This window comes from Odontesthes bonariensis, chromosome 6 (genome assembly GCF_027942865.1).
Source record: "Odontesthes bonariensis isolate fOdoBon6 chromosome 6, fOdoBon6.hap1, whole genome shotgun sequence".
NCBI lineage: Eukaryota > Metazoa > Chordata > Actinopteri > Atheriniformes > Atherinopsidae > Odontesthes > Odontesthes bonariensis.
The window spans coordinates 28,188,597-28,468,321 of NC_134511.1; the positions used below are offsets into that span (position 1 = coordinate 28,188,597).

Here is a 279,725-nt window from a genome sequence, read left to right on the forward strand (position 1 = left end):
GGTCGGGACTCTGGGTAGGGACTCTGGGTTGGGTCTCTGGGTAGGGGTTCTGGGTCGGGTCTCTGGGTAGGGACTCTGGGTCAGGTCTCTGGGTAGGGACTCTGTGTCGGGTCCCTGGGTCGGGTCTCTGGGTCAGGTCTCTGGGTCGGGACTATGGATAGGCACTCTGGGTAGGGACTCTGGGTAGGGACTCTGGGTCTAGTTTCTGGGTCGGGATTTTGGATAGGCAGTCTGGTTAGGGACTCTGGGTTGGGACTCTGGATCTGGTCTGTGGATAGGGACTCTGGGTCGGGACTCTGGGTCGGGACTCTGGGTCGGGTCTCTGGGTCGGGACTCTGGGTCGGGACTCTGGGTCCGGACTCTGGGTCCGGTCTCTGGGTCGGGACTATGGATAGGCACTCTGGGTAGGGACTCTGGGTAGGGACTCTGGGTAGGGACTCTGGGTCATGACTCTGGATAAGGACTTTGGGTCGGGACTCTGGGTCGAGACTCTGGGTCGGGACTCTGGGTCCGGTCTCTGGGTCCGGTCTCTGGGTCGGGACTCTGTGCCTGGACTCTTTGTTGGGACTCTGGGTAGGGACTCTGGGTTGGGACTCTGGGTTGGGACTCTGGGTTGGGACTCTGGATAGGCACTCTGGGTAGGGACTCTGGGTCGGGTCTCTGGGTCTGGACTCTGGGTCCGGACTCTGGGTCGGGTCTTTGGGTCGGGAGTCTGGGTAGGGACTCTGGGTCGTGACTCTGGGTCGGGTCTCTGGGTCGGGTCTCTGGGTCGGGTCTCTGGGTCAGGTCTCTGGGTCAGGACTATGGATATGCACTCTGGTTTGGGTCTCTGGGTAGGGACTCTGGGTAGGGTCTCTGGGTCGGGTCTCTGGGTCGGGTCTCTGGGTCGGGTCTCTGGTTCAGGTCTATGGGTCGGGACTATGGATAGGCACCCTGGGTAGGGACTCTGGGTCGGGACTCTGGATAGGGACTCTGGGTCGGGACTCTGGGTCGGGACTCTGGGTCGAGACTCTGGGTAGGGACTCTGGAAAGGGACTCTGGGTCTGGTCTCTGGGTCGGGACTCTGGATAGGCACTCTGGTTAGGGACTCTGAGTTGGGACTCTGGATCTGGACTATGGATAGGGACTCTGGGTCGGGACTCTGGGTCAGGACTCTGGGTAGGGATTCTGGATAGGGACTCTGTGTCGGGACTCTGGGTCGGGTCTCTGGATCTGGACTCTGGATAGGGACTCTGTGTCGGGACTCTGGGTCGGGTCTCTGGGTCGGGACTCTGGATAGGCACTCTGGGTAGGGACTCTGGGTCGGGTCTCTGGGTCTGGACTCTGGGTCCAGACTCTGGGTCGGGTCTTTGGGTCGGGAGTCTGGGTAGGGACTCTGGGTCGGGACTCTGGGTCCGGTCTCTGGGTCCGGTCTCTGGGTTGGAACTCTGGGTCGGGACTCTGGGTCCGGTCTCTTGGTCCGGTCTCTGGGTAGGGACTCTGGGTCCGGTCTCTCGGTCGGGACTCTGGGTCGGGACTCTAGGTCCGGTCTCTGGGTCCGGTCTCTGGGTTGGGACTCTGGGTAGGGACTCTGGGTCTAGTTTCTGGGTCGGGATTTTGGATAGGCAGTCTGGTTAGGGACTCTGGGTTGGGACTCTGGATCTGGTCTGTGGATAGGGACTCTGGGTCGGGACTCTGGGTCGGGACTCTGGGTCGGGTCTCTGGGTCGGGACTCTGGGTCGGGACTCTGGGTCCGGACTCTGGGTCCGGTCTCTGGGTCGGGACTATGGATAGGCACTCTGGGTAGGGACTCTGGGTAGGGACTCTGGGTAGGGACTCTGGGTCATGACTCTGGATAAGGACTTTGGGTCGGGACTCTGGGTCGAGACTCTGGGTCGGGACTCTGGGTCCGGTCTCTGGGTCCGGTCTCTGGGTCGGGACTCTGTGCCTGGACTCTTTGTTGGGACTCTGGGTAGGGACTCTGGGTTGGGACTCTGGGTTGGGACTCTGGGTTGGGACTCTGGAAAGGCACTCTGGGTAGGGACTCTGGGTCGGGTCTCTGGGTCTGGACTCTGGGTCCTGACTCTGGGTCGGGTCTTTGGGTCGGGAGTCTGGGTAGGGACTCTGGGTCGTGACTCTGGGTCGGGTCTCTGGGTCGGGTCTCTGGGTCGGGTCTCTGGGTCAGGTCTCTGGGTCAGGACTATGGATATGCACTCTGGTTTGGGTCTCTGGGTAGGGACTCTGGGTAGGGTCTCTGGGTCGGGTCTCTGGGTCGGGTCTCTGGTTCAGGTCTATGGGTCGGGACTATGGATAGGCACCCTGGGTAGGGACTCTGGGTCGGGACTCTGGATAGGGACTCTGGGTCGGGACTCTGGGTCGGGACTCTGGGTCGAGACTCTGGGTAGGGACTCTGGAAAGGGACTCTGGGTCTGGTCTCTGGGTCGGCACTCTGGATAGGCACTCTGGTTAGGGACTCTGAGTTGGGACTCTGGATCTGGACTATGGATAGGGACTCTGGGTCGGGACTCTGGGTCAGGACTCTGGGTAGGGATTCTGGATAGGGACTCTGTGTCGGGACTCTGGGTCGGGTCTCTGGATCTGGACTCTGGATAGGGACTCTGTGTCGGGACTCTGGGTCGGGTCTCTGGGTCGGGACTCTGGATAGGCACTCTGGGTAGGGACTCTGGGTCGGGTCTCTGGGTCTGGACTCTGGGTCCAGACTCTGGGTCGGGTCTTTGGGTAGGGGTTCTGGGTCGGGTCTCTGGGTAGGGACTCTGGGTCAGGTCTCTGGGTAGGGACTCTGTGTCGGGTCCCTGGGTCGGGTCTCTGGGTCAGGTCTCTGGGTCGGGACTATGGATAGGCACTCTGGGTAGGGACTCTGGGTAGGGACTCTGGGTCTAGTTTCTGGGTCGGGATTTTGGATAGGCAGTCTGGTTAGGGACTCTGGGTTGGGACTCTGGATCTGGTCTGTGGATAGGGACTCTGGGTCGGGACTCTGGGTCGGGACTCTGGGTCGGGTCTCTGGGTCGGGACTCTGGGTCGGGACTCTGGGTCCGGACTCTGGGTCCGGTCTCTGGGTCGGGACTATGGATAGGCACTCTGGGTAGGGACTCTGGGTAGGGACTCTGGGTAGGGACTCTGGGTCATGACTCTGGATAAGGACTTTGGGTCGGGACTCTGGGTCGAGACTCTGGGTCGGGACTCTGGGTCCGGTCTCTGGGTCCGGTCTCTGGGTCGGGACTCTGTGCCTGGACTCTTTGTTGGGACTCTGGGTAGGGACTCTGGGTTGGGACTCTGGGTTGGGACTCTGGGTTGGGACTCTGGATAGGCACTCTGGGTAGGGACTCTGGGTCGGGTCTCTGGGTCTGGACTCTGGGTCCGGACTCTGGGTCGGGTCTTTGGGTCGGGAGTCTGGGTAGGGACTCTGGGTCGTGACTCTGGGTCGGGTCTCTGGGTCGGGTCTCTGGGTCGGGTCTCTGGGTCAGGTCTCTGGGTCAGGACTATGGATATGCACTCTGGTTTGGGTCTCTGGGTAGGGACTCTGGGTAGGGTCTCTGGGTCGGGTCTCTGGGTCGGGTCTCTGGGTCGGGTCTCTGGTTCAGGTCTATGGGTCGGGACTATGGATAGGCACCCTGGGTAGGGACTCTGGGTCGGGACTCTGGATAGGGACTCTGGGTCGGGACTCTGGGTCGGGACTCTGGGTCGAGACTCTGGGTAGGGACTCTGGAAAGGGACTCTGGGTCTGGTCTCTGGGTCGGGACTCTGGATAGGCACTCTGGTTAGGGACTCTGAGTTGGGACTCTGGATCTGGACTATGGATAGGGACTCTGGGTCGGGACTCTGGGTCAGGACTCTGGGTAGGGATTCTGGATAGGGACTCTGTGTCGGGACTCTGGGTCGGGTCTCTGGATCTGGACTCTGGATAGGGACTCTGTGTCGGGACTCTGGGTCGGGTCTCTGGGTCGGGACTCTGGATAGGCACTCTGGGTAGGGACTCTGGGTCGGGTCTCTGGGTCTGGACTCTGGGTCCAGACTCTGGGTCGGGTCTTTGGGTCGGGAGTCTGGGTAGGGACTCTGGGTCGGGACTCTGGGTCCGGTCTCTGGGTCCGGTCTCTGGGTTGGAACTCTGGGTCGGGACTCTGGGTCCGGTCTCTTGGTCCGGTCTCTGGGTAGGGACTCTGGGTCCGGTCTCTCGGTCGGGACTCTGGGTCGGGACTCTAGGTCCGGTCTCTGGGTCCGGTCTCTGGGTTGGGACTCTGGGTAGGGACTCTGGGTCTAGTTTCTGGGTCGGGATTTTGGATAGGCAGTCTGGTTAGGGACTCTGGGTTGGGACTCTGGATCTGGTCTGTGGATAGGGACTCTGGGTCGGGACTCTGGGTCGGGACTCTGGGTCGGGTCTCTGGGTCGGGACTCTGGGTCGGGACTCTGGGTCCGGACTCTGGGTCCGGTCTCTGGGTCGGGACTATGGATAGGCACTCTGGGTAGGAACTCTGGGTAGGGACTCTGGGTAGGGACTCTGGGTCATGACTCTGGATAAGGACTTTGGGTCGGGACTCTGGGTCGAGACTCTGGGTCGGGACTCTGGGTCCGGTCTCTGGGTCCGGTCTCTGGGTCGGGACTCTGTGCCTGGACTCTTTGTTGGGACTCTGGGTAGGGACTCTGGGTTGGGACTCTGGGTTGGGACTCTGGGTTGGGACTCTGGATAGGCACTCTGGGTAGGGACTCTGGGTCGGGTCTCTGGGTCTGGACTCTGGGTCCTGACTCTGGGTCGGGTCTTTGGGTCGGGAGTCTGGGTAGGGACTCTGGGTCGTGACTCTGGGTCGGGTCTCTGGGTCGGGTCTCTGGGTCAGGTCTCTGGGTCAGGACTATGGATATGCACTCTGGTTTGGGTCTCTGGGTAGGGACTCTGGGTAGGGTCTCTGGGTCGGGTCTCTGGGTCGGGTCTCTGGGTCGGGTCTCTGGTTCAGGTCTATGGGTCGGGACTATGGATAGGCACCCTGGGTAGGGACTCTGGGTCGGGACTCTGGATAGGGACTCTGGGTCGGGACTCTGGGTCGGGACTCTGGGTCGAGACTCTGGGTAGGGACTCTGGAAAGGGACTCTGGGTCTGGTCTCTGGGTCGGCACTCTGGATAGGCACTCTGGTTAGGGACTCTGAGTTGGGACTCTGGATCTGGACTATGGATAGGGACTCTGGGTCGGGACTCTGGGTCAGGACTCTGGGTAGGGATTCTGGATAGGGACTCTGTGTCGGGACTCTGGGTCGGGTCTCTGGATCTGGACTCTGGATAGGGACTCTGTGTCGGGACTCTGGGTCGGGTCTCTGGGTCGGGACTCTGGATAGGCACTCTGGGTAGGGACTCTGGGTCGGGTCTCTGGGTCTGGACTCTGGGTCCAGACTCTGGGTCGGGTCTTTGGGTCGGGAGTCTGGGTAGGGACTCTGGGTCGGGACTCTGGGTCCGGTCTCTGGGTCCGGTCTCTGGGTTGGAACTCTGGGTCGGGACTCTGGGTCCGGTGTCTTGGTCCGGTCTCTGGGTAGGGACTCTGGGTCCGGTCTCTCGGTCGGGACTCTGGGTCGGGACTCTAGGTCCGGTCTCTGGGTCCGGTCTCTGGGTTGGGACTCTGGGTAGGGACTCTGGGTAGGGACTCTGGGTAGGGTGTCTGGGTTGGGTCTCTGGGTAGGGTGTCTGGGTTGGGTCTCTGGGTAGGGACTCTGGGTCGGGTCTCTGGGTAGGGACTCTGTGTCGGGTCCCTGGGTCGGGTCTCTGGGTAGGGACTCTGTGTCGGGTCCCTGGGTCGGGTCTCTGGGTCAGGTCTCTGGGTCGGGACTATGGATAGGCACTCTGGGTAGGGACTCTGGGTAGGGACTCTGGTTAGGGACTCTGGGTAGGGACTCTGGCTCGGGACTCTGTGCCTGGACTCTTTGTCGGGACTCTGGGTAGGGACTCTGGGTAGGAACTCTGGGTAGGGACTCTGGGTTGGGACTCTGTGTCGAGTGTCTGGGTCGGGACTCTGGGTAGGGACTCTGGGTTGGGTCTCTGGGTAGGGGTTCTGGGTCGGGTCTCTGGGTAGGGACTCTGGGTCAGGTCTCTGGGTAGGGACTCTGTGTCGGGCCCCTGGGTCGGGTCTCTGGGTCTGGTCTCTGGGTCGGGACTATGGATAGGCACTCTGGGTAGGGACTCTGGGTAGGGACTCTGGTTAGGGACTCTGGGTCTAGTCTCTGGGTCGGGATTTTGGATAGGCAGTCTGGTTAGGGACTCTGGGTTGGGACTCTGTATCTGGTCTGTAAATAGGGACTCTGGGTCGGGACTCTGGGTCGGGACTCTGGGTCGGGACTCTGGGTCGGGTCTCTGGGTCGGGACTCTGGGTCCGGACTCTGGGTCCGGACTCTGGGTCCGGACTCTGGGTCCGGTCTCTGGGTCGGGACTATGGATAGGCACTCTGGGTAGGGACTCTGGGTAGGGACTCTGGGTCGGGACTCTGGGTCCGGTCTCTGGGTCCGGTCTCTGGGTCGGGACTCTGGGTAGGGACTCTGGGTCGGGACTCTGGGTAGGGACTCTGGGTAGGGACTCTGGGTTGGGACTCTGGGTTGGGACTCTGGGTTGGGACTCTGGGTTGGGACTCTGGATAGGCACTCTGGGTAGGGACTCTGGGTCGGGTCTCTGGGTCTGGACTCTGGGACCGGACTCTGGGTCGGGTCTTTGGGTCGGGAGTCTGGGTAGGGACTCTGGGTTGGGACTCTGGGTCCGGTCTCTGGGTCCGGTCTCTGGGTTGGAACTCTGGGTCGGGACTCTGGGTCCGGTCTCTTGGTCCGGTCTCTGGGTTGGGACTCTGGGTCCGGTCTCTCGGTCGGGACTCTTGGTCGGGACTCTGGGTCCGGTCTCTGGGTCCGGTCTCTGGGTTGGGACTCTGGGTCGGGACTCTGGGTCGGGACTCTGGGTCGGGACTCTGGGTAGTGACTATGGGTCGGGTCTCTAGGATTGGTCTCTGGTTTGGGACTCTGGATAGGCACTCTGGGTCGGGATTCTGGATAGGGACTCTGGACCGGGTCTCTGGGTTGGGACTCTGGGTCGGAACTCTGGGTTTGGACTCTGGGTAGTGACTATGGGTCAGGTCTCTAGGTTTGGTCTCTGGGTAGGGACTCTGGATAGGCACTCTGGGTCGGGACTCTGGGTAGGGACTCTGGGTAGGGACTCTGGGTCGGGTCTCTGGTTCAGGTCTATGGGTCGGGACTATGGATAGGCACCCTGGGTAGGGACTCTGGGTCGGGACTCTGGATAGGGACTCTGGGTCGGGACTCTGGGTCGGGACTCTGGGTCGAGACTCTGGGTAGGGACTCTGGAAAGGGACTCTGGGTCTGGTCTCTGGGTCGGGACTCTGGATAGGCACTCTGGTTAGGGACTCTGAGTTGGGACTCTGGATCTGGACTATGGATAGGGACTCTGGGTCGGGACTCTGGGTCAGGACTCTGGGTAGGGATTCTGGATAGGGACTCTGTGTCGGGACTCTGGGTCGGGTCTCTGGATCTGGACTCTGGATAGGGACTCTGTGTCGGGACTCTGGGTCGGGTCTCTGGGTCGGGACTCTGGATAGGCACTCTGGGTAGGGACTCTGGGTCGGGTCTCTGGGTCTGGACTCTGGGTCCAGACTCTGGGTCGGGTCTTTGGGTCGGGAGTCTGGGTAGGGACTCTGGGTCGGGACTCTGGGTCCGGTCTCTGGGTCCGGTCTCTGGGTTGGAACTCTGGGTCGGGACTCTGGGTCCGGTCTCTTGGTCCGGTCTCTGGGTAGGGACTCTGGGTCCGGTCTCTCGGTCGGGACTCTGGGTCGGGACTCTAGGTCCGGTCTCTGGGTCCGGTCTCTGGGTTGGGACTCTGGGTAGGGACTCTGGGTCTAGTTTCTGGGTCGGGATTTTGGATAGGCAGTCTGGTTAGGGACTCTGGGTTGGGACTCTGGATCTGGTCTGTGGATAGGGACTCTGGGTCGGGACTCTGGGTCGGGACTCTGGGTCGGGTCTCTGGGTCGGGACTCTGGGTCGGGACTCTGGGTCCGGACTCTGGGTCCGGTCTCTGGGTCGGGACTATGGATAGGCACTCTGGGTAGGGACTCTGGGTAGGGACTCTGGGTAGGGACTCTGGGTCATGACTCTGGATAAGGACTTTGGGTCGGGACTCTGGGTCGAGACTCTGGGTCGGGACTCTGGGTCCGGTCTCTGGGTCCGGTCTCTGGGTCGGGACTCTGTGCCTGGACTCTTTGTTGGGACTCTGGGTAGGGACTCTGGGTTGGGACTCTGGGTTGGGACTCTGGATAGGCACTCTGGGTAGGGACTCTGGGTCGGGTCTCTGGGTCTGGACTCTGGGTCCTGACTCTGGGTCGGGTCTTTGGGTCGGGAGTCTGGGTAGGGACTCTGGGTCGTGACTCTGGGTCGGGTCTCTGGGTCGGGTCTCTGGGTCGGGTCTCTGGGTCAGGTCTCTGGGTCAGGACTATGGATATGCACTCTGGTTTGGGTCTCTGGGTAGGGACTCTGGGTAGGGTCTCTGGGTCGGGTCTCTGGGTCGGGTCTCTGGGTCGGGTCTCTGGTTCAGGTCTATGGGTCGGGACTATGGATAGGCACCCTGGGTAGGGACTCTGGGTCGGGACTCTGGATAGGGACTCTGGGTCGGGACTCTGGGTCGGGACTCTGGGTCGAGACTCTGGGTAGGGACTCTGGAAGGGGACTCTGGGTCTGGTCTCTGGGTCGGCACTCTGGATAGGCACTCTGGTTAGGGACTCTGAGTTGGGACTCTGGATCTGGACTATGGATAGGGACTCTGGGTCGGGACTCTGGGTCAGGATTCTGGGTAGGGATTCTGGATAGGGACTCTGTGTCGGGACTCTGGGTCGGGTCTCTGGATCTGGACTCTGGATAGGGACTCTGTGTCGGGACTCTGGGTCGGGTCTCTGGGTCGGGACTCTGGATAGGCACTCTGGGTAGGGACTCTGGGTCGGGTCTCTGGGTCTGGACTCTGGGTCCAGACTCTGGGTCGGGTCTTTGGGTCGGGAGTCTGGGTAGGGACTCTGGGTCGGGACTCTGGGTCCGGTCTCTGGGTCCGGTCTCTGGGTTGGAACTCTGGGTCGGGACTCTGGGTCCGGTGTCTTGGTCCGGTCTCTGGGTAGGGACTCTGGGTCCGGTCTCTCGGTCGGGACTCTGGGTCGGGACTCTAGGTCCGGTCTCTGGGTCCGGTCTCTGGGTTGGGACTCTGGGTAGGGACTCTGGGTAGGGACTCTGGGTAGGGTGTCTGGGTTGGGTCTCTGGGTAGGGTGTCTGGGTTGGGTCTCTGGGTAGGGACTCTGGGTCGGGTCTCTGGGTAGGGACTCTGTGTCGGGTCCCTGGGTCGGGTCTCTGGGTAGGGACTCTGTGTCGGGTCCCTGGGTCGGGTCTCTGGGTCAGGTCTCTGGGTCGGGACTATGGATAGGCACTCTGGGTAGGGACTCTGGGTAGGGACTCTGGTTAGGGACTCTGGGTAGGGACTCTGGCTCGGGACTCTGTGCCTGGACTCTTTGTCGGGACTCTGGGTAGGGACTCTGGGTAGGAACTCTGGGTAGGGACTCTGGGTTGGGACTCTGTGTCGAGTGTCTGGGTCGGGACTCTGGGTAGGGACTCTGGGTTGGGTCTCTGGGTAGGGGTTCTGGGTCGGGTCTCTGGGTAGGGACTCTGGGTCAGGTCTCTGGGTAGGGACTCTGTGTCGGGCCCCTGGGTCGGGTCTCTGGGTCTGGTCTCTGGGTCGGGACTATGGATAGGCACTCTGGGTAGGGACTCTGGGTAGGGACTCTGGTTAGGGACTCTGGGTCTAGTCTCTGGGTCGGGATTTTGGATAGGCAGTCTGGTTAGGGACTCTGGGTTGGGACTCTGTATCTGGTCTGTAAATAGGGACTCTGGGTCGGGACTCTGGGTCGGGACTCTGGGTCGGGACTCTGGGTCGGGTCTCTGGGTCGGGACTCTGGGTCCGGACTCTGGGTCCGGACTCTGGGTCCGGACTCTGGGTCCGGTCTCTGGGTCGGGACTATGGATAGGCACTCTGGGTAGGGACTCTGGGTAGGGACTCTGGGTCGGGACTCTGGGTCCGGTCTCTGGGTCCGGTCTCTGGGTCGGGACTCTGGGTAGGGACTCTGGGTCGGGACTCTGGGTAGGGACTCTGGGTAGGGACTCTGGGTTGGGACTCTGGGTTGGGACTCTGGGTTGGGACTCTGGGTTGGGACTCTGGATAGGCACTCTGGGTAGGGACTCTGGGTCGGGTCTCTGGGTCTGGACTCTGGGACCGGACTCTGGGTCGGGTCTTTGGGTCGGGAGTCTGGGTAGGGACTCTGGGTTGGGACTCTGGGTCCGGTCTCTGGGTCCGGTCTCTGGGTTGGAACTCTGGGTCGGGACTCTGGGTCCGGTCTCTTGGTCCGGTCTCTGGGTTGGGACTCTGGGTCCGGTCTCTCGGTCGGGACTCTTGGTCGGGACTCTGGGTCCGGTCTCTGGGTCCGGTCTCTGGGTTGGGACTCTGGGTCGGGACTCTGGGTCGGGACTCTGGGTCGGGACTCTGGGTAGTGACTATGGGTCGGGTCTCTAGGATTGGTCTCTGGTTTGGGACTCTGGATAGGCACTCTGGGTCGGGATTCTGGATAGGGACTCTGGACCGGGTCTCTGGGTTGGGACTCTGGGTCGGAACTCTGGGTTTGGACTCTGGGTAGTGACTATGGGTCAGGTCTCTAGGTTTGGTCTCTGGGTAGGGACTCTGGATAGGCACTCTGGGTCGGGACTCTGGGTAGGGACTCTGGGTAGGGACTCTGGGTAGGGACTCTGGGTAGGGACTCTGGGTCGGGACTCTGGGTCGGGACTCTGGGTAGGGACTCTGGGCCTGGACTCTTTGTCGGGACTCTCGGTAGGGACTCTGGGTAGGGACTCTGGGTAGGGTCTCTGGGTTGGGTCTCTGGGTAGGGACTCTGGGTAGGAACTCTGGGTAGGGACTCTGGGTTGGGACTCTGTGTCGAGTGTCTGTGTCGGGACTCTGGGTAGGGACTCTGGGTTGGGTCTCTGGGTAGGGGTTCTGGGTCGGGTCTCTGGGTAGGGACTCTGGGTCAGGTCTCTGGGTAGGGACTCTGTGTCGGGTCCCTGGGTCGGGTCTCTGGGTCAGGTCTCTGGGTCGGGACTATGGATAGGCAGTCTGGTTAGGGACTCTGGGTTGGGACTCTGGATCTGGTCTGTGGATCGGGACTATGGATAGGCACTCTGGGTAGGGACTCTGGGTAGGGACTCTGGGTCATGACTCTGGATAAGGACTTTGGGTCGGGACTCTGGGTCGAGACTCTGGGTCGGGACTCTGGGTCCGGTCTCTGGGTCCGGTCTCTGGGTCGGGACTCTGTGCCTGGACTCTTTGTTGGGACTCTGGGTAGGGACTCTGGGTTGGGACTCTGGGTTGGGACTCTGGATAGGCACTCTGGGTAGGGACTCTGGGTCGGGTCTCTGGGTCTGGACTCTGGGTCCGGACTCTGGGTCGGGTCTTTGGGTCGGGAGTCTGGGTAGGGACTCTGGGTCGGGACTCTGGGTCCGGTCTCTGGGTCCGGTCTCTGGGTTGGAACTCTGGGTCGGGACTCTGGGTCCGGTCTCTTGGTCCGGTCTCTGGGTCGGGACTCTGGGTCCGGTCTCTCGGTCGGGACTCTTGGTCGGGACTCTAGGTCCGGTCTCTGGGTCGGGTCTCTGGGTAGGGACTCTGGGTTAGGTCTCTGGGTAGGGACTCTGTGTCGGGTCCCTGGGTCGGGTCTCTGGGTCAGGTCTCTGGGTCGGGACTATGGATAGGCAGTCTGGTTAGGGACTCTGGGTTGGGACTCTGGATCTGGTCTGTGGATCGGGACTATGGATAGGCACTCTGGGTAGGGACTCTGGGTAGGGACTCTGGGTCATGACTCTGGATAAGGACTTTGGGTCGGGACTCTGGGTCGAGACTCTGGGTCGGGACTCTGGGTCCGGTCTCTGGGTCCGGTCTCTGGGTCGGGACTCTGTGCCTGGACTCTTTGTTGGGACTCTGGGTAGGGACTCTGGGTTGGGACTCTGGGTTGGGACTCTGGATAGGCACTCTGGGTAGGGACTCTGGGTCGGGTCTCTGGGTCTGGACTCTGGGTCCGGACTCTGGGTCGGGTCTTTGGGTCGGGAGTCTGGGTAGGGACTCTGGGTCGGGACTCTGGGTCCGGTCTCTGGGTCCGGTCTCTGGGTTGGAACTCTGGGTCGGGACTCTGGGTCCGGTCTCTTGGTCCGGTCTCTGGGTCGGGACTCTGGGTCCGGTCTCTCGGTCGGGACTCTTGGTCGGGACTCTAGGTCCGGTCTCTGGGTCCGGTCTCTGGGTTGGGACTCTGGGTCGGGACTCTGGGTCGGGACTCTGGGTAGTGACTTTGGGTCGGGTCTCTAGGATTGGTCTCTGGTTTGGGACTCTGGATAGGCACTCTGGGTCGGGATTCTGGATAGGGACTCTGGACAGGGTCTCTGGGTTGGGACTCTGGGTCGGGACTCTGGGTCGGGACTCTGGGTTTGGACTCTGGGTAGTGACTATGGGTCAGGTCTCTAGGTTTGGTCTCTGGGTAGGGACTCTGGATAGGCACTCTGGGTCGGGACTCTGGGTAGGGACTCTGGGTAGGGACTCTGGATAGGGACTCTGGGTCGGGACTCTAGGCCTAGACTCTGGGTCGGGACTCTGGGTCGAGACTCTGGGTAGGGACTCTGGAAAGGGACTCTGGGTCTGGTCTCTGGGTCGGGACTCTGGATAGGCACTCTGGTTAGGGACTCTGAGTTGGGACTCTGGATCTGGACTATGGATAGGGACTCTGGGTCGGGACTCTGGGTAGGGTCTCTGGGTTGGGTCTCTGGGTAGGGACTCTGGGTAGGAACTCTGGGTAGGGACTCTGGGTTGGGACTCTGTGTCGAGTGTCTGTGTCGGGACTCTGGGTAGGGACTCTGGGTTGGGTCTCTGGGTAGGGGTTCTGGGTCGGGTCTCTGGGTAGGGACTCTGGGTCAGGTCTCTGGGTAGGGACTCTGTGTCGGGTCCCTGGGTCGGGTCTCTGGGTCAGGTCTCTGGGTCGGGACTATGGATAGGCAGTCTGGTTAGGGACTCTGGGTTGGGACTCTGGAACTGGTCTGTGGATCGGGACTATGGATAGGCACTCTGGGTAGGGACTCTGGGTAGGGACTCTGGGTAGGGACTCTGGGTAGGGACTCTGGGTCATGACTCTGGATAAGGACTTTGGGTCGGGACTCTGGGTCGAGACTCTGGGTCGGGACTCTGGGTCCGGTCTCTGGGTCCGGTCTCTGGGTCGGGACTCTGTGCCTGGACTCTTTGTTGGGACTCTGGGTAGGGACTCTGGGTTGGGACTCTGGGTTGGGACTCTGGATAGGCACTCTGGGTAGGGACTCTGGGTCGGGTCTCTGGGTCTGGACTCTGGGTCCGGACTCTGGGTCGGGTCTTTGGGTCGGGAGTCTGGGTAGGGACTCTGGGTCGGGACTCTGGGTCCGGTCTCTGGGTCCGGTCTCTGGGTTGGAACTCTGGGTCGGGACTCTGGGTCCGGTCTCTTGGTCCGGTCTCTGGGTCGGGACTCTGGGTCCGGTCTCTCGGTCGGGACTCTTGGTCGGGACTCTAGGTCCGGTCTCTGGGTCCGGTCTCTGGGTTGGGACTCTGGGTCGGGACTCTGGGTCGGGACTCTGGGTAGTGACTTTGGGTCGGGTCTCTAGGATTGGTCTCTGGTTTGGGACTCTGGATAGGCACTCTGGGTCGGGATTCTGGATAGGGACTCTGGACAGGGTCTCTGGGTTGGGACTCTGGGTCGGGACTCTGGGTCGGGACTCTGGGTTTGGACTCTGGGTAGTGACTATGGGTCAGGTCTCTAGGTTTGGTCTCTGGGTAGGGACTCTGGATAGGCACTCTGGGTCGGGACTCTGGGTAGGGACTCTGGGTAGGGACTCTGGATAGGGACTCTGGGTCGGGACTCTAGGCCTAGACTCTGGGTCGGGACTCTGGGTCGAGACTCTGGGTAGGGACTCTGGAAAGGGACTCTGGGTCTGGTCTCTGGGTCGGGACTCTGGATAGGCACTCTGGTTAGGGACTCTGAGTTGGGACTCTGGATCTGGACTATGGATAGGGACTCTGGGTCGGGACTCTGGGTCAGGACTCTGGGTAGGGATTCTGGATAGGGACTCTGTGTCGGGACTCTGGGTAGGGACTCTGGGTAGGGTCTCTGGGTAGGGACTCTGGGTCGGGTCTCTGGGTAGGGACTCTGTGGCGGGTCTCTGGGTCGGGTCTCTGGGTCAGGTCTCTGGGTCAGGACTATGGATAGGCACTCTGGGTAGGGACTCTGGGTCGGGACGCTGGGTCGGGACTCTTGGTAGGGACTCTGGGTAGGGACTCTGGCTCGGGACTCTGTTCCTGGACTCTTTGTCGGGACTCTGGGTAGGGACTCTGGGTAGGAACTCTGGGTAGGGACTCTGGGTTGGGACTCTGTGTCGAGTGTCTGGGTCGGGACTCTGGGTAGGGACTCTGGGTTGGGTCTCTGGGTAGGGGTTCTCGGTCGGGTCTCTGGGTAGGGACTCTGGGTCAGATCTCTGGGTAGGGACTCTGTGTCGGGTCCCTGGGTCGGGTCTCTGGGTCAGGTCTCTGGGTCGGGACTATGGATAGGCACTCTGGGTAGGGACTCTGGGTAGGGACTCTGGGTCTAGTCTCTGGGTCGGGACTCTGGATAGGCAGTCTGGTTAGGGACTATGGGTTGGGACTCTGGATCTGGTCTGTGGATAGGGACTCTGGGTCGGGACTCTGGATCGGGACTCTGGGTCGGGTCTCTGGGTCGGGACTCTGGGTCGGGACTCTGGGTCCGGTCTCTGGGTCCGGTCTCTGGATCGGGACTATGGATAGGCACTCTGGGTAGGGACTCTGGGTAGGGACTCTGGGTCATGACTCTGGATAAGGACTCTGGGTCGGGACTCTGGGTCGAGACTCTGGGTCGGGACTCTGGGTCCGGTCTCTGGGTCCGGTCTCTGGGTCGGGACTCTGTGCCTGGACTCTTTGTTGGGACTCTGGGTTGGGACTCTGTGTCAAGTGTCTGGGTCGGGACTCTGGGTTGGGTCGCTGGGTAGGGATTCTGGGTCGGGTCTCTGGGTAGGGACTCTGGGTCGGGTCTCTGGGTAGGGACTCTGTGTCGGGTCTCTTGGTCGGGTCTCTGGGTCAGGTCTCTGGGTCAGGTCTCTGGGTCAGGTCTCTGGGTCAGGACTATGGATAGGCACTCTGGTTAGGGTCTCTGGGTAGGGACTCTGGGTAGGGTCTCTGGGTCGGGTCTCTGGATCGTGACTCTGGGTCGGGACTCTTGGTAAGGACTCTGGGTAGGGACTCTGGGTCGGGACTATGGGTCCGGTCTCTGGGTCCGGTTTCTGGGTCCGGTCTCTGGGTTGGGACTCTGGGTCGGGACTCTGGGTCCGGTCTCTGGGTCGGGACTCTGGGTCGGGACTCTTGGTAGGGACTCTGGGTAGGGACTCTGGGTCGGGACTCTGTGCCTGGACTCTGGGTAGGGACTCTGGGTAGGGACTCTGGGTAGGGACTCTGGGTAGGGACTCTGGGTTGGGACTCTGGGTTGGGACTCTGGGTTGGGTCTCTGGGTAGGGACTCTGTGTCGGGTCTATGGGTCGGGTCTCTGGGTCAGGTCTCTGGGTCGGAACTATGGATAGGCAGTCTGGGTAGGAACTCTGGGTCGGGACTCTGGGTCCGGTCTCTGGGTCCGGTCTCTGTGTTGGAACTCTGCGTCGGGACTCTGGGTCCGGTCTCTGGGTCCGGTCTCTGGGTCGGGACTCTGGGTCCGGTCTCTGGGTCCGGTCTCTGGGTTGGGACTCTGGGTCGGGACTCTGGGTTGGGACTCTGGGTCGGGACTCTGGGTCGGGACTCTGGGTAATGACTATGGGTCGGGTCTCTAGGTTTGGTCTCTGGGTCTGTACTCTGGATAGGCACTCTGGGTCGGGATTCTGGATAGGCACTCTGGATCGGGTCTCTGGGTCGGGACTCTGGGTCGGGACTCTGGGTCGGGACTGTGGGTCGGGATTCTGGGTCGGGACTCTGGATCGGGTCTCTAGGTCTGGTCTCTGGGTAGGGACTCTGGATAGGCACTCTGGGTCGGGTCTCTGGGTAGTGACTCTGGATCGGGTCTCTAGGTTTGGTCTCTGGGTAGGGTCTCTGGGTAGGGACTCTGGGTCGGGTCTCTGGGTCGGGACTCTGGGTCGGGACTCTGGGTCCGGTCTCTGGGTCGGGACTCTGGATAGGCACTCTGGTTAGGGACTCTGGGTTGGGACTCTGGATCTGGACTGTGGATAGGGACTCTGGGTCGGGACTCTGGGTCGGGATTCTGGATAGGTATTCTGTGTTGGGACTCTGGGTCGGGACTCTGGATCGTGAATCTGGGTCGGGACTCTGGGTCGGGACTCTTGGTAAGGACTCTGGGTAGGGACTCTGGGTAGGGACTCTGGGTAGGGACTCTGGGTCGGGACTAAGGGTCCGGTCTCTGGGTCCGGTCTCTGGGTTGGGACTCTGGGTCGGGACTCTGGGTCCGGTCTCTGGGTCCGGTCTCTGGGTCGGGACTCTGGGTCGGGACTCTGGGTAGGGACTCTGGGTAGGGACTCTGGGTCGGGACTCTGTGCCTGGACTCTTTGTCGGGACTCTGGGTAGGGACTCTGGGTAGGAACTCTGGGTAGGGACTCTGGGTTGGGACTCTGTGTCGAGTGTCTGGGTCGGGACTCTGGGTAGGGACTCTGGGTTGGGTCTCTGGGTAGGGACTATGGATAGGCACTCTGGGTTGGGACTCTGTGTCGAGTGTCTGGGTCGGGACTCTGGGTAGGGACTCTGGGTAGGGACTCTGGGTAGGGTCTCTGGGTAGGGACTCTGGGTCGGGTCTCTGGGTAGGGACTATGGATAGGCACTCTGGGTAGGGACTCTGGGTCGGGACTCTGGGTCGGGACTCTTGGTAGGGACTCTGGGTAGGGACTCTGGCTCGGGACTCTGTGCCTGGACTCTTTGTCGGGACTCTGGGTCGGGTCTCTGGATTTGGACTCTGGATAGTGACTCTGTGTCGGGACTCTGGGTCGGGTCTCTGGGTCGGGACTCTGGATAGGCACTCTGGGTAGGGACTCTGGGTCGGGACTCTGGGTCGGGACTCTGGGTCGGGTCTCTGGGTCGGGACTGTGGGTTGGGACTCTGGGTCCGGTCTCTGGGTCCGGTCTCTGGGTCGGGACTATGGATAGGCACCCTGGGTAGGGACTCTGTGTCGGGACTCTGGATAGGGACTCTGGGTTGGGACTCTGGGTCGGGACTCTGGGTCGAGACTCTGGGTAGGTACTCTGGAAAGGGACTCTGGGTCTGGTCTCTGGGTAGGGACTCTGGATAGGCACTCTGGTTAGGGACTCTGAGTTGGGACTCTGGATCTGGACTGTGGATATGGACTCTGGGTCGGGACTCTGGGTCAGTACTCTGGGTCGAGATTCTGGATAGGGACTCTGTGTCGGGACTCTGGGTCGGGTCTCTGGATCTGGACTCTGGATAGGGACTCTGTGTCGGGACTCTGGGTCGGGTCTCTGGGTCGGGACTCTGGATGGGCACTCTGGGTAGGGACTCTGGGTCGGGTCTCTGGGTCTGGACTCTGGGTCCGGACTCTGGGTCGGGTCTTTGGGTCGGGAGTCTGGGTAGGGACTCTGGGTCGGGACTCTGGGTCCTGTCTCTGGGTCCGGTCTCTGGGTTGGAACTCTGGGTCGGGACTCTGGATTTGGACTCTGGATAGTGACTCTGTGTCGGGACTCTGGGTCGGGTCTCTGGGTCGGGACTCTGGATAGGCACTCTGGGTAGGGACTCTGGGTCGGGACTCTGGGTCGGGACTCTGGGTCGGGTCTCTGGGTCGGGACTGTGGGTTGGGACTCTGGGTCCGGTCTCTGGGTCCGGTCTCTGGGTCGGGACTATGGATAGGCACTCTGGGTAGGGACTCTGGATAGGGACTCTGGAAAGGGACTCTGGATAGGGACTCTGGATAGGAACTCTGGATATGGACTCTGGGTCGGGAATCTGGGTCGAGACTCTGGGTCGGGACTCTGGGTCCGGTCTCTGGGTCCGGTCTCTGCGTCGGGACTCTGTGCCTGGAATCTTTGTCGGGACTCTGGGTAGGGACTCTGGGTTGGGACTCTGGGTTGGGACTCTGTGTCGAGTGTCTGGGTCGGGACTCTGGGTAGGGACTCTGGGTAGGGACTCTGGGTAGGGACTCTGGGTAGGGACTCTGGGTAGGGTCTCTGGGTAGGGACTCTGGGTCGGGTCTCTGGGTAGGGACTCTGTGGCGGGTCTCTGGGTCGGGTCTCTGGGTCAGGTCTCTGGGTCAGGACTATGGATAGGCACTCTGGGTAGGGACTCTGGGTCGGGACGCTGGGTCGGGACTCTTGGTAGGGACTCTGGGTAGGGACTCTGGCTCGGGACTCTGTTCCTGGACTCTTTGTCGGGACTCTGGGTAGGGACTCTGGGTAGGAACTCTGGGTAGGGACTCTGGGTTGGGACTCTGTGTCGAGTGTCTGGGTCGGGACTCTGGGTAGGGACTCTGGGTTGGGTCTCTGGGTAGGAGTTCTCGGTCGGGTCTCTGGGTAGGGACTCTGGGTCAGATCTCTGGGTAGGGACTCTGTGTCGGGTCCCTGGGTCGGGTCTCTGGGTCAGGTCTCTGGGTCGGGACTATGGATAGGCACTCTGGGTAGGGACTCTGGGTAGGGACTCTGGGTCTAGTCTCTGGGTCGGGACTCTGGGTCGGGACTCTGGATCGGGACTCTGGGTCGGGTCTCTGGGTCGGGACTCTGGGTCGGGACTCTGGGTCCGGTCTCTGGGTCCGGTCTCTGGATCGGGACTATGGATAGGCACTCTGGGTAGGGACTCTGGGTAGGGACTCTGGGTCATGACTCTGGATAAGGACTCTGGGTCGGGACTCTGGGTCGAGACTCTGGGTCGGGACTCTGGGTCCGGTCTCTGGGTCCGGTCTCTGGGTCGGGACTCTGTGCCTGGACTCTTTGTTGGGACTCTGGGTAGGGACTCTGGGTTGGGACTCTGGGTTGGGACTCTGTGTCAAGTGTCTGGGTCGGGACTCTGGGTTGGGTCGCTGGGTAGGGATTCTGGGTCGGGTCTCTGGGTAGGGACTCTTGGTCGGGTCTCTGGGTAGGGACTCTGTGTCGGGTCTCTTGGTCGGGTCTCTGGGTCGGGTCTCTGGGTCAGGTCTCTGGGTCAGGTCTCTGGGTCAGGACTATGGATAGGCACTCTGGTTAGGGTCTCTGGGTAGGGACTCTGGGTAGGGTCTCTGGGTCGGGTCTCTGGATCGTGACTCTGGGTCGGGACTCTTGGTAAGGACTCTGGGTAGGGACTCTGGGTCGGGACTATGGGTCCGGTCTCTGGGTCCGGTTTCTGGGTCCGGTCTCTGGGTTGGGACTCTGGGTCGGGACTCTGGGTCCGGTCTCTGGGTCGGGACTCTGGGTCGGGACTCTTGGTAGGGACTCTGGGTAGGGACTCTGGGTCGGGACTCTGTGCCTGGACTCTGGGTAGGGACTCTGGGTAGGGACTCTGGGTAGGGACTCTGGGTAGGGACTCTGGGTTGGGACTCTGGGTTGGGACTCTGGGTTGGGTCTCTGGGTAGGGACTCTGTGTCGGGTCTATGGGTCGGGTCTCTGGGTCAGGTCTCTGGGTCGGAACTATGGATAGGCAGTCTGGGTAGGAACTCTGGGTCGGGACTCTGGGTCCGGTCTCTGGGTCCGGTCTCTGTGTTGGAACTCTGCGTCGGGACTCTGGGTCCGGTCTCTGGGTCCGGTCTCTGGGTCGGGACTCTGGGTAGGGACTCTGGGTCGGGACTCTGGGTCCGGTCTCTGGGTCCGGTCTCTGGGTTGGGACTCTGGGTCGGGACTCTGGGTTGGGACTCTGGGTCGGGACTCTGGGTCGGGACTCTGGGTAATGACTATGGGTCGGGTCTCTAGGTTTGGTCTCTGGGTCTGTACTCTGGATAGGCACTCTGGGTCGGGATTCTGGATAGGCACTCTGGATCGGGTCTCTGGGTCGGGACTCTGGGTCGGGACTCTGGGTCGGGACTGTGGGTCGGGATTCTGGGTCGGGACTCTGGATCGGGTCTCTAGGTCTGGTCTCTGGGTAGGGACTCTGGATAGGCACTCTGGGTCGGGTCTCTGGGTAGTGACTCTGGATCGGGTCTCTAGGTTTGGTCTCTGGGTAGGGTCTCTGGGTAGGGACTCTGGGTCGGGTCTCTGGGTCGGGACTCTGGGTCGGGACTCTGGGTCCGGTCTCTGGGTCGGGACTCTGGATAGGCACTCTGGTTAGGGACTCTGGGTTGGGACTCTGGATCTGGACTGTGGATAGGGACTCTGGGTCGGGACTCTGGGTCGGGATTCTGGATAGGTATTCTGTGTTGGGACTCTGGGTCGGGACTCTGGATCGTGAATCTGGGTCGGGACTCTGGGTCGGGACTCTTGGTAAGGACTCTGGGTAGGGACTCTGGGTAGGGACTCTGGGTAGGGACTCTGGGTAGGGACTCTGGGTCGGGACTAAGGGTCCGGTCTCTGGGTCCGGTCTCTGGGTTGGGACTCTGGGTCGGGACTCTGGGTCCGGTCTCTGGGTCCGGTCTCTGGGTCGGGACTCTGGGTCGGGACTCTGGGTAGGGACTCTGGGTAGGGACTCTGGGTCGGGACTCTGTGCCTGGACTCTTTGTCGGGACTCTGGGTAGGGACTCTGGGTAGGAACTCTGGGTAGGGACTCTGGGTTGGGACTCTGTGTCGAGTGTCTGGGTCGGGACTCTGGGTAGGGACTCTGGGTTGGGTCTCTGGGTAGGGACTATGGATAGGCACTCTGGGTTGGGACTCTGTGTCGAGTGTCTGGGTCGGGACTCTGGGTAGGGACTCTGGGTAGGGACTCTGGGTAGGGTCTCTGGGTAGGGACTCTGGGTCGGGTCTCTGGGTAGGGACTATGGATAGGCACTCTGGGTAGGGACTCTGGGTCGGGACTCTGGGTCGGGACTCTTGGTAGGGACTCTGGGTAGGGACTCTGGCTCGGGACTCTGTGCCTGGACTCTTTGTCGGGACTCTGGGTCGGGTCTCTGGATTTGGACTCTGGATAGTGACTCTGTGTCGGGACTCTGGGTCGGGTCTCTGGGTCGGGACTCTGGATAGGCACTCTGGGTAGGGACTCTGGGTCGGGACTCTGGGTCGGGACTCTGGGTCGGGTCTCTGGGTCGGGACTGTGGGTTGGGACTCTGGGTCCGGTCTCTGGGTCCGGTCTCTGGGTCGGGACTATGGATAGGCACCCTGGGTAGGGACTCTGTGTCGGGACTCTGGATAGGGACTCTGGGTTGGGACTCTGGGTCGGGACTCTGGGTCGAGACTCTGGGTAGGTACTCTGGAAAGGGACTCTGGGTCTGGTCTCTGGGTAGGGACTCTGGATAGGCACTCTGGTTAGGGACTCTGAGTTGGGACTCTGGATCTGGACTGTGGATATGGACTCTGGGTCGGGACTCTGGGTCAGTACTCTGGGTCGAGATTCTGGATAGGGACTCTGTGTCGGGACTCTGGGTCGGGTCTCTGGATCTGGACTCTGGATAGGGACTCTGTGTCGGGACTCTGGGTCGGGTCTCTGGGTCGGGACTCTGGATGGGCACTCTGGGTAGGGACTCTGGGTCGGGTCTCTGGGTCTGGACTCTGGGTCCGGACTCTGGGTCGGGTCTTTGGGTCGGGAGTCTGGGTAGGGACTCTGGGTCGGGACTCTGGGTCCTGTCTCTGGGTCCGGTCTCTGGGTTGGAACTCTGGGTCGGGACTCTGGATTTGGACTCTGGATAGTGACTCTGTGTCGGGACTCTGGGTCGGGTCTCTGGGTCGGGACTCTGGATAGGCACTCTGGGTAGGGACTCTGGGTCGGGACTCTGGGTCGGGACTCTGGGTCGGGTCTCTGGGTCGGGACTGTGGGTTGGGACTCTGGGTCCGGTCTCTGGGTCCGGTCTCTGGGTCGGGACTATGGATAGGCACTCTGGGTAGGGACTCTGGATAGGGACTCTGGAAAGGGACTCTGGATAGGGACTCTGGATAGGAACTCTGGATATGGACTCTGGGTCGGGAATCTGGGTCGAGACTCTGGGTCGGGACTCTGGGTCCGGTCTCTGGGTCCGGTCTCTGCGTCGGGACTCTGTGCCTGGAATCTTTGTCGGGACTCTGGGTAGGGACTCTGGGTTGGGACTCTGGGTTGGGACTCTGTGTCGAGTGTCTGGGTCGGGACTCTGGGTAGGGACTCTGGGTAGGGACTCTGGGTAGGGACTCTGGGTAGGGACTCTGGGTAGGGTCTCTGGGTAGGGACTCTGGGTCGGGTCTCTGGGTAGGGACTCTGTGGCGGGTCTCTGGGTCGGGTCTCTGGGTCAGGTCTCTGGGTCAGGACTATGGATAGGCACTCTGGGTAGGGACTCTGGGTCGGGACGCTGGGTCGGGACTCTTGGTAGGGACTCTGGGTAGGGACTCTGGCTCGGGACTCTGTTCCTGGACTCTTTGTCGGGACTCTGGGTAGGGACTCTGGGTAGGAACTCTGGGTAGGGACTCTGGGTTGGGACTCTGTGTCGAGTGTCTGGGTCGGGACTCTGGGTAGGGACTCTGGGTTGGGTCTCTGGGTAGGGGTTCTCGGTCGGGTCTCTGGGTAGGGACTCTGGGTCAGATCTCTGGGTAGGGACTCTGTGTCGGGTCCCTGGGTCGGGTCTCTGGGTCAGGTCTCTGGGTCGGGACTATGGATAGGCACTCTGGGTAGGGACTCTGGGTAGGGACTCTGGGTCTAGTCTCTGGGTCGGGACTCTGGGTCGGGACTCTGGATCGGGACTCTGGGTCGGGTCTCTGGGTCGGGACTCTGGGTCGGGACTCTGGGTCCGGTCTCTGGGTCCGGTCTCTGGATCGGGACTATGGATAGGCACTCTGGGTAGGGACTCTGGGTAGGGACTCTGGGTCATGACTCTGGATAAGGACTCTGGGTCGGGACTCTGGGTCGAGACTCTGGGTCGGGACTCTGGGTCCGGTCTCTGGGTCCGGTCTCTGGGTCGGGACTCTGTGCCTGGACTCTTTGTTGGGACTCTGGGTAGGGACTCTGGGTTGGGACTCTGGGTTGGGACTCTGTGTCAAGTGTCTGGGTCGGGACTCTGGGTTGGGTCGCTGGGTAGGGATTCTGGGTCGGGTCTCTGGGTAGGGACTCTTGGTCGGGTCTCTGGGTAGGGACTCTGTGTCGGGTCTCTTGGTCGGGTCTCTGGGTCGGGTCTCTGGGTCAGGTCTCTGGGTCAGGTCTCTGGGTCAGGACTATGGATAGGCACTCTGGTTAGGGTCTCTGGGTAGGGACTCTGGGTAGGGTCTCTGGGTCGGGTCTCTGGATCGTGACTCTGGGTCGGGACTCTTGGTAAGGACTCTGGGTAGGGACTCTGGGTCGGGACTATGGGTCCGGTCTCTGGGTCCGGTTTCTGGGTCCGGTCTCTGGGTTGGGACTCTGGGTCGGGACTCTGGGTCCGGTCTCTGGGTCGGGACTCTGGGTCGGGACTCTGGGTCGGGACTCTTGGTAGGGACTCTGGGTAGGGACTCTGGGTCGGGACTCTGTGCCTGGACTCTGGGTAGGGACTCTGGGTAGGGACTCTGGGTAGGGACTCTGGGTAGGGACTCTGGGTTGGGACTCTGGGTTGGGACTCTGGGTTGGGTCTCTGGGTAGGGACTCTGTGTCGGGTCTATGGGTCGGGTCTCTGGGTCAGGTCTCTGGGTCGGAACTATGGATAGGCAGTCTGGGTAGGAACTCTGGGTCGGGACTCTGGGTCCGGTCTCTGGGTCCGGTCTCTGTGTTGGAACTCTGCGTCGGGACTCTGGGTCCGGTCTCTGGGTCCGGTCTCTGGGTCGGGACTCTGGGTAGGGACTCTGGGTCGGGACTCTGGGTCCGGTCTCTGGGTCCGGTCTCTGGGTTGGGACTCTGGGTCGGGACTCTGGGTTGGGACTCTGGGTCGGGACTCTGGGTCGGGACTCTGGGTAATGACTATGGGTCGGGTCTCTAGGTTTGGTCTCTGGGTCTGTACTCTGGATAGGCACTCTGGGTCGGGATTCTGGATAGGCACTCTGGATCGGGTCTCTGGGTCGGGACTCTGGGTCGGGACTCTGGGTCGGGACTGTGGGTCGGGATTCTGGGTCGGGACTCTGGATCGGGTCTCTAGGTCTGGTCTCTGGGTAGGGACTCTGGATAGGCACTCTGGGTCGGGTCTCTGGGTAGTGACTCTGGATCGGGTCTCTAGGTTTGGTCTCTGGGTAGGGTCTCTGGGTAGGGACTCTGGGTCGGGTCTCTGGGTCGGGACTCTGGGTCGGGACTCTGGGTCCGGTCTCTGGGTCGGGACTCTGGATAGGCACTCTGGTTAGGGACTCTGGGTTGGGACTCTGGATCTGGACTGTGGATAGGGACTCTGGGTCGGGACTCTGGGTCGGGATTCTGGATAGGTATTCTGTGTTGGGACTCTGGGTCGGGACTCTGGATCGTGAATCTGGGTCGGGACTCTGGGTCGGGACTCTTGGTAAGGACTCTGGGTAGGGACTCTGGGTAGGGACTCTGGGTAGGGACTCTGGGTAGGGACTCTGGGTCGGGACTAAGGGTCCGGTCTCTGGGTCCGGTCTCTGGGTTGGGACTCTGGGTCGGGACTCTGGGTCCGGTCTCTGGGTCCGGTCTCTGGGTCGGGACTCTGGGTCGGGACTCTGGGTAGGGACTCTGGGTCAGGTCTCTGGGTCAGGACTATGGATAGGCACTCTGGTTAGGGTCTCTGGGTAGGGACTCTGGGTAGGGTCTCTGGGTCGGGTCTCTGGATCGTGACTCTGGGTCGGGACTCTTGGTAAGGACTCTGGGTAGGGACTCTGGGTCGGGACTATGGGTCCGGTCTCTGGGTCCGGTTTCTGGGTCCGGTCTCTGGGTTGGGACTCTGGGTCGGGACTCTGGGTCCGGTCTCTGGGTCGGGACTCTGGGTCGGGACTCTGGGTCGGGACTCTTGGTAGGGACTCTGGGTAGGGACTCTGGGTCGGGACTCTGTGCCTGGACTCTGGGTAGGGACTCTGGGTAGGGACTCTGGGTAGGGACTCTGGGTAGGGACTCTGGGTTGGGACTCTGGGTTGGGACTCTGGGTTGGGTCTCTGGGTAGGGACTCTGTGTCGGGTCTATGGGTCGGGTCTCTGGGTCAGGTCTCTGGGTCGGAACTATGGATAGGCAGTCTGGGTAGGAACTCTGGGTCGGGACTCTGGGTCCGGTCTCTGGGTCCGGTCTCTGTGTTGGAACTCTGCGTCGGGACTCTGGGTCCGGTCTCTGGGTCCGGTCTCTGGGTCGGGACTCTGGGTAGGGACTCTGGGTCGGGACTCTGGGTCCGGTCTCTGGGTCCGGTCTCTGGGTTGGGACTCTGGGTCGGGACTCTGGGTTGGGACTCTGGGTCGGGACTCTGGGTCGGGACTCTGGGTAATGACTATGGGTCGGGTCTCTAGGTTTGGTCTCTGGGTCTGTACTCTGGATAGGCACTCTGGGTCGGGATTCTGGATAGGCACTCTGGATCGGGTCTCTGGGTCGGGACTCTGGGTCGGGACTCTGGGTCGGGACTGTGGGTCGGGATTCTGGGTCGGGACTCTGGATCGGGTCTCTAGGTCTGGTCTCTGGGTAGGGACTCTGGATAGGCACTCTGGGTCGGGTCTCTGGGTAGTGACTCTGGATCGGGTCTCTAGGTTTGGTCTCTGGGTAGGGTCTCTGGGTAGGGACTCTGGGTCGGGTCTCTGGGTCGGGACTCTGGGTCGGGACTCTGGGTCCGGTCTCTGGGTCGGGACTCTGGATAGGCACTCTGGTTAGGGACTCTGGGTTGGGACTCTGGATCTGGACTGTGGATAGGGACTCTGGGTCGGGACTCTGGGTCGGGATTCTGGATAGGTATTCTGTGTTGGGACTCTGGGTCGGGACTCTGGATCGTGAATCTGGGTCGGGACTCTGGGTCGGGACTCTTGGTAAGGACTCTGGGTAGGGACTCTGGGTAGGGACTCTGGGTAGGGACTCTGGGTAGGGACTCTGGGTCGGGACTAAGGGTCCGGTCTCTGGGTCCGGTCTCTGGGTTGGGACTCTGGGTCGGGACTCTGGGTCCGGTCTCTGGGTCCGGTCTCTGGGTCGGGACTCTGGGTCGGGACTCTGGGTAGGGACTCTGGGTAGGGACTCTGGGTCGGGACTCTGTGCCTGGACTCTTTGTCGGGACTCTGGGTAGGGACTCTGGGTAGGGACTCTGGGTAGGGACTCTGGGTAGGGACTCTGGGTAGGGACTCTGGGTAGGGACTCTGGGTTGGGACTCTGGGTTGGGACTCTGGGTTGGGACTCTGGGTTGGGTCTCTGGGTAGGGGTTCTGGGTCAGGTCTCTGGGTAGGGACTCTGGGTCGGGTCTCTGGGTAGGGACTCTGTGTTGGGTCTCTGGGTCGGGTCTCTGGGTCAGGTCTCTGGGTCAGGTCTCTGGGTCGGGACTATGGATAGGCACTCTGGGTTGGGACTCTGTGTCGAGTGTCTGGGTCGGGACTCTGGGTAGGGACTCTGGGTAGGGACTCTGGGTAGGGACTCTGGGTAGGGACTCTGGGTAGGGTCTCTGGGTAGGGACTCTGGGTCGGGTCTCTGGGTAGGGACTCTGTGGCGGGTCTCTGGGTCGGGTCTCTGGGTCAGGTCTCTGGGTCAGGACTATGGATAGGCACTCTGGGTAGGGACTCTGGGTCGGGACGCTGGGTCGGGACTCTTGGTAGGGACTCTGGGTAGGGACTCTGGCTCGGGACTCTGTTCCTGGACTCTTTGTCGGGACTCTGGGTAGGGACTCTGGGTAGGAACTCTGGGTAGGGACTCTGGGTTGGGACTCTGTGTCGAGTGTCTGGGTCGGGACTCTGGGTAGGGACTCTGGGTTGGGTCTCTGGGTAGGGGTTCTCGGTCGGGTCTCTGGGTAGGGACTCTGGGTCAGATCTCTGGGTAGGGACTCTGTGTCGGGTCCCTGGGTCGGGTCTCTGGGTCAGGTCTCTGGGTCGGGACTATGGATAGGCACTCTGGGTAGGGACTCTGGGTAGGGACTCTGGGTCTAGTCTCTGGGTCGGGACTCTGGATAGGCAGTCTGGTTAGGGACTATGGGTTGGGACTCTGGATCTGGTCTGTGGATAGGGACTCTGGGTCGGGACTCTGGATCGGGACTCTGGGTCGGGTCTCTGGGTCGGGACTCTGGGTCGGGACTCTGGGTCCGGTCTCTGGGTCCGGTCTCTGGATCGGGACTATGGATAGGCACTCTGGGTAGGGACTCTGGGTAGGGACTCTGGGTCATGACTCTGGATAAGGACTCTGGGTCGGGACTCTGGGTCGAGACTCTGGGTCGGGACTCTGGGTCCGGTCTCTGGGTCCGGTCTCTGGGTCCGGTCTCTGGGTCGGGACTCTGTGCCTGGACTCTTTGTTGGGACTCTGGGTTGGGACTCTGTGTCAAGTGTCTGGGTCGGGACTCTGGGTTGGGTCGCTGGGTAGGGATTCTGGGTCGGGTCTCTGGGTAGGGACTCTGGGTCGGGTCTCTGGGTAGGGACTCTGTGTCGGGTCTCTTGGTCGGGTCTCTGGGTCGGGTCTCTGGGTCAGGTCTCTGGGTCAGGTCTCTGGGTCAGGACTATGGATAGGCACTCTGGTTAGGGTCTCTGGGTAGGGACTCTGGGTAGGGTCTCTGGGTCGGGTCTCTGGATCGTGACTCTGGGTCGGGACTCTTGGTAAGGACTCTGGGTAGGGACTCTGGGTCGGGACTATGGGTCCGGTCTCTGGGTCCGGTTTCTGGGTCCGGTCTCTGGGTTGGGACTCTGGGTCGGGACTCTGGGTCCGGTCTCTGGGTCGGGACTCTGGGTCGGGACTCTTGGTAGGGACTCTGGGTAGGGACTCTGGGTCGGGACTCTGTGCCTGGACTCTGGGTAGGGACTCTGGGTAGGGACTCTGGGTAGGGACTCTGGGTAGGGACTCTGGGTTGGGACTCTGGGTTGGGACTCTGGGTTGGGTCTCTGGGTAGGGACTCTGTGTCGGGTCTATGGGTCGGGTCTCTGGGTCAGGTCTCTGGGTCGGAACTATGGATAGGCAGTCTGGGTAGGAACTCTGGGTCGGGACTCTGGGTCCGGTCTCTGGGTCCGGTCTCTGTGTTGGAACTCTGCGTCGGGACTCTGGGTCCGGTCTCTGGGTCCGGTCTCTGGGTCGGGACTCTGGGTAGGGACTCTGGGTCGGGACTCTGGGTCCGGTCTCTGGGTCCGGTCTCTGGGTTGGGACTCTGGGTCGGGACTCTGGGTTGGGACTCTGGGTCGGGACTCTGGGTCGGGACTCTGGGTAATGACTATGGGTCGGGTCTCTAGGTTTGGTCTCTGGGTCTGTACTCTGGATAGGCACTCTGGGTCGGGATTCTGGATAGGCACTCTGGATCGGGTCTCTGGGTCGGGACTCTGGGTCGGGACTCTGGGTCGGGACTGTGGGTCGGGATTCTGGGTTGGGACTCTGGATCGGGTCTCTAGGTCTGGTCTCTGGGTAGGGACTCTGGATAGGCACTCTGGGTCGGGTCTCTGGGTAGTGACTCTGGATCGGGTCTCTAGGTTTGGTCTCTGGGTAGGGTCTCTGGGTAGGGACTCTGGGTCGGGTCTCTGGGTCGGGACTCTGGGTCGGGACTCTGGGTCCGGTCTCTGGGTCGGGACTCTGGATAGGCACTCTGGTTAGGGACTCTGGGTTGGGACTCTGGATCTGGACTGTGGATAGGGACTCTGGGTCGGGACTCTGGGTCGGGATTCTGGATAGGTATTCTGTGTTGGGACTCTGGGTCGGGACTCTGGATCGTGAATCTGGGTCGGGACTCTGGGTCGGGACTCTTGGTAAGGACTCTGGGTAGGGACTCTGGGTAGGGACTCTGGGTCGGGACTAAGGGTCCGGTCTCTGGGTCCGGTCTCTGGGTTGGGACTCTGGGTCGGGACTCTGGGTCCGGTCTCTGGGTCCGGTCTCTGGGTCGGGACTCTGGGTCGGGACTCTGGGTAGGGACTCTGGGTAGGGACTCTGGGTCGGGACTCTGTGCCTGGACTCTTTGTCGGGACTCTGGGTAGGGACTCTGGGTAGGGACTCTGGGTAGGGACTCTGGGTAGGGACTCTGGGTAGGGACTCTGGGTTGGGACTCTGGGTTGGGACTCTGGGTTGGGACTCTGGGTTGGGTCTCTGGGTAGGGGTTCTGGGTCAGGTCTCTGGGTAGGGACTCTGGGTCGGGTCTCTGGGTAGGGACTCTGTGTCGGGTCTCTGGGTCGGGTCTCTGGGTCAGGTCTCTGGGTCAGGTCTCTGGGTCGGGACTATGGATAGGCACTCTGGGTAGGGACTCTGGGTCGAGACTCTGGGTAGGGACTCTGGGTAGGGACTCTGGGTAGGGACTCTGGGTAGGGACTCTGGGTCTAGTGTCTGGGTCGGGACTCTGGATAGGCACTCTGGTTAGGGACTCTGGGTTGGGACTCTGGATCTGGACTGTGGATAGGGACTCTGGGTCGGGACTCTGGGTCGGGACTCTGGTTCGGGACTCTGGGTCGGGTCTCTGGGTCGGGACTCTGGGTCGGGACTCTGGGTCCGTTCTCTGGGTCCGGTCTCTGGGTCGGGACTATGGATAGGCACTCTGGGTAGGGACTCTGGGTAGGGACTCTGGGTAGGGACTCTGGGTCAGGACTCTGGATAGGGACTCTGGGTCGGGACTCTGGGTCGGGACTCTGGGTCCGGTCTTTGGGTCCGGTCTCTGGGTCGGGACTCTGTGCCTGGACTCGTTGTTGGGACTCTGGGTAGGGACTCTGGGTAGGGACTCTGGGTTGGGATTCTGGGTCGGGTCTCTGGGTAGGGACTCTGGGTCGGGTCTCTGGGTAGGGACTCTGTGTCGGGTCTCTGGGTCGGGTTTCAGGGTCAGGTCTCTGGGTCGGGACTATGGATAGGCACTCTGGGTAGGGACTCTGGGTCGGGACTCTGGGTCGGGACTCTGGGTCGGGACTCTGGGTCGGGACTCTGGGTCTGGACTCTGGGTCGGGACTCTGGGTCGAGACTCTGGGTAGGGACTCTGGGTAGGGACTCTGGGTAGGGACTCTGGGTCTGGTCTCTTGGTCGGGACTCTGGATAGGTACTCTGGTTAGGGACTCTGGGTGGGACTCTGGATCTGGACTGTGGATAGGGACTCTGGGTCGGGACTCTGGGTCGGGTCTCTGGGTCGGGACTCTGGATAGGCACTCTGGGTAGGGACTCTGGGTAGGGTCTCTGGGTCGGGTCTCTGGATCGTGACTCTGGGTCGGGACTCTGGGTCAGGACTCTTGGTAAGGACTCTGGGTAGGGACTCTGGGTAGGGACTCTGGGTCGGGACTCTGGGTCCGGTGTCTGGGTCCGGTCTCTGGGTTGGGACTCTGGGTCGGGACTCTGGGTCGGGACTCTGGGTCGGGACTCTGGGTCCGGTCTCTGGGTCCGGTCTCTGGGTCGGGACTCTGGGTCGGGATTCTGGGTCCGGTCTCTTGGTCCGGTCTCTGGGTCGTGACTCGGGGTCGGGACTCTTTGTCGGGACTCTGGGTAGGGACTCTGGGTAGGGACTCTGGGTTGGGACTCTGTGTCGAGTGTCTGGGTCGGGACTCTGGGTAGGGACTCTGGGTTGGGTCTCTGGGTAGGGGTTCTGGGTCGGGTCTCTGGGTAGGGACTCTGGGTCGGGTCTCTGGGTAGGCACTCTGTGTCGGGTCTCTGGGTCGGGTCTCTGGGTCAGGTGTCTGGGTCGGGACTATGGATAGGTACTCTGGGTCGGGACTCTGGGTCGAGACTCTGGGTAGGGACTCTGGGTCGGGACTCTGGGTCCGGTCTCTGGGTCGGGACTCTGGGTCCGGTCTCTGGGTCGGGACTCTGGATAGGCACTCTGGTTAGGGACTCTGGGTTGGGACTCTGGATCTGGACTGTGGATAGGGACTCTGGGTCGGGACTCTGGGTTGGGATTCTGGATAGGTACTCTGTGTCGGGACTCTGGATAGGGACTCTGGGTCGGGACTCTGGGTAGGGTCTCTGGGTCGGGTCTCTGGATCGTGAATCTGGGTCGGGACTCTGGGTCGGGACTCTTGGTAAGGACTCTGGGTAGGGACTCTGGGTAGGGACTCTGGGTAGGGACTCTGGGTCGGGACTAAGGGTCCGGTCTCTGGGTCCGGTCTCTGGGTTGGGACTCTGGGTCGGGACTCTGGGTCCGGTCTCTGGGTCCGGTCTCTGGGTCGGGACTCTGGGTCGGGACTCTTGGTAGGGACTCTGGGTAGGGACTCTGGGTTGGGACTCTGGGTTGGGACTCTTGGTTGGGACTCTGGGTTGGGTCTCTGGGTAGGGGTTCTGGGTCGGGTCTCTGGGTAGGGACTCTGGGTCAGATCTCTGGGTAGGGACTCTGTGTCGGGTCCCCGGGTCGGGTCTCTGGGTCAGGTCTCTGGGTCGGGACTATGGATAGGCACTCTGGGTAGGGACTCTGGGTAGGGACTCTGGGTCTAGTCTCTGGGTCGGGACTCTGGATAGGCAGTCTGGTTAGGGACTATGGGTTGGGACTCTGGATCTGGTCTGTGGATAGGGACTCTGGGTCGGGACTCTAGATCGGGACTCTGGGTCGGGTCTCTGGGTCGGGACTCTGGGTCGGGACTCTGGGTCCGGTCTCTGGGTCCGGTCTCTGGATCGGGACTATGGATAGGCACTCTGGGTAGGGACTCTGGGTAGGGACTCTGGGTAGGGACTCTGGGTAGGGACTCTGGGTCTAGTCTCTGGGTCGGGACTCTGGATAGGCACTCTGGTTAGGGACTCTGGGTTGGGACTCTGGATCTGGACTGTGGATAGGGACTCTGGGTCGGGACTCTGGGTCGGGACTCTGGTTCGGGACTCTGGGTCGGGTCTCTGGGTCGGGACTCTGGGTCGGGACTCTGGGTCCGTTCTCTGGGTCCGGTCTCTGGGTCGGGACTATGGATAGGCACTCTGGGTAGGGACTCTGGGTAGGGACTCTGGGTCAGGACTCTGGATAGGGACTCTGGGTCGGGACTATGGGTCCGGTCTCTGGGTCCGGTTTCTGGGTCCGGTCTCTGGGTTGGGACTCTGGGTCGGGACTCTGGGTCCGGTCTCTGGGTCGGGACTCTGGGTCGGGACTCTTGGTAGGGACTCTGGGTAGGGACTCTGGGTCGGGACTCTGTGCCTGGACTCTGGGTAGGGACTCTGGGTAGGGACTCTGGGTTGGGACTCTGGGTTGGGACTCTGGGTTGGGTCTCTGGGTAGGGACTCTGTGTCGGGTCTATGGGTCGGGTCTCTGGGTCAGGTCTCTGGGTCGGAACTATGGATAGGCAGTCTGGGTAGGAACTCTGGGTCGGGACTCTGGGTCCGGTCTCTGGGTCCGGTCTCTGTGTTGGAACTCTGCGTAGGGACTCTGGGTCCGGTCTCTGGGTCCGGTGTCTGGGTCGGGACTCTGGGTAGGGACTCTGGGTCGGGACTCTGGGTCCGGTCTCTGGGTCCGGTCTCTGGGTTGGGACTCTGGGTCGGGACTCTGGGTTGGGACTCTGGGTCGGGACTCTGGGTCGGGACTCTGGGTAATGACTATGGGTCGGGTCTCTAGGTTTGGTCTCTGGGTCTGTACTCTGGATAGGCACTCTGGGTCGGGATTCTGGATAGGCACTCTGGATCGGGTCTCTGGGTCGGGACTCTGGGTCGGGACTCTGGGTCGGGACTGTGGGTCGGGATTCTGGGTCGGGACTCTGGATCGGGTCTCTAGGTCTGGTCTCTGGGTAGGGACTCTGGATAGGCACTCTGGGTCGGGTCTCTGGGTAGTGACTCTGGATCGGGTCTCTAGGTTTGGTCTCTGGGTAGGGTCTCTGGGTAGGGACTCTGGGTCGGGTCTCTGGGTCGGGACTCTGGGTCGGGACTCTGGGTCCGGTCTCTGGGTCGGGACTCTGGATAGGCACTCTGGTTAGGGACTCTGGGTTGGGACTCTGGATCTGGACTGTGGATAGGGACTCTGGGTCGGGACTCTGGGTCGGGATTCTGGATAGGTATTCTGTGTTGGGACTCTGGGTCGGGACTCTGGATCGTGAATCTGGGTCGGGACTCTGGGTCGGGACTCTTGGTAAGGACTCTGGGTAGGGACTCTGGGTAGGGACTCTGGGTAGGGACTCTGGGTCGGGACTAAGGGTCCGGTCTCTGGGTCCGGTCTCTGGGTCGGGACTCTGGGTCCGGTCTCTGGGTCCGGTCTCTGGGTCCGGTCTCTGGGTCGGGACTCTGGGTCGGGACTCTGGGTCGGGACTCTGGGTAGGGACTCTGGGTCGGGACTCTGGGTCGGGACTCTGGGTCGGGACTCTGTGCCTGGACTCTTTGTCGGGACTCTGGGTAGGGACTCTGGGTAGGGACTCTGGGTAGGGACTCTGGGTAGGGACTCTGGGTAGGGACTCTGGGTAGGGACTCTGGGTTGGGACTCTGGGTTGGGACTCTGGGTTGGGACTCTGGGTTGGGTCTCTGGGTAGGGGTTCTGGGTCAGGTCTCTGGGTAGGGACTCTGGGTCGGGTCTCTGGGTAGGGACTCTGTGTCGGGTCTCTGGGTCGGGTCTCTGGGTCAGGTCTCTTGGTCGGGACTCTGGATGGGCACTCTGGGTCGGGACTCTGGGTCGGGTCTCTGGGTCTGGACTCTGGGTCCGGACTCTGGGTCGGGTCTTTGGGTCGGGAGTCTGGGTAGGGACTCTGGGTCGGGACTCTGGGTCCTGTCTCTGGGTCCGGTCTCTGGGTTGGAACTCTGGGTCGGGACTCTGGGTTGGGACTCTGTGTCGAGTGTCTGGGTCGGGACTCTGGGTAGGGACTCTGGGTTGGGTCTCTGGGTAGGGGTTCTGGGTCGGGTCTCTGGGTAGGGACTCTGGGTCAGGTCTCTGGGTAGGGACTCTGTGTCGGGTCCCTGGGTCGGGTCTCTGGGTCAGGTCTCTGGGTCGGGACTATGGATAGGCACTCTGGTTTGAGTCTCTGGGTAGGGACTCTGGGTCGGGTCTCTGGGTCGGGTCTCTGGTTCAGGTCTATGGGTCGGGACTATGGATAGGCACCCTGGGTAGGGACTCTGGGTCGGGACTCTGGATAGGGACTCTGGGTCGGGACTCTGGGTCGGGACTCTGGGTCGGGACTCTGGGTAGGGACTCTGGAAAGGGACTCTGGGTCTGGTCTCTGGGTCGGGACTCTGGATAGGCACTCTGGTTAGGGACTCTGAGTAGGGACTCTGGGTCCGATCTCTGGGTCGGGACTCTAGGTCGGGACTCTGGGTTTGGACTCTTGGTAAGGACTCTGGGTAGGGACTCTGGGTAGGGACCCTGGGTAGGGACTCTGGGTCCGGTCTCTGGGTCCGGTCTCTGGGTCGGGACTCTGGGTCGGGTCTCTGGATCTGGACTCTGGATAGGGACTCTGGGTTCGGACTCTGGGGCGGGACTCTGGATCGGGTCTCTGGGTTTGGACTCTGTGTCGAGTGTCTGGGTCGGGACTCTGGGTAGGGACTCTGGGTTGGTTCTCTGGGTAGGGGTTCTGGGTCGGGTCTCTGGGTTGGGACTCTGTGTCGAGTGTCTGGGTCGGGACTCTGGGTAGGGACTCTGGGTTGGGTCTCTGGGTAGGGGTTCTGGGTCGGGTCTCTGGGTAGGGACTCTGGGTCAGATCTCTGGGTAGGGACTCTGTGTCGGGTCCCTGGGTCGGGTCTCTGGGTCAGGTCTCTGGGTCGGGACTATGGATAGGCACTCTGGGTAGGGACTCTGGGTCTAGTCTCTGGGTCGGGACTCTGGATAGGCAGTCTGGTTAGGGACTATGGGTTGGGACTCTGGATCTGGTCTGTGGATAGGGACTCTGGGTCAGGACTCTGGATCGGGACTCTGGGTCGGGTCTCTGGGTCGGGACTCTGGGTCAGGACTCTGGGTCCGGTCTCTGGGTCCGGTCTCTGGATCGGGACTATGGATAGGCACTCTGGGTAGGGACTCTGGGTAGGGACTCTGGGTCATGACTCTGGATAAGGACTCTGGGTCAGGACTCTGGGTCGAGACTCTGGGTCGGGACTCTGGGTCGGGTCTCTGGGTCCGGTCACTGGGTCGGGACTCTGTGCCTGGACTCTTTGTTGGGACTCTGGGTAGGGACTCTGGGTTGGGACTCTGGGTTGGGACTCTGTGTCAAGTGTCTGGGTCGGGACTCTGGGTTGGGTCTCTGGGTAGGGATTCTGGGTCGGGTCTCTGGGTAGGGACTCTGGGTCGGGTCTCTGGGTAGGGACTCTATGTCGGGTCTCTTGGTCGGGTCTCTGGGTCGGGTCTCTGGGTCAGGTCTCTGGGTCAGGTCTCTGGGTCAGGACTATGGATAGGCACTCTGGTTAGGGTCTCTGGGTAGGGACTCTGGGTCGGGTCTCTGGGTCGGGTCTCTGGGTCGGGTCTCTGGGTCGGGTCTCTGGTTCAGGTCTATGGGTCGGGACTATGGATAGGCACCCTGGGTAGGGACTCTGTGTCGGGACTCTGGATAGGGACTCTGGGTTGGGACTCTGGGTCGGGACTCTGGGTCGAGACACTGGGTAGGTACTCTGGAAAGGGACTCTGGGTCTGGTCTCTGGGTAGGGCCTCTGGATAGGCACTCTGGTTAGGGACTCTGAGTTGGGACTCTGGATCTGGACTGTGGATATGGACTCTGGGTCGGGACTCTGGGTCAGTACTCTGGGTCGAGATTCTGGATAGGGACTCTGTGTCGGGACTCTGGGTCGGGTCTCTGGATCTGGACTCTGGATAGGGACTCTGTGTTGGGACTCTGGGTCGGGTCTCTGGGTCGGGACTCTGGATGGGCACTCTGGGTAGGGACTCTGGGTCGGGTCTCTGGGTCTGGACTCTGGGTCCGGACTCTGGGTCGGGTCTTTGGGTCGGGAGTCTGGGTAGGGACTCTGGGTCGGGACTCTGGGTTGGGACTCTGTGTCGAGTGTCTGGGTCGGGACTCTGGGTAGGGACTCTGGGTTGGGTCTCTGGGTAGGGGTTCTGGGTCGGGTCTCTGGGTAGGGACTCTGGGTCAGGTCTCTGGGTAGGGACTCTGTGTCGGGTCCCTGGGTCGGGTCTCTGGGTCAGGTCTCTGGGTCGGGACTATGGATAGGCACTCTGGTTTGGGTCTCTGGGTAGGGACTCTGGGTCGGGTCTCTGGGTCGGGTCTCTGGTTCAGGTCTATGGGTCGGGACTATGGATAGGCACCCTGGGTAGGGACTCTGGGTCGGGACTCTGGATAGGGACTCTGGGTCGGGACTCTGGGTCGGGACTCTGGGTCGAGACTCTGGGTAGGGACTCTGGAAAGGGACTCTGGGTCTGGTCTCTGGGTCGGGACTCTGGATAGGCACTCTGGTTAGGGACTCTGAGTAGGGACTCTGGGTCCGATCTCTGGGTCGGGACTCTAGGTCGGGACTCTGGGTTTGGACTCTTGGTAAGGACTCTGGGTAGGGACTCTGGGTAGGGACTCTGGGTAGGGACTCTGGGTCTGGTCCCTGGATCCGGTCTCTGGGTCCGGTCCCTGGGTCCGGTCTCTGGGTCCGGTCTCTGGGTCGGGACTCTGGGTCGGGACTCTGGGTCCGGTCTCTGGGTCCGGTCTCTGGGTCGGGACTCTGGGTCGGGTCTCTTGATCTGGACTCTGGATAGGGACTCTGGGTTCGGACTCTGGGGCGGGACTCTGGATCGGGTCTCTGGGTTTGGACTCTGGGTAGGGACTTTAGGTTTAGACTCTGGGTCGGGATTCTGGATAGGGACTCTGGATCGGGTCTCTGGGTAGTGACTATAGGTCGAGGTCTCTAGGTTTGGTCTCTGGGTCGGGACTCTGGATAGGCACTCTGGGTCGGGACTCTGGGTAGGGACTCTGGGTAGGGACTCTGAGTCGAGTCTCTGGGTCAGGACTCTGGGTAGGGACTCTGGTTTGGGTCTCTGGGTAGGGACTCTGGGTCGGGTCTCTGGGTCGGGTCTCTGGTTAAGGTCTATGGGTCGGGACTATGGATAGGCACCCTGGGTAGGGACTCTGGGTCGGGACTCTGGATAGGAACTCTGGGTCGGGTCTCTGGGTCGGGACTCTGGGTCGGGACTCTGGGTCGGGACTCTGGGTCGGGACTCTGGATAGGCACTCTGGGTCGGGACTCTGGGTAGGGACTCTGGGTAGGGACTCTGGGTAGGATCTCTGGGTAAGGACTCTGGGTCGGGACTCTGGGCCTGGACTCTGGGCCTGGACTCTTTGTCGGGAATCTCGGTAGGGACTCTGGGTTGGGTCTCTGGGTAGGGACTCTGGGTCGGGTCTCTGGGTCGGGTCTCTGGTTCAGGTCTCTGGCTCGGGACTATGGATAGGCACCCCGGGTAGGGACTCTGGGTAGGGACTCTGGGTAGGGACTCTGGATAGGCACTCTGGGTCGGGACTCTGAGTCCGGACTCTGGGTCGAGACTCTGGGTAGGGACTCTGGGTCGAGACTCTGGGTCGGGACTCTGGATAGGCACTATGGTTAGGGACTCTGGATCTGGACTTAGGGACTCTGGGTCGGGTCTCTGGGTCAGGACTCTGGGTCGGGATTCTGGATAGGGACTCTGTGTAGGGACTCTGGGTCGGGTCTCTGGATTTGGACTCTGGATAGTGACTCTGTGTCGGGACTCTGGGTCGGGTCTCTGGGTCGGGACTCTGGATAGGCACTCTGGGTAGGGACTCTGGGTCGGGACTCTGGGTCGGGACTCTGGGTCGGGACTGTGGGTTGGGACTCTGGGTCCGGTCTCTGGGTCGGGACTATGGATAGGCACTCTGGGTATGGACTCTGGATAGGGACTCTGGATAGGGACTCTGGATAGGGACTCTGGATATGGACTCTGGGTCGGGAATCTGGGTCGAGACTCTGGGTCGGGACTCTGGGTCCGGTCTCTGGGTCCGGTCTCTGGGTCGGGACTCTGTGCCTGGACTCTTTGTCGGGACTCTGGGTAGGGACTCTGGGTTGGGACTCTGGGTTGGGACTCTGGGTTGGGACTCTGGGTTGGGACTCTGTGTCGAGTGTCTGGGTCGGGACTCTGGGTAGGGACTCTGGGTAGGGACTCTGGGTAGGGTCTCTGGGTAGGGACTCTGGGTCGGGTCTCTGGGTAGGGACTCTGTGGCGGGTCTCTGGGTCGGGTCTCTGGGTCAGGTCTCTGGGTCGGGACTATGGATAGGCACTCTGGGTAGGGACTCTGGGTCGGGACTCTGGGTCGGGACTCTTGGTAGGGACTCTGGGTAGGGACTCTGGCTCGGGACTCTGTGCCTGGACTCTTTGTCGGGACTCTGGGTAGGGACTCTGGGTAGGAACTCTGGGTAGGGACTCTGGGTTGGGACTCTCTGTCGAGTGTCTGGGTCGGGACTCTGGGTAGGGACTCTGGGTTGGGTCTCTGGGTAGGGGTTCTGGGTCGGGTCTCTGGGTAGGGACTCTGGGTCAGATCTCTGGGTAGGGACTCTGTGTCGGGTCCCTGGGTCGGGTCTCTGGGTCAGGTCTCTGGGTCGGGACTATGGATAGGCACTCTGGGTAGGGACTCTGGGTAGGGACTCTGGGTCTAGTCTCTGGGTCGGGACTCTGGATAGGCAGTCTGGTTAGGGACTATGGGTTGGGACTCTGGATCTGGTCTGTGGATAGGGACTCTGGGTCGGGACTCTGGATCGGGACTCTGGGTCGGGTCTCTGGGTCGGGACTCTGGGTCGGGACTCTGGGTCCGGTCTCTGGGTCCGGTCTCTGGATCGGGACTATGGATAGGCACTCTGGGTAGGGACTCTGGGTAGGGACTCTGGGTCATGACTCTGGATAAGGACTCTGGGTCGGGACTCTGGGTCGAGACTCTGGGTCGGGACTCTGGGTCCGGTCTCTGGGTCCGGTCTCTGGGTCGGGACTCTGTGCCTGGACTCTTTGTTGGGACTCTGGGTAGGGACTCTGGGTTGGGACTCTGGGTTGGGACTCTGTGTCAAGTGTTTGGGTCGGGACTCTGGGTTGGGTCTCTGGGTAGGGATTCTGGGTCGGGTCTCTGGGTAGGGACTCTGGGTCGGGTCTCTGGGTAGGGACTCTGTGTCGGGTCTCTTGGTCGGGTCTCTGGGTCGGGTCTCTGGGTCAGGTCTCTGGGTCAGGTCTCTGGGTCAGGACTATGGATAGGCACTCTGGTTAGGGTCTCTGGGTAGGGACTCTGGGTAGGGTCTCTGGGTCGGGTCTCTGGATCGTGACTCTGGGTCGGGACTCTTGGTAAGGACTCTGGGTAGGGACTCTGGGTCGGGACTATGGGTCCGGTCTCTGGGTCCGGTTTCTGGGTCCGGTCTCTGGGTTGGGACTCTGGGTCGGGACTCTGGGTCCGGTCTCTGGGTCGGGACTCTGGGTCGGGACTCTTGGTAGGGACTCTGGGTAGGGACTCTGGGTCGGGACTCTGTGCCTGGACTCTTTGTCGGGACTCTGGGTAGGGACTCTGGGTAGTGACTCTGGGTAGGGACTCTGGGTTGGGACTCTGGGTTGGGACTCTGGGTTGGGTCTCTGGGTAGGGTCTCTGGGTCAGGTCTCTGGGTCGGGACTATGGATAGGCACTCTGGGTAGGAACTCTGGGTCGGGACTCTGGGTCCGGTCTCTGGGTCCGGTCTCTGTGTTGGAACTCTGCGTCGGGACTCTGGGTCCGGTCTCTGGGTCCGGTCTCTGGGTCGGGACTCTGGGTCGGGACTCTTGGTAGGGACTCTGGGTAGGGACTCTGGGTCGGGACTCTGGGTCCGGTCTCTGGGTCCGGTCTCTGGGTTGGGACTCTGGGTCGGGACTCTGGGTCGGGACTCTGGGTCGGGACTCTGGGTCGGGACTCTGGGTCGGGACTCTGGGTAATGACTATGGGTCGGGTCTCTAGGTTTGGTCTCTGGGTCTGTACTCTGGATAGGCACTCTGGGTCGGGATTCTGGATAGGGACTCTGGATCGGGTCTCTGGGTCGGGACTCTGGGTCGGGACTCTGGGTCGGGACTGTGGGTCGGGACTCTGGGTCGGGACTCTGGATCGGGTCTCTAGGTTTGGTCTCTGGGTAGGGACTCTGGATAGGCACTCTGGGTCGGGTCTCTGGGTAGTGACTCTGGATCGGGTCTCTAGGTTTGGTCTCTGGGTAGGGTCTCTGGGTAGGGACTCTGGGTCGGGATTCTGGATAGGGACTCTGGATCGGGTCTCTGGGTCGGGACTCTGGGTCGGGACTCTGGGTCGGGACTCTGGGTCGGGACTGTGGGTCGGGACTGTGGGTCGGGACTCTGGGTCGGGACTCTGGATCGGGTCTCTAGGTTTGGTCTCTGGGTAGGGACTCTGGATAGGCACTCTGGGTCGGGTCTCTGGGTAGTGACTCTGGATCGGGTCTCTAGGTTTGGTCTCTGGGTAGGGTCTCTGGGTAGGGACTCTGGGTCGGGTCTCTGGGTCGGGACTCTGGGTCGGGACTCTGGGTCCGGTCTCTGGGTCGGGACTCTGGATAGGCACTCTGGTTAGGGACTCTGGGTTGGGACTCTGGATCTGGACTGTGGATAGGGACTCTGGGTCGGGACTCTGGGTCGGGATTCTGGATAGGTACTCTGTGTTGGGACTCTGGGTCGGGACTCTGGATAGGCACTCTGGGTAGGGACTCTGGGTAGGGTCTCTGGGTTGGGTCTCTGGATCGTGAATCTGGGTCGGGACTCTGGGTCGGGACTCTTGGTAAGGACTCTGGGTAGGGACTCTGGGTAGGGACTCTGGGTAGGGACTCTGGGTCGGGTCTCTGGATTTGGACTCTGGATAGTGACTCTGTGTCGGGACTCTGGGTCGGGTCTCTGGGTCGGGACTCTGGATAGGCACTCTGGGTAGGGACTCTGGGTCGGGACTCTGGGTCGGGACTCTGGGTCGGGACTGTGGATAGGCACTCTGGGTAGGGACTCTGGGTCGGGACTCTGGGTCGGGACTCTTGGTAGGGACTCTGGGTAGGGACTCTGGCTCGGGACTCTGTGCCTGGACTCTTTGTCGGGACTCTGGGTAGGGACTCTGGGTAGGAACTCTGGGTAGGGACTCTGGGTTGGGAATTTGTGTCGAGTGTCTGGGTCGGGACTCTGGGTAGGGACTCTGGGTTGGGTCTCTGGGTAGGGGTTCTGGGTCGGGTCTCTGGGTAGGGACTCTGGGTCAGATCTCTGGGTAGGGACTCTGTGTCGGGTCCCTGGGTCGGGTCTCTGGGTCAGGTCTCTGGGTCGGGACTATGGATAGGCACTCTGGGTAGGGACTCTGGGTAGGGACTCTGGGTCTAGTCTCTGGGTCGGGACTCTGGATAGGCAGTCTGGTTAGGGACTATGGGTTGGGACTCTGGATCTGGTCTGTGGATAGGGACTCTGGGTCGGGACTCTGGATCGGGACTCTGGGTCGGGTCTCTGGGTCGGGACTCTGGGTCGGGACTCTGGGTCCGGTCTCTGGGTCCGGTCTCTGGATCGGGACTATGGATAGGCACTCTGGGTAGGGACTCTGGGTCATGACTCTGGATAAGGACTCTGGGTCGGGACTCTGGGTCGAGACTCTGGGTCGGGACTCTGGGTCCGGTCTCTGGGTCCGGTCTCTGGGTCGGGACTATGGATAGGCACTCTGGGTAGGGACTCTGGGTCGGGTCTCTGGGTAGGGACTCTGTGTCGGGTCTCTTGGTCGGGTCTCTGGGTCGGGTCTCTGGGTCGGGTCTCTGGGTCAGGTCTCTGGGTCAGGTCTCTGGGTCAGGACTATGGATAGGCACTCTGGTTAGGGTCTCTGGGTAGGGACTCTGGGTCGGGTCTCTGGGTCGGGTCTCTGGTTCAGGTCTATGGGTCGGGACTATGGATAGGCACCCTGGGTAGGGACTCTGTGTCGGGACTCTGGATAGGGACTCTGGGTTGGGACTCTGGGTCGGGACTCTGGGTCGAGACTCTGGGTAGGTACTCTGGAAAGGGACTCTGGGTCTGGTCTCTGGGTAGGGACTCTGGATAGGCACTCTGGTTAGGGACTCTGAGTTGGGACTCTGGATCTGGACTGTGGATATGGACTCTGGGTCGGGACTCTGGGTCAGTACTCTGGGTCGAGATTCTGGATAGGGACTCTGTGTCGGGACTCTGGGTCGGGTCTCTGGATCTGGACTCTGGATAGGGACTCTGTGTCGGGACTCTGGGTCGGGTCTCTTGGTCGGGACTCTGGATGGGCACTCTGGGTCGGGACTCTGGGTCGGGTCTCTGGGTCTGGACTCTGGGTCCGGACTCTGGGTCGGGTCTTTGGGTCGGGAGTCTGGGTAGGGACTCTGGGTCGGGACTCTGGGTCCTGTCTCTGGGTCCGGTCTCTGGGTTGGAACTCTGGGTCGGGACTCTGGGTTGGGACTCTGTGTCGAGTGTCTGGGTCGGGACTCTGGGTAGGGACTCTGGGTTGGGTCTCTGGGTAGGGGTTCTGGGTCGGGTCTCTGGGTAGGGACTCTGGGTCAGGTCTCTGGGTAGGGACTCTGTGTCGGGTCCCTGGGTCGGGTCTCTGGGTCAGGTCTCTGGGTCGGGACTATGGATAGGCACTCTGGTTTGAGTCTCTGGGTAGGGACTCTGGGTCGGGTCTCTGGGTCGGGTCTCTGGTTCAGGTCTATGGGTCGGGACTATGGATAGGCACCCTGGGTAGGGACTCTGGGTCGGGACTCTGGATAGGGACTCTGGGTCGGGACTCTGGGTCGGGACTCTGGGTAGGGACTCTGGAAAGGGACTCTGGGTCTGGTCTCTGGGTCGGGACTCTGGATAGGCACTCTGGTTAGGGACTCTGAGTAGGGACTCTGGGTCCGATCTCTGGGTCGGGACTCTAGGTCGGGACTCTGGGTTTGGACTCTTGGTAAGGACTCTGGGTAGGGACTCTGGGTAGGGACCCTGGGTAGGGACTCTGGGTCCGGTCTCTGGGTCCGGTCTCTGGGTCGGGACTCTGGGTCGGGTCTCTGGATCTGGACTCTGGATAGGGACTCTGGGTTCGGACTCTGGGGCGGGACTCTGGATCGGGTCTCTGGGTTTGGACTCTGTGTCGAGTGTCTGGGTCGGGACTCTGGGTAGGGACTCTGGGTTGGGTCTCTGGGTAGGGGTTCTGGGTCGGGTCTCTGGGTTGGGACTCTGTGTCGAGTGTCTGGGTCGGGACTCTGGGTAGGGACTCTGGGTTGGGTCTCTGGGTAGGGGTTCTGGGTCGGGTCTCTGGGTAGGGACTCTGGGTCAGATCTCTGGGTAGGGACTCTGTGTCGGGTCCCTGGGTCGGGTCTCTGGGTCAGGTCTCTGGGTCGGGACTATGGATAGGCACTCTGGGTAGGGACTCTGGGTAGGGACTCTGGGTCTAGTCTCTGGGTCGGGACTCTGGATAGGCAGTCTGGTTAGGGACTATGGGTTGGGACTCTGGATCTGGTCTGTGGATAGGGACTCTGGGTCGGGACTCTGGATCGGGACTCTGGGTCGGGTCTCTGGGTCGGGACTCTGGGTCAGGACTCTGGGTCCGGTGTCTGGGTCCGGTCTCTGGATCGGGACTATGGATAGGCACTCTGGGTAGGGACTCTGGGTAGGGACTCTGGGTCATGACTCTGGATAAGGACTCTGGGTCGGGACTCTGGGTCGAGACTCTGGGTCGGGACTCTGGGTCGGGTCTCTGGGTCCGGTCTCTGGGTCGGGACTCTGTGCCTGGACTCTTTGTTGGGACTCTGGGTAGGGACTCTGGGTTGGGACTCTGGGTTGGGACTCTGGGTTGGGACTCTGTGTCAAGTGTCTGGGTCGGGACTCTGGGTTGGGTCTCTGGGTAGGGATTCTGGGTCGGGTCTCTGGGTAGGGACTCTGGGTCGGGTCTCTTGGTCGGGTCTCTGGGTCGGGTCTCTGGGTCAGGTCTCTGGGTCAGGTCTCTGGGTCAGGACTATGGATAGGCACTCTGGTTAGGGTCTCTGGGTAGGGACTCTGGGTCGGGTCTCTGGGTCGGGTCTCTGGGTCGGGTCTCTGGGTCGGGTCTCTGGGTCGGGTCTCTGGTTCAGGTCTATGGGTCGGGACTATGGATAGGCACCCTGGGTAGGGACTCTGTGTCGGGACTCTGGATAGGGACTCTGGGTTGGGACTCTGGGTCGGGACTCTGGGTCGAGACTCTGGGTAGGTACTCTGGAAAGGGACTCTGGGTCTGGTCTCTGGGTAGGGCCTCTGGATAGGCACTCTGGTTAGGGACTCTGAGTTGGGACTCTGGATCTGGACTGTGGATATGGACTCTGGGTCGGGACTCTGGGTCAGTACTCTGGGTCGAGATTCTGGATAGGGACTCTGTGTCGGGACTCTGGGTCGGGTCTTTGGATCTGGACTCTGGATAGGGACTCTGTGTAGGGACTCTGGGTCGGGTCTCTGGGTCGGGACTCTGGATGGGCACTCTGGGTAGGGACTCTGGGTCGGGTCTCTGGGTCTGGACTCTGGGTCCGGACTCTGGGTCGGGTCTTTGGGTCGGGAGTCTGGGTAGGGACTCTGGGTCGGGACTCTGGGTTGGGACTCTGTGTCGAGTGTCTGGGTCGGGACTCTGGGTAGGGACTCTGGGTTGGGTCTCTGGGTAGGGGTTCTGGGTCGGGTCTCTGGGTAGGGACTCTGGGTCAGGTCTCTGGGTAGGGACTCTGTGTCGGGTCCCTGGGTCGGGTCTCTGGGTCAGGTCTCTGGGTCGGGACTATGGATAGGCACTCTGGTTTGGGTCTCTGGGTAGGGACTCTGGGTCGGGTCTCTGGGTCGGGTCTCTGGTTCAGGTCTATGGGTCGGGACTATGGATAGGCACCCTGGGTAGGGACTCTGGGTCGGGACTCTGGATAGGGACTCTGGGTCGGGACTCTGGGTCGGGACTCTGGGTCGAGACTCTGGGTAGGGACTCTGGAAAGGGACTCTGGGTCTGGTCTCTGGGTCGGGACTCTGGATAGGCACTCTGGTTAGGGACTCTGAGTAGGGACTCTGGGTCCGATCTCTGGGTCGGGACTCTAGGTCGGGACTCTGGGTTTGGACTCTTGGTAAGGACTCTGGGTAGGGACTCTGGGTAGGGACTCTGGGTAGGGACTCTGGGTAGGGACTCTGGGTCCGGTCCCTGGATCCGGTCTCTGGGTCCGGTCTCTGGGTCCGGTCCCTGGGTCCGGTCTCTGGGTCCGGTCTCTGGGTCGGGACTCTGGGTCGGGACTCTGGGTCCGGTCTCTGGGTCCGGTCTCTGGGTCGGGACTCTGGGTCGGGTCTCTTGATCTGGACTCTGGATAGGGACTCTGGGTTCGGACTCTGGGGCGGGACTCTGGATCGGGTCTCTGGGTTTGGACTCTGGGTAGGGACTTTAGGTTTAGACTCTGGGTCGGGATTCTGGATAGGGACTCTGGATCGGGTCTCTGGGTAGTGACTATAGGTCGAGGTCTCTAGGTTTGGTCTCTGGGTCGGGACTCTGGATAGGCACTCTGGGTCGGGACTCTGGGTAGGGACTCTGGGTAGGGACTCTGAGTCGAGTCTCTGGGTCAGGACTCTGGGTAGGGACTCTGGTTTGGGTCTCTGGGTAGGGACTCTGGGTCGGGTCTCTGGGTCGGGTCTCTGGTTAAGGTCTATGGGTCGGGACTATGGATAGGCACCCTGGGTAGGGACTCTGGGTCGGGACTCTGGATAGGAACTCTGGGTCGGGTCTCTGGGTCGGGACTCTGGGTCGGGACTCTGGATAGGCACTCTGGGTCGGGACTCTGGGTAGGGACTCTGGGTAGGATCTCTGGGTAAGGACTCTGGGTCGGGACTCTGGGCCTGGACTCTGGGCCTGGACTCTTTGTCGGGAATCTCGGTAGGGACTCTGGGTTGGGTCTCTGGGTAGGGACTCTGGGTCGGGTCTCTGGGTCGGGTCTCTGGTTCAGGTCTCTGGCTCGGGACTATGGATAGGCACCCCGGGTAGGGACTCTGGGTAGGGACTCTGGGTAAGGACTCTGGATAGGCACTCTGGGTCGGGACTCTGAGTCCGGACTCTGGGTCGAGACTCTGGGTAGGGACTCTGGGTCGAGACTCTGGGTCGGGACTCTGGATAGGCACTATGGTTAGGGACTCTGGATCTGGACTTAGGGACTCTGGGTCGGGTCTCTGGGTCAGGACTCTGGGTCGGGATTCTGGATAGGGACTCTGTGTAGGGACTCTGGGTCGGGTCTCTGGATTTGGACTCTGGATAGTGACTCTGTGTCGGGACTCTGGGTCGGGTCTCTGGGCCTGGACTCTGGGTAGGGTCTCTGGGTCGGGTCTCTGGATCGTGACTCTGGGTCGGGACTCTTGGTAAGGACTCTGGGTAGGGACTCTGGGTCGGGACTATGGGTCCGGTCTCTGGGTCCGGTTTCTGGGTCCGGTCTCTGGGTTGGGACTCTGGGTCGGGACTCTGGGTCCGGTCTCTGGGTCGGGACTCTGGGTCGGGACTCTTGGTAGGGACTCTGGGTAGGGACTCTGGGTCGGGACTCTGTGCCTGGACTCTGGGTAGGGACTCTGGGTAGGGACTCTGGGTAGGGACTCTGGGTAGGGACTCTGGGTTGGGACTCTGGGTTGGGACTCTGGGTTGGGTCTCTGGGTAGGGACTCTGTGTCGGGTCTATGGGTCGGGTCTCTGGGTCAGGTCTCTGGGTCGGAACTATGGATAGGCAGTCTGGGTAGGAACTCTGGGTCGGGACTCTGGGTCCGGTCTCTGGGTCCGGTCTCTGTGTTGGAACTCTGCGTCGGGACTCTGGGTCCGGTCTCTGGGTCCGGTCTCTGGGTCGGGACTCTGGGTAGGGACTCTGGGTCGGGACTCTGGGTCCGGTCTCTGGGTCCGGTCTCTGGGTTGGGACTCTGGGTCGGGACTCTGGGTTGGGACTCTGGGTCGGGACTCTGGGTCGGGACTCTGGGTAATGACTATGGGTCGGGTCTCTAGGTTTGGTCTCTGGGTCTGTACTCTGGATAGGCACTCTGGGTCGGGATTCTGGATAGGCACTCTGGATCGGGTCTCTGGGTCGGGACTCTGGGTCGGGACTCTGGGTCGGGACTGTGGGTCGGGATTCTGGGTCGGGACTCTGGATCGGGTCTCTAGGTCTGGTCTCTGGGTAGGGACTCTGGATAGGCACTCTGGGTCGGGTCTCTGGGTAGTGACTCTGGATCGGGTCTCTAGGTTTGGTCTCTGGGTAGGGTCTCTGGGTAGGGACTCTGGGTCGGGTCTCTGGGTCGGGACTCTGGGTCGGGACTCTGGGTCCGGTCTCTGGGTCGGGACTCTGGATAGGCACTCTGGTTAGGGACTCTGGGTTGGGACTCTGGATCTGGACTGTGGATAGGGACTCTGGGTCGGGACTCTGGGTCGGGATTCTGGATAGGTATTCTGTGTTGGGACTCTGGGTCGGGACTCTGGATCGTGAATCTGGGTCGGGACTCTGGGTCGGGACTCTTGGTAAGGACTCTGGGTAGGGACTCTGGGTAGGGACTCTGGGTCGGGACTAAGGGTCCGGTCTCTGGGTCCGGTCTCTGGGTTGGGACTCTGGGTCGGGACTCTGGGTCCGGTCTCTGGGTCCGGTCTCTGGGTCGGGACTCTGGGTCGGGACTCTGGGTAGGGACTCTGGGTAGGGACTCTGGGTCGGGACTCTGTGCCTGGACTCTTTGTCGGGACTCTGGGTAGGGACTCTGGGTAGGGACTCTGGGTAGGGACTCTGGGTAGGGACTCTGGGTTGGGACTCTGGGTTGGGACTCTGGGTTGGGACTCTGGGTTGGGTCTCTGGGTAGGGGTTCTGGGTCAGGTCTCTGGGTAGGGACTCTGGGTCGGGTCTCTGGGTAGGGACTCTGTGTCGGGTCTCTGGGTCGGGTCTCTGGGTCAGGTCTCTGGGTCAGGTCTCTGGGTCGGGACTATGGATAGGCACTCTGGGTAGGGACTCTGGGTCGAGACTCTGGGTAGGGACTCTGGGTAGGGACTCTGGGTAGGGACTCTGGGTAGGGACTCTGGGTCTAGTGTCTGGGTCGGGACTCTGGATAGGCACTCTGGTTAGGGACTCTGGGTTGGGACTCTGGATCTGGACTGTGGATAGGGACTCTGGGTCGGGACTCTGGGTCGGGACTCTGGTTCGGGACTCTGGGTCGGGTCTCTGGGTCGGGACTCTGGGTCGGGACTCTGGGTCCGTTCTCTGGGTCCGGTCTCTGGGTCGGGACTATGGATAGGCACTCTGGGTAGGGACTCTGGGTAGGGACTCTGGGTAGGGACTCTGGGTCAGGACTCTGGATAGGGACTCTGGGTCGGGACTCTGGGTCGGGACTCTGGGTCCGGTCTTTGGGTCCGGTCTCTGGGTCGGGACTCTGTGCCTGGACTCGTTGTTGGGACTCTGGGTAGGGACTCTGGGTAGGGACTCTGGGTTGGGATTCTGGGTCGGGTCTCTGGGTAGGGACTCTGGGTCGGGTCTCTGGGTAGGGACTCTGTGTCGGGTCTCTGGGTCGGGTTTCAGGGTCAGGTCTCTGGGTCGGGACTATGGATAGGCACTCTGGGTAGGGACTCTGGGTCGGGACTCTGGGTCGGGACTCTGGGTCGGGACTCTGGGTCGGGACTCTGGGTCTGGACTCTGGGTCGGGACTCTGGGTCGAGACTCTGGGTAGGGACTCTGGGTAGGGACTCTGGGTAGGGACTCTGGGTCTGGTCTCTTGGTCGGGACTCTGGATAGGTACTCTGGTTAGGGACTCTGGGTGGGACTCTGGATCTGGACTGTGGATAGGGACTCTGGGTCGGGACTCTGGGTCGGGTCTCTGGGTCGGGACTCTGGATAGGCACTCTGGGTAGGGACTCTGGGTAGGGTCTCTGGGTCGGGTCTCTGGATCGTGACTCTGGGTCGGGACTCTGGGTCAGGACTCTTGGTAAGGACTCTGGGTAGGGACTCTGGGTAGGGACTCTGGGTCGGGACTCTGGGTCCGGTGTCTGGGTCCGGTCTCTGGGTTGGGACTCTGGGTCGGGACTCTGGGTCGGGACTCTGGGTCGGGACTCTGGGTCCGGTCTCTGGGTCCGGTCTCTGGGTCGGGACTCTGGGTCGGGATTCTGGGTCCGGTCTCTTGGTCCGGTCTCTGGGTCGTGACTCGGGGTCGGGACTCTTTGTCGGGACTCTGGGTAGGGACTCTGGGTAGGGACTCTGGGTTGGGACTCTGTGTCGAGTGTCTGGGTCGGGACTCTGGGTAGGGACTCTGGGTTGGGTCTCTGGGTAGGGGTTCTGGGTCGGGTCTCTGGGTAGGGACTCTGGGTCGGGTCTCTGGGTAGGCACTCTGTGTCGGGTCTCTGGGTCGGGTCTCTGGGTCAGGTGTCTGGGTCGGGACTATGGATAGGTACTCTGGGTCGGGACTCTGGGTCGAGACTCTGGGTAGGGACTCTGGGTCGGGACTCTGGGTCCGGTCTCTGGGTCGGGACTCTGGGTCCGGTCTCTGGGTCGGGACTCTGGATAGGCACTCTGGTTAGGGACTCTGGGTTGGGACTCTGGATCTGGACTGTGGATAGGGACTCTGGGTCGGGACTCTGGGTTGGGATTCTGGATAGGTACTCTGTGTCGGGACTCTGGGTCGGGACTCTGGATAGGGACTCTGGGTCGGGACTCTGGGTAGGGTCTCTGGGTCGGGTCTCTGGATCGTGAATCTGGGTCGGGACTCTGGGTCGGGACTCTTGGTAAGGACTCTGGGTAGGGACTCTGGGTAGGGACTCTGGGTAGGGACTCTGGGTCGGGACTAAGGGTCCGGTCTCTGGGTCCGGTCTCTGGGTTGGGACTCTGGGTCGGGACTCTGGGTCCGGTCTCTGGGTCCGGTCTCTGGGTCGGGACTCTGGGTCGGGACTCTTGGTAGGGACTCTGGGTAGGGACTCTGGGTTGGGACTCTGGGTTGGGACTCTTGGTTGGGACTCTGGGTTGGGTCTCTGGGTAGGGGTTCTGGGTCGGGTCTCTGGGTAGGGACTCTGGGTCAGATCTCTGGGTAGGGACTCTGTGTCGGGTCCCCGGGTCGGGTCTCTGGGTCAGGTCTCTGGGTCGGGACTATGGATAGGCACTCTGGGTAGGGACTCTGGGTAGGGACTCTGGGTCTAGTCTCTGGGTCGGGACTCTGGATAGGCAGTCTGGTTAGGGACTATGGGTTGGGACTCTGGATCTGGTCTGTGGATAGGGACTCTGGGTCGGGACTCTAGATCGGGACTCTGGGTCGGGTCTCTGGGTCGGGACTCTGGGTCGGGACTCTGGGTCCGGTCTCTGGGTCCGGTCTCTGGATCGGGACTATGGATAGGCACTCTGGGTAGGGACTCTGGGTAGGGACTCTGGGTAGGGACTCTGGGTAGGGACTCTGGGTCTAGTCTCTGGGTCGGGACTCTGGATAGGCACTCTGGTTAGGGACTCTGGGTTGGGACTCTGGATCTGGACTGTGGATAGGGACTCTGGGTCGGGACTCTGGGTCGGGACTCTGGTTCGGGACTCTGGGTCGGGTCTCTGGGTCGGGACTCTGGGTCGGGACTCTGGGTCCGTTCTCTGGGTCCGGTCTCTGGGTCGGGACTATGGATAGGCACTCTGGGTAGGGACTCTGGGTAGGGACTCTGGGTCAGGACTCTGGATAGGGACTCTGGGTCGGGACTATGGGTCCGGTCTCTGGGTCCGGTTTCTGGGTCCGGTCTCTGGGTTGGGACTCTGGGTCGGGACTCTGGGTCCGGTCTCTGGGTCGGGACTCTGGGTCGGGACTCTTGGTAGGGACTCTGGGTAGGGACTCTGGGTCGGGACTCTGTGCCTGGACTCTGGGTAGGGACTCTGGGTAGGGACTCTGGGTTGGGACTCTGGGTTGGGACTCTGGGTTGGGTCTCTGGGTAGGGACTCTGTGTCGGGTCTATGGGTCGGGTCTCTGGGTCAGGTCTCTGGGTCGGAACTATGGATAGGCAGTCTGGGTAGGAACTCTGGGTCGGGACTCTGGGTCCGGTCTCTGGGTCCGGTCTCTGTGTTGGAACTCTGCGTAGGGACTCTGGGTCCGGTCTCTGGGTCCGGTGTCTGGGTCGGGACTCTGGGTAGGGACTCTGGGTCGGGACTCTGGGTCCGGTCTCTGGGTCCGGTCTCTGGGTTGGGACTCTGGGTCGGGACTCTGGGTTGGGACTCTGGGTCGGGACTCTGGGTCGGGACTCTGGGTAATGACTATGGGTCGGGTCTCTAGGTTTGGTCTCTGGGTCTGTACTCTGGATAGGCACTCTGGGTCGGGATTCTGGATAGGCACTCTGGATCGGGTCTCTGGGTCGGGACTCTGGGTCGGGACTCTGGGTCGGGACTGTGGGTCGGGATTCTGGGTCGGGACTCTGGATCGGGTCTCTAGGTCTGGTCTCTGGGTAGGGACTCTGGATAGGCACTCTGGGTCGGGTCTCTGGGTAGTGACTCTGGATCGGGTCTCTAGGTTTGGTCTCTGGGTAGGGTCTCTGGGTAGGGACTCTGGGTCGGGTCTCTGGGTCGGGACTCTGGGTCGGGACTCTGGGTCCGGTCTCTGGGTCGGGACTCTGGATAGGCACTCTGGTTAGGGACTCTGGGTTGGGACTCTGGATCTGGACTGTGGATAGGGACTCTGGGTCGGGACTCTGGGTCGGGATTCTGGATAGGTATTCTGTGTTGGGACTCTGGGTCGGGACTCTGGATCGTGAATCTGGGTCGGGACTCTGGGTCGGGACTCTTGGTAAGGACTCTGGGTAGGGACTCTGGGTAGGGACTCTGGGTAGGGACTCTGGGTCGGGACTAAGGGTCCGGTCTCTGGGTCCGGTCTCTGGGTCGGGACTCTGGGTCCGGTCTCTGGGTCCGGTCTCTGGGTCCGGTCTCTGGGTCGGGACTCTGGGTCGGGACTCTGGGTCGGGACTCTGGGTAGGGACTCTGGGTCGGGACTCTGGGTCGGGACTCTGGGTCGGGACTCTGTGCCTGGACTCTTTGTCGGGACTCTGGGTAGGGACTCTGGGTAGGGACTCTGGGTAGGGACTCTGGGTAGGGACTCTGGGTAGGGACTCTGGGTTGGGACTCTGGGTTGGGACTCTGGGTTGGGACTCTGGGTTGGGTCTCTGGGTAGGGGTTCTGGGTCAGGTCTCTGGGTAGGGACTCTGGGTCGGGTCTCTGGGTAGGGACTCTGTGTCGGGTCTCTGGGTCGGGTCTCTGGGTCAGGTCTCTTGGTCGGGACTCTGGATGGGCACTCTGGGTCGGGACTCTGGGTCGGGTCTCTGGGTCTGGACTCTGGGTCCGGACTCTGGGTCGGGTCTTTGGGTCGGGAGTCTGGGTAGGGACTCTGGGTCGGGACTCTGGGTCCTGTCTCTGGGTCCGGTCTCTGGGTTGGAACTCTGGGTCGGGACTCTGGGTTGGGACTCTGTGTCGAGTGTCTGGGTCGGGACTCTGGGTAGGGACTCTGGGTTGGGTCTCTGGGTAGGGGTTCTGGGTCGGGTCTCTGGGTAGGGACTCTGGGTCAGGTCTCTGGGTAGGGACTCTGTGTCGGGTCCCTGGGTCGGGTCTCTGGGTCAGGTCTCTGGGTCGGGACTATGGATAGGCACTCTGGTTTGAGTCTCTGGGTAGGGACTCTGGGTCGGGTCTCTGGGTCGGGTCTCTGGTTCAGGTCTATGGGTCGGGACTATGGATAGGCACCCTGGGTAGGGACTCTGGGTCGGGACTCTGGATAGGGACTCTGGGTCGGGACTCTGGGTCGGGACTCTGGGTCGGGACTCTGGGTAGGGACTCTGGAAAGGGACTCTGGGTCTGGTCTCTGGGTCGGGACTCTGGATAGGCACTCTGGTTAGGGACTCTGAGTAGGGACTCTGGGTCCGATCTCTGGGTCGGGACTCTAGGTCGGGACTCTGGGTTTGGACTCTTGGTAAGGACTCTGGGTAGGGACTCTGGGTAGGGACCCTGGGTAGGGACTCTGGGTCCGGTCTCTGGGTCCGGTCTCTGGGTCGGGACTCTGGGTCGGGTCTCTGGATCTGGACTCTGGATAGGGACTCTGGGTTCGGACTCTGGGGCGGGACTCTGGATCGGGTCTCTGGGTTTGGACTCTGTGTCGAGTGTCTGGGTCGGGACTCTGGGTAGGGACTCTGGGTTGGTTCTCTGGGTAGGGGTTCTGGGTCGGGTCTCTGGGTTGGGACTCTGTGTCGAGTGTCTGGGTCGGGACTCTGGGTAGGGACTCTGGGTTGGGTCTCTGGGTAGGGGTTCTGGGTCGGGTCTCTGGGTAGGGACTCTGGGTCAGATCTCTGGGTAGGGACTCTGTGTCGGGTCCCTGGGTCGGGTCTCTGGGTCAGGTCTCTGGGTCGGGACTATGGATAGGCACTCTGGGTAGGGACTCTGGGTCTAGTCTCTGGGTCGGGACTCTGGATAGGCAGTCTGGTTAGGGACTATGGGTTGGGACTCTGGATCTGGTCTGTGGATAGGGACTCTGGGTCAGGACTCTGGATCGGGACTCTGGGTCGGGTCTCTGGGTCGGGACTCTGGGTCAGGACTCTGGGTCCGGTCTCTGGGTCCGGTCTCTGGATCGGGACTATGGATAGGCACTCTGGGTAGGGACTCTGGGTAGGGACTCTGGGTCATGACTCTGGATAAGGACTCTGGGTCAGGACTCTGGGTCGAGACTCTGGGTCGGGACTCTGGGTCGGGTCTCTGGGTCCGGTCACTGGGTCGGGACTCTGTGCCTGGACTCTTTGTTGGGACTCTGGGTAGGGACTCTGGGTTGGGACTCTGGGTTGGGACTCTGTGTCAAGTGTCTGGGTCGGGACTCTGGGTTGGGTCTCTGGGTAGGGATTCTGGGTCGGGTCTCTGGGTAGGGACTCTGGGTCGGGTCTCTGGGTAGGGACTCTATGTCGGGTCTCTTGGTCGGGTCTCTGGGTCGGGTCTCTGGGTCAGGTCTCTGGGTCAGGTCTCTGGGTCAGGACTATGGATAGGCACTCTGGTTAGGGTCTCTGGGTAGGGACTCTGGGTCGGGTCTCTGGGTCGGGTCTCTGGGTCGGGTCTCTGGGTCGGGTCTCTGGTTCAGGTCTATGGGTCGGGACTATGGATAGGCACCCTGGGTAGGGACTCTGTGTCGGGACTCTGGATAGGGACTCTGGGTTGGGACTCTGGGTCGGGACTCTGGGTCGAGACACTGGGTAGGTACTCTGGAAAGGGACTCTGGGTCTGGTCTCTGGGTAGGGCCTCTGGATAGGCACTCTGGTTAGGGACTCTGAGTTGGGACTCTGGATCTGGACTGTGGATATGGACTCTGGGTCGGGACTCTGGGTCAGTACTCTGGGTCGAGATTCTGGATAGGGACTCTGTGTCGGGACTCTGGGTCGGGTCTCTGGATCTGGACTCTGGATAGGGACTCTGTGTTGGGACTCTGGGTCGGGTCTCTGGGTCGGGACTCTGGATGGGCACTCTGGGTAGGGACTCTGGGTCGGGTCTCTGGGTCTGGACTCTGGGTCCGGACTCTGGGTCGGGTCTTTGGGTCGGGAGTCTGGGTAGGGACTCTGGGTCGGGACTCTGGGTTGGGACTCTGTGTCGAGTGTCTGGGTCGGGACTCTGGGTAGGGACTCTGGGTTGGGTCTCTGGGTAGGGGTTCTGGGTCGGGTCTCTGGGTAGGGACTCTGGGTCAGGTCTCTGGGTAGGGACTCTGTGTCGGGTCCCTGGGTCGGGTCTCTGGGTCAGGTCTCTGGGTCGGGACTATGGATAGGCACTCTGGTTTGGGTCTCTGGGTAGGGACTCTGGGTCGGGTCTCTGGGTCGGGTCTCTGGTTCAGGTCTATGGGTCGGGACTATGGATAGGCACCCTGGGTAGGGACTCTGGGTCGGGACTCTGGATAGGGACTCTGGGTCGGGACTCTGGGTCGGGACTCTGGGTCGAGACTCTGGGTAGGGACTCTGGAAAGGGACTCTGGGTCTGGTCTCTGGGTCGGGACTCTGGATAGGCACTCTGGTTAGGGACTCTGAGTAGGGACTCTGGGTCCGATCTCTGGGTCGGGACTCTAGGTCGGGACTCTGGGTTTGGACTCTTGGTAAGGACTCTGGGTAGGGACTCTGGGTAGGGACTCTGGGTAGGGACTCTGGGTCTGGTCCCTGGATCCGGTCTCTGGGTCCGGTCCCTGGGTCCGGTCTCTGGGTCCGGTCTCTGGGTCGGGACTCTGGGTCGGGACTCTGGGTCCGGTCTCTGGGTCCGGTCTCTGGGTCGGGACTCTGGGTCGGGTCTCTTGATCTGGACTCTGGATAGGGACTCTGGGTTCGGACTCTGGGGCGGGACTCTGGATCGGGTCTCTGGGTTTGGACTCTGGGTAGGGACTTTAGGTTTAGACTCTGGGTCGGGATTCTGGATAGGGACTCTGGATCGGGTCTCTGGGTAGTGACTATAGGTCGAGGTCTCTAGGTTTGGTCTCTGGGTCGGGACTCTGGATAGGCACTCTGGGTCGGGACTCTGGGTAGGGACTCTGGGTAGGGACTCTGAGTCGAGTCTCTGGGTCAGGACTCTGGGTAGGGACTCTGGTTTGGGTCTCTGGGTAGGGACTCTGGGTCGGGTCTCTGGGTCGGGTCTCTGGTTAAGGTCTATGGGTCGGGACTATGGATAGGCACCCTGGGTAGGGACTCTGGGTCGGGACTCTGGATAGGAACTCTGGGTCGGGTCTCTGGGTCGGGACTCTGGGTCGGGACTCTGGGTCGGGACTCTGGGTCGGGACTCTGGATAGGCACTCTGGGTCGGGACTCTGGGTAGGGACTCTGGGTAGGGACTCTGGGTAGGATCTCTGGGTAAGGACTCTGGGTCGGGACTCTGGGCCTGGACTCTGGGCCTGGACTCTTTGTCGGGAATCTCGGTAGGGACTCTGGGTTGGGTCTCTGGGTAGGGACTCTGGGTCGGGTCTCTGGGTCGGGTCTCTGGTTCAGGTCTCTGGCTCGGGACTATGGATAGGCACCCCGGGTAGGGACTCTGGGTAGGGACTCTGGGTAGGGACTCTGGATAGGCACTCTGGGTCGGGACTCTGAGTCCGGACTCTGGGTCGAGACTCTGGGTAGGGACTCTGGGTCGAGACTCTGGGTCGGGACTCTGGATAGGCACTATGGTTAGGGACTCTGGATCTGGACTTAGGGACTCTGGGTCGGGTCTCTGGGTCAGGACTCTGGGTCGGGATTCTGGATAGGGACTCTGTGTAGGGACTCTGGGTCGGGTCTCTGGATTTGGACTCTGGATAGTGACTCTGTGTCGGGACTCTGGGTCGGGTCTCTGGGTCGGGACTCTGGATAGGCACTCTGGGTAGGGACTCTGGGTCGGGACTCTGGGTCGGGACTCTGGGTCGGGACTGTGGGTTGGGACTCTGGGTCCGGTCTCTGGGTCGGGACTATGGATAGGCACTCTGGGTATGGACTCTGGATAGGGACTCTGGATAGGGACTCTGGATAGGGACTCTGGATATGGACTCTGGGTCGGGAATCTGGGTCGAGACTCTGGGTCGGGACTCTGGGTCCGGTCTCTGGGTCCGGTCTCTGGGTCGGGACTCTGTGCCTGGACTCTTTGTCGGGACTCTGGGTAGGGACTCTGGGTTGGGACTCTGGGTTGGGACTCTGGGTTGGGACTCTGGGTTGGGACTCTGTGTCGAGTGTCTGGGTCGGGACTCTGGGTAGGGACTCTGGGTAGGGACTCTGGGTAGGGTCTCTGGGTAGGGACTCTGGGTCGGGTCTCTGGGTAGGGACTCTGTGGCGGGTCTCTGGGTCGGGTCTCTGGGTCAGGTCTCTGGGTCGGGACTATGGATAGGCACTCTGGGTAGGGACTCTGGGTCGGGACTCTGGGTCGGGACTCTTGGTAGGGACTCTGGGTAGGGACTCTGGCTCGGGACTCTGTGCCTGGACTCTTTGTCGGGACTCTGGGTAGGGACTCTGGGTAGGAACTCTGGGTAGGGACTCTGGGTTGGGACTCTCTGTCGAGTGTCTGGGTCGGGACTCTGGGTAGGGACTCTGGGTTGGGTCTCTGGGTAGGGGTTCTGGGTCGGGTCTCTGGGTAGGGACTCTGGGTCAGATCTCTGGGTAGGGACTCTGTGTCGGGTCCCTGGGTCGGGTCTCTGGGTCAGGTCTCTGGGTCGGGACTATGGATAGGCACTCTGGGTAGGGACTCTGGGTAGGGACTCTGGGTCTAGTCTCTGGGTCGGGACTCTGGATAGGCAGTCTGGTTAGGGACTATGGGTTGGGACTCTGGATCTGGTCTGTGGATAGGGACTCTGGATCGGGACTCTGGATCGGGACTCTGGGTCGGGTCTCTGGGTCGGGACTCTGGGTCGGGACTCTGGGTCCGGTCTCTGGGTCCGGTCTCTGGATCGGGACTATGGATAGGCACTCTGGGTAGGGACTCTGGGTAGGGACTCTGGGTCATGACTCTGGATAAGGACTCTGGGTCGGGACTCTGGGTCGAGACTCTGGGTCGGGACTCTGGGTCCGGTCTCTGGGTCCGGTCTCTGGGTCGGGACTCTGTGCCTGGACTCTTTGTTGGGACTCTGGGTAGGGACTCTGGGTTGGGACTCTGGGTTGGGACTCTGTGTCAAGTGTTTGGGTCGGGACTCTGGGTTGGGTCTCTGGGTAGGGATTCTGGGTCGGGTCTCTGGGTAGGGACTCTGGGTCGGGTCTCTGGGTAGGGACTCTGTGTCGGGTCTCTTGGTCGGGTCTCTGGGTCGGGTCTCTGGGTCAGGTCTCTGGGTCAGGTCTCTGGGTCAGGACTATGGATAGGCACTCTGGTTAGGGTCTCTGGGTAGGGACTCTGGGTAGGGTCTCTGGGTCGGGTCTCTGGATCGTGACTCTGGGTCGGGACTCTTGGTAAGGACTCTGGGTAGGGACTCTGGGTCGGGACTATGGGTCCGGTCTCTGGGTCCGGTTTCTGGGTCCGGTCTCTGGGTTGGGACTCTGGGTCGGGACTCTGGGTCCGGTCTCTGGGTCGGGACTCTGGGTCGGGACTCTTGGTAGGGACTCTGGGTAGGGACTCTGGGTCGGGACTCTGTGCCTGGACTCTTTGTCGGGACTCTGGGTAGGGACTCTGGGTAGTGACTCTGGGTAGGGACTCTGGGTTGGGACTCTGGGTTGGGACTCTGGGTTGGGTCTCTGGGTAGGGTCTCTGGGTCAGGTCTCTGGGTCGGGACTATGGATAGGCACTCTGGGTAGGAACTCTGGGTCGGGACTCTGGGTCCGGTCTCTGGGTCCGGTCTCTGTGTTGGAACTCTGCGTCGGGACTCTGGGTCCGGTCTCTGGGTCCGGTCTCTGGGTCGGGACTCTGGGTCGGGACTCTTGGTAGGGACTCTGGGTAGGGACTCTGGGTCGGGACTCTGGGTCCGGTCTCTGGGTCCGGTCTCTGGGTTGGGACTCTGGGTCGGGACTCTGGGTCGGGACTCTGGGTCGGGACTCTGGGTCGGGACTCTGGGTCGGGACTCTGGGTAATGACTATGGGTCGGGTCTCTAGGTTTGGTCTCTGGGTCTGTACTCTGGATAGGCACTCTGGGTCGGGATTCTGGATAGGGACTCTGGATCGGGTCTCTGGGTCGGGACTCTGGGTCGGGACTCTGGGTCGGGACTGTGGGTCGGGACTCTGGGTCGGGACTCTGGATCGGGTCTCTAGGTTTGGTCTCTGGGTAGGGACTCTGGATAGGCACTCTGGGTCGGGTCTCTGGGTAGTGACTCTGGATCGGGTCTCTAGGTTTGGTCTCTGGGTAGGGTCTCTGGGTAGGGACTCTGGGTCGGGATTCTGGATAGGGACTCTGGATCGGGTCTCTGGGTCGGGACTCTGGGTCGGGACTCTGGGTCGGGACTCTGGGTCGGGACTGTGGGTCGGGACTGTGGGTCGGGACTCTGGGTCGGGACTCTGGATCGGGTCTCTAGGTTTGGTCTCTGGGTAGGGACTCTGGATAGGCACTCTGGGTCGGGTCTCTGGGTAGTGACTCTGGATCGGGTCTCTAGGTTTGGTCTCTGGGTAGGGTCTCTGGGTAGGGACTCTGGGTCGGGTCTCTGGGTCGGGACTCTGGGTCGGGACTCTGGGTCCGGTCTCTGGGTCGGGACTCTGGATAGGCACTCTGGTTAGGGACTCTGGGTTGGGACTCTGGATCTGGACTGTGGATAGGGACTCTGGGTCGGGACTCTGGGTCGGGATTCTGGATAGGTACTCTGTGTTGGGACTCTGGGTCGGGACTCTGGATAGGCACTCTGGGTAGGGACTCTGGGTAGGGTCTCTGGGTTGGGTCTCTGGATCGTGAATCTGGGTCGGGACTCTGGGTCGGGACTCTTGGTAAGGACTCTGGGTAGGGACTCTGGGTAGGGACTCTGGGTAGGGACTCTGGGTCGGGTCTCTGGATTTGGACTCTGGATAGTGACTCTGTGTCGGGACTCTGGGTCGGGTCTCTGGGTCGGGACTCTGGATAGGCACTCTGGGTAGGGACTCTGGGTCGGGACTCTGGGTCGGGACTCTGGGTCGGGACTGTGGATAGGCACTCTGGGTAGGGACTCTGGGTCGGGACTCTGGGTCGGGACTCTTGGTAGGGACTCTGGGTAGGGACTCTGGCTCGGGACTCTGTGCCTGGACTCTTTGTCGGGACTCTGGGTAGGGACTCTGGGTAGGAACTCTGGGTAGGGACTCTGGGTTGGGAATTTGTGTCGAGTGTCTGGGTCGGGACTCTGGGTAGGGACTCTGGGTTGGGTCTCTGGGTAGGGGTTCTGGGTCGGGTCTCTGGGTAGGGACTCTGGGTCAGATCTCTGGGTAGGGACTCTGTGTCGGGTCCCTGGGTCGGGTCTCTGGGTCAGGTCTCTGGGTCGGGACTATGGATAGGCACTCTGGGTAGGGACTCTGGGTAGGGACTCTGGGTCTAGTCTCTGGGTCGGGACTCTGGATAGGCAGTCTGGTTAGGGACTATGGGTTGGGACTCTGGATCTGGTCTGTGGATAGGGACTCTGGGTCGGGACTCTGGATCGGGACTCTGGGTCGGGTCTCTGGGTCGGGACTCTGGGTCGGGACTCTGGGTCCGGTCTCTGGGTCCGGTCTCTGGATCGGGACTATGGATAGGCACTCTGGGTAGGGACTCTGGGTCATGACTCTGGATAAGGACTCTGGGTCGGGACTCTGGGTCGAGACTCTGGGTCGGGACTCTGGGTCCGGTCTCTGGGTCCGGTCTCTGGGTCGGGACTATGGATAGGCACTCTGGGTAGGGACTCTGGGTCGGGTCTCTGGGTAGGGACTCTGTGTCGGGTCTCTTGGTCGGGTCTCTGGGTCGGGTCTCTGGGTCGGGTCTCTGGGTCAGGTCTCTGGGTCAGGTCTCTGGGTCAGGACTATGGATAGGCACTCTGGTTAGGGTCTCTGGGTAGGGACTCTGGGTCGGGTCTCTGGGTCGGGTCTCTGGTTCAGGTCTATGGGTCGGGACTATGGATAGGCACCCTGGGTAGGGACTCTGTGTCGGGACTCTGGATAGGGACTCTGGGTTGGGACTCTGGGTCGGGACTCTGGGTCGAGACTCTGGGTAGGTACTCTGGAAAGGGACTCTGGGTCTGGTCTCTGGGTAGGGACTCTGGATAGGCACTCTGGTTAGGGACTCTGAGTTGGGACTCTGGATCTGGACTGTGGATATGGACTCTGGGTCGGGACTCTGGGTCAGTACTCTGGGTCGAGATTCTGGATAGGGACTCTGTGTCGGGACTCTGGGTCGGGTCTCTGGATCTGGACTCTGGATAGGGACTCTGTGTCGGGACTCTGGGTCGGGTCTCTTGGTCGGGACTCTGGATGGGCACTCTGGGTCGGGACTCTGGGTCGGGTCTCTGGGTCTGGACTCTGGGTCCGGACTCTGGGTCGGGTCTTTGGGTCGGGAGTCTGGGTAGGGACTCTGGGTCGGGACTCTGGGTCCTGTCTCTGGGTCCGGTCTCTGGGTTGGAACTCTGGGTCGGGACTCTGGGTTGGGACTCTGTGTCGAGTGTCTGGGTCGGGACTCTGGGTAGGGACTCTGGGTTGGGTCTCTGGGTAGGGGTTCTGGGTCGGGTCTCTGGGTAGGGACTCTGGGTCAGGTCTCTGGGTAGGGACTCTGTGTCGGGTCCCTGGGTCGGGTCTCTGGGTCAGGTCTCTGGGTCGGGACTATGGATAGGCACTCTGGTTTGAGTCTCTGGGTAGGGACTCTGGGTCGGGTCTCTGGGTCGGGTCTCTGGTTCAGGTCTATGGGTCGGGACTATGGATAGGCACCCTGGGTAGGGACTCTGGGTCGGGACTCTGGATAGGGACTCTGGGTCGGGACTCTGGGTCGGGACTCTGGGTAGGGACTCTGGAAAGGGACTCTGGGTCTGGTCTCTGGGTCGGGACTCTGGATAGGCACTCTGGTTAGGGACTCTGAGTAGGGACTCTGGGTCCGATCTCTGGGTCGGGACTCTAGGTCGGGACTCTGGGTTTGGACTCTTGGTAAGGACTCTGGGTAGGGACTCTGGGTAGGGACCCTGGGTAGGGACTCTGGGTCCGGTCTCTGGGTCCGGTCTCTGGGTCGGGACTCTGGGTCGGGTCTCTGGATCTGGACTCTGGATAGGGACTCTGGGTTCGGACTCTGGGGCGGGACTCTGGATCGGGTCTCTGGGTTTGGACTCTGTGTCGAGTGTCTGGGTCGGGACTCTGGGTAGGGACTCTGGGTTGGGTCTCTGGGTAGGGGTTCTGGGTCGGGTCTCTGGGTTGGGACTCTGTGTCGAGTGTCTGGGTCGGGACTCTGGGTAGGGACTCTGGGTTGGGTCTCTGGGTAGGGGTTCTGGGTCGGGTCTCTGGGTAGGGACTCTGGGTCAGATCTCTGGGTAGGGACTCTGTGTCGGGTCCCTGGGTCGGGTCTCTGGGTCAGGTCTCTGGGTCGGGACTATGGATAGGCACTCTGGGTAGGGACTCTGGGTAGGGACTCTGGGTCTAGTCTCTGGGTCGGGACTCTGGATAGGCAGTCTGGTTAGGGACTATGGGTTGGGACTCTGGATCTGGTCTGTGGATAGGGACTCTGGGTCGGGACTCTGGATCGGGACTCTGGGTCGGGTCTCTGGGTCGGGACTCTGGGTCAGGACTCTGGGTCCGGTGTCTGGGTCCGGTCTCTGGATCGGGACTATGGATAGGCACTCTGGGTAGGGACTCTGGGTAGGGACTCTGGGTCATGACTCTGGATAAGGACTCTGGGTCGGGACTCTGGGTCGAGACTCTGGGTCGGGACTCTGGGTCGGGTCTCTGGGTCCGGTCTCTGGGTCGGGACTCTGTGCCTGGACTCTTTGTTGGGACTCTGGGTAGGGACTCTGGGTTGGGACTCTGGGTTGGGACTCTGGGTTGGGACTCTGTGTCAAGTGTCTGGGTCGGGACTCTGGGTTGGGTCTCTGGGTAGGGATTCTGGGTCGGGTCTCTGGGTAGGGACTCTGGGTCGGGTCTCTTGGTCGGGTCTCTGGGTCGGGTCTCTGGGTCAGGTCTCTGGGTCAGGTCTCTGGGTCAGGACTATGGATAGGCACTCTGGTTAGGGTCTCTGGGTAGGGACTCTGGGTCGGGTCTCTGGGTCGGGTCTCTGGGTCGGGTCTCTGGGTCGGGTCTCTGGGTCGGGTCTCTGGTTCAGGTCTATGGGTCGGGACTATGGATAGGCACCCTGGGTAGGGACTCTGTGTCGGGACTCTGGATAGGGACTCTGGGTTGGGACTCTGGGTCGGGACTCTGGGTCGAGACTCTGGGTAGGTACTCTGGAAAGGGACTCTGGGTCTGGTCTCTGGGTAGGGCCTCTGGATAGGCACTCTGGTTAGGGACTCTGAGTTGGGACTCTGGATCTGGACTGTGGATATGGACTCTGGGTCGGGACTCTGGGTCAGTACTCTGGGTCGAGATTCTGGATAGGGACTCTGTGTCGGGACTCTGGGTCGGGTCTTTGGATCTGGACTCTGGATAGGGACTCTGTGTAGGGACTCTGGGTCGGGTCTCTGGGTCGGGACTCTGGATGGGCACTCTGGGTAGGGACTCTGGGTCGGGTCTCTGGGTCTGGACTCTGGGTCCGGACTCTGGGTCGGGTCTTTGGGTCGGGAGTCTGGGTAGGGACTCTGGGTCGGGACTCTGGGTTGGGACTCTGTGTCGAGTGTCTGGGTCGGGACTCTGGGTAGGGACTCTGGGTTGGGTCTCTGGGTAGGGGTTCTGGGTCGGGTCTCTGGGTAGGGACTCTGGGTCAGGTCTCTGGGTAGGGACTCTGTGTCGGGTCCCTGGGTCGGGTCTCTGGGTCAGGTCTCTGGGTCGGGACTATGGATAGGCACTCTGGTTTGGGTCTCTGGGTAGGGACTCTGGGTCGGGTCTCTGGGTCGGGTCTCTGGTTCAGGTCTATGGGTCGGGACTATGGATAGGCACCCTGGGTAGGGACTCTGGGTCGGGACTCTGGATAGGGACTCTGGGTCGGGACTCTGGGTCGGGACTCTGGGTCGAGACTCTGGGTAGGGACTCTGGAAAGGGACTCTGGGTCTGGTCTCTGGGTCGGGACTCTGGATAGGCACTCTGGTTAGGGACTCTGAGTAGGGACTCTGGGTCCGATCTCTGGGTCGGGACTCTAGGTCGGGACTCTGGGTTTGGACTCTTGGTAAGGACTCTGGGTAGGGACTCTGGGTAGGGACTCTGGGTAGGGACTCTGGGTAGGGACTCTGGGTCCGGTCCCTGGATCCGGTCTCTGGGTCCGGTCTCTGGGTCCGGTCCCTGGGTCCGGTCTCTGGGTCCGGTCTCTGGGTCGGGACTCTGGGTCGGGACTCTGGGTCCGGTCTCTGGGTCCGGTCTCTGGGTCGGGACTCTGGGTCGGGTCTCTTGATCTGGACTCTGGATAGGGACTCTGGGTTCGGACTCTGGGGCGGGACTCTGGATCGGGTCTCTGGGTTTGGACTCTGGGTAGGGACTTTAGGTTTAGACTCTGGGTCGGGATTCTGGATAGGGACTCTGGATCGGGTCTCTGGGTAGTGACTATAGGTCGAGGTCTCTAGGTTTGGTCTCTGGGTCGGGACTCTGGATAGGCACTCTGGGTCGGGACTCTGGGTAGGGACTCTGGGTAGGGACTCTGAGTCGAGTCTCTGGGTCAGGACTCTGGGTAGGGACTCTGGTTTGGGTCTCTGGGTAGGGACTCTGGGTCGGGTCTCTGGGTCGGGTCTCTGGTTAAGGTCTATGGGTCGGGACTATGGATAGGCACCCTGGGTAGGGACTCTGGGTCGGGACTCTGGATAGGAACTCTGGGTCGGGTCTCTGGGTCGGGACTCTGGGTCGGGACTCTGGATAGGCACTCTGGGTCGGGACTCTGGGTAGGGACTCTGGGTAGGATCTCTGGGTAAGGACTCTGGGTCGGGACTCTGGGCCTGGACTCTGGGCCTGGACTCTTTGTCGGGAATCTCGGTAGGGACTCTGGGTTGGGTCTCTGGGTAGGGACTCTGGGTCGGGTCTCTGGGTCGGGTCTCTGGTTCAGGTCTCTGGCTCGGGACTATGGATAGGCACCCCGGGTAGGGACTCTGGGTAGGGACTCTGGGTAAGGACTCTGGATAGGCACTCTGGGTCGGGACTCTGAGTCCGGACTCTGGGTCGAGACTCTGGGTAGGGACTCTGGGTCGAGACTCTGGGTCGGGACTCTGGATAGGCACTATGGTTAGGGACTCTGGATCTGGACTTAGGGACTCTGGGTCGGGTCTCTGGGTCAGGACTCTGGGTCGGGATTCTGGATAGGGACTCTGTGTAGGGACTCTGGGTCGGGTCTCTGGATTTGGACTCTGGATAGTGACTCTGTGTCGGGACTCTGGGTCGGGTCTCTGGGTCGGGACTCTGGATAGGCACTCTGGGTAGGGACTCTGGGTCGGGACTCTGGGTCGGGACTCTGGGTCGGGACTGTGGGTTGGGACTCTGGGTCCGGTCTCTGGGTCGGGACTATGGATAGGCACTCTGGGTATGGACTCTGGATAGGGACTCTGGATAGGGACTCTGGATAGGGACTCTGGATCTGGACTCTGGGTCGGGAATCTGGGTCGAGACTCTGGGTCGGGACTCTGGGTCCGGTCTCTGGGTCCGGTCTCTGGGTCGGGACTCTGTGCCTGGACTCTTTGTCGGGACTCTGGGTAGGGACTCTGGGTTGGGACTCTGGGTTGGGACTCTGGGTTGGGACTCTGTGTCGAGTGTCTGGGTCGGGACTCTGGGTAGGGACTCTGGGTAGGGACTCTGGGTAGGGTCTCTGGGTAGGGACTCTGGGTCGGGTCTCTGGGTAGGGACTCTGTGGCGGGTCTCTGGGTCGGGTCTCTGGGTCAGGTCTCTGGGTCGGGACTATGGATAGGCACTCTGGGTAGGGACTCTGGGTCGGGACTCTGGGTCGGGACTCTTGGTAGGGACTCTGGGTAGGGACTCTGGCTCGGGACTCTGTGCCTGGACTCTTTGTCGGGACTCTGGGTAGGGACTCTGGGTAGGAACTCTGGGTAGGGACTCTGGGTTGGGACTCTGTGTCGAGTGTCTGGGTCGGGACTCTGGGTAGGGACTCTGGGTTGGGTCTCTGGGTAGGGGTTCTGGGTCGGGTCTCTGGGTAGGGACTCTGGGTCAGATCTCTGGGTAGGGACTCTGTGTCGGGTCCCTGGGTCGGGTCTCTGGGTCAGGTCTCTGGGTCGGGACTATGGATAGGCACTCTGGGTAGGGACTCTGGGTAGGGACTCTGGGTCTAGTCTCTGGGTCGGGACTCTGGATAGGCAGTCTGGTTAGGGACTATGGGTTGGGACTCTGGATCTGGTCTGTGGATAGGGACTCTGGGTCGGGACTCTGGATCGGGACTCTGGGTCGGGCTCTCTGGGTCGGGACTCTGGGTCGGGACTCTGGGTCCGGTCTCTGGGTCCGGTCTCTGGATCGGGACTATGGATAGGCACTCTGGGTAGGGACTCTGGGTAGGGACTCTGGGTCATGACTCTGGATAAGGACTCTGGGTCGGGACTCTGGGTCGAGACTCTGGGTCGGGACTCTGGGTCCGGTCTCTGGGTCCGGTCTCTGGGTCGGGACTCTGTGCCTGGACTCTTTGTTGGGACTCTGGGTAGGGACTCTGGGTTGGGACTCTGGGTTGGGACTCTGTGTCAAGTGTTTGGGTCGGGACTCTGGGTTGGGTCTCTGGGTAGGGATTCTGGGTCGGGTCTCTGGGTAGGGACTCTGGGTCGGGTCTCTGGGTAGGGACTCTGTGTCGGGTCTCTTGGTCGGGTCTCTGGGTCAGGTCTCTGGGTCAGGTCTCTGGGTCAGGACTATGGATAGGCACTCTGGTTAGGGTCTCTGGGTAGGGACTCTGGGTAGGGTCTCTGGGTCGGGTCTCTGGATCGTGACTCTGGGTCGGGACTCTTGGTAAGGACTCTGGGTAGGGACTCTGGGTCGGGACTATGGGTCCGGTCTCTGGGTCCGGTTTCTGGGTCCGGTCTTTGGGTTGGGACTCTGGGTCGGGACTCTGGGTCCGGTCTCTGGGTCGGGACTCTGGGTCGGGACTCTTGGTAGGGACTCTGGGTAGGGACTCTGGGTCGGGACTCTGTGCCTGGACTCTTTGTCGGGACTCTGGGTAGGGACTCTGGGTAGTGACTCTGGGTAGGGACTCTGGGTTGGGACTCTGGGTTGGGACTCTGGGTTGGGTCTCTGGGTAGGGTCTCTGGGTAGGGACTATGGGTCGGGTCTCTGGGTAGGGACTCTGTGTCGGGTCTCTGGGTCGGGTCTCTGGGTCAGGTCTCTGGGTCGGGACTATGGATAGGCACTCTGGTTTGAGTCTCTGGGTAGGGACTCTGGGTCGGGTCTCTGGGTCGGGTCTCTGGTTCAGGTCTATGGGTCGGGACTATGGATAGGCACCCTGGGTAGGGACTCTGGGTCGGGACTCTGGATAGGGACTCTGGGTCGGGACTCTGGGTCGGGACTCTGGGTCGGGACTCTGGGTAGGGACTCTGGAAAGGGACTCTGGAAAGGGACTCTGGGTCTGGTCTCTGGGTCGGGACTCTGGATAGGCACTCTGGTTAGGGACTCTGAGTAGGGACTCTGGGTCCGATCTCTGGGTCGGGACTCTAGGTCGGGACTCTGGGTTTGGACTCTTGGTAAGGACTCTGGGTAGGGACTCTGGGTAGGGACCCTGGGTAGGGACTCTGGGTCCGGTCTCTGGGTCCGGTCTCTGGGTCGGGACTCTGGGTCGGGTCTCTGGATCTGGACTCTGGATAGGGACTCTGGGTTCGGACTCTGGGGCGGGACTCTGGATCGGGTCTCTGGGTTTGGACTCTGTGTCGAGTGTCTGGGTCGGGACTCTGGGTAGGGACTCTGGGTTGGGTCTCTGGGTAGGGGTTCTGGGTCGGGTCTCTGGGTTGGGACTCTGTGTCGAGTGTCTGGGTCGGGACTCTGGGTAGGGACTCTGGGTTGGGTCTCTGGGTAGGGGTTCTGGGTCGGGTCTCTGGGTAGGGACTCTGGGTCAGATCTCTGGGTAGGGACTCTGTGTCGGGTCCCTGGGTCGGGTCTCTGGGTCAGGTCTCTGGGTCGGGACTATGGATAGGCACTCTGGGTAGGGACTCTGGGTAGGGACTCTGGGTCTAGTCTCTGGGTCGGGACTCTGGATAGGCAGTCTGGTTAGGGACTATGGGTTGGGACTCTGGATCTGGTCTGTGGATAGGGACTCTGGGTCGGGACTCTGGATCGGGACTCTGGGTCGGGTCTCTGGGTCGGGACTCTGGGTCAGGACTCTGGGTCCGGTGTCTGGGTCCGGTCTCTGGATCGGGACTATGGATAGGCACTCTGGGTAGGGACTCTGGGTAGGGACTCTGGGTCATGACTCTGGATAAGGACTCTGGGTCGGGACTCTGGGTCGAGACTCTGGGTCGGGACTCTGGGTCGGGTCTCTGGGTCCGGTCTCTGGTTCGGGACTCTGTGCCTGGACTCTTTGTTGGGACTCTGGGTAGGGACTCTGGGTTGGGACTCTGGGTTGGGACTCTGGGTTGGGACTCTGTGTCAAGTGTCTGGGTCGGGACTCTGGGTTGGGTCTCTGGGTAGGGATTCTGGGTCGGGTCTCTGGGTAGGGACTCTGGGTCGGGTCTCTTGGTCGGGTCTCTGGGTCGGGTCTCTGGGTCAGGTCTCTGGGTCAGGTCTCTGGGTCAGGACTATGGATAGGCACTCTGGTTAGGGTCTCTGGGTAGGGACTCTGGGTCGGGTCTCTGGGTCGGGTCTCTGGGTCGGGTCTCTGGGTCGGGTCTCTGGGTCGGGTCTCTGGGTCAAGTGTCTGGGTCGGGACTATGGATAGGTACTCTGGGTCGGGACTCTGGGTCGAGACTCTGGGTAGGGACTCTGGGTCGGGACTCTGGGTCCGGTCTCTGGGTCGGGACTCTGGATAGGCACTCTGGTTAGGGACTCTGGGTTGGGACTCTGGATCTGGACTGTGGATAGGGACTCTGGGTCGGGACTCTGGGTCGGGACTCTGGGTCGGGATTCTGGATAGGTACTCTGTGTCGGGACTCTGGGTCGGGACTCTGGATAGGCACTCTGGGTAGGGACTCTGGGTAGGGTCTCTGGGTCGAGTCTCTGGATCGTGAATCTGGGTCGGGACTCTGGGTCGGGACTCTTGGTAAGGACTCTGGGTAGGGACTCTGGGTCGGGACTAAGGGTCCGGTCTCTGGGTCCGGTCTCTGGGTTGGGACTCTGGGTCGGGACTCTGGGTCCGGTCTCTGGGTCCGGTCTCTGGGTCGGGACTCTGGGTCGGGACTCTTGGTAGGGACTCTGGGTAGGGACCATGGGTAGGGACTCTGGGTTGGGACTCTGGGTTGGGACTCTGGGTTGGGACTCTGGGTTGGGACTCTGGGTAGGGGTTCTGGGTCGGGTCTCTGGATAGGGACTCTGGGTCGGGTCTCTGGGTAGGGACTCTGTGTCGGGTCTCTGGGTCGGGTCTCTGGGTCAGGTGTCTGGGTCGGGACTATGGATAGGTACTCTGGGTCGGGACTCTGGGTCGAGACTCTGGGTAGGGACTCTGGGTCGGGACTCTGGGTCCGGTCTCTGGGTCGGGACTCTGGATAGGCACTCTGGTTAGGGACTCTGGGTTGGGACTCTGGATCTGGACTGTGGATAGGGACTCTGGGTCGGGACTCTGGGTCGGGACTCTGGGTCGGGATTCTGGATAGGTACTCTGTGTCGGGACTCTGGGTCGGGACTCTGGATAGGCACTCTGGGTAGGGACTCTGGGTAGGGTCTCTGGGTCGGGTCTCTGGATCGTGAATCTGGGTCGGGACTCTGGGTCGGGACTCTTGGTAAGGACTCTGGTTAGGGACTCTGGGTCGGGACTAAGGGTCCGGTCTCTGGGTCCGGTCTCTGGGTTGGGACTCTGGGTCGGGACTCTGGGTCCGGTCTCTGGGTCCGGTCTCTGGGTCGGGACTCTGGGTCGGGACTCTTGGTAGGGACTCTTGGTAGGGACTCTGGGTAGGGACCATGGGTAGGGACTCTGGGTTGGGACTCTGGGTTGGGACTCTGGGTTGGGACTCTGGGTTGGGTCTCTGGGTAGGGGTTCTGGGTCGGGTCTCTGGGTAGGGACTCTGGGTCGGGTCTCTGGGTAGGGACTCTGTGTCGGGTCTCTGGGTCGGGTCTCTGGGTCAGGTCTCTGGGTCGGGACTATGGATAGGCACTCTGGGTAGGGACTCTGGGTCGAGACTCTGGGTAGGGACTCTGGGTCTAGTCTCTGGGTCGGGACTCTGGATAGGCACTCTGGTTAGGGACTCTGGGTTGGGACTCTGGATCTGGACTGTGGATAGGGACTCTGGGTCGGGTCTCTGGGTCGGGACTCTGGGTCGGGACTCTGGGTCGGGACTCTGGGTCCGGTCTCTGGGTCCGGTCTCTGGGTTGGGACTATGGATAGGCACTCTGGGTAGGGACTATGGGTAGGGACTCTGGGTCAGGACTCTGGATAGGTACTCTGGGTCGGGACTCTGGGTCGGGACTCTGGGTCGAGACTCTGGGTCGGGACTCTGGGTCCGGTCTTTGGGTCCGGTCTCTGGGTCGGGACTCTGTGCCTGGACTCGTTGTTGGGACTCTGGGTAGGGACTCTGGGTAGGGACTCTGGGTTGGGATTCTGGGTCGGGTCTCTGGGTAGGGACTCTGGGTCGGTACTCTGGGTAGGGACTCTGTGTCGGGTCTCTGGGTCGGGTTTCAGGGTCAGGTCTCTGGGTCGGGACTATGGATAGGCACTCTGGGTAGGGACTCTGGGTCGGGACTCTGGGTCGGGACTCTGGGTCGGGACTCTGGGTCGGGACTCTGGGTCTGGACTCTGGGTCGGGACTCTGGGTCGAGACTCTGGGTAGGGACTCTGGGTAGGGACTCTGGGTCTGGTCTCTGGGTTGGGACTCTGGATAGGTACTCTGGTTAGGGACTCTGGGTGGGACTCTGGATCTGGACTGTGGATAGGGACTCTGGGTCGGGACTCTGGGTCGGGTCTCTGGGTCGGGACTCTGGATAGGCACTCTGGGTAGGGACTCTGGGTAGGGTCTCTGGGTCGGGTCTCTGGATCGTGACTCTGGGTCGGGACTCTGGGTCAGGACTCTTGGTAAGGACTCTGGGTAGGGACTCTGGGTCGGGACTCTGGGTCCGGTGTCTGGGTCCGGTCTCTGGGTCCGGTCTCTGGGTCGGGACTCTGGGTCCGGTCTCTGGGTCCGGTCTCTGGGTCGGGACTCTGGGTCGGGATTCTGGGTCCGGTCTCTGGGTCCGGTCTCTGGGTCGGGACTCGGAGTCGGGACTCTTTGTCGGGACTCTGGGTAGGGACTCTGGGTAGGGACTCTGGGTTGGGACTCTGGGTAGGGACTCTGGGTTGGGTCTCTGGGTAGGGGTTCTGGGTCGGGTCTCTGGGTAGGGACTCTGGGTCGGGTCTCTGGGTAGGGACTCTGTGTCGGGTCTCTGGGTCGGGTCTCTGGGTCAGGTGTCTGGGTCGGGACTATGGATAGGTACTCTGGGTCGGGACTCTGGGTCGAGACTCTGGGTAGGGACTCTGGGTTGGGTCTCGGGGTAGGGGTTCTGGGTCGGGTCTCTGGGTAGGGACTCTGGGTCGGGTCTCTGGGTAGGGACTCTGTGTCGGGTCTCTGGGTCGGGTCTCTGGGTCAGGTGTCTGGGTCGGGACTATGGATAGGTACTCTGGGTTGGGACTCTGGGTCGAGACTCTGGGTAGGGACTCTGGGTCGGGACTCTGGGTCCGGTCTCTGGGTCGGGACTCTGGATAGGCACTCTGGTTAGGGACTCTGGGTTGGGACTCTGGATCTGGACTGTGGATAGGGACTCTGGGTCGGGACTCTGGGTCGGGACTCTGGGTCGGGATTCTGGATAGGTACTCTGTGTCGGGACTCTGGGTCGGGACTCTGGATAGGCACTCTGGGTAGGGACTCTGGGTAGGGTCTCTGGGTCGGGTCTCTGGATCGTGAATCTGGGTCGGGACTCTGGGTCGGGACTCTTGGTAAGGACTCTGGTTAGGGACTCTGGGTCGGGACTAAGGGTCCGGTCTCTGGGTCCGGTCTCTGGGTTGGGACTCTGGGTCGGGACTCTGGGTCCGGTCTCTGGGTCCGGTCTCTGGGTCGGGACTCTGGGTCGGGACTCTTGGTAGGGACTCTGGGTAGGGACCATGGGTAGGGACTCTGGGTTGGGACTCTGGGTTGGGACTCTGGGTTGGGACTCTGGGTTGGGTCTCTGGGTAGGGGTTCTGTGTCGGGTCTCTGGGTAGGGACTCTGGGTCGGGTCTCTGGGTAGGGACTCTGTGTCGGGTCTCTGGGTCGGGTCTCTGGGTCAGGTCTCTGGGTCGGGACTATGGATAGGCACTCTGGGTAGGGACTCTGGGTCGAGACTCTGGGTAGGGACTCTGGGTCTAGTCTCTGGGTCGGGACTCTGGATAGGCACTCTGGTTAGGGACTCTGGGTTGGGACTCTGGATCTGGACTGTGGATAGGGACTCTGGGTCGGGTCTCTGGGTCGGGACTCTGGGTCGGGACTCTGGGTCGGGACTCTGGGTCCGGTCTCTGGGTCCGGTCTCTGGGTCCGGTCTCTGGGTTGGGACTATGGATAGGCACTCTGGGTAGGGACTATGGGTAGGGACTCTGGGTCAGGACTCTGGATAGGTACTCTGGGTCGGGACTCTGGGTCGGGACTCTGGGTCGAGACTCTGGGTCGGGACTCTGGGTCCGGTCTTTGGGTCCGGTCTCTGGGTCGGGACTCTGTGCCTGGACTCTTTGTTGGGACTCTGGGTAGGAACTCTGGGTTGGGATTCTGGGTCGGGTCTCTGGGTAGGGACTCTGGGTCGGGTCTCTGGGTAGGGACTCTGTGTCGGGTCTCTGGGTCGGGTCTCAGGGTCAGGTCTCTGGGTCGGGACTATGGATAGGCACTCTGGGTAGGGACTCTGGGTCGGGACTCTGGGTCGGGACTCTGGGTCCGGTCTCTGGGTCCGGTCTCTGGGTCGGGACTCTGGGTTGGGACTCTGGGTAGGGACTCTGGGTAGGGACTCTGGGTCAGGACTCTGGATAGGGACTCTGGGTCGGGACTCTGGGTCGGGACTCTGGGTCAGGACTCTGGGTCGGGACTCTGGGTCTGGACTCTGGGTCGGGACTCTGGGTCGAGACTCTGGGTAGGGACTCTGGGTCTGGTCTCTGGGTCGGGACTCTGGATAGGTACTCTGGTTAGGGACTCTGGGTGGGACTCTAGATCTGGACTGTGGATAGGGACTCTGGGTCGGGACTCTGGGTCGGGTCTCTGGGTCAGGACTCTGGATAGGCACTCTGGGTAGGGACTCTGGGTAGGGTCTCTGGGTCGGGTCTCTGGATCGTGACTCTGGGTCGGGACTCTGGGTCAGGACTCTTGGTAAGGACTCTGGGTAGGGACTCTGGGTCGGGACTCTGGGTCCGGTGTCTGGGTCCGGTCTCTGGGTTGGGACTCTGGGTCGGGACTCTGGGTCCGGTCTCTGGGTCCGGTCTCTGGGTCGGGACTCTGGGTCGGGATTCTGGGTCCGGTCTCTGGGTCCGGTCTCTGGGTCGGGACTCGGGGTCGGGACTCTTTGTCGGGACTCTGGGTAGGGACTCTGGGTAGGGACTCTGGGTTGGGACTCTGTGTCGAGTGTCTGGGTCGGGACTCTGGGTAGGGACTCTGGGTTGGGTCTCTGGGTAGGGGTTCTGGGTTGGGTCTCTGGGTAGGGACTCTGGGTCGGGTCTCTGGGTAGGGACTCTGTGTCGGGTCTCTGGGTCGGGTCTCTGGGTCAGGTGTCTGGGTCGGGACTATGGATAGGTACTCTGGGTCGGGACTCTGGGTCGAGACTCTGGGTAGGGACTCTGGGTCGGGACTCTGGGTCCGGTCTCTGGGTCGGGACTCTGGATAGGCACTCTGGTTAGGGACTCTGGGTTGGGACTCTGGATCTGGACTGTGGATAGGGACTCTGGGTCGGGACTCTGGGTCGGGACTCTGGGTCGGGATTCTGGATAGGTACTCTGTGTCGGGACTCTGGGTCGGGACTCTGGATAGGCACTCTGGGTAGGGACTCTGGGTAGGGTCTCTGGGTCGGGTCTCTGGATCGTGAATCTGGGTCGGGACTCTGGGTCGGGACTCTTGGTAAGGACTCTGGGTAGGGACTCTGGGTCGGGACTAAGGGTCCGGTCTCTGGGTCCGGTCTCTGGGTTGGGACTCTGGGTCGGGACTCTGGGTCCGGTCTCTGGGTCCGGTCTCTGGGTCGGGACTCTGGGTCGGGACTCTTGGTAGGGACTCTGGGTAGGGACCATGGGTAGGGACTCTGGGTTGGGACTCTGGGTTGGGACTCTGGGTTGGGACTCTGGGTTGGGTCTCTGGGTAGGGGTTCTGGGTCGGGTCTCTGGATAGGGACTCTGGGTCGGGTCTCTGGGTAGGGACTCTGTGTCGGGTCTCTGGGTCGGGTCTCTGGGTCAGGTCTCTGGGTCGGGACTATGGATAGGCACTCTGGGTAGGGACTCTGGGTCGAGACTCTGGGTAGGGACTCTGGGTCTAGTCTCTGGGTCGGGACTCTGGATAGGCACTCTGGTTAGGGACTCTGGGTTGGGACTCTGGATCTGGACTGTGGATAGGGACTCTGGGTCGGGTCTCTGGGTCGGGACTCTGGGTCGGGACTCTGGGTCGGGACTCTGGGTCCGGTCTCTGGGTCCGGTCTCTGGGTTGGGACTATGGATAGGCACTCTGGGTAGGGACTATGGGTAGGGACTCTGGGTCAGGACTCTGGATAGGGACTCTGGGTCGGGACTCTGGGTCGGGACTCTGGGTCGGGACTCTGGGTCGGGACTCTGGGTCCGGTCTTTGGGTCCGGTCTCTGGGTCGGGACTCTGTGCCTGGACTCTTTGTTGGGACTCTGGGTAGGAACTCTGGGTTGGGATTCTGGGTCGGGTCTCTGGGTAGGGACTCTGGGTCGGGTCTCTGGGTAGGGACTCTGTGTCGGGTCTCTGGGTCGGGTCTCAGGGTCAGGTCTCTGGGTCGGGACTATGGATAGGCACTCTGGGTAGGGACTCTGGGTCGGGACTCTGGGTCGGGACTCTGGGTCCGGTCTCTGGGTCCGGTCTCTGGGTCGGGACTCTGGGTCGGGACTCTGGGTAGGGACTCTGGGTCGGGACTCTGGGTCGGGACTCTGGGTAGGGACTCTGGGTCGGGACTCTGTGCCTGGACTCTTTGTCGGGACTCTGGGTAGGGACTCTGGGTAGGGACTCTGGGTAGGGACTCTGGGTAGGGACTCTGGGTAGGGACTCTGGGTTGGGACTCTGGGTTGGGACTCTGGGTTGGGTCTCTGGGTAGGGGTTCTGGGTCGGGTCTCTGGGTAGGGACTCTGGGTCGGGTCTCTGGGTAGGGACTCTGTGTCGGGTCTCTGGGTCAGGTCTCTGGGTCAGGTCTCTGGGTCGGGACTATGGATAGGCACTCTGGGTAGGGACTCTGGGTCGAGACTCTGGGTAGGGACTCTGGGTAGGGACTCTGGGTAGGGACTCTGGGTAGGGACTCTGGGTCTAGTCTCTGGGTCGGGACTCTGGATAGGCACTCTGGTTAGGGACTCTGGGTTGGGACTCTGGATCTGGACTGTGGATAGGGACTCTGGGTCGGGACTCTGGTTCGGGACTCTGGTTCGGGACTCTGGGTCGGGTCTCTGGGTCGGGACTCTGGGTCGGGACTCTGGGTCCGTTCTCTGGGTCCGGTCTCTGGGTCGGGACTATGGATAGGCACTCTGGGTAGGGACTCTGGGTAGGGACTCTGGGTAGGGACTCTGGGTCAGGACTCTGGATAGGGACTCTGGGTCGGGACTCTGGGTCCGGTCTTTGGGTCCGGTCTCTGGGTCGGGACTCTGTGCCTGGACTCGTTGTTGGGACTCTGGGTAGGGACTCTGGGTAGGGACTCTGGGTTGGGATTCTGGGTCAGGTCTCTGGGTAGGGACTCTGGGTCGGGTCTCTGGGTAGGGACTCTGTGTCGGGTCTCTGGGTCGGGTTTCAGGGTCATGTCTCTGGGTCGGGACTATGGATAGGCACTCTGGGTAGGGACTCTGGGTCGGGACTCTGGGTCGGGACTCTGGGTCGGGACTCTGGGTCGGGACTCTGGGTCGGGACTCTGGGTCTGGACTCTGGGTCGGGACTCTGGGTCGAGACTCTGGGTAGGGACTCTGGGTAGGGACTCTGGGTCTGGTCTCTGGGTCGGGACTCTGGATAGGTACTCTGGTTAGGGACTCTGGATCTGGACTGTGGATAGGGACTCTGGGTCGGGACTCTGGGTCGGGTCTCTGGGTCGGGACTCTGGATAGGCACTCTGGGTAGGGACTCTGGGTAGGGTCTCTGGGTCGGGTCTCTGGATCGTGACTATGGGTCGGGTCTCTAGGTTTGGTCTCTGGGTCTGTACTCTGGATAGGCACTCTGGGTCGGGATTCTGGATAGGGACTCTGGATCGGGTCTCTGGGTCGGGACTCTGGGTCGGGACTCTGGGTCGGGACTGTGGGTCGGGACTCTGGGTCGGGACTCTGGATCGGGTCTCTAGGTTTGGTCTCTGGGTAGGGACTCTGGATAGGCACTCTGGGTCGGGTCTCTGGGTAGTGACTCTGGATCGGGTCTCTAGGTTTGGTCTCTGGGTAGGGTCTCTGGGTAGGGACTCTGGGTCGGGATTCTGGATAGGGACTCTGGATCGGGTCTCTGGGTCGGGACTCTGGGTCGGGACTCTGGGTCGGGACTGTGGGTCGGGACTGTGGGTCGGGACTCTGGGTCGGGACTCTGGATCGGGTCTCCAGGTTTGGTCTCTGGGTAGGGACTCTGGATAGGCACTCTGGGTCGGGTCTCTGGGTAGTGACTCTGGATCGGTTCTCTAGGTTTGGTCTCTGGGTAGGGTCTCTGGGTAGGGACTCTGGGTCGGGTCTCTGGGTCGGGACTCTGGGTCGGGACTCTGGGTCCGGTGTCTGGGTCGGGACTCTGGATAGGCACTCTGGTTAGGGACTCTGGGTTGGGACTCTGGATCTGGACTGTGGATAGGGACTCTGGGTCGGGACTCTGGGTCGGGATTCTGGATAGGTACTCTGTGTTGGGACTCTGGGTCGGGACTCTGGATAGGCACTCTGGGTAGGGACTCTGGGTAGGGTCTCTGGGTCGGGTCTCTGGATCGTGAATCTGGGTCGGGACTCTGGGTCGGGACTCTGGTAAGGACTCTGGGTAGGGACTCTGGGTAGGGACTCTGGGTAGGGACTCTGGGTCGGGACTAAGGGTCCGGTCTCTGGGTCCGGTCTCTGGGTTGGGAATCTGGGTCGGGACTCTGGGTCCGGTCTCTGGGTCCGGTCTCTGGGTCGGGACTCTGGGTCGGGACTCTGGGTAGGGACTCTGGGTAGGGACCTGGGGTCGGGACTCTGTGCCTGGACTCTTTGTCGGGACTCTGGTTAGGGACTCTGGGTAGGGACTCTGGGTAGGGACTCTGGGTAGGGACTCTGGGTAGGGACTCTGGGTTGGGACTCTGGGTTGGGTCTCTGGGTAGGGGTTCTGGGTCGGGTCTCTGGGTAGGGACTCTGGGTCGGGTCTCTGGGTAGGGACTCTGTGTCGGGTCTCTGGGTCGGGTCTCTGGGTCAGGTCTCTGGGTCAGGTCTCTGGGTCGGGACTATGGATAGGCACTCTGGGTAGGGACTCTGGGTCGAGACTCTGGGTAGGGACTCTGAGTAGGGACTCTGGGTAGGGACTCTGGGTCTAGTCTCTGGGTCGGGACTCTGGATAGGCACTCTGGTTAGGGACTCTGGGTTGGGACTCTGGATCTGGACTGTGGATAGGGACTCTGGGTCGGGACTCTGGTTCGGGACTCTGGGTCGGGTCTCTGGGTCGGGACTCTGGGTCGGGACTCTGGGTCCGTTCTCTGGGTCCGGTCTCTGGGTCGGGACTATGGATAGGCACTCTGGGTAGGGACTCTGGGTAGGGACTCTGGGTAGGGACTCTGGGTCAGGACTCTGGATAGGGACTCTGGGTCGGGACTCTGGGTCCGGTCTTTGGGTCCGGTCTCTGGGTCGGGACTCTGTGCCTGGACTCGTTGTTGGGACTCTGGGTAGGGACTCTGGGTAGGGACTCTGGGTTGGGATTCTGGGTCGGGTCTCTGGGTAGGGACTCTGGGTCGGGTCTCTGGGTAGGGACTCTCTGTCGGGTCTCTGGGTCGGGTTTCAGGGTCAGGTCTCTGGGTCGGGACTATGGATAGGCACTCTGGGTAGGGACTCTGGGTCGGGACTCTGGGTCGGGACTCTGGGTCGGGACTCTGGGTCTGGACTCTGGATCGGGACTCTGGGTCGGGACTCTGGGTCGAGACTCTGGGTAGGGACTCTGGGTAGGGACTCTGGGTCTGGTCTCTGGGTCGGGACTCTGGATAGGTACTCTGGTTAGGGACTCTGGGTGGGACTCTGGATCTGGACTGTGGATAGGGACTCTGGGTCGGGACTCTGGGTCGGGTCTCTGGGTCGGGACTCTGGATGGGCACTCTGGGTAGGGACTCTGGGTAGGGTCTCTGGGTCGGGTCTCTGGATCGTGACTCTGGGTCGGGACTCTGGGTCAGGACTCTTGGTAAGGACTCTGGGTAGGGACTCTGGGTCGGGACTCTGGGTCCGGTGTCTGGGTCCGGTCTCTGGTTGGGACTCTGGGTCGGGACTCTGGGTCCGGTCTCTGGGTCCGGTCTCTGGGTCGGGACTCTGGATCGGGATTCTGGGTCCGGTCTCTGGGTCCGGTCTCTGGGTCGGGACTCGGGGTCGGGACTCTTTGTCGGGACTCTGGGTAGGGACTCTGGGTAGGGACTCTGGGTTGGGACTCTGGGTAGGGACTCTGTGTCGAGTGTCTGGGTCGGGACTCTGGGTAGGGACTCTGGGTTGGGTCTCTGGGTAGGGGTTCTGGGTCGGGTCTCTGGGTAGGGACTCTGGGTCGGGTCTCTGGGTAGGGACTCTGTGTCGGGTCTCTGGGTCGGGTCTCTGGGTCAGGTGTCTGGGTCGGGACTCTGGATAGGCACTCTGGGTCGGGTCTCTGGGTAGTGACTCTGGATCGGGTCTCTAGGTTTGGTCTCTGGGTAGGGTCTCTGGGTAGGGACTCTGGGTCGGGATTCTGGATAGGGACTCTGGATCGGGTCTCTGGGTCGGGACTCTGGGTCGGGACTCTGGGTCGGGACTGTGGGTCGGGACTGTGGGTCGGGACTCTGGGTCGGGACTCTGGATCGGGTCTCTAGGTTTGGTCTCTGGGTAGGGACTCTGGATAGGCACTCTGGGTCGGGTCTCTGGGTAGTGACTCTGGATCGGGTCTCTAGTTTGGTCTCTGGGTAGGGTCTCTGGGTAGGGACTCTGGGTCGGGTCTCTGGGTCGGGACTCTGGGTCGGGACTCTGGGTCCGGTCTCTGGGTCGGGACTCTGGATAGGCACTCTGGTTAGGGACTCTGGGTTGGGACTCTGGATCTGGACTGTGGATAGGGACTCTGGGTCGGGACTCTGGGTCGGGATTCTGGATAAGTACTCTGTGTTGGGACTCTGGGTCGGGACTCTGGATAGGCACTCTGGGTAGGGACTCTGGGTAGGGTCTCTGGGTCGGGTCTCTGGATCGTGAATCTGGGTCGGGACTCTGGGTCGGGACTCTTGGTAAGGACTCTGGGTAGGGACTCTGGGTAGGGACTCTGGGTAGGGACTCTGGGTCGGGACTAAGGGTCCGGTCTCTGGGTCCGGTCTCTGGGTTGGGACTCTGGGTCGGGACTCTGGGTCCGGTCTCTGGGTCCGGTCTCTGGGTCGGGACTCTGGGTCGGGACTCTGGGTAGGGACTCTGGGTAGGGACTCTGGGTAGGGACCTTGGGTCGGGACTCTGTGCCTGGACTCTTTGTCGGGACTCTGGGTAGGGACTCTGGGTAGGGACTCTGGGTTGGGACTCTGGGTTGGGACTCTGGGTTGGGACTCTGGGTTGGGTCTCTGGGTAGGGGTTCTGGGTCGGGTCTCTGGTAGGGACTCTGGGTCGGGTCTCTGGGTAGGGACTCTGTGTCGGGTCTCTGGGTCGGGTCTCTGGGTCAGGTCTCTGGGTCAGGTCTCTGAATCGGGACTATGGATAGGCACTCTGGGTAGGGACTCTGGGTCGAGACTCTGGGTCGAGACTCTGGGTAGGGACTCTGAGTAGGGACTCTGGGTAGGGACTCTGGGTCTAGTCTCTGGGTCGGGACTCTGGATAGGCACTCTGGTTAGGGACTCTGGGTTGGGACTCTGGGTCCGGTGTCTGGGTCCGGTCTCTGGGTTGGGACTCTGGGTCGGGACTCTGGGTCCGGTCTCTGGGTCCGGTCTCTGGGTCGGGACTCTGGGTCGGGATTCTGGGTCCGGTCTCTGGGTCCGGTCTCTGGGTCGGGACTCGGGGTCGGGACTCTTTGTCGGGACTCTGGGTAGGGACTCTGGGTAGGGACTCTGGGTTGGGACTCTGGGTTGGGACTCTGTGTCGAGTGTCTGGGTCGGGACTCTGGGTAGGGACTCTGGGTTGGGTCTCTGGGTAGGGGTTCTGGGTTGGGTCTCTGGGTAGGGACTCTGGGTCGGGTCTCTGGGTAGGGACTCTGTGTCGGGTCTCTGGGTCGGGTCTCTGGGTCAGGTGTCTGGGTCGGGACTATGGATAGGTACTCTGGGTCGGGACTCTGGGTCGAGACTCTGGGTAGGGACTCTGGGTCGGGACTCTGGGTCCGGTCTCTGGGTCGGGACTCTGGATAGGCACTCTGGTTAGGGACTCTGGGTTGGGACTCTGGATCTGGACTGTGGATAGGGACTCTGGGTCGGGACTCTGGGTCGGGACTCTGGGTCGGGATTCTGGATAGGTACTCTGTGTCGGGACTCTGGGTCGGGACTCTGGATAGGCACTCTGGGTAGAGACTCTGGGTAGGGTCTCTGGGTCGAGTCTCTGGATCGTGAATCTGGGTCGGGACTCTGGGTCGGGACTCTTGGTAAGGACTCTGGGTAGGGACTCTGGGTCGGGACTAAGGGTCCGGTCTCTGGGTCCGGTCTCTGGGTTGGGACTCTGGGTCGGGACTCTGGGTCCGGTCTCTGGGTCCGGTCTCTGGGTCGGGACTCTGGGTCGGGACTCTTGGTAGGGACTCTGGGTAGGGACCATGGGTAGGGACTCTGGGTTGGGACTCTGGGTTGGGACTCTGGGTTGGGACTCTGGGTTGGGTCTCTGGGTAGGGGTTCTGGGTCGGGTCTCTGGATAGGGACTCTGGGTCGGGTCTCTGGGTAGGGACTCTGTGTCGGGTCTCTGGGTCGGGTCTCTGGGTCAGGTCTCTGGGTCGGGACTATGGATAGGCACTCTGGGTAGGGACTCTGGGTCGAGACTCTGGGTAGGGACTCTGGGTCTAGTCTCTGGGTCGGGACTCTGGATAGGCACTCTGGTTAGGGACTCTGGGTTGGGACTCTGGATCTGGACTGTGGATAGGGACTCTGGGTCGGGTCTCTGGGTCGGGACCCTGGGTCGGGACTCTGGGTCGGGACTCTGGGTCCGGTCTCTGGGTCCGGTCTCTGGGTTGGGACTATGGATAGGCACTCTGGGTAGGGACTATGGGTAGGGACTCTGGGTCAGGACTCTGGATAGGGACTCTGGGTCGGGACTCTGGGTCGGGACTCTGGGTCGGGACTCTGGGTCGGGACTCTGGGTCCGGTCTTTGGGTCCGGTCTCTGGGTCGGGACTCTGTGCCTGGACTCTTTGTTGGGACTCTGGGTAGGAACTCTGGGTTGGGATTCTGGGTCGGGTCTCTGGGTAGGGACTCTGGGTCGGGTCTCTGGGTAGGGACTCTGTGTCGGGTCTCTGGGTCGGGTCTCTGGGTCGGGACTCTGGGTCGGGACTCTGGGTCCGTTCTCTGGGTCCGGTCTCTGGGTCGGGACTATGGATAGGCACTCTGGGTAGGGACTCTGGGTAGGGACTCTGGGTAGGGACTCTGGGTCAGGACTCTGGATAGGGACTCTGGGTCGGGACTCTGGGTCCGGTCTTTGGGTCCGGTCTCTGGGTCGGGACTCTGTGCCTGGACTCGTTGTTGGGACTCTGGGTAGGGACTCTGGGTAGGGACTCTGGGTTGGGATTCTGGGTCGGGTCTCTGGGTAGGGACTCTGGGTCGGGTCTCTGGGTAGGGACTCTGTGTCGGGTCTCTGGGTCGGGTTTCAAGGTCAGGTCTCTGGGTCGGAACTATGGATAGGCACTCTGGGTAGGGACTCTGGGTCGGGACTCTGGGTCGGGACTCTGGGTCGGGACTCTGGGTCTGGACTCTGGGTCGGGACTCTGGGTCGGGACTCTGGGTCGAGACTCTGGGTAGGGACTCTGGGTAGGGACTCTGGGTCTGGTCTCTGGGTCGGGACTCTGGATAGGTACTCTGGTTAGGGACTCTGGGTGGGACTCTGGATCTGGACTGTGGATAGGGACTCTGGGTCGGGACTCTGGGTCGGGTCTCTGGGTCGGGACTCTGGATGGGCACTCTGGGTAGGGACTCTGGGTAGGGTCTCTGGGTCGGGTCTCTGGATCGTGACTCTGGGTCGGGACTCTGGGTCAGGACTCTTGGTAAGGACTCTGGGTAGGGACTCTGGGTCGGGACTCTGGGTCCGGTGTCTGGGTCCGGTCTCTGGGTTGGGACTCTGGGTCGGGACTCTGGGTCCGGTCTCTGGGTCCGGTCTCTGGGTCGGGACTCTGGATCGGGATTCTGGGTCCGGTCTCTGGGTCCGGTCTCTGGGTCGGGACTCGGGGTCGGGACTCTTTGTCGGGACTCTGGGTAGGGACTCTGGGTAGGGACTCTGGGTTGGGACTCTGGGTAGGGACTCTGTGTCGAGTGTCTGGGTCGGGACTCTGGGTAGGGACTCTGGGTTGGGTCTCTGGGTAGGGGTTCTGGGTCGGGTCTCTGGGTAGGGACTCTGGGTCGGGTCTCTGGGTAGGGACTCTGTGTCGGGTCTCTGGGTCGGGTCTCTGGGTCAGGTGTCTGGGTCGGGACTCTGGATAGGCACTCTGGGTCGGGTCTCTGGGTAGTGACTCTGGATCGGGTCTCTAGGTTTGGTCTCTGGGTAGGGTCTCTGGGTAGGGACTCTGGGTCGGGATTCTGGATAGGGACTCTGGATCGGGTCTCTGGGTCGGGACTCTGGGTCGGGACTCTGGGTCGGGACTGTGGGTCGGGACTGTGGGTCGGGACTCTGGGTCGGGACTCTGGATCGGGTCTCTAGGTTTGGTCTCTGGGTAGGGACTCTGGATAGGCACTCTGGGTCGGGTCTCTGGGTAGTGACTCTGGATCGGGTCTCTAGGTTTGGTCTCTGGGTAGGGTCTCTGGGTAGGGACTCTGGGTCGGGTCTCTGGGTCGGGACTCTGGGTCGGGACTCTGGGTCCGGTCTCTGGGTCGGGACTCTGGATAGGCACTCTGGTTAGGGACTCTGGGTTGGGACTCTGGATCTGGACTGTGGATAGGGACTCTGGGTCGGGACTCTGGGTCGGGATTCTGGATAAGTACTCTGTGTTGGGACTCTGGGTCGGGACTCTGGATAGGCACTCTGGGTAGGGACTCTGGGTAGGGTCTCTGGGTCGGGTCTCTGGATCGTGAATCTGGGTCGGGACTCTGGGTCGGGACTCTTGGTAAGGACTCTGGGTAGGGACTCTGGGTAGGGACTCTGGGTAGGGACTCTGGGTCGGGACTAAGGGTCCGGTCTCTGGGTCCGGTCTCTGGGTTGGGACTCTGGGTCGGGACTCTGGGTCCGGTCTCTGGGTCCGGTCTCTGGGTCGGGACTCTGGGTCGGGACTCTGGGTAGGGACTCTGGGTAGGGACTCTGGGTAGGGACCTTGGGTCGGGACTCTGTGCCTGGACTCTTTGTCGGGACTCTGGGTAGGGACTCTGGGTAGGGACTCTGGGTTGGGACTCTGGGTTGGGACTCTGGGTTGGGACTCTGGGTTGGGTCTCTGGGTAGGGGTTCTGGGTCGGGTCTCTGGGTAGGGACTCTGGGTCGGGTCTCTGGGTAGGGACTCTGTGTCGGGTCTCTGGGTCGGGTCTCTGGGTCAGGTCTCTGGGTCAGGTCTCTGAATCGGGACTATGGATAGGCACTCTGGGTAGGGACTCTGGGTCGAGACTCTGGGTCGAGACTCTGGGTAGGGACTCTGAGTAGGGACTCTGGGTAGGGACTCTGGGTCTAGTCTCTGGGTCGGGACTCTGGATAGGCACTCTGGTTAGGGACTCTGGGTTGGGACTCTGGGTCCGGTGTCTGGGTCCGGTCTCTGGGTTGGGACTCTGGGTCGGGACTCTGGGTCCGGTCTCTGGGTCCGGTCTCTGGGTCGGGACTCTGGGTCGGGATTCTGGGTCCGGTCTCTGGGTCCGGTCTCTGGGTCGGGACTCGGGGTCGGGACTCTTTGTCGGGACTCTGGGTAGGGACTCTGGGTAGGGACTCTGGGTTGGGACTCTGGGTTGGGACTCTGTGTCGAGTGTCTGGGTCGGGACTCTGGGTAGGGACTCTGGGTTGGGTCTCTGGGTAGGGGTTCTGGGTTGGGTCTCTGGGTAGGGACTCTGGGTCGGGTCTCTGGGTAGGGACTCTGTGTCGGGTCTCTGGGTCGGGTCTCTGGGTCAGGTGTCTGGGTCGGGACTATGGATAGGTACTCTGGGTCGGGACTCTGGGTCGAGACTCTGGGTAGGGACTCTGGGTCGGGACTCTGGGTCCGGTCTCTGGGTCGGGACTCTGGATAGGCACTCTGGTTAGGGACTCTGGGTTGGGACTCTGGATCTGGACTGTGGATAGGGACTCTGGGTCGGGACTCTGGGTCGGGACTCTGGGTCGGGATTCTGGATAGGTACTCTGTGTCGGGACTCTGGGTCGGGACTCTGGATAGGCACTCTGGGTAGGGACTCTGGGTAGGGTCTCTGGGTCGAGTCTCTGGATCGTGAATCTGGGTCGGGACTCTGGGTCGGGACTCTTGGTAAGGACTCTGGGTAGGGACTCTGGGTCGGGACTAAGGGTCCGGTCTCTGGGTCCGGTCTCTGGGTTGGGACTCTGGGTCGGGACTCTGGGTCCGGTCTCTGGGTCCGGTCTCTGGGTCGGGACTCTGGGTCGGGACTCTTGGTAGGGACTCTGGGTAGGGACCATGGGTAGGGACTCTGGGTTGGGACTCTGGGTTGGGACTCTGGGTTGGGACTCTGGGTTGGGTCTCTGGGTAGGGGTTCTGGGTCGGGTCTCTGGATAGGGACTCTGGGTCGGGTCTCTGGGTAGGGACTCTGTGTCGGGTCTCTGGGTCGGGTCTCTGGGTCAGGTCTCTGGGTCGGGACTATGGATAGGCACTCTGGGTAGGGACTCTGGGTCGAGACTCTGGGTAGGGACTCTGGGTCTAGTCTCTGGGTCGGGACTCTGGATAGGCACTCTGGTTAGGGACTCTGGGTTGGGACTCTGGATCTGGACTGTGGATAGGGACTCTGGGTCGGGTCTCTGGGTCGGGACCCTGGGTCGGGACTCTGGGTCGGGACTCTGGGTCCGGTCTCTGGGTCCGGTCTCTGGGTTGGGACTATGGATAGGCACTCTGGGTAGGGACTATGGGTAGGGACTCTGGGTCAGGACTCTGGATAGGGACTCTGGGTCGGGACTCTGGGTCGGGACTCTGGGTCGGGACTCTGGGTCGGGACTCTGGGTCCGGTCTTTGGGTCCGGTCTCTGGGTCGGGACTCTGTGCCTGGACTCTTTGTTGGGACTCTGGGTAGGAACTCTGGGTTGGGATTCTGGGTCGGGTCTCTGGGTAGGGACTCTGGGTCGGGTCTCTGGGTAGGGACTCTGTGTCGGGTCTCTGGGTCGGGTCTCTGGGTCGGGACTCTGGGTCGGGACTCTGGGTCCGTTCTCTGGGTCCGGTCTCTGGGTCGGGACTATGGATAGGCACTCTGGGTAGGGACTCTGGGTAGGGACTCTGGGTAGGGACTCTGGGTCAGGACTCTGGATAGGGACTCTGGGTCGGGACTCTGGGTCCGGTCTTTGGGTCCGGTCTCTGGGTCGGGACTCTGTGCCTGGACTCGTTGTTGGGACTCTGGGTAGGGACTCTGGGTAGGGACTCTGGGTTGGGATTCTGGGTCGGGTCTCTGGGTAGGGACTCTGGGTCGGGTCTCTGGGTAGGGACTCTGTGTCGGGTCTCTGGGTCGGGTTTCAAGGTCAGGTCTCTGGGTCGGAACTATGGATAGGCACTCTGGGTAGGGACTCTGGGTCGGGACTCTGGGTCGGGACTCTGGGTCGGGACTCTGGGTCTGGACTCTGGGTCGGGACTCTGGGTCGGGACTCTGGGTCGAGACTCTGGGTAGGGACTCTGGGTAGGGACTCTGGGTCTGGTCTCTGGGTCGGGACTCTGGATAGGTACTCTGGTTAGGGACTCTGGGTGGGACTCTGGATCTGGACTGTGGATAGGGACTCTGGGTCGGGACTCTGGGTCGGGTCTCTGGGTCGGGACTCTGGATAGGCACTCTGGGTAGGGACTCTGGGTAGGGTCTCTGGGTCGGGTCTCTGGATCGTGACTCTGGGTCGGGACTCTGGGTCAGGACTCTTGGTAAGGACTCTGGGTAGGGACTCTGGGTCGGGACTCTGGGTCCGGTGTCTGGGTCCGGTCTCTGGGTTGGGACTCTGGGTCGGGACTCTGGGTCCGGTCTCTGGGTCCGGTCTCTGGGTCGGGACTCTGGGTCGGGATTCTGGGTCCGGTCTCTGGGTCCGGTCTCTGGGTCGGGACTCGGGGTCGGGACTCTTTGTCGGGACTCTGGGTAGGGACTCTGGGTAGGGACTCTGGGTTGGGACTCTGGGTAGGGACTCTGTGTCGAGTGTCTGGGTCGGGACTCTGGGTAGGGACTCTGGGTTGGGTCTCTGGGTAGGGGTTCTGGGTCGGGTCTCTGGGTAGGGACTCTGGGTCGGGTCTCTGGGTAGGGACTCTGTGTCGGGTCTCTGGGTCGGGTCTCTGGGTCAGGTGTCTGGGTCGGGACTCTGGATAGGCACTCTGGGTCGGGTCTCTGGGTAGTGACTCTGGATCGGGTCTCTAGGTTTGGTCTCTGGGTAGGGTCTCTGGGTAGGGACTCTGGGTCGGGATTCTGGATAGGGACTCTGGATCGGGTCTCTGGGTCGGGACTCTGGGTCGGGACTCTGGGTCGGGACTGTGGGTCGGGACTGTGGGTCGGGACTCTGGGTCGGGACTCTGGATCGGGTCTCTAGGTTTGGTCTCTGGGTAGGGACTCTGGATAGGCACTCTGGGTCGGGTCTCTGGGTAGTGACTCTGGATCGGGTCTCTAGGTTTGGTCTCTGGGTAGGGTCTCTGGGTAGGGACTCTGGGTCGGGTCTCTGGGTCGGGACTCTGGGTCGGGACTCTGGGTCCGGTCTCTGGGTCGGGACTCTGGATAGGCACTCTGGTTAGGGACTCTGGGTTGGGACTCTGGATCTGGACTGTGGATAGGGACTCTGGGTCGGGACTCTGGGTCGGGATTCTGGATAGGTACTCTGTGTTGGGACTCTGGGTCGGGACTCTGGATAGGCACTCTGGGTAGGGACTCTGGGTAGGGTCTCTGGGTCGGGTCTCTGGATCGTGAATCTGGGTCGGGACTCTGGGTCGGGACTCTTGGTAAGGACTCTGGGTAGGGACTCTGGGTAGGGACTCTGGGTAGGGACTCTGGGTTGGGACTAAGGGTCCGGTCTCTGGGTCCGGTCTCTGGGTTGGGACTCTGGGTCGGGACTCTGGGTCCGGTCTCTGGGTCCGGTCTCTGGGTCGGGACTCTGGGTCGGGACTCTGGGTAGGGACTCTGGGTAGGGACCTTGGGTCGGGACTCTGTGCCTGGACTCTTTGTCGGGACTCTGGGTAGGGACTCTGGGTAGGGACTCTGGGTAGGGACTCTGGGTTGGGACTCTGGGTTGGGACTCTGGGTTGGGACTCTGGGTTGGGTCTCTGGGTAGGGGTTCTGGGTCGGGTCTCTGGGTAGGGACTCTGGGTCGGGTCTCTGGGTAGGGACTCTGTGTCGGGTCTCTGGGTCGGGTCTCTGGGTCAGGTCTCTGGGTCAGGTCTCTGAATCGGGACTATGGATAGGCACTCTGGGTAGGGACTCTGGGTCGAGACTCTGGGTAGGGACTCTGAGTAGGGACTCTGGGTAGGGACTCTGGGTCTAGTCTCTGGGTCGGGACTCTGGATAGGCACTCTGGTTAGGGACTCTGGGTTGGGACTCTGGATCTGGACTGTGGATAGGGACTCTGGGTCGGGACTCTGGTTCGGGACTCTGGGTCGGGTCTCTGGGTCGGGACTCTGGGTCGGGACTCTGGGTCCGTTCACTGGGTCCGGTCTCTGGGTCGGGACTATGGATAGGCACTCTGGGTAGGGACTCTGGGTAGGGACTCTGGGTAGGGACTCTGGGTAGGGACTCTGGGTCAGGACTCTGGATAGGGACTCTGGGTCGGGACTCTGGGTCCGGTCTTTGGGTCCGGTCTCTGGGTCGGGACTCTGTGCCTGGACTCGTTGTTGGGACTCTGGGTAGGGACTCTGGGTTGGGATTCTGGGTCGGGTCTCTGGGTAGGGACTCTGGGTCGGTACTCTGGGTAGGGACTCTGGGTAGGGACTCTGGGTCGGGACTAAGGGTCCGGTCTCTGGGTCCGGTCTCTGGGTTGGGACTCTGGGTCGGGACTCTGGGTCCGGTCTCTGGGTCCGGTCTCTGGGTCGGGACTCTGGGTCGGGACTCTGGGTAGGGACTCTGGGTAGGGACCTTGGGTCGGGACTCTGTGCCTGGACTCTTTGTCGGGACTCTGGGTAGGGACTCTGGGTAGGGACTCTGGGTAGGGACTCTGGGTAGGGACTCTGGGTTGGGACTCTGGGTTGGGACTCTGGGTTGGGACTCTGGGTTGGGTCTCTGGGTAGGGGTTCTGGGTCGGGTCTCTGGGTAGGGACTCTGGGTCGGGCCTCTGGGTAGGGACTCTGTGTCGGGTCTCTGGGTCGGGTCTCTGGGTCAGGTCTCTGGGTCAGGTCTCTGAATCGGGACTATGGATAGGCACTCTGCGTAGGGACTCTGGGTCGAGACTCTGGGTAGGGACTCTGAGTAGGGACTCTGGGTAGGGACTCTGGGTCTAGTCTCTGGGTCGGGACTCTGGATAGGCACTCTGGTTAGGGACTCTGGGTTGGGACTCTGGATCTGGACTGTGGATAGGGACTCTGGGTCGGGACTCTGGTTCGGGACTCTGGGTCGGGTCTCTGGGTCGGGACTCTGGGTCGGGACTCTGGGTCCGTTCTCTGGGTCCGGTCTCTGGGTCGGGACTATGGATAGGCACTCTGGGTAGGGACTCTGGGTAGGGACTCTGGGTAGGGACTCTGGGTCAGGACTCTGGATAGGGACTCTGGGTCGGGACTCTGGGTCCGGTCTTTGGGTCCGGTCTCTGGGTCGGGACTCTGTGCCTGGACTCGTTGTTGGGACTCTGGGTAGGGACTCTGGGTAGGGACTCTGGGTTGGGATTCTGGGTCGGGTCTCTGGGTAGGGACTCTGGGTCGGTACTCTGGGTAGGGACTCTGTGTCGGGTCTCTGGGTCGGGTTTCAGGGTCAGGTCTCTGGGTCGGGACTATGGATAGGCACTCTGGGTAGGGACTCTGGGTCGGGACTCTGGGTCGGGACTCTGGGTCGGGACTCTGGGTCGGGACTCTGGGTCGGGACTCTGGGTCTGGACTCTGGGTCGGGACTCTGGGTCGAGACTCTGGGTAGGGACTCTGGGTAGGGACTCTGGGTCTGGTCTCTGGGTCGGGACTCTGGATAGGTACTCTGGTTAGGGACTCTGGGTGGGACTCTGGATCTGGACTGTGGATAGGGACTCTGGGTCGGGACTCTGGGTCGGGTCTCTGGGTCGGGACTCTGGGTCGGGTCTCTGGGTCGGGACTCTGGATAGGCACTCTGGGTAGGGACTCTGGGTAGGGTCTCTGGGTCGGGTCTCTGGATCGTGACTCTGGGTCGGGACTCTGGGTCAGGACTCTTGGTAAGGACTCTGGGTAGGGACTCTGGGTCGGGACTCTGGGTCCGGTGTCTGGGTCCGGTCTCTGGGTTGGGACTCTGGGTCGGGACTCTGGGTCCGGTCTCTGGGTCCGGTCTCTGGGTCGGGACTCTGGGTCGGGATTCTGGGTCCGGTCTCTGGGTCCGGTCTCTGGGTCGGGACTCGGGGTCGGGACTCTTTGTCGGGACTCTGGGTAGGGACTCTGGGTAGGGACTCTGGGTTGGGACTCTGGGTAGGGACTCTGTGTCGAGTGTCTGGGTCGGGACTCTGGGTAGGGACTCTGGGTTGGGTCTCTGGGTAGGGGTTCTGGGTCGGGTCTCTGGGTAGGGACTCTGGGTCGGGTCTCTGGGTAGGGACTCTGTGTCGGGTCTCTGGGTCGGGTCTCTGGGTCAGGTGTCTGGGTCGGGACTATGGATAGGTACTCTGGGTCGGGACTCTGGGTCGAGACTCTGGGTAGGGACTCTGGGTCGGGACTCTGGGTCCGGTCTCTGGGTCGGGACTCTGGATAGGCACTCTGGTTAGGGACTCTGGATTGGGACTCTGGATCTGGACTGTGGATAGGGACTCTGGGTCGGGACTCTGGGTCGGGACTCTGGGTCGGGATTCTGGATAGGTACTCTGTGTCGGGACTCTGGGTCGGGACTCTGGATAGGCACTCTGGGTAGGGACTCTGGGTAGGGTCTCTGGGTCGGGTCTCTGGATCGTGAATCTGGGTCGGGACTCTGGGTCGGGACTCTTGGTAAGGACTCTGGGTAGGGACTCTGGGTCGGGACTAAGGGTCCGGTCTCTGGGTCCGGTCTCTGGGTTGGGACTCTGGGTCGGGACTCTGGGTCCGGTCTCTGGGTCCGGTCTCTGGGTCGGGACTCTGGGTCGGGACTCTTGGTAGGGACTCTGGGTAGGGACCATGGGTAGGGACTCTGGGTTGGGACTCTGGGTTGGGACTCTGGGTTGGGTCTCTGGGTAGGGGTTCTGGGTCGGGTCTCTGGGTAGGGACTCTGGGTCGGGTCTCTAGGTAGGGACTCTGTGTTGGGTCTCTGGGTCGGGTCTCTGGGTCAGGTCTCTGGGTCGGGACTATGGATAGGCACTCTGGGTAGGGACTCTGGGTCGAGACTCTGGGTAGGGACTCTGGGTCTAGTCTCTGGGTCGGGACTCTGGATAGGCACTCTGGTTAGGGACTCTGGGTTGGGACTCTGGATCTGGACTGTGGATAGGGACTCTGGGTCGGGTCTCTGGGTCGGGACTCTGGGTCGGGACTCTGGGTCGGGACTCTGGGTCCGGTCTCTGGGTCCGGTCTCTGGGTTGGGACTATGGATAGGCACTCTGGGTAGGGACTATGGGTAGGGACTCTGGGTCAGGACTCTGGATAGGTACTCTGGGTCGGGACTCTGGGTCGGGACTCTGGGTCGAGACTCTGGGTCGGGACTCTGGGTCCGGTCTTTGGGTCCGGTCTCTGGGTCGGGACTCTGTGCCTGGACTCTTTGTTGGGACTCTGGGTAGGAACTCTGGGTTGGGATTCTGGGTCGGGTCTCTGGGTAGGGACTCTGGGTCGGGTCTCTGGGTAGGGACTCTGTGTCGGGTCTCTGGGTCGGGTCTCAGGGTCAGGTCTCTGGGTCGGGACTATGGATAGGCACTCTGGGTAGGGACTCTGGGTCGGGACTCTGGGTCGGGACTCTGGGTCCGGTCTCTGGGTCCGGTCTCTGGGTCGGGACTCTGGGTCGGGACTCTGGGTAGGGACTCTGGGTAGGGACTCTGGGTCAGGACTCTGGATAGGGACTCTGGGTCGGGACTCTGGGTCGGGACTCTGGGTCGGGACTCTGGGTCTGGACTCTGGGTCGGGACTCTGGGTCGAGACTCTGGGTAGGGACTCTGGGTCTGGTCTCTGGGTCGGGACTCTGGATAGGTAGTCTGGTTAGGGACTCTGGGTGGGACTCTAGATCTGGACTGTGGATAGGGACTCTGGGTCGGGACTCTGGGTCGGGTCTCTGGGTCGGGACTCTGGATAGGCACTCTGGGTAGGGACTCTGGGTAGGGTCTCTGGGTCGGGTCTCTGGATCGTGACTCTGGGTCGGGACTCTGGGTCAGGACTCTTGGTAAGGACTCTGGGTAGGGACTCTGGGTCGGGACTCTGGGTCCGGTGTCTGGGTCCGGTCTCTGGGTTGGGACTCTGGGTCGGGACTCTGGGTCCGGTCTCTGGGTCCGGTCTCTGGGTCCGGTCTCTGGGTCGGGACTCGGGGTCGGGACTCTTTGTCGGGACTCTGGGTAGGGACTCTGGGTAGGGACTCTGGGTTGGGACTCTGGGTTGGGACTCTGTGTCGAGTGTCTGGGTCGGGACTCTGGGTAGGGACTCTGGGTTGGGTCTCTGGGTAGGGGTTCTGGGTCGGGTCTCTGGGTAGGGACTCTGGGTCGGGTCTCTGGGTAGGGACTCTGTGTCGGGTCTCTGGGTCGGGTCTCTGGGTCAGGTGTCTGGGTCGGGACTATGGATAGGTACTCTGGGTCGGGACTCTGGGTCGAGACTCTGGGTAGGGACTCTGGGTCGGGACTCTGGGTCCGGTCTCTGGGTCGGGACTCTGGATAGGCACTCTGGTAAGGGACTCTGGGTTGGGACTCTGGATCTGGACCGTGGATAGGGACTCTGGGTCGGGACTCTGGGTCGGGACTCTGGGTCGGGATTCTGGATAGGTACTCTGTGTCGGGACTCTGGGTCGGGACTCTGGATAGGCACTCTGGGTAGGGACTCTGGGTAGGGTCTCTGGGTCGGGTCTCTGGATCGTGAATCTGGGTCGGGACTCTGGGTCGGGACTCTTGGTAAGGACTCTGGGTAGGGACTCTGGGTCGGGACTAAGGGTCCGGTCTCTGGGTCCGGTCTCTGGGTTGGGACTCTGGGTCGGGACTCTGGGTCCGGTCTCTGGGTCCGGTCTCTGGGTCGGGACTCTGGGTCGGGACTCTTGGTAGGGACTCTGGGTAGGGACCATGGGTAGGGACTCTGGGTTGGGACTCTGGGTTGGGACTCTGGGTTGGGACTCTGGGTTGGGTCTCTGGGTAGGGGTTCTGGGTCGGGTCTCTGGGTAGGGACTCTGGGTCGGGTCTCTGGGTAGGGACTCTGTGTCGGGTCTCTGGGTCGGGTCTCTGGGTCAGGTCTCTGGGTCGGGACTATGGATAGGCACTCTGGGTAGGGACTCTGGGTCGAGACTCTGGGTAGGGACTCTGGGTCTAGTCTCTGGGTCGGGACTCTGGATAGGCACTCTGGTTAGGGACTCTGGGTTGGGACTCTGGATCTGGACTGTGGATAGGGATTCTGGGTCGGGTCTCTGGGTCGGGACTCTGGGTCGGGACTCTGGGTCGGGACTCTGGGTCCGGTCTCTGGGTCCGGTCTCTGGGTTGGGACTATGGATAGGCACTCTGGGTAGGGACTATGGGTAGGGACTCTGGGTCAGGACTCTGGATAGGGACTCTGGGTCGGGACTCTGGGTCGGGACTCTGGGTCGAGACTCTGGGTCGGGACTCTGGGTCCGGTCTTTGGGTCCGGTCTCTGGGTCGGGACTCTGTGCCTGGACTCTTTGTTGGGACTCTGGGTAGGAACTCTGGGTTGGGATTCTGGGTCGGGTCTCTGGGTAGGGACTCTGGGTCGGGTCTCTGGGTAGGGACTCTGTGTCGGGTCTCTGGGTCGGGTCTCAGGGTCAGGTCTCTGGGTCGGGACTATGGATAGGCACTCTGGGTAGGGACTCTGGGTCGGGACTCTGGGTCGGGACTCTGGGTCCGGTCTCTGGGTCCGGTCTCTGGGTCGGGACTCTGGGTCGGGACTCTGGGTAGGGACTCTGGGTAGGGACTCTGGGTCGGGACTCTGTGCCTGGACTCTTTGTCGGGACTCTGGGTAGGGACTCTGGGTAGGGACTCTGGGTAGGGACTCTGGGTAGGGACTCTGGGTAGGGACTCTGGGTAGGGACTCTGGGTTGGGACTCTGGGTTGGGACTCTGGGTTGGGACTCTAGGTTGGGTCTCTGGGTAGGGGTTCTGGGTCGGGTCTCTGGGTAGGGACTCTGGGTCGGGTCTCTGGGTAGGGACTCTGTGTCGGGTCTCTGGGTCGGGTCTCTGGGTCAGGTCTCTGGGTCAGGTCTCTGGGTCGGGACTATGGATAGGCACTCTGGGTAGGGACTCTGGGTCGAGACTCTGGGTAGGGACTCTGGGTAGGGACTCTGGGTAGGGACTCTGGGTAGGGACTCTGGGTAGGGACTCTGGGTCTAGTCTCTGGGTCGGGACTCTGGATAGGCACTCTGGTTAGGGACTCTGGGTTGGGACTCTGGATCTGGACTGTGGATAGGGACTCTGGGTCGGGACTCTGGGTCGGGACTCTGGTTCGGGACTCTGGGTCGGGTCTCTGGGTCGGGACTCTGGGTCGGGACTCTGGGTCCGTTCTCTGGGTCCGGTCTCTGGGTCGGGACTATGGATAGGCACTCTGGGTAGGGACTCTGGGTAGGGACTCTGGGTAGGGACTCTGGGTCAGGACTCTGGATAGGGACTCTGGGTCGGGACTCTGGGTCCGGTCTTTGGGTCCGGTCTCTGGGTCGGGACTCTGTGCCTTGACTCGTTGTTGGGACTCTGGGTAGGGACTCTGGGTAGGGACTCTGGGTTGGGATTCTGGGTCGGGTCTCTGGGTAGGGACTCTGGGTCGGGTCTCTGGGTAGGGACTCTGTGTCGGGTCTCTGGGTCGGGTTTCAGGGTCAGGTCTCTGGGTCGGGACTATGGATAGGCACTCTGGGTAGGGACTCTGGGTCGGGACTCTGGGTCGGGACTCTGGGTCGGGACTCTGGGTCGGGACTCTGGGTCGGGACTCTGGGTCGGGACTCTGGGTCTGGACTCTGGGTCGGGACTCTGGGTCGAGACTCTGGGTAGGGACTCTGGGTAGGGACTCTGGGTCTGGTCTCTGGGTCGGGACTCTGGATAGGTACTCTGGTTAGGGACTCTGGATCTGGACTGTGGATAGGGACTCTGGGTCGGGACTCTGGGTCGGGTCTCTGGGTCGGGACTCTGGATAGGCACTCTGGGTAGGGACTCTGGGTAGGGTCTCTGGGTCGGGTCTCTGGATCGTGACTCTGGGTCGGGACTCTGGGTCAGGACTCTTGGTAAGGACTCTGGGTAGGGACTCTGGGTAGGGACTCTGGGTCGGGACTCTGGGTCCGGTGTCTGGGTCCGGTCTCTGGGTTGGGACTCTGGGTCGGGACTCTGGGTCCGGTCTCTGGGTCCGGTCTCTGGGTCGGGACTCTGGGTCGGGATTCTGGGTCCGGTCTCTGGGTCCGGTCTCTGGGTCGGGACTCGGGGTCGGGACTCTTTGTCGGGACTCTGGGTAGGGACTCTGGGTAGGGACTCTGGGTTGGGACTCTGGGTTGGGACTCTGTGTCGAGTGTCTGGGTCGGGACTCTGGGTAGGGACTCTGGGTTGGGTCTCTGGGTAGGGGTTCTGGGTTTGGTCTCTGGGTAGGGACTCTGTGTCGGGTCTCTGGGTCGGGTCTCTGGGTCAGGTGTCTGGGTCGGGACTATGGATAGGTACTCTGGGTCGGGACTCTGGGTCGAGACTCTGGGTAGGGACTCTGGGTCGGGACTCTGGGTCCGGTCTCTGGGTCGGGACTCTGGATAGGCACTCTGGTTAGGGACTCTGGGTTGGGACTCTGGATCTGGACTGTGGATAGGGACTCTGGGTCGGGACTCTGGGTCGGGATTCTGGATAGGTACTCTGTGTCGGGACTCTGGGTCGGGACTCTGGATAGGCACTCTGGGTAGGGACTCTGGGTAGGGTCTCTGGGTCGGGTCTCTGGATCGTGAATCTGGGTCGGGACTCTGGGTCGGGACTCTTGGTAAGGACTCTGGGTAGGGACTCTGGGTAGGGACTCTGGGTCGGGACTAAGGGTCCGGTCTCTGGGTCCGGTCTCTGGGTTGGGACTCTGGGTCGGGACTCTGGGTCCGGTCTCTGGGTCCGGTCTCTGGGTCGGGACTCTGGGTCGGGACTCTTGGTAGGGACTCTGGGTAGGGACCATGGGTAGGGACTCTGGGTTGGGACTCTGGGTTGGGACTCTGGGTTGGGACTCTGGGTTGGGACTCTGGGTTGGGTCTCTGGGTAGGGGTTCTGGGTCGGGTCTCTGGGTAGGGACTCTGGGTCGGGTCTCTGGGTAGGGACTCTGTGTCGGGTCTCTGGGTCGGGTCTCTGGGTCAGGTCTCTGGGTCGGGACTATGGATAGGCACTCTGGGTAGGGACTCTGGGTCGAGACTCTGGGTAGGGACTCTGGGTCTAGTCTCTGGGTCGGGACTCTGGATAGGCACTCTGGTTAGGGACTCTGGGTTGGGACTCTGGATCTGGACTGTGGATAGGGACTCTGGGTCGGGACTCTGGGTCGGGACTCTGGGTCGGGTCTCTGGGTCGGGACTCTGGGTCGGGACTCTGGGTCGGGACTCTGGGTCCGGTCTCTGGGTCCGGTCTCTGGGTTGGGACTATGGATAGGCACTCTGGGTAGGGACTATGGGTAGGGACTCTGGGTCAGGACTCTGGATAGGGACTCTGGGTCGGGACTCTGGGTCGGGTCTCTGGTTCGGGACTCTGGATAGGCACTCTGGGTCGGGACTCTGGGTCCCATCGGTCTGAGGGTTTGAACTGTTTTGCACATATTCTCTTTCCTGCGCATACTGACTGCAGGAACATGGTCCCCACCATGTTTCCACAGGGCCCCGAAGGTGGAAGGGGCCTGTTAGTCACCCTGAACTCCCATTGTGGGTCAGGAAAGGTGTGTGACACCACCAGTGTAATGCATGAATGGGTTTCAATGAGATCGTTCATGTGTGGCAGTAAATGGAAAATGTGAAGTGAGCGTAGCTTTCTCACAGAATTGATCCACATTCTTGTTGGCAGGAAGCTCATAGTTCTTGGTTGCTCTTTCACCCAGTGGGATTTAGTTGTTGAGCAGCTCCCACATCACATTCAACACGTCTGTTTTGTTAGCTTATTTCTTTAGCCGTGACGTGTTGTTGCTGGTAGTTTCTTTAGCTGCGCATTTTTCACTCACTGTTGAAGTTACTTTTGATCAGATTAAGTCGGCCATGAACTAAAAACATTTCTTATGACACATTTTTTTGTTTAGTTATTTTGAAACAAGGTGGCCATTTTAGGTGAGTCGGCCTGTATAGCTTTGGTTTTGCTAGCATTTTTAGTGATTGAAGGACTGTTGAATCTGCTAGTGTGTCTTGTCCTGCCTCCACCTCTGGCACCCTCTCTACTTTCATTACCCCCTACCCGAAGCAGGGCCTCTTCTTGTCAGGATTTCCTGTGTTTCCTGACTGGAGGTTGGTCTGGAGCTGGAACCAATTATCTACACACACCTGCAATCAATGGAGCCTCATCTACATCTACTCTCTTCACCCATAAAGCCCTGGTTCAGTCCTCCACTTGCCGCCAGATCGTCTGCTTATCCTCAGTGGTATTGAGCCTTGACTCTGGTCTTTTCTATAGTATTGTCTTTGCATATTACTGAACCTTTATTTCCCTGTCTTCAGCTCCTGGTCTCAGCTACTCACCTGCCCTGCCGTGGTCTCCCTGGAATCCTCCTTCTACCTCTAAGCCGCCAGCCTCCCTCACAGAAGATCAGTCCCTGTTTTCCCCTGGATTCCCCACCTTCTGGTTACTGGTCCTTCTCCATTATCCTGCGCCTCTGTTTCCACCTGTTACCCGTGTCTTGGCAATAAACCGGTTTATCACCACCACCTCTGATCCTTTTTGGTTTGTGTCGAACTAGTGTGTCCAGTTAAAGACTGCCGTGACACTTCTATTTCTACCCCCTACCCGAACCAGGGTTTGAATCCCATTCCTACTTTTTATTTACCTCTTCTATTTCTACCCCCTACCCGAACCAAACCAGGGTTTGCATCCCCACCCCGCTGTGACTAGTGTGCAGTTGGTGAGAGGCTGGGGTAGCTTGTGCTTGTCCACACAGAAAGAACCAGCCGGGATTTGAACCTGGAACCCTCTGCTGTGAGGAGATGGTGCTGACCACCACACCACCGTGTAGCCTGTAACCAAAACAGTAAAAACAAAATCTTTATGTCTTTGGTTGTACAATAAAACACCGCAGACAGAACCTCTGAGGCGTTTTAGTTAATTCATTTCTTCTAAAATCAGCTGCCCGATGTAAGTTTCCCTGGAGCTGCCACCTGAGATCAGATTGGTCAGGATACACCTTCAGACCAGGTGTAAATGGGATCTTATTAAAAACCATCAAAGTTCTTCTATCGTATAAACCAGAGTCTCTAAACCTCCATTTGGTTTAAGTTACAGTGCAGCTAATCAAACTGCTGGAAACCAGACTGATGAATCCAAAGCTTCAGAGGCCCATCTGCAGTCCCCCCCCCGTCTTTGATCCGACACCAAGAAAAACTCACTTCCTCTTTATGTTGCAGCCGACTGTCTTCATTATGAAGTGGACCTTTAGACTAAATCCCTGCTTCCTGTGTTTTTGCAACACTAATCTCACAAGGAACAGAAAATTTAAGTCTGGTTATTTATAAAAATCACGATGTGGCTGAAATATTCCAGCATCTCCTCTGGTTAAAACCCTCAGTCTTCCCTTCCCTAACCCTAACGGTCACAGGACCATGGCCCTAACCCTAACCCTAAGGGTCACAGGACCATGGCCCTAACCCTGGAACAAGTCTAATTTAAATGCCTTGTTGTTTTTAACAGTTCAGGACCATGGATAGTGCATTAAAGTGAGATGATTATTCAGGCATTAAAGCTGCATCACAGTCATGTGCTTCTAAAAGTTAACCGTGGAAGGAAAATTACAATCAACACGTATGCAACAGAGTCCACGCTTTCTAAGAGCTGGTGTCTCACGCCATCATTTGTAATCAGCAGCCAGACGGAAGGGAAGCAGCTCACGTCAGAACCTGCAACACAAACACAAGCAACAAGTTTCTCAACTGTCTCAACATTTTTCTGACAGTTGCACCCGACAGCTGCTGCCTGGACTCGTTGGAGAGCTGATAATGACTGCAACTGACAAGCTCAGGAATGCTTTAACTGAACTGAAATTAAATATTACCTACACCTGTTATTACCTACTGCCCGTTGGTGCTTCAACACATCTGCAGAAGCTAATCCGCTAAACAATAGAAGCCAGAACCAACCGGGAAGAGCAAGAGAAACATGATAAAATATTCATTAAATACCACAAAAACAGAAGGCAAACAAAAGGCCAAGAGCAAAGAGAGCGCCTCAAATCAAACGTTCAAAGGTCAGCTCACTGGAAATTGGCTTTAAATCTTGTGACTTATATAATATAACTTTTAGTTTTTCACACAGCGAATGTTTGTTTGAGGCTGTTTCTGGTGGAGCGGGGTGCTGCCCTCCCCCACACTCCCTGTAAAGATGGGAAATATTCCATCACAAGTTCAAATGAGTTGAACAGTAACTCTTTTAAAACATAAAGTGAACTATTACATCATCTTCATAAATCAAAAAGAAAGTTTTCAAGACTTTTAGAACAGAGACCAGCTGCTGTAAATGAGAAGTTAGTCTATTTTTGTGCAGCAGTTTTCACCTGAATGGAAGAATTCAGCTCAACTATCCTGCAGAATAATAATCTGTGTACACTAAAAACCTGAAAAATGAAGTTTCAGACAGAATTTTACATGGTTTTACAATCAGTTTTATTGAAAATGACTTAGACTGGCTAAGAGTTTCTCAGCTCACAGTTTGAAGCATTCAAATATCGACCTTAAAAGGCCACAAAAGATGATTTTTATTGCTGCTGTTAGAATTGCAAGTTCAGAAAACATCAAAACAGTTTAAAAACAAGATGAAATGCGATGCTCAACAGATGTTAACTCCTTTCTTTCACGGATGTTTCACCTGGTAAAAAAAAAATTCTATCAAAAATAAACTCAGATTCCCTTTCTTTGTACAAAAACAAGTGAAACCTTGGCGATGGTGTTTGAAAGCTGCAGAAACATCCGTATTAATATGAATGTTAAAGCTACTGTAAACTGTAAGTCATGTCTTCAGACATGGACGGATCACCAGACAGCGGGGCCCTGGGCACCAACATGAAAAAGCCCCCACACCCCAACCCAACTTCTCTTGCTGGGAATCTGTTTCTCAAAGTACTTCTTTGTAATTGTGTCTGCTGGGGCCAGGGGCCCCTGAGCCTGTTCAGTGTTCCTCGAAGCTTTGACCCAGAGACTTTATTTGAGCAGCATTGAGAAAATTAGAGGAACGGCAGCTTATTGAACATTGGCACCAAACTGTGAATCAGGTGCTGGTTGTTTGGCTCAATTTATCCTATAAAGCAGAAAACTGTGCGAACGTATGAAGCCACCGATCATTTCTTTATATGCTGCCATGAAAAAAGGAAATAGGGGCAGTGGTTTAATAAAATGTGACCAAACATGAACATAAACCCAGAATCTGAGGCAGAACCAGAGTTAGTTCAGTTCTGAGCAGCTTTAAAGTGAATATCTGCAGATGTTTCCATGGTAACAGCTGCAGAGATTCACTGAAACATGTTCCAATATGAACATAAACCCAGAATCTGAGGCAGAACCAGAGTTAGTTCAGTTCTGAGCAGCTTTAAAGTGAATATCTGCAGATGTTTCCATGGTAACAGCTGCAGAGATTCACTGAAACATGTTCCAACATGAACATAAACCCAGAATCTGAGGCAGAACCAGAGTTTGTTCAGTTCTGAGCAGCTTTAAAGTGAATATCTGCACATGTTTCCATGGTAACAGCTGCAGAGATTCACTGAAACATGTTCCAACATGAACATAAACCCAGAATCTGAGGCAGAACCAGAGTTAGTTCAGTTCTGAGCAGCTTTAAAGTGAATATCTGCTCTGAGCTCCTTTCTCCTCCATCACAGCCTGAACCCTCTCAGACCAACTTTCTGTCCTTTCTTTAAGGAGTCGTCAGGAATAGTTCTCCAGGCTTCTTGAAGGACATCCCAAAGCTCTTCTTTGTGACAGGCTGCTGGGAACAAAGTCCCTAAAGATCCAGTTTAAAATGGCTTCTTTGCTAAGTTGGACACAACACTGGTTCATCCCTTGAGTTAGGAGCCTTTTTCCTGCCTGAATGCTTCATAGCTCAGAGTTAAGTGGCTTAACAAAGAAAAAACACATTCCTCTGAAGATGCTCAGGTACAAGGACTGGACTGAAGATGAGGGAAGAAGCAAAAAATGTCCAAAGAGAAACTCTGAAAGAGCTTCAGGAAGCTGCAGAACTGCTGATCAGGACACTTTAAAGAAATGAGGACTGGGTAGGGACTCTGGGTCGGGACTCTGGGTCGGGACTCTGGTTCGGGACTCTGGATAGGGACTCTGGTTTGGGACTCTGGTTTGGGACTCTGGTTCGGGACTCTGGTTCGGGACTCTGGTTCGGGACTCTGGTTCGGGACTCTGGTTCGGGACTCTGGGTCGGTTACTATTCTGCTAAAGGTGGATCATTGTGAATCTCTTGCAGCATCTGTGTGGTTCCCCGAGCTCTAATGGTCTTCTTGGACTGGTTTGCTTCTGTATTCTTGGACTGGTTAGCTTCTGTATTCTTAGACTGGTTTGCTTCTGTGCTACCTTTTGAATTGGAAGCTGGTCGTTGGGGCTAGCTTTGGCCATCACACGACTCTGGGCTGAACGTTTACACGCTGGATAAGTGGACCGGTTTATAACATATTTCAGGCCAGCTTCATGTTAGGATGGAGAAGTTTAGCCTGTGTTTTGGGCTTTGGATAAGGCTCCTATTGATGTAGCTCATCATGAGGCTGTGAAAGGTTTGACTCTTTTGGTTTATCACCTCGACTGTTACCTCCAAAATGTTTTAGAAACTCTTTGTTTTTGTTGCAATTTGTTCTTTGTTTCCTTGTTTTTTAAAAAAAAAAGTCAATAAACCCCTAAAAAATAGGTCTTGGTTGTGGAGAGTTCAAGCTAAAGTGGAACGTTTGCACAGTGCTGCCTATAATCTGACTCCAGCCAGCTGGTATCCTCCTTTGGTCTCCGGCTGGGGCTCCTGGCATCGGCCCATCCTGCGCAGGACGATGGCCGTCAGCAGGAAGCAGAGCAGGCTGCCGCACACGAAGACCACCTGCAGACCCAGAAACCTGAACACGCAGAGAGGCTGGTTATCGACTCTGTGACGAACCACAACAATTTTCCACACAAAGGTTAAACAGAACTGCTGCTGAGAGTGTTTTTAGCGCCTGAGCGTACCGAGCAGGGTCAAACAGCTGCTGTCCTTCAAGATGTAAAATAATTTAATCGACCAGATAAAAAGACGCTCTGCGGAATTTAGTCTGACTCCTACAAGAGGACAAAATCATTCATCTGAGCACTGGAAAAAATCTAAATCTTACCAAGTATATTTTTCTCACTGAGTATCTCATTACACTTGATATAAGACCCAACTGCCTAACAAGTACAATTTCAGCCAGATATAGGGACTTGTTTTAATACAATACATCTTGAATATCTTGTTAAGTGAAAAAGTCTTGAAAACAAATTGTTTTGAGTCATATTTCACATGAAACAAGCTTTTTTTTTCATTTGAAGAGGCTTTTAAAGGTAGGGTAGGAGATCCTGGATTTTGAGTCCAGCGAAGCTGCATTTTGAAAATACACAGGTAAAAAGTCCCAACCCTTTTCTTCACTTTCCCCCCGAAGGCACGCCTCTAGAGTACATGAACGCGCACAAGCACGAAGGTGCACGAGCGCTGTTCTGACAACAAGCATCGATCGTTGTCGTATTTAGTATTTAGTTTATGCTAACTATACGTTTAATAATGCTAGGTGCTAGCCAAGCTGGCTCTAGTTTAGCTTCCTGCCAAGCTTCGTTCACGGAGCAGGGTACGCGCACAGGGGGAAGGAGGGGGAAGGAGGGGGAGGGGGAGGGAGGAGCAGATTGCAGTTTGATAGACGGCATCAGAATCCAATCATTGTGAACGGTCCGTTCACAATGATTGGATACTGTTTTTCCTAGATTGTACGTTCTAAAGGCCACTAAAACTTTTCATATTTGTGTCAAAACTTTTAATTAATTGGTTGCAATGAGGGTGTGAAGAGTATTTCAAGCAATATGTAAAAAAATGTTCCAGAAAAAGATCCCCTACCCCGCCTTTAAGCTAATTTCAAGATCACTTTTAACTCAAAAGTCCTAAATATCACATTTTATTTCAAGAAATCTTGACAAGCCGATTTTCACTAGTTCCATTGGAAGATTTTTTTTTGCTTATTTCAAGCAAAAACGTCTTATATCTGTGTTTTTTTTACTTATTTTTGGAGGGGCATTTTTTCCAGTGAGTTCAAGGAGCAGATGAGTTAATCAATCAATCAATCAAACAAACTTTATTTATATAGCCCTTTACAATCACCAACTGGTACTCAAAGTGCTTTACAACAGGATAAAAACAACAATACATAAAACAAACCCATAAAACACGATTCAGAAATGGTAAAAGTGCTAAAAGTGCTGCAGGGCATTAAAAGCCTTCCACAAGTGCAATAAAATGAATTGCATAAAATTTGTATGAAATTAAGATAATTAAAAAAGAGCGGACAGAAAGGATGCATAGTGGCCCTAATCAGAGTTCGAACGCCAGTCTAAAAAGGTAGGTGTTAACCCTCCTGTTGTCTTGCGGGTCAAAAGTGACCCCCGACCATGTTTAGCTGTAGAAAAAAATACCATAAGCTATTTTTTATGACTTTTCCTAAAGGGACCCCATCATTAGAAAAAGTCATTCTTTATTTTTGTTTATGTTTCCATGTGGGCTGTACACCACTAGGGTACAAAGATTGTCTTATGGGTCATTTTTGACCCGTGAATTATAAAAACATTTGAACACCAGAAAAAAGTTCACAGTTTATTTCCCTTTCAATATAATTAATTCAGAAGTAATTACTTCACATTTATATAATAGCAATAATAAACCTTTATTATGTAAAAGAAAACTGAGAAAACAAGAAAACTGTTGGTCCAACTGACAGTTGGTTTGTGGTAATAAACAAAAAAAAAGTGTAATCCTGAAAACTGGTGATTGTCTTTTTGTATTGTGTAACAAAAAATACATGATAAAAAATGTATTGAATTGAGTTGAATAGATAAATAACAGGTGGTTTCTTCAATTAAGTTGCTTTATTTTGGCCATTTTTGACCCATAGGACAAGGGGAGTAAACAGAATGTTAAGACCGCACAAGGGTTAAGCTTCGATTTAAAAAGGCCGAGATCAGTGATGGTGCGGATATCAGGGGGTAGTTTGTTCCACAGTCTAGGAGCAGCAATGGCAAAGGAACGATCACCCCACTGTTTAGATCTCCACCTTGGGACCTCTAAAAGAAGCTGACCCGAAGAGCGCAGGGTTCTACCGCAGTTGCGAAAATTTAAAATGTCCGACAGATAAGAAGGTGCCAAGCCATTAGTGGCGTTAAAAACAAACAACAGGAGTTTAAAATCAATTCTGAATCGGACCGGAAGCCAATGGAGAGACGATAGCACAGGAGTAATGTGTTCGCGCCAAGAAGTGTTTGTTAAAAATCGAGCAGCAAGATGTGGTCCTCCAGATAAAAATAATTTCCTACATTTAAATGGTACGGAAGCCCAGAGCGGACGTGGTACAGCTAAACTTTTTTTGGATGGTTTTCGAGATCACGAGACCATCTTTCCTTGAATGCTCATGATCAGTTTCTCAGTGTTCTTAAAGCCTTTCCAAGAACGGACTCAAGCTGAAAATGTCAGATTTTGGAGAATAGATCAACGCATCAGATTTTTACTTCTGTTGAGGTCTAACAGGCTGAAACTGCAGTTTGTTTGTCTTGTAGAGATAACTTTCATATCAGCCCACGTCCTTTAAGGAGACGGCCGGCTCGACTGCAGCTCAGCAGGCGTTTACACCTCAGTGATCCTGCTGATACAGTCGACTTCATCAGAGACCAGCTAAGGGGACCAGGCCGTCTCCATGGTTACCCAATGATGCACCAGAGGTGCCGTTATCGTTTTCTGGAGATAACGAGATATTTAACTCGTTATCTCCAGAAAACGAAATGCTCGTCACACCAGTGGGATTTTCACAAACGCTCCATGTTCGATTCATAGGCTACTTTATTCAGTTTTCTATGAAACAGGGGGTAAAAATGGGTAAAAATCTTTGCCAGAAATACATATAAACACATATAAACAGGGGCGGACTGGGGAGAAAAAGTGGCCTTGAAAACCATCGGTAAATTAACTCGTTATCTCTAGAAAACCATCAGAAAAAAGTTTATACGTACCACGTCCGCTCTGGGCTTCCGTAAAATGGGACACAGAAACAGATAATATCTGTTTTTCTACACTGAAGAGCATATATTTTGGTGTCTGAAGTGACTAAAGTAAAAAACACATTCCTGTCACTTTGTTGGGGGTCTGAAATCTGTCATTCAGTGTTCATTGTATGCAATAACAACCGTTTCAGTCAAAGGACATGTGACCTGTAGTGGTCATGAGAGCAACTACATGTGAAGTGGCGTCCATTAGCTTGAGGGAAGTGTTGTACAAAGAATATATTTCATTATTAGGGCTGGGCGAGTCAACTCGTTATTATCGCGTTAACTTGTTAATTATTTAACACCAATAAATATTTTATCATGCATTAACGCAGGTTTTATTATTGTAAAAGTCTGTTGCTCACTGTTGCTGTCTGCTGTGGAACCAGAAAAGAAAGTAATCGGCGGATCCACCAAACATGGAGAAGGGTACGGAACTTTTACTCGGCCATTTTCATTTTAAAGTTCTTCCAGACGGCGGAGTCGACAGAACCAAAGTCATCTGTAAACACTGCCAAGTTGAATTGTCTTCTCACCGTAGTAGTTCCAGTCTAAAATATCACTTAAAGGCAAAACACACAACTAATACCTGCAAGTCATTCAAGGAAACAGACAGTGCCAGGCTTCTTCATGAAAACTACAGAAAGATGCTGATGTTAAAAGTGTGTTTGCACAACAAATGTTATGGCACTTTCATTCATATGGCAGCACTACTTTTGGATTCATTTTTGGATTCTGCGTACAAATGAGATTAATCGTGATTAATCAGGGATATCATGTAATTAATTAGATTAAACATTTGAATCGCTGCCCAGCCCTAGTATTCTTTATTTATTGACTCATTGTGACGTTATTTTCTGAGCCCTGACCAAATAACGGTATTACCTGAAGCCCAACAGGAGGTGACAGTTAGCGGTTACCTTTTTCTGAAGTGATCCAAGTTGTAGTAGAGGCAGGAGGTCTGTTTGCCACACTTTTTGCCCCATAGGATGCAGGTGGTGTCGATGACGCTGCCATAGAGCACCGGGCCGGGCATGAATGCTGCACAGAGACAGGAAGTCAGGGTTACCCACTCAAGGAAACTTTGTTCTACAGGTGGCGCCAGAGAGGAGGTCAGCGGGGACTTAAATCAGCAGCTTCTCACCAAGTGGGAACTCCAACCGAGAGTTGGAGTTGGAGACTGATAACGTCCCACAGGAAACCATTACTTCAGCTCACTGCTGCTACCAGCTGCTGGATCAGGGGTTCACTTAGTTTCTCACTGCTGCTACCAGCTGCCGGATCAGGGGTTCACTTGGTTTTGTCTCAGATTTTGTTCCATAAATAATGATTGAGGGTGATGTGTCATGTTATCTGAGGTTTGAGTTGACTGATGAGTCCTAGGTGAGATGACTCACCTAGAACTCTAACCACTGACCTCCTGTGCTTCGCTCAAAGATCCTGAAGGAGACAGAAGACTCACCGAGGACTCTGAACAGCATGTACTGAACTCCGACAGCAAAAGATTTGTCCTCTGTGGGCACCGTCCTGCAGCAGAGACACACAGCAGCAAATAACTTCTCATGTTTTAAGACAATTGCTTTGGTCCAAATATTCAATATATTATAATATATAAATATTATAATATATTATTCAAACATATTCATCGTGAGATGAAGAAGAAGAAGCAGCAAACTGGTCTGATTAAAGCCTCTCTATATATACGTCTGTTGTTGTGTCTTTTTTTTCCAATTAAAGTGTCAAATCGTAACTGTTTCATATGTAAATAAATGTAAATGTATTTTATTTATACAGCCCTTTACAGACAATCCTTACAATGTACCAAAGTGCTTTACAACAGGTAATAAATAAAGAGAAGAATAAGTAAAAACAAATAAAAACAATAAAAGAATAAGTAAAAAATAAATAAATAAAAAATAAAAGAACAGTGAAAGCAGTAAAATACAACAAAATCAAATAAGATGGAGTCCTGACTGGTTGGTTGTTGGACTTTAGGACCACAACAACTTTTTTTTTTGATCTTCCAGACCTCCTGCTGCCTCTAACCTCCTCTGTGGGACATCCTGGTCCCTGTAATCCAGCTGAATTCTCTGCTCAGACGCTGTCTTTAAGCTGCTTTAATGCTGATTCTGTGGTTCTAAAATCAGGATTTTATTAGAGCAGAGCGACAGTCCGGGAATGCTTTCAGTGAGCTGATTCGTAGTCTAAATGGGCTGATTTTCAGTCCCAGTTTCTGACTAAAGTAACAGAAAAACATGTGAATGAGAGCAGCTTTATGGGGAATTCAGCTGGATTAATAAACACTTTAGTGTTTTTATTGAAAGATGCAGAAAGATGGAAGTTTGGAGCCTGAACAGAGCAGCTGGGACCATCTGAGTGTTTCCATGCAGGAGGGATGTCTCATCTGGCTGTTTTAATCCAGTTTGAGAAGCTTTATTTGATGTGATTTTGGTGAAAACGAACATGTTTAAATGCTGGAGCTCCTCTGCAAAGATAAAAGGCTGTCAGATTCACATGGATAAGAAAACTGCATCTTCTCTAGTGCAGTAATAGTGAGAATGCCTTAAAGTAATGCTTTAAGGCATTCTCACTATTGTTTTTCTGTTTCTCTTTATTATTATCCTATTTTCCGTACGTTTTTTGCCGTTTAACTACTTCCGCATACTTTAAGCAAATTAAACCATTTTTGCACAAAAGGTTCAGCTCTTTCTGGAGATGGGGGCTATTATTTTTGGTGTTTCTGACTTTTATCATTTTGAAATTATTAAGGTTTTTCTGCAAGTTTTCCTCCCTTTAAAAGTAATGGTAAATCCTTTTAAATCATTAAAAAAGCTTCCTCCTCTTTCAAACTTAACTACTTCAGCATACTTTCAGCTAGAGACACCATTCAAACTTTAAAATGTTCACAAGACATTCAGCTATTACCAATTGTTTCAGCTTTTTAAAATATTCAGCTAATTTTGAAATATGACAGTTAAAAAAATATGAACATTTTGCTTCTGGTCATCTTTTAGATTTTTCTGATATTCAAACAAATTCCTTTAACTTTCTTACAGTTTAACTGACAGAAACAAATTATACCTTAAAATGTAGGAAAAATTGTCCTCTTTCAGTCAATGTAACTACTTAAGAGCTCACATTGACAGAATTCCAGCTATGAGCCTTTAAGATAGAACAATCTCTCAAATTCTGAAGAAATCTCTCACTAACTCCAATGTTAAGTTTGGTAGTACTCAAAACACAGCTTCAAGTGTGTTCAACCTGCTGCCATTTAAAAGTCTTTCCCTCCACTGATATAAAAACTACATTGCCGCGTTCTTCTAAGCCTTCTGCTTCTGACAGTCTTCAAATTATTTTCCTGGCTCTTCAACTTTTCTCACAGGAGGTTGTAGTATCCCATTTTCTGCTCCTTCTCCTGCAGTTCTGCTGGGTGTGTGCTCGTTAAGCCGCACCTGTTTACCTATCACTGTGAGGACATCTCTCTTATATTACACTGCGGCCATTTTAACTATTATTCACGTGACTTTTGCTAAATTTTCACTATTTTCAGCTTTTTTAGCATGGTCATTCAGCTCATAAGCATTCGCAGGAACAGCTCTTTCTAGTTACCAGTTATATCACTGTTGTGCTTTGTTTCAAATACTGGTTTAGTTGGGTTTATGTGTAATTTTTCTAGATTAGACAGAGAATTTCTCAGGTTGTGATTGTTCTTCCTGGAACTGACCAATCAGAGCCAGTCAGAGACCAGTCAGGTGACCTGCAGACCTCCTGAACTTTGACTTTCTCTGCGATCCAACACCTGAAGCGTTTAATTTTCTTACCTGAGTATCATCATGTATGACGGCGTCTGGGAGAAGGCGGCGATGAAGCTGGTGAGACCCAGCAGCACCATGAAGGGCTTCAGGAGGTGGGAACACCCGCTGCCGCAGGTCCCGGGAAGAGCGAAGCCGCCGGGGCCGCCGACGCACCGACACTCGGTGTAGTTCTACAGAAACAGACAGTATCAGGACGAGGCTGTAACCGTGGCGATAACCTTTATGTGTTCAACATGGATTAGATGTGTGATGAAAATAAGAAGCAAATAAATGTGTTTATGAACCCTGAAACTGAGCTTCTTTCAAAGGAAAAACACTTTCAGATGTGGCAAAATGTACTAAATAAGCAGCAAAAGATGTTATCAGAGTTAATCTGGTGTTAATCCAGAGTTAATCCAGAGTTAATCCGGTGTTAATACAGAGTTAATACAGAGTTAATCCGGTGTTAATACAGAGTTAATACAGAGTTAGTCTAGTGTTAATCCAGAGTTAATCTAGTCTTAATACAGAGTTAATCCAGAGTTAATCCGGTGTTAATCCAGAGTTAATCTAGTGTTAATACAGAGTTAATCCAGAGTTAATCTAGTGTTACTACAGAGTTAATCCAGAGTTAATCTAGTGTTAATCCAGAGTTAATCTAGTCTTAATACAGAGTTAATCCAGAGTTAATCTAGTGTTAATCCAGAGTTAATCTAGTCTTAATTCAGAGTTAATCCAGAGTTAATCTAGTGTTAATACAGAGTTAATCCAGAGTTAATCTACTGTTAAAACAGAGTTAGTCCAGAGTTAGTCTAGTGTTAATACAGAGTTAATCCAGAGTTAATCCATAGTTAATCTAGTGTTGATCCAGAATTAATCCAGAGTTAATTTAGTGTTATAATCCAGAGTTAATCTAGTGTTAATCCAGAGTTAACCCAGTGTTAATCCAGAGTTAATCTAGTGTTAATCCAGAGTTAATCCAGAGTAAATCTAGTCTTAATCCAGAGTTAATCCAGAGTTAATCTAGTGTTAATACAGAGTTAATCCAGAGTTAATCTAGTGTTAATACAGAGTTAATCTAGTGTTAATACAGTTAATCTAGTGTTAAAACAGAGTTAGTACAGAGTTAGTCTAGTGTTAATCCAGAGTTAATCCAGAGTGAATCCATAGTTAATCTATTGTTGATCCAGAATTAATCCAGAGTTAATCTAGTGTTATAATCCAAGGGTGCATTTAAGGGTGCACTACTGTCATGCTATGGAGGACATCCTGCAGAAGGTCATGAAATCCAAAAATCTCATGTATCGAGAACATCGAATCCATGTTTTCAGAGACTTTCCACCCACTGTAGTTAAACGCAGAGCCGCCTTCTCTCCGGCCAGGAAGTTGCTGCGAGATCAACCTGGAGTTAAATTCGGCCTCCTATACCCAGCCAAGTTGAGAGTGACACATAATGGTAAAGAGACCACATTCACAGACCCTGAGGAAGCCCGTCTGTATGCTGAACGACACTTCGGACAGGGACGTACCTGAGAGGCACATTCACTTCTGAGAGAGACAGGAGGTAAATGACAACTAGACCAGAGGTATTGTTACAAGTCACCTATGGACGGTTACATAACAACAACATACTTAGCCACAACCATGGTAACAATACTACTTCAACAAAAGGTCACTGATTTGGAGAGTCCGAGGAACATACTGTTTTATTAATATTATAATCATTATTATTATTTCTGACGGTCTGGTTTCAGCCCCCCTCCCTAACCCTATTACAATGTGAAAAATACTAATTAATCTTATTTATTTATTTTTTGCCTGCCTGTTTGCCGGAATGCATATTTCATTTGGTAATTTGAACAATTTAATTTCTCTTATGAATGCATTATTTCTTTGGACTTTATTGCACAGTCGAGACGGCATGGCTCTAAGTCACTGACGGCGGGGCGGAACCTGGAGGTTTACGAATAAGTACAAGCCTCTGAGTTTTGTGTTTCATGTTTATTTCAATAAGGTCGGCTAAGACTTGAGAGTTTACATATCCTTTCGATGCTGTTAGTGGGGGCTATTGAATCTATTTTGTAACTATATAGATTTTGTTGAAAACTTTACATCTGTAGGGCTGTTAACTACTATAGGATCAAGAGTTCAACCACAGTTGGTTGTTAGAGTTTCTTCCTTCTAAGAGGGGTTAGACATTGTTGATGTTGTTTTTGTTTTTCTGTTTTTCGATATTTTGGGTGGGAAGTGAGTGGGTATGGGGGGGAGGGTGGGTGGAGTGTCATCTAACTTATAGTTACGTGAATAAGACAGAATGGGGAGAGAGTCTAAGGATGGATGCCGATAACCAACCTACATAATGCATAACACAATGCATAAAGAGAGGAGGAGGGATGATGTAACATTCTGCTCATGGAATGTAAATGGCATTAATGAACCAGTTAAAAGAGACAAAGTGCTTGCACATCTCAAATCCTTACAGGCTGATGTAATTTTCTTGCAAGAAACCCACCTGAATAACGACTCGCATGCTAGGCCTAGGTGTAGGTGGATACAACATATTTATTACTCCAACTTTTCAGTAAAGGCCTCTAGCCTTTACTGAAACAGCTATCTTAATCCGTAGGGGGGTTCCCTTTAAGCACCTATCTACAATAGCAGACAGGGACGGGAGATATGTCATGGTTGTGGGGGAATTCCACTCTACACCTGTAACATTACTGAATATAAACGGACCAAATAATGACGATCCAGAATTTTTTAGAAAAGTTTTAAATCTGAGTCCAGATATTTCTAATTCTAATCTTATATTTGGTGGGGATCTTAACCTAGTATTGGACACTTATTTGGATAGGTCTTCTTCACGGAGGGTGGAACCTTCCAAGCCATCCAACCTTCTGAGATCCTATATTGAAAATATGAATGTTCTAGATGTGTGGCGGATTTCTAATGCTACAGGTAGAGAATATTCCTTTCACTCTAAGGTACATAATAGCTATACTAGGATAGATTTTTTCTTGGTTGATGGCAAACTTCTGCCACTTTCCTACAACGCAAAGTATCACAATATTATTATTTCTGATCACGGCCCGGTATCATTTTCACTACAGTTTGTCGAAATTGTAGCCTGGCTCTCACGCAGACCCTTCGTGCTTCGTGCATCTTCGTTACACTTCGTGAGCTCGCACTAGGGTCTGGGCTCGCCTTGTTGAGCCCGAAGTCTTCGGTTACCCCATAACCGGGCCCGCCTCTATGCCTAGATCCAATCACAATCGTGGGGCGGGGTGTTAACAGGTATGACGTAGCATCCGGCGCGACAACGAACACAGTCAAACATCTATCATTCACCGCCATTGCCGGACGATTAGCTGCTGCTAGCTCCTGCTTTGCTCGCTGCTGTTGTGTGTTTTGTTTATTTTCCACCACAGACCGAGAGACTGGTCGCGCTCCAACGCGTCACGTCCGCTTTCGATATGATTGGTCGAAGTAGTACGTGACACACACATTGAATTCTCCAATCAGGTTCGAGAGGTTTTTGAATACAACCCCCGCCTACTCACAGCAGAGAACAGCTAGGCAACCGACAAAATTCCAGATGGATGAGAAACATCCATCTGCGTGAGAACCAGGTTAGCGAAATTGTGCCTGCTTAGAGAAATTGGAGATTCAACCCTCAACTCATCACAGATACAAACTTTTGTGAATATCTAGAATCAAACATTAAGTTATTTTTTTAAACTAATGACAATGAGAATACGTCTCCTACACTGTTATGGGAAGCCTTTAAGGCTTACTTAAGAGGGCACATTATTTCTTTCCAATCCTCTCTCAAGAAACGTAACAAAGCAAAACAATTAGAACTTGAGGATGAAATCCACCAGCTAGACATGGAAAATGCTCTACACCCCTCATTAGAAAACATAAAAAAATTTCAACCCTTAAATATAAACTTAATAAGATATTATCAGATAGAATTTGCAGAGCCTTTATTTTTACAAAACAGCGATATTTTGAATTTAGTGTAAGCCTTGTAAATTACTGGCAAGACAACTACGGAAACTTGAAAACGACAGGACTATCCATAAAATTAAATCAGGTTCAGGTGATATCCTTACATCCCCTAAAGATATTAATGATAGATTTAGACAGTTTTATGAAACACTATACTCTTCTGAAGCCAACTCAGAAGAAACAATGCAGTCGTTTCTAGATAAATGTGATCTCCCATCACTGAGTCAAAACGGACCGTGATACCTTAGAGTCAGACATCACATGTAAGGAACTATTAGCAACCATCGGTGCAATGAAAAATGGCAAAAGCCCTGGCCCGGATGGGATCAGCAATGAGATGTACAAAAGGTTTGGGGGACTGCTGGCTCCCTATCTATGTAAAATGTACACCCGATCGTACGAGGACGGTGTACTGCCCCAGACGTTGACTGAAGCCACTATCACCCTCCTCCCCAAAAAGGGGAAAGATTTAGAAGAAGTGGGTTCTTAAAGGCCAATTTCATTATTAAATTCGGATCAAAAAATTCTGGCCAAGACGTTGGCCAGAAGGCTTAATGTATTTATGTGCAAGCTGATTCACCCTGATCAAACTGGGTTTATCCCCCAAAGAAATTCCTTCCACAACTTTAGACGTCTTTTAAATATTATGCACTCCCCCAGATTTCCCGAAAAGGACCTACTTATCCTCAGTTTGGACCCTGAAAAGGCATTCGACCGGGTTGAATGGCCGTACTTATTTTCGGTCTTACAGAAGTTCAACTGTGGTGATAAATTTGTGTCCCTGACTAAACTTTTATATAATGGTCCCCGGGCTAGAATACTCACTAATAAAACTCTTTCTGACCCTTTCCTGCTGGGTAGGGGCACAAGGCAGGGCTGCCCAATTAGCCCTCTATTGTTTGCGTTAGCCATAGAGCCGCTGGCCGAACTATCTGTTCGCACCCAGACATACACGGCTACAATACAGAATATACCAAGAATAAAATATCGTTGTACGCGGACGACATTTTGTTGTATGTCACTCAGCCTAAAAACATTTTATTTGTTCGGCAGTTTCTCAGGGTATAAGATTAACTGGGGCAAAAGCGAGTTACTACCAGTACAGGTTGTAGATCAAGATTGGGTGAAACAGCTTCCTATCAGAATAGCATCAGACAGTTAAATCTATCTGGGGATAGTAATCACCCAGAAGTATAATGATCTTTACAAGGCCAATTTCCCCACCTTGTTAAATAAGCTAACAAACAATATACAATTTTGGAAAACACTCCCCATTTCTCTACTGGGCAGAGTGAATGCTATTAAGATGATTTTTCTCCTTCAGCTACTTTATCTTTTTCAAAACTTGCCCATATACCTTGCCAAATCTTTTTTCAGTAATCTGGACTCGATCATTCTCCCTTTTGTTTGGAATTACAAGTCCCATAGAATAAAAAAGGATCATCTCTGTAAACATAAAACCAATGGGGGACTGGCACTGCCTAATTTAATTTTATATTACTGGGCCACTGGGATACGCTCTATGGTACACTGGTTAGATGACAACCCATCACCTCACCATGGGCTAGAGATGGAGCGGGAGGATTGCTTACTCCATTAGAGCAGTTATACTATCACCCGTGCCAGTCAATAGAAATTACTTTAAACATAATCCTGTAATTTACGCTTTAGCTAGGATATGGAAACAACTAAGGAAACATTTCAAACTCAAGGCAGTATCATTTCTGCTACCTATAGCAGCAAACCCCTCTTTCACTCCCGCTGCTCTGGGTGGGGCCTTTACCACCTGGAAGCAATTAGGGATCTGCATTGTTGGTAACCTATACATAGAAGGGACCTTTGCTTCAATTCAGCAGCTCCAAAGAAGATATAACTTACCACAGAATCAATTTTTTGGATACCTCCAGATTAGGGATTATGTTAGAACACATATTCCTAATTTTGAAAGGGCAAATCCTGACAAGATAGAGAGTTTATTTAACCTATTTCCCAACCCACGTTACATAATCTCGCAACTTTATGAAACATTACAAAACATGAGCCTTCCCAAAATGGACAGGATAAAAGAAGAGTGGGAAAGAGAGACTGGAGCCCTGATACCCCCCAATGTTTGGGAGGGAAGTTTGGAGCACATCCATGAATGTTCAATTAACGCACGACACTGTTTAATTCAATTTAAAATACTGCACAGACTACATTACTCCAAAACAAAGTTGCATAAAATATTTCCTGAAGTCTCACCTTTGTGTGAGAAATGCGAGTCTGAGGAGGCTACCCTATCACATAGTTATGCTCTCTGCCCCAAACTTCAAAATTATTGGCATGAAATATTTAATTTTTTTTCACTGATTTTGGGGGTTCAATTAGACCAGGATCCTATCTTAATAATTCAGGGAACTTCTGACAAGTTAAGGAAGCTAAATGCTGCACACCAACGTCTTCTGGCTTATGGCATTATAACAGCAAAAAAACTGATCTTACTTAACTGGAAGGGGAAAGAGGTACCCTCCTTCAGACATTGGTTGACTGACGTGACAGACACCTTGCACTTGGAGAGAATTAGATTTATTCTGAAGGACAAACTGATGGACTTTGATAGGATCTGGCAACCCTTGGTCTCCCATCTTGACATGGAATCCGATTAGACTTGGTTGGATGCACTCCTGGGATTTGGGTTGGGGTGGGAGGGTACCGTGTGTTTTATTTATTTATTTATTTATTTATTTATATATATATATTTGTTTGTTTCCCTTTCTAAGTTAACTTTGTTGTTGCTGGTCTCTGTTTGTTTATTTTAGTTTTTGTCATTGTCGTTATATTGTCAAAAAACAAAGGGAACATAATTGTTGTTTATAAATTTCTCTGTGAAATGATGTGTTTCCCAATAAACATATTTGAAAAAGGAAAGGAACTGGTGAAAAGTAAAAGAGATTTCCCACTCAGAGCTTCTTTGTCCTGTTCCAGTCCGATCAGTCACACTTATCTCAGTGTGATGACCCAATATTGGCATAAAGATCTGACCAACACCTGGGGGGTATTCCTAGAAAGTAGCTAAAGAAAGCCAGGCTATAGCCGGTAAGCGTCGCTTGAACTAGCGCCATCTCCCATTTAAGCCTTAAGTCGTTCCTCAAAGATATTTTAGCTGCATCTCGGTGAGGCTAATCCAAGCGAGGTTTACATAGCCTAGCTTAGTGCGAGTGCACGAGGAAGGTAAGAAGCCCTGACGAGTGGATGGTGGAAAAACGGAGATCTCTGTGAAAAGGAGAGCGAGACAAGAGCTGTTATTTTTTCGTCAGCTGAACAAATAATGCTTATGGAGCTGTATGAGGATTTTAAAAGTGTCATCACCAGAAATGGTAATACAGGAGCTGCGATCAATAAAGCGAAGAAACGGCATGGCCAGGCTAACTGCTGACAGACTAAATGCGTAAGTTATGAAAGTTTCATACCATTGACATTCATTTTACTGTCCTCATGTATTTATACTCTCCTCTTTGTGTTATAATTTGTTTACATAAAGCATGCTGAATTGTCTCTGTATGAGATGTACAGCACAAATATACTGGCCCTGCTCACTTTATCAATAACCCAATAATCGACACGCATCATCATACTTTGTGACTATATTATCCTGTGTGTGACCCACATATTATTTTTCACTGTTACAACTCAACAGGAGCAATCTTAACAGCCAAAAGCGTACCTGGCAGCAAGTGAAGGTAAAGTACAGGAAAATATTTCAGAGTGGTAAGTAGCCTTTGAAGAAATGTGTTTGTCCAATAAATAGAGCGCTAAACTAGATACAAGAAACTGAGAATAAAAAAGATCAAGCTAGAGATTATGAAACTGGAGAGGGATGTTAGTATAAATTCAGATAAAGGAGAATTTTGTGTTGTGAACTGTATTTAATTCTGTTTTCTCTCCACAGCTTGAGAAACATGTAATAATAATTAAACAATTCAACACAACTTGAACTTGTCATTATTGTACGGTTCATGCAACGTGTTAGAAATGTGTTTATACATTTATATTCACAGTGGGGTGCCATGACCTAAACGTGTGGAAAGTTATAAATCATCTCTATCCATTTAGCCTTCTTACACTTGCTCTCACTTAAACTGCTACTGTGTCAATGCTAAATTATGAAAAGAAGTTCTAACTCAAAGGTCCCAACAATAAGGATCAAAGGAAATATGTGTCCCTGTACAGGTCCCTCACTGTGTCAGGAGAAACTGAGTCCTTTCAGGCACTAGAACTCAACGAAGAAAAGACTTGAGCCTAAAAAGTTGTCCACAAGACAAAATGTATAAAATATGAAGTATACTATTAATTTAAGATGGCTCTGTCAGAAGTCAGCCATGGTGCCTGAGAACTTTAAGCAATGAACCTGTATTTAATTTGGCCAAAGGTCATTTCTATCCATGCCCTTGTTGTAGCATGTGCATGTGCATGTGCATGTGCATGTGCATGTGCATGTGCATGTGCATGTGCATGTGCATGTGCATGCCCTGGTTCCTGGATCAGGATATGGCGTGAGGAGGTACGGCCAGCATACATAGCCTCTGTCCCCAAGCAGGACACCATTGAACTCTCCTGCAGAATAAGAGAAATGTTGGATGGATATATATGTGTTAAGACTTTAGGCAATTTGATGCAATATGTGCCTTATATGGCTATCTATAATAAAGTATGACGAGCACTTTAAATTCCTTGAGATGACCTCTACACCTGACCTCTCATTAGATTACCAAAATTCTGCCTATGCTACACCTTACTTCAAAAGTACACTCCTTCAGGTCAGTAAAATTCTCACGCCTTGTGCAAACCTCTGTGCCAGTGAGGTTGCTCGGAAGATCCAAGAATCATGAACTGATCCCGGCCATTTAGCCTCAATGTTGGAAATGAAATGACCTCCATCACAGATCATCTGTAAGCACGGAGGATAGGAGTCAATGATGAGGTTTCACAGGGCATAAATGTAACATTGCTCAGCGTTACTCAAAGGGGTTGATGTGGTATTTTTCAAAATGAGAAATCAAGTTCAGAGTCTATGGACAATTATCCCCAAGTGTACCTGTACATTTAGGATATGGAAAAATGTTCGGTTTACATAGTCGGCCTCCACGGGTCCAGCAGGGGCCTGGACAATGTGACAATGTTTAAATCCAGACTGAAAACAGTTCTATTTAGATGTGCATATGACACCTGAAAGTATTTTATCTGCACTCTTCACTTTTAATTAATTAATGATTTTTTTGTTTTTTGGAATGATTTTATTGCCTTCTTGTGGTTTTATGTAGCTGTAAAGCACTTTGAATTGCCTTGTGTACGAATTGTGCTCTACACATTGCCTTGCCTTGGATGCGTACATGGGTACAGTGTAGTGCACCGATAACATTAGGGAAGCCTGAGGGAGATGATGAACTTCATGCAAATACTTCAGCCAGTAGGTTGTTTTACATTATCGGCTACTGTAAATGTGGAGCAGCAGCCTGAAAGGACAGAGGTCCTATTTTTAATATGGTAAGATGTTTTAATTCCTGCGTTTTAACTAATATCTAGTTTGTACAGTCCTTGACTGTACAAATAATTTGTATCATTAACATTATTACCTGTCCCCCATTTTTTTGAGTCTGGTCCTACGTGGGTGTAGATCGGATGTTTGTTAGGTATTGATTAGTTTTAATGAATACCATGTTCTCTCTCATTTAATTTTATGTTCAATACGTGTGTATAGTTGCGTTTCTTTAGTTGCACTGGCACCGACTGATTGATTTTTAGAGACAGTGAAAGTGGTGCTATGATAACCACAGTTTTTGTTTCGTTTTTTAGACAAGACATGAGTTGCGAGAGCGCAGAATTCTAGGTGAACATTTCTTTCCGCAGTCTGTTTCAGCCGGTCGGACATTTTTTGAGTTGCAGCTAAGCTAAGCTTCAACTTTAGCCTGCCCAGGACCAGGCTAGTTCAGCAGCATAAATTACCATGGTTGCTCAGCGGGCACTCAAATAAGCCACCTTTATGGAATGGAACTCTCGCTAAATTTAGCCAGAAGTAGCGAAATAAGCCAGGCTTTCCGCTAAGCCAGCTTCTAGGAATACCCCCCTGGTTTGGTTTGAACTTTCATTCCCACAGTTCAGCTTGTAGGAGTAAAGATGATGAGAAGGAAATAAACTGAAAGGACAGCTTCAGTTCTCTGGAATCAGGACAACCCAGATTCTCTTGGAACTGCTCAGCTGTTAGTTCAGGGCTCTCAAGTTTTCAAGTTTGCTTGGAGTGAGATTCGGGCGGGGCAGGGGCCGGGCCATGTGCGTGGGGGGGTTTCTTTCGGGGTTTTTTTTGGGGGGGGGTCCCTTGCAGTATCCCATCGCCATAAACTAGCTACTTAAAGAACAAAGAAATTGTTTTATTTATACCAAAATCACAAATCTTCACTTTTACACTAAATTCTGCTATATTTTAAAATAAATTGTTTTAGGTATGCAAAGTCTTAACAAACAAAAAAACAGACAGATTAAATTAAGAAAAACAAACATAACCCCAAATGGGCCCCTTGAGCAGTCCCTCTCTGTGTGTGTTTGTTTATGAGTGTTGTTGTAAGTGTTTGTGGCAGATTTTGATGCTTGATGACTGATATTGGGGGCTCCCATTTAAAGCACTGTGGCTCAATGTCAGCCATTTTCACAGTCATGATGGATGACAGAGTTCCATTCAGAGCCAACATGTTCCTGGTCTTGGTTTTATTGAGCCCCACCATGGAAAAAACCCTCTCTGCATCAGCATTTCAGTGCGGCAGAACTAATACCAGTTTGGCAATTGTAGATAGCTTTATTGGGAATCTGTTCATACCAGTCACATTTGAAAAAAATTAACCACGGAAGCCTAATTACACTCCTACATATTTTTCATTAAGTTGCTCATGTCAAAGGGTGTGTGCTGAATATTTAGGTCTACTACTCCAACGAACACTTTAATCGGCAGGTATTGGTCTTTTACAAGGAGTAGGAAAACTATAGTAACTAATAAAAGATTGAAATAAATGAAGATATGACCTGCTGATGATCCTGACGGTTCTCTTCCACCTCCAGCTCGTCTACAACTTCTGCACGCATTCAGAGCATATGTCCGCTGTGCATTCATGGGACGCGTGCTTGCAGCTGAAAGCTATTTCACACCCGGCAACAAGAAATTCTGTTTTCTGATTGGCTGAGAAATTCTATTTTGTGATTTGCCGATGGGTTGCTAGATCAACACAGCTGTACCAGAGCTATAGTTCTGAGCAGTAGGAGCGCACATTAACCTGCCATTGACTCGTTTATAGTATCGGCCATTAGAATTTCTGTGCGACGAAGTTGATCATTTCTCAGTGTGAGAAATGGCATGTGTGGCGTGTGAGCGTGTGAACTTGTTGAAATGCGTGTGTCTCACGCTCATTGCGTGAGACTTGAGAGCCCTGGGCGTGCTGCCGCTCCCCGCCTCGTACAGGTGTAGCTACTGGCTCGGTGCCATCATTTGTTTGTCGGCTGCCCTGTCAGCTGCCGGGGTTCCGAGCCTCTCTCCTTCTGGCTCAGGTAGGCCACCCTCGTGACGCTAACCACCTGTTAGGTGTTTGACTGTTGACTCGGTTCTAAACGGGGTTTTATTTTTGTAGCTGGGGTTTATGAATTTCCCTCTGCTCGTCGGCCTGTATTGTCTCCCTCCTCTCCTCCTGCTGCTTTGGGAACGTGAGTATAACATTTCAACTTTCCATCACGCCGTTAGAACTAGTACAATGGCCCAGTTACATCACATTATGCTCTGTATTTGTAGGCGCCTGGGTGTAGCTGCTGATTCCAAGTTCTCTCGGGATTGTTGCTGTTTTGTCCCACCCGGGCAATTGCTTCGACTTCACGTGACGCGGTGCCGGTCACCCGTTATCACTCTGAGGCTGTTGCGGCCCATTGTGGGGCTAGTTCTAGCCTCAACCTGCGCTAGTGGTGTTCGACTGTGGCCGAGTTCAATGTGTGTGTATGAATGCTAACTATTAGTCTGTGCAAGTGAGTGTCCTGGCATATAATGGTGAGAGCATGAGTCATTTGTTTATTTTGTATATTTCTTTGTGGGATGTTCTTTCCTTGTTTTGATATTTTCTTTTGAGTATTTTAATTTGTCTTATTTTCCTTTTGTCTGTAACTTCCCTGTGGGTGTGTAGACCTCACACACCAGTGTCCCTGGCTTGCTGCTGTTGCTACTGTTCACCAGTGTGGCTTTTGCCTATAGCAACTTCGCATGGCCAGTGGTGGTTGCAAGTATTTTGTGTTGATCCCGCAATTGTCTCTTTATTGATTTTGTTTGTCTTTATTTGTTGGTCAAGTGGCAGGCCTTTTATTTCTTTCATTTACCCTTGTTCTTTTGTTAACAGGTGCAGGTAATCCCGGAGGCAGGTCCTCTTAGCTCCTGGTGGTGGGTCCGGTCACGTGGTGTGCAGTGAATTGCAGTGTTACCTTCGTGTGAGTGTTCCAGCAGTGAGTGCCATAATTCACCTTCACTTAGTGTGTGCATGAGCACGCGTGTTTGTGTGTACTTACCCAAGGCCTGTACAGGGGGCTTAGTATAACTTCCCCCCCTCCCGGGTGCACCTGCCCTGTGTCGAGGACCCTTACCTGTCTACAGATTTGTGTGTGCAGTGGTTGGGAAACATTTTAAAGTGTCTATTTTAATATTTATATGTGCATATTGTTAATAAAAAGTCATTTTGTTACGGAATCCACGTTTCCTGTTTAATGCAGTAGAACTTGTGTGGGGGTCAAATAAGGGGTTCTTGTACAGTCCCTGGGCTGTAGTTCCCAATCTTATCCCAGGGTGGCGTTGTCTGGTTCGAAGCAAGAAGAACGTTGAAAGCTAAAGTTTAAAACTTTTCCGGTCCTTACCACTCCGTTACATGAGCAACAGAGTTTTACAAAATAAAAGCCTGTGGGCAACAGACTTTTACAAAATAAAATAAATAATAAAACAGGGGTGGTCCCCTGTGTAATAAATAAATTTATTTTGAAATACGTGCTTTTATGTTGAAACAAGTAAAACAGGAAGTAGCGCCAGTTAGCTCCGTGAAGCTAACCAACAGAGTGAATGCCCCCCGTGGTGAAGCTAACCAATAGAGTAAATGCCCCCAGTGGTGAAGCTAACCAACAGAGTGAATGCCCCCTGTGGTGAAGCTAACCAACAGAGTGAATGCCCCCCGTGGTGAAGCTAACCAACAGAGTAAATGCCCCCCGTGGTGAAGCTAACCAACAGAGTGAATGCCCCCTGTGGTGAAGCTAACCAACAGAGTGAATGCCCCCCGTGGTGAAGCTAACCAACAGAGTAAATGCCCCCCGTGGTGAAGCTAACCAACAGAGTGAATGCCCCCTGTGGAACAGAGTAAATTCCCCCCCGTGGTGAAGCTAACCAACAGAGTGAATGCCCCCTGTGGTGAAGCTAACCAACAGAGTGAATGCCCCCCGTGGTGAAGCTAACCAACGCTAACCAACAGACTAAATGCCCCCCGTGGTGACGCTAACCAACAGAGTGAATGCCCCCCGTGGTGACGCTAACCAACAGAGTGAATCTTACTGTGACTTTCCTGTCGGTGCCGAAGGACACAGAGACACAGCCGGCGTGGCAGGGAGACCGGAACTCCACGCCGTCTGCGCCGCAGACCGGGTTAAACGCCTCCTGAGGACAATGACAGTCAACGCCGCACGACGTGGCATTGGCACTGAAAACACACACATATCCTGAGACGTTTAAAAGGACAGTGACAACAACCTCTGACTGTTTCATCAAAGGTTAAATATCCTGATCCAGCCCTCATTTCTTTATTCGTTTCCAAGAAAACAGGAAACAGTTGCACTGATTTATTAAAACATGGTCAAACATAAATGTGGGCTGCTTCATGATCCCACTCTGCTTCAGTAATGTTGAGGTCCGGGCTCTGGGGAGGATTCATCCCACCCAGGGAGGGTGTGTGTGTGTGTGTGCCATACTCTAATGCTGTATTCATTATAATGGATGTCTATGGGAGCCGTTTCTGTAATCTGCAATTTCAGAAAAACTGATGTTGTAGCTCATCAATGACATATCCCAGACCTAATAATCCCCAAATAAATACAGCAGTTTTTGTGTGTGTTTAACAGAAATTGGTGTTTACCTCATATACACCAGTATTTAAAGGGTTCATTTTTTGAAAATAATTGAAAACTTGGTGGTTATGATCAGAACTGAAGTGGAAGAAAAGATTTATGAAAAGAAAAGTGGAAAAATATATTAACATATGGTATTTTGGGTATCATTTTAGAAGGGGACAAAAATGTCCCTTTTCAGAAATTAAGGAGTTTTTTTTTTTTTTTTTTTTTTTAAATCAAATACTCAAAATCAAAATACTGGCACCGAAAGGCTTAAAATTTGGGCTAAAAACTTCAAATTGGCATCTAAAGGGTTAATTTTTTCGAAAATAATTGAAAACTTGGTAGTTATGATCAGAACTGAAGTTGAATAAAAGATTTATGAAAAAAAGTTGAAAAAATAGTAATATATGATGTTTTTAGGTCGTTTTAAAAGGGGACAAAAATGTCCCTTTTCAGAAATTAAGGATTTTTTTTTCTACACAATGAAAAATTGCATTGTATACGATGTGTGTTTGAAATTCGAAAAAATAGTCAAAAATGCACAACTGGACCAAAAATGATGAGTATCACTATTTCCAGTGTGAAATTAGAGGAGAAAGTACACCCCAAGGGTACAAAAAATGTCCCCTATCAGGGATTAGGCTCTAAACTCTGTAAACCTTAGCAACATTTGAAACATTTTGAAACAAAGTAGTCGTTTAGATCCCCAACGTGTTGAAAACCTGACAAAATACTGGCTATTTACAATTTTGTTCCCACGAATTCGGCGCTACTAAAGCTAGCCGCAGTGAGCAACGCACTTCCGGTTATTTTCACAAAATAAAATACCCGTTGCCTTTTATCATAGGGAAAGCCATTACGGTACAATTGGTGCTTTTGTTTTGAAAACAGGAAGTGAACCTACCCTCGTTGTAGCTAGCTTGAAACTGCCATTTTGAAAGGAAATGACGATCGGCGACGTCACGTTACGTTGCATCTTGGGTAGTTTGAGTATGAGTAGTAACCTCATGATGCATACCCAACATTTCGGAGAATCTAGTATGCATCCGGGAACTTCTCGCTTACTCAAACTCGCTTACTAACTCAAAAAGTTAGTAGGAGAAGAATGAGTAGTAGGAGAAGTATGCTGTATTATGCACTAATAGTATGGAGTATTCCTCTGAAGATGCTCAGGTACAAGGACTGAAGATGAGGGAAGAAGCAGAAAATGTCCAAAGAGAAACTCTGAGAGAGCTTGATTGATTCAGAACTCTGGCTTTTATAAATCATAGGTTCATGGGAGAGTTTACTGAAACCTTTCATTCCAAACCTCTAAAAGAACGAGAATTATCAGGGAGATGAGGCTTCTGCTTACCTGGGGGGGAAGACCCCATCCACCTTCTGGGTGGGGCAGCCAATGAACAGCAGAGGCAGGGCGGAGAACATGCAGAGCAGGATGGCCACTAAACACAACCTGCTGGCACCGTGGACCGAGAGATTAAACCTCCGCATCATAGCTCCGCCCAGAACGATCCCTAGGACCGCCAACGGGATGCCAACTCCGCCTGAAGGGTGAGGAACAGAAGATGCAGTCTCACTGGTCAGAGACACTTTAACATGATGCAGTCTCACTGCTCAGAGACACTTTAACATGATGCAGTCTCACTGGTCAGAGACACTTTAACCTGATGCAGTCTCATTGGTCAGAGATACTTTAACATGATGCAGTCTCATTGGTCAGAGATACTTTAACATGATGCAGTCTCACTGGTCAGAGATACTTTAACATGATGCAGTCTCACTGGTCAGAGATACTTTAACATGATGCAGTCTCACTGGTCAGAGATACTTTAACATGATGCAGTCTCTTAGGCGTAACTTGGACTCACACAAGCTTACAGTCCTTGTGCTACTGGATCTAAGCTTTTTTTTTTTGATACAGTAGGTCACCCGATTCTTTTAAATGTGTGATACAGATGTTTCTCACCTATCATCATGGTGGAGAAGGACACCGTCTGGTTGAACTGTCTCTCGATGAACTTGGCCATGAAGGTGGCGAGGCCGGACAGCAGCGCCGCCAGGTTCACCTGCGCCAGGACCACCAGCAGGAAGACCGGACTGCACAGCGTCCGCAGCACGATGCGAGGAAAACCTGAGGGAAAGCGACAGGTCAACTGGGGTTCTTCATCATGGTGAAACCCCCCCGACCCCCGATGACCCCTGATGAGGCCGAGGCAGAAAGCAGACTTTTTTTGGGCAGAAAGCAGACTTATTTGGGCAGAAAGCAGACTTTTTTGAGCATAAAGCAGACTTTTTTGAGCATAAAGCAGACCTTTTTGGGCAGAAAGCAGACCTTTTTGGGCAGAAAGCAGAGCGTTTTGGGCAGAAAGCAGAGCTTTTTGGGCAGAAAGCAGACTTTTTGGGCAGAAAGCAGACTTTTTTGGGCAGAAAGCAGAATTTTTTGGCAGAAAGCAGACTTCTTTGGGCAGAAAGCAGACTTTTTTGGGCAGAAAGCAGACTTTTTTGAGCATAAAGCAGACCTTTTTGGGCAGAAAGCAGACTTTTTTGGGCAGAAAGCAGACTTTTTTTGGGCAGAAAGCAGACTTTTTTGGGCAGAAAGCAGACTTTTGGGCAGAAAGCAGACTTCTTTGGGCAGAAAACAGACTTTTTTGAGCATAAAGCAGACCTTTTTGGGCAGAAAGCAGAGCGTTTTGGGCAGAAAGCAGACTTTTTTTGGGCAGAAAGCAGACTTTTTTGGGCAGAAAGCAGACTTTTTTGGGCAGAAAACAGACCTTTTTGGGCAGAAAGCAGAGCGTTTTGGGCAGAAAGCAGACTTTTTTTGGGCAGAAAGCAGACTTTTTTGGGCAGAAAGCAGACTTTTTTGGGCAGAAAACAGACCTTTTAGGGCAGAAAGCAGACCTTTTTGGGCAGAAAGCAAAATTTTTTGGGGCAGAAAGCAGACTTTTTTGGGCAGAAAGAAGACCTTTTTTGGCAGAAAGCAGACTTTTTTGGGCAGAAAGCAGACTTTTGGGCAGAAAGCAGACTTCTTTGGGCAGAAAGCAGACTTTTTTGAGCATAAAGCAGACCTTTTTGGGCAGAAAGCAGAGCGTTTTGGGCAGAAAGCAGACTTTTTTTGGGCAGAAAGCCGACTTTTTTGGGCAGAAAGCAGACTTTTTTTGGGCAGAAAGCAGACCTTTTTGGGCAGAAAGCAGACTTTTTTGGGAAAAAGCAGACCTTTTTGGGCAGAAAGCAAACTTCTTTACGCAGAAAGCAGACTTTTTTGGGCAGAAAGCAAACTTTCTTGAGCAGAAAGCAGACTTTTTTGGGCATAAAGCAGACCTTTTTGTGCATAAAGCAGACCTTTTTGGGCAGAAAGCAGACCTTTTTGGGCAGAAAGCAGAGCGTTTTTGGGCAGAAAGCAGACTTTTTTGGCAGAAAGCAGACTTTTTTTGGGCAGAAAGCAGACTTTTTTGGGCAGAAAGCAGACTTTTTTTGGGCAGAAAGCAGACTTTTTTGGGCAGAAAGCAGACTTTTTTGGGCAGAAAGCAAACTTCTTTACGCAGAAAGCAGACTTTTTTGGGCAGAAAGCAGACTTCTTTGGGCAGAAAGCAGACTTTCTTGAGCAGAAAGCAGACTTTTTTGGGCAGAAAGCAGACTTTTGAGCATAAAGCAGACCTTTTTGGGAAGAAAGCAGAGCGTTTTGAGCATAAAGCAGACTTTTTAGGCAGAAAGCAGACTTTTTTTGGGCAGAAAGCAGACTTTTTTGGGCAGAAAGCAAACTTTTTTACGCAGAAAGCAGACTTTTTTGGGCAGAAAGCAGACTTCTTTGGGCAGAAAGCAGACTTTCTTGAGCAGAAAGCAGACTTTTTTGGGCAGAAAGCAGACTTTTTTGAGCATTAAGCAGACCTTTTTGGGCAGAAAGCAGAGCGTTTTGGGCATAAAGCAGACCTTTTTGGGCAGAAAGCAGACTTTTTTGGGCAGAAAGCAAACTTTCTTGAGCAGAAAGCAGACTTTTTTAGCATAAAGCAGGCCTTTTTGGGCAGAAAGCAGAGCGTTTTGGGCATAAAGCAGACTTTTTGGGCAGAAAGCAGACTTTTTGGGCAGAAAGCAGACTTTTTTGGCAGAAAGCAGCCTTTTGGGCAGAAAGCAGACTTTTTTGGGCAGAAAGCAGACTTCTTTGGGCAGAAAGCAGACTTTTTTGAGCATAAAGCAGACCTTTTTGGGCAGAAAGCAGAGCGTTTTGGGCAGAAAGCAGACTTTTTTTGGGCAGAAAGCAGACTTTTTTGGGCAGAAAGCAGACTTTTGGGCAGAAAAAAAACTTCTTTACGCAGAAAGCAGACTTTTTTGGGCAGAAAGCAGACTTTTTTGGGCAGAAAGCAGACCTTTTTGGGCAGAAAGCAGACTTTTGTGGGCAGAAAGAAGACCTTTTTGGGCAGAAAGCAGACCTTTTTGGGCAGAAAGCAAAATTTTTTGGGGCAGAAAGCAGACTTTTTTGGGCAGAAAGAAGACCTTTTTTGGCAGAAAGCAGACCTTTTTGGGCAGAAAGCAGACTTCTTTGGGCAGAAAGCAGACTTTCTTGAGCAGAAAGCAGACTTTTTTGAGCATAAAGCTGACCTTTTTGGGCAGAAAACAGAATTTTTTGGGCAGAAAGCAGACTTTTTTGGGCAGAAAGCAGACCTTTTTGGGCAGAAAGCAGACTTTTTTGGGCAGAAAGAAGACCTTTTTGGGCAGAAAGCAGACTTTTTTGGGCAGAAAGCAAACTTCTTTACGCAGAAAGCAGACTTTTTTGGGCAGAAAGCAAACTTTCTTGAGCAGAAAGCAGACTTTTTTGGGCAGAAAGCAGACTTTTTTGAGCATAAAGCAGACCTTTTTGGGCAGAAAGCAGAGCGTTTTGGGCATAAAGCAGACTTTTTGGGCAGATAGCAGACTTTTTGGGCAGAAAGCAGACTTTTTTGAGCATAAAGCAGACTTTTTTGAGCATAAAGCAGACCTTTTTGGGCAGAAAGCAGAGCGTTTTGGGCAGAAAGCAGACTTTTTGGGCAGAAAGCAGACTTTTTTTGGGCAGAAAGCAGACTTTTTTGGGCAGAAAGCAGAATTTTTTGGCAGAAAGCAGACTTCTTTGGGCAGAAGGCAGACTTTTTTGGGCAGAAAGCAGACTTTTTTGGGCAGAAAGCAGACTTTTTTTAGCAGAAAGCAGACTTTTTTGGGCAGAAAGCAGACTTTTGGGCAGAAAGCAAACTTCTTTACGCAGAAAGCAGACTTTTTTGGGCAGAAAGCAGACTTCTTTGGGCAGAAAGCAGACTTTCTTGAGCAGAAAGCAGATTTTTTTGGGCAGAAAGCAGACTTTTTTGAGCATAAAGCAGACCTTTTTGGGCAGAAAGCAGACTTTTTTGGGCAGAAAGCAGACTTTTTTTGGGCAGATAGCAGACTTTTTGGGCAGAAAGCAGACTTTTTTGAGCATAAAGCAGACTTTTTTGAGCATAAAGCAGACCTTTTTGGGCAGAAACCAGACCTTTTTGGGCAGAAAGCAGAGCGTTTTGGGCAGAAAGCAGACTTTTTGGGCAGAAAGCAGACTTTTTTTGGGCAGAAAGCAGACTTTTTTGGGCAGAAAGCAGAATTTTTTGGCAGAAAGCAGACTTCTTTGGGCAGAAGGCAGACTTTTTTGAGCATAAAGCAGACTTTTTTGGGCAGAAAGCAGAGCGTTTTGGGCAGAAAGCAGACTTTTTTTGGGCAGAAAGCAGACTTTTTTGGGCAGAAAGCAGACTTTTGGGCAGAAAAAAAACTTCTTTACGCAGAAAGCAGACTTTTTTGGGCAGAAAGCAGACTTTTTTGGGCAGAAAGCAGACCTTTTTGGGCAGAAAGCAGACTTTTTGGGCAGAAAGCAGACTTTTTTTGGGCAGATAGCAGACTTTTTGGGCAGAAAGCAGACTTTTTTGAGCATAAAGCAGACTTTTTTGAGCATAAAGCAGACCTTTTTGGGCAGAAAGCAGACCTTTTTGGGCAGAAAGCAGAGCGTTTTGGGCAGAAAGCAGACTTTTTGGGCAGAAAGCAGACTTTTTTTGGGCAGAAAGCAGACTTTTTTGGGCAGAAAGCAGAATTTTTTGGCAGAAAGCAGACTTCTTTGGGCAGAAGGCAGACTTTTTTGGGCAGAAAGCAGACTTTTTTGGGCAGAAAGCAGACTTTTTTTAGCAGAAAGCAGACTTTTTTGGGCAGAAAGCAGACTTTTGGGCAGAAAGCAAACTTCTTTACGCAGAAAGCAGACTTTTTTGGGCAGAAAGCAGACTTCTTTGGGCAGAAAGCAGACTTTCTTGAGCAGAAAGCAGATTTTTTTGGGCAGAAAGCAGACTTTTTTGAGCATAAAGCAGACCTTTTTGGGCAGAAAGCAGACTTTTTTGGGCAGAAAGCAGACTTTTTTTGGGCAGATAGCAGACTTTTTGGGCAGAAAGCAGACTTTTTTGAGCATAAAGCAGACTTTTTTGAGCATAAAGCAGACTTTTTTGAGCATAAAGCAGACCTTTTTGGGCAGAAAGCAGACCTTTTTGGGCAGAAAGCAGAGCGTTTTGGGCAGAAAGCAGACTTTTTGGGCAGAAAGCAGACTTTTTTGGGCAGAAAGCAGAATTTTTTGGCAGAAAGCAGACTTCTTTGGGCAGAAGGCAGACTTTTTTGGGCAGAAAGCAGACTTTTTTGGGCAGAAAGCAGACTTTTTTTAGCAGAAAGCAGACTTTTTTGGGCAGAAAGCAGACTTTTGGGCAGAAAGCAAACTTCTTTACGCAGAAAGCAGACTTTTTTGGGCAGAAAGCAGACTTCTTTGGGCAGAAAGCAGACTTTCTTGAGCAGAAAGCAGATTTTTTTGGGCAGAAAGCAGACTTTTTTGAGCATAAAGCAGACCTTTTTGGGCAGAAAGCAGACTTTTTTGGGCAGAAAGCAGACTTTTTTTGGGCAGAAAGCAGACTTTTTTGGGCAGAAAGCAGACTTTTGGGCAGAAAAAAAACTTCTTTACGCAGAAAGCAGACTTTTTTGGGCAGAAAGCAGACTTCTTTGGGCAGAAAGCAGACTTTTTTGAGCATAAAGCAGACTTTTTGGGCAGAAAGCAGACTTCTTTGGGCAGAAAGCGGACCTTTTTTGGCAGAAAGCAGACTTTTTTGGGCAGAAAGCAGACTTTTTTGGGCAGAAAGCAGACCTTTTTGGGCAGAAAGCAGACTTTTGTGGGCAGAAAGAAGACCTTTTTGGGCAGAAAGCAGACCTTTTTGGGCAGAAAGCAACATTTTTTGGGGCAGAAAGCAGACTTTTTTAGGGCAGAAAGAAGACCTTTTTTGGCAGAAAGCAGACCTTTTTGGGCAGAAAGCAGACTTCTTTGGGCAGAAAGCAGACTTTCTTGAGCAGAAAGCAGACTTTTTTGAGCATAAAGCTGACCTTTTTGGGCAGAAAACAGAATTTTTTGGGCAGAAAGCAGACTTTTTTGGGCAGAAAGCAGACCTTTTTGGGCAGAAAGCAGACTTTTTTGGGCAGAAAGAAGACCTTTTTGGGCAGAAAGCAGACTTTTTTGGGCAGAAAGCAAACTTCTTTACGCAGAAAGCAGACTTTTTTGGGCAGAAAGCAAACTTTCTTGAGCAGAAAGCAGACTTTTTTGGGCAGAAAGCAGACTTTTTTGAGCATAAAGCAGACCTTTTTGGGCAGAAAGCAGAGCGTTTTGGGCAGAAAGCAGACTTTTTGGGCAGAAAGCAGACTTTTTTGAGCATAAAGCAGACTTTTTTGAGCATAAAGCAGACTTTTTTGAGCATAAAGCAGACCTTTTTGGGCAGAAAGCAGAGCGTTTTGGGCAGAAAGCAGACTTTTTGGGCAGAAAGCAGACTTTTTTTGGGCAGAAAGCAGACTTTTTTGGGCAGAAAGCAGAATTTTTTGGCAGAAAGCAGACTTCTTTGGGCAGAAGGCAGACTTTTTTGGGCAGAAAGCAGACTTTTTTGGGCAGAAAGCAGACTTTTTTTAGCAGAAAGCAGACTTTTTTGGGCAGAAAGCAGACTTTTGGGCAGAAAGCAAACTTCTTTACGCAGAAAGCAGACTTTTTTGGGCAGAAAGCAGACTTCTTTGGGCAGAAAGCAGACTTTCTTGAGCAGAAAGCAGATTTTTTTGGGCAGAAAGCAGACTTTTTTGAGCATAAAGCAGACCTTTTTGGGCAGAAAGCAGACTTTTTTGGGCAGAAAGCAGACTTTTTTGGGCAGAAAGCAGACTTTTTTGGGGCAGAAAGCAGACTTTTTTGGGCAGAAAGCAGACTTTTGGGCAGAAAAAAAACTTCTTTACGCAGAAAGCAGACTTTTTTGGGCAGAAAGCAGACTTCTTTGGGCAGAAAGCAGACTTTTTTGAGCATAAAGCAGACCTTTTTGGGCAGAAAGCAGACTTCTTTGGGCAGAAAGCAGACTTTTTTGAGCATAAAGCAGACTTTTTGGGCAGAAAGCAGACTTTTTTGGGCAGAAAGCAGACTTCTTTGGGCAGAAAGCAGACTTTTTTGAGCATAAAGCAGACTTTTTGGGCAGAAAGCAGACTTTTTTGGGCAGAAAGCAGAATTTTTTGGGCAGAAAGCAGACTTTTGGGCAGAAAAAAAACTTCTTTACGCAGAAAGCAGACTTTTTTGGGCAGAAAGCAGACTTTTTTGGGCAGAAAGAAGACCTTTTTGAGCATAAAGCAGACTTTTTTGAGCATAAAGCAGACCTTTTTGGGCAGAAAGCAGAGCGTTTTGGGCAGAAAGCAGACTTTTTGGGCAGAAAGCAGACTTTTTTTGGGCAGAAAGCAGACTTTTTTGGGCAGAAAGCAGAATTTTTTGGCAGAAAGCAGACTTCTTTGGGCAGAAGGCAGACTTTTTTGGGCAGAAAGCAGACTTTTTTGAGCATAAAGCAGACTATTTTGAGCATAAAGCAGACCTTTTTGGGCAGAAAGCAGAGCGTTTTGGGCAGAAAGCAGACTTTTTTTGGCAGAAAGCAGACTTCTTTGGGCAGAAGGCAGACTTTTTTGGGCAGAAAGCAGACTTTTTTGGGCAGAAAGAAGACTTCTTTGGGCAGAAAGCAGACTTTCTTGAGCAGAAAGCAGATTTTTTTGGGCAGAAAGCAGACTTTTTTGGGCAGAAAGCAGACTTTTTTGGGCAGAAAGCAGACTTTTTTGGGCAGAAAGCAGACCTTTTTGGGCAGAAAGCAGACTTTTTTGGGCAGAAAGAAGACCTTTTTGGGCAGAAAGCAGACTTTTTTGGGCAGAAAGCAAACTTCTTTACGCAGAAAGCAGACTTTTTTGGGCAGAAAGCAAACTTTCTTGAGCAGAAAGCAGACTTTTTTGGGCAGAAAGCAAACTTTCTTGAGCAGAAAGCAGACTTTTTTGAGCATAAAGCAGACCTTTTTGGGCAGAAAGCAGAGCGTTTTGGGCATAAAGCAGACTTTTTGGGCAGAAAGCAGACTTTTTGGGCAGAAAGCAGACTTTTTTGGCAGAAAGCAGCCTTTTGGGCAGAAAGCAGACTTTTTTGGGCAGAAAGCAGACTTCTTTGGGCAGAAAGCAGACTTTTTTGAGCATAAAGCAGACCTTTTTGGGCAGAAAGCAGAGCGTTTTGGGCAGAAAGCAGACTTTTTTTGGGCAGAAAGCAGACTTTTTTGGGCAGAAAGCAGACTTTTGGGCAGAAAAAAAACTTCTTTACGCAGAAAGCAGACTTTTTTGGGCAGAAAGCAGACTTTTTTGGGCAGAAAGCAGACCTTTTTGGGCAGAAAGCAGACTTTTGTGGGCAGAAAGAAGACCTTTTTGGGCAGAAAGCAGACCTTTTTGGGCAGAAAGCAAAATTTTTTGGGGCAGAAAGCAGACTTTTTTGGGCAGAAAGAAGACCTTTTTTGGCAGAAAGCAGACCTTTTTGGGCAGAAAGCAGACTTCTTTGGGCAGAAAGCAGACTTTCTTGAGCAGAAAGCAGACTTTTTTGAGCATAAAGCTGACCTTTTTGGGCAGAAAACAGAATTTTTTGGGCAGAAAGCAGACTTTTTTGGGCAGAAAGCAGACCTTTTTGGGCAGAAAGCAGACTTTTTTGGGCAGAAAGAAGACCTTTTTGGGCAGAAAGCAGACTTTTTTGGGCAGAAAGCAAACTTCTTTACGCAGAAAGCAGACTTTTTTGGGCAGAAAGCAAACTTTCTTGAGCAGAAAGCAGACTTTTTTGGGCAGAAAGCAGACTTTTTTGAGCATAAAGCAGACCTTTTTGGGCAGAAAGCAGAGCGTTTTGGGCATAAAGCAGACTTTTTGGGCAGATAGCAGACTTTTTGGGCAGAAAGCAGACTTTTTTGAGCATAAAGCAGACTTTTTTGAGCATAAAGCAGACCTTTTTGGGCAGAAAGCAGAGCGTTTTGGGCAGAAAGCAGACTTTTTGGGCAGAAAGCAGACTTTTTTTGGGCAGAAAGCAGACTTTTTTGGGCAGAAAGCAGAATTTTTTGGCAGAAAGCAGACTTCTTTGGGCAGAAGGCAGACTTTTTTGGGCAGAAAGCAGACTTTTTTGGGCAGAAAGCAGACTTTTTTTAGCAGAAAGCAGACTTTTTTGGGCAGAAAGCAGACTTTTGGGCAGAAAGCAAACTTCTTTACGCAGAAAGCAGACTTTTTTGGGCAGAAAGCAGACTTCTTTGGGCAGAAAGCAGACTTTCTTGAGCAGAAAGCAGATTTTTTTGGGCAGAAAGCAGACTTTTTTGAGCATAAAGCAGACCTTTTTGGGCAGAAAGCAGACTTTTTTGGGCAGAAAGCAGACTTTTTTTGGGCAGATAGCAGACTTTTTGGGCAGAAAGCAGACTTTTTTGAGCATAAAGCAGACTTTTTTGAGCATAAAGCAGACCTTTTTGGGCAGAAACCAGACCTTTTTGGGCAGAAAGCAGAGCGTTTTGGGCAGAAAGCAGACTTTTTGGGCAGAAAGCAGACTTTTTTTGGGCAGAAAGCAGACTTTTTTGGGCAGAAAGCAGAATTTTTTGGCAGAAAGCAGACTTCTTTGGGCAGAAGGCAGACTTTTTTGAGCATAAAGCAGACTTTTTTGGGCAGAAAGCAGAGCGTTTTGGGCAGAAAGCAGACTTTTTTTGGGCAGAAAGCAGACTTTTTTGGGCAGAAAGCAGACTTTTGGGCAGAAAAAAAACTTCTTTACGCAGAAAGCAGACTTTTTTGGGCAGAAAGCAGACTTTTTTGGGCAGAAAGCAGACCTTTTTGGGCAGAAAGCAGACTTTTTGGGCAGAAAGCAGACTTTTTTTGGGCAGATAGCAGACTTTTTGGGCAGAAAGCAGACTTTTTTGAGCATAAAGCAGACTTTTTTGAGCATAAAGCAGACCTTTTTGGGCAGAAAGCAGACCTTTTTGGGCAGAAAGCAGAGCGTTTTGGGCAGAAAGCAGACTTTTTGGGCAGAAAGCAGACTTTTTTTGGGCAGAAAGCAGACTTTTTTGGGCAGAAAGCAGAATTTTTTGGCAGAAAGCAGACTTCTTTGGGCAGAAGGCAGACTTTTTTGGGCAGAAAGCAGACTTTTTTGGGCAGAAAGCAGACTTTTTTTAGCAGAAAGCAGACTTTTTTGGGCAGAAAGCAGACTTTTGGGCAGAAAGCAAACTTCTTTACGCAGAAAGCAGACTTTTTTGGGCAGAAAGCAGACTTCTTTGGGCAGAAAGCAGACTTTCTTGAGCAGAAAGCAGATTTTTTTGGGCAGAAAGCAGACTTTTTTGAGCATAAAGCAGACCTTTTTGGGCAGAAAGCAGACTTTTTTGGGCAGAAAGCAGACTTTTTTTGGGCAGATAGCAGACTTTTTGGGCAGAAAGCAGACTTTTTTGAGCATAAAGCAGACTTTTTTGAGCATAAAGCAGACTTTTTTGAGCATAAAGCAGACCTTTTTGGGCAGAAAGCAGACCTTTTTGGGCAGAAAGCAGAGCGTTTTGGGCAGAAAGCAGACTTTTTGGGCAGAAAGCAGACTTTTTTGGGCAGAAAGCAGAATTTTTTGGCAGAAAGCAGACTTCTTTGGGCAGAAGGCAGACTTTTTTGGGCAGAAAGCAGACTTTTTTGGGCAGAAAGCAGACTTTTTTTAGCAGAAAGCAGACTTTTTTGGGCAGAAAGCAGACTTTTGGGCAGAAAGCAAACTTCTTTACGCAGAAAGCAGACTTTTTTGGGCAGAAAGCAGACTTCTTTGGGCAGAAAGCAGACTTTCTTGAGCAGAAAGCAGATTTTTTTGGGCAGAAAGCAGACTTTTTTGAGCATAAAGCAGACCTTTTTGGGCAGAAAGCAGACTTTTTTGGGCAGAAAGCAGACTTTTTTTGGGCAGAAAGCAGACTTTTTTGGGCAGAAAGCAGACTTTTGGGCAGAAAAAAAACTTCTTTACGCAGAAAGCAGACTTTTTTGGGCAGAAAGCAGACTTCTTTGGGCAGAAAGCAGACTTTTTTGAGCATAAAGCAGACCTTTTTGGGCAGAAAGCAGACTTCTTTGGGCAGAAAGCAGACTTTTTTGAGCATAAAGCAGACTTTTTGGGCAGAAAGCAGACTTTTTTGGGCAGAAAGCAGACTTCTTTGGGCAGAAAGCAGACTTTTTTGAGCATAAAGCAGACTTTTTGGGCAGAAAGCAGACTTCTTTGGGCAGAAAGCGGACCTTTTTTGGCAGAAAGCAGACTTTTTTGGGCAGAAAGCAGACTTTTTTGGGCAGAAAGCAGACCTTTTTGGGCAGAAAGCAGACTTTTGTGGGCAGAAAGAAGACCTTTTTGGGCAGAAAGCAGACCTTTTAGGGCAGAAAGCAGACCTTTTTGGGCAGAAAGCAGACTTCTTTGGGCAGAAAGCAGACTTTCTTGAGCAGAAAGCAGACTTTTTTGAGCATAAAGCTGACCTTTTTGGGCAGAAAACAGAATTTTTTGGGCAGAAAGCAGACTTTTTTGGGTAGAAAGCAGACCTTTTTGGGCAGAAAGCAGACTTTTTTGGGCAGAAAGAAGACCTTTTTGGGCAGAAAGCAGACTTTTTTGGGCAGAAAGCAAACTTCTTTACGCAGAAAGCAGACTTTTTTGGGCAGAAAGCAAACTTTCTTGAGCAGAAAGCAGACTTTTTTGGGCAGAAAGCAGACTTTTTTGAGCATAAAGCAGACCTTTTTGGGCAGAAAGCAGAGCGTTTTGGGCATAAAGCAGACTTTTTGGGCAGAAAGCAGACTTTTTGGAGCATAAAGCAGACTTTTTTGAGCATAAAGCAGACCTTTTTGGGCAGAAAGCAGAGCGTTTTGGGCAGAAAGCAGACTTTTTTTGGGCAGAAAGCAGACTTTTTTGGGCAGAAAGCAGAATTTTTTGGCAGAAAGCAGACTTCTTTGGGCAGAAGGCAGACTTTTTTGGGCAGAAAGCAGACTTTTTTGGGCAGAAAGCAGACTTTTTTTAGCAGAAAGCAGACTTTTTTGGGCAGAAAGCAGACTTTTGGGCAGAAAGCAAACTTCTTTACACAGAAAGCAGACTTTTTTGGGCAGAAAGCAGACTTCTTTGGGCAGAAAGCAGACTTTCTTGAGCAGAAAGCAGATTTTTTTGGGCAGAAAGCAGACTTTTTTGAGCATAAAGCAGACCTTTTTGGGCAGAAAGCAGACTTTTTTGTGCAGAAAGCAGACTTTTTTTGGGCAGAAAGCAGACTTTTTTGGGCAGAAAGCAGACTTTTGGGCAGAAAAAAAACTTCTTTACGCAGAAAGCAGACTTTTTTGGGCAGAAAGCAGACTTCTTTGGGCAGAAAGCAGACTTTTTTGAGCATAAAGCAGACCTTTTTGGGCAGAAAGCAGACTTCTTTGGGCAGAAAGCAGACTTTTTTGAGCATAAAGCAGACTTTTTGGGCAGAAAGCAGACTTCTTTGGGCAGAAAGCAGACTTTTTTGAGCATAAAGCAGACTTTTTGGGCAGAAAGCAGACTTCTTTGGGCAGAAAGCGGACCTTTTTTGGCAGAAAGCAGACTTTTTTGGGCAGAAAGCAGACTTTTTTGGGCAGAAAGCAGACCTTTTTGGGCAGAAAGCAGACTTTTGTGGGCAGAAAGAAGACCTTTTTGGGCAGAAAGCAGACCTTTTTGGGCAGAAAGCAACATTTTTTGGGGCAGAAAGCAGACTTTTTTGGGCAGAAAGAAGACCTTTTTTGGCAGAAAGCAGACCTTTTTGGGCAGAAAGCAGACTTCTTTGGGCAGAAAGCAGACTTTCTTGAGCAGAAAGCAGACTTTTTTGAGCATAAAGCTGACCTTTTTGGGCAGAAAACAGAATTTTTTGGGCAGAAAGCAGACTTTTTTGGGCAGAAAGCAGACCTTTTTGGGCAGAAAGCAGACTTTTTTGGGCAGAAAGAAGACCTTTTTGGGCAGAAAGCAGACTTTTTTGGGCAGAAAGCAAACTTCTTTACGCAGAAAGCAGACTTTTTTGGGCAGAAAGCAAACTTTCTTGAGCAGAAAGCAGACTTTTTTGGGCAGAAAGCAGACTTTTTTGAGCATAAAGCAGACCTTTTTGGGCAGAAAGCAGAGCGTTTTGGGCATAAAGCAGACTTTTTGGGCAGAAAGCAGACTTTTTTGAGCATAAAGCAGACTTTTTTGAGCATAAAGCAGACTTTTTTGAGCATAAAGCAGACCTTTTTGGGCAGAAAGCAGAGCGTTTTGGGCAGAAAGCAGACTTTTTGGGCAGAAAGCAGACTTTTTTTGGGCAGAAAGCAGACTTTTTTGGGCAGAAAGCAGAATTTTTTGGCAGAAAGCAGACTTCTTTGGGCAGAAGGCAGACTTTTTTGGGCAGAAAGCAGACTTTTTTGGGCAGAAAGCAGACTTTTTTTAGCAGAAAGCAGACTTTTTTGGGCAGAAAGCAGACTTTTGGGCAGAAAGCAAACTTCTTTACGCAGAAAGCAGACTTTTTTGGGCAGAAAGCAGACTTCTTTGGGCAGAAAGCAGACTTTCTTGAGCAGAAAGCAGATTTTTTTGGGCAGAAAGCAGACTTTTTTGAGCATAAAGCAGACCTTTTTGGGCAGAAAGCAGACTTTTTTGGGCAGAAAGCAGACTTTTTTGGGCAGAAAGCAGACTTTTTTGGGGCAGAAAGCAGACTTTTTTGGGCAGAAAGCAGACTTTTGGGCAGAAAAAAAACTTCTTTACGCAGAAAGCAGACTTTTTTGGGCAGAAAGCAGACTTCTTTGGGCAGAAAGCAGACTTTTTTGAGCATAAAGCAGACCTTTTTGGGCAGAAAGCAGACTTCTTTGGGCAGAAAGCAGACTTTTTTGAGCATAAAGCAGACTTTTTGGGCAGAAAGCAGACTTTTTTGGGCAGAAAGCAGACTTCTTTGGGCAGAAAGCAGACTTTTTTGAGCATAAAGCAGACTTTTTGGGCAGAAAGCAGACTTTTTTGGGCAGAAAGCAGAATTTTTTGGGCAGAAAGCAGACTTTTGGGCAGAAACAAAAATTCTTTACGCAGAAAGCAGACTTTTTTGGGCAGAAAGCAGACTTTTTTGGGCAGAAAGAAGACCTTTTTTGGCAGAAAGCAGACCTTTTTGGGCAGAAAGCAGACTTTTTGGGCAGAAAGCAGACTTTTTTGAGCATAAAGCAGACTTTTTTGAGCATAAAGCAGACCTTTTTGGGCAGAAAGCAGAGCGTTTTGGGCAGAAAGCAGACTTTTTGGGCAGAAAGCAGACTTTTTTTGGGCAGAAAGCAGACTTTTTTGGGCAGAAAGCAGAATTTTTTGGCAGAAAGCAGACTTCTTTGGGCAGAAGGCAGACTTTTTTGGGCAGAAAGCAGACTTTTTTGAGCATAAAGCAGACTATTTTGAGCATAAAGCAGACCTTTTTGGGCAGAAAGCAGAGCGTTTTGGGCAGAAAGCAGACTTTTTGGGCAGAAAGCAGACTTTTTTTGGGCAGAAAGCAGACTTTTTTGGGCAGAAAGCAGATTTTTTTGGCAGAAAGCAGACTTCTTTGGGCAGAAGGCAGACTTTTTTGGGCAGAAAGCAGACTTTTTTGGGCAGAAAGCAGACTTCTTTGGGCAGAAAGCAGACTTTCTTGAGCAGAAAGCAGATTTTTTTGGGCAGAAAGCAGACTTTTTTGGGCAGAAAGCAGACTTTTTTGGGCAGAAAGCAGACTTTTTTGGGCAGAAAGCAGACCTTTTTGGGCAGAAAGCAGACTTTTTTGGGCAGAAAGAAGACCTTTTTGGGCAGAAAGCAGACTTTTTTGAGCAGAAAGCAGACTTTTTTGGGCAGAAAGCAAACTTTCTTGAGCAGAAAGCAGACTTTTTTGAGCATAAAGCAGACCTTTTTGGGCAGAAAGCAGAGCGTTTTGGGCATAAAGCAGACTTTTTGGGCAGAAAGCAGACTTTTTGGGCAGAAAGCAGACTTTTTTGGCAGAAAGCAGCCTTTGGGCAGAAAGCAGACTTTTTTGGGCAGAAAGCAGACTTCTTTGGGCAGAAAGCAGACTTTTTTGAGCATAAAGCAGACCTTTTTGGGCAGAAAGCAGAGCGTTTTGGGCAGAAAGCAGACTTTTTTTGGGCAGAAAGAAAATTTTTTTTGGGCAGAAAGCAGACTTTTGGGCAGAAAAAAAACTTCTTTACGCAGAAAGCAGACTTTTTTGGGCAGAAAGCAGACTTTTTTGGGCAGAAAGCAGATCTTTTTGGGCAGAAAGCAGACTTTTGTGGGCAGAAAGAAGACCTTTTTGGGCAGAAAGCAGACCTTTTTGGGCAGAAAGCAAAATTTTTAGGGGCAGAAAGCAGACTTTTTTGGGCAGAAAGAAGACCTTTTTTGGCAGAAAGCAGACCTTTTTGGGCAGAAAGCAGACTTCTTTGGGCAGAAAGCAGACTTTCTTGAGCAGAAAGCAGACTTTTTTGAGCATAAAGCTGACCTTTTTGGGCAGAAAACAGAATTTTTTGGGCAGAAAGCAGACTTTTTTGGGCAGAAAGCAGACCTTTTTGGGCAGAAAGCAGACTTTTTGGGCAGAAAGAAGACCTTTTTGGGCAGAAAGCAGACTTTTTTGGGCAGAAAGCAAACTTCTTTACGCAGAAAGCAGACTTTTTTGGGCAGAAAGCAAACTTTCTTGAGCAGAAAGCAGACTTTTTTGGGCAGAAAGCAGACTTTTTTGAGCATAAAGCAGACCTTTTTGGGCAGAAAGCAGAGCGTTTTGGGCATAAAGCAGACTTTTTGGGCAGAAAGCAGACTTTTTGGAGCATAAAGCAGACTTTTTTGAGCATAAAGCAGACCTTTTTGGGCAGAAAGCAGAGCGTTTTGGGCATAAAGCAGACTTTTTGGGCAGATAGCAGACTTTTTGGGCAGAAAGCAGACTTTTTTGAGCATAAAGCAGACTTTTTTGAGCATAAAGCAGACCTTTTTGGGCAGAAAGCAGAGCGTTTTGGGCAGAAAGCAGACTTTTTGGGCAGAAAGCAGACTTTTTTTGGGCAGAAAGCAGACTTTTTTGGGCAGAAAGCAGAATTTTTTGGCAGAAAGCAGACTTCTTTGGGCAGAAGGCAGACTTTTTTGGGCAGAAAGCAGATTTTTTGGGCAGAAAGCAGACTTTTTTTAGCAGAAAGCAGACTTTTTTGGGCAGAAAGACTTTTGGGCAGAAAGCAAACTTCTTTACGCAGAAAGCAGACTTTTTTGGGCAGAAAGCAGACTTCTTTGGGCAGAAAGCAGACTTTCTTGAGCAGAAAGCAGATTTTTTTGGGCAGAAAGCAGACTTTTTTGAGCATAAAGCAGACCTTTTTGGGCAGAAAGCAGACTTTTTTGGGCAGAAAGCAGACTTTTTTTGGGCAGATAGCAGACTTTTTGGGCAGAAAGCAGACTTTTTTGAGCATAAAGCAGACTTTTTTGAGCATAAAGCAGACCTTTTTGGGCAGAAAGCAGACCTTTTTGGGCAGAAAGCAGAGCGTTTTGGGCAGAAAGCAGACTTTTTGGGCAGAAAGCAGACTTTTGGGCAGAAAAAAAACTTCTTTACGCAGAAAGCAGACTTTTTTGGGCAGAAAGCAGACTTCTTTGGGCAGAAAGCAGACTTTTTTGAGCATAAAGCAGACCTTTTTGGGCAGAAAGCAGACTTCTTTGGGCAGAAAGCAGACTTTTTTGAGCATAAAGCAGACTTTTTGGGCAGAAAGCAGACTTTTTTGGGCAGAAAGCAAACTTCTTTGGGCAGAAAGCAGACTTTTTTGAGCATAAAGCAGACTTTTTGGGCAGAAAGCAGACTTCTTTGGGCAGAAAGCGGACCTTTTTTGGCAGAAAGCAGACTTTTTTGGGCAGAAAGCAGACTTTTTTGGGCAGAAAGCAGACCTTTTTGGGCAGAAAGCAGACTTTTGTGGGCAGAAAGAAGACCTTTTTGGGCAGAAAGCAGACCTTTTAGGGCAGAAAGCAGACCTTTTTGGGCAGAAAGCAGACTTCTTTGGGCAGAAAGCAGACTTTCTTGAGCAGAAAGCAGACTTTTTTGAGCATAAAGCTGACCTTTTTGGGCAGAAAACAGAATTTTTTGGGCAGAAAGCAGACTTTTTTGGGTAGAAAGCAGACCTTTTTGGGCAGAAAGCAGACTTTTTTGGGCAGAAAGAAGACCTTTTTGGGCAGAAAGCAGACTTTTTTGGGCAGAAAGCAAACTTCTTTACGCAGAAAGCAGACTTTTTTGGGCAGAAAGCAAACTTTCTTGAGCAGAAAGCAGACTTTTTTGGGCAGAAAGCAGACTTTTTTTAGCATAAAGCAGACCTTTTTGGGCAGAAAGCAGAGCGTTTTGGGCATAAAGCAGACTTTTTGGGCAGAAAGCAGACTTTTTGGAGCATAAAGCAGACTTTTTTGAGCATAAAGCAGACCTTTTTGGGCAGAAAGCAGAGCGTTTTGGGCATAAAGCAGACTTTTTGGGCAGATAGCAGACTTTTTGGGCAGAAAGCAGACTTTTTTGAGCATAAAGCAGACTTTTTTGAGCATAAAGCAGACCTTTTTGGGCAGAAAGCAGAGCGTTTTGGGCAGAAAGCAGACTTTTTGGGCAGAAAGCAGACTTTTTTTGGGCAGAAAGCAGACTTTTTTGGGCAGAAAGCAGAATTTTTTGGCAGAAAGCAGACTTCTTTGGGCAGAAGGCAGACTTTTTTGGGCAGAAAGCAGACTTTTTTGGGCAGAAAGCAGACTTTTTTTAGCAGAAAGCAGACTTTTTTGGGCAGAAAGACTTTTGGGCAGAAAGCAAACTTCTTTACGCAGAAAGCAGACTTTTTTGGGCAGAAAGCAGACTTCTTTGGGCAGAAAGCAGACTTTCTTGAGCAGAAAGCAGATTTTTTTGGGCAGAAAGCAGACTTTTTTGAGCATAAAGCAGACCTTTTTGGGCAGAAAGCAGACTTTTTTGGGCAGAAAGCAGACTTTTTTTGGGCAGATAGCAGACTTTTTGGGCAGAAAGCAGACTTTTTTGAGCATAAAGCAGACTTTTTTGAGCATAAAGCAGACCTTTTTGGGCAGAAAGCAGACCTTTTTGGGCAGAAAGCAGAGCGTTTTGGGCAGAAAGCAGACTTTTTGGGCAGAAAGCAGACTTTTGGGCAGAAAAAAAACTTCTTTACGCAGAAAGCAGACTTTTTTGGGCAGAAAGCAGACTTCTTTGGGCAGAAAGCAGACTTTTTTGAGCATAAAGCAGACCTTTTTGGGCAGAAAGCAGACTTCTTTGGGCAGAAAGCAGACTTTTTTGAGCATAAAGCAGACTTTTTGGGCAGAAAGCAGACTTTTTTGGGCAGAAAGCAAACTTCTTTGGGCAGAAAGCAGACTTTTTTGAGCATAAAGCAGACTTTTTGGGCAGAAAGCAGACTTCTTTGGGCAGAAAGCGGACCTTTTTTGGCAGAAAGCAGACTTTTTTGGGCAGAAAGCAGACTTTTTTGGGCAGAAAGCAGACCTTTTTGGGCAGAAAGCAGACTTTTGTGGGCAGAAAGAAGACCTTTTTGGGCAGAAAGCAGACCTTTTAGGGCAGAAAGCAGACCTTTTTGGGCAGAAAGCAGACTTCTTTGGGCAGAAAGCAGACTTTCTTGAGCAGAAAGCAGACTTTTTTGAGCATAAAGCTGACCTTTTTGGGCAGAAAACAGAATTTTTTGGGCAGAAAGCAGACTTTTTTGGGTAGAAAGCAGACCTTTTTGGGCAGAAAGCAGACTTTTTTGGGCAGAAAGAAGACCTTTTTGGGCAGAAAGCAGACTTTTTTGGGCAGAAAGCAAACTTCTTTACGCAGAAAGCAGACTTTTTTGGGCAGAAAGCAAACTTTCTTGAGCAGAAAGCAGACTTTTTTGGGCAGAAAGCAGACTTTTTTTAGCATAAAGCAGACCTTTTTGGGCAGAAAGCAGAGCGTTTTGGGCATAAAGCAGACTTTTTGGGCAGAAAGCAGACTTTTTGGAGCATAAAGCAGACTTTTTTGAGCATAAAGCAGACCTTTTTGGGCAGAAAGCAGAGCGTTTTGGGCAGAAAGCAGACTTTTTGGGCAGAAAGCAGACTTTTTTTGGGCAGAAAGCAGACTTTTTTGGGCAGAAAGCAGAATTTTTTGGCAGAAAGCAGACTTCTTTGGGCAGAAGGCAGACTTTTTTGGGCAGAAAGCAGACTTTTTTGGGCAGAAAGCAGACTTTTTTTAGCAGAAAGCAGACTTTTTTGGGCAGAAAGCAGACTTTTGGGCAGAAAGCAAACTTCTTTACACAGAAAGCAGACTTTTTTGGGCAGAAAGCAGACTTCTTTGGGCAGAAAGCAGACTTTCTTGAGCAGAAAGCAGATTTTTTTGGGCAGAAAGCAGACTTTTTTGAGCATAAAGCAGACCTTTTTGGGCAGAAAGCAGACTTTTTTGTGCAGAAAGCAGACTTTTTTTGGGCAGAAAGCAGACTTTTTTGGGCAGAAAGCAGACTTTTGGGCAGAAAAAAAACTCCTTTACGCAGAAAGCAGACTTTTTTGGGCAGAAAGCAGACTTCTTTGGGCAGAAAGCAGACTTTTTTGAGCATAAAGCAGACCTTTTTGGGCAGAAAGCAGACTTCTTTGGGCAGAAAGCAGACTTTTTTGAGCATAAAGCAGACTTTTTGGGCAGAAAGCAGACTTTTTTGGGCAGAAAGCAGACTTCTTTGGGCAGAAAGCAGACTTTTTTGAGCATAAAGCAGACTTTTTGGGCAGAAAGCAGACTTCTTTGGGCAGAAAGCGGACCTTTTTTGGCAGAAAGCAGACTTTTTTGGGCAGAAAGCAGACTTTTTTGGGCAGAAAGCAGACCTTTTTGGGCAGAAAGCAGACTTTTGTGGGCAGAAAGAAGACCTTTTTGGGCAGAAAGCAGACCTTTTTGGGCAGAAAGCAACATTTTTTGGGGCAGAAAGCAGACTTTTTTGGGCAGAAAGAAGACCTTTTTTGGCAGAAAGCAGACCTTTTTGGGCAGAAAGCAGACTTCTTTGGGCAGAAAGCAGACTTTCTTGAGCAGAAAGCAGACTTTTTTGAGCATAAAGCTGACCTTTTTGGGCAGAAAACAGAATTTTTTGGGCAGAAAGCAGACTTTTTTGGGCAGAAAGCAGACCTTTTTGGGCAGAAAGCAGACTTTTTTGGGCAGAAAGAAGACCTTTTTGGGCAGAAAGCAGACTTTTTTGGGCAGAAAGCAAACTTCTTTACGCAGAAAGCAGACTTTTTTGGGCAGAAAGCAAACTTTCTTGAGCAGAAAGCAGACTTTTTTGGGCAGAAAGCAGACTTTTTTGAGCATAAAGCAGACCTTTTTGGGCAGAAAGCAGAGCGTTTTGGGCAGAAAGCAGACTTTTTGGGCAGAAAGCAGACTTTTTTGAGCATAAAGCAGACTTTTTTGAGCATAAAGCAGACTTTTTTGAGCATAAAGCAGACCTTTTTGGGCAGAAAGCAGAGCGTTTTGGGCAGAAAGCAGACTTTTTGGGCAGAAAGCAGACTTTTTTTGGGCAGAAAGCAGACTTTTTTGGGCAGAAAGCAGAATTTTTTGGCAGAAAGCAGACTTCTTTGGGCAGAAGGCAGACTTTTTTGGGCAGAAAGCAGACTTTTTTGGGCAGAAAGCAGACTTTTTTTAGCAGAAAGCAGACTTTTTTGGGCAGAAAGCAGACTTTTGGGCAGAAAGCAAACTTCTTTACGCAGAAAGCAGACTTTTTTGGGCAGAAAGCAGACTTCTTTGGGCAGAAAGCAGACTTTCTTGAGCAGAAAGCAGATTTTTTTGGGCAGAAAGCAGACTTTTTTGAGCATAAAGCAGACCTTTTTGGGCAGAAAGCAGACTTTTTTGGGCAGAAAGCAGACTTTTTTGGGCAGAAAGCAGACTTTTTTGGGGCAGAAAGCAGACTTTTTTGGGCAGAAAGCAGACTTTTGGGCAGAAAAAAAACTTCTTTACGCAGAAAGCAGACTTTTTTGGGCAGAAAGCAGACTTCTTTGGGCAGAAAGCAGACTTTTTTGAGCATAAAGCAGACCTTTTTGGGCAGAAAGCAGACTTCTTTGGGCAGAAAGCAGACTTTTTTGAGCATAAAGCAGACTTTTTGGGCAGAAAGCAGACTTTTTTGGGCAGAAAGCAGACTTCTTTGGGCAGAAAGCAGACTTTTTTGAGCATAAAGCAGACTTTTTGGGCAGAAAGCAGACTTTTTTGGGCAGAAAGCAGAATTTTTTGGGCAGAAAGCAGACTTTTGGGCAGAAAAAAAACTTCTTTACGCAGAAAGCAGACTTTTTTGGGCAGAAAGCAGACTTTTTTGGGCAGAAAGAAGACCTTTTTGAGCATAAAGCAGACTTTTTTGAGCATAAAGCAGACCTTTTTGGGCAGAAAGCAGAGCGTTTTGGGCAGAAAGCAGACTTTTTGGGCAGAAAGCAGACTTTTTTTGGGCAGAAAGCAGACTTTTTTGGGCAGAAAGCAGAATTTTTTGGCAGAAAGCAGACTTCTTTGGGCAGAAGGCAGACTTTTTTGGGCAGAAAGCAGACTTTTTTGAGCATAAAGCAGACTATTTTGAGCATAAAGCAGACCTTTTTGGGCAGAAAGCAGAGCGTTTTGGGCAGAAAGCAGACTTTTTTTGGCAGAAAGCAGACTTCTTTGGGCAGAAGGCAGACTTTTTTGGGCAGAAAGCAGACTTTTTTGGGCAGAAAGAAGACTTCTTTGGGCAGAAAGCAGACTTTCTTGAGCAGAAAGCAGATTTTTTTGGGCAGAAAGCAGACTTTTTTGGGCAGAAAGCAGACTTTTTTGGGCAGAAAGCAGACTTTTTTGGGCAGAAAGCAGACTTTTTTGGGCAGAAAGCAGACCTTTTTGGGCAGAAAGCAGACTTTTTTGGGCAGAAAGAAGACCTTTTTGGGCAGAAAGCAGACTTTTTTGGGCAGAAAGCAAACTTCTTTACGCAGAAAGCAGACTTTTTTGGGCAGAAAGCAAACTTTCTTGAGCAGAAAGCAGACTTTTTTGGGCAGAAAGCAAACTTTCTTGAGCAGAAAGCAGACTTTTTTGAGCATAAAGCAGACCTTTTTGGGCAGAAAGCAGAGCGTTTTGGGCATAAAGCAGACTTTTTGGGCAGAAAGCAGACTTTTTGGGCAGAAAGCAGACTTTTTTGGCAGAAAGCAGCCTTTTGGGCAGAAAGCAGACTTTTTTGGGCAGAAAGCAGACTTTTTTGAGCATAAAGCAGACCTTTTTGGGCAGAAAGCAGAGCGTTTTGGGCAGAAAGCAGACTTTTTTGGGCAGAAAGCAGACTTTTGGGCAGAAAAAAAACTTCTTTACGCATAAAGCAGACTTTTTTGGGCAGAAAGCAGACTTTTTTGGGCAGAAAGCAGACCTTTTTGGGCAGAAAGCAGACTTTTGTGGGCAGAAAGAAGACCTTTTTGGGCAGAAAGCAGACCTTTTTGGGCAGAAAGCAACATTTTTTGGGGCAGAAAGCAGACTTTTTTGGGCAGAAAGAAGACCTTTTTTGGCAGAAAGCAGACCTTTTTGGGCAGAAAGCAGACTTCTTTGGGCAGAAAGCAGACTTTCTTGAGCAGAAAGCAGACTTTTTTGAGCATAAAGCTGACCTTTTTGGGCAGAAAAGAGAATTTTTTGGGCAGAAAGCAGACTTTTTTGGGCAGAAAGCAGACCTTTTTGGGCAGAAAGCAGACTTTTTTGGGCAGAAAGAAGACCTTTTTGGGCAGAAAGCAGACTTTTTTGGGCAGAAAGCAAACTTCTTTACGCAGAAAGCAGACTTTTTTGGGCAGAAAGCAAACTTTCTTGAGCAGAAAGCAGACTTTTTTGGGCAGAAAGCAGACTTTTTTGAGCATAAAGCAGACCTTTTTGGGCAGAAAGCAGAGCGTTTTGGGCATAAAGCAGACTTTTTGGGCAGATAGCAGACTTTTTGGGCAGAAAGCAGACTTTTTTGAGCATAAAGCAGACTTTTTTGAGCATAAAGCAGACCTTTTTGGGCAGAAAGCAGAGCGTTTTGGGCAGAAAGCAGACGTTTTGGGCAGAAAGCAGACTTTTTGGGCAGAAAGCAGACTTTTTTTGGGCAGAAAGCAGACTTTTTTGGGCAGAAAGCAGAATTTTTTGGCAGAAAGCAGACTTCTTTGGGCAGAAGGCAGACTTTTTTGGGCAGAAAGCAGACTTTTTTGGGCAGAAAGCAGACTTTTTTTAGCAGAAAGCAGACTTTTTTGGGCAGAAAGCAGACTTTTGGGCAGAAAGCAAACTTCTTTACGCAGAAAGCAGACTTTTTTGGGCAGAAAGCAGACTTCTTTGGGCAGAAAGCAGACTTTCTTGAGCAGAAAGCAGATTTTTTTGGGCAGAAAGCAGACTTTTTTGAGCATAAAGCAGACCTTTTTGGGCAGAAAGCAGACTTTTTTGGGCAGAAAGCAGACTTTTTTTGGGCAGATAGCAGACTTTTTGGGCAGAAAGCAGACTTTTTTGAGCATAAAGCAGACTTTTTTGAGCATAAAGCAGACCTTTTTGGGCAGAAAGCAGACCTTTTTGGGCAGAAAGCAGAGCGTTTTGGGCAGAAAGCAGACTTTTTGGGCAGAAAGCAGACTTTTGGGCAGAAAAAAAACTTCTTTACGCAGAAAGCAGACTTTTTTGGGCAGAAAGCAGACTTCTTTGGGCAGAAAGCAGACTTTTTTGAGCATAAAGCAGACCTTTTTGGGCAGAAAGCAGACTTCTTTGGGCAGAAAGCAGACTTTTTTGAGCATAAAGCAGACTTTTTGGGCAGAAAGCAGAATTTTTTGGGCAGAAAGCAGACTTCTTTGGGCAGAAAGCAGACTTTTTTGAGCATAAAGCAGACTTTTTGGGCAGAAAGCAGACTTCTTTGGGCAGAAAGCGGACCTTTTTTGGCAGAAAGCAGACTTTTTTGGGCAGAAAGCAGACTTTTTTGGGCAGAAAGCAGACCTTTTTGGGCAGAAAGCAGACTTTTGTGGGCAGAAAGAAGACCTTTTTGGGCAGAAAGCAGACCTTTTAGGGCAGAAAGCAGACCTTTTTGGGCAGAAAGCAGACTTCTTTGGGCAGAAAGCAGACTTTCTTGAGCAGAAAGCAGACTTTTTTGAGCATAAAGCTGACCTTTTTGGGCAGAAAACAGAATTTTTTGGGCAGAAAGCAGACTTTTTTGGGTAGAAAGCAGACCTTTTTGGGCAGAAAGCAGACTTTTTTGGGCAGAAAGAAGACCTTTTTGGGCAGAAAGCAGACTTTTTTGGGCAGAAAGCAAACTTCTTTACGCAGAAAGCAGACTTTTTTGGGCAGAAAGCAAACTTTCTTGAGCAGAAAGCAGACTTTTTTGGGCAGAATGCAGACTTTTTTTAGCATAAAGCAGACCTTTTTGGGCAGAAAGCAGAGCGTTTTGGGCATAAAGCAGACTTTTTGGGCAGAAAGCAGACTTTTTGGAGCATAAAGCAGACTTTTTTGAGCATAAAGCAGACCTTTTTGGGCAGAAAGCAGAGCGTTTTGGGCAGAAAGCAGATTTTTTTGGGCAGAAAGCAGACTTTTTTGAGCATAAAGCAGACCTTTTTGGGCAGAAAGCAGACTTTTTTGTGCAGAAAGCAGACTTTTTTTGGGCAGAAAGCAGACTTTTTTGGGCAGAAAGCAGACTTTTGGGCAGAAAAAAAACTTCTTTACGCAGAAAGCAGACTTTTTTGGGCAGAAAGCAGACTTCTTTGGGCAGAAAGCAGACTTTTTTGAGCATAAAGCAGACCTTTTTGGGCAGAAAGCAGACTTCTTTGGGCAGAAAGCAGACCTTTTTGAGCATAAAGCAGACTTTTTGGGCAGAAAGCAGACTTTTTTGGGCAGAAAGCAGACTTCTTTGGGCAGAAAGCAGACTTTTTTGAGCATAAAGCAGACCTTTTTGGGCAGAAAGCAGACTTCTTTGGGCAGAAAGCGGACCTTTTTTGGCAGAAAGCAGACTTTTTTGGGCAGAAAGCAGACTTTTTTGGGCAGAAAGCAGACCTTTTTGGGCAGAAAGCAGACTTTTGTGGGCAGAAAGAAGACCTTTTTGGGCAGAAAGCAGACCTTTTTGGGCAGAAAGCAACATTTTTTGGGGCAGAAAGCAGACTTTTTTGGGCAGAAAGAAGACCTTTTTTGGCAGAAAGCAGACCTTTTTGGGCAGAAAGCAGACTTCTTTGGGCAGAAAGCAGACTTTCTTGAGCAGAAAGCAGACTTTTTTGAGCATAAAGCTGACCTTTTTGGGCAGAAAACAGAATTTTTTGGGCAGAAAGCAGACTTTTTTGGGCAGAAAGCAGACCTTTTTGGGCAGAAAGCAGACTTTTTTGGGCAGAAAGAAGACCTTTTTGGGCAGAAAGCAGACTTTTTTGGGCAGAAAGCAAACTTCTTTACGCAGAAAGCAGACTTTTTTGGGCAGAAAGCAAACTTTCTTGAGCAGAAAGCAGACTTTTTTGGGCAGAAAGCAGACTTTTTTGAGCATAAAGCAGACCTTTTTGGGCAGAAAGCAGAGCGTTTTGGGCATAAAGCAGACTTTTTGGGCAGAAAGCAGACTTTTTTGAGCATAAAGCAGACTTTTTTGAGCATAAAGCAGACTTTTTTGAGCATAAAGCAGACCTTTTTGGGCAGAAAGCAGAGCGTTTTGGGCAGAAAGCAGACTTTTTGGGCAGAAAGCAGACTTTTTTTGGGCAGAAAGCAGACTTTTTTGGGCAGAAAGCAGAATTTTTTGGCAGAAAGCAGACTTCTTTGGGCAGAAGGCAGACTTTTTTGGGCAGAAAGCAGACTTTTTTGGGCAGAAAGCAGACTTTTTTGGGCAGAAAGCAGACCTTTTTGGGCAGAAAGCAGACTTTTTTGGGCAGAAAGAAGACCTTTTTGGGCAGAAAGCAGACTTTTTTGGGCAGAAAGCAAACTTCTTTACGCAGAAAGCAGACTTTTTTGGGCAGAAAGCAAACTTTCTTGAGCAGAAAGCAGACTTTTTTGGGCAGAAAGCAGACTTTTTTGAGCATAAAGCAGACCTTTTTGGGCAGAAAGCAGAGCGTTTTGGGCATAAAGCAGACTTTTTGGGCAGATAGCAGACTTTTTGGGCAGAAAGCAGACTTTTTTGAGCATAAAGCAGACTTTTTTGAGCATAAAGCAGACCTTTTTGGGCAGAAAGCAGAGCGTTTTGGGCAGAAAGCAGACGTTTTGGGCAGAAAGCAGACTTTTTGGGCAGAAAGCAGACTTTTTTTGGGCAGAAAGCAGACTTTTTTGGGCAGAAAGCAGAATTTTTTGGCAGAAAGCAGACTTCTTTGGGCAGAAGGCAGACTTTTTTGGGCAGAAAGCAGACTTTTTTGGGCAGAAAGCAGACTTTTTTTAGCAGAAAGCAGACTTTTTTGGGCAGAAAGCAGACTTTTGGGCAGAAAGCAAACTTCTTTACGCAGAAAGCAGACTTTTTTGGGCAGAAAGCAGACTTCTTTGGGCAGAAAGCAGACTTTCTTGAGCAGAAAGCAGATTTTTTTGGGCAGAAAGCAGACTTTTTTGAGCATAAAGCAGACCTTTTTGGGCAGAAAGCAGACTTTTTTGGGCAGAAAGCAGACTTTTTTTGGGCAGATAGCAGACTTTTTGGGCAGAAAGCAGACTTTTTTGAGCATAAAGCAGACTTTTTTGAGCATAAAGCAGACCTTTTTGGGCAGAAAGCAGACCTTTTTGGGCAGAAAGCAGAGCGTTTTGGGCAGAAAGCAGACTTTTTGGGCAGAAAGCAGACTTTTGGGCAGAAAAAAAACTTCTTTACGCAGAAAGCAGACTTTTTTGGGCAGAAAGCAGACTTCTTTGGGCAGAAAGCAGACTTTTTTGAGCATAAAGCAGACCTTTTTGGGCAGAAAGCAGACTTCTTTGGGCAGAAAGCAGACTTTTTTGAGCATAAAGCAGACTTTTTGGGCAGAAAGCAGAATTTTTTGGGCAGAAAGCAGACTTCTTTGGGCAGAAAGCAGACTTTTTTGAGCATAAAGCAGACTTTTTGGGCAGAAAGCAGACTTCTTTGGGCAGAAAGCGGACCTTTTTTGGCAGAAAGCAGACTTTTTTGGGCAGAAAGCAGACTTTTTTGGGCAGAAAGCAGACCTTTTTGGGCAGAAAGCAGACTTTTGTGGGCAGAAAGAAGACCTTTTTGGGCAGAAAGCAGACCTTTTAGGGCAGAAAGCAGACCTTTTTGGGCAGAAAGCAGACTTCTTTGGGCAGAAAGCAGACTTTCTTGAGCAGAAAGCAGACTTTTTTGAGCATAAAGCTGACCTTTTTGGGCAGAAAACAGAATTTTTTGGGCAGAAAGCAGACTTTTTTGGGTAGAAAGCAGACCTTTTTGGGCAGAAAGCAGACTTTTTTGGGCAGAAAGAAGACCTTTTTGGGCAGAAAGCAGACTTTTTTGGGCAGAAAGCAAACTTCTTTACGCAGAAAGCAGACTTTTTTGGGCAGAAAGCAAACTTTCTTGAGCAGAAAGCAGACTTTTTTGGGCAGAATGCAGACTTTTTTTAGCATAAAGCAGACCTTTTTGGGCAGAAAGCAGAGCGTTTTGGGCATAAAGCAGACTTTTTGGGCAGAAAGCAGACTTTTTGGAGCATAAAGCAGACTTTTTTGAGCATAAAGCAGACCTTTTTGGGCAGAAAGCAGAGCGTTTTGGGCAGAAAGCAGATTTTTTTGGGCAGAAAGCAGACTTTTTTGAGCATAAAGCAGACCTTTTTGGGCAGAAAGCAGACTTTTTTGTGCAGAAAGCAGACTTTTTTTGGGCAGAAAGCAGACTTTTTTGGGCAGAAAGCAGACTTTTGGGCAGAAAAAAAACTTCTTTACGCAGAAAGCAGACTTTTTTGGGCAGAAAGCAGACTTCTTTGGGCAGAAAGCAGACTTTTTTGAGCATAAAGCAGACCTTTTTGGGCAGAAAGCAGACTTCTTTGGGCAGAAAGCAGACCTTTTTGAGCATAAAGCAGACTTTTTGGGCAGAAAGCAGACTTTTTTGGGCAGAAAGCAGACTTCTTTGGGCAGAAAGCAGACTTTTTTGAGCATAAAGCAGACCTTTTTGGGCAGAAAGCAGACTTCTTTGGGCAGAAAGCGGACCTTTTTTGGCAGAAAGCAGACTTTTTTGGGCAGAAAGCAGACTTTTTTGGGCAGAAAGCAGACCTTTTTGGGCAGAAAGCAGACTTTTGTGGGCAGAAAGAAGACCTTTTTGGGCAGAAAGCAGACCTTTTTGGGCAGAAAGCAACATTTTTTGGGGCAGAAAGCAGACTTTTTTGGGCAGAAAGAAGACCTTTTTTGGCAGAAAGCAGACCTTTTTGGGCAGAAAGCAGACTTCTTTGGGCAGAAAGCAGACTTTCTTGAGCAGAAAGCAGACTTTTTTGAGCATAAAGCTGACCTTTTTGGGCAGAAAACAGAATTTTTTGGGCAGAAAGCAGACTTTTTTGGGCAGAAAGCAGACCTTTTTGGGCAGAAAGCAGACTTTTTTGGGCAGAAAGAAGACCTTTTTGGGCAGAAAGCAGACTTTTTTGGGCAGAAAGCAAACTTCTTTACGCAGAAAGCAGACTTTTTTGGGCAGAAAGCAAACTTTCTTGAGCAGAAAGCAGACTTTTTTGGGCAGAAAGCAGACTTTTTTGAGCATAAAGCAGACCTTTTTGGGCAGAAAGCAGAGCGTTTTGGGCATAAAGCAGACTTTTTGGGCAGAAAGCAGACTTTTTTGAGCATAAAGCAGACTTTTTTGAGCATAAAGCAGACTTTTTTGAGCATAAAGCAGACCTTTTTGGGCAGAAAGCAGAGCGTTTTGGGCAGAAAGCAGACTTTTTGGGCAGAAAGCAGACTTTTTTTGGGCAGAAAGCAGACTTTTTTGGGCAGAAAGCAGAATTTTTTGGCAGAAAGCAGACTTCTTTGGGCAGAAGGCAGACTTTTTTGGGCAGAAAGCAGACTTTTTTGGGCAGAAAGCAGACTTTTTTTAGCAGAAAGCAGACTTTTTTGGGCAGAAAGCAGACTTTTGGGCAGAAAGCAAACTTCTTTACGCAGAAAGCAGACTTTTTTGGGCAGAAAGCAGACTTCTTTGGGCAGAAAGCAGACTTTCTTGAGCAGAAAGCAGATTTTTTTGGGCAGAAAGCAGACTTTTTTGAGCATAAAGCAGACCTTTTTGGGCAGAAAGCAGACTTTTTTGGGCAGAAAGCAGACTTTTTTGGGCAGAAAGCAGACTTTTTTGGGGCAGAAAGCAGACTTTTTTGGGCAGAAAGCAGACTTTTGGGCAGAAAAAAAACTTCTTTACGCAGAAAGCAGACTTTTTTGGGCAGAAAGCAGACTTCTTTGGGCAGAAAGCAGACTTTTTTGAGCATAAAGCAGACCTTTTTGGGCAGAAAGCAGACTTCTTTGGGCAGAAAGCAGACTTTTTTGAGCATAAAGCAGACTTTTTGGGCAGAAAGCAGACTTTTTTGGGCAGAAAGCAGACTTCTTTGGGCAGAAAGCAGACTTTTTTGAGCATAAAGCAGACTTTTTGGGCAGAAAGCAGACTTTTTTGGGCAGAAAGCAGAATTTTTTGGGCAGAAAGCAGACTTTTGGGCAGAAAAAAAACTTCTTTACGCAGAAAGCAGACTTTTTTGGGCAGAAAGCAGACTTTTTTGGGCAGAAAGAAGACCTTTTTGAGCATAAAGCAGACTTTTTTGAGCATAAAGCAGACCTTTTTGGGCAGAAAGCAGAGCGTTTTGGGCAGAAAGCAGACTTTTTGGGCAGAAAGCAGACTTTTTTTGGGCAGAAAGCAGACTTTTTTGGGCAGAAAGCAGAATTTTTTGGCAGAAAGCAGACTTCTTTGGGCAGAAGGCAGACTTTTTTGGGCAGAAAGCAGACTTTTTTGAGCATAAAGCAGACTATTTTGAGCATAAAGCAGACCTTTTTGGGCAGAAAGCAGAGCGTTTTGGGCAGAAAGCAGACTTTTTGGGCAGAAAGCAGACTTTTTTTGGGCAGAAAGCAGACTTTTTTGGGCAGAAAGCAGATTTTTTTGGCAGAAAGCAGACTTCTTTGGGCAGAAGGCAGACTTTTTTGGGCAGAAAGCAGACTTTTTTGGGCAGAAAGCAGACTTCTTTGGGCAGAAAGCAGACTTTCTTGAGCAGAAAGCAGATTTTTTTGGGCAGAAAGCAGACTTTTTTGGGCAGAAAGCAGACTTTTTTGGGCAGAAAGCAGACTTTTTTGGGCAGAAAGCAGACCTTTTTGGGCAGAAAGCAGACTTTTTTGGGCAGAAAGAAGACCTTTTTGGGCAGAAAGCAGACTTTTTTGGGCAGAAAGCAAACTTCTTTACGCAGAAAGCAGACTTTTTTGGGCAGAAAGCAAACTTTCTTGAGCAGAAAGCAGACTTTTTTGGGCAGAAAGCAAACTTTCTTGAGCAGAAAGCAGACTTTTTTGAGCATAAAGCAGACCTTTTTGGGCAGAAAGCAGAGCGTTTTGGGCATAAAGCAGACTTTTTGGGCAGAAAGCAGACTTTTTGGGCAGAAAGCAGACTTTTTTGGCAGAAAGCAGCCTTTTGGGCAGAAAGCAGACTTTTTTGGGCAGAAAGCAGACTTCTTTGGGCAGAAAGCAGACTTTTTTGAGCATAAAGCAGACCTTTTTGGGCAGAAAGCAGAGCGTTTTGGGCAGAAAGCAGACTTTTTTTGGGAAGAAAGCAGACTTTTTTGGGCAGAAAGCAGACTTTTGGGCAGAAAAAAAACTTCTTTACGCAGAAAGCAGACTTTTTTGGGCAGAAAGCAGACTTTTTTGGGCAGAAAGCAGACCTTTTTGGGCAGAAAGCAGACTTTTGTGGGCAGAAAGAAGACCTTTTTGGGCAGAAAGCAGACCTTTTTGGGCAGAAAGCAAAATTTTTTGGGGCAGAAAGCAGACTTTTTTGGGCAGAAAGAAGACCTTTTTTGGCAGAAAGCAGACCTTTTTGGGCAGAAAGCAGACTTCTTTGGGCAGAAAGCAGACTTTCTTGAGCAGAAAGCAGACTTTTTTGAGCATAAAGCTGACCTTTTTGGGCAGAAAACAGAATTTTTTGGGCAGAAAGCAGACTTTTTTGGGCAGAAAGCAGACCTTTTTGGGCAGAAAGCAGACTTTTTTGGGCAGAAAGAAGACCTTTTTGGGCAGAAAGCAGACTTTTTTGGGCAGAAAGCAAACTTCTTTACGCAGAAAGCAGACTTTTTTGGGCAGAAAGCAAACTTTCTTGAGCAGAAAGCAGACTTTTTTGGGCAGAAAGCAGACTTTTTTGAGCATAAAGCAGACCTTTTTGGGCAGAAAGCAGAGCGTTTTGGGCATAAAGCAGACTTTTTGGGCAGAAAGCAGACTTTTTTGAGCATAAAGCAGACTTTTTTGAGCATAAAGCAGACTTTTTTGAGCATAAAGCAGACCTTTTTGGGCAGAAAGCAGAGCGTTTTGGGCAGAAAGCAGACTTTTTGGGCAGAAAGCAGACTTTTTTTGGGCAGAAAGCAGACTTTTTTGGGCAGAAAGCAGAATTTTTTGGCAGAAAGCAGACTTCTTTGGGCAGAAGGCAGACTTTTTTGGGCAGAAAGCAGACTTTTTTGGGCAGAAAGCAGACTTTTTTTAGCAGAAAGCAGACTTTTTTGGGCAGAAAGCAGACTTTTGGGCAGAAAGCAAACTTCTTTACGCAGAAAGCAGACTTTTTTGGGCAGAAAGCAGACTTCTTTGGGCAGAAAGCAGACTTTCTTGAGCAGAAAGCAGATTTTTTTGGGCAGAAAGCAGACTTTTTTGAGCATAAAGCAGACCTTTTTGGGCAGAAAGCAGACTTTTTTGGGCAGAAAGCAGACTTTTTTGGGCAGAAAGCAGACTTTTTTGGGGCAGAAAGCAGACTTTTTTGGGCAGAAAGCAGACTTTTGGGCAGAAAAAAAACTTCTTTACGCAGAAAGCAGACTTTTTTGGGCAGAAAGCAGACTTCTTTGGGCAGAAAGCAGACTTTTTTGAGCATAAAGCAGACCTTTTTGGGCAGAAAGCAGACTTCTTTGGGCAGAAAGCAGACTTTTTTGAGCATAAAGCAGACTTTTTGGGCAGAAAGCAGACTTTTTTGGGCAGAAAGCAGACTTCTTTGGGCAGAAAGCAGACTTTTTTGAGCATAAAGCAGACTTTTTGGGCAGAAAGCAGACTTTTTTGGGCAGAAAGCAGAATTTTTTGGGCAGAAAGCAGACTTTTGGGCAGAAAAAAAACTTCTTTACGCAGAAAGCAGACTTTTTTGGGCAGAAAGCAGACTTTTTTGGGCAGAAAGAAGACCTTTTTGAGCATAAAGCAGACTTTTTTGAGCATAAAGCAGACCTTTTTGGGCAGAAAGCAGAGCGTTTTGGGCAGAAAGCAGACTTTTTGGGCAGAAAGCAGACTTTTTTTGGGCAGAAAGCAGACTTTTTTGGGCAGAAAGCAGAATTTTTTGGCAGAAAGCAGACTTCTTTGGGCAGAAGGCAGACTTTTTTGGGCAGAAAGCAGACTTTTTTGAGCATAAAGCAGACTATTTTGAGCATAAAGCAGACCTTTTTGGGCAGAAAGCAGAGCGTTTTGGGCAGAAAGCAGACTTTTTGGGCAGAAAGCAGACTTTTTTTGGGCAGAAAGCAGACTTTTTTGGGCAGAAAGCAGATTTTTTTGGCAGAAAGCAGACTTCTTTGGGCAGAAGGCAGACTTTTTTGGGCAGAAAGCAGACTTTTTTGGGCAGAAAGCAGACTTCTTTGGGCAGAAAGCAGACTTTCTTGAGCAGAAAGCAGATTTTTTTGGGCAGAAAGCAGACTTTTTTGGGCAGAAAGCAGACTTTTTTGGGCAGAAAGCAGACTTTTTTGGGCAGAAAGCAGACCTTTTTGGGCAGAAAGCAGACTTTTTTGGGCAGAAAGAAGACCTTTTTGGGCAGAAAGCAGACTTTTTTGGGCAGAAAGCAAACTTCTTTACGCAGAAAGCAGACTTTTTTGGGCAGAAAGCAAACTTTCTTGAGCAGAAAGCAGACTTTTTTGGGCAGAAAGCAAACTTTCTTGAGCAGAAAGCAGACTTTTTTGAGCATAAAGCAGACCTTTTTGGGCAGAAAGCAGAGCGTTTTGGGCATAAAGCAGACTTTTTGGGCAGAAAGCAGACTTTTTGGGCAGAAAGCAGACTTTTTTGGCAGAAAGCAGCCTTTTGGGCAGAAAGCAGACTTTTTTGGGCAGAAAGCAGACTTCTTTGGGCAGAAAGCAGACTTTTTTGAGCATAAAGCAGACCTTTTTGGGCAGAAAGCAGAGCGTTTTGGGCAGAAAGCAGACTTTTTTTGGGCAGAAAGCAGACTTTTTTGGGCAGAAAGCAGACTTTTGGGCAGAAAAAAAACTTCTTTACGCAGAAAGCAGACTTTTTTGGGCAGAAAGCAGACTTTTTTGGGCAGAAAGCAGACCTTTTTGGGCAGAAAGCAGACTTTTGTGGGCAGAAAGAAGACCTTTTTGGGCAGAAAGCAGACCTTTTTGGGCAGAAAGCAAAATTTTTTGGGGCAGAAAGCAGACTTTTTTGGGCAGAAAGAAGACCTTTTTTGGCAGAAAGCAGACCTTTTTGGGCAGAAAGCAGACTTCTTTGGGCAGAAAGCAGACTTTCTTGAGCAGAAAGCAGACTTTTTTGAGCATAAAGCTGACCTTTTTGGGCAGAAAGCAGACCTTTTTGGGCAGAAAGCAGACTTTTTTGGGCAGAAAGAAGACCTTTTTGGGCAGAAAGCAGACTTTTTTGGGCAGAAAGCAAACTTCTTTACGCAGAAAGCAGACTTTTTTGGGCAGAAAGCAAACTTTCTTGAGCAGAAAGCAGACTTTTTTGGGCAGAAAGCAAACTTTCTTGAGCAGAAAGCAGACTTTTTTGAGCATAAAGCAGACCTTTTTGGGCAGAAAGCAGAGCGTTTTGGGCATAAAGCAGACTTTTTGGGCAGAAAGCAGACTTTTTGGGCAGAAAGCAGACTTTTTTGGCAGAAAGCAGCCTTTTGGGCAGAAAGCAGACTTTTTTGGGCAGAAAGCAGACTTCTTTGGGCAGAAAGCAGACTTTTTTGAGCATAAAGCAGACCTTTTTGGGCAGAAAGCAGAGCGTTTTGGGCAGAAAGCAGACTTTTTTTGGGCAGAAAGCAGACTTTTTTGGGCAGAAAGCAGACTTTTGGGCAGAAAAAAAACTTCTTTACGCAGAAAGCAGACTTTTTTGGGCAGAAAGCAGACTTCTTTGGGCAGAAAGCAGACTTTTTTGAGCATAAAGCAGACCTTTTTGGGCAGAAAGCAGACTTCTTTGGGCAGAAAGCAGACTTTTTTGAGCATAAAGCAGACTTTTTGGGCAGAAAGCAGACTTTTTTGGGCAGAAAGCAGACTTCTTTGGGCAGAAAGCAGACTTTTTTGAGCATAAAGCAGACTTTTTGGGCAGAAAGCAGACTTTTTTGGGCAGAAAGCAGAATTTTTTGGGCAGAAAGCAGACTTTTGGGCAGAAAAAAAACTTCTTTACGCAGAAAGCAGACTTTTTTGGGCAGAAAGCAGACTTTTTTGGGCAGAAAGAAGACCTTTTTGAGCATAAAGCAGACTTTTTTGAGCATAAAGCAGACCTTTTTGGGCAGAAAGCAGAGCGTTTTGGGCAGAAAGCAGACTTTTTGGGCAGAAAGCAGACTTTTTTTGGGCAGAAAGCAGACTTTTTTGGGCAGAAAGCAGAATTTTTTGGCAGAAAGCAGACTTCTTTGGGCAGAAGGCAGACTTTTTTGGGCAGAAAGCAGACTTTTTTGAGCATAAAGCAGACTATTTTGAGCATAAAGCAGACCTTTTTGGGCAGAAAGCAGAGCGTTTTGGGCAGAAAGCAGACTTTTTGGGCAGAAAGCAGACTTTTTTTGGGCAGAAAGCAGACTTTTTTGGGCAGAAAGCAGATTTTTTTGGCAGAAAGCAGACTTCTTTGGGCAGAAGGCAGACTTTTTTGGGCAGAAAGCAGACTTTTTTGGGCAGAAAGCAGACTTCTTTGGGCAGAAAGCAGACTTTCTTGAGCAGAAAGCAGATTTTTTTGGGCAGAAAGCAGACTTTTTTGGGCAGAAAGCAGACTTTTTTGGGCAGAAAGCAGACTTTTTTGGGCAGAAAGCAGACCTTTTTGGGCAGAAAGCAGACTTTTTTGGGCAGAAAGAAGACCTTTTTGGGCAGAAAGCAGACTTTTTTGGGCAGAAAGCAAACTTCTTTACGCAGAAAGCAGACTTTTTTGGGCAGAAAGCAAACTTTCTTGAGCAGAAAGCAGACTTTTTTGGGCAGAAAGCAAACTTTCTTGAGCAGAAAGCAGACTTTTTTGAGCATAAAGCAGACCTTTTTGGGCAGAAAGCAGAGCGTTTTGGGCATAAAGCAGACTTTTTGGGCAGAAAGCAGACTTTTTGGGCAGAAAGCAGACTTTTTTGGCAGAAAGCAGCCTTTTGGGCAGAAAGCAGACTTTTTTGGGCAGAAAGCAGACTTCTTTGGGCAGAAAGCAGACTTTTTTGAGCATAAAGCAGACCTTTTTGGGCAGAAAGCAGAGCGTTTTGGGCAGAAAGCAGACTTTTTTTGGGCAGAAAGCAGACTTTTTTGGGCAGAAAGCAGACTTTTGGGCAGAAAAAAAACTTCTTTACGCAGAAAGCAGACTTTTTTGGGCAGAAAGCAGACTTTTTTGGGCAGAAAGCAGACCTTTTTGGGCAGAAAGCAGACTTTTGTGGGCAGAAAGAAGACCTTTTTGGGCAGAAAGCAGACCTTTTTGGGCAGAAAGCAAAATTTTTTGGGGCAGAAAGCAGACTTTTTTGGGCAGAAAGAAGACCTTTTTTGGCAGAAAGCAGACCTTTTTGGGCAGAAAGCAGACTTCTTTGGGCAGAAAGCAGACTTTCTTGAGCAGAAAGCAGACTTTTTTGAGCATAAAGCTGACCTTTTTGGGCAGAAAACAGAATTTTTTGGGCAGAAAGCAGACTTTTTTGGGCAGAAAGCAGACCTTTTTGGGCAGAAAGCAGACTTTTTTGGGCAGAAAGAAGACCTTTTTGGGCAGAAAGCAGACTTTTTTGGGCAGAAAGCAAACTTCTTTACGCAGAAAGCAGACTTTTTTGGGCAGAAAGCAAACTTTCTTGAGCAAAAAGCAGACTTTTTTGGGCAGAAAGCAGACTTTTTTGAGCATAAAGCAGACCTTTTTGGGCAGAAAGCAGAGCGTTTTGGGCATAAAGCAGACTTTTTGGGCAGAAAGCAGACTTTTTGGGCAGAAAGCAGACTTTTTTTGGGCAGAAAGCAGACTTTTTTGGGCAGAAAGCAGAATTTTTTGGCAGAAAGCAGACTTCTTTGGGCAGAAGGCAGACTTTTTTGGGCAGAAAGCAGACTTTTTTGGGCAGAAAGCAGACTTTTTTTAGCAGAAAGCAGACTTTTTTGGGCAGAAAGCAGACTTTTGGGCAGAAAGCAAACTTCTTTACGCAGAAAGCAGACTTTTTTGGGCAGAAAGCAGACTTCTTTGGGCAGAAAGCAGACTTTCTTGAGCAGAAAGCAGATTTTTTTGGGCAGAAAGCAGACTTTTTTGAGCATAAAGCAGACCTTTTTGGGCAGAAAGCAGACTTTTTTGGGCAGAAAGCAGACTTTTTTTAGGCAGATAGCAGACTTTTTGGGCAGAAAGCAGACTTTTTTGAGCATAAAGCAGACTTTTTTGAGCATAAAGCAGACCTTTTTGGGCAGAAAGCAGACTTTTTTTGGGCAGAAAGCAGACTTTTTTGGGCAGAAAGCAGAATTTTTTGGCAGAAAGCAGACTTTTTTGAGCATAAAGCAGACCTTTTTGGGCAGAAAGCAGACTTTTTTGTGCAGAAAGCAGACTTTTTTTGGGCAGAAAGCAGACTTTTTTGGGCAGAAAGCAGACTTTTGGGCAGAAAAAAAACTTCTTTACGCAGAAAGCAGACTTTTTTGGGCAGAAAGCAGACTTCCTTGGGCAGAAAGCAGACTTTTTTGAGCATAAAGCAGACCTTTTTGGGCAGAAAGCAGACTTCTTTGGGCAGAAAGCAGACTTTTTTGAGCATAAAGCAGACTTTTTGGGCAGAAAGCAGACTTTTTTGGGCAGAAAGCAGACTTCTTTGGGCAGAAAGCAGACTTTTTTGAGCATAAAGCAGACTTTTTGGGCAGAAAGCAGACTTCTTTGGGCAGAAAGCGGACCTTTTTTGGCAGAAAGCAGACTTTTTTGGGCAGAAAGCAGACTTTTTTGGGCAGAAAGCAGACCTTTTTGGGCAGAAAGCAGACTTTTGTGGGCAGAAAGAAGACCTTTTTGGGCAGAAAGCAGACCTTTTTGGGCAGAAAGCAACATTTTTTGGGGCAGAAAGCAGACTTTTTTGGGCAGAAAGAAGACCTTTTTTGGCAGAAAGCAGACCTTTTTGGGCAGAAAGCAGACTTCTTTGGGCAGAAAGCAGACTTTCTTGAGCAGAAAGCAGACTTTTTTGAGCATAAAGCTGACCTTTTTGGGCAGAAAACAGAATTTTTTGGGCAGAAAGCAGACTTTTTTGGGCAGAAAGCAGACCTTTTTGGGCAGAAAGCAGACTTTTTTGGGCAGAAAGAAGACCTTTTTGGGCAGAAAGCAGACTTTTTTGGGCAGAAAGCAAACTTCTTTACGCAGAAAGCAGACTTTTTTGGGCAGAAAGCAAACTTTCTTGAGCAGAAAGCAGACTTTTTTGGGCAGAAAGCAGACTTTTTTGAGCATAAAGCAGACCTTTTTGGGCAGAAAGCAGACTTTTGGGCAGAAAGCAAACTTCTTTACGCAGAAAGCAGACTTTTTTGGGCAGAAAGCAGACTTCTTTGGGCAGAAAGCAGACTTTCTTGAGCAGAAAGCAGATTTTTTTGGGCAGAAAGCAGACTTTTTTGAGCATAAAGCAGACCTTTTTGGGCAGAAAGCAGACTTTTTTGGGCAGAAAGCAGACTTTTTTTGGGCAGAAAGCAGACTTTTTTGGGCAGAAAGCAGACTTTTGGGCAGAAAAAAAACTTCTTTACGCAGAAAGCAGACTTTTTTGGGCAGAAAGCAGACTTCTTTGGGCAGAAAGCAGACTTTTTTGAGCATAAAGCAGACCTTTTTGGGCAGAAAGCAGACTTCTTTGGGCAGAAAGCAGACTTTTTTGAGCATAAAGCAGACTTTTTGGGCAGAAAGCAGACTTTTTTGGGCAGAAAGCAGACTTCTTTGGGCAGAAAGCAGACTTTTTTGAGCATAAAGCAGACTTTTTGGGCAGAAAGCAGACTTCTTTGGGCAGAAAGCGGACCTTTTTTGGCAGAAAGCAGACTTTTTTGGGCAGAAAGCAGACTTTTTTGGGCAGAAAGCAGACCTTTTTGGGCAGAAAGCAGACTTTTGTGGGCAGAAAGCAGACCTTTTTGGGCAGAAAGCAGACTTCTTTGGGCAGAAAGCAGACTTCCTTGAGCAGAAAGCAGACTTTTTTGAGCATAAAGCTGACCTTTTTGGGCAGAAAACAGAATTTTTTGGGCAGAAAGCAGACTTTTTTGGGTAGAAAGCAGACCTTTTTGGGCAGAAAGCAGACTTTTTTGGGCAGAAAGAAGACCTTTTTGGGCAGAAAGCAGACTTTTTTGGGCAGAAAGCAAACTTCTTTACGCAGAAAGCAGACTTTTTTGGGCAGAAAGCAAACTTTCTTGAGCAGAAAGCAGACTTTTTTGGGCAGAAAGCAGACTTTTTTGAGCATAAAGCAGACCTTTTTGGGCAGAAAGCAGAGCGTTTTGGGCATAAAGCAGACTTTTTGGGCAGAAAGCAGACTTTTTGGAGCATAAAGCAGACTTTTTTGAGCATAAAGCAGACCTTTTTGGGCAGAAAGCAGAGCGTTTTGGGCAGAAAGCAGACTTTTTGGGCAGAAAGCAGACTTTTTTTGGGCAGAAAGCAGACTTTTTTGGGCAGAAAGCAGAATTTTTTGGCAGAAAGCAGACTTCTTTGGGCAGAAGGCAGACTTTTTTGGGCAGAAAGCAGACTTTTTTGGGCAGAAAGCAGACTTTTTTTAGCAGAAAGCAGACTTTTTTGGGCAGAAAGCAGACTTTTGGGCAGAAAGCAAACTTCTTTACACAGAAAGCAGACTTTTTTGGGCAGAAAGCAGACTTCTTTGGGCAGAAAGCAGACTTTCTTGAGCAGAAAGCAGATTTTTTTGGGCAGAAAGCAGACTTTTTTGAGCATAAAGCAGACCTTTTTGGGCAGAAAGCAGACTTTTTTGTGCAGAAAGCAGACTTTTTTTGGGCAGAAAGCAGACTTTTTTGGGCAGAAAGCAGACTTTTGGGCAGAAAAAAAACTTCTTTACGCAGAAAGCAGACTTTTTTGGGCAGAAAGCAGACTTCTTTGGGCAGAAAGCAGACTTTTTTGAGCATAAAGCAGACTTTTTGGGCAGAAAGCAGACTTTTTTGGGCAGAAAGCAGACTTCTTTGGGCAGAAAGCAGACTTTTTTGAGCATAAAGCAGACTTTTTGGGCAGAAAGCAGACTTCTTTGGGCAGAAAGCGGACCTTTTTTGGCAGAAAGCAGACTTTTTTGGGCAGAAAGCAGACTTTTTTGGGCAGAAAGCAGACCTTTTTGGGCAGAAAGCAGACTTTTGTGGGCAGAAAGAAGACCTTTTTGGGCAGAAAGCAGACCTTTTTGGGCAGAAAGCAACATTTTTTGGGGCAGAAAGCAGACTTTTTTGGGCAGAAAGAAGACCTTTTTTGGCAGAAAGCAGACCTTTTTGGGCAGAAAGCAGACTTCTTTGGGCAGAAAGCAGACTTTCTTGAGCAGAAAGCAGACTTTTTTGAGCATAAAGCTGACCTTTTTGGGCAGAAAACAGAATTTTTTGGGCAGAAAGCAGACTTTTTTGGGCAGAAAGCAGACCTTTTTGGGCAGAAAGCAGACTTTTTTGGGCAGAAAGAAGACCTTTTTGGGCAGAAAGCAGACTTTTTTGGGCAGAAAGCAAACTTCTTTACGCAGAAAGCAGACTTTTTTGGGCAGAAAGCAAACTTTCTTGAGCAGAAAGCAGACTTTTTTGGGCAGAAAGCAGACTTTTTTGAGCATAAAGCAGACCTTTTTGGGCAGAAAGCAGAGCGTTTTGGGCATAAAGCAGACTTTTTGGGCAGAAAGCAGACTTTTTTGAGCATAAAGCAGACTTTTTTGAGCATAAAGCAGACTTTTTTGAGCATAAAGCAGACCTTTTTGGGCAGAAAGCAGAGCGTTTTGGGCAGAAAGCAGACTTTTTGGGCAGAAAGCAGACTTTTTTTGGGCAGAAAGCAGACTTTTTTGGGCAGAAAGCAGAATTTTTTGGCAGAAAGCAGACTTCTTTGGGCAGAAGGCAGACTTTTTTGGGCAGAAAGCAGACTTTTTTGGGCAGAAAGCAGACTTTTTTTAGCAGAAAGCAGACTTTTTTGGGCAGAAAGCAGACTTTTGGGCAGAAAGCAAACTTCTTTACGCAGAAAGCAGACTTTTTTGGGCAGAAAGCAGACTTCTTTGGGCAGAAAGCAGACTTTCTTGAGCAGAAAGCAGATTTTTTTGGGCAGAAAGCAGACTTTTTTGAGCATAAAGCAGACCTTTTTGGGCAGAAAGCAGACTTTTTTGGGCAGAAAGCAGACTTTTTTGGGCAGAAAGCAGACTTTTTTGGGGCAGAAAGCAGACTTTTTTGGGCAGAAAGCAGACTTTTGGGCAGAAAAAAAACTTCTTTACGCAGAAAGCAGACTTTTTTGGGCAGAAAGCAGACTTCTTTGGGCAGAAAGCAGACTTTTTTGAGCATAAAGCAGACCTTTTTGGGCAGAAAGCAGACTTCTTTGGGCAGAAAGCAGACTTTTTTGAGCATAAAGCAGACTTTTTGGGCAGAAAGCAGACTTTTTTGGGCAGAAAGCAGACTTCTTTGGGCAGAAAGCAGACTTTTTTGAGCATAAAGCAGACTTTTTGGGCAGAAAGCAGACTTTTTTGGGCAGAAAGCAGAATTTTTTGGGCAGAAAGCAGACTTTTGGGCAGAAAAAAAACTTCTTTACGCAGAAAGCAGACTTTTTTGGGCAGAAAGCAGACTTTTTTGGGCAGAAAGAAGACCTTTTTTGGCAGAAAGCAGACCTTTTTGGGCAGAAAGCAGACTTTTTGGGCAGAAAGCAGACTTTTTTGAGCATAAAGCAGACTTTTTTGAGCATAAAGCAGACCTTTTTGGGCAGAAAGCAGAGCGTTTTGGGCAGAAAGCAGACTTTTTGGGCAGAAAGCAGACTTTTTTTGGGCAGAAAGCATACTTTTTTGGGCAGAAAGCAGAATTTTTTGGCAGAAAGCAGACTTCTTTGGGCAGAAGGCAGACTTTTTTGGGCAGAAAGCAGACTTTTTTGAGCATAAAGCAGACTATTTTGAGCATAAAGCAGACCTTTTTGGGCAGAAAGCAGAGCGTTTTGGGCAGAAAGCAGACTTTTTGGGCAGAAAGCAGACTTTTTTTGGATAGAAAGCAGACTTTTTTGGGCAGAAAGCAGATTTTTTTGGCAGAAAGCAGACTTCTTTGGGCAGAAGGCAGACTTTTTTGGGCAGAAAGCAGACTTTTTTGGGCAGAAAGCAGACTTCTTTGGGCAGAAAGCAGACTTTCTTGAGCAGAAAGCAGATTTTTTTGGGCAGAAAGCAGACTTTTTTGGGCAGAAAGCAGACTTTTGGGCAGAAAAAAAACTTCTTTACGCAGAAAGCAGACTTTTTTGGGCAGAAAGCAGACTTTTTTGAGCATAAAGCAGACCTTTTTGGGCAGAAAGCAGACTTCTTTGGGCAGAAAGCAGACTTTTTTGAGCATAACGCAGACTTTTTGGGCAGAAAGCAGACTTTTTTGGGCAGAAAGCAGACTTCTTTGGGCAGAAAGCAGACTTTTTTGAGCATAAAGCAGACTTTTTGGGCAGAAAGCAGACTTTTTTGGGCAGAAAGCAGAATTTTTTGGCAGAAAGCAGACTTCTTTGGGCAGAAAGCAGACTTTTTTGGGCAGAAAGCAGACTTTTTTGAGCATAAAGCAGACCTTTTTGGGCAGAAAGCAGACTTTTTTGGGCAGAAAGCAGACTTTTTTTGGGCAGAAAGCAGACTTTTTTGGGCAGAAAGCAGACTTTTGGGCAGAAAGCAGACTTCTTTGGGCAGAAAGCAGACTTTTTTGAGCATAAAGCAGACCTTTTTGGGCAGAAAGCAGAGCGTTTTGGGCAGAAAGCAGACTTTTTTTGGGCAGAAAGCAGACTTTTTTGGGCAGAAAACAGACCTTTTTGGGCAGAAAGCAGAGCGTTTTGGGCAGAAAGCAGACTTTTTTTGGGCAGAAAGCAGACTTTTTTGGGCAGAAAGCAGACTTTTTTGGGCAGAAAACAGACCTTTTAGGGCAGAAAGCAGACCTTTTTGGGCAGAAAGCAAAATTTTTTGGAGCAGAAAGCAGACTTTTTTGGGCAGAAAGCAGACTTTTTTGGGCAGAAAGCAGACTTTTGGGCAGAAAGCAGACTTCTTTGGGCAGAAAGCAGACTTTTTTGAGCATAAAGCAGACCTTTTTGGGCAGAAAGCAGAGCGTTTTGGGCAGAAAGCCGACTTTTTTTGGGCAGAAAGCAGACTTTTTTGGGCAGAAAGCAGACTTTTTTGGGCAGAAAACAGTCCTTTTTGGGCAGAAAACAGAATTTTTTGGGCAGAAAGCAGACTTTTTTGGGCAGAAAGCAGACTTTTGTGGGCAGAAAGAAGACCTTTTTGGGCAGAAAGCAGACCTTTTTGGGCAGAAAGCAAAATTTTTTGGGGCAGAAAGCAGACTTTTTTGGGCAGAAAGAAGACCTTTTTGGGCAGAAAGCAGACCTTTTTGGGCAGAAAGCAAAATTTTTTGGGGCAGAAAGCAGACTTTTTTGGGCAGAAAGAAGACCTTTTTTGGCAGAAAGCAGACCTTTTTAGGCAGAAAGCAGACTTCTTTGGGCAGAAAGCAAACTTCTTTACGCAGAAAGCAGACTTTTTTGGGCAGAAAGCAAACTTTCTTGAGCAGAAAGCAGACTTTTTTGGGCAGAAAGCAGACTTTTTTGAGCATAAAGCAGACCTTTTTGGGCAGAAAGCAGAGCGTTTTGGGCATAAAGCAGACTTTTTGGGCAGAAAGCAGACTTTTTGGGCAGAAAGCAGACTTTTTTGAGCATAAAGTAGACTTTTTTGAGCATAAAGCAGACTTTTTTGAGCATAAAGCAGACTTTTTGGGCAGAAAGCAGACTTTTTTGGGCAGAAAGCAGACTTCTTTGGGCAGAAAGCAGACTTTTTTGAGCATAAAGCAGACTTTTTGGGCAGAAAGCAGACTTTTTTGGGCAGAAAGCAGAATTTTTTGGGCAGAAAGCAGACTTTTTTGAGCATAAAGCAGACCTTTTTGGGCAGAAAGCAGACTTTTTTGGGCAGAAAGCAGACTTTTTTTGGGCAGAAAGCAGACTTTTTTGGGCAGAAAGCAGACTTTTGGGCAGAAAGCAGACTTCTTTGGGCAGAAAGCAGACTTTTTTGAGCATAAAGCAGACCTTTTTGGGCAGAAAGCAGAGCGTTTTGGGCAGAAAGCAGACTTTTTTTGGGCAGAAAGCAGACTTTTTTGGGCAGAAAGCAGACTTTTTTGGGCAGAAAACAGACCTTTTAGGGCAGAAAGCAGACCTTTTTGGGCAGAAAGCAAAATTTTTTGGAGCAGAAAGCAGACTTTTTTGGGCAGAAAGCAGACTTTTTTGGCAGAAAGCAGACCTTTTTGGGCAGAAAGCAGACTTTTTTGGGAAGAAAGCAGACTTTTTTTGGGCAGAAAGCAGACTTTTTTTGGGCAGAAAGCAGACTTTTGGGCAGAAAGCAGACTTCTTTGGGCAGAAAGCAGACTTTTTTGAGCATAAAGCAGACCTTTTTGGGCAGAAAGCAGACTTTTTTGGGCAGAAAGCAGACTTTTTTGGGCAGAAAACAGACCTTTTTGGGCAGAAAGCAGAGCGTTTTGGGCAGAAAGCAGACTTTTTTTGGGCAGAAAGCAGACTTTTTTGGGCAGAAAGCAGACTTTTTTGGGCAGAAAACAGACCTTTTAGGGCAGAAAGCAGACCTTTTTGGGCAGAAAGCAAAATTTTTTGGAGCAGAAAGCAGACTTTTTTGGGCAGAAAGAAGACCTTTTTTGGCAGAAAGCAGACTTTTTTGGGCAGAAAGCAGACTTTTGGGCAGAAAGCAGACTTCTTTGGGCAGAAAGCAGACTTTTTTGAGCATAAAGCAGACCTTTTTGGGCAGAAAGCAGAGCGTTTTGGGCAGAAAGCAGACTTTTTTTGGGCAGAAAGCAGACTTTTTTGGGCAGAAAGCAGAATTTTTTGGGCAGAAAACAGACCTTTTTGGGCAGAAAGCAGAGCGTTTTGGGCAGAAAGCAGACTTTTTTTGGGCAGAAAGCAGACTTTTTTGGGCAGAAAGCAGACTTTTTCGGGCAGAAAGCAGACTTCTTTGGGCAGAAAGCAGACTTTTTTGAGCATAAAGCAGACTTTTTGGGCAGAAAGCAGACTTTTTTGGGCAGAAAGCAGACTTCTTTGGGCAGAAAGCAGACTTTTTTGAGCATAAAGCAGACTTTTTGGGCAGAAAGCAGACTTTTTTGGGCAGAAAGCAGAATTTTTTGGCAGAAAGCAGACTTCTTTGGGCAGAAAGCAGACTTTTTTGGGCAGAAAGCAGACTTTTTTGAGCATAAAGCAGACCTTTTTGGGCAGAAAGCAGACTTTTTTGGGCAGAAAGCAGACTTTTTTTGGGCAGAAAGCTGACTTTTTTGAGCAGAAAGCAGACTTTTGGGCAGAAAGCAGACTTCTTTGGGCAGAAAGCAGACTTTTTTGAGCATAAAGCAGACCTTTTTGGGCAGAAAGCAGAGCGTTTTGGGCAGAAAGCAGACTTTTTTTGGGCAGAAAGCAGACTTTTTTGGGCAGAAAGCAGACTTTTTTGGGCAGAAAACAGTCCTTTTAGGGCAGAAAGCAGACCTTTTTGGGCAGAAAGCAAAATTTTTTGGGGCAGAAAGCAGACTTTTTTGGGCAGAAAGAAGACCTTTTTTGGCAGAAAGCAGACTTTTTTGGGCAGAAAGCAGACTTTTGGGCAGAAAGCAGACTTCTTTGGGCAGAAAGCAGACTTTTTTGAGCATAAAGCAGACCTTTTTGGGCAGAAAGCAGAGCGTTTTGGGCAGAAAGCAGACTTTTTTTGGGCAGAAAGCAGACTTTTTTGGGCAGAAAGCAGACTTTTGGGCAGAAAAAAAACTTCTTTACGCAGAAAGCAGACTTTTTTGGGCAGAAAGCAGACTTCTTTGGGCAGAAAGCAGACTTTTTTGAGCATAAAGCAGACCTTTTTGGGCAGAAAGCAGACTTTTGGGCAGAAAGCAGACTGTTTTGGGCAGAAAGCGGACCTTTTTTGGCAGAAAGCAGACTTTTTTGGGCAGAAAGCAGACTTTTTTGGGCAGAAAGCAGACCTTTTTGGGCAGAAAGCAGACTTTTGTGGGCATAAAGAAGACCTTTTTGGGCAGAAAGCAGACCTTTTTGGGCAGAAAGCAAAATTTTTTGGGGCAGAAAGCAGACTTTTTTGGGCAGAAAGAAGACCTTTTTTGGCAGAAAGCAGACCTTTTTGGGCAGAAAGCAGACTTCTTTGGGCAGAAAGCAGACTTTCTTGAGCAGAAAGCAGACTTTTTTGAGCATAAAGCTGACCTTTTTGGGCAGAAAACAGAATTTTTTGGGCAGAAAGCAGACTTTTTTGGGCAGAAAGCAGACTTTTGTGGGCAGAAAGAAGACCTTTTTGGGCAGAAAGCAGACCTTTTTGGGCAGAAAGCAAAATTTTTTGGGGCAGAAAGCAGACTTTTTTGGGCAGAAAGAAGACCTTTTTGGGCAGAAAGCAGACCTTTTTGGGCAGAAAGCAAAATTTTTTGGGGCAGAAAGCAGACTTTTTTGGGCAGAAAGAAGACCTTTTTTGGCAGAAAGCAGACCTTTTTGGGCAGAAAGCAGACTTCTTTGGGCAGAAAGCAGACTTTCTTGAGCAGAAAGCAGACTTTTTTGAGCATAAAGCTGACCTTTTTGGGCAGAAAACAGAATTTTTTGGGCAGAAAGCAGACTTTTTTGGGCAGAAAGCAGACTTTTGTGGGCAGAAAGAAGACCTTTTTGGGCAGAAAGCAGACCTTTTTGGGCAGAAAGCAAAATTTTTTGGGGCAGAAAGCAGACTTTTTTGGGCAGAAAGAAGACCTTTTTGGGCAGAAAGCAGACCTTTTTGGGCAGAAAGCAAAATTTTTTGGGGCAGAAAGCAGACTTTTTTGGGCAGAAAGAAGACCTTTTTTGGCAGAAAGCTGACCTTTTTGGGCAGAAAGCAGACTTCTTTGGGCAGAAAGCAAACTTCTTTACGCAGAAAGCAGACTTTTTTGGGCAGAAAGCAAACTTTCTTGAGCAGAAAGCAGACTTTTTTGGGCAGAAAGCAGACTTTTTTGAGCATAAAGCAGACCTTTTTGGGCAGAAAGCAGAGCGTTTTGGGCATAAAGCAGACTTTTTGGGCAGAAAGCAGACTTTTTGGGCAGAAAGCAGACTTTTTTGAGCATAAAGCAGACTTTTTTGAGCATAAAGCAGACCTTTTTGGGCAGAAAGCAGAGCATTTTGGGCAGAAAGCAGACTTTTTGGGCAGAAAGCAGACTTTTTGGAGCATAAAGCAGACTTTTGTGGGCAGAAAGAAGACCTTTTTGGGCAGAAAGCAGACCTTTTTGGGCAGAAAGCAAAATTTTTTGGGGCAGAAAGCAGACTTTTTTGGGCAGAAAGAAGACCTTTTTTGGCAGAAAGCAGACCTTTTTGGGCAGAAAGCAGACTTCTTTGGGCAGAAAGCAGACTTTCTTGAGCAGAAAGCAGACTTTTTTGAGCATAAAGCTGACCTTTTTGGGCAGAAAACAGAATTTTTTGGGCAGAAAGCAGACTTTTTTGGGCAGAAAGCAGACTTTTGTGGGCAGAAAGCAGACCTTTTTGGGCAGAAAGCAGACCTTTTTGGGCAGAAAGCAAAATTTTTTGGGGCAGAAAGCAGACTTTTTTGGGCAGAAAGAAGACCTTTTTGGGCAGAAAGCAGACCTTTTTGGGCAGAAAGCTGACCTTTTTGGGCAGAAAGCAGACTTCTTTGGGCAGAAAGCAAACTTCTTTACGCAGAAAGCAGAATTTTTTGGGCAGAAAGCAAACTTTCTTGAGCAGAAAGCAGACTTTTTTGGGCAGAAAGCAGACTTTTTTGAGCATAAAGCAGACCTTTTTGGGCAGAAAGCAGAGCGTTTTGGGCATAAAGCAGACTTTTTGGGCAGAAAGCAGACTTTTTGGGCAGAAAGCAGACTTTTTTGAGCATAAAGCAGACTTTTTTGAGCATAAAGCAGACCTTTTTGGGCAGAAAGCAGAGCATTTTGGGCAGAAAGCAGACTTTTTGGGCAGAAAGCAGACTTTTTTTGGGCAGAAAGCAGACTTTTTTGGGCAGAAAGCAGAATTTTTTGGCAGAAAGCAGACTTCTTTGGGCAGAAGGCAGACTTTTTTGGGCAGAAAGCAGACTTTTTTGAGCATAAAGCAGACTTTTTTTAGCATAAAGCAGACCTTTTTGGGCAGAAAGCAGAGCGTTTTGGGCAGAAAGCAGACTTTTTGGGCAGAAAGCAGACTTTTTTTGGGCAGAAAGCAGACTTTTTTGGGCAGAAAGCAGAATTTTTTGGCAGAAAGCAGACTTCTTTGGGCAGAAGGCAGACTTTTTTGGGCAGAAAGCAGACTTTTTTGGGCAGAAAGCAGACTTTTTTGGGCAGAAAGCAGACTTTTTTGAGCATAAAGCAGACTTTTTTGAGCATAAAGCAGACCTTTTTGGGCAGAAAGCAGAGCGTTTTGGGCAGAAAGCAGACTTTTTTTGGGCAGAAAGCAGACTTTTTTGGGCAGAAAGCAGACTTTTTTGGGCAGAAAACAGACCTTTTAGGGCAGAAAGCAGACCTTTTTGGGCAGAAAGCAAAATTTTTTGGGCAGAAAACAGACTTTTTTGGGCAGAAAGCAAACTTCTTTACGCAAAAAGCAGACTTTTTTGGGCAGAAAGCAAACTTTCTTGAGCAGAAAGCAGACTTTTTTTGGGCAGAAAGCAGACTTTTTTGAGCATAAAGCAGACCTTTTTGGGCATAATGCAGAGCGTTTTGGGCATAAAGCAGACTTTTTGGGCAGAAAGCAGACTTTTTTGAGCATAAAGCAGACTTTTTTGTGCATAAAGCAGACCTTTTTGGGCAGAAAGCAGAGCGTTTTGGGCAGAAAGCAGACTTTTTTGGCAGAAAGCAGACTTTTTTTGGGCAGAAAGCAGACTTTTTTGGGCAGAAAGCAGAATTTTTTGGCAGAAAGCAGACTTCTTTGGGCAGAAAGCAGACTTTTTTGGGCAGAAAGCAGACTTTTTTGAGCATAAAGCAGACCTTTTTGGGCAGAAAACAGACCTTTTAGGGCAGAAAGCAGACCTTTTTGGGCAGAAAGCAAAATTTTTTGGGCAGAAAACAGACTTTTTTGGGCAGAAAGCAAACTTCTTTACGCAGAAAGCAGACTTTTTTGGGCAGAAAGCAAACTTTCTTGAGCAGAAAGCAGACTTTTTTGGGCAGAAAGCAGACTTTTTTGAGCATAAAGCAGACCTTTTTGGGCATAAAGCAGAGCGTTTTGGGCATAAAGCAGACTTTTTGGGCAGAAAGCAGACTTTTTTGAGCATAAAGCAGACTTTTTTGTGCATAAAGCAGACCTTTTTGGGCAGAAAGCAGAGCGTTTTGGGCAGAAAGCAGACTTTTTTGGCAGAAAGCAGACTTTTTTTGGGCAGAAAGCAGACTTTTTTGGGCAGAAAGCAGAATTTTTTGGCAGAAAGCAGACTTCTTTGGGCAGAAAGCAGACTTTTTTGGGCAGAAAGCAGACTTTTTTGAGCATAAAGCAGACTTTTTTGGGCAGAAAGCAGACTTTTTTTGGCAGAAAGCAGACTTTTTTGGGGCAGAAAGCAGACTTTTTTGGGCAGAAAGCAGACTTTTTTGGGCAGAAAGCAAACTTCTTTACGCAGAAAGCAGACTTTTTTGGGCAGAAAGCAGACTTCTTTGGGCAGAAAGCAGACTTTCTTGAGCAGAAAGCAGACTTTTTTGGGCAGAAAGCAGACTTTTGAGCATAAAGCAGACCTTTTTGGGAAGAAAGCAGAGCGTTTTGAGCATAAAGCAGACTTTTTAGGCAGAAAGCAGACTTTTTTTGGGCAGAAAGCAGACTTTTTTGGGCAGAAAGCAAACTTTTTTACGCAGAAAGCAGACTTTTTTGGGCAGAAAGCAGACTTTTTTGGGCAGAAAGCAGACTTTTGAGCATAAAGCAGACCTTTTTGGGAAGAAAGCAGAGCGTTTTGGGCAGAAAGCAGACTTTTTCTGGGCATACAGCAGACTTTTGGGCAGAAAGGAGAGCGTTTTGGGCAGAAAGCAGTTTTTTTGGGCAGAAAGCAGACTTTTGAGCATAAAGCAGACCTTTTTGGGAAGAAAGCAGAGCGTTTTGGGCATACAGCTGACTTTTTTGGGCAGAAAGGAGAGCGTTTTGGGCAGAAAGCAGTTTTTTTGGGCAGAAAGCAGACTTTTTTGGGCAGAAAGCAGACTTTTTTTGGGCAGAAAGCAGACTTTTGGGCAGAAAGCAGACTTTTTTGGGCAGAAAACAGACCTTTTTGGGCATAAAGCTGACTTTTTTGGGCAGAAAGCAGACTTCTTTGGGCAGAAAGCAGACTTTTTTGGGCAGAAAGCAGACTCTTTTGGGCAGAAAGCAGAATTTTTTGGCAGAAAGCAGACTTCTTTGAGCAGAAAGCAGACTTTTTTGAGCATAAAGCAGACCTTTTTGGGCAGAAAGCAGAGCGTTTTGGGCAGAAAGCAGACTTTTTTTGGGCAGTAAGCAGACTCTTTTTGGGCAGAAAGCAGACCTTTTCGGGCAGAAAGCAGACCTTTTTGGGCAGAAAGCAAAAATTTTTGGGGCAGAAAGCAGACTTTTTTGGGCAGAAAGAAGACCTTTTTGGGCAGAAAGCAGAGTTTTTTGGGCAGAAAGCAGACCTTTTTGGGCAGAAAGCTGACTTTTCTGGGCATACAGCAGACTTTTTTGGGCAGAAAGGAGAGCGTTTTGGGCAGAAAGCAGTTTTTTTGGGCAGAAAGCAGACTTTTTTGGGCAGAAAGCAGACTTTTTTTGGGCAGAAAGCAGACTTTTGGGCAGAAAGCAGACTTTTTTGGGCAGAAAGCAGACTTTTTTTGGGCAGAAAGCAGACTTTTTTGGGCAGAAAGCAGACTTTTGGGCAGAAAGCAGACTTCTTTGGGCAGAAAGCAGACTTTTTTGAGCATAAAGCAGACCTTTTTGGGCAGAAAGCAGAGCGTTTTGGGCAGAAAGCAAACTTTTTTTGGGCAGAAAGCAGACTTTTTTGGGCAGAAAGCAGACTTTTTTGGGCAGAAAACAGACCTTTTAGGGCAGAAAGCAGACCTTTTTGGGCAGAAAGCAAAATTTTTTGGAGCAGAAAGCAGACTTTTTTGGGCAGAAAGCAGACTTTTTTGGCAGAAAGCAGACCTTTTTGGGCAGAAAGCAGACTTTTTTGGGCAGAAAGCAGACTTTTTTTGGGCAGAAAGCAGACTTTTTTTGGGCAGAAAGCAGACTTTTGGGCAGAAAGCAGACTTCTTTGGGCAGAAAGCAGACTTTTTTGAGCATAAAGCAGACCTTTTTGGGCAGAAAGCAGACTTTTTTGGGCAGAAAGCAGACTTTTTTGGGCAGAAAACAGACCTTTTTGGGCAGAAAGCAGAGCGTTTTGGGCAGAAAGCAGACTTTTTTTGGGCAGAAAGCAGACTTTTTTGGGCAGAAAGCAGACTTTTTTGGGCAGAAAACAGACCTTTTAGGGCAGAAAGCAGACCTTTTTGGGCAGAAAGCAAAATTTTTTGGAGCAGAAAGCAGACTTTTTTGGGCAGAAAGAAGACCTTTTTTGGCAGAAAGCAGACTTTTTTGGGCAGAAAGCAGACTTTTGGGCAGAAAGCAGACTTCTTTGGGCAGAAAGCAGACTTTTTTGAGCATAAAGCAGACCTTTTTGGGCAGAAAGCAGAGCGTTTTGGGCAGAAAGCAGACTTTTTTTGGGCAGAAAGCAGACTTTTTTGGGCAGAAAGCAGAATTTTTTGGGCAGAAAACAGACCTTTTTGGGCAGAAAGCAGAGCGTTTTGGGCAGAAAGCAGACTTTTTTTGGGCAGAAAGCAGACTTTTTTGGGCAGAAAGCAGACTTTTTCGGGCAGAAAGCAGACTTCTTTGGGCAGAAAGCAGACTTTTTTGAGCATAAAGCAGACTTTTTGGGCAGAAAGCAGACTTTTTTGGGCAGAAAGCAGACTTCTTTGGGCAGAAAGCAGACTTTTTTGAGCATAAAGCAGACTTTTTGGGCAGAAAGCAGACTTTTTTGGGCAGAAAGCAGAATTTTTTGGCAGAAAGCAGACTTCTTTGGGCAGAAAGCAGACTTTTTTGGGCAGAAAGCAGACTTTTTTGAGCATAAAGCAGACCTTTTTGGGCAGAAAGCAGACTTTTTTGGGCAGAAAGCAGACTTTTTTTGGGCAGAAAGCTGACTTTTTTGAGCAGAAAGCAGACTTTTGGGCAGAAAGCAGACTTCTTTGGGCAGAAAGCAGACTTTTTTGAGCATAAAGCAGACCTTTTTGGGCAGAAAGCAGAGCGTTTTGGGCAGAAAGCAGACTTTTTTTGGGCAGAAAGCAGACTTTTTTGGGCAGAAAGCAGACTTTTTTGGGCAGAAAACAGTCCTTTTAGGGCAGAAAGCAGACCTTTTTGGGCAGAAAGCAAAATTTTTTGGGGCAGAAAGCAGACTTTTTTGGGCAGAAAGAAGACCTTTTTTGGCAGAAAGCAGACTTTTTTGGGCAGAAAGCAGACTTTTGGGCAGAAAGCAGACTTCTTTGGGCAGAAAGCAGACTTTTTTGAGCATAAAGCAGACCTTTTTGGGCAGAAAGCAGAGCGTTTTGGGCAGAAAGCAGACTTTTTTTGGGCAGAAAGCAGACTTTTTTGGGCAGAAAGCAGACTTTTGGGCAGAAAAAAAACTTCTTTACGCAGAAAGCAGACTTTTTTGGGCAGAAAGCAGACTTCTTTGGGCAGAAAGCAGACTTTTTTGAGCATAAAGCAGACCTTTTTGGGCAGAAAGCAGACTTTTGGGCAGAAAGCAGACTGTTTTGGGCAGAAAGCGGACCTTTTTTGGCAGAAAGCAGACTTTTTTGGGCAGAAAGCAGACTTTTTTGGGCAGAAAGCAGACCTTTTTGGGCAGAAAGCAGACTTTTGTGGGCATAAAGAAGACCTTTTTGGGCAGAAAGCAGACCTTTTTGGGCAGAAAGCAAAATTTTTTGGGGCAGAAAGCAGACTTTTTTGGGCAGAAAGAAGACCTTTTTTGGCAGAAAGCAGACCTTTTTGGGCAGAAAGCAGACTTCTTTGGGCAGAAAGCAGACTTTCTTGAGCAGAAAGCAGACTTTTTTGAGCATAAAGCTGACCTTTTTGGGCAGAAAACAGAATTTTTTGGGCAGAAAGCAGACTTTTTTGGGCAGAAAGCAGACTTTTGTGGGCAGAAAGAAGACCTTTTTGGGCAGAAAGCAGACCTTTTTGGGCAGAAAGCAAAATTTTTTGGGGCAGAAAGCAGACTTTTTTGGGCAGAAAGAAGACCTTTTTGGGCAGAAAGCAGACCTTTTTGGGCAGAAAGCAAAATTTTTTGGGGCAGAAAGCAGACTTTTTTGGGCAGAAAGAAGACCTTTTTTGGCAGAAAGCAGACCTTTTTGGGCAGAAAGCAGACTTCTTTGGGCAGAAAGCAGACTTTCTTGAGCAGAAAGCAGACTTTTTTGAGCATAAAGCTGACCTTTTTGGGCAGAAAACAGAATTTTTTGGGCAGAAAGCAGACTTTTTTGGGCAGAAAGCAGACTTTTGTGGGCAGAAAGAAGACCTTTTTGGGCAGAAAGCAGACCTTTTTGGGCAGAAAGCAAAATTTTTTGGGGCAGAAAGCAGACTTTTTTGGGCAGAAAGAAGACCTTTTTGGGCAGAAAGCAGACCTTTTTGGGCAGAAAGCAAAATTTTTTGGGGCAGAAAGCAGACTTTTTTGGGCAGAAAGAAGACCTTTTTTGGAAGAAAGCTGACCTTTTTGGGCAGAAAGCAGACTTCTTTGGGCAGAAAGCAAACTTCTTTACGCAGAAAGCAGACTTTTTTGGGCAGAAAGCAAACTTTCTTGAGCAGAAAGCAGACTTTTTTGGGCAGAAAGCAGACTTTTTTGAGCATAAAGCAGACCTTTTTGGGCAGAAAGCAGAGCGTTTTGGGCATAAAGCAGACTTTTTGGGCAGAAAGCAGACTTTTTGGGCAGAAAGCAGACTTTTTTGAGCATAAAGCAGACTTTTTTGAGCATAAAGCAGACCTTTTTGGGCAGAAAGCAGAGCATTTTGGGCAGAAAGCAGACTTTTTGGGCAGAAAGCAGACTTTTTGGAGCATAAAGCAGACTTTTGTGGGCAGAAAGAAGACCTTTTTGGGCAGAAAGCAGACCTTTTTGGGCAGAAAGCAAAATTTTTTGGGGCAGAAAGCAGACTTTTTTGGGCAGAAAGAAGACCTTTTTTGGCAGAAAGCAGACCTTTTTGGGCAGAAAGCAGACTTCTTTGGGCAGAAAGCAGACTTTCTTGAGCAGAAAGCAGACTTTTTTGAGCATAAAGCTGACCTTTTTGGGCAGAAAACAGAATTTTTTGGGCAGAAAGCAGACTTTTTTGGGCAGAAAGCAGACTTTTGTGGGCAGAAAGCAGACCTTTTTGGGCAGAAAGCAGACCTTTTTGGGCAGAAAGCAAAATTTTTTGGGGCAGAAAGCAGACTTTTTTGGGCAGAAAGAAGACCTTTTTGGGCAGAAAGCAGACCTTTTTGGGCAGAAAGCTGACCTTTTTGGGCAGAAAGCAGACTTCTTTGGGCAGAAAGCAAACTTCTTTACGCAGAAAGCAGAATTTTTTGGGCAGAAAGCAAACTTTCTTGAGCAGAAAGCAGACTTTTTTGGGCAGAAAGCAGACTTTTTTGAGCATAAAGCAGACCTTTTTGGGCAGAAAGCAGAGCGTTTTGGGCATAAAGCAGACTTTTTGGGCAGAAAGCAGACTTTTTGGGCAGAAAGCAGACTTTTTTGAGCATAAAGCAGACTTTTTTGAGCATAAAGCAGACCTTTTTGGGCAGAAAGCAGAGCATTTTGGGCAGAAAGCAGACTTTTTGGGCAGAAAGCAGACTTTTTTTGGGCAGAAAGCAGACTTTTTTGGGCAGAAAGCAGAATTTTTTGGCAGAAAGCAGACTTCTTTGGGCAGAAGGCAGACTTTTTTGGGCAGAAAGCAGACTTTTTTGAGCATAAAGCAGACTTTTTTTAGCATAAAGCAGACCTTTTTGGGCAGAAAGCAGAGCGTTTTGGGCAGAAAGCAGACTTTTTGGGCAGAAAGCAGACTTTTTTTGGGCAGAAAGCAGACTTTTTTGGGCAGAAAGCAGAATTTTTTGGCAGAAAGCAGACTTCTTTGGGCAGAAGGCAGACTTTTTTGGGCAGAAAGCAGACTTTTTTGGGCAGAAAGCAGACTTTTTTGGGCAGAAAGCAGACTTTTTTGAGCATAAAGCAGACTTTTTTGAGCATAAAGCAGACCTTTTTGGGCAGAAAGCAGAGCGTTTTGGGCAGAAAGCAGACTTTTTTTGGGCAGAAAGCAGACTTTTTTGGGCAGAAAGCAGACTTTTTTGGGCAGAAAACAGACCTTTTAGGGCAGAAAGCAGACCTTTTTGGGCAGAAAGCAAAATTTTTTGGGCAGAAAACAGACTTTTTTGGGCAGAAAGCAAACTTCTTTACGCAAAAAGCAGACTTTTTTGGGCAGAAAGCAAACTTTCTTGAGCAGAAAGCAGACTTTTTTTGGGCAGAAAGCAGACTTTTTTGAGCATAAAGCAGACCTTTTTGGGCATAATGCAGAGCGTTTTGGGCATAAAGCAGACTTTTTGGGCAGAAAGCAGACTTTTTTGAGCATAAAGCAGACTTTTTTGTGCATAAAGCAGACCTTTTTGGGCAGAAAGCAGAGCGTTTTGGGCAGAAAGCAGACTTTTTTGGCAGAAAGCAGACTTTTTTTGGGCAGAAAGCAGACTTTTTTGGGCAGAAAGCAGAATTTTTTGGCAGAAAGCAGACTTCTTTGGGCAGAAAGCAGACTTTTTTGGGCAGAAAACAGACTTTTTTGAGCATAAAGCAGACCTTTTTGGGCAGAAAACAGACCTTTTAGGGCAGAAAGCAGACCTTTTTGGGCAGAAAGCAAAATTTTTTGGGCAGAAAACAGACTTTTTTGGGCAGAAAGCAAACTTCTTTACGCAGAAAGCAGACTTTTTTGGGCAGAAAGCAAACTTTCTTGAGCAGAAAGCAGACTTTTTTGGGCAGAAAGCAGACTTTTTTGAGCATAAAGCAGACCTTTTTGGGCATAAAGCAGAGCGTTTTGGGCATAAAGCAGACTTTTTGGGCAGAAAGCAGACTTTTTTGAGCATAAAGCAGACTTTTTTGTGCATAAAGCAGACCTTTTTGGGCAGAAAGCAGAGCGTTTTGGGCAGAAAGCAGACTTTTTTGGCAGAAAGCAGACTTCTTTGGGCAGAAAGCAGACTTTTTTGGGCAGAAAACAGACTTTTTTGAGCATAAAGCAGACCTTTTTGGGCAGAAAACAGACCTTTTAGGGCAGAAAGCAGACCTTTTTGGGCAGAAAGCAAAATTTTTTGGGCAGAAAACAGACTTTTTTGGGCAGAAAGCAAACTTCTTTACGCAGAAAGCAGACTTTTTTGGGCAGAAAGCAAACTTTCTTGAGCAGAAAGCAGACTTTTTTGGGCAGAAAGCAGACTTTTTTGAGCATAAAGCAGACCTTTTTGGGCATAAAGCAGAGCGTTTTGGGCATAAAGCAGACTTTTTGGGCAGAAAGCAGACTTTTTTGAGCATAAAGCAGACTTTTTTGTGCATAAAGCAGACCTTTTTGGGCAGAAAGCAGAGCGTTTTGGGCAGAAAGCAGACTTTTTTGGCAGAAAGCAGACTTTTTTTGGGCAGAAAGCAGACTTTTTTGGGCAGAAAGCAGAATTTTTTGGCAGAAAGCAGACTTCTTTGGGCAGAAAGCAGACTTTTTTGGGCAGAAAGCAGACTTTTTTGAGCATAAAGCAGACTTTTTTGGGCAGAAAGCAGACTTTTTTTGGCAGAAAGCAGACTTTTTTTGGGCAGAAAGCAGACTTTTTTGGGCAGAAAGCAGACTTTTTTGGGCAGAAAGCAAACTTCTTTACGCAGAAAGCAGACTTTTTTGGGCAGAAAGCAGACTTCTTTGGGCAGAAAGCAGACTTTCTTGAGCAGAAAGCAGACTTTTTTGGGCAGAAAGCAGACTTTTGAGCATAAAGCAGACCTTTTTGGGAAGAAAGCAGAGCGTTTTGAGCATAAAGCAGACTTTTTAGGCAGAAAGCAGACTTTTTTTGGGCAGAAAGCAGACTTTTTTGGGCAGAAAGCAAACTTTTTTACGCAGAAAGCAGACTTTTTTGGGCAGAAAGCAGACTTTTTTGGGCAGAAAGCAGACTTTTGAGCATAAAGCAGACCTTTTTGGGAAGAAAGCAGAGCGTTTTGGGCAGAAAGCAGACTTTTTCTGGGCATACAGCAGACTTTTGGGCAGAAAGGAGAGCGTTTTGGGCAGAAAGCAGTTTTTTTGGGCAGAAAGCAGACTTTTGAGCATAAAGCAGACCTTTTTGGGAAGAAAGCAGAGCGTTTTGGGCATACAGCTGACTTTTTTGGGCAGAAAGGAGAGCGTTTTGGGCAGAAAGCAGTTTTTTTGGGCAGAAAGCAGACTTTTTTGGGCAGAAAGCAGACTTTTTTTGGGCAGAAAGCAGACTTTTGGGCAGAAAGCAGACTTTTTTGGGCAGAAAACAGACCTTTTTGGGCATAAAGCTGACTTTTTTGGGCAGAAAGCAGACTTCTTTGGGCAGAAAGCAGACTTTTTTGGGCAGAAAGCAGACTCTTTTGGGCAGAAAGCAGAATTTTTTGGCAGAAAGCAGACTTCTTTGAGCAGAAAGCAGACTTTTTTGAGCATAAAGCAGACCTTTTTGGGCAGAAAGCAGAGCGTTTTGGGCAGAAAGCAGACTTTTTTTGGGCAGTAAGCAGACTCTTTTTGGGCAGAAAGCAGACCTTTTCGGGCAGAAAGCAGACCTTTTTGGGCAGAAAGCAAAAATTTTTGGGGCAGAAAGCAGACTTTTTTGGGCAGAAAGAAGACCTTTTTGGGCAGAAAGCAGAGTTTTTTGGGCAGAAAGCAGACCTTTTTGGGCAGAAAGCTGACTTTTCTGGGCATACAGCAGACTTTTTTGGGCAGAAAGGAGAGCGTTTTGGGCAGAAAGCAGTTTTTTTGGGCAGAAAGCAGACTTTTTTGGGCAGAAAGCAGACTTTTTTTGGGCAGAAAGCAGACTTTTGGGCAGAAAGCAGACTTTTTTGGGCAGAAAGCAGACTTTTTTTGGGCAGAAAGCAGACTTTTTTGGGCAGAAAGCAGACTTTTGGGCAGAAAGCAGACTTCTTTGGGCAGAAAGCAGACTTTTTTGAGCATAAAGCAGACCTTTTTGGGCAGAAAGCAGAGCGTTTTGGGCAGAAAGCAAACTTTTTTTGGGCAGAAAGCAGACTTTTTTGGGCAGAAAGCAGACTTTTTTGGGCAGAAAACAGACCTTTTAGGGCAGAAAGCAGACCTTTTTGGGCAGAAAGCAAAATTTTTTGGAGCAGAAAGCAGACTTTTTTGGGCAGAAAGCAGACTTTTTTGGCAGAAAGCAGACCTTTTTGGGCAGAAAGCAGACTTTTTTGGGCAGAAAGCAGACTTTTTTTGGGCAGAAAGCAGACTTTTTTTGGGCAGAAAGCAGACTTTTGGGCAGAAAGCAGACTTCTTTGGGCAGAAAGCAGACTTTTTTGAGCATAAAGCAGACCTTTTTGGGCAGAAAGCAGACTTTTTTGGGCAGAAAGCAGACTTTTTTGGGCAGAAAACAGACCTTTTTGGGCAGAAAGCAGAGCGTTTTGGGCAGAAAGCAGACTTTTTTTGGGCAGAAAGCAGACTTTTTTGGGCAGAAAGCAGACTTTTTTGGGCAGAAAACAGACCTTTTAGGGCAGAAAGCAGACCTTTTTGGGCAGAAAGCAAAATTTTTTGGAGCAGAAAGCAGACTTTTTTGGGCAGAAAGAAGACCTTTTTTGGCAGAAAGCAGACTTTTTTGGGCAGAAAGCAGACTTTTGGGCAGAAAGCAGACTTCTTTGGGCAGAAAGCAGACTTTTTTGAGCATAAAGCAGACCTTTTTGGGCAGAAAGCAGAGCGTTTTGGGCAGAAAGCAGACTTTTTTTGGGCAGAAAGCAGACTTTTTTGGGCAGAAAGCAGAATTTTTTGGGCAGAAAACAGACCTTTTTGGGCAGAAAGCAGAGCGTTTTGGGCAGAAAGCAGACTTTTTTTGGGCAGAAAGCAGACTTTTTTGGGCAGAAAGCAGACTTTTTCGGGCAGAAAGCAGACTTCTTTGGGCAGAAAGCAGACTTTTTTGAGCATAAAGCAGACTTTTTGGGCAGAAAGCAGACTTTTTTGGGCAGAAAGCAGACTTCTTTGGGCAGAAAGCAGACTTTTTTGAGCATAAAGCAGACTTTTTGGGCAGAAAGCAGACTTTTTTGGGCAGAAAGCAGAATTTTTTGGCAGAAAGCAGACTTCTTTGGGCAGAAAGCAGACTTTTTTGGGCAGAAAGCAGACTTTTTTGAGCATAAAGCAGACCTTTTTGGGCAGAAAGCAGACTTTTTTGGGCAGAAAGCAGACTTTTTTTGGGCAGAAAGCTGACTTTTTTGAGCAGAAAGCAGACTTTTGGGCAGAAAGCAGACTTCTTTGGGCAGAAAGCAGACTTTTTTGAGCATAAAGCAGACCTTTTTGGGCAGAAAGCAGAGCGTTTTGGGCAGAAAGCAGACTTTTTTTGGGCAGAAAGCAGACTTTTTTGGGCAGAAAGCAGACTTTTTTGGGCAGAAAACAGTCCTTTTAGGGCAGAAAGCAGACCTTTTTGGGCAGAAAGCAAAATTTTTTGGGGCAGAAAGCAGACTTTTTTGGGCAGAAAGAAGACCTTTTTTGGCAGAAAGCAGACTTTTTTGGGCAGAAAGCAGACTTTTGGGCAGAAAGCAGACTTCTTTGGGCAGAAAGCAGACTTTTTTGAGCATAAAGCAGACCTTTTTGGGCAGAAAGCAGAGCGTTTTGGGCAGAAAGCAGACTTTTTTTGGGCAGAAAGCAGACTTTTTTGGGCAGAAAGCAGACTTTTGGGCAGAAAAAAAACTTCTTTACGCAGAAAGCAGACTTTTTTGGGCAGAAAGCAGACTTCTTTGGGCAGAAAGCAGACTTTTTTGAGCATAAAGCAGACCTTTTTGGGCAGAAAGCAGACTTTTGGGCAGAAAGCAGACTGTTTTGGGCAGAAAGCGGACCTTTTTTGGCAGAAAGCAGACTTTTTTGGGCAGAAAGCAGACTTTTTTGGGCAGAAAGCAGACCTTTTTGGGCAGAAAGCAGACTTTTGTGGGCATAAAGAAGACCTTTTTGGGCAGAAAGCAGACCTTTTTGGGCAGAAAGCAAAATTTTTTGGGGCAGAAAGCAGACTTTTTTGGGCAGAAAGAAGACCTTTTTTGGCAGAAAGCAGACCTTTTTGGGCAGAAAGCAGACTTCTTTGGGCAGAAAGCAGACTTTCTTGAGCAGAAAGCAGACTTTTTTGAGCATAAAGCTGACCTTTTTGGGCAGAAAACAGAATTTTTTGGGCAGAAAGCAGACTTTTTTGGGCAGAAAGCAGACTTTTGTGGGCAGAAAGAAGACCTTTTTGGGCAGAAAGCAGACCTTTTTGGGCAGAAAGCAAAATTTTTTGGGGCAGAAAGCAGACTTTTTTGGGCAGAAAGAAGACCTTTTTGGGCAGAAAGCAGACCTTTTTGGGCAGAAAGCAAAATTTTTTGGGGCAGAAAGCAGACTTTTTTGGGCAGAAAGAAGACCTTTTTTGGCAGAAAGCAGACCTTTTTGGGCAGAAAGCAGACTTCTTTGGGCAGAAAGCAGACTTTCTTGAGCAGAAAGCAGACTTTTTTGAGCATAAAGCTGACCTTTTTGGGCAGAAAACAGAATTTTTTGGGCAGAAAGCAGACTTTTTTGGGCAGAAAGCAGACTTTTGTGGGCAGAAAGAAGACCTTTTTGGGCAGAAAGCAGACCTTTTTGGGCAGAAAGCAAAATTTTTTGGGGCAGAAAGCAGACTTTTTTGGGCAGAAAGAAGACCTTTTTGGGCAGAAAGCAGACCTTTTTGGGCAGAAAGCAAAATTTTTTGGGGCAGAAAGCAGACTTTTTTGGGCAGAAAGAAGACCTTTTTTGGAAGAAAGCTGACCTTTTTGGGCAGAAAGCAGACTTCTTTGGGCAGAAAGCAAACTTCTTTACGCAGAAAGCAGACTTTTTTGGGCAGAAAGCAAACTTTCTTGAGCAGAAAGCAGACTTTTTTGGGCAGAAAGCAGACTTTTTTGAGCATAAAGCAGACCTTTTTGGGCAGAAAGCAGAGCGTTTTGGGCATAAAGCAGACTTTTTGGGCAGAAAGCAGACTTTTTGGGCAGAAAGCAGACTTTTTTGAGCATAAAGCAGACTTTTTTGAGCATAAAGCAGACCTTTTTGGGCAGAAAGCAGAGCATTTTGGGCAGAAAGCAGACTTTTTGGGCAGAAAGCAGACTTTTTGGAGCATAAAGCAGACTTTTGTGGGCAGAAAGAAGACCTTTTTGGGCAGAAAGCAGACCTTTTTGGGCAGAAAGCAAAATTTTTTGGGGCAGAAAGCAGACTTTTTTGGGCAGAAAGAAGACCTTTTTTGGCAGAAAGCAGACCTTTTTGGGCAGAAAGCAGACTTCTTTGGGCAGAAAGCAGACTTTCTTGAGCAGAAAGCAGACTTTTTTGAGCATAAAGCTGACCTTTTTGGGCAGAAAACAGAATTTTTTGGGCAGAAAGCAGACTTTTTTGGGCAGAAAGCAGACTTTTGTGGGCAGAAAGCAGACCTTTTTGGGCAGAAAGCAGACCTTTTTGGGCAGAAAGCAAAATTTTTTGGGGCAGAAAGCAGACTTTTTTGGGCAGAAAGAAGACCTTTTTGGGCAGAAAGCAGACCTTTTTGGGCAGAAAGCTGACCTTTTTGGGCAGAAAGCAGACTTCTTTGGGCAGAAAGCAAACTTCTTTACGCAGAAAGCAGAATTTTTTGGGCAGAAAGCAAACTTTCTTGAGCAGAAAGCAGACTTTTTTGGGCAGAAAGCAGACTTTTTTGAGCATAAAGCAGACCTTTTTGGGCAGAAAGCAGAGCGTTTTGGGCATAAAGCAGACTTTTTGGGCAGAAAGCAGACTTTTTGGGCAGAAAGCAGACTTTTTTGAGCATAAAGCAGACTTTTTTGAGCATAAAGCAGACCTTTTTGGGCAGAAAGCAGAGCATTTTGGGCAGAAAGCAGACTTTTTGGGCAGAAAGCAGACTTTTTTTGGGCAGAAAGCAGACTTTTTTGGGCAGAAAGCAGAATTTTTTGGCAGAAAGCAGACTTCTTTGGGCAGAAGGCAGACTTTTTTGGGCAGAAAGCAGACTTTTTTGAGCATAAAGCAGACTTTTTTTAGCATAAAGCAGACCTTTTTGGGCAGAAAGCAGAGCGTTTTGGGCAGAAAGCAGACTTTTTGGGCAGAAAGCAGACTTTTTTTGGGCAGAAAGCAGACTTTTTTGGGCAGAAAGCAGAATTTTTTGGCAGAAAGCAGACTTCTTTGGGCAGAAGGCAGACTTTTTTGGGCAGAAAGCAGACTTTTTTGGGCAGAAAGCAGACTTTTTTGGGCAGAAAGCAGACTTTTTTGAGCATAAAGCAGACTTTTTTGAGCATAAAGCAGACCTTTTTGGGCAGAAAGCAGAGCGTTTTGGGCAGAAAGCAGACTTTTTTTGGGCAGAAAGCAGACTTTTTTGGGCAGAAAGCAGACTTTTTTGGGCAGAAAACAGACCTTTTAGGGCAGAAAGCAGACCTTTTTGGGCAGAAAGCAAAATTTTTTGGGCAGAAAACAGACTTTTTTGGGCAGAAAGCAAACTTCTTTACGCAAAAAGCAGACTTTTTTGGGCAGAAAGCAAACTTTCTTGAGCAGAAAGCAGACTTTTTTTGGGCAGAAAGCAGACTTTTTTGAGCATAAAGCAGACCTTTTTGGGCATAATGCAGAGCGTTTTGGGCATAAAGCAGACTTTTTGGGCAGAAAGCAGACTTTTTTGAGCATAAAGCAGACTTTTTTGTGCATAAAGCAGACCTTTTTGGGCAGAAAGCAGAGCGTTTTGGGCAGAAAGCAGACTTTTTTGGCAGAAAGCAGACTTTTTTTGGGCAGAAAGCAGACTTTTTTGGGCAGAAAGCAGAATTTTTTGGCAGAAAGCAGACTTCTTTGGGCAGAAAGCAGACTTTTTTGGGCAGAAAACAGACTTTTTTGAGCATAAAGCAGACCTTTTTGGGCAGAAAACAGACCTTTTAGGGCAGAAAGCAGACCTTTTTGGGCAGAAAGCAAAATTTTTTGGGCAGAAAACAGACTTTTTTGGGCAGAAAGCAAACTTCTTTACGCAGAAAGCAGACTTTTTTGGGCAGAAAGCAAACTTTCTTGAGCAGAAAGCAGACTTTTTTGGGCAGAAAGCAGACTTTTTTGAGCATAAAGCAGACCTTTTTGGGCATAAAGCAGAGCGTTTTGGGCATAAAGCAGACTTTTTGGGCAGAAAGCAGACTTTTTTGAGCATAAAGCAGACTTTTTTGTGCATAAAGCAGACCTTTTTGGGCAGAAAGCAGAGCGTTTTGGGCAGAAAGCAGACTTTTTTGGCAGAAAGCAGACTTCTTTGGGCAGAAAGCAGACTTTTTTGGGCAGAAAACAGACTTTTTTGAGCATAAAGCAGACCTTTTTGGGCAGAAAACAGACCTTTTAGGGCAGAAAGCAGACCTTTTTGGGCAGAAAGCAAAATTTTTTGGGCAGAAAACAGACTTTTTTGGGCAGAAAGCAAACTTCTTTACGCAGAAAGCAGACTTTTTTGGGCAGAAAGCAAACTTTCTTGAGCAGAAAGCAGACTTTTTTGGGCAGAAAGCAGACTTTTTTGAGCATAAAGCAGACCTTTTTGGGCATAAAGCAGAGCGTTTTGGGCATAAAGCAGACTTTTTGGGCAGAAAGCAGACTTTTTTGAGCATAAAGCAGACTTTTTTGTGCATAAAGCAGACCTTTTTGGGCAGAAAGCAGAGCGTTTTGGGCAGAAAGCAGACTTTTTTGGCAGAAAGCAGACTTTTTTTGGGCAGAAAGCAGACTTTTTTGGGCAGAAAGCAGAATTTTTTGGCAGAAAGCAGACTTCTTTGGGCAGAAAGCAGACTTTTTTGGGCAGAAAGCAGACTTTTTTGAGCATAAAGCAGACTTTTTTGGGCAGAAAGCAGACTTTTTTTGGCAGAAAGCAGACTTTTTTTGGGCAGAAAGCAGACTTTTTTGGGCAGAAAGCAGACTTTTTTGGGCAGAAAGCAAACTTCTTTACGCAGAAAGCAGACTTTTTTGGGCAGAAAGCAGACTTCTTTGGGCAGAAAGCAGACTTTCTTGAGCAGAAAGCAGACTTTTTTGGGCAGAAAGCAGACTTTTGAGCATAAAGCAGACCTTTTTGGGAAGAAAGCAGAGCGTTTTGAGCATAAAGCAGACTTTTTAGGCAGAAAGCAGACTTTTTTTGGGCAGAAAGCAGACTTTTTTGGGCAGAAAGCAAACTTTTTTACGCAGAAAGCAGACTTTTTTGGGCAGAAAGCAGACTTTTTTGGGCAGAAAGCAGACTTTTGAGCATAAAGCAGACCTTTTTGGGAAGAAAGCAGAGCGTTTTGGGCAGAAAGCAGACTTTTTCTGGGCATACAGCAGACTTTTGGGCAGAAAGGAGAGCGTTTTGGGCAGAAAGCAGTTTTTTTGGGCAGAAAGCAGACTTTTGAGCATAAAGCAGACCTTTTTGGGAAGAAAGCAGAGCGTTTTGGGCATACAGCTGACTTTTTTGGGCAGAAAGGAGAGCGTTTTGGGCAGAAAGCAGTTTTTTTGGGCAGAAAGCAGACTTTTTTGGGCAGAAAGCAGACTTTTTTTGGGCAGAAAGCAGACTTTTGGGCAGAAAGCAGACTTTTTTGGGCAGAAAACAGACCTTTTTGGGCATAAAGCTGACTTTTTTGGGCAGAAAGCAGACTTCTTTGGGCAGAAAGCAGACTTTTTTGGGCAGAAAGCAGACTCTTTTGGGCAGAAAGCAGAATTTTTTGGCAGAAAGCAGACTTCTTTGAGCAGAAAGCAGACTTTTTTGAGCATAAAGCAGACCTTTTTGGGCAGAAAGCAGAGCGTTTTGGGCAGAAAGCAGACTTTTTTTGGGCAGTAAGCAGACTCTTTTTGGGCAGAAAGCAGACCTTTTCGGGCAGAAAGCAGACCTTTTTGGGCAGAAAGCAAAAATTTTTGGGGCAGAAAGCAGACTTTTTTGGGCAGAAAGAAGACCTTTTTGGGCAGATAGCAGAGTTTTTTGGGCAGAAAGCAGACCTTTTTGGGCAGAAAGCTGACTTTTCTGGGCATACAGCAGACTTTTTTGGGCAGAAAGGAGAGCGTTTTGGGCAGAAAGCAGTTTTTTTGGGCAGAAAGCAGACTTTTTTGGGCAGAAAGCAGACTTTTTTGGGCAGAAAGCAGACTTTTGGGCAGAAAGCAGACTTTTTTGGGCAGAAAACAGACTTTTTTGGCAGAAAGCAGACCTTTTAGGGCAGAAAGCAGACCTTTTTGGGCAGAAAGCTGACTTTTTTGGGCATAAAGCAGACTTTTTTGGGCAGAAAGCAGAGCGTTTTGGGCAGAAAGCAGACTTTTTTTGGGCAGAAAGCAGACTTTTTTGGGCAGAAAGCAGACTTTTTTTGGGCAGAAAGCGGACTTTTGGGCAGAAAGCAGACTTTTTTGGGCAGAAAGCAGACTGTTTTGGGCAGAAAGCAGACTTTTTTGGGCAGAAAGAAGACCTTTTTGGGCAGAAAGCAGACTTTTTTGGGCAGAAAGCAAACTTCTTTACGCAGAAAGCAGACTTTTTTGGGCAGAAAGCAAACTTTCTTGAGCAGAAACCAGACTTTTTTGGGCAGAAAGAAGACTTTTTTGGGCAGAAAGCAGACCTTTTTGGGCAGAAAGCAGACTTTTTTGGGCAGAAAGAAGACCTTTTTTGGCAGAAAGCTGACTTTTTCAGGCATAAAGCAGACTTTTTTGGGCAGAAAGCAGACTTCTTTGGGCAGAAAGCAGACTTTTTTGGGCAGAAAGCAGACTCTTTTGGGCAGAAAGCAGAATTTTTTGGCAGAAAGCAGACTTCTTTGAGCAGAAAGCAGACTTTTTTGAGCATAAAGCAGACCTTTTTGGGCAGAAAGCAGAGCGTTTTGGGCAGAAAGCAGACTTTTTTTGGGCAGTAAGCAGACTCTTTTTGGGCAGAAAGCAGACCTTTTCGGGCAGAAAGCAAACTTTTTTGGGCAGAAAGCAGACTTTTTTGAGCATAAAGCAGACCTTTTTGGGCAGAAAGCAGAGCGTTTTGGGCAGAAAGCAGACTTTTTTTGGGCAGAAAGCAGACTTTTTTTGGGCAGAAAGCAGAATTTTTTGGCAGAAAGCAGACTTCTTTGAGCAGAAAGCAGACTTTTTTGAGCATAAAGCAGACCTTTTTGGGCAGTAAGCAGACTCTTTGTGGGCAGAAAGCAGACCTTTTCGGGCAGAAAGCAGACCTTTTTGGGCAGAAAGCAAAAATTTTTGGGGCAGAAAGCAGACTTTTTTGGGCAGAAAGAAGACCTTTTTGGGCAGAAAGCAGAGTTTTTTGGGCAGAAAGCAGACCTTTTTGGGCAGAAAGCTGACTTTTCTGGGCATACAGCAGACTTTTTTGGGCAGAAAGGAGAGCGTTTTGGGCAGAAAGCAGTTTTTTTGGGCAGAAAGCAGACTTTTTTGGGCAGAAAGCAGACTTTTTTTGGGCAGAAAGCAGACTTTTGGGCAGAAAGCAGACTTTTTTGGGCAGAAAACAGACTTTTTTGGCAGAAAGCAGACCTTTTAGGGCAGAAAGCAGACCTTTTTGGGCAGAAAGCTGACTTTTTTGGGCATAAAGCAGACTTTTTTGGGCAGAAAGCAGAGCGTTTTGGGCAGAAAGCAGACTTTTTTTGGGCAGAAAGCAGACTTTTTTGGGCAGAAAGCAGACTTTTTTTGGGCAGAAAGCGGACTTTTGGGCAGAAAGCAGACTTTTTTGGGCAGAAAGCAGACTGTTTTGGGCAGAAAGCAGACTTTTTTGGGCAGAAAGCAGACTTTTTGGGCAGAAAGCAGACTTTTTTGGGCAGAAAGAAGACCTTTTTGGGCAGAAAGCAGACTTTTTTGGGCAGAAAGCAAACTTCTTTACGCAGAAAGCAGACTTTTTTGGGCAGAAAGCAAACTTTCTTGAGCAGAAAGCAGACTTTTTTGGGCAGAAAGAAGACTTTTTTGGGCAGAAAGCAGACCTTTTTGGGCAGAAAGCAGACTTTTTTGGGCAGAAAGAAGACCTTTTTTGGCAGAAAGCTGACTTTTTCAGGCATAAAGCAGACTTTTTTGGGCAGAAAGCAGACTTCTTTGGGCAGAAAGCAGACTTTTTTGGGCAGAAAGCAGACTCTTTTGGGCAGAAAGCAGAATTTTTTGGCAGAAAGCAGACTTCTTTGAGCAGAAAGCAGACTTTTTTGAGCATAAAGCAGACCTTTTTGGGCAGAAAGTAGAGCGTTTTGGGCAGAAAGCAGACTTTTTTTGGGCAGTAAGCAGACTCTTTTTGGGCAGAAAGCAGACTTTTTCAGGCAGAAAGCAAACTTTTTTGGGCAGAAAGCAGACTTACTTTTGAGGAACTGAAGCACGGATAGTTCCTGCAGCGGATCTGCTCCCTGCTGCTTTTTGTCTGACTCCACATCGTCTGCGCCGTCCTGCACAAACACGGAGAGAAAAGATCACCTGGTGGCCTCTGGGCTCCTTTTCCATTCACAAACTTCAGATAATATCTGTTTTCTCTGTGTTGGCCTGAGACTGTGAACGCATCGCAGCAGAGTCTTATCTTGAGCACTTTGAATTGCCTTGTGTACGAATTGTGCTCTATAAATAAAATTGCCTTGCCTTGCCTTATCTGTTATCTTTAGGTTTGTTATTCCCTGGAAGTGACAGCGGTTATAAATCAGCTGATGATTCCTCGCCGTCGGGGATGCTGACTCAGTCTCAGAAGGCTTTCACTGCAGAGTTTCCCAACACTGCTGCAGGAACTCAACTTTCACTTTTAAAATCAGCCTTTTTCTCTCTGCTTCCACAGCCGGAAACGTTTTCTTTACTGGCCCAATGCAGACAAACCCTGAAACAACTCACAGATGAGTAACTTTGATGGACAGATGCTGTTCCAGCTCATAATTACAGATAAACTCATTTATGAGACGACAGTCAGTCTGAGGTTTGTTACTCATGAGCTGGTTTCAGCCTGAACTCTCTGACATCAACAAGGCCGATAATAAAGATCTGAGTGTTGTTTCAGAGCTCGATCAGGTCTCTGCTTCAGCTCTGAAGAAGGTTTGAGACTTTTCTGAGAGCTTTTCTACTTTCCTGCGTCCCAAATTTTACTTAAAGTGACAAATTATAGCAGATAGAAACTAACTTATTATTATTATTAGGGACCAAGCAGTGAAACTGCAAGGACCCTATTGTATCTGTAAGGATTATTAGGGACCGAGCAGTGAAACTGCAAGGACCCTATTGTATCTGTAAGGTTTATTAGGGACCGAGCAGTGAAACTGCAAGGACCCTATTGTATCTGTAAGGTTTATTAGGGACCGAGCAGTGAAACTGCAAGGACCCTATTGTATCTGTAAGGTTTATTAGGGACCGAGCAGTGAAACTGCAAGGACCCTATTGTATCTGTAAGGTTTATTATTATTATTCTTTCTTTCTTTCTTATTCTTTGCAAAAGGTATGCGAAAACTCAGGAAATTTTGCGAGCGCCACGTGCCGGTCGACGACATGAAAGAATCTAAACTTTATATTTTTGGTAGTCACTCATTGGCTCTGTAGCGCCCCCTACGATGCTTAAAAATTGTCCCCGCAATAGGATTAGTTTTGCGTGGGACGACGAAATTCGGTACACTCATTCATCATGCCAAGACGCACAAAAAAGTCTCATGCCGCCATGGTCCCACGTCCACAGGAAGTCGGCCATTTTGGATGGAAAGTGCGTTTTCGTGCCATTTTTGACCGATTCCAAGCCTTGCTTAAGATCGAACTTGTCCTACAGATTTAATGCTACACACTTCAAACTTGGCCAGGTTACTCTTAAGACATGGAGGGAAAAATTCATTGGCCAACTTTTTCAAAACTTAAAGGGCGTGGCCGTGGCGACGCCTCAAAGTTTGATGACTCGCCATCACTCGCCACGAAAAATTAAGTCGCTTATAACTTCCACATACATAATCCAATCTTTCCCAAAGTTCAACCGGTGATTGCTGGACCCAGCCTGAACGCGCACCTATAAAATAGTGACATCCACCTATAGCGCCACCTGCTGGTGGTTGGAAATGTCTTTTTTTTTCCACACCTCGCATTTGATCGAACTCCTCCTACATATTTAATGCTAAACGCTTCAAACTTGGCCAGGCTACTCTTAGGACATGGGCCGAAAAAATCATTAGCCAACTTTTTCAAAACTTAAAGGGCGTGGCCGTGGCGACGCCTCAAATTTATGACGCGCCATAAAAAATTAAGTCGCTTATAACTCCCACATACATTATCCAATCTGTCCCAAACTTCATACGGTGAATGCTGGACCCAGCCTGAACGTGCACATATAAAAAAGTGATATCCACCTACAGCGCCACCTAATGGTGGTCGGAAACTTCATTGTTTTCCACACCTCTTATTTGATCAAACTCCTCCTACATATTTCATGCTAAAATCTTCAAACTTGGCCAGGTTACTCTTAAGACATGAGGGCAAAACTTCCTGGAGAAACTTTTACAAACTCTGAACGGTGTGGGCGTGGCCAGAGGTGAAAATCGTGTGATGGCGTTTGTAATATGAAAGCCTTATCATCATCGCAAAGTCATGAAAGTTGGTACACACGTCCACCCTGACGACCTCGTACGTATGTAAAGGGTATTGTGTGTGGGCGGAGCAAAATGGCTCAGTGGCGCCCCCTAGAAATTTTCAAAAACCCCTCTGGAATGGGGTTATTGTGTGCTCGTACGTACGCAATGGGAATCGTGCGTGTGGGCAGAGCTGCGCGACTACGGCGTCCAGCGCATGCCCAACGTGCGCACATCCCAATGTACGCACACTCGGTCCCGCTCACAGCTGCTAGCAGCTTTCTAGTTATTATTATTCTTTCTTATTCTTTGCAAAAGGTATGCGAAAACTCAGGAAATTTTGCGAGCACCACCTGCCAGTCGACGACATGAAAGAATCTAAACTTTATATTTTTGGGAGTCGCTCATTGGCTCTGTAGCGCCCCCTACGATGCTTAAAAATTGTCCCCGCAATAGGATTAGTTTCGCGTGGGACGACGAAATTCGGTACACTCATTCATCATGCCAAGACGCACAAAAAAGTCTCAGGCCGCCATGGTCCCACGTCCACAGGAAGTCGGCCATTTTGGATGGAAAGTGCGTTTTCGTGCCATTTTTTACCGATTCCACACCTTGTATAAGATCGAACTTGTCCTACAGATTTAATGCTACAGACTTCAAACTTGGCCAGGTTACTCTTAAGACATTGGGTGAAAAATTCATTGGCCAACTTTTTCAAAACTTAAAGGGCGTGGCCGTGGCGACGCCTCAAAGTTTGATGACTCGCCATCACTCGCCACGAAAAATGAAGTCGCTTATAACTCCCACATACATTATCCAATCTGTTCCAAACGTCATACGGTGAATGCTGGACCCAGACTGAAAGCTCACATATAAAATAGTGACATCCACCTATAGCGCCACCTGCTGGTGGATGGAAATGTCTTTTTTTTTCCACACCTCGCATTTGATCGAACTCCTCCTACATATTTAATGCAAAAACCTTCAAACTTGGCCAGGTTGCTCTTAAGACATGGGCCGAAAAAATCATTGGCCAACTTTTTCAAAACTTAAAGGGCGTGGCCGTGGCGACACCTCAAATTCATGACTCGCCATAAAAAATCAAGTCGCTTATAACTCCCACAAACATTATCCAATCTGTCCCAAACTTCATACGGTAACTGCTGGACCCAGCCTGAATGTGTATATACAAAAAAGTGATATCCACCTACAGCGCCACCTGCTGGTGGTTGGAAATTTCTTTTTTTTTCCACACCTCTTATTTGATCAAACTCCTCCTACAGATTTCATGCTACAAGCTTCAAACTTGGCCAGGTTACTCTTAAGACATGGGGGGAAAAAATCATTGGCCAACTTTTTCAAACCTCAAAGGGCGTGGCCGTGGCGACGCCTCAAATTTATGACGCGCCATAAAAAATTAAGTCGCTTATAACTCCCACATACATTATCCAATCTGTCCCAAACTTCATACGGTGAATGCTGGACCCAGCCTGAACGTGCACATATAAAAAAGTGATATCCACCTACAGCGCCACCTAATGGTGGTTGGAAGCTTCATTTTTTTCCACACCTCTTATTTGATCAAACTCCTACTACATATTTCATGCTAAAATCTTCAAACTTGGCCAGGTTACTCTTAAGACATGAGGGCAAAACTTCATGGAGAAACTTTTCCAAACTCTGAACGGTGTGGGAGTGGCCAGAGGTGAAAATCGTGTGATGGCGTTTGCAATATGAAAGCCTTATCATCATCGCAAAGTCATGAAACTTGGTACTCACGTCCACCCTGACGACCTCGTACGTATGTAAAGGGTATTGTGTGTGGGCGGAGCAAAATGGCTCAGTGGCGCCCCCTAGAAATTTTCAAAAACCCCTATGCATTGGGGTTATTGTGTGCTCGTACGTACGCAATGGGAATCGTGTGTGTGGGTAGAGCTGCGCGACTACGGCGTCCAGCGCATGCCCAACGTGCGCACATCCCAATGTACGCACACTCGGTCCCGCTCACAGCTGCTTGCAGCTTTCTAGTTATTATTCTTTCTTTCTTATTCTTTGCAAAAGGTATGCGAAAACTCAGGAAATTTTGCGAGCGCCACGTGCTAGTCGACGACATGAAAGAATCTAAACATTATATCTTTGGGAGTTGCTCATTGGCTCTGTAGCGCCCCCTACGGTGCTTAAAAATGGTGCCCGCAATGGGGTTAGTTTCGCGTAGGACAATGAAATTCGGTACACTGATTCACCATGCCCAGACGCACAAAAAAGTCTCATGCCGCCATGGTCCCACGTCCACAGGAAGGCGGCCATTTTTGATGGAAAGTGCGTTTTCGTGCAGTTTTTAGCCGATTCCATGCCTGGCATAAGATCGAACTTGTCCTACAGATTTCATGCTACAGACTTCAAACTTGGCCAGGTTACTCTTAAGACATGAGGGGAAAAATTCATGGGGAAACTTTTTCAAAACATAAAGGGCGTGGCCGTGGCGACGCTTCAAAGTTTGATGACTCGCCATCACTGGCCTCAAAAAATTAAGTCGCTTATAACTCCGACATACATTATCCAATCTGTCCCAGACTCCATACGATGATTGCTGGACACAGCCTGAAAGCACACATATTATCATAGTGACATCCACCTATAGCGTCACCTGCTGGTGGTTGGAAATGTCTTTTTCTATCCACACCTCGCATTTGATCGAACTCGTCCTACAGATTTAATGCTATAGACTTCAAACTTGGCCAGCTTACTCTTAAGACATGGGGGGAAACAATCATGGAGAAACTTTTTCAAACCTCAAAGGGCGTGGCCGTGGCGACGCCTCAAAGTTATGACTCGTCATGAAGAATTAAGTCGCTTATAACTTCCACACACATTATCCAATCTGTCCCAAACGTCATACGGTGAATGCTGTACCCAGCCTGAACGCGCACATATAAAATAGTGACATCCACCTATAGCGCCACCTGCTGGTTTTTGGAAACGTCTTTTTTTCCCCACACCTTGCATTTTATCAAACTTCTCCTACACATTTAATGCTACAACCTTCAAACTTGGCCAGGTTACTCTTAAGACATGGGGGAAAAGAGTCATGGAGAAACTTTTTCAAACCTCAAAGGGCGTGGCCGTGGCGACGCCTCAAAGTTATGACTCGCCATGAAAAATTAAGTCGCTTGTAACTTCCACACTCATTATCCAATCTGTCCCAAACTTCATACGGTGAATGCTGGACCAAGCCTGAACGCGTACATATTATCATAGTGACATCCTCCTATAGCGCCACCTGCTGGTGGTCGGAAATGTCATTTTTTGCCACACCTCACATTTTATAAAACTCCTCCTACAGATTTAATGCTACAAGCTTCAAACTTAGCCAGGTTACTCTTAAGACATGGAGGCAACAATTAATGGAGAAACTTTTCCAAACTCTGAACAATTCGGGCGTGGTCAGGCGGTGAAAATCGTGTGATGGTGTTTGTGATTTGAAAGCCTTATCATCATCACAACGTCATGAAACTTGGCACACACGTCCATCCTGAACACCTCGTACGTATGTGAAGGGTATCGTGTGTGGGCGGAGCAAAGTGGCTCAGTGGCGCCCCCTAGGGTACTTAAAAATGGTCCACACATAGGGGTTAGTTTTGCGTGGGACGACGAAATTCGGTACACTCATTCATCATGCCCAGACGCACAAAAAAGTCTCATGCCATCACGGTGCCACGTCCACAGGAAGGCGGCCATTTTGGATGGAAAGTGCGTTTTCGTGCCATTTTTGACCGATTCTACACCTTGTATAAGATCGAACTTGTCCTACAGATTTCATGCTACACACTTCAAACTTGGCCAGGTTACTCTTAAGACATGGAGGGAAAAATTCATGGAGAAACTTTTTCAAACCTCAAAGGGCGTGGGCGTGGCGACGCCTCAAAGTTTGATGACTCGCCATCACTCGCCACAACAAATTAAGTTGCTTATAACTCCCACATACATTATCCAATCTGTCCCAAACTTCATACGGTGAATGCTGGACCCAGCCTGAACGCGTACATATTATCATAGTGACATCCACCCATAGCGCCACCTGCTGGTGGTTGGAAACATCTTTTTTTTTCACACCTCGCATTTGATCAAACTCCTCCTACATATTTAATGCTAAAATCTTCAAACTTGGCCAGGTTACTCTTAAGCTAGGGGGGAAGAAAACTCTTGAGAAGCTTTTCCAAACTCTGAACTGTGTGGGCGTGGCCAGGCGGTGACAATCGTGTGATGGAGTTTGTGATTTGAAAGCCTTATCATCATCGCAACTTAATGAAACTTGGCACACACGTCCACCCTGATGACCTCGTTCGTATGTGAAAAGTATCTTGTGTGGGCTGAGCAAAATGGCTCAGTGGCGCCCCCTAGAAATTTTCAAAAACCCCTCCGCATTGGAGTTATTATGTGCTCGTACGTACGCAGAGGGTATCGTGCGTGTGGGCAGAGCTGCGGCTCCAGCGTCCAGCGCATGCCCCAACGTGCGCACATCCCAACGTACGCACACCTCGGTCCCGCTCACAGCTGCTTGCAGCTTTCTAGTTAGGGACCGAGCAGTGAAACTGCAAGGACCCTATTGTATCTGTAAGGTTTATTATTATTATTATTCTTTCTTTCTTTCTTTCTTATTCTTTGCAAAAGGTATGCGAAAACTCAGGAAATTTTGCGAGCGCCACGTGCTAGTCGACGACATGAAAGAATCTAAACATTATATCTTTGGGAGTTGCTCATTGGCTCTGTAGCGCCCCCTACGATGCTTAAAAATGGTGCCCGCAATGGGGTTAGTTTCGCGTAGGACAATGAAATTCGGTACACTCATTCACCATGCCCAGACGCACAAAAAAGTCTCTTGCCGCCATGGTCCCACGTACACAGGAAGGCAGCCATTTTGGATGGAAAGTGCGTTTTCCTGCCATTTTTGGCCGATTCCACGCCTTGCTTAAGATCGAACTTGTCCTACAGATTTAATGCTACAGACTTCAAACTTGGCCAGGTTACTCTTAAGACATGGGGGGGGGAATTCATGGAGAAACTTTTTCAAAACTTAAAGGGCGTGGGCGTGGCAACTCCTCAAAGTTCGATGACTCGCCATCACTCGCCACAAAAAATGAAGTCGCTTATAACTCCCACATACATTATCCAATCTGTCCCAAACTTCATACGGTGAATGCTGGACCCAGCCTGAACGCGTACATATTATCATAACGACATCCACCTATAGCGCCACCTGCTGGGGGTTGGAAACATCTCTTTTTTTCCACATCTCGCATTTGATCGAACTCGTCCTACAGATTTAATGCTACAAGCTTCAAACTTGGCCAGATTACTCTTAAGACAAGGGGGAAAAGAGTCATGGAGAAACTTTTTCAAACCTCAAAGGGCGTGGCCGTGGCGACGCCTCAAATTTATGACTCGCCATGAAGAATTAAGTCGCTTATAACTTCCACACTCATTATCCAATCTGTCCCAAACTTCATACGGTGAATGCTGGACCAAGCCTGAACGCGTACATATTATCATAGTGACATCCTCCTATAGCGCCACCTGCTGGTGGTCGGAAATGTCATTTTTTGCCACACCTCACATTTTATAAAACTCCTCCTACAGATTTAATGCTACAAGCTTCAAACTTAGCCAGGTTACTCTTAAGACATGGGGGCAAAAATTCATGGAGAAACTTTTCCAAACTCTGAACAATTCGGGCGTGGTCAGGCGGTGAAAATCGTGTGATGGTGTTTGTGATTTGAAAGCCTTATCATCATCACAACGTCATGAAACTTGGCACACACGTCCATCCTGAACACCTCGTACGTATGTGAAGGGTATCGTGTGTGGAAGGAGCAAAGTGGCTCAGTGGCGCCCCCTAGGGTACTTAAAAATGGTCCACACATTGGGGTTAGTTTTGCGTGGGACGACGAAATTCGGTACACTCATTCATCATGCCCAGACGCACAAAAAAGTCTCATGCCGCCATGGTCCCACGTCCACAGGAAGTCGGCCATTTTGGATGGAAAGTGCGTTTTCGTGCCATTTTTGACCGATTCTACACCTTGTATAAGATCGAACTTGTCCTACAGATTTAATGCTACAGACTTCAAACTTGGCCAGGTTACTCTTAAGACATGGGGGGAAAAATTCATGGAGAAACTTTTTCAAACCTCAAAGGGCGTGGGCGTGGCGACGCCTCAAAGTTTGATGACTCGCCATCACTCGCCACAACAAATTAAGTTGCTTATAACTCCCACATACATTATCCAATCTGTCCCAAACTTCATACGGTGAATGCTGGACCCAGCCTGAACGCGTACATATTATCATAGTGACATCCACCCATAGCGCCACCTGCTGGTGGTTGGAAACATCTTTTTTTTTCACACCTCGCATTTGATCAAACTCCTCCTACATATTTAATGCTAAAATCTTCAAACTTGGCCAGGTTACTCTTAAGCTAGGGGGGAAGAAAACTCTTGAGAAGCTTTTCCAAACTCTGAACGGTGTGGGCGTGGCCAGGCGGTGACAATCGTGTGATGGCGTTTGTGATTTGAAAGCCTTATCATCATCGCAACTTAATGAAACTTGGCACACACGTCCACCCTGATGACCTCGTTCGTATGTGAAGGGTATCGTGTGTGGGCTGAGCAAAATGGCTCAGTGGCGCCCCCTAGAAATTTTCAAAAACCCCTCCTCATTGGAGTTATTATGTGCTCGTACGTACGCAGAGGGTATCGTGTGTGTGGGCAGAGCTGCGGCTCCAGCGTCCAGCGCATGCCCCAACGTGCGCACATCCCAACGTACGCACACCTCGGTCCCGCTCACAGCTGCTTGCAGCTTTCTAGTTAGGGACCGAGCAGTGAAACTGCAAGGACCCTATTGTATCTGTAAGGTTTATTATTATTATTATTATTCTTTCTTTCTTATTCTTTGCAAAAGGTATGCGAAAACTCAGGAAATTTTGCGAGCGCCACCTGCCAGTCGACGACATGAAAGAATCTAAACTTTATATTTTTGGGAGTCGCTCATTGACTCTGTAGCGCCCCCTAGGATGCTAAAAAATGGTCTCCGCAATAGGATTAGTTTCGCGTGGGACGACGAAATTTGGTACACTCATTCATCATGCCCAGACGCACAAAAAGGTCTATTGCCGCCATGGTCCCACGTACACAGGAAGGCGGCCATTTTGGATGGAAAGTGCGTTTTCGTGCCATTTTTGACCGATTCCACACCTTGTATAAGATCGAACTTGTCCTACAGATTTAATGCTACAGACTTCAAACTTGGCCAGGTTACTCTAAAGACATGGAGGGAAAAATTCATTGGCCAACTTTTTCAAAACTTAAAGGGCGTGGCCGTGGCGACGCCTCAAAGTTTGATGACTCGCCATCACTCGCCACGAAAAATGAAGTCGCTTATAACTCCCACATACATTATCCAATCTGTCCCAAACTTCATACGGTGAATGCTGGACCCAGACTGAAAGCTCACATATAAAATAGTGACATCCACCTATAGCGCCACCTGCTGGTGGATGGAAATGTCTTTTTTTTTCCACACCTCGCATTTGATCGAACTCCTCCTACATATTTAATGCAAAAACCTTCAAACTTGGCCAGGTTGCTCTTAAGACATGGGCCGAAAAAATCATTGGCCAACTTTTCCAAAACTTAAAGGGCGTGGCCGTGGCGACACCTCAAATTTATGACTCGCCATAAAAAATCAAGTCGCTTATAACTCCCACAAACATTATCCAATCTGTCCCAAACTTCATACGGTGACTGCTGGACCCAGCCTGAATGTGTACATACAAAAAAGTGATATCCACCTACAGCGCCACCTGCTGGTGGTTGGGAATTTCTTTTTTTTTCCACACCTCTTATTTGATCAAACTCCTCCTACAGATTTCATGCTACAAGCTTCAAACTTGGCCAGGTTACTCTTAAGACATGGGGGGAAAAAATCATTGGCCAACTTTTTCAAACCTCAAAGGGCGTGGCCGTGGCGACGCCTCAAATTTATGACGCGCCATAAAAAATAAAGTCGCTTATAACTCCCACATACATTATCCAATCTGTCCCAAACTTCATACGGTGAATGCTGGACCCAGCCTGAACGTGCACATATAAAAAAGTGATATCCACCTACAGCGCCACCTAATGGTGGTTGGAAGCTTCATTTTTTTCCACACCTCTTATTTGATCAAACTCCTACTACATATTTCATGCTAAAATCTTCAAACTTGGCCAGGTTACTCTTAAGACATGAGGGCAAAACTTCATGGAGAAACTTTTCCAAACTCTGAACGATGTGGGAGTGGCCAGAGGTGAAAATCGTGTGATGGCGTTTGCAATATGAAAGCCTTATCGTCATCGCAATCTCATGAAACTTGGTACTCGTGTCCACCCTGACGACCTCGTACGTATGTAAAGGGTATTGTGTGTGGGCGGAGCAAAATGGCTCAGTGGCGCCCCCTAGAAATGTTCAAAAACCCCTATGCATTGGGGTTATTGTGTGCTCGTACGTACCAATGAGAATCGTGCGTGTGGGTAGAGCTGCGCGACTACGGCGTCCAGCGCATGCCCAACGTGCGCACATCCCAACGTGCGCACATCCCAACGTACGCACACTCGGTCCCGCTCACAGCTGCTTGCAGCTTTCTAGTTATTATTATTCTTTCTTATTCTTTGCAAAAGGTATGCGAAAACTCATGAAATTTTGCGAGCGCCACGTGCCGGTCGACGACATGAAAGAATCTAAACTTTATATTTTTGGGAGTCGCTCATTGACTCTGTAGCGCCCCCTATGATGCTTAAAAATGGTCCCGTTAATAGGATTAGTTTCGCGTGGGACGACGAAATTCGGTACACTCATTCATCATGCCCAGACGCAAAAAAAAGTCTCATGCCGCCATGGTCCCACGTACACAGGAAGGCGGCCATTTTGGATGGAAAGTGCGTTTTCGTGCCACTTTTGACCGATTCCACGCCTTGCTTAAGATCGAACTTGTCCTACAGATTTAATGCTATAGACTTCAAACTTGGCCAGGTTACTCTTAAGACATGGAGGGAAAAATTCATTGGCCAACTTTTTCAAAACTTAAAGGGCGTGGCCGTGGCGACGCCTCAAAGTTTGATGACTCGCCATCACTCGCCACGAAAATTGAAGTCGCTTATAACTCCCACATATATTATCCAATCTGTCCCAAACTTCATACGGTGAATGCTGGACCCAGACTGAAAGCTCACATATAAAATAGTGACATCCACCTATAGCGCCACCTGCTGGTGGTTGGAAATGTCTTTTTTTTTCCACACCTCGCATTTGATCGAACTCCTCCTACATATTTAATACAAAAACCTTCAAACTTGGCCAGGTTGCTCTTAACACATGGGCCGAAAAAATCATTGGCCAACTTTTTCAAAACTTAAAGGGCGTGGCCGTGGCGACACCTCAAATTCATGACGCGCCATAAAAAATTAAGTCGCTTATAACTCCCACATACATTATCCAATCTGTCCCAAACTTCATACGGTGAATGCTGGACCCAGCCTGAACGTGCACATACAAAAAAGTGATATCCACCTACAGCACCACCTAATGGTGGTTGGAAACTTCATTTTTTTCCAGGCCTCTTATTTGATCAAACTCCTCCTACATATTTCATGCTAAAATCTTCAAACTTGGCCAGGTTACTCTTAAGACATGAGGGCAAAACTTCATGGGGAAACTTTTCCAAACTCTGAACGGTGTGGGCGTGGCCAGAGGTGAAAATCGTGTGATGCCGTTTGTAATATGAAAGCCTTATCATCATCGTAAAGTCATGAAACTTGGCACACACGTCCACCCTGACGACCTCGTACGTATGTAAAGGGTATTGTGTGTGGGCGGAGCAAAATGGCTCAGTGGCGCCCCCTAGAAATTTTCAAAAACCCCTCCGCATTGGGGTTATTATGTGCTCGTACGTACGCAGAGGGTATCGTGCGTGTGGGCAGAGCTGCGCGTCTACGGCATCCAGCGCATGCCCCAACGTGCGCACATCCAACGTACGCACACCTCGGTCCCCCTCACAGCTGCTTGCAGCTTTCTAGTTATTATTATTCTTTCTTTCTTATTCTTTGCAAAAGGTATGCGAAAACTCAGGAAATTTTGCGAGCGCCACCTGCCAGTCGACGACATGAAAGAATCTAAACTTTATATTTTTGGGAGTCGCTCATTGGCTCTGTAGCGCCCCCTACGATGGTTAAAAATGGTGCCCGCATTGGGGTTAGTTTCGCGGAGGACGACGAAATTTGGTACACTCATTCATCATGCCCAGACGCACAAAAAAGTCTCATGCCGCCAATGTGCCACGTCCACAGGAAGGCGGCCATTTTGGATGGAAAGTGCGATTTCGTGCCATTTTTGACCGATTCCACGCCTTGCACAAGATCGAACTTGTCCTACAGATTTCATGCTACAGACTTGAAACTTGGCCAGGTTACTCTTAAGACATGGAGGGAAAAATTCATTGGCCAACTTTTTCAAAACTTAAAGGGCGTGGCCGTGGCGACGCCTCAAAGTTTGATGACTCGCCATCACTCGCCACGAAAATTGAAGTCGCTTATAACTCCCACATATATTATCCAATCTGTCCCAAACTTCATACGGTGAATGCTGGACCCAGACTGAAAGCTCACATATAAAATAGTGACATCCACCTATAGCGCCACCTGCTGGTGGTTGGAAATGTCTTTTTTTTTCCACACCTCGCATTTGATCGAACTCCTCCTACATATTTAATACAAAAACCTTCAAACTTGGCCAGGTTGCTCTTAACACATGGGCCGAAAAAATCATTGGCCAACTTTTTCAAAACTTAAAGGGCGTGGCCGTGGCGACACCTCAAATTCATGACGCGCCATAAAAAATTAAGTCGCTTATAACTCCCACATACATTATCCAATCTGTCCCAAACTTCATACGGTGAATGCTGGACCCAGCCTGAACGTGCACATACAAAAAAGTGATATCCACCTACAGCACCACCTAATGGTGGTTGGAAACTTCATTTTTTTCCAGGCCTCTTATTTGATCAAACTCCTCCTACATATTTCATGCTAAAATCTTCAAACTTGGCCAGGTTACTCTTAAGACATGAGGGCAAAACTTCATGGGGAAACTTTTCCAAACTCTGAACGGTGTGGGCGTGGCCAGAGGTGAAAATCGTGTGATGCCGTTTGTAATATGAAAGCCTTATCATCATCGTAAAGTCATGAAACTTGGCACACACGTCCACCCTGACGACCTCGTACGTATGTAAAGGGTATTGTGTGTGGGCGGAGCAAAATGGCTCAGTGGCGCCCCCTAGAAATTTTCAAAAACCCCTCCGCATTGGGGTTATTATGTGCTCGTACGTACGCAGAGGGTATCGTGCGTGTGGGCAGAGCTGCGCGTCTACGGCATCCAGCGCATGCCCCAACGTGCGCACATCCAACGTACGCACACCTCGGTCCCCCTCACAGCTGCTTGCAGCTTTCTAGTTATTATTATTCTTTCTTTCTTATTCTTTGCAAAAGGTATGCGAAAACTCAGGAAATTTTGCGAGCGCCACCTGCCAGTCGACGACATGAAAGAATCTAAACTTTATATTTTTGGGAGTCGCTCATTGGCTCTGTAGCGCCCCCTACGATGGTTAAAAATGGTGCCCGCATTGGGGTTAGTTTCGCGGAGGACGACGAAATTTGGTACACTCATTCATCATGCCCAGACGCACAAAAAAGTCTCATGCCGCCAATGTGCCACGTCCACAGGAAGGCGGCCATTTTGGATGGAAAGTGCGATTTCGTGCCATTTTTGACCGATTCCACGCCTTGCACAAGATCGAACTTGTCCTACAGATTTCATGCTACAGACTTGAAACTTGGCCAGGTTACTCTTAAGACATGGAGGGAAAAATTCATTGGCCAACTTTTTCAAAACTTAAAGGGCGTGGCCGTGGCGACGCCTCAAAGTTTGATGACTCGCCATCACTCGCCACGAAAAATTAAGTCGCTTATAACTTCCACATACATAATCCAATCTTTCCCAAAGTTCATACGGTGAATGCTGGACCCAGACTGAAAGCTCACATATAAAATAGTGACATCCACCTATAGCGCCACCTGCTGGTGGTTGGAAATGTCTTTTTTTTTCCACACCTCGCATTTGATCGAACTCCTCCTACATATTTAATACAAAAACCTTCAAACTTGGCCAGGTTGCTCTTAACACATGGGCCGAAAAAATCATTGGCCAACTTTTTCAAAACTTAAAGGGCGTGGCCGTGGCGACACCTCAAATTCATGACGCGCCATAAAACATTAAGTCGCTTATAACTCCCACATACATTATCCAATCTGTCCCAAACTTCATACGGTGAATGCTGGACCCAGCCTGAACGTGCACATACAAAAAAGTGATATCCACCTACAGCACCACCTAATGGTGGTTGGAAACTTCATTTTTTTCCAGGCCTCTTATTTGATCAAACTCCTCCTACATATTTCATGCTAAAATCTTCAAACTTGGCCAGGTTACTCTTAAGACATGAGGGCAAAACTTCATGGGGAAACTTTTCCAAACTCTGAACGGTGTGGGCGTGGCCAGAGGTGAAAATCGTGTGATGCCGTTTGTAATATGAAAGCCTTATCATCATCGTAAAGTCATGAAACTTGGCACACACGTCCACCCTGACGACCTCGTACGTATGTAAAGGGTATTGTGTGTGGGCGGAGCAAAATGGCTCAGTGGCGCCCCCTAGAAATTTTCAAAAACCCCTCCGCATTGGGGTTATTATGTGCTCGTACGTACGCAGAGGGTATCGTGCGTGTGGGCAGAGCTGCGCGTCTACGGCATCCAGCGCATGCCCCAACGTGCGCACATCCAACGTACGCACACCTCGGTCCCCCTCACAGCTGCTTGCAGCTTTCTAGTTAGGGACCGAGCAGTGAAACTGCAAGGACCCTATTGTATCTGTAAGGTTTATTATTATTCTTCTTATTCTTTGCAAAAGGTATGCGAAAACTCAGGAAATTTTGCAAGCGCCACGTGCCAGTCGACGACATGAAAGAATCTAAACATTATATCTTTGGGAGTTGCTCATTGGCTCTGTAGCGCCCCCTACGGTGCATAAAAATGGTCCCCTTAATAGGATTAGTTTCGCGTGGGACGACGAAATTCGGTACACTCATTCATCATGCCCAGACGCACCAAAAAGTCTCTTGCCATCACGGTGCCACGTACACAGGAAGGCGGCCATTTTGGATGGAAAGTGCGTTTTCGTGCCATTTTTGGCCGATTCCACGCCTTGCATAAGATCGAACTTGTCCTACAGATGTCATGCTACAGACTTCAAACTTGGCCAGGTTACTCTCAAGACATGGGGGGAGAAATTCATGGAGAAACTTTTTCAAAACTTAAAGGGCGTGGGCGTGGCAACTCCTCAAAGTTCGATGACTCGCCATCACTCGCCACAACAAATGAAGTCGCTTATAACTCCCACATACATTATCCAATCTGTCCCAAACTTCATACGGTGAATGCTGGACCCAGCCTGAACGCGTACATATTATCATAACGACATCCACCTATAGCGCCACCTGCTGGTGGTCGGAAACATCTCTTTTTTTCCACATCTCGCATTTGATCGAACTCGTCCTACAGATTTAATGCTACAAGCTTCAAACTTGGCCAGGTTACTCTTAAGACATGGGGGGAAAGAGTCATGGAGAAACTTTTTCAAACCTCAAAGGGCGTGGCCGTGGCGACGCCTCAAAGTTATGACTCACCATGAAAAATTAAGTCGCTTATAACTTCCACATACATTATCCAATCTGTCCCAAACTTCATACGGTGATAGCTGGACCCAGCCTGAATGCGTACATATTATCATAACGACATCCACCTATAGCGCCACCTGCTGGTGGTCGGAAACATCTCTTTTTTTCCACATCTCGCATTTGATCGAACTCGTCCTACAGATTTAATGCTACAAGCTTCAAACTTGGCCAGGTTACTCTTAAGACATGGGGGGAAAGAGTCATGGAGAAACTTTTTCAAACCTCAAAGGGCGTGGCCGTGGCGACGCCTCAAAGTTATGACTCACCATGAAAAATTAAGTCGCTTATAACTTCCACATACATTATCCAATCTGTCCCAAACTTCATACGGTGATAGCTGGACCCAGCCTGAATGCGCATAGATAAAATAGTGACATCCACCAACAGCGCCACCTGCTGGTGGTCAGAAACGTCTTTTTTTTCCATACCTCACATTTTATCAAACTCCTCCCACAGATTTAATGCTACAAGCTTCAAACTTAGCCAAGTTACTCTTAAGACATGGAGGCAACAATTCATGGAGAAACTTTTCCAAACTCTGAACGGTGTGGGCGTGGCCATGCGGTGAAAATCGTGTGATGGCGTTTGTGATTTGAAAGCCTTATCATCATCTCAAGGTAATGAAACTTGGTACACACGTCCACCCTGACGACCTCGTACGTATGTAAAGGGTATCGTGTGTGGGCGGAGCAAAATGGCTCAGTGGCGCCCCCTAGAAATTTTCAAAAACCCCTCCGCATTGGGGTTATGCTGTGCTCGTAAGTACACAGCGGGTATCGTGCGTGTGGGCAGAGCTGCAGCTCCAGCGTCCAGCGCATGCCCAACGTACGCACATCCCAACGTACGCACACCTCGGTCCCGCTCACAGCTGCTTGCAGCTTTCTAGTTATTATTATTCTTTCTTTCTTATTCTTTGCAAAAGGTATGCGAAAACTCAGGAAATTTTGCGAGCGCCACCTGCCAGTCGACGACATGAAAGAATCTAAACTTTATATTTTTGGGAGTCGCTCATTGGCTCTGTAGCGCCCCCTACGATGGTTAAAAATGGTGCCCGCATTGGGGTTAGTTTCGCGGAGGACGACGAAATTTGGTACACTCATTCATCATGCCCAGACGCACAAAAAAGTCTCATGCCGCCAATGTGCCACGTCCACAGGAAGGCGGCCATTTTGGATGGAAAGTGCGATTTCGTGCCATTTTTGACCGATTCCACGCCTTGCACAAGATCGAACTTGTCCTACAGATTTCATGCTACAGACTTGAAACTTGGCCAGGTTACTCTTAAGACATGGAGGGAAAAATTCATTGGCCAACTTTTTCAAAACTTAAAGGGCGTGGCCGTGGCGACGCCTCAAAGTTTGATGACTCGCCATCACTCGCCACGAAAAATTAAGTCGCTTATAACTTCCACATACATAATCCAATCTTTCCCAAAGTTCAACCGGTGATTGCTGGACCCAGCCTGAAAGCACACATATTATCATAGTGACATCCACCTATAGCGCCACCTGCTGGTGGTTGGAAATGTCTTTTTTTATCCACACCTCGCATTTGATCGAACTCGTCCTACAGATTTATTGCTACAGACTTGAAACTTGGCCAGGTTACTCTTAAGACATGGGGGGGAAAAATCATTGGCCAACTTTTTCAAAACTTAAAGGGCGTGGCCGTGGCGACGCCTCAAAGTTTGATGACTCGCCATCACTCGCCACAAAAAATTAAGTCGCTTATAACTTCCACACACATTATCCAATCTGTACCAAACTTCATACGGTGAATGCTGGACCCAGCCTGAACGTGCACATATAAAATAGTGACATCCACCTACAGCACCACCTAATGGTGGTTGGAAACATCTTTTTTTTTTCACACCTCGCTCTTGATCAAACTCCTCCTACATATTTCATGCTAAAATCTTCAAACTTGGCCAGGTTACTCTTAAGACATGGGGGGAATAAAAATCTTGAGAAACTTTTCCAAACTCTGAACGGTGTGGGCGTGTTCAGGCGGTGAAAATCGTGTGATGGCGTTTGTGATTTGAAAGCCTTATCATCATCGCAAAGTCATGAAACTTGGTACACACGTCCACCTTGTCGACCTCGTACGTATGTAAAGAGTATTGTGTGTGGGCGGTTGTAAATGGCTCAGTAGCGCCCCCTAGAAATTTTCATAAAACCCCTCCGCATTGGGGTTTTTATGTGCTCGTACGTACGCAGAGGATATCGTGCGTGTGGGCAGAGCTGCAGCCCCAGCGTCCAGCGCATGCCCCAACGTACGCACATCCCAACGTACGCACACCTCGGTCCCGCTCACAGCTGCTTGCAGCTTTCTAGTTATTATTCCGTCTTATTCTTTGCAAAAGGTATGCGAAAACTCAGGAAATTTTGCGAGCGCCACCTGCCAGTCAACGACATGAAAGAATCTAAACTTTATATTTTTGGGAGTCGCTCATTGACTCTGTAGCGCCCCCTATAATGCTTAAAAATGGTCCTCTTAACAGGATTAGTTTTGCGTGGGACGACGAAATTCGGTACACTCCTTCATCATGCCCAGACGCACAAAAAAGTCTCATGCCGTCACGGTGCCAGGTACACAGGAAGGCGGCCATTTTGGATGGAAAGTGAGTTTTCGTGCCATTTTTGACCGATTCCACTCCTTGCACAAGATCAAACTCGTCCCACAGATTTAATGCTACAGACTTCAAACCCTGCCAGGTTACTCTTTTTCTTTTTTTTTTTTTTACACTTTTTCAAAACTTAAAGGGCGTGGGCGTGGCAACGCCTCAAAGTTCGATGACTCACCATCACGCGCTACAAAATATGAAGTCGCTTATAACTCCCACATACATTATCCAATCTGTCCCAAACTTCATACGGCGATTGCTGGACCCAGCCTGAATGCGCATATATAAAATGGCGACATCCACCAACAGCGCCACCTGCTGGTGGTCGGAAACGTCTTTTTTTCCCACAACTCGCATTTTATCGAACTCCTCCTACAGATTTAATGCTACAAGCTTCAAACTTGGCCAGGTTACTCTTAAGACATGGGGGGAAAAAATCATGGAGAAACTTTTTCAAACCTCAAAGGGTGTGGCCGTGGTGACACCTCAAATAAATGACTCACCACAAAAAATTAAGACGCCTATAACCTCCACATACATTATCCAATCTGTCCCAAACTTCATACAGTGATTGCTGGACGCAGCCTGAACGCGCAGATATAAAATAGTGACATCCACCTACAGCGCCACCTGCCGGAGGTCGGAAAAGTATTTTTTTTTTTCCACACTTCGCATTTGATTGAACTCCTCCTACAGATTTAATGCTACAAGCTTCAAACTTGGCCAGGTTACTCTTAAGACATGGGGGGAAAAAATCATGGAGAAACTTTTTCAAACTCTGAACGGTGTGGGCGTGGCCAGGAAGTGACAATCGTGTGATGGCGTTTGTGATTTGAAAGCCTTTTCATGATCGCAACTTAATGAAACTTGGCACACACGTCCACCCTGACCACCTCGTATGTATGTAAAGTTATCGTGTGTGGGCGGAGCAAAATGGCTCAGTGGCGCCCCCTAGAAATTTTCAATAAACCCTCCACATTGGGGTTATTATGTACTCGTACGTACGCAGAGGGTATCGTGCATGTGGGCAGAGCTGCGCGACTACGGCGACAAACGCATGCCCCAACGTGCGCACATCCAACGTACACACACCTCGGTCCCGCTTACAGCTGCTTGCAGCTTTCTAGTTATTATTAAAACTCAATTATGGTGAATTACTGGTAAATCCAGTCTGGGATGAATATTTCACATTATTTACTGAACAAAAACTGAGAGAAAACACAGAAGCAGTGAGTGAAACAGACCAAGAGCTACATCTCAGACTCTGCGGGCCTCAGTCAGCATGTTAAAGGTTAAAGGTCACCCCAAGCTCAGAAACCCAAGAGCTACACCTCAGACTCTACAGGCCTCAGTTAGCATGTTAAAGGTCAAAGTTCATGACAGCACAGTTCGAAACAGACCGAACGTCAGACATCAGAGAGCTAGACTTTGGTTGTCAGTGCGAGCACCAGATGTGATCTTATAAAAAGTTGTGTTACATAAAGAGAATTATCCAAGTTAGAGTCAGAATTTCTGCTGATGCCGCTAACATGTCAGTAATCCAGAGGAATGATCCGTGTTGTGTGTGAATGTCCCTTTAAGAACAGCTCATATTTCATGTAGGGGGGCTTTGAGTCACATCTGTTTTTAACAGAGAAGTTTGGCAGCAGTCGCTCTGGGATCAGCAACCCTTGAGCAATCGTTGCGTCTCTGAACCGAACAAACGCAGCTGAACTTTCTCTTTGTTTCTGGGGCGGAGCCAAAACAAACTGAAACTCAACCAGCTGGGACCTGAATCAGCTTCACTCACAGCAACGCGGTCAATTTCATGGATCTGATCCTTTTCTTTCACTTTTTATCTGAAACGGAAACATTTTCCTTTTAACCGACACAGGGAAGCCAAACTCTTTATTTATACAGCCCTTTACAGACAATCCTCACGGTGTACCAAAGTGGTACACATGTTTACAGCAGGTAATAAATAAAGAGAAGAATAAGTAAAAATATTAGGGCTGGGCAACGATTAAATTTTTTATCTAATTAATCACATGATTTCCCTGATTAATCACGATTAATCTCATTTGTACGCAGAATCCAAAGATGAATCCAAAAGTAGTGTATAACCTTTAGCATTTAGTTTTATTTTAAATGTGCTGCCATATGAATGAAAGTGCCATAACATTTGTTGCGCAAACACACTTTTAACATCAGCATCTTTCTGTAGTTTTTATGTAGAAGCCTTGCTCCACTGTCTGTTTCCTTGAATGACTTGCTGGTATCAGTTGTGTGTTTTGCCTTTAAGTGATATTTTAGACTGGAACTATTACGGTGAAAAGACAATTCAACTTGTCAGTGTTTACAGATGACTTTTTATTCTGTTGACTCAGCCGTCTGGAAGAACTTTAACATGAAAATGGCCGGGTAAAAGTTCCATACCCTTCTCCATGTTTGGTGGATCGACCAATTACTTTCCAAACCCGTCTGAGACCTGTTCAAACCCGTCCAAACCCATCCAAACCCGTCCAAACCCGTCTGAGACCCGTCCAAACCCGTCTGAGACCTGTTCAAACCCGTCCAAACCCGTCTGAGACCCGTCCAAACCCATCTGAGACCCGTTCAAACCCATCCAAACCCGTCCAAACCCGTCTGACACCCGTTCAAACCCGTCCAAACCCGTCCAAACCCGTCTGAGACCCTTCCAAACCCGTCCAAACCCGTCTGAGACCCGTTCAAACCCATCCAAACCCGTCCAAACCCGTCTGAGACCCGTCCAAACGCATCCAAACCCGTCCAAACCCGTCTGAGACCTGTTCAAACCCATCCAAACCCGTCCAAACCCGTCTGAGACCTGTTCAAACCCATCCAAACCCGTCCAAACCCGTCTGAGACCTGTTCAAACCCATCCAAACCCGTCCAAACCCGTCTGAGACCTGTTCAAACCCGTCTGAGACCTATTCAGACCGGTTCAAACTCGTCCAAACCCGTCTGAGACCTGCTCAAACCGGTCCAAAACCGTCTGAGACCCGTCCAAACCCGTCCAAACCCGTCCAAACCCATCCAAACCCGTCTGAGACCTGTCCAAACCAGTCTGATACCTGTTGAAACCCGTCTGAGTCCTGTCCAAACCCGTCCAAACCCGTCTGAGACCTGTCCAAACCCGTCCAAACCCGTCTGAGACCTGTTCAAACCTATCCAAACCCCTCCAAACCCGTCTGAGACCTGTCCAAACCTGTCTGAGACCTGTCCAAACCCGTCCAAACCAGTCTGAGACCTGTCCAAACCTGTCTGAGACCTGTTCAAACCCATCCAAAGCCGTCCAAACCCATCTGAGACCTGTCCAAACCCGTCTGAGACCTGTTGAAACCCGTCTGAGACCCGTCCAAACCCGTCCAAACCCATCCAAACCCATCCAAACCCGTCTGAGACCTGTCTAAACCCGTCTGAGACCTGTTCAAACCCATCTGAGACCTGTCCAAACCCGTCCAAACCAGTCTGAGACCTGTCCAAACCCGTCTGAGACCTGTTCAAACCCGTCCAAACCCGTCCAAACCCGTCTGAGACCTGTTCAAACCAGTCCAAACCCGTCCAAACCCATCTGAGACCTGTTCAAACCCATCCAAACCTGCCCAAACCCGTCCAAACCCGTCTGAGACCTGTTCAAACCCGTCTGAGACCCGTCCAAACCCGCCTGAGACCGGTTCAAACCCGTCTGAGACCTGTTCAAACCCTTCCAAACCCGTTCAAACCCGTCCAAACCTGTCTGAGACCTATCCAAACCCGTCCAAACCCGTCTGAGACCTGTCCAAAACCGTTCAAACCCGCCCAAACCCGTCCAAACCCGTCCAAACCGGTTTAAACCCGTCTGAGACCTGTCCAAACCCATCCAAACCCTTCCAAACCCGTCTGAGACCTGTCCAAAACCGTTCAAACCCGCCCAAACCCGTCCAAACCGGTTTAAACCCGTCTGAGACCTGTCCAAACCCGTCCAAACCCTTCCAAACCCGTCTGAGACCTGTTCAAACCCGTCCAAACTCGTCTGAGACCTGTCCAAACCTGTCCAAACCGGTTTAAACCCGTCTGAGATCTGTTCAAACCCATCCAAACCCGTCTGAGACCTGTCCAAACCCGTCCAAACCCGTCTGAGACCTGTCCAAAGCTGTATGAAACTTGTCCAAACCCGTCTGAGACCTGTCCAAACCCGTCTGAGACCTGTTCAAACCCGTCCAAACCCGTCTGAGACCTGTCCAAACCCATCCAAACCTGTCTGAGACCTGTTCAAATCCGTCCAAACCCATCTGAGACCTGTCCAAACCCGTCTGAGACCCGTCCAAACCCGTCTGAGACCCGTCCAAACGCATCCAAACCCGTCCAAACCCGTCTGAGACCTGTTCAAACCCATCCAAACCCGTCCAAACCCGTCTGAGACCTGTTCAAACCCATCCAAACCCGTCCAAACCCGTCTGAGACCTGTTCAAACCCATCCAAACCCGTCCAAACCCGTCTGAGACCTGTTCAAACCCGTCTGAGACCTATTCAGACCGGTTCAAACTCGTCCAAACCCGTCTGAGACCTGCTCAAACCGGTCCAAAACCGTCTGAGACCCGTCCAAACCCGTCCAAACCCGTCCAAACCCATCCAAACCCGTCTGAGACCTGTCCAAACCAGTCTGATACCTGTTGAAACCCGTCTGAGTCCTGTCCAAACCCGTCCAAACCCGTCTGAGACCTGTCCAAACCCGTCCAAACCCGTCTGAGACCTGTTCAAACCTATCCAAACCCCTCCAAACCCGTCTGAGACCTGTCCAAACCTGTCTGAGACCTGTCCAAACCCGTCCAAACCAGTCTGAGACCTGTCCAAACCTGTCTGAGACCTGTTCAAACCCATCCAAAGCCGTCCAAACCCATCTGAGACCTGTCCAAACCCGTCTGAGACCTGTTGAAACCCGTCTGAGACCCGTCCAAACCCGTCCAAACCCATCCAAACCCATCCAAACCCGTCTGAGACCTGTCTAAACCCGTCTGAGACCTGTTCAAACCCATCTGAGACCTGTCCAAACCCGTCCAAACCAGTCTGAGACCTGTCCAAACCCGTCTGAGACCTGTTCAAACCCGTCCAAACCCGTCCAAACCCGTCTGAGACCTGTTCAAACCAGTCCAAACCCGTCCAAACCCATCTGAGACCTGTTCAAACCCATCCAAACCTGCCCAAACCCGTCCAAACCCGTCTGAGACCTGTTCAAACCCGTCTGAGACCCGTCCAAACCCGCCTGAGACCGGTTCAAACCCGTCTGAGACCTGTTCAAACCCTTCCAAACCCGTTCAAACCCGTCCAAACCTGTCTGAGACCTATCCAAACCCGTCCAAACCCGTCTGAGACCTGTCCAAAACCGTTCAAACCCGCCCAAACCCGTCCAAACCCGTCCAAACCGGTTTAAACCCGTCTGAGACCTGTCCAAACCCATCCAAACCCTTCCAAACCCGTCTGAGACCTGTCCAAAACCGTTCAAACCCGCCCAAACCCGTCCAAACCGGTTTAAACCCGTCTGAGACCTGTCCAAACCCGTCCAAACCCTTCCAAACCCGTCTGAGACCTGTTCAAACCCGTCCAAACTCGTCTGAGACCTGTCCAAACCTGTCCAAACCGGTTTAAACCCGTCTGAGATCTGTTCAAACCCATCCAAACCCGTCTGAGACCTGTCCAAACCCGTCCAAACCCGTCTGAGACCTGTCCAAAGCTGTATGAAACTTGTCCAAACCCGTCTGAGACCTGTTCAAACCCGTCCAAACCCGTCTGAGACCTGTCCAAACCCATCCAAACCTGTCTGAGACCTGTTCAAATCCGTCCAAACCCATCTGAGACCTGTCCAAACCCGTCTGAGACCCGTTCAAACCCGTCTGAGACCTGTCCAAAACCGTTCAAACCCGCCCAAACCCGTCCAAACCGGTTTAAACCCGTCTGAGACCTGTCCAAACCCGTCCAAACCCTTCCAAACCCGTCTGAGACCTGTTCAAACCCGTCCAAACTCGTCTGAGACCTGTCCAAACCTGTCCAAACCGGTTTAAACCCGTCTGAGATCTGTTCAAACCCATCCAAACCCGTCTGAGACCTGTCCAAACCCGTCCAAACCCGTCTGAGACCTGTCCAAAGCTGTATGAAACTTGTCCAAACCCGTCTGAGACCTGTCCAAACCCGTCTGAGACCTGTTCAAACCCGTCCAAACCCGTCTGAGACCTGTCCAAACCCATCCAAACCTGTCTGAGACCTGTTCAAATCCGTCCAAACCCATCTGAGACCTGTCCAAACCCGTCTGAGACCCGTCCAAACCCGTCTGAGACCTGTCCAAACCCGTCTGAGACCTGTTCAAACCCGTCCAAACCCGTCTGAGACCTGTCCAAACCCGTCCAAACCCGTCCAAACCCGTCCAAACCCGTCTGAGACCTGAAACACAGGTTAAATGGCTCCGGAGCCTCACCTCTTTGGGCATCTCTCTGGGGAAGAAGAGGTACGGCAGGGCAGCGAGGAAGAGGAGGCAGGCGGCCACCAGGAACCCGAGCCACCAGGCTCCCACCCAGCGCAGGTCTGTGGGGCCCAGCTTGATCCGTCCTGGAAGCAGAAGATGGAACCAGTTTTTATTTCATTCCAATAACCAATCAAACACACTGATTATCAGTCTGATATCATATTGGAAGTATTCTGGTGGAAACAGCATCTCCTTATGGTCACACATGGAAACATCCTTCATCCCTGAGACAAACTCCTGGTGGAAACTGTAAAACCTGAGCCTGTCAGCTTGTTGGGAACGAGGAAGAGATTTCATGTGTGATTATTTAATCAGAGTCATGTCTCTTCCTGTTGTCGGTGTAAATAAGAGCAGCTGAAGTCAGTTTAAGGGACAGTTCGCCTCTTTTGACATGAAGCTGTATCACATCCCATATCAGCAACATCATTTATGAACATTTTCTTACCCCCTGCTGCAATTTTGTGATGCAAATGTATTACTCTGTTGAACGCATATTGCTTTGACAAGCAAAACACTTTATTTTTGTGGCCCCAGCCAACTAGCTTCATCAACACCAAAACGAGGCTGGAACTCTGCTCACAGGACGCAGCAGGGGGTAAGAAAATGTTCATAAATGATGTTGCTAATATGGGATGTCATACAGCTTAATGTAAAACTAGTCCATGCATTTGTTACTTCAAGATTGGACTACTGTAATTCTTTATTTATGGGCTGTCCCACATATTCTCTGAAAAGCCTTCAGTTGATCCAAAATGCTGCAGCCAGAGTTTTGATGAGAACTAACAGGAGAGATCATATTTCTCCAGTTTTAGCTTCTCTTCATTGGCTCCCTGTTAAATTCAGAATAGAATTTAAGATTCTTCTCCTAACATATAAAGCTCTTAATGACCGAGCTCCATCATATCTTAAAGATCTCATTGTAAGATATTTTCCTAAAAGAACACTTCGTTCCCAAACTGCAGGTTTACTTGAGGTTCCCAGAGTTTCTAAAAGTAGAATGGGAGGCAAAGCCTTCAGTTATCAGGCCCCTCTCTTGTGGAATAAACTGCCAGTAAATGTCCGGGAAGCAGACACCCTTTCCACTTTTAAGACCAGGCTTAAAACTTTCCTTTTTTATAAAGCTTATAGTTAGGGATGGCTCAGGTGATCCTGAAACATCCCATAGTTAAGCTGCTATAGGCCTAGACTGCTGGGGGGCCTCATCTGTCACACCTTTCCTCACTTTACTCTCTTTATGTATATGTGACATTATTGTGGTCATTAACTCGTGTTTCCCTGTTCCAACAGATATACTTTGAATGGTGTTACAGTGCCGCCGCGGCCCCCTCCCCCCCTTTCTGTCTTCTCAAACCCCAGGCTGGTCGAGGCGGATGGCCACCCTTCCTGAGTCTGGTTCTGCCAGAGGTTTCTTCCTGTTAAAAGGGAGTCGTTTCTCTCCAAAGTCGCCTCAGGCACGCTCAGGACGGGAGATTGGACCAAAAAAGAAAAAGTTTTCAGTGCAATCTGTTGGTTTCCTTAGCTAGGAAATTGTTTTTGAATTGGCTCTATATGAACGAATTGGATTATTTCATGAATAATTATGATTACAATGAATTGAATTCCAATTGGCTTGAATTGGACTTTATTATCTTAGTGCCTTGAGATGACATTTGTTGTATTTGGCGCTATATAAATAAAAATGAATTGAATTGAATAGTAACCTCATGATGCATACCCAACATTTCAGGGAATCTAGTATGCATTCGGGAACTTCTCGCTTACCCAAACTCGGATACTAACTCAAACAGTTAGTAGGAGTACATGTATGAAAATGTGCTGTAAACCTACAGTGTTTCAGTCCAGCTGTAAACCATCATCCTCACCTTTGGGCACCTTGTCAAAGTCGACATAGAAGCGCAACATGAGGGACCCAGTGACGAAGCCGAAGGCTGGGCCGATGGAGGTCACGGCGAGGAGGATGCCTGGAAGACACGACGGTGAAACACATCGAAACAGATGGAAGTTATGACAAAAAAATGCATTTTTAAGGTGAAATGTAACAGCTGGAATCTCAACTTTCCCCTTTAAATGTCCCTTAAATTTCCCTTTTAGCTAATTTTATTCCATTTAATGATCAACAACTTCTGATAAAATAACATAAAACAACATTTACTGGCTTTTAATGAAGAAAACAATTGAGATGAGATGACCGAAAGAACGAGATCGCGAATACAAGCGGCCAAAATGAGTTTCCTCCGCAGGGTGTCTGGGCTCTCCCTTAGAGATAGGGTGAGAAGCTCGGTCATCCGGGAGGGGCTCAGAGTAGAACCGCTGCTCCTCCGCATCGAGAGGAGTCAGATGAGGTGGCTCGGGCATCTGGTGAGAATGCCTCCTGGACGCCTCCCCGGTGAGGTGTTCCGGGCCCGTCCCACTGGGAGGAGGCCCCGGGGAAGACCCAGGACACGTTGGAGAGACTATGTTTCTCGGCTGGCCTTAGAACACCTCGGGGTCCCCCCAGAAGAGCTGGAGGAAGTGGCCGGGGACAGGGACGTCTGGGTCTCTTTGCTCAAGCTGCTGCCCCCGCGACCCGATCCCCGGACCAGCGGAAGATAATGGATGGATGGATGGATGGATGGATGGATGGATGGATGGATGGATGGATGGATGACAGAATTAAACGAATGAACCTTTTATTTGTTAACTTGTAACTCAAATGTTGTTTGTCATGTTATTTCCACGTGTTTCTGCAAATAAACCCATTAAATTCTGCATAATTCAATAAGCAAACCTCTTTGTTCTTCTTCACGTATGCACCAAATTTCAATGACAGAAACAGAAACGGTCCCAGCTCTGGTTACAACAGAGCTTTGTTATGATTGGCCAGCATGGCGACTAGCATGCGTTATTACCGTGAAAATTAAGGAGTTTGGTTCTGGTTTTGTTTCTGTTCTGTGGATTTGTTTGAAATGTTTTTGTTAATTTGTCAAATAAAAAAGTTTAATTGAAATAAACAAATTAAATAAAAAAAATGTAAGAGTGGTTTTGTCACGGAATAAATGCAAAGAATTAGGCAATTATAAGGTCTCTCATAAAAACACTGAAAGCAAAAAGGGTTTTCAACAGATAAAACATGACTTTTTTTGTCAAAGTTAAGGTAAAATATAGGCTACAAAAGATCCTAAATAAAGAGCCGTTCGGGAGTCTAAAGGAACCGGTTCTTCTTTGGGAGCCGATTCAAAGGAGCCGGTTCCTCATTTGGGAGCTGAGTCAAAGGAACCGGTTCTTCTTTGGGAGCCGAGTCAAAGGAACCGGTTCTACTTTGGGAGCCGAGTCAAAGGAACCGGTTCTTCTTTGGGAGCCGAGTCAAAGGAACCGGTTCTTCTTTGGGAGCCGAGTCAAAAGACCCGGCTTTTCTTTGGGAGCCGAGTCAAAGGAAACGGTTCTTCTTTGGGAGTCGAGTCAAAGGAAACGGTTCTTCTTTGGGAGTCGAGTCAAAAGAGCTGGCTTTTCTTTGGGAGCCGAGTTAAAGGAACCGGTTCTTCTTTGGAAGCCGAGTCAAAAGAGCCGGCTCTTCTTTGGGAGCCGAGTCAAAGGAACCGGTTCTTCTTTGGGAGCCGAGTCTAAAGAGCCGGCTCTTCTTTGGGAGCCGAGTCAAAGGAGCCGGCTCTTCTTTGGGAGCCGAGTCAAAGGAACCGGTTCTTCTTTGGAAGCCGAGTCTAAAGAGCCGGCTCTTCTTTGGGAGCCGAGTCAAAGGAACCGGTTCTTCTTTGGGAGCCGAGTCAAAGGAACCGGTTCTTCTTTGGGAGCCGAGTCTAAAGAGCCGGCTCTTCTTTGGGAGCCGAGTCAAAGGAACCGGTTCTTCTTTGGGAGCCGAGTCTAAAGAGCCGGCTCTTCTTTGGGAGCCGAGTCAAAGGAGCCGGCTCTTCTTTGGGAGCCGAGTCAAAGGAACCGGTTCTTCTTTGGGAGCCGAGTCTAAAGAGCCGGCTCTTCTTTGGGAGCCGAGTCAAAGGAACCGGTTCTTCTTTGGAAGCCGAGTCTAAAGAGCCGGCTCTTCTTTGGGAGCCGAGTCAAAGGAGCCGGCTCTTCTTTGGGAGCCGAGTCAAAGGAACCGGTTCTTCTTTGGGAGCCAAGTCTAAGACACGTTGGAGAGACTATGTTTCTCGGCTGGCCTTAGAACACCTCGGGGTCCCCCCAGAAGAGCTGGAGGAAGTGGCCGGGGACAGGGACGTCTGGGTCTCTTTGCTCAAGCTGCTGCCCCCGCGACCCGATCCCCGGACCAGCGGAAGATAATGGATGGATGGATGGATGGATGGATGGATGGATGGATGGATGGATGGATGGATGACAGAATTAAACGAATGAACCTTTTATTTGTTAACTTGTAACTCAAATGTTGTTTGTCATGTTATTTCCACGTGTTTCTGCAAATAAACCCATTAAATTCTGCATAATTCAATAAGCAAACCTCTTTGTTCTTCTTCACGTATGCACCAAATTTCAATGACAGAAACAGAAACGGTCCCAGCTCTGGTTACAACAGAGCTTTGTTATGATTGGCCAGCATGGCGACTAGCATGCGTTATTACCGTGAAAATTAAGGAGTTTGGTTCTGGTTTTGTTTCTGTTCTGTGGATTTGTTTGAAATGTTTTTGTTAATTTGTCAAATAAAAAAGTTTAATTGAAATAAACAAATTAAATAAAAAAAATGTAAGAGTGGTTTTGTCACGGAATAAATGCAAAGAATTAGGCAATTATAAGGTCTCTCATAAAAACACTGAAAGCAAAAAGGGTTTTCAACAGATAAAACATGACTTTTTTTGTCAAAGTTAAGGTAAAATATAGGCTACAAAAGATCCTAAATAAAGAGCCGTTCGGGAGTCTAAAGGAACCGGTTCTTCTTTGGGAGCCGATTCAAAGGAGCCGGTTCCTCATTTGGGAGCTGAGTCAAAGGAACCGGTTCTTCTTTGGGAGCCGAGTCAAAGGAACCGGTTCTACTTTGGGAGCCGAGTCAAAGGAACCGGTTCTTCTTTGGGAGCCGAGTCAAAGGAACCGGTTCTTCTTTGGGAGCCGAGTCAAAAGACCCGGCTTTTCTTTGGGAGCCGAGTCAAAGGAAACGGTTCTTCTTTGGGAGTCGAGTCAAAGGAAACGGTTCTTCTTTGGGAGTCGAGTCAAAAGAGCTGGCTTTTCTTTGGGAGCCGAGTTAAAGGAACCGGTTCTTCTTTGGAAGCCGAGTCAAAAGAGCTGGCTCTTCTTTGTGAGCCAAGTTAAAGGAACCGGTTCTTCTTTGGAAGCCGAGTCAAAAGAGCTGGCTCTTCTTTGGTAGTCGAGTCAAAAGAGCCGGCTCTTCTTTGGGAGCCGAGTCAAAGGAACCGGTTCTTCTTTGGAAGCCGAGTCTAAAGAGCCGGCTCTTCTTTGGGAGCCGAGTCAAAGGAACCGGGTCTTCTTTGGGAGCCGAGTCAAAGGAGCTGGCTCTTCTTTGGGAGCCGAGTCAAAGGAGCCGGCTCTTCTTTGGGAGCCGAGTCAAAGGAACCGGTTCTTCTTTGGGAGCCAAGTCTAAAGAGCCGGCTCTTCTTTGGGAGCTGAGTCAAAGGAGCCGGCTCTTCTTTGGGAGCCGAGTCTAAAGAGCCGGCTCTTCTTTGGGAGCCGAGTCAAAGGAGCTGGCTCTTCTTTGGGAGCCGAGTCAATGATCGCCCAATAATACTTTGACCGTTGTCCTGTTTTCTGAAGAAAAAAAAAACGCTTTATGCAAGTATATCACAGCTCTTCTTCTGTGGTGTTTCAGCAGTTTTTTTTCTCACTTTGTCAAATATCAAAAGTATTTATCCTCCACCCCATCATTACAGAAAGGCCACAGCATCAGGACCCAAAATATCCTGATGCTGTGGAACCAGAAACCTTTAGAGGTCCACGCCCTGACTGCTCAGAGGTATTTTAGAAAACATTAGTACATAATATCAGGCAGATAGTCATAATGTTATGGCTGACTTTAGGTGCCCTTCGGCGCCTTTAGGCACCTAAGGCACCTAGGGGCACCTAATGTTACCTATGGGCGTCTAAAGGCACCTAGGGGCACCTATGGGCACCTAAAGGGCACCTATGGGCACCTACGGGTGCCTACAGGCGGGACATCAGGCTTCACCCTTGCAGGGATATTTCCTGTAATTCTTGGTATTTTTTTCAACCAGAAACTTTAAACTTTACATATCAGGTATAAATTGTGTGAATAAAACATGGCTTCCTGCCTCCTACCGAGGTACAGCGGCGAGTTCTTCTTGCTGGCGTAGTCGTCGATGTATGAGATGCCGAAAGGCTGGATGGGAACGGCCCCGATACCCAGCAGCAGCTGACTCAGAAGCAGCATAGGGTAGACCACCTGCTGGGCGGGGCTCTCCTGCTTCTGGCACATCTGATTGGAGGACGGTGGGACAACGCTGCTCAGAGACTCGCAAAGGCTCGAGTTTCTACCACCAGAGGCTGTTGGGGAAAAGAGGGCAATAAGCACTCTTAAATCAGGAAATGTGTTTGGTATGGACGCTGTTCAGAGGAGGTGTTTGTGTCTTTGTGTGGTCTCACAGCTGCGGAAGTCCGTGTATTCGTATGGTCCGCTGAGGAAGTGCGGCATCGCCATCAGCAGCGAGGCCAGGCAGGAAAGCAGAGCTCCGCCTCCGATAAACCGCGGGCGGTGGACACGACTCCCGAAGAAGCTCACGAACACAATGAGGATGGTGTTCCCAACCTAGACACACACACAGCAGCCAAGCATCTGGATGGGATCCCTTCATCCTTCCCTTCATCCTTCCCTTTATTCTTGTTTCTAAATCCTAGGTTGAGGTCCTAGGTCAGAAGCAACTTCTGAGATGGAAAATCTAGATTCTTCTCATTCACATTATGCTCTACGTGGTCTTTCTTCTCATTTTTCTCATTCTCATTCGCACAGTTTTCCACAGATTTAAAGCTTTTGGTTGAAGGAACCTTCTTGGAAATGATCCAACAAGCGAGGCACCTGTAGACGTTTCCCGGCCCCGACAGAAATGCTTTTCTGGGATCAGATCCAGGCTTTTTTCAGGGTTACTGCGCTGCTCTCAGAGCTTTCCCTCAGGGTTGCCCTTTAGTTCCTCCCTCCTGCCTGAGATGCCAGTTTGCGTCGGTGAAACATGACCTCAGGTCGATGCTGCCATCGCCGTGTTTGACTGTGGGGATGGTATCGATGAGCTCCTGAAGATCAGGGTTCATTCTTTAAATCGTCACAAATGCAGCTGGAAAACATCTGCTCCTGCAGAGTTTACTACCCTGCAGAGACTCCATGGAATGAACGCTGTATTGTTCTTTTTTTCAGCGTAAACAAAGTCAGACGCTTCCTCAGTGAGGCGGCCTGTTCTTTGTGTCAACATCGGGATTTAAGGCCATCCAGGGAGGAAACAACTGGGAAAACCCTGTTTTATTTTAAAGGAAAAAACGAAGAGGAGGACTGGAACCCACTGATTTAAGGTGCAATCTGTCTACTTTGTGCTTTTCTTTTCCACTTTTAGCTCAGACTTGGGAAGGATGAAAGCATGACAGCGTTCCTGTTTTCATACTCGTGAAAGAGGGAAAGTCAGGACATGAAACAATCTGGGAAAGAGCCGGGAATGATCCACACATATGAGCAGCTGAGGACGAGCTAAACTGACCTCGTTGAAGGCGGCCAGGAACCCCGACTTCTGGCTGGAGAGGCCGTAACGCCTCTCGATGGTGGAAATGGAGCTCTTCATGTAACCCGACACAAGAAGCTGCGCCAGCTGCAGCAAACTGTGGCAGAACACGAAGAACTGCGGAGAGAGGGAGAAGAAGTAAGTGAACCCCTGATCCAGCAGCTGGTAGCAGCAGTGAGTGAGAAACTAAGTGAACCCCTGATCCAGCAGCTGGTAGCAGCAGTGAGTGAGAAACTAAGTGAACCCCTGATCCAGCAGCTGTCCTGAATGTTTCCCACCTGTGAATAATCTTTATCTCTGTAGAACGATGGACTCCAGATAGTTTGGAAACGGCCTTCTAACCCTTCCCAGGTTGATGGGCAGCACCAGCTGCTGATGTCTTTCCTCCTTGGCATCGTGTTAACGCACACCTAAATGCTGCAGAACTTCTGCTTTTATAGAGCTGCTCACACTGACTGATGATCAGTTAATCAGAGCATTGATCAGCAGCTCCTCAGTTCCTGTGGAAGCAGGAAGGGTTCACTTTGTTTTTCACTCACTGCTTCTGGGTTTTGTCTCAGTAAATAATGACTCAGAGTCATGTGTTGGAGTTTTATGCTTGTTAAACCACAGAGTATAAAATGCATTAACAAAGACAAAAGAAACTGATTTGTATGATAATGAGTTCATCGTGTGACTGGATATTTTTCAGGATGACACTTGTCTGGTTTCTCCACAACCCTCCACTGTCAGATTTCAGGCACGGAGTCAGTTATCTAATCAGTCGGTCAGATAAGGCAAGGCAAGGCAAGGCAAGGCAATTTTATTTATAGAGCACAATTTGTACACACGGTAATTCAAAGTGCTTTACAGCTACATAAAATCACAAGAAGGCAATAAAATCATTAAAAAGAAATAAAAAGAAATAAAAAAATAAAAAACCCATTAAAAATAATCATAAATTAATTCATTTAAAAGTGAAGAGTGCAGATAAAATACTTTCAGGTGTCATATGCACAACTAAACAGAACTGTTTTCAGCCTGGATTTAAACATTGTCAGAGTTGAGGCCTGTCTCACATCATCTGGAAGACTGTTACAGATTTTAGGAGCATAAAACTGAAACGCAGCCTCACCTTGTTTAGTCCTGACTCTGGGCCCCAGCAGGAGACCCCTCCCTGAGGTTCTCAGAGCCCGAGTTGGTTCATATGGCTTTAACATGTCAGAGATGTACTTTGGCGCTTGACCATGAAGAGACTTGTACACAAGCAGAGCTGTTTTAAAGTCTATTCTCTGAGCGACAGGAAGCCAGTGCAGGGACCTGAGCACTAGACTAATGTGGTCATATTTCCTGGTTCTAGTCAGGACTCGAGCAGCAGCATTCTGGATGTACTGCAGCTGTCTTATAGCCCGTTTAGAGCCCAGTGAGCAGGCCGTTACAGCAGTCTAACCTGCTGGAGACAAACGCATGGATCAGTCTCTCTAAGTCTGGTTTAGACACTATTCCTTTGATTCTGGCAATGTTTTTTAGATGGTAAAAAGCTGCTGATGTTACTGATTTAATGTGGCTGTTAAAGTTCAGGTCTGAGTCCAATATTACCCTGAGGCAGCACTCAGGTCCAGCAGAACTAAGACTGTGACTTTACTTGCATCTGTGTTCAGGCGGATGCCATTTGTCACTTTGATCAGAGCTGTCTCAGTGCTGTGGTGGGGCCTAAAGCCTGATTGGAAAGTATCAAAAGCATTGTTAGACAGGAGAAAGTCACTAAGCTGTTGGTATACAACTTTTTCTAGGACTGTGCCTAAGAATGGTAGGTTTGATATGGGCCGGTAGTTGTTCAGGACTGTGGCATCAAGATTGCTCTTCTTTAGAAGGGGCTTAATGACAGCGGTTTTTAAGGCCTTTGGAAATGTTCCAGTCTGGAGTGAGATGTTGACTAGATGAGCGAGTTGTGGTAACAAACTGGGGACCAAGCTAGGGGGGCTTTGGTCGGTGGAGTAGGCTGAGGAGGGAGAGGGGCTCGATGCTTCTTTGAGGATAGAATTCTTGATCTTGCCACGTTTGGCGTGAGAGGAATCATTTTAATCCCCGATTTCACCAAGCTTTCAAGGTGATCAGGAAATTTCCTGGGTGACGGTGGAGAAGAGAACGATGGTGAAACATCTCTGGAGGGTGTAGATGCAGCAGGTGGGTCCCAGGCCTGTGGTGGGGGCCGTGGTGGGGGCCGTGGTGAAGGCGATGGTGGAGCTGCTGAATCCTGTGTTTGGGATGCTGGAGGTGCTTCTGTGGCTGCTGTGGCTGAATCCTTTGCTAGGTCCTTGGGTGGCGAGGCAGGAGCTCTTCTCTCACTCCTCTTCTCTCTCGGCGGCAGCACAGGACCCGGTCCTGGCCCTGGTCCTGGTCCTGGCCCCTTCTGATGCCTCAGAGCGTGGAGGAGATTATCTGTCAGTCGTCTCACTCCACCTCTGTTCAGGTGTGGGCCATTTCTTTGAAACATATCATCTTTTTGCCAGAAAAGATTAAAGTTCTCAATGAAAGGCCTCACAGACTTTGGACAGCCATGTGTTCAACTGAATCAGCCGGCTGAATTTGTTGATCCTCCTGTCGATGTTTGGGAGAGGTCCACTTATGAATGTTGGTATCGTCACTTTATCAAAACTCTCAAATAGTTTCTGAAAGTCTTTTTTTAAGATTTCAGACTGATTCTCTCTGATGTCCACTGCACCAACGTGCACAGTCAGCTGTTTCACCCCTTGGTGTTTTGCCAGTATCTCAGGTAGCAGTAATCTTGTGATGTCAGAGACAGTGGCACTTGGATAGCTGCCTGAACCATTCTGTTCATGTTTATATTAGATATGTCTCCGTCTCCAAGCAAAGAGTACCTTTGACCTTGACACTCGGCCCAGTTTCTCTGTCCATCTGCTGCTTTGTACCGTCTCTGTCTATTACACTCAGTCACATTTGGCTCTGACAGGTAAAAATCTGTTTGTTGGCAGGGCAGTCGGTGGCGTAGTGGGTTGAGCAGCCGCCCCATGTACAGAGGCTACAGTCCTCGCTGCAGCTGGCCCTGGTTCGACTCCCGCACCGAGCGGCCCTTTGCTGCGTGTCTTTCCCCTCTCTCTGCCCCCTGCTTCCTGTCTCTCTTGAACTGTCCTAACATTAAAAAGGCATAAAAAGCCCCCCCCAAAAAAATCTGTTTGTTAACTTTATTCCGGGTGATGTTACATATCCCCTATTGATACCAACAGTTTGACGATTCTTCAGATAAGTGTCTTTACAGAGTCTTGGAAAAGACACAGTATCATTAGCTTTAAGTTGGAGGTAGCAGTTTTTTCACCCTTTCCTTTGGAAGTAAATGTGGACTTCTTACCACTGGATTCCATTGGGAGTGTTTCATGAAGTCCCATTTCAGTTTCGTGTTGAAAGGATTGTAGTCGCTGGCTCGTCAGATAAGTTGTAAAAAGAATAAAAATTATTTAAAAAAGTCTTGGTTCACTTAAAAGAAAAAAAAAGAAAATTATATCCAAGACTTGTGGAAAGAAGTAAAATGATTTAAAAGCAAATAAAGCGATAAGCAGCAGGAGGAAGCAGAGACACGAGGGAACGACAGGAAAACAGAAATTCCTTTGCAGCTTAACCAAAGTGAGTTTATCTGCTGTGGGTTTCTGTTGATTCTGGGTCAAAAAGCAGGAAAACGCTGGAGGTGAAGCCAGACAAACCTTGATGCTGTTGAAGCAGCTCCGGGTCCGGGAAGCGGCCCGTGACCCCACCGGCCCGGGGTTCACGCTGACGTCGTTGGCCCCCATGGTTCACCCTGTGGCCCCCGCAGACTGAAGAGCCGGCCCTGTGAAACACACACGTGTCACTGCTCATTCTCATTCCTGCTCAGCTGCTGCTGTTGCAACACTTTCTTTTACATAAAAAAAAAAAAAAGACTCCAGCCCAGAACACAGTGTTCAGCTCATTTTAAACACTCGTGTTGCAAACTCTGCAAGTTTCCAGAACCACCGAGTGCACAGAAAAGCAGCACATGTTGAACAAAGGAGGGCAGACTGTGGGGCAGGAGTTAAACTGCTGGGTGCCGAGGTTTGGGCAGGAGCCACAACTACAGAAAACATAGTAGTAATTTTGAATTTTTGTCGTAAAGTGGGTGTTACTGACGTCCTTGTCGTGCTACTACCACAGACAGCCCACAGACCTGCTGCCTATTTATTCATTCGGCTAAAATTCAAAATTAGTAACCCGGATTTTTTTAAGTAAGCGATGCACCTCCACGTTATCAGTGCTAGTGTACAGTAATTAATAAATTATAAACAGCATAGTTTGTGCCTGTATAAACTTGCCCATAGGAAACCGTTTCATGGCCGAATATCTCAAGAGAGCAGCCAGACGCCTCGCGAATATCTTCGGAACAGCTCCAAATGACCAACAACAAGCAGGGGTGAGTAGAACATCATGTTATAATATGAAATCAAGGGCCCAATGTCAAAAAACCGGTCTTATCCTTTAAGGACATCACTTTCAGATCCTGTTCATCTGCTGGAGATAGTTCTTTAGGCCTGACACTTCTTCTTTTGTCCCCCACTTGTCCAGTTTCCTCAAATGTTTTAAGCCTGATTCATGGTCGGTGACGCAAGACGCAACGCAAGCCCTTGCGCGGTTGCAAGCCCCCCTTTGCGTGCTTGCGTGTGTCACCTCAATTTTCTAAACTTCACACAAGACGCAAGATGCAAGCGCAAGCCACTATCTACATCACATCCGGCGGCGTGTTCATCTTCCGGTTTCATCCCCTAATAAAAGACCGCTGTTTTCAAACATAGACATGTTATAGACATATTATGTCTATGTTTTCAAACGCCAAGGTAGAAAGCGAAGAAGAAGAAGAAGAAGAAGAAGAAGAAGAAGAAGAAGAAGAAGAAGAAGAAGAAGAAGAAGAAGAAGAAGAAGAAGAAGAAGCATAAATCCACTCGAAGAGAGACTTGCCGAAGAGGTCCTGGCGGTGAATTTCCTTTCATCATAGTAGGCTTGTCATTGAAAAAACCCGCTGCTCCACCTACTGTCCTGGCGGTGAATCGCCACGCAGCACACGCAACCGCCAACAAAGCAAAATGAAGCATAAACGTCTCGAGCCATTAACGCAAGCCAAGACGCAAGCGCAAGGGCAGTTAAAAGAGGTATAATTCAGCCTTTAAGGACACACTGCACACCATGCTGAGATATGCCAAGTTTTCAGCTAACAGCTCTTTGGGAATCACCTTGTTGCTGCAGATATCCTGTTTGTTGTCTGTCAGACTGTGTTATCTTTGCTGTTTTTCACAGATGCAGTTAAAGAAATGGGAACAAATCTTAATTCCAGTCTAAAACCCACAAAGAGCTTCTAGATTATTCATTTCTGGTGGCATAAAACAGTTTAATCATTTCATTTATATTAATTGTGCCATAATTAGTCATTAGATTATATCTTATATTCCTTTTAAAGCTTTAAATTGAATCTTATTTACTTTTTCTTGATGTTGAATAAAATATTATTCTCATTATTGTCTGTTTTTTTCCTACTTTTAGACGTGATAACATTCGTTTTTTTAGGGTTTAGGATTGTTTTAAAACTGAATTTCATATATTAATTTGACTCTTTTGGTAACTGAAAGCAGTTTTAAACGTAAATGTACAAAAAAGTTGAAACTATGAAGCTGTTTTTCACAGATGCAGCTAAAGAATTGGGAACAAACGATGCGTCTTTGAGCCAATCCAAACACGATAACTTAAAGTTCCTCAGGGCTCCATTCTGGGCCCTCGTCCTTTTCCCATTAACTTTCTGTTACCCGACGAAAAGCTTGTAAATGTAAACGTTAATGAACTCGGTTAGTAAAGAGCACATTTACCTGCAGTAAGTGACTGAGACAGTGACCTCAGCGACACGTCATCCATGTCATCTCACAGAGAATCGGCACAAAGCCTCGTTGATGTGTTCATAACACAGTCGTGAGCAAATGAGGTAGAACTGGAGAAAAACAACTTTCACCATCAGCCTCAATGTGACAATCTTTCTTTTCACTTTTTTATCTCAATATCCTCGTTTTTCCTGTAATAATGTAAAAATTTTCTTTTTTGTGAGTACCAAAGAAATTCACATAAATTTGTTCTTTTTTCCGTCCAAATGTACGAATTTAACCTTTTTTGCTTGTAAAAATAATGTATTTGTTGCTAATTTTTGGCTTTTTTTCACTAATCTGTAAATTTATTTTATTGTCATTTTTAATTTAACCTTTTTGTCTTTTAAAAATAGTTTATTTGTTACTAATTTTTGGCTTTTTTCACTAATCTGTACATTTTGCTGTTTTTCACAGATGCAGCTAAAGAAATGGGAACAAATGATGTGTCTCTGTGACAGGCTGCTGGGAACAAAGTGCCTAAAGATCCAGTTTAAAATGGCTTCTTTGCTAAGTTGTCTGTTCTGTGTGGACACAACACTGGTTCATCCCTTAAGTTAGGAGCCTTTTTCCTGCCTGAATGGTTCATAGCTCAGAGTTAAGTGGCTGAACAAAGAAAAACACATTCCTCTGAAGATGCTCAGGTACAAGGACTGGACTGAAGATGAGGGAAGAAGCAGAAAATGTCCGAAGAGAAACTCTGAAAGAGCTTCAGGAAGCTGCAGAACAGCTGATCAGGACCCTTTAAAGGTTAAAGACTGGCTTAAAGCTCTCAGCTGCTGGATGAAGTCAGATTTTTTTACTGCAGAAACGTCGTAAATGTTAAACATCTTGATCATTTCTTGCTTCTTGAAGTCCAGTTGCAGACACTTTATATGACCGAGGCTGTGTTCCAAACCGCATACTTCTCCTACTACTCCTACTAACTTTTCGCTTACTTTTGAGTTAGTAAGCGAGTTTGAGTCAGCGAGAAGTTCCCGGATGCATACTAGATTCTCCGAAATGTTGGGTATGCATCATGAGGTTACTACTCATACTCAAACTACCCAAGATACAATGTAACGTGACGTCGCTGATCGTCATTTCCTGTCAAAAAAGCAGTTTCAAGCTAGCTACAACGAGGGTAGGTTAATTTCCTGTTTTCAAAACAAAAGCACCAATTGTATCGTAATGGCTTTCCCTGTGATAAAAGGCAACTGGTATTTTATTTTGTGAAAATAACCGGAAGTGCGTTGCTCACGCGGCTAGCTTTAGTAGCGCCGAATTTGTGGGAACAAAATTGTAAATAGCCGGTATTTTGTCAGGTTTTCAACACGTTGGGGATCTAAACGACAACTTTCTCGCCTGGAAATGTTTCAAATGTTGCTAAAGTTTACAGAGTTAAGAGCTTAAAGGAAATCAGCTTCAGGCCGGCGGATTTCGGCTCAGGCAGGAGCGAAATGCATTGTGGGTAAACGCTCTGCATACTGTCTGATTGATGAGTACGTAGTATGGAAGTATGTAGTATGTAGTATGCAGTATGTAGTATGTAGTATGGAAGTATGTAGTATGGAAGTATGTAGTATGTAGTATGCAGTATGTAGTTTGTAGTATGGAAGTATGTAGTATATAGTATGTAGTATGCGGTTTTGAACACAGCCCGAGTGTCCTGATGAGATGCTGACATGAGACAAAGGGTTTGTTTTCCTGGACTGAACAGAAATCTAAAACCAATGCAAAGATTCCAGGATCCAACAGAGCGGAGCCTGAAGCCTCCAGCTTTAAGCTGTGATGTAATGCTCAGTTTGGAGCAGTTTGTCTGTGGCTGAAAGAATCCTGCAGCTGGCTGTGGTTCTGTGTGGGCTGCTGAATGAAACATGCGTCTCAGGTCACTTTGCTGAACATAAAGTTGTTTTAGTTTGACTTCAGCTTGAAGAAAGCTTCAGAGGCAACATTTCAACCTTTTTGTTCATCTTTTCTGCCGTTCTGCAGCTTAGTTTCAGCCTGCAGCGTGACATAAATAACAACTCTTTCCCGCCACAAAGCAGCCCAGCGAGGCAGAAGAGTCCCCGCAGTAAAAAGCCTGAAAGGTCCCAGAGAGGAGAGACAGAAGAGCTTCATTCAGACTCACTGTGGAACTGCAGCTCGTCTCAGATTCCCAGAGTCCTCGTTCCACTCTGTCCCAGCTCTGCTTTCTGCCTTCTGCCCTCAGAGCTCTGAGGAAACTGGCAGCATGTTCAGCTAATAGACCTCCGGTGGAGCTGCAGAGGGAGGAGGCAGGCGGAAGGAGGGAGGAGGCGCTGGAATTTGAACCCTTGGTGTTACTGGCAGACAAATGAGAAAGGAACGTCTAATCTGAGAGAGAAAACAACCCCAAACCTGGAAATGAAAGCCCTCCTCAGCTCAAAGTCAAGCTGTTAACCTCGTTCACTGAGTCTGTAGATATTCACCAAGAGCTCAGCAACACATGTTCTACATTAGTGGAACCAAGTAGCTGCTGCTGATCAATGCTCTGATTAACTGATCATCAGTCAGTGTGAGTCACACATAAATAATGACTCACCTAGGACTCTAACCACTGACCTCTGCTTCGCTCAAAGATGCTGAAGGAAACAGATGACTCACCTAGGACTCTAACCACTGACCTCTGCTTCGCTCAAAGATGCTGAAGGGAACAGATGACTCACCTAGGACTCTAACCACTGACCTCTGCTTCGCTCAAAGATGCTGAAGGAAACAGATGACTCACCTAGGACTCTAACCACTGACCTCTGCTTCGCTCAAAGATGCTGAAGGAAACAGATGACTCACCTAGGACTCTAACCACTGACCTCCTGTGCTTCGCTCAAAGATGCTGAAGGAAACAGATGACTCACCTAGGACTCTAACCACTGACCTCCTCTGCTTCACTCAAAGATGCTGAAGGAAACAGATGATTCACCTAGGACTGTAACCACTGACCTCCTCTGCTTCGCTCAAAGATGCTGAAGGAAACAGATGACTCACCTAGGACTCTAACCACTGACCTCCGCTGCTTCGCTCAAAGATCCTGAAGGAAACAGATGACTCACCTCGGACTCTAACCACTGACCTCCTCTGCTTCACTCAAAGATGCTGAAGGAAACAGATGACTCACCTAGGACTCTAACCACTGACCTCCTCTGCTTCGCTCAAAGATGCTGAAGGAAACAGATGACTCACCTAGGACTCTAACCACTGACCTCCTGTGCTTCACTCAAAGATGCTGAAGGAAACAGATGACTCACCTAGGACTCTAACCACTGACCTCCTCTGCTTCGCTCAAAGATGCTGAAGGAAACAGATGACTCACTTAGGACTCTAACCACTGACGACCTCTGCTTCGCTCAAAGATGCTGAAGGAAACAGATGACTCACCTAGGACTCTAACCACTGACCTCCTGTGCTTCGCTCAAAGATGCTGAAGGAAACAGATGACTCACCTAGGACTCTAACCACTGACCTCCTCTGCTTCACTCAAAGATGCTGAAGGAAACAGATGACTCACCTAGGACTCTAACCAATTGATCTCTTCAACAGATTGTTAAGTTCTGCACAAGCCTGTTAATGATGTCTTGATCTGAATCAGGTGTGTTGAAGCAGGGCAACATCTAAAACCTGCAGGATAGCGGCCCTCGCGGACCGACTTTGGACATCCCTGGTATAGAGGGTGCCAGAGGTGGAGGCAGGACAACACACACTGCCAGATTCAGCAGACAAACTCACCTAAACAGTCCTACAGTCACTAAAAATGCCAGCAAAAAGTCATACAGGCCAACTCACCTAAAATGGCCGCCTGGTTTCAAAAGGCTCACATGGGCCACACCCTCCACTTAATTATCCTGAATTTCTTCCTTGCTTCTTCCAAGAGTCTGTTTACTCTAAGTGCTCCCCCTGCTGGGCCCCCAGCTGCTATTGCTTCTTCTAATCCAAATCCACTGACTGGACTTTACTGCCTCATCTGACACTTCCTTCACCATTTTCCTCACACTTACACCCAGCTCCCTCAACAATGAGACAACAGACTTTGCAACAAATCCTCTACATCCTACTTCCACTGGACAGATTCTAACTTTCCCCAACTCCACATATCTAAGCTTTTTCCTTTCATGTGCTTCTGCTTCTAATTCCTCCAAAGGAACAGTCAGCTCTATGAAATAGACTCTCATTCTACTCCTGGACCCCAAGACTATATCAGGCCCTAGATCACATATGTCAAGGCCCTATTAATTAATTATCTATGGCCCCCTGGATGATATTTAATTACTATTAGAAACGGCCCGCAGGCCACAGCCGCCCGCTGGTGTTTTGCACGCACCAACACTACATTCCCCACAATGCAACGGTAGCCCGCAAAGTCACTGCAGTGCGCACAAGCGGCTTCATTATTCATCAGCACTCAGAGCAGAGATCAACTTTCAGCTACCCCCCTCCTCAAAAATAGCTAAACGTAAGGTGGAGAACAGGGGGTTTCAAGCCGGGTGGGAGGCAGAGTACATGTTCACGGAGGTAAAAGGCAAACCTGTGTGTCTTCTGTGTGGAGAAAGTTTGGCTGTAATGAAAGAAAATAATTTAAGAAGGCACTATCAAACGTCCCAGAAACACACAGACAAAGACAAGAATATGGACACGGAACAAAGGCTTACAGAAGGTGGAAGAATTAAAACGAGGCCTTAAGTGTTCACATATGCCAAATCACAAAGCGAGGCTGCTGTGAAGGCTAGCTTATTATTATTATTAGCTTTTATTCATTTAATGTACAGGACATGCGATTTTTCTTTGAAGGAAGTTCGTTTTTGTCTGTTTGCCTGTTGAAAATGTTTTCACTTGAAGTTACTGACAGAGCCATAACAAAATATTGCTTTATTCATTTAATCATTAAATAACATACAGTGTGTTAGGTCTTGGTTCAATAGGCTATGTGCAATCATTTCAATATGTTTTAATAAACATTGAACCAGTCCGGCCCTCGGCTTGTAACAAATTAGTTTTTTTGGCCCTCGGTGTATTTGACTTTGACATCTCTGCCTTAGATGGTCTAATCGTGTTCCTGCTTCCTGTCCCAGCCCAGCCTCTTTCCTGTCCTTATTAACCTGCCTCCTTCTGAGATGGAGCCTCCACAGAAGCCCACCCATGAGACTCTGAACCTTCCTCACCATCCATCAGGCTCCCGGTTCATGTCTTTGTGCTGGTCTTTGACCTTCTTCGGTGTTTCTGACTCCTCACCTGGATCCAGACCTTAAAACACAGACTTTTAGCTGTCTGTTGGCAGCTGGTCCTTTCCTGTGAGACCGATCTGCTGATGGATCTGCTGATGGATCTGTTGCTGACGCGTCATTGAGCTGCATTTTGGCCTTATCTGCTCTCCTTTACTTCCTGTTTGTGTTTGTCAGGTTGCCTCAGCCTTTCTTCTTATCAACTCCTGGCAGCATGTTGGGGGTTTGATCTTCGTTTGCATCAGCTCACAGACAAAAGATTCATCCTGAGAGCCTGAATAAAGACAACTGGACTCTTTTTCTTGTCGATTAAAGGAGTTTTTCCTCTCATTTAAAAAGCAAGTAGGGAATGTTAAGCTGTTGTTGGGACATAATGAGAGTGGATGAGTTCACATTTGGGTCACCCATCAACTCTGTGGCTCATCAACACCTGTGAGGTGTTTACAGAAAAGATCCGAGCTGTGAGAGGTTGTGAAACAAGCTGGAGGAGTCATGGCTCGGTTCAGTGGGCCACGCCTGTTTACCATTTTCAAAGATTATCTGATCTGATAAAGTAAAGCTCTCAGTTATAAATCCAGTAATATTTTAATTCTTTCATTCTGAATCATAATTACATCCTGTTCCAACAAACAAATACTTTGATGCTTTATCACCATTATTTTTGTGATTTAAATCATGCAAACAGATTGAAAAAAAAACTTTAATTATTTAAATGAATAATAAATGTAATTTTACATATTTAGATGACATTTTTACAAGTTAAATTACATTTTTTACATATTTACATGATATTTTTAACATATTTAAATGATATTTTTTACACATTTAAATGATATCTTTTACATATTTAAATGACATTTTTTACATATTTAACTTATATTTTTTACAAATTTAAATGACATTTTTTACACATTTAAATGATATCTTTTACATATTTAAATTACATTTTTTTTACATATTTAAATTACATTTTTTTACATATTTAAATTACATTTTTTTACATATTTAAATCATATTTTTTACATATCTAAATGACATTTTTTACACATTTAAATGACAGTTTACATATTTAAATTATATTTTTTATATATTTAAATTACATTTTTACAAATTATATTTGACATATAATTATCAGTAATTATCTGTACCAGATTTCCTACCAGTTGTTAACGTGTAAAAAGAACAGCAGGAAGCATCAGATTTATTCAGTTATTCATCCAAAGAGAATCAACAGTCTGTGAGATAATGTTCCACTTGTGAATGACTTGTTACTCCCAACAGTAAGAGCACTTTATCAAGCTGTTTTACTTTTTGAATAACTTGAACTGTATGCGTTGGAATAATAAAATGTTTTTAAATAATGTGGAAACACAGAAATATTCTCAACAATAACAGCCAGTATGTTCCCTGATAAAAAGGAAAACATCAGCTGTAATTTCCGGTGATGCTGAAACTTTTAAATGTAAATCTGTCGGTCGAAGCTGTCAGCACAATAAGTTTCACTCTTTACTTTATAATCCGGTTTCCATCCAGGGGCGGATCTACGGGTGGGTCTGGGTAGACCAGGCCCACCCTGATTGGCAGCTGGGCCCGCCCAATCACAAGCTCAGAATACAGTTTTCCGTATGCATCATTAAACTCAAATGTTGACCATTATCCTTTAATATATGGTTATTTGTTTGTGAAAATCAATGGAAATAAAGTATAATTTATTTTTATGTATTTATTTTAAGATTTGTTCAGTTTTACAACAGCTTAACATAATGTTACATTTATGGAATAGCCATTACTTGTTGCGTTTCACGTCAATACATTGTTGAGAACGTCCGAATTCCGGCTCATTTGAGGTAAACATTATGATGGCTCTGTGTTGTGTATAAATGTGGAATTTCGTTGTGCTGCTGTGCTATGGCTACACAAATTTCACTTAGTCGGTTTTTTAAAAAAAGGAGTAGTGAAGTCGGTCAGGGAAATGGTCCCAATACAAAAGTGCCAAAGGAAGGTCCACCCCGAGAGGAGACAGCTAGTACGGTGGAGACGGCTACATCGGCTCATGCTAACCTGGCTAGCCTGCATTCGCCCCCTTCTGCTTTGGAGGAAGCACCAAATCAAACACAACGCACAAAGTTCCCAGGCTCCAAAATCGATGGAAAACTGCGCAGCTTCAACAGTAACTGGTATGGAAAGTTGAAGTGGCTTGAATACAGCCCATCAGTGGACTGGGTTAAACGGCAGCAGCCAGGCTTTAACAGCAGCAGCCAGAATTTAACAGCAGCAGCCAGGCTTTAACAGCAGCAGCCAGGCTTTCACAGCAGCAGCCAGGCTTTCACAGCAGAAGCCAAGCTTTGACAGCAGCCAGGCGTTCACAGCAGCCAGGTTTTAACAGTAGCAGCCAGGGTTTAACAGCAGCAGCCAGGCTTTGACAGCAGCCAGGCGTTCACGGCAGCCAGGCGTTCACAGTAGCAGCCAGGTTTTAACAGTAGCAGCCAGGCTTTAACAGCAGCAGCCAGGCTTTAACAGCAGCCAGGTTTTAACAGTAGAATCCAAGCTTTAACAGCAGCAGCCAGGCTTTTAAAGCAGCCAGGCTTTAACAGCAGCAGCGAGGCTTTCAAAGAAGCCAGGCTTTAGCAGCCGCAGCAAGGCTTTAACAGCAGCAGCTAGGCTTTAGCAGCAGCTGCCAGGCTTTTACAGGAGCAGCCAGGCTATAACAGCAGCCAGGCGTTCACAGCAGCCAGGTTTTAACTGTAGCAGCAAGGCTTTCACAGCAGCCAGGCTTTAACAGGAGCAACTAGGCTTTGAGAGCAGCCAGATGTTCACAGCAGCCAGATTTTAACAGTAGCAACAAGGCTTTAAAAGCAGCAGCCAGGCTTTAATAGCAGCCAGGCTTTAACAGCAGCAGCCAGGCTTTAACAGCAGAAGCCAGGCTTCCACAGCAGCCAGGCTTTAACAGCAGCAGTCAGGCTTTCACAGCCGCCAGTGTTTAACAGCAGCAGACAAGCTTTAACAGCAGCCAGGCTTTAACAATAGCGGCCAGGCTTTCACAGCAGCCAAGCTTTAACAGCAGCAGCCCGGCTTTCACAGCAGCAGTCAGGCTTTCAGAACAGCCAGGCTTTAAGAGCAGAAGCCAGGCTTTCACAGCAGCATTGAGGCTTTAACAGCAGCAGCCAGGCTTTCACAGCAGCCAGGCTTTAACAGCAGAAGCCAGGCTTTCACAGCAGCCAGGCGTTCACAGCAGCCAGGTTTTAACAGTAGCAGCCAGGCTTTAACAGCAGCAGCCAGGCTTTCACAGCATCCAGGCTTTTAAGCAGCCAGGCTTTAACAGCAGTGGCCAGGCTTTAACAGCAGCAGCCAGGCTTTCACAGCAGCAGTAAGGCTTTCAGAGCAGCCAAGCTTTCACAGCAGCCAGGCTTTAAAAGCAGCAGCCAGGCTTTGACAGCAGCCAGGCGTTCACAGCAGCCAGGTTTTAACAGTAGCAGCCAGGCTTTAACAGCAGCAGCCAGGCTTTAACAGCAGCAGCAAGACTTTAACAGCAGCAGCCAGGCTTTAACAGCAGAAGCCAGGCTTTCAAAGCAGCCAGGCTTTCACAGCAGCCAGGCTTTAACAGTAGCAGCCAGGCTTTAATAGCAGTAGCCAGGCTTTCACAGTAGCCAGGCTTTAACAGCAGCCAAGCTTTCACAGCAGCCAGGTTTTAACAGCAGCAGCCAGGCTTTAACTGCAGCCAGGCTTTAACAGCAGCAGCCAGGCTTTGACAGCAGCCAGGAGTTCACAGGAGCCAGGTTTTAACAGTAGCAACCAGGCTTTAACAGCAGCAGCCAGGCTTTCACAGCAGCCAGGGGTTCACAGCAGCCAGGTTTTAACAGTAGCAGCCAGGCTTTCACAGCAGCCAGGCGTTCACAGCAGCCAGGTTTTAACAGTAGCAGCCAGGCTTTAACAGCAGCAGCCAGGCTTTCACAGCATCCAGGCTTTTAAGCAGCCAGGCTTTAACAGCAGTGGCCAGGCTTTAACAGCAGCAGCCAGGCTTTCACAGCAGCAGTAAGGCTTTCAGAGCAGCCAAGCTTTCACAGCAGCCAGGCTTTAAAAGCAGCAGCCAGGCTTTGACAGCAGCCAGGCGTTCACAGCAGCCAGGTTTTAACAGTAGCAGCCAGGCTTTAACAGCAGCAGCCAGGCTTTAACAGAAGCAGCAAGACTTTAACAGCAGCAGCCAGGCTTTAACAGCAGAAGCCAGGCTTTCAAAGCAGCCAGGCTTTCACAGCAGCCAGGCTTTAACAGTAGCAGCCAGGCTTTAATAGCAGTAGCCAGGCTTTCACAGTAGCCAGGCTTTAACAGCAGCCAAGCTTTCACAGCAGCCAGGTTTTAACAGCAGCAGCCAGGCTTTAACTGCAGCCAGGCTTTAACAGCAGCAGCCAGGCTTTGACAGCAGCCAGGAGTTCACAGGAGCCAGGTTTTAACAGTAGCAACCAGGCTTTAACAGCAGCAGCCAGGCTTTCACAGCAGCCAGGGGTTCACAGCAGCCAGGTTTTAACAGTAGCAGCCAGGCTTTAAAGAGCAGCAGCCAGGCTTTAACAGCAGCCAGGCTTTAACAGCAGCAGCCAGGCTTTCAAAGCAGCCAGGCTTTAGCCAGGCTTTAACCGCAGCCAGGTTTTTTAAAGCAGCAGCCAGTTTTTAACAGCAGCCAGGCGTTCACAGCAGCAGGTGTTAACAGTAGTAGCCAGGCTTTCAAAGCAGCCAGGCTTTAACAGCAGCAGCCAGGCTTTCAAAGCAGCCAGGCTTTAATAGCAGCAGCAGGCTTTCAAAGCAGCTAAGCTTTAACAATAGCAGCCAGGCTTAAACAGTAGCAGCCAGGCTTTAACAGCAGCAGCCAGACTTTCACAGCCGCCAGGCCTTAACAGCAGCAGGAAGGCTTTAACAGAAGCAGTCAGGCTTTCACAGCAGTCAGGCTTTCACAGCAGCATCCAGGCTTTCAGAATAGCCAGGCTTTAATAGCAGCAGCCAGGCTTTATCAGCAGCCAGGCGTTCACAGAAGCCAGGTTTTAACAGTAGCAGCCAGGCTTTAACAGCAGCAGCCAGGCTTTCACAGCAGCCAGGCTTTTAAGTAGGCAGGCTTTCAAAGCAGCGGCCAGGCTTTCACAGCAGCAGCCAGGCTTTAACAGCAGCAGCCAGGCTTTCACAGCTGCAATCAGGCTTTCAGAACAGCCAGGCTTTAAGAGCAGAAGCCAGGCTTTCACAGCAGCATTGAGGCTTTAACAGCAGCAGCCAGGCTTTCACAGCAGCCAGGCTTTAACAGCAGCAGCCAGGCTTTCACAGCAGCCAGGCGTTCACAGCAGCCAGGTTTTAACAGTGGCAGCCAGGCTTTAACAGCAGCAGCCAGGCTTTCACAGCAGCAGCCAGGCTTTCACAGCAGCAGCCAGGCTTTCACAGCAGCCAGGCGTTCACAGCAGCCAGGTTTTAACAGTGGCAGCCAGGCTTTCACAGCTGCAGTCAGGCTTTCACAGCATCCAGGCTTTAAGAGCAGCAGCCAGGCTTTCACAGCAGCCAGGCGTTCACAGCAGCCAGGTTTTAACAGTAGCAGCCAGGCTTTAACAGCAACAGCCGGGCTTTCACAGCCGCACGGGCCTTAACAGCAGCAGCCAGGCTTTCACAGCAACAGACAGGCTTTCACAGCAGTCAGGCTTTCACAGCAGTCAGGCTTTCACAGCAGCATCCAGGCTTTCAGAGCAGCCAGGCTTTAATAGCAGCAGCCAGGCTTTATCAGCAGCCAAGTTTTAACAGTAGCAGCCAGGCTTTAACAGCAGCAGCCAGGCTTTTACAGCAGCCAGGCTTTTAAGCAGCCAGGCTTTAACAGCATTAGCCAGGCTTTCAAAGCAGCCAGGCTTTAATAGCAGCAGCAGGCTTTCAAAGCAGCTAAGCTTTAACAATAGCAGCCAGGCTTAAACAGTAGCAGCCAGGCTTTAACAGCAGCAGCCAGACTTTCACAGCCGCCAGGCCTTAACAGCAGCAGCCAGGCTTTAACAGAAGCAGTCAGGCTTTCACAGCAGTCAGGCTTTCACAGCAGCATCCAGGCTTTCAGAATAGCCAGGCTTTAATAGCAGCAGCCAGGCTTTATCAGCAGCCAGGCGTTCACAGAAGCCAGGTTTTAACAGTAGCAGCCAGGCTTTAACAGCAGCAGCCAGGCTTTCACAGCAGCCAGGCTTTTAAGTAGGCAGGCTTTCAAAGCAGCGGCCAGGCTTTCACAGCAGCAGCCAGGCTTTAACAGCAGCAGCCAGGCTTTCACAGCTGCAATCAGGCTTTCAGAACAGCCAGGCTTTAAGAGCAGAAGCCAGGCTTTCACAGCAGCATTGAGGCTTTAACAGCAGCAGCCAGGCTTTCACAGCAGCCAGGCTTTAACAGCAGCAGCCAGGCTTTCACAGCAGCCAGGCGTTCACAGCAGCCATGTTTTAACAGTGGCAGCCAGGCTTTAACAGCAGCAGCCAGGCTTTCACAGCAGCAGCCAGGCTTTCACAGCAGCCAGGCGTTCACAGCAGCCAGGTTTTAACAGTGGCAGCCAGGCTTTCACAGCTGCAGTCAGGCTTTCACAGCATCCAGGCTTTAAGAGCAGCAGCCAGGCTTTCACAGCAGCCAGGCGTTCACAGCAGCCAGGTTTTAACAGTAGCAGCCAGGCTTTAACAGCAACAGCCGGGCTTTCACAGCCGCACGGGCCTTAACAGCAGCAGCCAGGCTTAAACAGCAACAGACAGGCTTTCACAGCAGTCAGGCTTTCACAGCAGTCAGGCTTTCACAGCAGCATCCAGGCTTTCAGAGCAGCCAGGCTTTAATAGCAGCAGCCAGGCTTTATCAGCAGCCAAGTTTTAACAGTAGCAGCCAGGCTTTAACAGCAGCAGCCAGGCTTTTACAGCAGCCAGGCTTTTAAGCAGCCAGGCTTTAACAGCATTAGCCAGGCTTTCAGAGCAGCAGCCAGGCTTTAACAGTAGCAGCCAGGCTTTCACAGCAGCAGTAAGGCTTTAACAGCAGCCAGGCGTTCACAGCCGAGAGTGTTTAACAGCAGCAGCCAGGCTTTAACAATAGCAGCCAGGCTTTCACAGCAGCAGCCAGTTTTCAACAGCAGCAGCCAGGCTTTCAAAGCAGCCAGGCTTTAACAGCAGCCAAGCTTTCACAGCAGCCAGGTCTTAACAGCAGCAGCCAGGCCATAAACAGCAGCAGCCAGGCCTTAACAGCAGCAGCCAGGCTTTAACAGCAGCCAGGCTTTAACAGCAGCCAGGCGTTCACAGCCGAGAGTGTTTAACAGCAGCAGCCAGGCTTTAACAATAGAAGCCAGGCTTTCACAGCAGCCAGGCTTAAATAGTATCAGCCAGGCTTTAACATCAGCAGCCAGGCTTTCACAGCAGAAGCCAGGTTTCAGAGCAGCCAGGCTTTCTAAGCAGCCAGGCTTTAACAGCAGCACCCAGGCTTTAACAGCAGCAGTAAGGCTTTCAGAGCAGCCAGGTTTTAAGAGCAGAAGCCAGGCTTTCACAGCAGCATTGACGCTTTAATAGCAGCAGCAGGCTTTCAGAGCAGCTTCGCTTTAACAATAGCAGCCAGGCTTTCACAGCAGCCAGGTTTTAACAGCAGCAGCCAGGCTTTAAACAGCAGCAGCCAGGCTTTAACAGCAGCCAGGCTTTAACAGGAGCAGCCAGTTTTTAACAGCAGCCAGGCGATCAGAGCAGCCAGGTCTTAACAGTAGCAGCTAAGCTTTCAAAGCAGCCAGTCTTTAACAGAAGCAGCCAGGCTTTAACAGAGGCGACCAGGCTTTCACAGCAGCAGCCAGGCTTTCACAGCAGCCAGGCTTTAACAGCAGCAGCCAGGCTTTTACAGCAGCCAGGCGTTAACAGCAGCGTCCAGGCTTTCATAGCAGCCAGGCTTTAATAGTAGAAGCCAGGCTTTAACAGCAGCCAGGCTTTAACAGCAGCAGCCAGGCTTTGACAGCAGCCAGGCGTTCACAGCAGCGAGGTTTTAACAGTAGCAGCCAGGCTTTAACAGTAGCAGCCAGGCTTTAACAGCAGCCAGGCTTTAACAGCAGCAGCGAGGCTTTAAGAGCAGGAGCCAGACTTTAACAGCAGCAGCCAGGCTTTCACAGCATCAGTGAGGCTTTAAGAGCAGCCAGGCATTCTAAGCAGCCAGGCTTTCTAAGCAGCCAGGCTTTAAAAGCATCCAGGCTTTAAGAGCAGCAGCCAGGCTTTCACAGTAGCCAGGCTTTAACAGCAGCCAAGCTTTCACAGCAGCCAGGTTTTAACAGCAGCAGCCAGGCTTTAAACAGCAATAGCCAGGCTTTAACAGCAGCAGCCAGTTTTTAACAGCAGCCAGGCGTTCACAGCAGCCAGGTCTTAACAGTAGCAGCTAAGCTTTCAAAGCAGCCAGTCTTTAACAGAAGCAGCCAGGCTTTAACAGAGGCGACCAGGCTTTCACAGCAGCAGCCAGGCTTTCACAGATGCCAGGCTTTCACAGCAGCCAGGCTTTAACAGTAGCAGCCAGGCTTTTACAGCATCCAGGCGTTAACAGCAGCGGCCAGGCTTTCATAGTAGCCAGGCTTTAAAAGCAGCAGCCAGGCTTTCAAAGCAGCCAGGTTTTTTACAGCAGCAGCCAGTTTTTAACAGCAGAAAGGTTTTAACAGTAGCAGCCAGGCTTTCAAAGCAGCCAGGCTTTAACAGCAGCAGCCATGCTTTAAACAGCAGCAGCCATGCTTTCAAAGCAGCCAGGCTTTAATAGCAGCAGCAGGCTTTCAGAGCAGCTTCGCTTTAACAATAGCAGCCAGGCTTTCACAGCAGCCAGGTTTTAACAGCAGCAGCCAGGCTTTAAACAGCAGCAGCCAGGCTTTAACAGCAGCCAGGCTTTAACAGAAGCAGCCAGTTTTTAACAGCAGCCAGGCGATCAGAGCAGCCAGGTCTTAACAGTAGCAGCTAAGCTTTCAAAGCAGCCAGTCTTTAACAGAAGCAGCCAGGCTTTAACAGAGGCGACCAGGCTTTCACAGCAGCAGCCAGGCTTTCACAGCAGCCAGGCTTTAACAGCAGCAGCCAGGCTTTTACAGCAGCCAGGCGTTAACAGCAGCGTCCAGGCTTTCATAGCAGCCAGGCTTTAATAGTAGAAGCCAGGCTTTAACAGTAGCAACCAGGCTTTCAAAGCAGCCAGGCTTTAACAGCAGCATTCAGGCTTTAATAGCAGCAGCCAGGCTTTCACAGCAGGCAGGCTTTAATGGCAGTGGCCAGGCTTCAACAGCAGCAGCCAGGCTTTCACAGCAGCCAGGCTGTAAAAGCAGCAGCCAGGCTTTAACAGCAGCAGCCAGGCTTTCAAAGCAGCCAGGTTTTTTACAGCAGCAGCCAGTTTTTAACAGCAGAAAGGTTTTAACAGTAGCAGCCAGGCTTTCAAAGCAGCCAGGCTTTAACAGCAGCAGCCATGCTTTCAAAGCAGCCAGGCTTTAATAGCAGCAGCAGGCTTTCAGAGCAGCTAGGCTTTAACAATAGCAGCCAGGCTTTCACAGCAGCCAGGCTTAAACAGTAGCAGCCAGGCTTTAACAGCAGCAGCCAGGCTTTCACAGCCGCCAGGCCTTAAAAGCAGCAGCCAGGCTTTAACAGAAGCAGTCAGGCTTTCACAGCAGTCAGGCTTTCACAGCAGCATCCAGGCTTTCAGAGCATTCAGGTTTTAATAGCAGCAGTCAGGCTTCATCAGCAGCCAGGCGTTCACAGAAGCCAGGTTTTAACAGTAGCAGCAAGGCTTTAACAGCAGCAGCCAGGCTTTCACAGCAGCCAAGCATTTAAGCAGCCAGGCTTTAACAGCAGTGACCAGGCTTTCACAGCAGCAGAAAGGCTTCAACAGCAGCAGCCAGGCTTTAACAATAGCCAGGCTTTAACAGCAGCAGCGAGGCTTTAAGAGCAGGAGCCAGGCTTTCACAGCAGCAACGAGGCTTTAAGAGCAGCCAGGCTTTCTAAGCAGCCAGGCTTTAAAAGCATCCAGGCTTTAAGAGCAGCAGCCAGGCTTTAACAGCAGCCAAGCTTTCACAGCAGCCAGGTTTTAACAGCAGCAGCCAGGCTTTAACTGCAGCCAGGCTTTAACAGCAGCAGCCAGGCTTTGACAGCAGCCAGGAGTTCACAGGAGCCAGGTTTTAACAGTAGCAACCAGGCTTTAACAGCAGCAGCCAGGCTTTCACAGCAGCCAGGGGTTCACAGCAGCCAGGTTTTAACAGTAGCAGCCAGGCTTTAACAGCAGCCAGGCTTTAACAGCAGCAGCCAGGCTTTCAAAGCAGCCAGGCTTTAGCCAGGCTTTAACCGCAGCCAGGTTTTTTAAAGCAGCAGCCAGTTTTTAACAGCAGCCAGGCGTTCACAGCAGCAGGTGTTAACAGTAGTAGCCAGGCTTTCAAAGCAGCCAGGCTTTAACAGCAGCAGCCAGGCTTTCAAAGCAGCCAGGCTTTAATAGCAGCAGCAGGCTTTCAAAGCAGCTAAGCTTTAACAATAGCAGCCAGGCTTAAACAGTAGCAGCCAGGCTTTAACAGCAGCAGCCAGACTTTCACAGCCGCCAGGCCTTAACAGCAGCAGGAAGGCTTTAACAGAAGCAGTCAGGCTTTCACAGCAGTCAGGCTTTCACAGCAGCATCCAGGCTTTCAGAATAGCCAGGCTTTAATAGCAGCAGCCAGGCTTTATCAGCAGCCAGGCGTTCACAGAAGCCAGGTTTTAACAGTAGCAGCCAGGCTTTAACAGCAGCAGCCAGGCTTTCACAGCAGCCAGGCTTTTAAGTAGGCAGGCTTTCAAAGCAGCGGCCAGGCTTTCACAGCAGCAGCCAGGCTTTAACAGCAGCAGCCAGGCTTTCACAGCTGCAATCAGGCTTTCAGAACAGCCAGGCTTTAAGAGCAGAAGCCAGGCTTTCACAGCAGCATTGAGGCTTTAACAGCAGCAGCCAGGCTTTCACAGCAGCATTGAGGCTTTAACAGCAGCAGCCAGGCTTTCACAGCAGCCAGGCGTTCACAGCAGCCAGGTTTTAACAGTGGCAGCCAGGCTTTAACAGCAGCAGCCAGGCTTTCACAGCAGCAGCCAGGCTTTCACAGCAGCCAGGCGTTCACAGCAGCCAGGTTTTAACAGTGGCAGCCAGGCTTTCACAGCTGCAGTCAGGCTTTCACAGCATCCAGGCTTTAAGAGCAGCAGCCAGGCTTTCACAGCAGCCAGGCGTTCACAGCAGCCAGGTTTTAACAGTAGCAGCCAGGCTTTAACAGCAACAGCCGGGCTTTCACAGCCGCACGGGCCTTAACAGCAGCAGCCAGGCTTAAACAGCAACAGACAGGCTTTCACAGCAGTCAGGCTTTCACAGCAGTCAGGCTTTCACAGCAGCATCCAGGCTTTCAGAGCAGCCAGGCTTTATCAGCAGCCAAGTTTTAACAGTAGCAGCCAGGCTTTAACAGCAGCAGCCAGGCTTTTAAGCAGCCAGGCTTTAACAGCATTAGCCAGGCTTTCAGAGCAGCAGCCAGGCTTTAACAGTAGCAGCCAGGCTTTCACAGCAGCAGTAAGGCTTTAACAGCAGCCAGGCGTTCACAGCCGAGAGTGTTTAACAGCAGCAGCCAGGCTTTAACAATAGCAGCCAGGCTTTCACAGCAGCAGCCAGTTTTCAACAGCAGCAGCCAGGCTTTCAAAGCAGCCAGGCTTTAACAGCAGCCAAGCTTTCACAGCAGCCAGGTCTTAACAGCAGCAGCCAGGCCATAAACAGCAGCAGCCAGGCCTTAACAGCAGCAGCCAGGCTTTAACAGCAGCCAGGCTTTAACAGCAGCCAGGCGTTCACAGCCGAGAGTGTTTAACAGCAGCAGCCAGGCTTTAACAATAGAAGCCAGGCTTTCACAGCAGCCAGGCTTAAATAGTATCAGCCAGGCTTTAACAGCAGCAGCCAGGCTTTCACAGATGCCAGGCTTTCACAGCAGCCAGGCTTTAACAGTAGCAGCCAGGCTTTTACAGCATCCAGGCGTTAACAGCAGCGGCCAGGCTTTCATAGTAGCCAGGCTTTAAAAGCAGCAGCCAGGCTTTCAAAGCAGCCAGGTTTTTTACAGCAGCAGCCAGTTTTTAACAGCAGAAAGGTTTTAACAGTAGCAGCCAGGCGTTCACAGCCGAGAGTGTTTAACAGCAGCAGCCAGGCTTTAACAATAGAAGCCAGGCTTTCACAGCAGCCAGGCTTAAATAGTATCAGCCAGGCTTTAACATCAGCAGCCAGGCTTTCACAGCAGAAGCCAGGTTTCAGAGCAGCCAGGCTTTCTAAGCAGCCAGGCTTTAACAGCAGCACCCAGGCTTTAACAGCAGCAGTAAGGCTTTCAGAGCAGCCAGGTTTTAAGAGCAGAAGCCAGGCTTTCACAGCAGCATTGACGCTTTAATAGCAGCAGCAGGCTTTCAGAGCAGCTTCGCTTTAACAATAGCAGCCAGGCTTTCACAGCAGCCAGGTTTTAACAGCAGCAGCCAGGCTTTAAACAGCAGCAGCCAGGCTTTAACAGCAGCCAGGCTTTAACAGAAGCAGCCAGTTTTTAACAGCAGCCAGGCGATCAGAGCAGCCAGGTCTTAACAGTAGCAGCTAAGCTTTCAAAGCAGCCAGTCTTTAACAGAAGCAGCCAGGCTTTAACAGAGGCGACCAGGCTTTCACAGCAGCCAGGCTTTCACAGCAGCCAGGCTTTAACAGCAGCAGCCAGGCTTTTACAGCAGCCAGGCGTTAACAGCAGCGTCCAGGCTTTCATAGCAGCCAGGCTTTAATAGTAGAAGCCAGGCTTTAACAGCAGCCAGGCTTTAACAGCAGCAGCCAGGCTTTGACAGCAGCCAGGCGTTCACAGCAGCGAGGTTTTAACAGTAGCAGCCAGGCTTTAACAGTAGCAGCCAGGCTTTAACAGCAGCCAGGCTTTAACAATAGCCAGGCTTTAACAGCAGCAGCGAGGCTTTAAGAGCAGGAGCCAGACTTTAACAGCAGCAGTGAGGCTTTAAGAGCAGCCAGGCATTCTAAGCAGCCAGGCTTTCTAAGCAGCCAGGCTTTAAAAGCATCCAGGCTTTAAGAGCAGCAGCCAGGCTTTCACAGTAGCCAGGCTTTAACAGCAGCCAAGCTTTCACAGCAGCCAGGTTTTAACAGCAGCAGCCAGGCTTTAAACAGCAATAGCCAGGCTTTAACAGCAGCAGCCAGTTTTTAACAGCAGCCAGGCGTTCACAGCAGCCAGGTCTTAACAGTAGCAGCTAAGCTTTCAAAGCAGCCAGTCTTTAACAGAAGCAGCCAGGCTTTAACAGAGGCGACCAGGCTTTCACAGCAGCAGCCAGGCTTTCACAGATGCCAGGCTTTCACAGCAGCCAGGCTTTAACAGTAGCAGCCAGGCTTTTACAGCATCCAGGCGTTAACAGCAGCGGCCAGGCTTTCATAGTAGCCAGGCTTTAAAAGCAGCAGCAGGCTTTCAGAGCAGCTTCGCTTTAACAATAGCAGCCAGGCTTTCACAGCAGCCAGGTTTTTTACAGCAGCAGCCAGTTTTTAACAGCAGAAAGGTTTTAACAGTAGCAGCCAGGCTTTCAAAGCAGCCAGGCTTTAACAGCAGCAGCCATGCTTTAAACAGCAGCAGCCATGCTTTCAAAGCAGCCAGGCTTTAATAGCAGCAGCAGGCTTTCAGAGCAGCTTCGCTTTAACAATAGCAGCCAGGCTTTCACAGCAGCCAGGTTTTAACAGCAGCAGCCAGGCTTTAAACAGCAGCAGCCAGGCTTTAACAGCAGCCAGGCTTTAACAGAAGCAGCCAGTTTTTAACAGCAGCCAGGCGATCAGAGCAGCCAGGTCTTAACAGTAGCAGCTAAGCTTTCAAAGCAGCCAGTCTTTAACAGAAGCAGCCAGGCTTTAACAGAGGCGACCAGGCTTTCACAGCAGCAGCCAGGCTTTCACAGCAGCCAGGCTTTAACAGCAGCAGCCAGGCTTTTACAGCAGCCAGGCGTTAACAGCAGCGTCCAGGCTTTCATAGCAGCCAGGCTTTAATAGTAGAAGCCAGGCTTTAACAGTAGCAACCAGGCTTTCAAAGCAGCCAGGCTTTAACAGCAGCATTCAGGCTTTAATAGCAGCAGCCAGGCTTTCACAGCAGGCAGGCTTTAATGGCAGTGGCCAGGCTTCAACAGCAGCAGCCAGGCTTTCACAGCAGCCAGGCTGTAAAAGCAGCAGCCAGGCTTTAACAGCAGCAGCCAGGCTTTCAAAGCAGCCAGGTTTTTTACAGCAGCAGCCAGTTTTTAACAGCAGAAAGGTTTTAACAGTAGCAGCCAGGCTTTCAAAGCAGCCAGGCTTTAACAGCAGCAGCCATGCTTTCAAAGCAGCCAGGCTTTAATAGCAGCAGCAGGCTTTCAGAGCAGCTAGGCTTTAACAATAGCAGCCAGGCTTTCACAGCAGCCAGGCTTAAACAGTAGCAGCCAGGCTTTAACAGCAGCAGCCAGGCTTTCACAGCCGCCAGGCCTTAAAAGCAGCAGCCAGGCTTTAACAGAAGCAGTCAGGCTTTCACAGCAGTCAGGCTTTCACAGCAGCATCCAGGCTTTCAGAGCATTCAGGTTTTAATAGCAGCAGTCAGGCTTCATCAGCAGCCAGGCGTTCACAGAAGCCAGGTTTTAACAGTAGCAGCAAGGCTTTAACAGCAGCAGCCAGGCTTTCACAGCAGCCAAGCATTTAAGCAGCCAGGCTTTAACAGCAGTGACCAGGCTTTCACAGCAGCAGAAAGGCTTCAACAGCAGCAGCCAGGCTTTAACAATAGCCAGGCTTTAACAGCAGCAGCGAGGCTTTAAGAGCAGGAGCCAGGCTTTAACAGCAGCAGCCAGGCTTTCACAGCAGCAACGAGGCTTTAAGAGCAGCCAGGCTTTCTAAGCAGCCAGGCTTTAAAAGCATCCAGGCTTTAAGAGCAGCAGCCAGGCTTTAACAGCAGCCAAGCTTTCACAGCAGCCAGGTTTTAACAGCAGCAGCCAGGCTTTAAACAGCAGCAGCCAAGCTTTCACAGCAGCCAGGTTTTAACAGCAGCAGCCAGGCTTTAAACAGCAGCAGCCAGTTTTTAACAGCAGCCAGGCGATCAGAGCAGCCAGGTCTTAACAGTAGCAGCTAAGCTTTCAAAGCAGCCAGTCTTTAACAGAAGCAGCCAGGCTTTAACAGAGGCGACCAGGCTTTCACAGCAGCAGCCAGGCTTTCACAGCAGCCAGGCTTTCACAGCAGCCAGGCTTTAACAGCAGCAGCCAGGCTTTTACAGCAGCCAGGCGTTAACAGCAGCATCCAGGCTTTCATAGCAGCCAGGCTTTAATAGTAGAAGCCAGGCTTTAACAGTAGCAACCAGGCTTTCAAAGCAGCCAGGCTTTAACAGCAGCATTCAGGCTTTAATAGCAGCAGCCAGGCTTTCACAGCAGCCAGGCTTTAATAGCAGTGGCCAGGCTTCAACAGCAGCAGCCAGGCTTTCACAGCAGCCAGGCTGTAAAAGCAGCAGCCAGGCTTTAACAGCAGCAGCCAGGCTTTCAAAGCAGCCAGGTTTTTTACAGCAGCAGCCAGTTTTTAACAGCAGAAAGGTTTTAACAGTAGCAGCCAGGCTTTCAAAGCAGCCAGGCTTTAACAGCAGCAGCCATGCTTTCAAAGCAGCCAGGCTTTAGTAGCAGCAGCAGGCTTTCAGAGCAGCTAGGCTTTAACAATAGCAGCCAGGCTTTCACAGCAGCCAGGCTTAAACAGTAGCAGCCAGGCTTAAACAGTAGCAGCCAGGCTTTAACAGCAGCAGCCAGGCTTTCACAGCCGCCAGGCCTTAAAAGCAGCAGCCAGGCTTTAACAGCTGCAGCTAGGCTTTCACAGCAGTCAGGCTTTCACAGCAGTCAGGCTTTCACAGCAGCAGTCAGGCTTTCACAGCAGTCAGGCTTCCACAGCAGCATCCAGGCTTTCAGAGCAGCCAGGTTTTAATAGCAGCAGCCAGCCTTTATCAGCAGCCAGGCGTTCACAGAAGCCAGGTTTTAACAGTAGCAGCAAGGCTTTAACAGTAGCAGCCAGGCTTTCACAGCAGCCAAGTATTTAAGCAGCCAGGCTTTAACAGCAGTGACCAGGCTTTCACAGCAGCAGCCAGGCTTTAACAGCAGCAGCCAGGCTTTCACAGCAGCGGTCAGGCTTCAACAGCAGCAGCCAGGCTTTCACAGCAGCCAGGCTGTAAAAGCAGCAGCCAGGCTTTAACAGCAGCATTCAGGCTTTCACGGCAGCAGCCAGGCTTTAACAGCAGCAGCCAGGCTTTCAAAGGAGCCAGGTTTTTTTACAACAGCAGCCAGTTTTTAACAGCAGAAAGGTTTTAACAGTAGCAGCCAGGCTTTCAAAGCAGCCAGGCTTTAACAGCAGTAGCCATGCTTTCAAAGCAGCCAGGCTTTAATAGCAGCAGCAGGCTTTCAGAGCAGCTAGGCTTTAACAATAGCAGCCAGGCTTTCACAGCAGCCAGGCTTTAACAGCAGCATCCAGGCTTTCAGAGCATTCAGGTTTTGATAGCAGCAGTCAGGCTTCATCAGCAGCCAGGCGTTCACAGAAGCCAGGCTTTAACAGCAGCAGCCAGGCTTTCACAGCAGCCAAGCATTTAAGCAGCCAGGCTTTAACAGCAGTGACCAGGCTTTCACAGCAGCAGACAGGCTTCAACAGCAGCAGCCAGGCTTTAACAGCAGCAGCCAGGCTTTCACAGCAGCGGTCAGGCTTCAACAGCAGCAGCCAGGCTTTCACAGCAGCCAGGTTGTAAAAGCAGCAGCCAGGCTTTAACAGCAGCATTCAGGCTTTCACAGCAGCAGCCAGGCTTTAACAGCAGCAGCCAGGCTTTTACAGCAGCCAGGCGTTAACAGCAGCGTCCAGGCTTTAATAGCAGCCAGGCTTTAATAGTAGAAGCCAGGCTTTAACAGTAGCAACCAGGCTTTCAAAGCAGCCAGGCTTTAACAGCAGCATTCAGGCTTTAATAGCAGCAGCCAGGCTTTCACAGCAGGCAGGCTTTAATGGCAGTGGCCAGGCTTCAACAGCAGCAGCCAGGCTTTCACAGCAGCCAGGCTGTAAAAGCAGCAGCCAGGCTTTAACAGCAGCAGCCAGGCTTTCAAAGCAGCCAGGTTTTTTACAGCAGCAGCCAGTTTTTAACAGCAGAAAGGTTTTAACAGTAGCAGCCAGGCTTTCAAAGCAGCCAGGCTTTAACAGCAGCAGCCATGCTTTCAAAGCAGCCAGGCTTTAATAGCAGCAGCAGGCTTTCAGAGCAGCTAGGCTTTAACAATAGCAGCCAGGCTTTCACAGCAGCCAGGCTTAAACAGTAGCAGCCAGGCTTTCACAGCAGCAGCCAGGCTTTCACAGCCGCCAGGCCTTAAAAGCAGCAGCCAGGCTTTAACAGCTGCAGCTAGGCTTTCACAGCAGTCAGGCTTTCACAGCAGTCAGGCTTTCACAGCAGCATCCAGGCTTTCAGAGCAGCCAGGTTTTAATAGCAGCAGCCAGGCTTTATCAGCAGCCAGGCGTTCACAGAAGCCAGGTTTTAACAGTAGCAGCAAGGCTTTAACAGTAGCAGCCAGGCTTTCAAAGCAGCCAGGCTTTAATAGCAGCAGCAGGCTTTCAGAGCAGCTAGGCTTTAACAATAGCAGCCAGGCTTTCACAGCAGCCAGGCCTTAAAAGCAGCAGCCAGGCTTTAACAGAAGCAGTCAGGCTTTCACAGCAGCATCCAGGCTTTCAGAGCATTCAGGTTTTAATAGCAGCAGTCAGGCTTCATCAGCAGCCAGGCGTTCACAGAAGCCAGGTTTTAACAGTAGCAGCAAGGCTTTAACAGCAGCAGCCAGGCTTTCACAGCAGCCAAGCATTTAAGCAGCCAGGCTTTAACAGCAGTGACCAGGCTTTCACAGCAGCAGACAGGCTTCAACAGCAGCAGCCAGGCTTTAACAGCAGCAGCCAGGCTTTCACAGCAGCGGTCAGGCTTCAACAGCAGCAGCCAGGCTTTCACAGCAGCCAGGTTGTAAAAGCAGCAGCCAGGCTTTAACAGCAGCATTCAGGCTTTCACAGCAGCAGCCAGGCTTTAACAGCAGCAGCCAGGCTTTTACAGCAGCCAGGCGTTAACAGCAGCGTCCAGGCTTTCATAGCAGCCAGGCTTTAATAGTAGAAGCCAGGCTTTAACAGTAGCAACCAGGCTTTCAAAGCAGCCAGGCTTTAACAGCAGCATTCAGGCTTTAATAGCAGCAGCCAGGCTTTCACAGCAGGCAGGCTTTAATGGCAGTGGCCAGGCTTCAACAGCAGCAGCCAGGCTTTCACAGCAGCCAGGCTGTAAAAGCAGCAGCCAGGCTTTAACAGCAGCAGCCAGGCTTTCAAAGCAGCCAGGTTTTTTACAGCAGCAGCCAGTTTTTAACAGCAGAAAGGTTTTAACAGTAGCAGCCAGGCTTTCAAAGCAGCCAGGCTTTAACAGCAGCAGCCATGCTTTCAAAGCAGCAGGCTTTAATAGCAGCAGCAGGCTTTCAGAGCAGCTAGGCTTTAACAATAGCAGCCAGGCTTTCACAGCAGCCAGGCTTTCACAGCCGCAGCCAGGCTTTCACAGCCGCCAGGCCTTAAAAGCAGCAGCCAGGCTTTAACAGCTGCAGCTAGGCTTTCACAGCAGTCAGGCTTTCACAGCAGTCAGGCTTTCACAGCAGCATCCAGGCTTTCAGAGCAGCCAGGTTTTAATAGCAGCAGCCAGGCTTTATCAGCAGCCAGGCGTTCACAGAAGCCAGGTTTTAACAGTAGCAGCAAGGCTTTAACAGTAGCAGCCAGGCTTTCAAAGCAGTGACCAGGCTTTCACAGCAGCAGCCAGGATTTAACAGCAGCAACCAGGCTTTCACAGCAGCCAAGCATTTAAGCAGCCAGGCTTTAACAGCAGTGACCAGGCTTTCACAGCAGCAGCCAGGCTTTAACAGCAGCAGCCAGGCTTTCACAGCAGCCAGGCTGTAAAAGCAGCAGCCAGGCTTTAACAGCAGCATTCAGGCTTTCACGGCAGCAGCCAGGCTTTAACAGCAGAAAGGTTTTAACAGTAGCAGCCAGGCTTTCAAAGCAGCCAGGCTTTAACAGCAGTAGCCATGCTTTCAAAGCAGCCAGGCTTTAATAGCAGCAGCAGGCTTTCAGAGCAGCTAGGCTTTAACAATAGCAGCCAGGCTTTCACAGCAGCCAGGCTTAAACAGTAGCAGCCAGGCTTTAACAGCAGCAGCCAGGCTTTCACAGCCGCCAGGCCTTAAAAGCAGCAGCCAGGCTTTAACAGAAGCAGTCAGGCTTTCACAGCAGTCAGGCTTTCACAGCAGCAGCCAGGCTTTCACAGCAGCCAAGCATTTAAGCAGCAAGGCTTTAACAGCAGTGACCAGGCCTTAAAAGCAGCAGCCAGGCTTCAACAGCAGCAGCCAGGCTTTAACAGCAGCAGCCAGGCTTTCACAGCAGCAGCCAGGCTTTAACGGCAGCAGCCAGGCTTTAACAGCAGCAGCCAGGCTTTAACAGAAGCAGTCAGGCTTTCACAGCAGCATCCAGGCTTTATCAGCAGCCAGGCGTTCACAGAAGCCAGGTTTTAACAGTAGCAGCCAGGCTTTAACAGCAGCAGCCAGGCTTTCACAGCAGCCAGGCTTTTAAGCAGCCAGGCTTTCACAGCTGCAGTCAGGCTTTCACAGCATCCAGGCTTTAAGAGCAGAAGCCAGGCTTTCACAGCAGCATTGAGGCTTTAACAGCAGCAGCCAGGTTTTCACATTAGCCAGGCTTTAACAGCAGCAGCCAGGCTTTCACAGCAGTCAGGCGTTCACAGCAGCCAGGTTTTAACAGTAGCAGCCAGGCTTTAACAGCAACAGCCAGGCTTTCACAGCCGCACGGGCCTTAACAGCAGCAGCCAGGCTTTTACAGCAGCAGACAGGCTTTCACAGCAGTCAGGCTTTCACAGCAGCATCCAGGCTTTCAGAGCAGCCAGGCTTTAATAGCAGCAGCCAGGCTTTTACAGCAGCCAGGCTTTTAAGCAGCCAGGCTTTAACAGCAGCGGCCAGGCTTTCACAGCAGCAGCCAGGCTTTAACAGCATTAGCCAGGCTTTCACAGCAGCAGTAAGGCTTTCAGAGCAGCCAGGTTTTAAGAGCAGAAGCCAGGCTTTCACAGCAGCATTGACGCTTTAACAGCAGCAGCCAGGCTATCACAGCAGCCAGGTTTTAACAGCAGCAGCCAGGCTTTCACAGCAGCCAGGGGTTCACAGCAGCCAGGTTTTAACAGTAGCAGCCAGGCTTTAACAGCAGTAGCCAGGCTTTCACAGTAGCCAGGCTTTAACAGCAGCCAAAATTTCCCAGCAGCCAGGTTTTAACAGCAGAAGTCAGGCTTTAAAAAGCAGCAGCCAGGCTTTAACAGCAGCCAGGCTTTAACAGCAGCAGCCAGGCTTTGACAGCAGCCAGGCGTTCACAGCAGCGAGGTTTTAACAGTAGCAGCCAGGCTTTAACAGTAGCAGCCAGGCTTTAACAGCAGCCAGGCTTTAACAATAGCCAGGCTTTAACAGCAGCAGCGAGGCTTTAAGAGCAGGAGCCAGACTTTAACAGCAGCAGCCAGGCTTTCACAGCATCAGTGAGGCTTTAAGAGCAGCCAGGCTTTAAGAGCAGCCAGGCTTTCTAAGCAGCCAGGCTTTAAAAGCATCCAGGCTTTAAGAGCAGCAGCCAGGCTTTAACAGCAGCAGCCAGGCTTTCACAGTAGCCAGGCTTTAACAGCAGCTAAGCTTTCAAAGCAGCCAGTCTTTAACAGAAGCAGCCAGGCTTTAACAGAGGCGACCAGGCTTTCACAGCACCAGCCAGGCTTTCACAGATGCCAGGCTTTCACAGCAGCCAGGCTTTAACAGTAGCAGCCAGGCTTTTACAGCATCCAGGCGTTAACAGCAGCGGCCAGGCTTTCATAGTAGCCAGGCTTTAATAGTAGAAGCCAGGCTTTAACAGTAGCAACCAGGCTTTCAAAGCAGCCAGGCTTTAACAGCAGCATTCAGGCTTTAATAGCAGCAGCCAGGCTTTCACAGCAGCCAGGCTTTAATAGCAGCCGACAGGCTTCAACAGCAGCAGCCAGGCTTTCACAGCAGACAGGCTGTAAAAGCAGCAGCCAGGCTTTAACAGCAGCAGCCAGGCTTTCAAAGCAGCCAGGTTTTTTACAGCAGCAGCCAGTTTTTAACAGCAGAAAGGTTTTAACAGTAGCAGCCAGGCTTTCAAAGCAGCCAGGCTTTCACAGCAGCAGCCATGCTTTCAAAGCAGCCAGGCTTTAATAGCAGCAGCAGGCTTTCAGAGCAGCTAGGCTTTAACAATAGCAGCCAGGCTTTCACGGCAGCCAGGCTTAAACAGTAGCAGCCAGGCTTTAACAGCAGCAGCCAGGCTTTCACAGCCGCCAGGCCTTAAAAGCAGCAGACAGGCTTTAACAGCTGCAGCCAGGCTTTCAGAGCAGTCAGGCTTTCACAGCAGTCAGGCTTTCACAGCAGCATCCAGGCTTTCAGAGCAGCCAGGTTTTAATAGCAGCAGCCAGGCTTTATCAGCAGCCAGGCGTTCACAGAAGCCAGGTTTTAACAGTAGCAGCAAGGCTTTAACAGCAGAAGCCAGGCTTTCACAGCAGCCAAGCTTTTAAGCAGCCAGGCTTTCACAGCAGCGGCCAGGCTTTCACAGCAGCAGCCAGGCTTTTACAGCAGCAGCCAGGCTTTCACAGCTGCAGTCAGTCTTTCACAGCATCCAGGCTTTAAGAGCAGAAGCCAGGCTTTCACAGCAGCATTGAGGCTTTAACAGCAGCAGCGAGGTTTTCATATTAGCCAGGCTTTAACAGCAGCAGCCAGGCTTTCACAGCAGCCAGGCGTTCACAGCAGCCAGGTTTTAACAGTAGCAGCCAGGCTTTAACAGCAACAGCCAGGCTTTCACAGCCGAACGGGCCTTAACAGCAGCAGCCAGGCTTTTACAGCAGCAGACAGGCTTTCACAGCAGTCAGGCTTTCACAGCAGCATCCAGGCTTTCAGAGCATTCAGGTTTTAATAGCAGCAGTCAGGCTTCATCAGCAGCCAGGCGTTCACAGAAGCCAGGTTTTAACAGTAGCAGCAAGGCTTTAACAGCAGCAGCCAGGCTTTCACAGCAGCCAAGCATTTAAGCAGCAAGGCTTTAACAGCAGTGACCAGGCTTTCACAGCAGCAGAAAGGCTTCAACAGCAGCAGCCAGGCTTTAACAGCAGCAGCCAGGCTTTCACAGCAGCAGCCAGGCTTTAACAGCAGCAGCCAGGCTTTCACAGCAGCCAAGCATTTAAGCAGCCAGGCTTTAACAGCAGTGACCAGGCTTTCACAGCAGCAGACAGGCTTCAACAGCAGCAGCCAGGCTTTAACAGCAGCAGCCAGGCTTTCACAGCAGCGGTCAGGCTTCAACAGCAGCAGCCAGGCTTTCACAGCAGCCAGGCTGTAAAAGCAGTCAGGCTTTCACAGCAGCATCCAGGCTTTCAGAGCAGCCAGGCTTTAATAGCAGCAGCAAGGCTTTATCAGCAGCCAGGCATTCACAGAAGCCAGGTTTTAACAGTAGCAGCCAGGCTTTAACAGTAGCAGCCAGGCTTTCAAAGCAGCCAAGCTTCAACAGCAGCAGCCAGGCTTTAATAGCAGCAGCCAGGCTTTCACAGCAGCCAGGCTTTAGTAGCAGCGGCAAAGCTTTAACAGCAGCAGCCAGGCTTTATTAGCAGCCAGGCTGTAAAAGCACCAGCCAGGCTTTAACAGAAGCCAGGCTTTAACAGCAGCATTAAGGCTTTCACAGCAGCGGCCAGGCTTTAATATCAGCAGCCAGGCTTTCAAAGCAGCCAGGCTTTAACAGCAGCAGCCAGGCTTTAACAGCAGCCAGGCATTCACAGCCGAGAGTGTTTAACAGCAGCAGCCAGGCTTTAACAATAGCAGCCAGGCTTTCACAGCAGCAGCCAGGCTTCAACAGCAGCAGCCAGGCTTTCAAAGCAGCTAGGCTTTAACAATAGCAGCCAGGCTTTAACAATAGCAGCCAGGCTTTCACAGCAGCCAGGCTTTAACAGCAGCAGCCAGTATTTAACAGCAGACAGGTCTTCACAGCAGACAGGTTATAACAGCAGACGCCAGGCTTTAGCAGCAGCAGCCAGGCTTTCACAGCCGAGAGTGTTTAACAGCAGCAGCATGGCTTTTACAGCAGCAGCCAGGCTTTAACAGCATCAGCCAGGCTTTCACAGCAGCGGTCAGGCTTCAACAACAGCAGCCAGGCTTTCACAGCAGCCAGGCTGTAAAAGCAGCAGCCAGGCTTTCACAGCAGCCAGGCTGTAAAAGCAGCAGCCAGGCTTTAACAGCAGCATTCAGGCTTTCACGGCAGCAGCCAGGCTTTAACGGCAGCAGCCAGGCTTTCACGGCAGCAGCCAGGCTTTAACAGCAGCAGCCAGGCTTTAACAGCAGCAGCCAGGCTTTCAAAGCAGCCAGGTTCTTTTACAACAGCAGCCAGTTTTTAACAGCAGAAAGGTTTTAACAGTAGCAGCCAGGCTTTCAAAGCAGCCAGGCTTTAACAGCCGTAGCCATGCTTTCAAAGCAGCCAGGCTTTAATAGCAGCAGCAGGCTTTCAGAGCAGCTAGGCTTTAACAATAGCAGCCAGGCTTTAACAGTAGCAGCCAGGCTTTCAAAGCAGCCAAGCTTCAACAGCAGCAGCCAGGCTTTAATAGCAGCAGCCAGGCTTTCACAGCAGCCAGGCTTTAGTAGCAGCGGCAAAGCTTTAACAGCAGCAGCCGGCTTTATTAGCAGCCAGGCTTTAACAGCAGCATTAAGGCTTTCACAGCAGCGGCCAGGCTTTAATATCAGCAGCCAGGCTTTCAAAGCAGCCAGGCTTTAACAGCAGCCAGGCATTCACAGCCGAGAGTGTTTAACAGCAGCAGCCAGGCTTTAACAATAGCAGCCAGGTTTTCACAGCAGCAGCCAGGCTTCAACAGCAGCAGCCAGGCTTTCAAAGCAGCTAGGCTTTAACAATAGCAGCCAGGCTTTCACAGCAGCCAGGATTTAACAGCAGCAGCCAGTATTTAACAGCAGACAGGTCTTCACAGCAGACAGGTTATAACAGCAGACGCCAGGCTTTAGCAGCAGCAGCCAGGCTTTCACAGCCGAGAGTGTTTAACAGCAGCAGCCAGGCTTTAACAGCAGCAGCCAGGCTTTTACAGCAGCAGCCAGGCTTTAACAGCAGCAGCCAGGCTTTCACAGATGCCAGGCTTTCACAGCAGCCAGGCTTTAACAGTAGCAGCCAGGCTTTTACAGCATCCAGGCGTTAACAGCAGCGGCCAGGCTTTCATAGTAGCCAGGCTTTAATAGTAGAAGCCAGGCTTTAACAGTAGCAACCAGGCTTTCAAAGCAGCCAGGCTTTAATAGCAGCCGCCAGGCTTCAACAGCAGCAGCCAGGCTTTCACAGCAGCCAGGCTGTAAAAGCAGCAGCCAGGCTTTAACAGCAGCATTCAGGCTTTCACAGCAGCAGCCAGGCTTTAAAAGCAGCAGCCAGGCTTTCAAAGCAGCCAGGCTTTAATAGCAGCAGCAGGCTTTCAGAGCAGCTAGGCTTTAACAATAGTAGCCAGGCTTTCACAGTAGCCAGGCTTAAACAGTAGCAGCCAGGCTTTAACAGCAGCAGCCAGGCTTTCACAGCCGCCAGGCCTTAAAAGCAGCAGCCAGGCTTTAACAGAAGCAGTCAGGCTTTCACAGCAGTCAGGCTTTCACAGCAGCATCCAGGCTTTCAGAGCATTCAGGTTTTAATAGCAGCAGTCAGGCTTCATCAGCAGCCAGGCGTTCACAGAAGCCAGGTTTTAACAGTAGCAGCAAGGCTTTAACAGCAGCAGCCAGGCTTTCACAGCAGCCAAGCATTTAAGCAGCCAGGCTTTAACAGCAGTGACCAGGCTTTCACAGCAGCAGACAGGCTTCAACAGCAGCAGCCAGGCTTTCACAGCAGCAGTCAGGCTTCAACAGCAGCAGCCAGGCTTTCACAGCAGCAGTCAGGCTTCAACAGCAGCAGCCAGGCTTTCACAGCAGCCAGGCTGTAAAAGCAGCAGCCAGGCTTTAGTAGCAGCGGCAAAGCTTTAACAGCAGCAGCCAGGCTTTATTAGCAGCCAGGCTGTAAAAGCACCAGCCAGGCTTTAACAGAAGCCAGGCTTTAACAGCAGCATTAAGGCTTTCACAGCAGCGGCTAGGCTTTAATATCAGCAGCCAGGCTTTCAAAGCAGCCAGGCTTTAACAGCAGCAGCCAGGCTTTAACAGCAGCCAGGCATTCACAGCCGAGAGTGTTTAACAGAAGCAGCCAGGCTTTAACAATAGCAGCCAGGCTTTCACAGCAGCAGCCAGGCTTCAACACCAGCAGCCAAGCTTTCAAAGCAGCTAGGCTTTAACAATAGCAGCCAGGCTTTAACAATAGCAGCCAGGCTTTCACAGCAGCCAGGCTTTAACAGCAGCAGCCAGTATTTAACAGCAGACAGGTCTTCACAGCAGACAGGTTATAACAGCAGACGCCAGGCTTTAGCAGCAGCAGCCAGGCTTTCACAGCCGAGAGTGTTTAACAGCAGCAGCCAGGCTTTAACAGCAGCAGCCAGGCTTTCACAGCAGCGGTCAGGCTTCAACAGCAGCAGCCAGGGTTTCACAGCAGCCAGGCTGTAAAAGCATCAGCCAGGCTTTAACAGCAGCATTCAGGCTTTCACGGCAGCAGCCAGGCTTTAACGGCAGCAGCCAGGCTTTCACGGCAGCAGCCAGGCTTTAACAGCAGCAGCCAGGCTTTCAAAGCAGCCAGGTTTTTTTAAAACAGCAGCCAGTTTTTAACAGCAGAAAGGTTTTAACAGTAGCAGCCAGGCTTTCAAAGAAGCCAGGCTTTAACAGCCGTAGCCATGCTTTCAAAGCAGCCAGGCTTTAATAGCAGCAGCAGGCTTTCAGAGCAGCTAGGCTTTAACAGCAGCCAGGCTTAAACAGTAGCAGCCAGGCTTTAACAGAAGCAGTCAGGCTTTCACAGCAGTCAGGCTTTCACAGCATTATCCAGGCTTTCAGAGCATTCAGGTTTTAATAGCAGCAGTCAGGCTTCATCAGCAGCCAGGCGTTCACAGAAGCCAGGTTTTAACAGTAGCAGCAAGGCTTTAACAGCAGCAGCCAGGCTTTCACAGCAGCCAAGCATTTAAGCAGCCAGGCTTTAACAGCAGTGGCCAGGCTTTCACAGCAGCAGACAGGCTTCAACAGCAGCAGCCAGGCTTTAACAGCAGCAGCCAGGCTTTCACAGCAGCGGTCAGGCTTCAACAGCAGCATTCAGGCTTTCACAGCAGCAGCCAGGCTTTAACAGCAGCAGCCAGACTTTCAAAGCAGCCAGGTTTTTTACAGCAGCAGCCAGTTTTTAACAGCAGAAAGGTTTTAACAGTAGCAGCCAGGCTTTCAAAGCAGCCAGGCTTTAACAGCAGCAGCCATGCTTTCAAAGCAGCCAGGCTTTAATAGCAGCAGCAGGCTTTCAGAGCAGCTAGGCTTTAACAATAGCAGCCATGCTTTCACAGCAGCCAGGCTTAAACAGTAGCAGCCAGACTTTCACAGCCGCCAGGCCTTAAAAGCAGCAGCCAGATTTTAACAGAAGCAGTCAGGCTTTCACAGCAGCATCCAGGCTTTATCAGCAGCCAGGCGTTCAGAGAAGCCAGGTTTTAACAGTAGCAGCCAGGCTTTAACAGCAGCAGCCAGGCTTTCACAGCAGCCAGGCTTTTAAGCAGCCAGGCTTTCACAGCAGCGGCCAGGCTTTCACAGCAGCGGCCAGGCTTTCACAGCAGCAGCCAGGCTTTCACAGCTGCAGTCAGGCTTTCACAGCATCCAGGCTTTAAGAGCAGAAGCCAGGCTTTCACAGCAGCATTGAGGCTTTAACAGCAGCAGCCAGGTTTTCACATTAGCCAGGCTTTAACAGCAGCAGCCAGGCTTTCACAGCAGTCAGGCGTTCACAGCAGCCAGGTTTTAACAGTAGCAGCCAGGCTTTAACAGCAACAGCCAGGCTTTCACAGCCGCACGGGCCTTAACAGCAGCAGCCAGGCTTTTACAGCAGCAGACAGGCTTTCACAGCAGTCAGGCTTTCACAACAGCATCCAGGCTTTCAGAGCAGCCAGGCTTTAATAGCAGCAGCCAGGCTTTTACAGCAGCCAGGCTTTTAAGCAGCCAGGCTTTAACAGCAGCGGCCAGGCTTTCACAGCAGCAGCCAGGCTTTAACAGCATTAGCCAGGCTTTCACAGCAGAAGTAAGGCTTTCAGAGCAGCCAGGTTTTAAGAGCAGAAGCCAGGCTTTCACAGCAGCATTGACGCTTTAACAGCAGCAGCCAGGCTATCACAGCAGCCAGGCTTTAACAGCAGCAGCCAGGCTTTCACAGCAGCCAGGGGTTCACAGCAGCCAGGTTTTAACAGTAGCAGCCAGGTTTTAACAGCAGAAGTCAGGCTTTAAAAAGCAGCAGCCAGGCTTTAACAGCAGCAGCCAGGCTTTGACAGCAGCCAGGCGTTCACAGCAGCGAGGTTTTAACAGTAGCAGCCAGGCTTTAACAGTAGCAGCCAGGCTTTAACAGCAGCCAGGCTTTAACAATAGCCAGGCTTTAACAGCAGCAGCGAGGCTTTAAGAGCAGGAGCTAGACTTTAACAGCAGCAGCCAGGCTTTCACAGCATCAGTGAGGCTTTAAGAGCAGCCAGGCTTTCTAAGCAGCCAGGCTTTCTAAGCAGCAAGGCTTTAAAAGCATCCAGGCTTTAAGAGCAGCAGCCAGGCTTTAACAGCAGCAGCCAGGCTTTCACAGTAGCCAGGCTTTAACAGCAGCCAAGCTTTCACAGCAGCCAGTTTTTAACAGCAGAAAGGTTTTAACAGCAATAGCCAGGCTTTAACAGCAGCAGCCAGTTTTTAACAGCAGCCAGGCGTTCACAGCAGCCAGGTCTTAACAGTAGCAGCTAAGCTTTCAAAGCAGCCAGTCTTTCACAGCAGCAGCCAGGCTTTCACAGATGCCAGGCTTTCACAGCAGCCAGGCTTTAACAGTAGCAGCCAGGCTTTTACAGCATCCAGGCGTTAACAGCAGCGGTCAGGCTTTCATAGTAGCCAGGCTTTAATAGTAGAAGCCAGGCTTTAACAGTAGCAACCAGGCTTTCAAAGCAGCCAGGCTTTAATAGCAGCCGCCAGGCTTCAACAGCAGCAGCCAGGCTTTCACAGCAGCCAGGCTGTAAAAGCAGCAGCCAGGCTTTAACAGCAGCATTCAGGCTTTCACAGCAGCAGCCAGGCTTTAAAAGCAGCAGCCAGGCTTTCAAAGCAGCCAGGTTTTTTACAGCAGCAGCCAGTTTTTAACAGCAGAAAGGTTTTAACAGTAGCAGCCAGGCTTTCAAAGCAGCCAGGCTTTAACAGCAGCAGCCATGCTTTCAAAGCAGCCAGGCTTTAATAGCAGCAGCAGGCTTTCAGAGCAGCTAGGCTTTAACAATAGCAGCCAGGTTTTCACAGCAGCCAGGCTTAAACAGTAGCAGCCAGGCTTTAACAGCAGCAGCCAGGCTTTCACAGCCGCCAGGCCTTAAAAGCAGCAGCCAGGCTTTAACAGCTGCAGCCAGGCTTTCAGAGCAGTCAGGCTTTCACAGCAGCATCCAGGCTTTCAGAGCAGCCAGGTTTTAATAGCAGCAGCCAGGCTTTATCAGCAGCCAGGCGTTCACAGAAGCCAGGTTTTAACAGTAGCAGCAAGGCTTTAACAGCAGCAGCCAGGCGTTCACAGCAGCCAAGCATTTAAGCAGCCAGGCTTTAACAGCAGTGACCAGGCTTTCACAGCAGCAGCCAGGCTTTAACAGCAGCAGCCAGGCTTTCACAGCAGCAGCCAGGCTTTCACAGATGCCAGGCTTTCACAGCAGCCAGGCTTTCACAGCAGCAGCCAGGCTTTAACAGCAGCAGCCAGGCTTTCACAGCAGCAGCCAGGCTTTCACAGATGCCAGGCTTTCACAGCAGCCAGGCGTTAACAGCAGCGGCCAGGCTTTCATAGTAGCCAGGCTTTAATAGTAGAAGCCAGGCTTTAACAGTAGCAACGAGGCTTTCAAAGCAGCCAGGCTTTAACAGCAGCATTCAGGCTTTAATAGCAGCAGCCAGGCTTTCACAGCAGCCAGGCTCTAATAGCAGCCGCCAGGCTTCAACAACAGCAGCCAGGCTTTCACAGCAGCCAGGCTGTAAAAGCAGCAGCCAGGCTTTAACAGCAGCATTCAGGCTTTCACAGCAGCAGCCAGGCTTCAAAAGCAGCAGCCAGGCTTTCAAAGCAGCCAGGTTTTTTACAGCAGCAGCCAGTTTTTAACAGCAGAAAGGTTTTAACAGTAGCAGCCAGGCTTTCAAAGCAGCCAGGCTTTAACAGCAGCAGCCATGCTTTCAAAGCAGCCAGGCTTTAATAGCAGCAGCAGGCTTTCAGAGCAGCTAGGCTTTAACAATAGCAGCCAGGTTTTCACAGCAGCCAGGCTTAAACAGTAGCAGCCAGGCTTTAACAGCAGCAGCCAGGCTTTCACAGCCGCCAGGCCTTAAAAGCAGCAGCCAGGCTTTAACAGCTGCAGCCAGGCTTTCAGAGCAGTCAGGCTTTCACAGCAGTCAGGCTTTCACAGCAGCATCCAGGCTTTCAGAGCAGCCAGGTTTTAATAGCAGCAGCCAGGCTTTATCAGCAGCCAGGCGTTCACAGAAGTCAGGTTTTAACAGTAGCAGCAAGGCTTTAACAGCAGCAGCCAGGCTTTCACAGCAGCCAAGCATTTAAGCAGCCAGGCTTTAACAGCAGTGACCAGGCTTTCACAGCAGCAGCCAGGCTTTAACAGCAGCAGCCAGGCTTTCACAGCAGCGGTCAGGCTTCAACAGCAGCAGCCAGGCTTTCAAAGCAGCCAGGCTGTAAAAGCAGCAGCCAGGCTTTAACAGCAGCATTCAGGCTTTCACAGCAGCAGCCACGCTTTAACAACAGCAGCCAGGCTTTCAAAGCAGCCAGGCTTTAACAGCAGCAGCCATGCTTTCAAAGCAGCCAGGCTTTAATAGCAGCAGCAGGCTTTCAGAGCAGCTAGGCTTTAACAATAGCAGCCAGGCTTTAATAGCAGCAGCAGGCTTTCAGAGCAGCTAGGCTTAAACAGTAGCAGCCAGGCTTTAACAGCTGCAGCAGCCAGGCTTTCACAGCCGCCAAGCATTTAAGCAGCCAGGCTTTAACAGCAGTGACCAGGCTTAAACAGTAGCAGCCAGGCTTTAACAGCAGCAGCCAGACTTTCACAGCCGCCAGGCTTTAAAAGCAACAGCCAGGCTTTAAAAGAAGCAGTCAGGCTTTCAAAGCAGCATCCAGGCTTTATCAGCAGCCAGGCGTTCACAGAAGCCAGGTTTTAACAGTAGCAGCCAGGCTTTAACAGCAGCAGCCAGGATTTCACAGCAGCCAGGCTTTTAAGCAGCCAGGCTTTTAAGCAGCCAGGCTTTCACAGCAGCGGCCAGGCTTTCACAGCAGCAGCCAGGCTTTTACAGCAGCAGCCAGGCTTTCACAGCTGCAGTCAGGCTTTCACAGCATCCAGGCTTTAAGAGCAGAAGCCAGGCTTTCACAGCAGCATTGAGGCTTTAACAGCAGCAGCCAGGTTTTCACATTAGCCAGGCTTTAACAGCAGCAGCCAGGCTTTCACAGCAGCCAGGCGTTCACAGCAGCCAGGTTTTAACAGTAGCAGCCAGGCTTTAACAGCAACAGCCAGGCTTTCACAGCCGCACGGGCCTTAACAGCAGCAGCCAGGCTTTTACAGCAGCAGACAGGCTTTCACAGCAGTCAGGCTTTCACAGCAGCATCCAGGCTTTCAGAGCAGCCAGGCTTTAATAGCAGCAGCCAGGCTTTTACAGCAGCCAGGCTTTTAAGCAGCCATGCTTTAACAGCAGCGGCCAGGCTTTCACAGCAGCAGCCAGGCTTTAACAGCAGCCAGACTTAAACAGTAACAGCCAGGCTTTAACAGCAGCAGCAAGGCTTTATCAGCAGCCAGGCATTCACAGAAGCCAGGTTTTAACAGTAGCAGCCAGGCTTTAACAGTAGCAGCCAGGCTTTCAAAGCAGCCAAGCTTTAACAGCAGCAGCCAGGCTTTAATAGCAGCAGCCAGGCTTTCACAGCAGCCAGGCTTCAGTAGCAGCGGCAAAGCTTTATCAGCAGCAGCCAGGCTTTATTAGCAGCCAGGCTGTAAAAGCACCAGCCAGGCTTTAACAGAAGCCAGGCTTTAACAGCAGCATTCAGGCTTTCACAGCAGCGGCCAGGCTTTAATATCAGCAGCCAGGCTTTCAAAGCAGCCAGGCTTTAACAGCAGCCAGGCATTCACAGCCGAGAGTGTTTATCAGCAACAGCCAGGCTTTAACAATAGCAGCCAGGCTTTCACAGCAGCAGCCAGGCTTCAACAGCAGCAGCCAGGCTTTCAAAGCAGCTAGGCTTTAACAATAGCAGCTAGGCTTTAACAATAGCAGCCAGGCTTTAACAATAGCAGCCAGGCTTTCACAGCAGCCAGGCTTTAAAAGCAGCAGCCAGGCTTTAACAGCAGCCAGGCATTCACAGCCGAGAGTGTTTATCAGCAACAGCCAGGCTTTAACAATAGCAGCCAGGCTTTCACAGCAGCAGCCAGGCTTCAACAGCAGCAGCCAGGCTTTCAAAGCAGCTAGGCTTTAACAATAGCAGCTAGGCTTTAACAATAGCAGCCAGGCTTTAACAATAGCAGCCAGGCTTTCACAGCAGCCAGGCTTTAACAGCAGCAGCCAGTATTTAACAGCAGACAGGTCTTCACAGCAGACAGGTTATAACAGCAGACGCCAGGCTTTAGCAGCAGCAGCCAGGCTTTCACAGCCGAGAGTGTTTAACAGCAGCAGCCAGGCTTTAACAATAGCAGCCAGGCTTTCACAGCAGCACCCAGGCTTCAACAGCAGCAGCCAGGCTTTCAAAGCAGCTAGGCTTTAACAATAGCAGCCAGGCTTTCACAGCAGCCAGGCTTAAACAGCAGTAGCCAGGCTTTAACAGCAGCCAGGCTTTAACAATAGAAGCCAGGATTTCACAGCAGCCAGGCTTTCACAACAGAATCCAGGCTTTCAGAGTAGCCAGTCTTTCAGAGTAGCCAGGCTTTAAGAGTAGCCAGAATTTAATAGTAGCAGCCAGGCTTTAACAGCAGCAGCCAGGCTTTAACAGCAGCAACCAAGCTTTCACAGCAGTCAGGCTTTCACAACAGAATCCAGGCTTTCAGAGTAGCCAGTCTTTCAGAGTAGCCAGGCTTTAAGAGTAGCCAGAATTTAATAGTAGCAGCCAGGCTTTAACAGCAGCCAGAATTTAATAGTAGCAGCCAGGCTTTAACAGCAGAAGTCAGGCTTTAAAAAGCAGCAGCCAGGCTTTAACAGCAGCCAGGCTTTAACAGCAGCAGCCAGGCTTTGACAGCAGCCAGGCGTTCACAGCAGCAGCGAGGCTTTAAGAGCAGCCAGGCTTTCTAAGCAGCCAGGCTTTCTAAGCAGCCAACTTTAAAAGCATCCAGGCTTTAAGAGCAGCAGCCAGGCTTTAACAGCAGCAGCCAGGCTTTAACAGCAGCCAAGCTTTCACAGCAGCCAGGTCTTAACAGTAGCAGCTATGCTTTCAAAGCAGCCAGTCTTTAACAGCAGCAGCCAGGCTTTAAACAGCAGCAGCCAGGCTTTAACAGCAGCCAGGCTTTAACAGCAGCCAGGTCTTAACAGTAGCAGCTATGCTTTCAAAGCAGCCAGTCTTTAACAGAAGCAGCCAGGCTTTAACAGAGGCGACCAGGCTTTCACAGCAGCAGCCAGGCTTTCACAGCAGCCAGGCTTTCACAGCAGCCAGGCTTTAAGCAGCAGCCAGGCTTTTACAGCAGCCACGCGTTAACAGCAGCGGCCAGGCTTTCATAGCAGCCAGGCTTTAACAGTAGAAGCCAGGCTTTAACAGTAGCAACCAGGCTTTCAAAGCAGCCAGGCTTTAACAGCAGCCAGGCTTTAACAATAGCAAGGCTTTAACAGCAGCAGCGAGGCTTTAAGAGCAGGAGCCAGGCTTTAACAGCAGCAGCCAGGCTTTCACAGCAGCAGCGAGGCTTTAAGAGCAGCCAGGCTTTCTAAGCAGCCAGGCTTTGTAAGCAGCCAGGCTTTAACAGCAGCAGCGAGGCTTTAAGAGCAGGAGCCAGGCTTTAACAGCAGCAGCCAGGCTTTCACAGCAGCAACGAGGCTTTAAGAGCAGCCAGGCTTTCTAAGCAGCCAGGCTTTCTAAGCAGCCAGGCTTTAACAGCAACAGCCAGCTTTCACAGTAGCCAGGCTTTAACAGCAGCCAAGCTTTCACAGCAGCCAGGTTTTAACAGCAGCAGCCAGGTTTTAACAGCAGCAGCCAGGCTTTAAACAGCAGCAGCCAGGCTTTAACAGCAGCCAGGCTTTAACAACAGCAGCCAGTTTTAAACAGCAGCCAGGCGTTCACATTAGCCAGGTCTTAACAGTAGCAGCTATGCTTTCAAAGCAGCAATTCTTTAACAGAAGCAGCCAGGCTTTAACAGAGGCGACCAGGCTTTCACAGCAGCAGCCAGGCTTTCACAGCAGCCAGGCTTTAAGCAGCAGCCAGGCTTTTACAGCAGCCAGGCGTTAACAGCAGCGGCCAGGATTTCATAGCAGCCAGGCTTTAACAGTAGAAGCCAGGCTTTAACAGTAGCAACCAGGCTTTCAAAGCAGCCAAGCTTTAACAGCAGCCAGGCTTTAACAATAGCCAGGCTTTAACAGCAGCAGCGAGGCTTTAAGAACAGGAGCCAGGCTTTAACAGCAGCAGCCAGGCTTTCACAGCAGCAGCGAGGCTTTAAGAGCAGCCAGGCTTTCTAAGCAACCAGGCTTTCTAAGCAGCCAGGCTTTAAAAGCATCCAGGCTTTAAGAGCAGCAGCCAGGCTTTAACAGCAGCAGCCAGGCTTTCACAGTAGCCAGGCTTTAACAGCAGCCAAGCTTTCACAGCAGCCAGGTTTTAACAGCAGCAGCCAGGCTTTAAACAGCAATAGCCAGGCTTTATCAGCAGCCAGGCTTTAACAGCAGCAGCCAGTTTTTAACAGCAGCCAGGCGTTCACAGCAGCCAGGTCTTAACAGTAGCAGCTAAGCTTTCAAAGCAGCCAGTCTTTAACAGAAGCAGCCAGGCTTTAACAGAGGCGACCAGGCTTTCACAGCAGCAGCCAGGCTTTCACAGATGCCAGGCTTTCACAGCAGCCAGGCTTTAACAGCAACAGCCAGGCTTTCATAGCAGCCAGGCTTTAATAGTAGAAGCCAGGCTTTAACAGTAGCAACCAGGCTTTCAAAGCAGCCAGGCTTTAACAGCAGCATTCAGGCTTCAACAGCAGCAGCCAGGCTTTCACAGCAGCCAGGCTGTAAAAGCAGCAGGCAGGCTTTAACAGCAGCATTCAGGCTTTCACAGCAGCAGCCAGGCTTTAACAGCAGCAGCCAGGCTTTCAAAGCCAGGTTTTTTACAGCAGCAGCCAGTTTTTAACAGCAGAAAGGTTTTAACAGTAGCAGCCAGGCTTTCACAGCAGCCAGGCTTAAACAGTAGCAGCCAGGCTTTAACAGCTGCAGCCAGGCTTTCACAGCAGCCAGGCTTTCACAGCAGTCAGGCTTTCACAGCAGTATCCAGGCTTTCAGAGCAGCCAGGCTTTAACAGCAGCAGCCAGGCGTTCACAGAAGCCAGGTTTTAACAGTATCAGCAAGGCTTTAACAGCAGCAGCCAGGCTTTCACAGCAGCCAAGCATTTAAGCAGCCAGGCTTTAACAGCAGTGACAAGGCTTTCACAGCAGCAGCCAGGCTTTAACAGCAGTAGCCAGGCTTTCACAGCAGCGGTCAGGCTTCAACAGCAGCAGCAAGGCTTTCACAGCAGCCAGGCTGTAAAAGCAGCAGCCAGGCTTTAACAGCAGCATTCAGGCTTTCACAGCAGCAGCCAGGCTTTAACAGCAGCAGCCAGGCTTTCAAAGCAGCCAGGTTTTAACAGCAGCATTCAGGCTTTCACAGCAGCAGAAAGGTTTTAACCGTAGCAGCCAGGCTTTCAAAGCAGCCAGGCTTTGTAAGCAGCCAGGCTTTAACAGCAGCAGCGAGGCTTTAAGAGCAGGAGCCAGGCTTTAACAGCAGCAGCCAGGCTTTCACAGCAGCAACAAGGCTTTAAGAGCAGCCAGGCTTTCTAAGCAGCCAGGCTTTCTAAGCAGCCAGGCTTTAACAGCAACAGCCAGCTTTCACAGTAGCCAGGCTTTAACAGCAGCCAAGCTTTCACAGCAGCCAGGTTTTAACAGCAGCAGCCAGGCTTTAAACAGCAGCAGCCAGGCTTTAACAGCAGCCAGGCTTTAACAACAGCAGCCAGTTTTAAACAGCAGCCAGGCGTTCACATTAGCCAGGTCTTAACAGTAGCAGCTATGCTTTCAAAGCAGCAATTCTTTAACAGAAGCAGCCAGGCTGTAACTGAGGCGACCAGGCTTTCACAGCAGCAGCCAGGCTTTCACAGCAGCCAGGCTTTAAGCAGCAGCCAGGCGTTAACAGCAGCGGCCAGGATTTCATAGCAGCCAGGCTTTAACAGTAGAAGCCAGGCTTTAACAGTAGCAACCAGGCTTTCAAAGCAGCCAAGCTTTAACAGCAGCCAGGCTTTAACAATAGCCAGGCTTTAACAGCAGCAGCGAGGCTTTAAGAACAGGAGCCAGGCTTTAACAGCAGCAGCCAGGCTTTCACAGCAGCAGCGAGGCTTTAAGAGCAGCCAGGCTTTCTAAGCAACCAGGCTTTCTAAGCAGCCAGGCTTTAAAAGCATCCAGGCTTTAAGAGCAGCAGCCAGGCTTTAACAGCAGCAGCCAGGCTTTCACAGTAGCCAGGCTTTAACAGCAGCCAAGCTTTCACAGCAGCCAGGTTTTAACAGCAGCAGCCAGGCTTTAAACAGCAATAGCCAGGCTTTATCAGCAGCCAGGCTTTAACAGCAGCAGCCAGTTTTTAACAGCAGCCAGGCGTTCACAGCAGCCAGGTCTTAACAGTAGCAGCTAAGCTTTCAAAGCAGCCAGTCTTTAACAGAAGCAGCCAGGCTTTAACAGAGGCGACCAGGCTTTCACAGCAGCAGCCAGGCTTTCACAGATGCCAGGCTTTCACAGCAGCCAGGCTTTAACAGCAACAGCCAGGCTTTCATAGCAGCCAGGCTTTAATAGTAGAAGCCAGGCTTTAACAGTAGCAACCAGGCTTTCAAAGCAGCCAGGCTTTAACAGCAGCATTCAGGCTTCAACAGCAGCAGCCAGGCTTTCACAGCAGCCAGGCTGTAAAAGCAGCAGGCAGGCTTTAACAGCAGCATTCAGGCTTTCACAGCAGCAGCCAGGCTTTAACAGCAGCAGCCAGGCTTTCAAAGCCAGGTTTTTTACAGCAGCAGCCAGTTTTTAACAGCAGAAAGGTTTTAACAGTAGCAGCCAGGCTTTCACAGCAGCCAGGCTTAAACAGTAGCAGCCAGGCTTTAACAGCTGCAGCCAGGCTTTCACAGCAGCCAGGCTTTCACAGCAGTCAGGCTTTCACAGCAGTATCCAGGCTTTCAGAGCAGCCAGGCTTTAACAGCAGCCAGGCGTTCACAGAAGCCAGGTTTTAACAGTATCAGCAAGGCTTTAACAGCAGCAGCCAGGCTTTCACAGCAGCCAAGCATTTAAGCAGCCAGGCTTTAACAGCAGTGACAAGGCTTTCACAGCAGCAGCCAGGCTTTAACAGCAGTAGCCAGGCTTTCACAGCAGCGGTCAGGCTTCAACAGCAGCAGCAAGGCTTTCACAGCAGCCAGGCTGTAAAAGCAGCAGCCAGGCTTTAACAGCAGCATTCAGGCTTTAACAGTAGCAACCAGGCTTTCAAAGCAGCCAGGCTTTAACAGCAGCCAGGCTTTAACAATAGCCAGGCTTTAACAGCAGCAGCGAGGCTTTAAGAACAGGAGCCAGGCTTTAACAGCAGCAGCCAGGCTTTCACAGCAGCAGCGAGGCTTTAAGAGCAGCCAGGCTTTCTAAGCAACCAGGCTTTCTAAGCAGCCAGGCTTTAAAAGCATCCAGGCTTTAAGAGCAGCAGCCAGGCTTTAACAGCAGCAGCCAGGCTTTCACAGTAGCCAGGCTTTAACAGCAGCCAAGCTTTCACAGCAGCCAGGTTTTAACAGCAGCAGCCAGGCTTTAAACAGCAATAGCCAGGCTTTATCAGCAGCCAGGCTTTAACAGCAGCAGCCAGTTTTTAACAGCAGCCAGGCGTTCACAGCAGCCAGGTCTTAACAGTAGCAGCTAAGCTTTCAAAGCAGCCAGTCTTTAACAGAAGCAGCCAGGCTTTAACAGAGGCGACCAGGCTTTCACAGCAGCAGCCAGGCTTTCACAGATGCCAGGCTTTCACAGCAGCCAGGCTTTAACAGCAACAGCCAGGCTTTCATAGCAGCCAGGCTTTAATAGTAGAAGCCAGGCTTTAACAGTAGCAACCAGGCTTTCAAAGCAGCCAGGCTTTAACAGCAGCATTCAGGCTTCAACAGCAGCAGCCAGGCTTTCACAGCAGCCAGGCTGTAAAAGCAGCAGGCAGGCTTTAACAGCAGCATTCAGGCTTTCACAGCAGCAGCCAGGCTTTAACAGCAGCAGCCAGGCTTTCAAAGCCAGGTTTTTTACAGCAGCAGCCAGTTTTTAACAGCAGAAAGGTTTTAACAGTAGCAGCCAGGCTTTCACAGCAGCCAGGCTTAAACAGTAGCAGCCAGGCTTTAACAGCTGCAGCCAGGCTTTCACAGCAGCCAGGCTTTCACAGCAGTCAGGCTTTCACAGCAGTATCCAGGCTTTCAGAGCAGCCAGGCTTTAACAGCAGCAGCCAGGCGTTCACAGAAGCCAGGTTTTAACAGTATCAGCAAGGCTTTAACAGCAGCAGCCAGGCTTTCACAGCAGCCAAGCATTTAAGCAGCCAGGCTTTAACAGCAGTGACAAGGCTTTCACAGCAGCAGCCAGGCTTTAACAGCAGTAGCCAGGCTTTCACAGCAGCGGTCAGGCTTCAACAGCAGCAGCAAGGCTTTCACAGCAGCCAGGCTGTAAAAGCAGCAGCCAGGCTTTAACAGCAGCATTCAGGCTTTCACAGCAGCAGCCAGGCTTTAACAGCAGCAGCCAGGCTTTCAAAGCAGCCAGGTTTTAACAGCAGCATTCAGGCTTTCACAGCAGCAGAAAGGTTTTAACCGTAGCAGCCAGGCTTTCAAAGCAGCCAGGCTTTGTAAGCAGCCAGGCTTTAACAGCAGCAGCGAGGCTTTAAGAGCAGGAGCCAGGCTTTAACAGCAGCAGCCAGGCTTTCACAGCAGCAACAAGGCTTTAAGAGCAGCCAGGCTTTCTAAGCAGCCAGGCTTTCTAAGCAGCCAGGCTTTAACAGCAACAGCCAGCTTTCACAGTAGCCAGGCTTTAACAGCAGCCAAGCTTTCACAGCAGCCAGGTTTTAACAGCAGCAGCCAGGCTTTAAAGAGCAGCAGCCAGGCTTTAACAGCAGCCAGGCTTTAACAACAGCAGCCAGTTTTAAACAGCAGCCAGGCGTTCACATTAGCCAGGTCTTAACAGTAGCAGCTATGCTTTCAAAGCAGCAATTCTTTAACAGAAGCAGCCAGGCTGTAACTGAGGCGACCAGGCTTTCACAGCAGCAGCCAGGCTTTCACAGCAGCCAGGCTTTAAGCAGCAGCCAGGCGTTAACAGCAGCGGCCAGGATTTCATAGCAGCCAGGCTTTAACAGTAGAAGCCAGGCTTTAACAGTAGCAACCAGGCTTTCAAAGCAGCCAAGCTTTAACAGCAGCCAGGCTTTAACAATAGCCAGGCTTTAACAGCAGCAGCGAGGCTTTAAGAACAGGAGCCAGGCTTTAACAGCAGCAGCCAGGCTTTCACAGCAGCAGCGAGGCTTTAAGAGCAGCCAGGCTTTCTAAGCAACCAGGCTTTCTAAGCAGCCAGGCTTTAAAAGCATCCAGGCTTTAAGAGCAGCAGCCAGGCTTTAACAGCAGCAGCCAGGCTTTCACAGTAGCCAGGCTTTAACAGCAGCCAAGCTTTCACAGCAGCCAGGTTTTAACAGCAGCAGCCAGGCTTTAAACAGCAATAGCCAGGCTTTATCAGCAGCCAGGCTTTAACAGCAGCAGCCAGTTTTTAACAGCAGCCAGGCGTTCACAGCAGCCAGGTCTTAACAGTAGCAGCTAAGCTTTCAAAGCAGCCAGTCTTTAACAGAAGCAGCCAGGCTTTAACAGAGGCGACCAGGCTTTCACAGCAGCAGCCAGGCTTTTACAGATGCCAGGCTTTCACAGCAGCCAGGCTTTAACAGCAACAGCCAGGCTTTCATAGCAGCCAGGCTTTAATAGTAGAAGCCAGGCTTTAACAGTAGCAACCAGGCTTTCAAAGCAGCCAGGCTTTAACAGCAGCATTCAGGCTTCAACAGCAGCAGCCAGGCTTTCACAGCAGCCAGGCTGTAAAAGCAGCAGGCAGGCTTTAACAGCAGCATTCAGGCTTTCACAGCAGCAGCCAGGCTTTAACAGCAGCAGCCAGGCTTTCAAAGCCAGGTTTTTTACAGCAGCAGCCAGTTTTTAACAGCAGAAAGGTTTTAACAGTAGCAGCCAGGCTTTCACAGCAGCCAGGCTTAAACAGTAGCAGCCAGGCTTTAACAGCTGCAGCCAGGCTTTCACAGCAGCCAGGCTTTCACAGCAGTCAGGCTTTCACAGCAGTATCCAGGCTTTCAGAGCAGCCAGGCTTTAACAGCAGCCAGGCGTTCACAGAAGCCAGGTTTTAACAGTATCAGCAAGGCTTTAACAGCAGCAGCCAGGCTTTCACAGCAGCCAAGCATTTAAGCAGCCAGGCTTTAACAGCAGTGACAAGGCTTTCACAGCAGCAGCCAGGCTTTAACAGCAGTAGCCAGGCTTTCACAGCAGCGGTCAGGCTTCAACAGCAGCAGCAAGGCTTTCACAGCAGCCAGGCTGTAAAAGCAGCAGCCAGGCTTTAACAGCAGCATTCAGGCTTTCACAGCAGCAGCCAGGCTTTAACAGCAGCAGCCAGGCTTTCAAAGCAGCCAGGCTTTAACAGCAGCATTCAGGCTTTCACAGCAGCAGCCAGGCTTTAACAGCAGCAGCCAGGCTTTCAAAGCAGCCAGGTTTTAACAGCAGCAGCCAGGCTTTAACAACAGCAGCCATGCTTTCAAAGCAGCCAGGCTTTAATAGCAGCAGCAGGCTTTCAGAGCAGCTAGGCTTTAACAATAGCAGCCAGGCTTTCACAGCAGCCAGGCTTAAACAGTAGCAGCCAGGCTTTAACAGCAGCAGCCAGGCTTTCACAGCCGCCAGGCCTTAAAAGCAGCAGCCAGGCTTTAACAGCTGCAGCCAGACTTTCACAGCAGTCAGGCTTTCACAGCAGCATCCAGGCTTTCAGAGCAGCCAGCCTTTAAGAGAAGAAGCCAGGCTTTCACAGCAGCATTGAGGCTTTAACAGCAGCAGCCAGGCTTTCACAGCAACCAGGCTTTCACAGCAGCCAGGTTTTAACAGTAGCAGCCAGGCTTTAACAGCAACAGCCAAGCTTTCACAGAAGCCAGGCTTTAACAGCAGCCAGGCTTTCACAATAGCCAGGTTATAACAGCAGCAGCCAGGCTTTAAACAATAGCAGCCAGGCTTTCACAGCAGCCAGGCTTAAACAGTAGCAGCCAGGCTTTAACAGCAGCAGCCAGGCTTTAACAGCAGCAGCCAGGCTTTCACAGCAGTCAGGCTTTCACAGCAGCATCCAGGCTATCAGAGCAGCCAGGCTTTATCAGCAGCCAGGCTTTCACAGAAGCCAGGTTTTAACCGTAGCAGCCAGGCTTTAACAGTAGCAGCCAGGCTTTAACAGTAGCAGCCAGGCTTTCAAAGCAGCCAAGCTTTAACAGCAGCAGGCAGGCTTTAATAGCAGCAGCCAGGCTTTATCAGCAGCCAGGCGTTCACAGAAGCCAGGTTTTAACAGTAGCAGCCAGGCTTTAACAGTAGCAGCCAGGCTTTCAAAGCAGCCAAGCTTTAACAGCAGCAGCCAGGCTTTAATAGCAGCAGCCAGGCTTTCACAGCAGCCAGGCTTTAATAGCAGCGGCAAAGCTTTAACAGCAGCAGCCAGGCTTTATTAGCAGCCAGGCTGTAAAAGCACCAGCCAGGCTTTAACAGGAGCCAGGCTTTAACAGCAGCATTCAGGCTTTCACAGCAGCGGCCAGGCTTTAATATCAGCAGCCAGGCTTTCACAGCAGCCAGGCTTTAACAGCAGCAGCCAGGCTTTAACAGCAGCATTCAGGCTTTCACAGCAGCGGCCAGGCTTTAATATCAGCAGCCAGGCTTTCACAGCAGCCAGGCTTTAACAGCAGCAGCCAGGCTTTAACAGCAGCCAGGCATTCACAGCCGAGAGTGTTTAACAGCAGCAGCCAGGCTTTAACAATAGCAGCCAGGCTTTCACAGCAGCAGCCAGTATTTAACAGCAGACAGGTCTTCAGAGCAGACAGGTTATAACAGCAGACGCCAGGCTTTAACAGCAGCAGCCAGGCTTTCACAGCCGAGAGTGTTTAACAGACACAGCCAGGCTTTAACAATAGCAGCCAGGCTTTCACAGCAGCAGCCAGGCTTCAACAGCAGCAGCCAGGCTTTCAAAGCAGCTAGGCTTTAACAATAGCAGCCAGGCTTTCACAGCAGCCAGGCTTAAACAGCAGCAGCCAGGCTTTAACAGCAGCCAGGCTTTAACAATAGAAGCCAGGATTTCACAGCAGCCATTTTTTAACAGCAGCAGCCAGGCTTTAACAGTAGCAGCCAGGCTTTAACAGCAGCAGCCAGGCTTTAACAGCAGCAGCTAGGCTTTCACAGCAGTCAGGCTTTCACAGCAGTCACGCTTTCACAACAGCATCCAGGCTTTCAGAGTAGCCAGGCTTTCAGAGTAGCCAGGCTTTCAGAGTAGCCAGGCATTAATAGCAGCAGCCAGGCTTTCAAAGCAGCCATGCTTTAACAGCAGCAGCCAGGCTTTTACAGCAGCCAGGCGTTAACAGCAGCGGCCAGGCTTTCACAGCAGCCAGGCTTTAATAGTAGCAGCCAGGCTTTAACAGCAGAAGTCAGGCTTTAAAAAGCAGCAGCCAGGTTTTAACAGCAGCCAGGCTTTAACAGCAGCAGCCAGGCTTTGACAGCAGCCAGGCGTTTACAGCAGCCAGACTTTAACAGCAGCAGCCAGGCTTTAACAGCAGCCAGGCTTTAACAATAGCCAAGCTTTCACAGGAGCCAGGCTTTAACAGCAGCCAGGCTTTCACAGCAGCGGCCAGGCTTTAATATCAGCAGCCAGGCTTTCACAGCAGCCAGGCTTTAACAGCAGCAGCCAGGCTTTAACAGCAGCATTCAGGCTTTCACAGCAGCGGCCAGGCTTTAATATCAGCAGCCAGGCTTTCACAGCAGCCAGGCTTTAACAGCAGCAGCCAGGCTTTAACAGCAGCCAGGCATTCACAGCCGAGAGTGTTTAACAGCAGCAGCCAGGCTTTAACAATAGCAGCCAGGCTTTCACAGCAGCAGCCAGGCTTCAACAGCAGCAGCCAGTATTTAACAGCAGACAGGTCTTCAGAGCAGACAGGTTATAACAGCAGACGCCAGGCTTTAGCAGCAGCAGCCAGGCTTTCACAGCCGAGAGTGTTTAACAGACACAGCCAGGCTTTAACAATAGCAGCCAGGCTTTCACAGCAGCCAGGCTTAAACAGCAGCAGCCAGGCTTTAACAGCAACCTGGCTTTAACAATAGAAGCCAGGATTTCACAGCAGCCATTTTTTAACAGCAGCAGCCAGGCTTTAACGGTAGCAGCCAGGCTTTAACAGCAGCAGCCAGGCTTTAACAGCAGCAGCCAGGCTTTAACAGCAGCAGCTAGGCTTTCACAGCAGTCAGGCTTTCACATCAGTCAGGCTTTCACAACAGCATCCAGGCTTTCAGAGTAGCCAGGCTTTCAGAGTAGCCAGGCTTTCAGAGTAGCCAGGCTTTCAGAGTAGCCAGGCTTTAATAGCAGCATTCAGGCTTTCAAAGCAGCCATGCTTTAACAGCAGCAGCCAGGCTTTTACAGCAGCCAGGCGTTAACAGCAGCAGCCAGGCTTTCACAGCAGCCAGGCTTTAATAGTAGCAGCCAGGCTTTAACAGCAGAAGTCAGGCTTTAAAAAGCAGCAGCCAGGTTTTAACAGCAGCCAGGCTTTAACAGCAGCAGCGAGGCTTTAAGAGCAGCCAGGCTTTCTAAGCAGCCAGGCTTTAAAAGCAGCAGCTAGGCTTTAACAGCAGCAGCCAGGCTTTCACAGTAGCCAGGCTTTAACAGCAGCCAAGCTTTCACAGCAGCCAGGTTTTAACAGCAGCAGCCAGGCTTTAAACAGCAATAGCCAGGCTTTATCAGCAGCCAGGCTTTAACAGCAGCAGCCAGTTTTTAACAGCAGCCAGGCGTTCACAGCAGCCAGGTCTTAACAGTAGCAGCTAAGCTTTCAAAGCAGCCAGTCTTTAACAGAAGCAGCCAGGCTTTAACAGAGGCGACCAGGCTTTCACAGCAGCAGCCAGGCTTTCACAAGCCCTTTTTCCATCAGATTCTGTAGCGAATTAAAAGTTATATCGCATTACTTTGTTGCGATACAAGATGCGTTCGGTTGGTTTTCCATCAAACAGGACGATTCTAGCGAAATAAAATGACATCACCGGAACGTGCTGATGCGCATTATTCTGACTCGACCAGATGATTTTCCATTACAAAAGTGGCAAATTGTAGCGAATTAGAATGCTCGGTAGCGGGAATTTAATTGCTCGCGCTGTTATTGTCAGCCTCCTGTTATAACAGTTGCTATAACTTTCAAGGCTATACGTACCTTTTCACCACCGGCTTTCGTTTTATTTATTAGGCTAGTTACTTATTTAGAGTTATGGACCGTAGGATAGGACTAAACATGCTGCTAGTGCTGCTATGTCAGCTTATAATAGCCGTCAGAAATTTAAGAAGGAGGATGAGAGCGAGGGGAGAATTAATTATGCTGCTTCAGGACCACCCGAATTGTGTTTATAAAAAGCAGAGTCTCTGCTCTCGACCAGTTGTTTCTTTTAACATCGGACATTGTTGTTTCTAGTTGTTGCTGCAGTTTTGATACCGACAGGATAGGTGAAATGGGGCGGCTGAGCGGCTCAACAACAACATTCGAATCCTCGCACTTTACCAATACCATCTGCGCATGCGTGGCTAGTCTGAATCGCATTAACCTTTTCCATCACTTCTGTAGCGATACAACTTAGCCCTGAACCACCTATTTCGAGCGAATTGATTTAATGCGACAAAACAGGCGTTCTAGCGATTTAACCGTTTTTCCATCACATGTATCGCACTAACTTCTGATGCGCATCAAATTAAAGCGAATCATGTCGTTGATGGAAAAAGGGCTACAGATGCCAGGCTTTCACAGCAGCCAGGCTTTAACAGCAGCAGCCAGGCTTTCATAGCAGCCAGGCTTTAATAGTAGAAGCCAGGCTTTAACAGTAGCAACCAGGCTTTCAAAGCAGCCAGGCTTTAACAGCAGCATTCAGGCTTCAACAGCAGCAGCCAGGCTTTCACAGCAGCCAGGCTGTAAAAGCAGCAGGCAGGCTTTAACAGCAGCATTCAGGCTTTCAAAGCAGCAGCCAGGCTTTAACAGCAGCAGCCAGGCTTTCAAAGCAGCCAGGTTTTTTACAGCAGCAGCCAGTTTTTGACAGCAGAAAGGTTTTAACAGTAGCAACCAGGCTTTCACAGCAGCCAGGCTTAAACAGTAGCAGACAGGCTTTAACAGCAGCAGCCAGGCTTTCACAGCCGCCAGGCCTTAAAAGCAGCAGCCAGGCTTTAACAGCTGCAGCCAGGCTTTCACAGCAGTCAGGCTTTCACAGCAGTCAGGCTTTCACAGCAGCATCCAGGCTTTCAGAGCAGCCAGGCTTTAACAGCAGCAGCCAGGCGTTCACAGAAGCCAGGTTTTAACAGTATCAGCAAGGCTTTAACAGCAGCAGCCAGGCTTTCACAGCAGCCAAGCATTTAAGCAGCCAGGCTTTAACAGCAGTGACAAGGCTTTCACAGCAGCAGCCAGGCTTTAACAGCAGTAGCCAGGCTTTCACAGCAGCGGTCAGGCTTCAACAGCAGCAGCCAGGCTTTCACAGCAACCAGGCTGTAAAAGCAGCAGCCAGGCTTTAACAGCAGCATTCAGGC

At 51.0% G+C, this 279,725-nt stretch overlaps 1 protein-coding gene across 1 annotated transcript; it reads right to left on the reverse strand.

Moving 5' to 3' along the window:
* Nucleotides 1-99,064: 99,064 nt before the first annotated feature.
* Nucleotides 99,065-231,645, reverse strand: LOC142382403 (solute carrier organic anion transporter family member 2B1-like). Its single transcript, XM_075468205.1, has 15 exons — nt 231,538-231,645; nt 227,217-227,341; nt 223,498-223,635; nt 222,401-222,563; nt 222,077-222,301; nt 217,711-217,809; nt 215,801-215,931; nt 190,629-190,713; nt 124,634-124,798; nt 124,022-124,211; nt 122,114-122,258; nt 108,541-108,704; nt 106,182-106,246; nt 105,640-105,760; nt 99,065-101,526 (listed from the first exon to the last, which is right to left on the reverse strand). Exons 2-15 carry the CDS (start codon nt 227,301-227,303, stop codon nt 101,382-101,384), a joined length of 1,923 nt encoding a protein of 640 aa, XP_075324320.1. The 5' UTR covers nt 227,304-227,341; nt 231,538-231,645; the 3' UTR covers nt 99,065-101,381.
* Nucleotides 231,646-279,725: the final 48,080 nt, after the last annotated feature.

Coding starts and splice junctions, on each gene's coding strand:
- LOC142382403 (XM_075468205.1), bottom strand. CDS start 227,303: ATGGGGGCCAACGACGTCAGCGTGAACCCCGGGCCGGTGGGGTCACGG. Junction 190,714..215,800: donor CCAGAGAGATGCCCAAAGAG/GTGAGGCTCCGG, acceptor GTGTTTGTGCAG/GACGGCGCAGACGATGTGGA. Junction 108,705..122,113: donor GCACCGACAGGAAAGTCACA/GTAAGATTCACT, acceptor CTGTTTCTGTAG/AACTACACCGAGTGTCGGTG.